The 285,211-nt window shown below is 46.4% G+C and overlaps 13 protein-coding genes and 1 long non-coding RNA gene across 20 annotated transcripts in view; 10 read left to right on the forward strand and 4 right to left on the reverse strand.

Annotated features, from left to right (window-relative positions):
* Positions 1-2,403: 2,403 nt before the first annotated feature.
* Positions 2,404-4,744, reverse strand: LOC134018386 (integumentary mucin C.1-like). The gene is made up of 5 exons (XM_062458305.1): positions 4,623-4,744; positions 3,896-3,997; positions 3,616-3,789; positions 3,379-3,495; positions 2,404-2,929 (listed from the first exon to the last, which is right to left on the reverse strand). The coding sequence occupies exons 1-5, from the start codon at positions 4,672-4,674 to the stop codon at positions 2,619-2,621; spliced, it is 756 nt and encodes a 251-aa protein (XP_062314289.1). The 5' UTR covers positions 4,675-4,744; the 3' UTR covers positions 2,404-2,618.
* Positions 4,745-19,235: 14,491 nt separating this feature from the next.
* On the forward strand, positions 19,236-21,134 carry LOC134018343 (uncharacterized). The gene is made up of 4 exons (XM_062458246.1): positions 19,236-19,455; positions 19,611-19,846; positions 19,944-20,128; positions 20,270-21,134. Exons 2-4 carry the CDS (start codon positions 19,745-19,747, stop codon positions 21,042-21,044), a joined length of 1,062 nt encoding a protein of 353 aa, XP_062314230.1. The 5' UTR covers positions 19,236-19,455; positions 19,611-19,744; the 3' UTR covers positions 21,045-21,134.
* Positions 21,135-47,575: 26,441 nt separating this feature from the next.
* On the forward strand, positions 47,576-51,268 carry LOC134024871 (uncharacterized). The gene is made up of 5 exons (XM_062467635.1): positions 47,576-47,637; positions 47,849-48,036; positions 48,323-49,835; positions 50,073-50,139; positions 51,142-51,268. Coding segments are annotated over exons 2-5 (1,758 nt in total). The 5' UTR covers positions 47,576-47,637; positions 47,849-47,860; the 3' UTR covers positions 51,144-51,268.
* A 4,082-nt stretch (positions 51,269-55,350) lies between these two features.
* LOC134024953 (C-C chemokine receptor type 6-like) lies at positions 55,351-57,002 on the reverse strand. The gene has a single exon (XM_062467747.1). It carries the CDS (start codon positions 56,923-56,925, stop codon positions 55,807-55,809), a length of 1,119 nt encoding a protein of 372 aa, XP_062323731.1. The 5' UTR covers positions 56,926-57,002; the 3' UTR covers positions 55,351-55,806.
* A 3,516-nt stretch (positions 57,003-60,518) lies between these two features.
* Positions 60,519-68,811, forward strand: rbm5 (RNA binding motif protein 5). Its single transcript, XM_062458317.1, has 25 exons — positions 60,519-60,697; positions 60,985-61,018; positions 61,324-61,495; positions 61,592-61,747; positions 61,995-62,064; positions 62,481-62,554; positions 63,164-63,247; positions 63,511-63,571; positions 63,950-64,015; positions 64,145-64,305; positions 64,425-64,522; positions 64,696-64,783; positions 65,015-65,083; positions 65,185-65,248; positions 65,597-65,697; positions 65,841-65,973; positions 66,084-66,172; positions 66,363-66,551; positions 66,652-66,792; positions 66,930-67,010; positions 67,190-67,375; positions 67,501-67,575; positions 67,709-67,809; positions 67,956-68,085; positions 68,244-68,811. The coding sequence occupies exons 2-25, from the start codon at positions 61,002-61,004 to the stop codon at positions 68,367-68,369; spliced, it is 2,532 nt and encodes an 843-aa protein (XP_062314301.1). The 5' UTR covers positions 60,519-60,697; positions 60,985-61,001; the 3' UTR covers positions 68,370-68,811.
* An 11,369-nt stretch (positions 68,812-80,180) lies between these two features.
* slc38a3b (solute carrier family 38 member 3b) lies at positions 80,181-98,798 on the forward strand. Of its 2 annotated transcripts, XM_062458329.1 has the most exons (17): positions 80,181-80,370; positions 85,913-86,096; positions 86,528-86,548; positions 86,707-86,791; positions 86,944-87,059; positions 89,225-89,298; positions 89,413-89,505; positions 90,148-90,229; positions 92,533-92,615; positions 93,153-93,211; positions 93,563-93,739; positions 93,890-93,969; positions 94,089-94,189; positions 94,580-94,704; positions 94,820-94,964; positions 95,518-95,621; positions 95,755-98,798. In XM_062458329.1, exons 2-17 carry the CDS (start codon positions 85,993-85,995, stop codon positions 95,857-95,859), a joined length of 1,554 nt encoding a protein of 517 aa, XP_062314313.1. In that variant the 5' UTR covers positions 80,181-80,370; positions 85,913-85,992; the 3' UTR covers positions 95,860-98,798. The 2 variants fall into 2 exon arrangements, with proteins under 2 accessions (XP_062314313.1, XP_062314318.1); XM_062458334.1 differs by lacking the exon at positions 86,528-86,548.
* Positions 98,799-100,293: 1,495 nt separating this feature from the next.
* Positions 100,294-131,714, forward strand: gnai2b (guanine nucleotide binding protein (G protein), alpha inhibiting activity polypeptide 2b). Its single transcript, XM_062458370.1, has 9 exons — positions 100,294-100,907; positions 121,130-121,172; positions 121,488-121,629; positions 124,585-124,745; positions 126,984-127,112; positions 128,518-128,647; positions 128,904-129,057; positions 129,876-130,087; positions 130,518-131,714. The coding sequence occupies exons 1-8, from the start codon at positions 100,790-100,792 to the stop codon at positions 130,064-130,066; spliced, it is 1,068 nt and encodes a 355-aa protein (XP_062314354.1). The 5' UTR covers positions 100,294-100,789; the 3' UTR covers positions 130,067-130,087; positions 130,518-131,714.
* A 690-nt stretch (positions 131,715-132,404) lies between these two features.
* LOC134018444 (PAK4-inhibitor inka2-like) lies at positions 132,405-135,450 on the forward strand. Its single transcript, XM_062458382.1, has 3 exons — positions 132,405-132,548; positions 132,674-132,718; positions 134,372-135,450. The coding sequence occupies exons 2-3, from the start codon at positions 132,716-132,718 to the stop codon at positions 135,311-135,313; spliced, it is 945 nt and encodes a 314-aa protein (XP_062314366.1). The 5' UTR covers positions 132,405-132,548; positions 132,674-132,715; the 3' UTR covers positions 135,314-135,450.
* A 257-nt stretch (positions 135,451-135,707) lies between these two features.
* On the reverse strand, positions 135,708-169,145 carry uba7 (ubiquitin-like modifier activating enzyme 7). Its single transcript, XM_062458360.1, has 24 exons — positions 168,784-169,145; positions 168,526-168,694; positions 168,260-168,394; positions 168,048-168,154; positions 167,855-167,945; positions 167,626-167,758; positions 167,184-167,281; positions 166,861-167,010; positions 166,506-166,670; positions 166,271-166,372; positions 166,081-166,161; positions 165,474-165,629; positions 164,755-164,920; positions 164,100-164,296; positions 163,558-163,622; positions 161,967-162,162; positions 159,486-159,560; positions 157,982-158,183; positions 157,807-157,898; positions 156,507-156,599; positions 155,111-155,302; positions 139,344-139,445; positions 138,560-138,651; positions 135,708-137,281 (listed from the first exon to the last, which is right to left on the reverse strand). Exons 1-24 carry the CDS (start codon positions 168,828-168,830, stop codon positions 137,152-137,154), a joined length of 3,036 nt encoding a protein of 1,011 aa, XP_062314344.1. The 5' UTR covers positions 168,831-169,145; the 3' UTR covers positions 135,708-137,151.
* Positions 169,146-169,960: 815 nt separating this feature from the next.
* mst1ra (macrophage stimulating 1 receptor a) lies at positions 169,961-181,084 on the forward strand. Its single transcript, XM_062458347.1, has 21 exons — positions 169,961-170,474; positions 171,301-172,583; positions 174,683-174,859; positions 175,075-175,203; positions 175,438-175,608; positions 175,769-175,926; positions 176,131-176,260; positions 176,344-176,474; positions 176,567-176,746; positions 176,837-176,933; positions 177,084-177,302; positions 177,452-177,598; positions 177,705-177,861; positions 177,981-178,067; positions 178,179-178,370; positions 178,527-178,604; positions 178,683-178,864; positions 179,197-179,306; positions 179,425-179,590; positions 179,678-179,814; positions 180,013-181,084. The coding sequence occupies exons 2-21, from the start codon at positions 171,384-171,386 to the stop codon at positions 180,236-180,238; spliced, it is 4,074 nt and encodes a 1,357-aa protein (XP_062314331.1). The 5' UTR covers positions 169,961-170,474; positions 171,301-171,383; the 3' UTR covers positions 180,239-181,084.
* Positions 181,085-208,277: 27,193 nt separating this feature from the next.
* On the forward strand, positions 208,278-221,719 carry camkva (CaM kinase-like vesicle-associated a). 2 transcript variants are annotated; one of them, XM_062458414.1, is made up of 11 exons: positions 208,278-208,545; positions 217,544-217,682; positions 217,763-217,894; positions 218,352-218,426; positions 218,747-218,885; positions 219,094-219,214; positions 219,331-219,406; positions 219,572-219,708; positions 219,837-219,915; positions 220,085-220,172; positions 220,293-221,719. In XM_062458414.1, the coding sequence occupies exons 2-11, from the start codon at positions 217,588-217,590 to the stop codon at positions 220,611-220,613; spliced, it is 1,263 nt and encodes a 420-aa protein (XP_062314398.1). In that variant the 5' UTR covers positions 208,278-208,545; positions 217,544-217,587; the 3' UTR covers positions 220,614-221,719. The 2 variants fall into 2 exon arrangements, with proteins under 2 accessions (XP_062314398.1, XP_062314407.1); XM_062458423.1 differs by lacking the exon at positions 208,278-208,545 and adding an exon at positions 208,957-209,189.
* Positions 221,720-221,868: 149 nt separating this feature from the next.
* Positions 221,869-233,649, forward strand: rbm6 (RNA binding motif protein 6). 2 transcript variants are annotated; one of them, XM_062458393.1, is made up of 22 exons: positions 221,869-222,009; positions 222,587-222,654; positions 223,118-224,729; positions 224,856-224,945; positions 225,044-225,113; positions 226,992-227,065; positions 229,063-229,137; positions 229,294-229,594; positions 229,805-229,962; positions 230,076-230,176; positions 230,275-230,344; positions 230,442-230,490; positions 230,591-230,779; positions 230,917-231,014; positions 231,120-231,467; positions 231,609-231,755; positions 231,878-231,949; positions 232,058-232,279; positions 232,404-232,478; positions 232,607-232,704; positions 232,837-232,888; positions 232,983-233,649. In XM_062458393.1, exons 2-22 carry the CDS (start codon positions 222,608-222,610, stop codon positions 233,073-233,075), a joined length of 4,041 nt encoding a protein of 1,346 aa, XP_062314377.1. In that variant the 5' UTR covers positions 221,869-222,009; positions 222,587-222,607; the 3' UTR covers positions 233,076-233,649. The 2 variants fall into 2 exon arrangements, with proteins under 2 accessions (XP_062314377.1, XP_062314385.1); XM_062458401.1 differs by lacking the exon at positions 231,878-231,949.
* Positions 233,650-282,697: 49,048 nt separating this feature from the next.
* On the reverse strand, positions 282,698-283,428 carry LOC134035706 (uncharacterized). Its single transcript, XR_009932365.1, has 3 exons — positions 283,332-283,428; positions 283,043-283,086; positions 282,698-282,875 (listed from the first exon to the last, which is right to left on the reverse strand). It is a non-coding gene; the product is annotated as an uncharacterized LOC134035706 (long non-coding RNA).
* Positions 283,429-283,851: 423 nt separating this feature from the next.
* sema3fa (sema domain, immunoglobulin domain (Ig), short basic domain, secreted, (semaphorin) 3Fa) overlaps positions 283,852-285,211 on the forward strand; it is a 47,198-nt gene continuing 45,838 nt past the window's right edge. For all 4 annotated transcript variants that reach the window (XM_062458455.1, XM_062458436.1, XM_062458470.1 and 1 more), the window contains exon 1: positions 283,852-284,137. The gene's annotated coding sequence lies outside the window, so the exon portion shown is untranslated. The remainder of the gene's footprint in view (positions 284,138-285,211) is intronic.

Genomic DNA, 285,211 nt, shown 5'->3' on the forward strand with positions numbered 1-285,211 from the left:
CATGGTTTTCTAAGTTTATGATTTATTGTAACTGGCATAGCAGGTTTTCATTAATAAGTTGTTCCCATTGATTGTAGAAAACCATTGAGTATTTTCATTCATAATGCTGATGGTTAATGCTTAAAACCTCCAGAATGTAGCCTACTTTGACCAAAAACAGGTTCAAGTTGTCGATCTTTCCGTCAAGCCTAGGGGCCTATACGTGAACTGCAGTGAGCTAAAAGCGTACTAGAAACTGCAAAATACCCAGAGCAAGCACAAAGACGCTGGGGTGAAGTGGGGACAGGGGCTGTCTGCGTCCCGTACGGTTTACCCCGGGGAAAGTTGGTTTCAGGTTCGATTCGACAGACATTTGCGGTTTCAAACCTCAATAGGTTTCGAAAAACTAAAGCCAAAGTATAAGAATTAGCGTCACATTGTTGGAAAAAATAACGTACAATATTTCACACATTTTATCTTCACAATTCAGACATTGGTTCGCTTTCAAAACTTAATAAAGATCTAGAAATGCAGCCGCATTACGGATTTCCATCTGGCAGAGCCAAAGACCGTGTATAAAGTGCAGGCGATACATTTAATTTAATTCGTTTGTAATGTTTTGTATTTCAATAGCTCCTCGGTCATGTGACCAACTCCTTAAACTACTTTCAGATTATCCACAAATTACTAACAATCAACGATGGACTGAGATGCACACATGCATATTAGCTCCAAGACACGCCCATTCGCTGATGTTTACAGTGACCATTCAGCTTTGCCAAGCCCTCAGCCCCAGGTGTCAAAGTCCCTCTAGCCTGGCTCCCTTCCGAGCTTCTTCCTCTACATTAGGAAAGCCTTCTTCCAAATTTCAGAGAACTGGGTAGTTTCACAGAGTTCACCTGAATACCATTAGTATTTTGGATGTGTCGTGCTTCTTTGCGTCCATGTCTACGTCATGGCCACCCATTTCCTCATGTGGCCGTTTGACATTCTAACCAATCTGATGATTCAAAGTCCATGTTAATAAGATGTCTATCCTTCATTTAGCATCATATGGTACATTATCACCATCTATGCTCTCCATCATGGCTAGAATCCAGTGACTATGGAATGGGACCAGATTTAAATCAGAACAACGGGCAAGAAAGAATAAATGTTAGATGAATAAGAAAGAGTGAAAGCCAGGACCGAAAGAGGGACATGGTAAAGAAGAACATAGGAAAACAAACAGTTAGGGGGACAGAAGAAACCAGAAAGCCATCAGATCCAGATGGCCAGGCCTGTGTAAGGGTTGGGTGTCTAAGGTAGTCCACCATTCAGACAAACTGATGCCCCTATTTCTCTTGCCTGATGAAAAGGGAAACCGACCACTTCTAAATCCATGTGCTTGTCCCCTTAAACCCAATTTATACTTATGTCGCCGACACTTTTGAAATGGTCGCCGACGGAAAAAAAAAAGTGTCGCTCAGGCTGCTGCATTTATACTTCGGCAAACAGTCGCCTGTGCTCAAGGTTCGCGTGACGTAAACATAATCATTTTACCGTTACATTCATAGCTATGGTTACATTGTTTACGCTTTGTAGCCTAGGTGATCGATCGAGAAAATGGCTGTAGCTAATTTTGAGAGGCATTATAAAGGTGTGGATATGTTCTAACTTGCTCCGCCAATCTCTCCTTTATTCCTTCCATCTTAAACAGCTGTTGAGCGTTCACTGAAAATTCAAAACAATGAAATCAACGACGCGTGCCGTCTATCTAGTCAATCATACTTGCGCGACACTATGTGACGACATCAGCGCCAGTAGAAATTTCTCCTGGTAGGCGACACTTTCAAGCGACGGTTAAAAGTGTCGACCGTGACGCCATTTCTGTCGGCGACCTTTTCAAAAGTGTCTGTGACCTAAGTATAAATTGGGCTTAAGTCTAACTGTGCGTGGTTGTGTATGACTGTGTTGGACCCACATACAAGCCTGTGCTGTTGTGAAGTTGATGAAGTAGCCTACATAAGAGGTGATGTGTAACTGTATGTCACAGAAGTCCAGGGGGATGGGGGGAGGACACAAAATCCCGGACAATTTTGGAACAGTAACACAGTTACGTTGCCCTTCCGTTGCCTCAACGTCATTCGATGACCAAACATTAGTGAAAGACGCCAGTAGGTAACGGCAACGTCACAAAATGACGTGCCAGTCCGTAACCGCGACCTCCTAGCAACGTAATTTTGTGACGTTGCCAGTCCGTAACCGACGTTAATTAAGTAACCTATATTTCTCAATTCTAATGCTTAAATTGGGGCGGTTCATAAGCAGACCTCATTTGCCCAAAATGCTACGTGTTCTTGTATAATAGGCTACACAGTAGCCAACTTTAGGAGGACTATTTGTGTGATGTGATTTGTCAAGCTTATCATAAACAAGGAAGCATTTCAGAATCAGAATGTGTTTTTATCGCCATGAACGTTTGCACAGACAAGGAATTTACTTTGACAGGAAGGTGTATACATTCAACTTATAGGAATCTTAACTTAAATATGTGGTCTACATATACTAAAGGAGAGTCAGTTTTAGTTTTCGATAATTAATTCTGTTTCAGAGTCCTTCTGGTGGCTGCATAGGTGCTTTGTCGAAACCCCCTTATTCTAACAGACAGCAAAGATTATGAGTCCGAGCAGCAGATGGATCATACTCAGTCTGAAACAGAAGGCGTCACTGGTAGTAGTTGTGGTTGTTGTTGTAGGTGCGGCTGTTGTTGTAGGTGCGGTTGTTGTTGTTGTAGGTGCGGTTGTTGTTGTTGTGGCAGTATTACACAAACTGGTCCCACAACAAGATGGTCCACTGCTTATGCTTCCATTGCTTTGCATGAAAGGAAGGCTACCCAGGCTTATAGCAGCTGCACACAGATTTGTAGATACACAGCCAAAAGTTGGAAAAGGGCTGGACCCAATTGTCACTGTAGAGGAAAAATCATTGTTTAACTACACATCCTCCATTGTTTTAAGTTTGCTAATTAATTAAAATAAGTAATACCACAATGTAGAATATACTTAAAATATCAGAAATAAAAGTATTTTCACTCACTTTCACCACGTGTTTATTACTGTACTTTGAATACTATTGAATTATGACATGTAACATTTTGGGAATATTAGAACATCAAAACTTAACTAGTCACTATAGCTGTCATATGAATGCAGTGCAGTAAAAAGTACAATAACTACCATTGATATTTAGTGGACTATAAGTATTAAGTAGCACATCATAGAACTACTACAAATATTATAGAACAGCACTTCTTTACTTTCTTCCACTGGATGATTTTCCAGATCTCACATGTAGTTGGTTTGAGATACTTCAAGGTTGTAAAATACTTATTGGAAACCACATATGATTAAGACTCACCATTCGCTGCAAAGCACTGGTCCTCTTCCCCCCTACATTGTACTTGAGAAGTACATTGAGAGGTCATGGGGTCACAAGTGAAACACCTTAGGGTGTTATCTGTCTGAGCAGCAGGGACTGAAACAGAAAATAATTTAATTTGTTTGACAAAGAGAGAACATTTAAGCTTCACAAAATGTAAGCTGTCTATTTTGTATTTTTTCATCTTACATTAGGTATTTATTTATCTGTACTTACATGGTAGAGTGTCTATGTTGCAATTATCTGTGTTGCAGCACTTAGCAGATGCAACTGCAACCAAAACACCCAAGTTGGCTGAAAATGTCTGAGCTGAAACGTCTGCGGCTGGACACAGGGAGGATGATGCACACGCCTTGAATATTTGCTGGTTTGTAGGTCCATATGAAGTGGCTACAAAATAAAAAGTTGAGTTTGTGAATATTAACGGAAAGAACACATAACTCTGCATTACATTTATTTCACTTCAAAGTAGAACATGGTGTAAAGAAATGCCCACCTTGAATGGAAGCTGTTACACACATCGTCTCTGAGGAACATGTGACTGGAATTGTGGTTGAACACTGCTCATCTGCACAAGTCTGGCACTGAAGTGCCACAGCTAAAATGTGGAGAAAAAATTGTCAATGAATAATGAACACGTCAAATGTCAAATCAAATATCTAAAGTGTATTGATGGTTTGTGAAGACTGAAAAGTCATCTTCTTCTACTTCTTCCCCTTTTTCGTAAAATGGATTGTAAATAATATGGTAAATAAAAATGGTTTAAGTGTCTAACTACTTGACTTTACTCCAGCACACATATTTATATACTTCTACAGCCAAGTCTTGTCATGTATATTGCCTAAGAATTGTAATGTATCAAATATATATTGATTTTGTATCAAATTTTGTAATTTACTCATTTTTATTTTTCATTTTGCTGTATTCGTTATTCTGAATGGTCTTTATCCATTTCCTTCCCCTTTAGACTGCTTCTTCTGCTACTGTATTTTGACATGTGAATTTACCCTTTAAATATTATCTTTTCCATCTTAACCATAATTTTCAAGGGTTGGACATTTGTCTTTGTTAATTCTAATATATCTTCCGGAGATATCAAGAGTAATCCTTCCTAAAAAAATAGTTCTGGTAAATAAAAAATGTATGAAACGTTGTTCATATGCTCTATTGTTTTCAGAAAATATATTGGAAGAATAAGTACAACTGTACAAAAGTACATTTACCTGTGCTGGAGAGTGCCCAGATGAGAGTCAGACAAAGGATCAGCTTCTTCATGATGAACAGGTAAGTACTGAGGATTACTTTCCTTAGACGGCGCTACACTTTATATACTGCACATGGCATTAGGTGTGATCTCATTTTTACTCACCTTCCCACCTTGCTTTCAGAGAAAAAATGCAGGAATGCACGGCACTTTTTTCATAAATCTGGTTTGTTGGCATGATTGGTTTGTTGGCATGATTGGCATTATTATTACACACCTAGCTTTGCACAATGTTATTGTATTCCATCATTTTTAATGTTGTAAAACTGGCAACCTGACATTCTGTTCAATTAAATGGACTGCATTGTATTCCTTTGTAATTTAAATTTAGAACTCATTTCATTTAGTCATTTAGTCATTTAGCAGAACTATTTATTTATATCTTGCATTGCACTGTAGGTGCACTGTAATTTGAATTCTAACCTGGTTTGTCCTGTTGTATCTTATTTCTGAAAAAAATGGTAAATCATATTTGTGTCTTATTTACTGTTTGTATATATACACATACAGGTAACAGGTAACTAGTGCAGCCAACATGTCAAACCCACACATACAATGGGGTCCTATTGTAAATTGGAAAAATCAATCAAAGATTGATTATAAATTGAATCATAAATAAATATAGTATATATATACACTGTGGTCTATGGCTTATCTCGCATACTACTGAACCCATCCACCTAATATGTTTCGTGCTCATTCATGACTGTGTGCACAACACCTAATGTTGTTTCAGAAATTCATACTTTTGACACAATTAGCCAAAGTGTATAAGCAAATGCAAAAAACTGTTACAGGCTTCTGGGTTTCAGTACCCATTGCTACAGCTGACATGGCTAATACAGCTAGCAGAACTAAACACACAGCAGGACTAATATTAGTGTAATCTTTGTTTGTTTATCTATTTATTTTATTGACCCTTTTTTTCTTAAATGATACTGTCTGATACATGAGATGTGCGAGTGAAAATGTGTCTGATACGCTTACAGTTTAGACGGGATGCAATTTGGGTTTGTATTCATTCAATCAAACATTACAGCAGTGATTGTTGAAGCACTGGGTGGAGATCTGCACTCCACTGAATGCACTTTCTGGTTTTTGTTGGCAGTGCGGTGTTGTTGATGTTCTATGACCACATTCCGACACCTGCTCTTGTTGAATTGACGTCACTGACTGTCTATTTTGACTTCAATAATAGAACATTGAAAATCACGTTACCTGATTCATCAAGTGGGTTGGGCCTTGCCCAAAAGGTTGAAAAGGTCGAAAAGGTCACACCTCTCATTATCAGTTTAATATCTGATATGTCCTCCATGCGAGGACAACATATTAAACCGATTTTTGCATCAACACATGGAACAGGGGCTCGTTTAAAAAAAGTGAGGTGAGTGACTTCAAAGGAAGGTAATCGGAATGAGTTTTTATTGCCATGTCAGTCGACACCAACACGGAATTGACTGTGGCCGGAAGGCGCATACAATAAACATATACGGATCCTAATCGAGAAAAAGTCAAAGGTATAAAACAAAATGGAAAAAGTGTGGTGAGAAAAGAAACCAAGCGGGCGGGCATAGGCGGAAATCCCGGGGGGGACACGACCCCCCCCATCCTGGGAAAAATATGATTGTCAGGGTAAGGTTAGCTTTGGGGTTAGACGCGAGAGAGCGGCCGTGCGTACGTAGAGGTAAGGCTTTTGTCTTTGCTTCTTCTGTAGCTGTTTCCTTTCTGTTGCTTTTTCCTTCGCTTTTGTCTTTGCTCCCTGTGTAGCTTTGGCCTTTGCTTTTAGCTTTGGCCTCTGCTTCTTCTGTGGCTTTGGCCTTTGCTTTTAGCTTCCGTAGTTTCGGCCATTCTTGGTCTGGCGGTTGTCGTGGCGACCAAGTGGCCCAGCTGGTGCACGAAGGGTCCGCGTGCGGGGGGCGTCTAATAATGCGGTCATCGCTTCTCGGCCTTTTGCCTCAGATCAAGTGAGTATCTGTCCATATCGGACAGATATTGACCCGCCCCCGTCGATACCGGATCGCCTGATGGGGATCCGGTGACGGGGGCGGGTCGAAGTGATCGTCTGCCTGGGGGCTTCGGCTCCAACGCCAGATGGGGACTTGTCCCCACCTCAGAGTGTTGGGTGTTTCGGTGCCCAACACTGCTGCTTACCCAGATGCGGGCCAGGCCGCAAGAGGGACTGACGGATCGGACTGATGGCCGGACCCGAGGATCAGGAAAATCCTGATCCTAACACTGCAGGGCTTTACAGTTACATACTTGCATATATAGAATATAAAGAGGAGCAGAATAAAGATAAAATGTAAGTATATCTATTAAACTAAACACTTGACATGGTTTTAATACATGGAGACATCCATGTTCTATCTATATCAGAATCAAAATCAGAATTTGGTTTATTTGCCATGTAGGTTTACACAAACACAGAATTTACTGTGGCAGGAATGTGCAAACAATAAACATATACAAATCTTAAATTAAAAGTAAAAAGAACAATAGTCTAACTAATTTTAAGAACTAAACAATCAAAAAATTATATTTATGCCTGTGATTGTTGTGGTGTACAATGCATCTGTTCAATTTTGCAGTCATGGCTGGAATACTTTGGTGGCTGCAACAGACAGCCTCATAGTGAATCATTCGACATAGCCATTACATTCTAGAACTGTAAAGTGTCTTGTGATGGGTGGATTCTGAATTTCTATAAAAAAAATATTCTGCTTGTTCTTAATGTGTGTAGAGGTCTTGACCCAGAATTTCATGTATGTTTCCATAGGTGAGTTGATTTGTGTCCAAGAGATGGTCGGACTAACCTTCTGGACGTTACAGGGCTCTGCTACATTCATATCCTAACTGTTCATTTTGTGCCTCTTCAGTTAAACTGGAAATGGCTATTTTTCATGGGGCAGAGAGCTGGTCTGAATACACAGTAGTGTAATTTGTGTAGGCAATGCAAAGACTTTCACACTTAATTAGTCTAGTTGTCAGTTAATAATTTATGAATGCCTTTTGATTTTGTCATCCAATCTAAAACATCCCTCTTTATAAAACAAGACAGCTGATACAGGGCCATGGCTGTTTAGGATTCGGAAATAAAAAATTTAAAGTGCTGCTTTACATGCATTAGTGCATGGTCATTAGCACAACCCTCATTCATCCCTAAATGTCTGCAAGGAGAAGACTGAACTAGCACGTAGACCTCAGTAGAGTGTCGACTTTGTTTGGTTGACCACTAGAGGGTACTCCAGTAATTTACTGCCATTACTCCGCCATGGCTTTTTACAGTAAAAAGACACCCCTTGCATATTTATCGGTGCATTTTTTGATTTTTGCAAATATACATGCACACACACACTTTCACACTTGTAAAATACATAGGCTACTCTCTGTCTCTCTCAATCTCTCTCTAGAATTACAGTTTTGAATAGCACAATTATTAAAATGAATGAAGTGTCTGTCTACAATCGTATTTTTCTTTGTTTAAGCCCTATTCTACAACAACAATTTGATTGATAGATGAAAGAAAAATATCAGATACAGAACTTCATTCTTAGTCTCAATCCCAATTTTTTTTTTTCTGGATGATAAGTGGATTCTGTTCAGTCCCCATTTCCATCTATGTGGGCACATCCTCCTATTTCTCTCTTTCCCTCTCCCTCCCCTGCTTCCTGTGCGGACTACTCATCACTCTCTGTCCTCCATACGCTCCCAGACATCAACCTTTGACCCAATTCAGCGGCAGGTCAAGCTTCGGGGAAGCATGTTTGTGTGAATATGTGTTAGAGGATTGTAGGCACTCTCCCTTTTGCGGACACAACTGCTTCTCCCATGGCAACCACACCACACTGACTAAATGGGAAGCTGGATCCCCGGTCTCAAATGTAACACTTGTCCTCTCTGCAAATCACTCCTTTAACGCATTCTCTTCTGAAGTTGAGGTTGGAGGGATATATGTAGCCCTGTACTGAATCAAACAAACATACACACATTGGGAACACACAATAGCATATAAGAAAAAATCTATTGTAAATCATAAACAGAACATTTATATACACTACTATGTCAATTACATCCATAGATTATTAAAAAATTATTTACAATAATAACATTTATTAGAAGTTTCCACAGATATTTTTCTTAATTTTTCTATTACGGACAAATTATTCTTTCTATACAAAAATGTATGCTCAAAGTAGGAAAGCTGTTTTAACACAAAGAAAATCTTGAGAAAAAAAATGGCACAAATCATACATATTGCTTATCAAATGACAATGGAGTAAATATATTTAACCTTTGACTTGCTCAACAACTCAAAGGACAGGAGACAACTCTGATTTATGATAACCAATTACCAATTCAAGACTCTGGTACTGACCTTCCGAGCGGTGGTCCCACTGCTCAAGAGCGCCCGGTCCCAACACAAGCTCTTCTCCTGTCTGGCCCCCCAGTGGTGGAACGAACTCCCCACCTCCATCAGAGACACTGACTGTCTCCCCACCTTCAAGAAAAGGCTCAAGACGCACTTGTTCCGGGAGTACAACGGTACTTAGGAATGGTTTGCTGGACCCCATGTTAGTTTCCTCAAGGATCACAATGACTCTTGCTTAGAGTCTTGCTGCTCTTGTTGGTTAGTGGTAACTGATTTTTTTTTTTTTTACTGTTGCTTGCTTTTCTACAGGTATACATGCACTTATAGCGATTCATGTTGTTTAATTGTAACTTGTTTAACTACATGCTCTTGTGGTTCTTCCCTTTGGCACTTATTTTGGTTGTTCACAATATGTGCCCCTAAATACTTTTTTGGGGCTATCTTGTTGTTATTATCAGTGACCTATGCACTTTGTAAAGCTCTGGAAGTCACTTTGGATAAAAGCGTCTGCTAAATGAATAAATGTAAATGTAAGATGATAGCGTCCTCATGTGATCTCATTTGCTTTAGGTATTGGCTGTTTTAGCGTTTCCACCAAACAACAGTGCCACCCTCAGGCTGACAGTAATATTTCAGTGAAGCTGACCTGGCTATGGAACATTCATAAAATATGTATTACATATTTTTGAAGTATTTTATTTTGAATGTATCTTGTCACACTGTGAGTGAAAAAGTTAGTGAAGCACGTAAAAAATATTTTGTTAACATTTATATTGTATTTTTGTTACTATGATCCAACATAAGCCTGTGCTCCGGTATTTTCTTTTGGGTAACACGTGTGGGACTGAACTGTGAGCACTCTGCAAGGACTGAAAGGATAGTGTAATGTTCTCTTCTGTGCATGGTTTGAACAAAACAAGATCGTTTAATGTTCTGATATTAATGTGACGTGATTGGTAGTACCATAAGTGATTTTGAGTGAAAGGTGCATTTACAAATTTGGTAGTGAAGAGGACTGATATTTATTGGGTGTGCTCAAGCCTTCGGCGAGAGCACAACCTTTGTTCTCTCACATATATATTTATTGTGAGAATGCTGTTAAGCATTCTCACTATTGTTTTCCTGTTTCTCTTTATTATTATATCAACTTCTTAGTTCTTCCGCCGTTTTTTGGCCTGTAACTACTTCAGCTTACTTTCAGCTAGAGACACCATTCAACCTTTAAAATGTTCACAAGACATTCAGCTATTCCCAAATGATTCAGCTTTTTCAAATGTTCAGCCAATTTTGAATTATGACAGTTTGAAATACATTAAAATGTTTGCTCCTTCTTGATTTTTATGAATGAGCAGCACACTCTGCTTGCTGCTCTTTTTCTGATATTCAACTAATTTGTCAAACAAATTCCTCTAACGTTCATATAGTTTAACTTACAGAAACAAGTTATACCTTAAAATGTAGGAAAATTTGTCCTCTTTCAGCCAATGTAACTACTAAAGAGCTCACATTTACAGATTTTCAGCTATGAGCCTTGAAGCGAGAGCAGCCTTTCAAATTCTCTCACTAACTTCAATGGAGAGGTGAGTAAAATCAGTCAGAGAAAGCAAGAAGGAACAAGATTTTGAAACTGCCGATAGAGTCGTATTTCTGACCGCACAGACATATAAAGGACATCTCTGGTTTCGGCAGAGTCTTGGGTCTCGGAAAATATCCTTATATTTTGGATTGGACGTATAGTTTTGCGTCTAGGTCAACTTGTTTGAGGTGTGGATGCTAGGTAAATGTTCGTTTTTCTCTCTGCCTAGCTCGTTAGCTATCACAGCTGCGCCATCACCGTGGCAACCAAACAAACAAGCACCAGGAAAGCAAAAGGAACACGTTTTTGAAACTGCAGGTAGAGTCGTATTTCTGACTGCACAGACATATAAAGAATATCTCTGGTTTCGGCAGAGTCTTGGGTCTCGGAAAATATCCTTATATTTTGGATTGGACGTACAGTTTTGCGTCTAGGTTATCTTGTTTGAGGTGTGGATTCTAGCTACATTTCTCTTATTCTCTGCCCTCAGCGCGTTAGCAATCATAGCTGCTCCATCGCCGTGGCAACCAAACAAACACGCACCAGGAAAGCAGAAGGAACACGTTTTTGAAACTGCAGGTAGAGTCGTATTTCTGACTACACATACATATAAAGAATATCTCTGGTTTCGGCAGAGTCTTGGGTCTCGGAAAATATCATTAGATTTTGGATTGGACGTACAGTTTTGCGTCTAGGTTATCTTGTTTGAGGTGTGGATTCTAGCTACATTTCTCTTATTCTGTGCCCTCACCGCGTTAGCAATCATAGCTGCACCATCACCGTAACGACAGACACGCACCACTCAGTCTCTCACACAGGTGATTGGTACGTTTACTTGACCATGAGAAACACGATTACTAGCAATTGTCGGTTTATACCAATAATACGATTACTCCGTTTACATGTGTAATTAGTTATGCGATTACTCAATAAACGCGTCTACATGATTCTTTTTTATTAATCGTTGTATGCTCCACGGACAAAACTTGCACCATCATCCTTCTGCAACAAAGTGTCGCCGTGTCTTCCTGTATCGGCCCTACTGCTGTATGTTTCATTCCATCAACACATTGAATCCTACTAAGAAAGCCGAGTAAACGCACTCAATGGTAGGCTACATCTGCTACTGCTATTACTATCCCAACTATAATTTAATCTGTTAAAACGATAATATTCTTGTTACGACTAGCTAGCCTACTTCTTCTTCTGTTTAACAGTTCAGCTTTCAGCTTCTCCCACATTGTAGGCTATTTTAGCTCTTAGCTTTGTTAAGATGATGCAGTTCAGCTTCCACACTGCCTCTTTTGTGTGACTCACACATTTTTGAAATTCATTTCAGTTTGCGGGTATTTTCTCATTTCTCACTTTTATACTTTTTAAAATATTAAGGTTTTTGTGCAAATTATTCTCCCTTTAAAAGTAATGGTAAATCCTTTCAAATCATTGTTGGAATGCTGCTCCAGCCCCTTTCAAAAATACCTTTCGGTTGCTTTGAAGCTTCAGCTTATAACTTTCTACTAAATTTTCACTATTTTCAGCTTTTTTAGCATGGTCAGCTATCCCCATTCAGGTTTTCAGCATTCTCACTGCTGTTTCGCAGGAACAGCCGTTTCTAGTTATTATTTATTGTTTATTTTCGCCCCCCTAAAACTCAGTCAATATTTGGCCTACATAGACAACGTAGGTGTCAAAAGTTTCGTCTTGGTAGCGATTGAGTTGCTTGTATTGGAATTTACGTTCCGTTGCATGGTTTAGGCTGAAGTTAAGTTTTTGTGGCGAAAAGTGAAGCTAACGGTGGCTAATTTGCTAGCCACAGTCACTGACGTTACTAACGTCACTACGTCACTAACGTCACGAAAACACGCGTGACTACCTTTGGCAGAACATTCGTTTCGCATCTGTTAACTTGGGGGATAGCTAGGCTAACTATAGCTTTACTGCAAGGCAGCTGCAGAAACGCCACAAGCAAAGAGGCCAGGGTGATAACTATTTACTCATTTTACTTTGTGATATGACACACAATTGTGATGTGTAATGTACAGTATAAGCTGATATTATTAAGGAAGTACATCTACTTTCGGAAACAGTAGTCTACTATTTCACTGAAGTATTAGCATCATGACATTAGCCTGTGTTGCCCGGGCAACACATACTACAGTGGTCTATGATGTAGCGTTATCTGTTTTCAATCGTTAAAATAAACATTCCTCACATATACATTTTCGTTGTAGGATTTATTATGACATTAGATTACAAGTAAACGATTTGTGAGTGAAATTATCATTACCTGTGGTTTCAATCCAGTGTATCACTGCAACGCTGTAGCCTACGCGAGACACTACAAAAACATCTACACAGCTGTAGGAAGTCAAACGGCGACAGAACATGTTCGGCACTCCCCTTACTTAAATCAAAAGTCTATCTAACTACTAACCTGAATTTCATTGCCACAGCCTAAACTTTGTCAATCTGTTTATGAAAATAATTAATTTCAGCCTAAACCGTACAACGGAACGTTAAATCCAATTCAACCAACGCAATCGCTACCGAGACGAACACAGCAGTAGTCTAGTACTGTACCGTAGTAGTACAATTTACCGGGGCAGCTTCTCCACACAGGGCTATATTGCATTTTGCGTTGTTACTGACAATGATCGCTACCAGTGAGCTTTTTATGAATGAGCGATTTTCCACTAAATAAATGTCAAGCTTATTTACGTTTTTGGGGGCATATTTTCAGTTAGCAGATGGTACTGTTTGAATCGCGATTCCATCTTCTACTGCCGGTAACGTCGTCGAATAATCTTCAAAGGGGGTTCTTTATTCATGAATGAATGCAATATGAGTAGGCTAAATGCCTGAAAATATCACGAGAAGGGAAAACTTAAAAGGACGTTTAAGTCTTAGAGATTAGGTCAATTTGTACACCGGTCTGCCAAATGTATTCGTTTTGATTCAACGATGAGGCTGCCTCTTGCAGGGGAAATGAGAAGACATCTATTTCATTCTACACTTCACTCGTATTTTCAGTTGTAAATGAGCAGCAAAAAAAAATGCTTTTAAATCTATGTAATCTTTATAAATAATAAGTATGCATTTTTATATAAAATACAGAAATATCAGTTGTAAAAATGTCATTAAAAAACGGACCCCTGTCCAACCGACGCAAGCAAGCACACCCTACAATTTCCCCAGAAATTTTACCCTCTCTAGTTTTCATTGTATTTCAATTATTTTCTTTTGTCATCATTCATGTGTTTCTAGAGAAATGTCATAGGGTATTTAAACTGATCGTAAAGTTTCTCTAGTGGAGGCTTGAAAATAATAGTACCGGTAACTGGATATTGCCATATTTACACTTCATTGGTAAGAGTTTATATATTTCAGCCAGCTCACAATTCAACTGCTGGGAACCCAGGTTCAAGTTTATCTTTATATTGATGAAATGTCCCATATGGCTAAGAAAAGTGTTACACACACCTACAGCGACGCAACACATCATTCTGTGTTATTCTATTCCTGTGACTCAAGTCAAAATATCCAAAACAATATTCCCCCAATTTTTTTCCACTATGTTAACAATTCAATTATAAATTAACTGTGGGGGTCAGTGGCATCGCTGGCCTCCATCCCTCTCCCATTGAGGGTGGGGGAGGGATGGAGTGAGAAAGGGTTTGGAGGGAGGGCATTCAGAAGGGGTTGGGGTGAGGTGGGGTCTGGTGAAGGGGGTTGGGGTGAGGTGGGGTCTGGTGAAGGGGGTTGGGGTGAGATGGGGTCTGGTGAAGGAGGTTGGGGTGGGGTCTGGTGAAGGGGGTTGGGGTGAGGTGGAGTCTGGTGAAGGGGGTTGGGGTGAGGTGAGGTGGGGTCTGGTGAAGGGGGTCGGGGTGAGGTGGGGTCTGGTGAAGAGGGTCGAGGTGAGGTGGGGTCTGGTGAAGGGGGTCGGCGTGAGGTGGGGTCTGGTGAAGGGGGTTGGGGTGAGGTGGGGTCTGGTGAAGGAGGTTGGGGTGAGGTGACGTGGGGTCTGGTGAAGGGGGTTGGGGTGAGGTGGGGTCTGGTGAAGGAGGTTGGGGTGAGGTGAGGTGGGGTCTGGTGAAGAAGGTTGGGGTGAGATGGGGTCTGGTGAAGGGGGTTGGGGTGAGGTGGGGTCTGGTGAAGGGGGTTGGGGTGAGGTGGGGTCTGGTGAAGGAGGTCGGGGTGAGGTGGGGTCTGGTGAAGGGGGTTGGGTTGAGGTGAAGTGGGGTCTGGTGAAGGAGGTTGGGGTGAGATGGGGTCTGGTGAAGGGGGTTGGGGTGAGGTGGGGTCTGGTGAAGGGGGTTAGGGTGAGGTGGGGTCTGGTGAAGGGGGTTCAAACAGGGTGTGACTGGGTTATTACGTTGACTGACGACCCTTCAGAATATTACAGTATTCAAGAATAACAGCATTTCTGGAAAGTGGCGGAGAGACAGCTTTAATAACTAGAGAGGGTACAATTTCTGGGGAAATTGTAGGGTGTGCTTGCTTGCGTCAGTTGCACAGGGTCCGTTTTTGAATGACATTTTTACAACTGATATTTCTGTATATTTTATATAAAAATGCATACTTATTATTTATAAAGATTACATAGATTTAAAAGCATTTTTTTGTGCTGCTCATTTACAACTGAAAATACGAGTGTAGAATTAAATATGATGTCTTCTCATTTCCCCTGCAAGAGGCAGCCTCATAGCTGAATCAAAACGAATAAATTTGGCAGACCGGTGTAAAAATTGACCTAATCTCTATGACTTAAACGTCCTTTTAAGTTTTCCCTTTTAGCCTACTCATATTGCATTCATTCATTAATAAAGAACCCCCTTTGAAGATTATTCTACGACGTTACCGGCAGTAGAAGATGGAATCGCGATTCAAACAGTACCATCTGCTAACTGAAAATATGCCCCCAAAAACGTAAATAAGCTTGACATTTATTTAGTGGAAAATCGCCCATTCATAAAAAGCTCACTGGTAGCGATCATTGTCAGTAACAACGCAAAATGCGATATAGCCCTGTGTGGAGAAGCTGCCCCGGTAAATTCTACTACTACAGTACAGTAGCCTACTAGACTACTGTTGTGTTCGTCTTGGTAACGATTGCGTTGGTTGAATTAGATTTAACGTTCCGTTGTACGGTTTAGGCTGAAATTAATTATTATCATGAACAGATTGACAATGTTTAGGCTGTGGCAATGAAGTTCAGGTTAGTAGTCAGATAGTTTCACCTATTGAAAGACTTTTGATTTAAGTAAGGGGAGTGCCGAACATGTTCTGTCGCCGTTTGACTTCCTAAACAGCTGTGTACTGTAGATGTTTTTGTACTGTACGTGTGTCTCGCGTAGGCTACAGCGTTGCAGTGAGCAACACTGGTTTGAAACCACAGGTAATGATAATTTCACCAACAAATCGTTTACTTGTAATGTAATGTCATAATAAATCCTACAACGAAAATGTATTTGTGAGGAATGCTTATTTTAACGATTGAAAACAGATGCATCATAGACCACTGTAGTATGTGTTGCCCGGGCAACAGAGGCTAATGTCATGCTAATGCTTCAGTAAAATAGTAGACTACCGTTTCCGAAAGTAGATGTGGGCCTACTTCCTTAATAATATCAGCTAATATTGTACATTACATTTCACAATTGTGTTTCACATCACAAAGTAAAATGAGTAAATAGTCACCCTGGTATGGAGAGAGATATGTCTCAAAAGTATTCGTAAATGCAAGTACCATGATCCACAAATGTTTCAAGATTTACAAATGTGTTTTGCGATCCACAAAAACAAAATTCTTACTTGTGATTTGTAAGTTTGCATTTACATAAATGTGTTATGATTTGTACACATAGATGTCCGTAAATATATATTCGTAAATATATCTTTTGTAATTTCTTAAAATACTTAACATTTCGTGTGTGCATTTCTCATGATCTGTCACTACAATTCGCGTATGAAGTGTTGAATCTGCATTTGTGGATCGCCCAATACACGCGTGCAATCCTTCTTCCAATGACGTAATTTTGAGACATTATTTTCGGTCTTTTGCGATCCACACACAAATAGCTTTTTGAGCCACAAACACAAGCCCCCCCCCCCCCCGCCCCCTTTTATACAGTAACATCTGATAGGGGGCAGTGTTGTTCTCTGCTGTGATGGCTGTGTTCTCTGCATTGATGGCTGTGCCAACATTCAGGGATTTCGCTCCGTTAGGGCGCTATCTAGCTATGGCTGGACAAGAAGGATCATCTGCTGATGGTGTGTCAATAAAATGTGTAACTTTTCTAAGAGAAGTGATTGTAACTGCTCATAAAAAACATTACCATACTACACATTTTATTAGCTAGCTGGCTTGCTATCTCACTGTTAAGCAAGTAAGGCAATTTCAAGGGATTTTTACTTACTGTCGAAGACACACCATCAGCAGGCGATCCTTCTTGTCCAGCCATAGCTAGATAGCGCCCTAACGGAGCGAACTCCCTGAATGTAGGCCTACTACACAGCCATCAATGCAGAGAACTACACTGCCCCCTATCGGATGTCACTGTCTAAAGGGAGGAGGGGGGGGGGCTTGTGTTTGTGGATCAAAAAGCTATTTGTGTGTGGATCGCAAAAGACCGAAAAGAATGTCTCAAAATTACATAATTGGAAGAAGGATTGCACGCGTGTATTGGGCAATCCACAAATGCAGATTCAACACTTCACACGCGAATTGTAGATTTACAAGTGACAGACCATGAGAAATGCACACACAAAATGTTAAGTATTTTAAGAAATTACAAACGATATATTTACGAATGGACATCTGTGTACAAATCATAGCACATTTATGTAAATGCAAGCTTACAAATCACGAGTAAGAATTTTGTTTTTGTGGATCGCAAAACACATTTGTAAATCGTGAAACATTTGTGGATCGTAATTGCATTTACGAATACTTTTGAGACATATCTCTCTCCATACCCTGGCCTCTGAAGGATTCAAAATCTATGTGTCTATTCCAATATGTAATGATGGTATTCAATGACACAAATCTGTGTTCTAGAAAGAGTGGTCTGGAGTCGCAGAGGTCCGATAATATCAGCTTTAATGCAGCAGTTGGAAATCAACAAGTACAGAGCTCTGGGGTTGTCTACGTTTCCCTACCCGCAACAGAGTTTGGGCTGGTTCACGAAGTCCAACTGGCTATCTTTCCCTGCCCCAGTATATCATATACAATGCAATTGAAAACACAAGTATCATAAAAAGGGTTGAGCTTGTTCTCTCGTGCGTCAGGGAGTTGTTCTTGCCTACGCGCGTCCCACCTGCTCGGGTGCCATCTCCACCCAGTTTCAAGGTTGTTTCTGAAAATGAAGAGATAGAGACACAAAGAACAGCCTGCTTCCCACACTCAGTGTGAGACCCAATGTTTAAGCCTGAGCACACTTCTAAGTTCATAACTTTAATAAGCACAATGCATAACTTTAATAAGCACAATATATTCTTTACTTCTTTGCTTGTGGCGTTTCTGCAGGTGCCTTGCAGTAAAGCTATAGTTAGCCTAGCTATCCCCCAAGTTAACAGATGCGAAACGAATGTTCTGCTACAGGTAGTCACGCGTGTTTTCGTGACGTAGTGACGTTAGTAACGTCCGTGACTGTGGCTAGCAAATTAGCCACCGTTAGCTTCACTTTTCGCCATAAAAACTTAACTTGAGCCTAAACCATGCAACGGAACGTAAATCCCAATAGAAGCAACTCAATCGCTACCAAGGCGAAACTTTTGACACCTAGGTTGTCTATGTAGGCCAAATATTGACTGAGTTTTAGGGGGGCAAAAAGAATAATAACTAGAAACGGCTGTTCCTGCGAAACAGCAGTGAGAATGCTGAAAACCGGAATGGGGATAGCTGTATGGCAAGCCTTTTTAACATTTAAAAGCTAAGTTTGACTATCCGGAATTAACATTGTAGATATCAACAACGTCTTTCTGACTAGTCGTAATTACATTTTGGATAGTTGGAATTGTCATTCAAGATATCTGTAACGTAATTGTGACTAGTCGAAACTACAGTTAGAGATATCTGTAATTCAGTTTTGACTAGGCAAAACTGAATTACAGATATCTGCAATGACGTCATTGGAAACGACATTCAACTCGTCACACATCTTAACCCTTGTGTTATCTTCGGGTCGTTCTGACCCATCAGTCATTGTGACCCACCGTCGTATTGCGACAACTTTACCGCATACAAAAACAAAGTGAAGCATTTTCTTTTAACCGTTGGGCTGTCTCAGACCCCCCACATTGCGAAGGTTAAAAGAAAATTATTTTTATTTGTTTTTGTATTGGGTAAAATTGGGTAAACACAACGATGGTTCGTTATGAACCTTTGGGTCATGTGACCCGAAGGCAGCACGAGGGTTAAATGACAATTGCGGATATCTGTAATTCAGTTTTGACTAGACAGAATGAAAGTTAAAGATATCTCAAACGTCATTATGACTAGTGCAAATTATTGTGCATGACGTTGCTCTATTTTAGATATCCATAAATACGTAATTCCCCCTCCCCGCCATAATCAAAGTGAATGGATAAACGAGCAGTTGGCTGTAATCGAAAAAACCACCAGAAAATGGCATGAAATTGAACGAGCCCTCACACAGGGGATTTGTGGAGAGAGAGAACGTCGTTCTATTGAAAACTGTGAAAGAAATCTCGGAAGAATTGAGCATTTGCTGTCACCAGACACAAACAACGAACTCAAAAGCAGTTTGGCTCAACTGAAAACTCTAATAGACGCAAATTTCCGTGCTGGGGAAGACCGACGTTTCTCTGTCAGGTGCATTAGTTCAGGTGAGTCTCTCTATCACTGCATTCATGCATTATTATATGCATTAACGTATGGGGAAATGATCCGACCTAGCCGGTGTTATGTGCCTTCTGGTTTTTCCACCTACTGGTTTCCGAGACTGTCCAGATGCCGTGTAAACCTATCTTTCTTTTTTTAGGGAGAAGAGGCCGACCAGCCCTTGATGTTACCAGAGAACACATTGAATTTCTGCTGAAGCAAGGCCATACAATTGCAAAAACTGCTGAAATACTGGGATGCTCCTCATCATTTCTGTACAAGAAGTCAAAGTTGATGGGTATACCTGTTAGAAGTATGCTGTCTGCAATAGATGATGGTGAACTAGAACAACATGTGAGGCAACTTCAGAGCCAATATCCTAATTCTGGAAATGAGGTAATTGGTGGTCTTTAGGCAGTATTTAATTCACATTTGTGTGCCATTGTTTTGTGAAAATCATGTCAATTTAGATCTATTCAAAAATCTGTTTCAGATGATAAGAGCTCTGTTGCGCGCACAGGGTGTGCTTGTTACACGGTCCAGAGTGCGTGAGATGTTGACATGGGTAAATCCTACTGCTACTGCAAGGAGATGGAGCCAGACAGTTGCAAGACGTGTTTATCATGTACCTTACCCCAATAGTTTGTGGCACATTGATGGGAACATGCGTCTGATCAGGTTATTATTACCAGTCATACTTTTTATATTTTGAAAAGACCTTCAGCAAGTGAAAAACTGGACTTTACAGCTATATTGTTTCCAGACTACTGTCAATAGTATTATCATTTTAAAGTAATATTTGTTTTTCAACCTTTCTAGATGGGGCTTTGTGATTCATGGTGCAATTGATGGATACTCCCGTCTGATTACTTACCTCAACTGCAGCACAGACAATCGTGCCACAACAGTGCTTTCTCAGTTTTTGAAAGCAACATGCCTCTATGCCCTACCGTCAAGAGTCAGATCTGACCATGGTGGTGAAAACATCCTTGTGGCTTTATTCATGCATCTAGTTCAAGGACTTGAACACAGAGGTTTCATAACCGGACAATCCGTTCACAATCAGAGAATTGAACGCCTTTGGCGTGATGTATTTTTGCATGTGTTGCAGCACTTTTATCTTATGTTCTACTCCTTAGAGGATTCAGAGGTTCTAAACCCAGATGATGATGTCCACAGACTTTCACTGCATATTGTTTATCTTCCTGAGATTCAAAAAAGACTGGAGCAGTTTAGACAGGCCTGGAACCTCCATCCGTTGCGAACTGAAAATAATTGCACACCAACTCAACTCTGGACAGAGGGCATGCTCAAAAACATTGCAACAGACAGCACAGCTGTCAACAATGTGTTTGGGGAAAATCCCTACAGCGACCAAAACATTGATGCCATCCTAGCGCAGTATGGAATTCAAACACTGCCTTCACTTGATGAGGAAGAGTTCCCAGCTGTTAATGTAGAGCCACCTCAACTCATCCTCACTCAGCAACAACAGACATCTGTACACAATGCAATCCAACACATTTCTGATCTAAAGATGAAATATCAGGCTTGTTGTACTGCAATTGTCAGTATTTTGCAAACTCAGGTATAGTCCAATTCCAAGCCCAGAGACAAAAGTTTCTTGGCTGCATATATTATCCAGGACGGAAAGACATTTTTAGTTTCATCAGCTTTAATCCTCTGAGGACTGAGGGCATTTCTATATATCTTCATGAATTCGTCTTTTAAGGGTATTTGCATATATAACTGATACCTACAGAGCCTACCTACAGGTGACATGGAGGAAGAAAAAAAAAAACGTACTTTACATGTTTTTTTTTTCTTCTTCGTTTTTATTGTTTTTTTTTTCCCTCAATGTCACTTCCGGGGCTCCGTAGACCCCATGTGTTTCATATCAAAATATTCAGAATAAACTCAGCTTTATGCATAGTGATGCCCAAAATTGTTCCAGATTGTGTGAAGAGATAATTTGTCGTAAAGCGGAAATATTTCTCAAATCTCTTGTGAAGCAAACCTAAACTTAATTGTTTTGGTGCTTGAAATTAGTTTTTTAAAAGTCTTGGGTTCACAATAGCATTATATATGAATAAAATGGTAAATGTCTTACATTACATTCTGTAATATCCTTTTGAGTAGGAGTTTTGTTAAACATCACTCGGACATGCCAGTGCATCTTTTGCCCTCAGAGTTTAAAATAAGGCGGTATGGGTGGTGCAGCTGCAGCTGATGGAGCTAATGCCAGGTGTGCTAGATTTGTGGGTGCCAGTCCAGACATTGGCAGTAGCTAACAGCACTGTTGGTGTTGTGTTGTTTCTTTATTTATAGTGTTGTTAGCTGACAATATTTTTATAGTTCTTTTCTACTTCCATTGTTATGATTTGTAGAAAAAGTGTCTAATTAGTATGAATGAGATTTAAATGTTGAATAAAACTCTTTAATGTATGAAAAATGTAAAACATCTTAAGGTTTAAATGTAATATGAATCTATAGACAAGATTTGAAAATGCATAAAAAAAATGTATTCAATAATGACGTGACGCCCATTTTTTTGTGTCTATAAGGTGAAATTAAATTTAAATACATTTCATTTAAAAAACAGACAAACAAATTACATTAATACATACTTTTTTTAGAGGCCATATTTTAAAGAGTTTGGTTTTAATTCATTTTAAGAGAATAATTGGCGATTAAGGGCAAAAATGTCTAAGTGGTCTAACCGTCAAAACTTTGTACCAACATTTTTATCTTGCTTAAAAAGGTCAAATTTCTTAATAAAAGATCTCATTAACTACTTGGGCATTAACCTAAATTAAAGGTTATTATACATATTTACAATATATTTTATAATTATGCTTATATTTATTTTTATAATTTTGGGAATCCTGTCAGTCATGCTAGCTTCCTGAAATGTCAAGTGGTGGGTGTAACCTAAGGTGTAACCACCATTTAAGGTGCCATTTTGTTAAAATCAGCAAGACGACCACATGACAGAAAGTTACATCAGAGAAAAGGACCCCTGATCAGCATAACTGCTGCGTCACAAGATTAATAACTGATAAATATAAGTTAATAAGACATTTTTAGGTTAAGTTCAGTTCTTTGGTTCACATGTCAAATGGTATGACCCAAGTAAAACATTGAAAAACATTCTTTTGAATGAAAATGTGTATTTAGTGTAAAAATTATGTTTGATTATTTACACCAAGGCCATATGCTGATATGTGTCCATTATAATGCCTGACCAATTTGATTTTACATTGAAATGTCAAATGGTGTAACCGGTTACACCATTTGACTCCTATTACAAGCCTCTCAATTTTTGGCCAATCTTTTCAAATATAACTAGTTCAGTTACTGGTCCCAGAGGTTATATGAACTTAATTACTATTTAGAACTATTTGTATGTGTTCACTGTTTGAATCTTTTAAAAGTGGAAGTAATTTATCCAACACTTAATTAAGATAGCTTATTTAGCTAGGCTAGGCTAAATCATTATAGTGCAAGGCCTTAGTGTTTAAAAAAGGTTTTACCCTTAAATTACAATTTCCATATCATTCCTTTGCAATGTTACAATAATTTCTTAACAATTTAACAACATAGAAGGAGCCAGTTGAACTGTGACCCCTAATGTATTACAAGAACAGCAGCTTTGAAATACCTAAAACATTCAAGGATTATTTAATTGAAGTATAAAATGTTACTTAAATATTAAAAATGCCATTGAACAAAATGCAGTTTATCAAATTGAATTCAGATAAATGCACCAGAATAAGTTAAAGAGCTCATATTATGCTCATTTTCAGGTTAATAATTGCGTTTAGAGGTTGTACCAGAATAGTTTTACATGGTTTAATTTTCAAAAAAAACACCATTATTTTTTGTTGTACTGCACATTGCTGCAGCTCCTCTTTTCACCCTGTGTGTTTAGCACTCTGTTTTAGGTACAGAGTGAGACATCTCACTTCTGTTCCATCTTTGTTGGGAGTCACACATGCTCAGTACCTAGGTAAGGACTACTAGCCAGTCAGAAGCAGAGTATGAGGAGGTGTCCTGACAGTAGCTAGGTAAGGACTACTAGCCAGTCAGAAGCAGAGTATGAGGGCGTGTCCTGACAGTACCTAGGTAAGGACTACTAGCCAGTCAGAAGCAGAGTATGAGGGCGTGTCCTGACAGTACCTAGGTAAGGACTACTAGCCAGTCAGAAGCAGAGTATGAGGGCGTGCCCTGACAGTACCTAGGTAAGGACTACTAGCCAGTCAGAAGCAGAGTATGAGGTCCTGACAGTACCTAGGTAAGGACTACTAGCCAGTCAGAAGCAGAGTATGAGGCGTGCCATGCTAGCAGCTAGGCGAGCATTATAACGTGTGTTCCAAAGTGACCACGTTTGTCTCTGAAGTAAAGGCTGGACTACAACAGAGCTGTTTGGAGCAGTTTGTGAACAGTGTTTTCTGTTGGAGATGGTAAGTCCCTTTGGGGGGGACTTTGGGCTTTTTCACTTTGTAAACCTATGACATCCCAAAAACCATGAGCTCTTTACCTGTAAACATGTTAAAGGACATGCACAACCCTAAACAGACTTGCTTCTCCCTCTCTCTTTTACCGATCTATCTACCTCTTTCTCACACACAAATACTGTTCACACATACACACACAATTTTTTAAGATGTTAGTTGTTTAATTTAATCTAATGAGTTATAATATATTTAAATATTTGTCATTGAAATTAAATTAAACGGTAAGTTCAATTCAAATTTTTCTTGAAAAAATGATGTGCAGGGAAATTAATGTTTGATAAAATGTAATACTCTACTCCACTGTAGAAACAATTTAAGACTTTTTACACAATTTGTCGAAGATTATTTAGAAAACAAATGTTTCCAGCACGTCTACCACTTGATATTGCAATAACAAATATAATTTAAATTTAGAAGTAAGACTAATAAAATCTATTTTTGGCTGAAATTTGGAAATAGGAGTTAATTTGTATGAGTGCACTCACAATGTAGTGGATGAAATATTAAATATTAATCATTCCTTTGTGGATACACCACTTGACATTTTAGGTCCATTTGGTCCTACCTGTTAAAAAAAAGGGTGAAAATCCTATTTCAAATGAAATAAAATGTACAATAACACAAAATATACATTTTAATGAAACTCAATGCCTTTAAAAAAGCTTTTTCAAAGTTTTTGAGTCTTTTTCATCCTTATTCGTCATTGACCCATGAATACTTGGAAAAGTGGAGAAGGATCTAAATATTTATGAATGGGATTGAAAAGATGAATAAAAAAATGAACAAGCTGGTAATGTATGAAAAAACATGGAATGTTTAATGGCTTGAATGGGGATTTTAGATTAACAGTTAAGGAGAGAGGTTTAACAGCCAAAAATACCTTAAATACCTTAACATCAATCAATCAGAACAGAGACCGAGTCATGATAGGGACAGGTTACAACGGTAAGCTGTTGAGGTTGATGACCAGAGGAGTCTGACAGACGCTGGAGGGACAGAAGTCAGTATAACTGAATGTGATACAATGAACAAACTGTTTATAAAACAAACCGCAGTAAGAGTTTCATTTTTCACCATGTTATACAGTTTACTATATCTATATACTATATATATATTTGCTTGTACTGACTTATGTCCCTTCAGTGTCTGTCCAGACTCTTCAAGTCATCCTCCTTTACCTCAAACCTCCTCTGGTCAGGTAGCAGCTTCCAGCTCTGACGGAACTACAACCAGCCTGACTTTGTTTGCCTTGTCTGTATTCACTCTGTATTCGTCAACATCTACATAAGCCAAACATATTGGCAGTTATGTGTGATTTGATCAAATTCATTGAATTACAAACCCAATCAATCCTTACAGTAGGCTTATAAAGGAGTATTTCATTAGACAACCACAACAGTGTCACCATAGTAACCATGAACTACAAGCCCAATAAATGTCTTGTAAAAATTAAAATATTTTTAAAAAACATTCAAAATATAAAGAAAATACACAATACATTTGAGTTAACTGAAAAACTCAATATTGAATAACCTATCAACTTAAGTGAACTGTTACTCATGCAAAATGAACAGAATTACTGAGTCTAAAAAAAAAAAAAACTCCATCTGAACCTGCCTATTCATTAACAATACGCAATTCCAATGCATGCATGTGAATTGCTACGCTGATATATACAAAAAATAAACAGTACAATGCTGCTTAAACACTTTTTTGTAGTGAGAAGAGGCCGACCAGCCCTTGATGTTACCAGAGAACACATTGAATTTCTGCTGAAGCAAGGCCATACAATTGCAAAAACTGCTGAAATACTGGGATGCTCCTCATCATTTCTGTACAAGAAGTCAAAGTTGATGGGTATACCTGTTAGAAGTATGCTGTCTGCAATAGATGATGGTGAACTAGAACAACATGTGAGGCAACTTCAGAGCCAATATCCTAATTCTGGAAATGATGTAATTGGTGGTCTTTAGGCAGTATTTAATTCACATTTGTGTGCCATTGTTGTGAAAATCATGTCAATTTAGATCTTCAAAAATATATAAAAATATTTTTGAAAGAAAAAGCAAAAAAAAGAAAAGAAAATACACTTGAGTTAACTGAAAAACTCAATATTGAATAACCTATAAACTGAAGTTAACTGTTACTAAAGCAAAATAAACAAAATTACTAAATCTAAAAAAAAAAGAAAAAAAGAAAAAATTACCATCAGAATCTGTGACTTGCTTCAACACAGCAGTCTATCAACTAACTTCTAAGCATAAATATAGCTCAAGTGAAAACTGAATTTCCATCAACAAATTTTACACAGTGACATCATGCAAGTCCAAAGGTTGGAGCTTGCAAAATTCCTTCCATCATGTATTGTTTGAAGGCTTCATAGGAAGAGTGCAGCGGCACGCGGAGTAGAAGAGCACAAGTATTTGCTTCTGGGAAGATTCTGTTGCCCTCATGAAGGAACTGAATTTGTGGACGGTGTGGAAATCCCAGCGGAGGCACTGTTGAGGCTCCAGTTGTAAACTCCAATACCTTCTCCAGGGTGACTGGACTGCATTCTCCTTCTGTAACACAAGAAAGTGGAGAGAAATAGTAATTTAGGTCCCTTAAACACATTAAGGTTGATTTTATTTTTTGCCCAGCCCTAGTCTTTTGTATGTGTTACTTTGGAAGTTGCATACCGACAGGACTTTTTGTGGTGAATATCAACCACAAAAGCCTCAGTCAAGTACTTCTTTGGTAAAATATTACAACACAATATGAACAAGTTTAAGGGAGCTACCCATGTTCACACAGCCAGACTTCAATGTCACTTCAACTACAGCATTAATTTTCCTGCCAACCAGGACAACAAAATAACCACTAATTAATTGTACTTATGAAGTCCATGTTATAACTTGTACAATAAATAGTATACCTTCAATTTCAATTAACCAGTCACGCCAAAAGCATATTGTCTGGTTTTCTCGGTCTCTCCTGTTGCTGCCCTGCACAGAGAAGTCCACGTCAAATAAAGTGCATAGGTCCTTCGCCTGTAGTGGAATCTCCTCACTGACAAACATGTTGTAGAACACTGCTGGATTTTTCCTCAGCTCCTCCAGTAAACCAAGGGTTTTTAACCCCTCAGCAAACCTATAAAAACATGGGACGTAATGTGTGAGTCGTCCTGGGCCAATGACAGGTTCATTTTTCGGAAAGATTAAGACAGTTGAGGCACTTACTGGTCCAGGGCAGTCACCAATCTTCCATTGACAAAGAAGTCTGCAGCTGACTGTACAAGGGAGTCCTTCTCCTTCAGGCTGGAAACATGTCTTAAGGAACCTATAATGCTGAGACTATCTGCTGCCTCTGCAATTGCAGTGTTCGCCTCTCGGACTGTTGTTGCTTCCTGTATCTAAAAAGAAAGCGAAAGAAATACAGAAAAAGACAGAATGGAAGACAATGAAAGAGTGAGTTAGTCAGTCCAAAATTGGCGTGCAAGGATACCTTCCCTTTATAAAATGAGATGTTTAAGCAATATAGCGCTCGTGTTCATGAGGATCTCCAAACATTCTCATGAAAACAAGTGCTATATTGCTTTTTTACAGCAGTTCCACTTGCATCTGAACATGTTTGAAGAGATTCATAAATAGAAAATAACAGGGCTGTGTCACAGTACTGTACATTCAATGTATAACCTTTTCTCCTGTTTACTTTTATTAACTGTTCCCTGAAAGTATGGTCACCAACTTCATCCACTGTGGCGGGGGGTGTTGGTATCCCACAGATTTGATGGAAAAGCCTTTCGGAAAAGAAGTGTGGACCGACTCCTCCATGGACGACACACACAGCAATCATTTTTGCCACCCATGTGTAAAGCTTAGTCTGCAAAGCTAAAATTAAAGACATAACCGTAAAATATTGCTCTGTTGTAATGCTTCTTAAAAATGCAATACCTTAAAATGCTCTGATTAATATTAGTGCTACAACGAATAATAAGTATTGCACCTTTCGAAACATCAAGTACAAAAAGACAAAGAAATGAAGAATCATGGAAAAATCCTGAGAATTAACAAATCAAGGCAAAATGCCTAACACAAAAAAACAGAACACAATAAATCAGACCAGAGAAATAAGGGAGCAATCATTTTTAAATGGGTTTCTGTGTATACACTTCTAAAATTCTGCCAGTTGAAGAATTTTTAAGAATTTGGGCTTCCCTACCTTGAGTATCAAGAGACAACTGCCGGTCTTTCTCATGGCCCTCAAAGATATTGGACTGGTGGACAGCCCTCATTAACAGCCTTAGGTACTCTCTTGTTGGGCCGCCTTCGTCAACTGCCCCTTCACCATTGTCATCTTCATCCACAAACACAACATCCAATTTTGCTTCAGGGTTGAAGAACCTACGCTTGAACGCCCGCAGGCTACACAGTAAAACATTATCCCTGCACACATTTATTTGGTTGCTTGTTGGACAGAAGCTTCCGTCAACTTTGCTGACCATTTTTTTCAATATGGTTTGTAGATCAATCCTGCAACCAAAGAAGTTCATGCATTTTATTAATAAGCCAAATATGTACCATATTTTATAAGTTTTAACCACCTGATTAAATGTAACAGGATATAGAAAATGAAAAATGTACATAAACAAAAATATTAGGTCAAGAGAAAAGCATACTCATCCACAGGTCCTCTGAGGTGATGTGTTGATACATGAGACTGATTTTGTGTAACTGTCTCATCTTGTTCATCAAGAATAATGATTGGTTCCTGGGCAGATGGAGGGAGTGATGGTTCGTCATGAAGAGTCAGGATTTCTTGTGGTTGTGATAACAGAGTCAGTGGTGGCTGGGAGGAGGGCTCAGACAGCAGTGAGCGGGTGGATGTCTCACACAGCAGTGGCTGGAGAGAGGGCACAGAGAGACTTGACTGGGTGGAGGTCTCACACAGCAGTGGATGGAGAGAGGGCACAGAGAGAGTTGGCTGGGTGGAGGTCTCACAAAGCAGTGGCTGGAGAGAGGGCAAAGAGAGACTTGGCTGGGTGGAGGTCTCACACAGCAGTGGCTGGAGAGAGGGCACAGAGAGAGTTGGCTGGGTGGAGGTCTCACAAAGCAGTGGCTGGAGAGAGGGCACAGAGAGACTTGGCTGGGTGGTCTCACACAGCAGTGGCTGGAGAGAGGGCACAGAGAGACTTGGCTGGGAGGAGGTCTCAGCCAGCAATGACTGACCATGAGATGTATCGTCTAGGGCATGAGCTCCATCATTTTGTTGATCCGAGAGAATTTCCTGAAAAACATGCATAATACATGAGCTTGCACAAACCAAAACACATTCCGTTTTCATTTGAGACAGGAAATAAAATTCAACACACATTTACCTGTACATCCTGATTTGAATACCAAAGTACATATAGAGTTGAGGATGCTTTTATGCCATGATCCATTATCGACCCGGATGAACTGCTCTCAATTGATCTTGAGGATGTGGCTTCTTGCACTACAAAGATTTCACTGGCAATATCATCTTGTCCCACAAAGTCAAACAAGATCTAAAAAGATGTGAAACAGTGTTACACCAGTCCAGTTTTACAACCCACTGAAAGACACTTGATATTTCTCAAGCTGAACACACATCACCTGGATTGGCTCTGACAAGCTGAATTTCCTCCCATTGATGTGTCCATTTGGATATTTAAATTTGATCAAGGCCCCATCTGAGGGTTCCTCACATGCAGACAGTCGCTGACGTCTTGCCTCAATAGCCTGAAATGTGATTTCTCTCATTTAAATTAAAAAAAAAAAAAAAAAACCTTCAGCTAGTTTATCAAACTAATATATTATAAACAAACCTTTTGACGTCTTTCCTCACAGGCCTGATAGGCTAGTTTCTTCCTCTCCTATTAAAAGAAGACTACATTAAAATGTATGCATTCTTTAAGAGAATGTAAATCATAAATAGAACTTAAGTATTACCATCTCCTGATCCACCAACAAACTTGTATTATACTCCTGGTCTTGCTGAGAACGTATTGCTCGCCATTCTTGAAGAGCCTAAATTAAAAACAAATCACCATCAAAATAGTACACACAAAATGAATAAATACTTAAAAAAAATAGATTCTATACATTGTCAAAATTGAGTACCTGATTTGCAACCACACTTTGAGCTTGGGTACTCTCAGCCACAGTCTCATCTTGTACTAGAGCAATTGAGAGCGATGGGAATGAATTAATGGATATGGCAGAGGATGTGGATGCCACCTGGTAGTACACAGAAAATCCAAATGATTTCTCCTTCAGCAAGAGAACACACTCGCTCATAGTGGAAACAAAATACATTAGAAAATATACATAGGTAAAAAAATTACAAAAACTGTTATCCTAGGGAATGTAACTACTCAGACAGAATACATACATCTTAACACATTAGAAAAGACAATAAAAACACAGTGTGTGTGTATGTATGTGTACATACATACATACATAATTGTCTTTTTCTAATGTGTTAAGATGTCACTACAAAGTGTAGGGCTGCCACCTCTTAGTCGACTAATCGGTCATTTTGGTCTTAGTCGACTAAGATTTCTTTAGTCGATTAGTCATTTTTTATGCTTAAAAACTCATTTCCAAGAAACTTATAAGCACATTTATGGGAAACACAAGATTTAAAGTGGTGCTTTTGCAGGATTAATTGTGGAGAAACTCAGTTTTACAGATGGTTAATTAACTACATTTATATTGCGCTTTTCTAGTCTTAACCACCTCTCAAAGCGCACAGCTCTTGTCAATTAAATCAACTAATCGATTAGTCGACAAAATTGTATAAGTGTTAGTCGACTAAGAATTTCTTTAGTTGAGGACAGCCCTAACAAAGTGCATAGTGGACATAAAACATTAAATGTGCAATCATTTTAATATGGACCTGATCTGAAACCACTTGAGGTGAGGTCTCATCTACTGGTGGAGCTGCGAGTGGTGGGAATGTATTCTGGGACATGTCAGAGGGTGGTGATGTTACCTGAGGGTAGAGACGGTAACTTCAGTTATAGGCACATATGTTACAGAGAACATGTGTGATTGTAGTATGATATAAATCCCTGGGTATACAATTCCATACCTGCAAGACAGTGGCTCGTGGCACGATGTAAAGTCTGCTTTTGCCAACAAGTGCTTTTAATTCCTTCACAGAACTAACTTGTAATTTCTGGATCTTGCGTCCTTTGCCTGTCCTTGCCAATTCAAAGCCTACCAAATTTAAACTGACGCGAGGGTAGCTTTGGCAAACAAAGTTGTTCAATTCAGATAAACTCCAGTTTAACCCAATCTTTGAGTTTGTGCGTCCGGGCTCTGTTGACTCATGCAGAGGTTTTCCTAAAAATGGAAATGTAAACATCAGTATAATCTGTTCCTAGTGGCAAAGTAACATTGATTAGTTGCTATATACACAAGATCTTTCAGGACTCCTAGCAGTCCTGAGAGATCTTGCACTGACTCCTATAATGTTCAAGTAGCCAGTTTCAAAGACAATAAATTTCACCAATCAAGGAATCCAAACTGTTTTCAGACATAATCGTAGTGTTGCCAAACCCCAAAAGTAGACCTGTACGACTACCACAGTTAATCTAAGATAATTTGTGTTTCTAATAAGTTTACAGCTTTAAAACTAAACAAACCCTACACTCTTAAGAAAATTGCCTATGACTGAGAAGAAAGAGCCTGGTCTCACTCACAAGGACATCAGACATTTGAGCATAATGTGAAAGAACATAAACATACGATATATGGTGTAGCTTAGCCTCTGAATGCACCACCCAAATCCTCACACATTAACCATAACCACCATTGAGTAACTTCAGAATGTTGATGCAAAATGATTCATTGGAAGGTATTCCTGGACACTTTTAAAGTGATGCCTTGGCATGAGAAAGTGTTGCATAGGTGTTAACTATTAAAAACAGCTACATGGAAATTTATGAAAATCATCAAAGAGTAAACTGCTCTATAATATTTCTTTAAAACAAATGCTAAATGTATTTTAACAGTCAAATGTTTCCGAATATAGAGACAGTATAACAAATGGGACCAGACAGGGTCAAGCCAACACAATTCAAAGCAGCTCATTCCATAGCTTCCTTAGCAAGGTTAGATAAGGTGTAAAAGTAAATAACACTCTATTATGTGCTTCAATCTCACATTTACCTAATCCAAGTTTAGCCAGTTCCTCAAGTTCTTTTGTGGGAGGCAGAAAACCATTATCTGGCCCTGGAAGGAGGAAAAGTTTTGCTTGCCAAATAGGGCTTTCCCTGCGTCCACCAGATCCTCCTGTAAACACAAATACATAACTGTCAGCAGTCATTCTTGGCTAAAATGATTTTTGAGCGTTAAGCGTACATTTTTATGAGGCTGGTACATCAGGCCAGTAAATTATGCTACAAATAACTTTACAGTAAGGAAGCAAGATAAGTAAACCCAGCAAAACATGCTGGGAAAGCAAAAACCGTGGCCAAAATACAACCTAGGGTCTTTTTGTTAATGTACACGAGTCAAACGTTCGTTTAAAAAGGGTATTGACGACAAAAGCTGCACTTGAACTAGAGCATTGTTCGTGTACAAGGAGTTTACTTAAAACGACGTTTTTAACGCTGGAACTTCGCAAGCTAGCTACATATGGCAGCAACCGGAAGACAACGTGAGGTAGCTAGCTAAGTCCTAGGTCCTGCTATCAAAAACGTCTTTTAAGCAAACTCTTCGCACACGAACAATGTTCTCAATGCTAGTGTTCATGTGTAGGGACCCTTATAATATACAAGCAAAGTGTTATGTTGTGTCGAGTGGTCTTAGCTAGACATCTAGCTAGCTAGTATTTTAAAAATAGCGATTTTGGTGCTATAGTGCCCCTAGCGTTGACCCTAAAACTAAACAACCTTCAATCTTAAAAAGTGCAGTTTTTGTCGTAGTTAAGTATAACTTTAAACAGACGTTTGACTCGAGTACATTCACAAAGACCCTAGAATGCATTTTGGCAACGGTTTTGCTTTAAGTTAGCATATTATTAAACAGATACCCCGAACTTCTGCAAGCACATTAGCAATTCTGATGTTAAAAAATAAAACTTACCCCGAACTCGATGAACTTGCCGGCGAAATAGTCGTCTTGTTGTGGAAAGTAACGTTGAATCATTATTTCTCGCTGCCAGCTCCAGTCTTGCACGGGTTGCAGCATTAAAAAGACGATTAAAAACTCCTTCGGCCTCTGGCTGCTCCGACATGGTGCTAATCAGTGATAATTAAAAGTTAACAGGTGCTCCCGCCTAAAGTGGGATGCGGGCCTAACAATGATTTGCATACACATACAGATATCTGCAACGTCATTTCGCCTAGTCAAAACTCTAATTCAAGATATCTGTAATTACATTTTGACTAGGCAGAATGAAAGTTACAGATATCTCACATTTCAGATATCTCTAATCAAAATTAATTTCAAGATATCTATAACTTGATAATAGATATCTACAATTAAATTATGACTATCCCTAACTGCAGTTAAAGATATCTACAACGTCATTTTGACTAGTCATAATTCCAGTTACAGATATCTACAACGTAATTTCGCCTAGTCAAAACTTAATTTAAGATATCTCAAAATGAACATGTAGATATCTTGAATTGAGGTGAATTAAAGATATCTTGAACTGGAGTTATGACTAGTCAGAATCAAATTGTAGATATCTCAAACTGGAATTACAGATATCTACAATTCAGTTGCGGATATCCGTAATTCACATAGTGGATATCCGCAACTGAATTGTAGATATCTGTAATGATAAACCCCATACAAATGAATGTCAAAAGTGACGTCATTTGTCCTAGGAAGAATGTCTTTGTGGATATCTGAAATGACAATTATGGATAGGAAGAATGTAATTGCGGATATCTGAAATGTTCTTTTTGACTAGGCAAAACTGAATTACAGATATCTGCAACACATATCCAGTCTAGCTGTTAAATGTTAAAAAGGCTTGCCATATAGCTGACCATGCTAAAAAAGTTGAAAAGTGAAAATTTAGTAGAAAGTTATAAGCTGAAGCTTCAAAGCAACCGAAAGGTATTTTTGAAAGGGGCTGGAACAGCATTCCAACAATGATTTGAAAGGATTTACCATTACTTTTAAAGGGAGAATAACTTGCACAAAAACCTTAATATTTTAAAAAGTATAAAAGTGAGAAATGAGAAAATACCCGCAAGATGAAATGAATTTAAAAAATGTGTGAGTCACACAAAAGAGGCAGTGTGGAAGCTGAACTGCATCATCTTAACAAAGCTAAGAGCTTAAATAGCCTACAATGCGGGAGAAGCTGAAAGCTGAACTGTTAAACAGAAGAAGAAGTAGGCTAGCTAGTCGTAACAAGAATATTATCGTTTTAACAGATTAAATTGTAATTGGGATAGTATTAGCAGTAGCAGATGTAGCCTATGCGTTTACTCGGCTTTCTTAGTTGGATTCAATGTGTTGATGGAATGAAACATACAGCAGTAGGGCCGATAGAGGAAGACACGGCGACACTTTGTTGCAGAAGGATGATGGTGCAAGTTTTGTCCGTGGAGCATACAACGATTAATAAAAAAGAATCATGTAGACGCGTTTATTGAGTAATCGCATAAATAATTACACATGTAAATGGAGTAATCGTATTATTGGCATAAACCGACAATTGCTAGTAATCGTGTTTCTCATGGTCAAGTAAACGTACCAATCACCTGTGTGAGAGACTGAGTGGTGCGTGTCTGTCGTTACGGTGATGGTGCAGCTATGATTGCTAACGCGCTGAGGGCAGAGAATAAGAGAAATGTAGCTAGAATCCACACCTCAAACAAGATAACCTAGACGCAAAACTGTACGTCCAATCCAAAATATAAGGATATTTTCCGAGACCCAAGACTCTGCCGAAACCAGAGATATTCTTTATATGTCTGTGCAGTCAGAAATACGGCTCTACCTGCAGTTTCAAAAACGTGTTCCTTTTGCTTTCCTGGTGCTTGTTTGTTTGGTTGCCACGGTGATGGCGCAGCTGTGATAGCTAACGAGCTAGGCAGAGAGAAAAACGAACATTTACCTAGCATCCACACCTCAAACAAGTTGACCTAGACGCAAAACTATACGTCCAATCCAAAATATAAGGATATTTTCCGAGACCCAAGACTCTGCCGAAACCAGAGATGTCCTTTATATGTCTGTGCGGTCAGAAATACGACTCTATCGGCAGTTTCAAAATCTTGTTCCTTCTTGCTTTCTCTGACTGATTTTACTCACCTCTCCATTGAAGTTAGTGAGAGAATTTGAAAGGCTGCTCTCGCTTCAAGGCTCATAGCTGAAAATCTGTAAATGTTAGCTCTTTAGTAGTTACATTGGCTGAAAGAGGACAATTCTTCCTACATTTTAAGGTATAACTTGTTTCTGTAAGTTAAACTATATGAACGTTAGAGGAATTTGTTTGACAAATTAGTTGAATATCAGAAAAAGAGCAGCAACTCTGCTTGCTGCTCATTCATAAAAATCAAGAAGGAGCAAACATTTTAATGTATTTCAAACTGTCATAATTCAAAATTGGCTGAACATTTGAAAAAGCTGAATCATTTGGGAATAGCTGAATGTCTTGTGAACATTTTAAAGGTTGAATTGTGTCTCTAGCTGAAAGTAAGCTGAAGTAGTTACGTTTGAAAGAGGAGGAAGCTTTTTAATGATTTGAAAGGATTTACCATTACTTTTAATGGGAGAATAATTTGCACAAAAACCTTAATGTCTTAAAAAGTATAAAAGTGAGAAATACCAAAAGTCATAGCCATCATCTCCTGAAGGAGCTGAACGTTTTGATACAAAAGTTGTAGGAATCGGTTAAAGTATGCAGAACGAGTTAAAGGCCAAAAAACGGCAGAAGAACTAAGAAGTTGAAAAACAATAGTGAGAATGCTGAACAGCATTCTCACAACTAGAAAAAGCTGTTCCTGCGAAACAGCAGTGAGAATGCTGAAAACCTGAATGGGGATAGCTGACCATGCTAAAAAAGCTGAAAATAGTGAAAATTTAGTAGAAAGTTATAAGCTGAAGCTTCACAGCGCCCGAAAGGTATTTTTGAAAGGGGCAGGAGCTGGACGAAGGCATAAAACTACAGAAAAGAGAAGAGCAATGCAAAAAGAGAAATAATTCAGAAGAATTTGAAAATTTAGTAGAAAGTCATTTGCTCAGGTTTCAAAAGGTCTGAAATGTATTTTAGAGAGGACCTGGAGCTGATTAAAATTCTGCTGCAAAAAAAGTTGAACTATTGTGGGTAGTAAATAAGATCATGCTACATCTAACCAGCGGATCGTCTACAACACCGTAGGCGTGAATAATGCATGCATCGTGATTGTCGTCCATCTGTAGCCGAAGCTAAGCTAGAGAGGATGCAATGGGAGACTTTCTACAGTAAGCCATATCTACTGCTTCAAATTGAAAACGGACACCATCTTTTGATTAAAGACAAGTTCCTTAACCTCTGTTGTCCATATCGCCAATAAAAAGTAAATACTCTTCAGTTACGAAGCATTTGTTTGTAGCCAGGTAACAAATATTATGTCTGGAAAAACGTAGCTAGCTATGTGACCTGGTTTCGCCGTATGATGACAGTCGTAGTGTCACTAGAATGGCCATAACAAAAGATCATATTTCAAATCTGTGTGCTGTTCTACATTGCCCACACTATATATATATATATATATATATATATATATATATAATTATCAACTCTAACATGGCCTGTATCTTGTATCGAAAGTGCTCGAAAATTAGCTCGTCTAATGTATGGTGGACTGAGAACATATTTGTTAGTCAAAGCAGAGCGAGCGGATATCGTGGGAGAATTCCTACTGTGTTAGATTTACTGCTTCAAATTGAAAACGGAGAAGATATTTAGAGTAAAGACAATTTACTTAACATCTGTGTTCAATATCGTCAATTAAAAGTAAAAACGTTCGTAGGATTAACGCCAGCTGCAGCAAACACATGCCCCAGCCCCGGTTTTTGGCTGTTCGTGACCGTCAGATATGACAGTCTTGAGCCTCGATTTTTTCAGATTTCTGTGACACTTGCTAAAATAAAAACGATCTACCTAGATTATGTACACTTTAAGCTCAATGTACATACCTTGTTTGGCCAATTTGGTCGATTGTGGAAAAAAAGTCGAACCGTTTTTAGTTATGGAGAGCCATCGCGCTAGCTCGATTATACGAGAGAACAACAGAAATGTTTCTAGAATCCACACCTCACACAAGTTAACCGAGACGCAAAACTGTACGTCCAATCCAAAAAATAAGGATATTTTCCGAGACCCAAGACTCTGCCTAAACCAGAGATATTCTTTATATGTCTGTCCAGTCAGAAATACGACTCTACCTGCAGTTTCGAAAACGTGTTCCTTTTGCTTTCCTGGTGCGTGTTTGTTTGGTTGCCACGGTGATGGCGCAGCTGTGATGGCTAACGAGCTAGGCAGAGAGAAAAACGAACATTTACCTAGCATCCACACCTCAAACAAGTTGACCTAGACGCAAAACTATACGTCCAATCCAAAAAATAAGGATATTTTCCGAGACCCAAGACTCTGCCGAAACCAGAGATGTCCTTTATATTTCTGTGCGGTCAGAAATACGACTCTACCGGCAGTTTCAAAATCTTGTTCTTTTTGCTTTCTCTGACGATTTTGTTACCAGATTTGCATTGGTCTCTATGCGGCGAGAGTTGGACTTTGTCTCGCTTTCGTGGGGCTCTGAACAAATGTGTACGTCTGTTGGATTCAACAGACAACTGTCTACGACCAGCACAAAATTAGCTATCTATTGATCCAAAAATGAAGCATGAAGAGCGAAAATTGTGGCAATGCTGGCAAACTATAAATATTTTTTCAACGACATCCGAAGCTGCCCTCCACTCTAAGTGTTTCAGTCTGCACTCTAGGGTTTCACGTACACACCCATGTAAATCTCAGAACCGGCTTGAAAAAGTCATGAAACATAATCAGTGATATTGAAAAAAGTTGAATAGATATCAAAAAGCTGAATTATTTAAAAATAGTTTAGGGTTTTGTCAACATTTTAAAGTTTAAATGGTGGCTCTAGCTGAAAGATTGAGGAAGAAGAAGGATTTGGAAGTTGAAGAAGTTTAACCCTCGTGCTGCCTTCGGGTCACATGACCCAAAGGTTCATAACGAACCATCGTTGTGTTTACCCAATTTTACCCAATACAAAAACAAATACAAATAATTTTCTTTTAACCATTCCAATGTGGGGGGTCTGAGACAGCCCGACAGTTAAAAGAAAATGCTTCACTTTGTTTTTGTATGAGGTAAATTTGTCACAATACGACGGTGGGTCACAATGACTGATGGGTCAGAATGACCCGAAGATAACACAAGGGTTAAAGAAGTTTGAGAGGATTTGAAAGAAAACTCCATTGGAAACCCATGTTAAAAATATTATGAATATTTATTTATATTAATTCAAGCATAAGAGGTACAAAGCTGAAAAGTCATAGCACCCATGGCCTGAAACTGCTGGATTGTTTGTTGTTTGTTGAAGCAGCATTCCAACAATAATATATATGTGAGAGAACAAAGGTTGTGCCCTTGCCGAAGGCAAAGCACACCCAATAATATATATGTGAGAGAACAAAGGTTGTGCCCTTGCCGAAGGCAAAGCACACCCAATTATTACTGTGTTTAATTGTGGAGGGAAGTGGGATTGTTCTCATAACATAATGAACAGTGTTTAATTGAAGCATGAATATTTTTATGGTGCTTCTATGATCTTCATTTCTCCCATCCTGATGTAACACAGTCACATAAACACGCACGTGAATATGGAAATGAGGCTCGAGGTACGATAACAACATTATGCTCACAGTATAGATCAGACATAAACATCTAAGACAGTAGCATTCAATATGTTTTATTATTGTCTACATCACATAGCATGTTATTTATGTTTAAAAGTGAAAAATATATCAAGTCATACAGAACAATTATATAATAAACAATGAAATAATTGTACATAGCCTGTGTTAAATGTCCTGACTGACTGAAGCTCTTCCCTCACTGGTCACAGTGGTACGGCTTCTCTCCTGAGTGAACACGCTGGTGTCTCTTTAACCCTTGTGTTATCTTCGGGTCATTCTGACCCATCAGTCATTGTGACCCACCGTCGTATTGCGACAGATTTACCGCATACAAAGACAAAGTGAAGCATTTTCTTTTAACCGTTGGGCTGTCTCAGACCCCCCACATTGCAAAGGTTAAAAGAAAATTATTTTAATTTGTTTTTGTATTGGGTAAAATTGGGTAAACACAACGATGGTTCGTTATGAACCTTTGGGTCATGTGACCCGAAGGCAGCACGAGGGTTAAATGTCCTGACCGACTGAAACTCTTCTCACACTGGTCACAGTGGTACGGCTTCTCTCCTGAGTGAACACGCTGGTGTGTCTCTAAGCTTCCTGAATGACTGAAGCTCTTCCCACACTGGTCACAGTGGTACGGCTTCTCTCCTGAGTGAACACGCTGGTGTATCTCTAAATGTCCTGACTGACTGAAGCTCTTCCCACACTGGTCACAGTGGTACGGCTTCTCTCCTGAGTGAACACGCTGGTGTGTCTTTAAGCTTCCTGACTGACTGAAGCTCTTCCCACACTGGTCACAGTGGTGATGTCTGGCCTTTTCCGTGTCCATGCTGGAAGTCCGTGGAGCTTGGAACACACAACATAACATTGAAGTATTCAGTATGAAAATGTAACTCAACAAAATAGAAGCCGCAGTCTTTGCGGTATCTCGAGACAGTCTTTGCGGTATCTCGAGCCACAGTCTTTGTGGTTTCCCAATATCAATACAAAATCACAATATAAACTCCTCAAAAAAAGTTCGGAAACGTTATTTCGGTCGATTATTCCTCCCCTTCAATAATACCAATTGGTATTATATTTTATATCGTTGGAAAGCCTGATTAGTCACCTTTACAAAGAGGTACAACTTGTAAGGATCGTGCATTCATGGAATGAGCAACACAGCTAACCGTGTGGATAGCGGCCCAAAAAAATGTGCCAAAATCCCCAATGCAATGCAATATTCTTCTGTTGGTATTCACTCTCGTTTTGAGTTGCTTGGTGGATTGGATGATTGCACTCTCCCACAGTAATAAGGAATAATAAGGCACAGTAATAAGGAAAACACATATTGGCGTATTTTTACACTTTATTCATTTTACACTGTCAGGGACCTCAGAAGCATGTGGATCTTCCACATGCTTCTTCATGCCATACGCAGTCACAACAGCTTGGCACCTCCTCATCATGCTGGTCACCAGTCTGGTCACATACTGCTGTAGGATGGCATCCCATTCCTCAACCAGGATTGGTCGCAAGTCAGCCAACATGTTTGCGTTGGTCACTCTGGCACGTACAGCACGCCCAAGCTGATCCCATGAGGAGGAGGTGCCAAGCTGTTGTGGCTGCATATGGATCTTCCACATGCTACTGAGGTCCCTGACAGTGTAAAATGAAGAGCAGTGTAAAATAGTGTAAAAATGCCCAATATGTGTTGTTTTTTCCTTATTACTGTGCCTTATTATTACTGTGGGAGTGCAATCATCCAATCCACCAAGCAACTCAAAACGAGAGTGAATACCAACAGAAAGATATTGCAAGGGATTTTGGCACATTTTTTCAGCCGCAACCCACATGGTTAGCAGTGTTGCTCATTCCACGAATGCACGATCCTTACAAGTTGTACCTCGTTGTAAAGGTGGCTAATCAGGCTTTCCAAAGATATAAAATACAATACCAATTGGTATTAATAAAGGAGAGTAATAATCAACCGAAATAACGTTTCCGAACTTTTTTTGAGGAGTTTATATTTAAAAAAGAATAATAAAAAAAAAACATGAACAAGACCGGCCGCAATCTATCTGCGGTCTCTCGAATCTGTCTTAGACTCAAGCTGCCTTTGCAGTTTCCAAAACATAACAACCCACCTACATCAAGTCTCTCCTGCAGCCTTACACCCCCACCCGCCACCTACGGTCTTCTTCACACTGGTGGTCCCACCGCTCAAGAGCGCCTGGTCCCAACACAAGCTCTTCTCCTGTCTGGCCCCCCAGTGGTGGAACGAACTCCCCACCTCCATCAGAGACACTGACTTTCTCCCCACCTTCAAGAAAAGGCTCAAGACGCACTTGTTCCGGGAGTACAACGGTACTTAGGAATGGTTTGCTGGACCCCATGTTAGTTTCCTCAAGGATCACAATGACTCTTGCTGCTCTTGTTGGTTAGTTGGAACTGATTAAAATTATTGAATTGTTTTACTGTTGCTTGCTTTTCTACAGGTACACATGCACTTATAGCGAATCATGTTGTTTAATTGTAACTTGTTTAACTACATGCTCTTGTGGTTCTTCCCTTTGGCACTTATTTTGGTTGTTCACAATATGTGCTTCATGTTTTGGCTACCCGCAATGTTTTGGGGGCTATCTTGTTATTATCTGTGACCTATGCACTTTGTAAAGCTCTCTCTTGGAAGTCGCTTTGGATAAAAGCGTCTGCTAAATGAATACATGTAAATGTACAACCCAGGTGTATGTTTCCCGATCGTAACAACGATCGAGCAAAATAACGAAACCATTGATATTTCTTACGTGCGTTTCCCAAACATGGTCTAAGGAGTAGGCTAATCTATGCGATTTCAAGAGCTACGGATTTTCAAGAAACACTTTAGCTACGGTGTCTTTGGGAACGGCCTGTAAAACTAAGATTCGTTTAACGATGGATTCTACGATCAATTTAGGCTTACAGTGCGTTCACACTGCAGCGGAGCGGGCGGCGCGTGGCGTCGGCTTCCAATTCATTTTCAATGAAACCAGGCGTTGACGCTCGCGTAGGGCATTGTGGGAAGGCGAGCGGAGCAGAGCATTGCAAGTTGGATTTTCTCAACTTTATGTAAATGAGGAGCGTGAAAACGCTAGCGTTGGCCAATCGGATTGTTTTCTTGTTTCTTGTAACGTAGCAACCTTTGGTCATGATAAACATTTCTAGGTTTCACAATTTCAAGATGGAGGAGAAACTTTTCGTATGTGTCTGCACACCCAGTTCTGTTCAGAACAAAGTTACTAATGTGACGAGCCTGAATTTAAAGATTACATTAAACTAATAAGGCATTGTGCATGGTTGCCGATGTCGTCATTGTTCCTAGTGTGTTTTTATAGCCTACTTTTAAATTCAGTCTCGTCACATTACGTGACTGTTCTGTGCCACTGCTAGCCCAGCCTACAAACGACTGGTTGAGTGACCGCTGGCGTAACATGTATTCTACTGTAATCTTGCACTAGTAAAATCTTGCACTTACATAAATGTAAAAAAACGCTGCAGTGTGAACGCACTGTTCGGGAAACACAGCCTTGATTACTCTATCTGCAGTCTGTCGCATCCGTTTTAGACTCGAGCTGCCTTTGCAGTTTCCAAAACATATAACAACCCAGACTAGCCGCAATCTATCTGTGGTCTCTCGAATCGGTCTTAGAATAGCCATATTAGCTAAATAATTAGCCAACAACTCTGCAGCTACAATAGTAGTGACAGTTACAGCAGCTAGCATTATTAGCACCGTCGACTGGTTAACTTGATCTAACCTTACAATGCGACATTCACTTATCAACAGACGAATTTATATCATTTTAATAATATTACTAACGTTAAGTACTTTACGTAAGACTAAACTTGATGAAAGCAGCTAAATGTACCTTCTGCTAACGTCTTCCAGTCTTGAGATGAAATCAGTCTAAACTACCCCTGGACCGCGAGTCGGTGAGCAGGGTTTACATAGATCGGTGATTGCTGATCTGCCACAGGTGAGGATGGTTGTCTGTCCCGGAAGACTCCGCCCATGCACACACGCACACACAGGGAAAGGGAGGGAGGAGAACACAAAGGAAAAGAGAAACAGAAAAACTGCGTCAAAGCCAGGGGCATGACACAGATGAGGATACTAATAGTGATGCAGAAAGTTTTGTACCGTACCTATTTGTAGTAAAAACAAATTAGAATTATAGTACATCTAAATGTAATGTTGCTGCATTTTTTAGAGGGCGGCGTTTAAGTGTATCAGATTTGAATGTAACGTTTAATCAAAGAAATATATGTAATATAATTTTTTTTATTTGTGCAGCAGTATAAAAGTGCAATTTTGCTAATTTTTTTGTTAAATTTCATTATTTCTTAAAGCATTTTTCCTTAACCTTTTTTATCTTTATTGTTCCTAAGACTTTTGCACAGTACTGTAGGTATATATAATATATGTCATATAGCTATATCCCCAGTGTATTCCTGCACGTGGGTACACCACGTTCGTCCTGTTCAGTCAAAACAAGCTCATTTACTATGATGTCATAAAGGTTGTTTAGCAACAAGCCTGTCCCGGATTCACCACTCTGAATCGACGGGTTCTATGACGTCATAATGGCTCTCATCTCTATAAATTCCCGCAAATTCATCGGCGGCGCTCACTATCGTTTTGTCACTCAACAGAACGTTTTCTTATAGACGATTCATGGAACATGGATTACAGAAGACCTACTGCTCAAGACCAGGACTTGACCAAGACAGGACTTGACCAGAGTGGTTGTTGACATCACTGAGATCCTACCATATCTACAACCTTCACCCCGCAGCTGCCTGATCTACAGAGTAGCACGATGGGAGCCGGCTCCAGCTGTGAACCTCACAGGTTAAGACCGATGATGTCATGTGTGTTCAGTGTCCATAGCTTTCATTGCTAGATGAAAAGCTACTACATTCAAGTTCAGCGTTATTGACCGGCTATCTCTCGACACACTCGTCAGGAATTTGACGAAAATGTAGAGATACAAGTAAAAAAACATCACAGAATGTGTACCTTAATATGTAGATATAACACCTAGATCAAAACAGTTTGTCTTGAAAATTTAGAAAGTGGAGAAGACTATTCGAAGGTTCTGTCTCCCCTCCTCTGGACCCACAGAGTTGTGTGACCTCGTGTATCTTTTATCACCTGGTGTTGACTCAAGAGTTGTGAGGCAGGCCCATTGTACCCTTTTCCTTGTCCTTCTTACAGGCTGTTTATTTTCTATTTACATTATACAGCAACTGCATGTTGAGCTCTTGTTACTGTAGTGGTCACAGTATACAAATAGTAGTAAGTACTGTTAGTCAAAAAAACAAATTAATTACTGTAAATTGTAATTTGGGGAACAAATACTAAGAAAACAAGGAAATAAGCATTTTCACCTGGGTAACAGGGCTTGAGTATGCTACAGTACTGTTCATTCCATGGCTTGGAGAAAGGTGGTTCTGTCATAGGGATGGATTTCTGTCATAGTGTGGCATGGATCTCATTTGAGATTGTTGTTCTTCTTACTTTTCCTCTGCCTCTTCCTCTCCCTTTTCCACCTCCTCTCATTCGGACAATTCTGCCTCTTCCTATGATACAGCTTTTCCACAATTGTTACAGTAAAACACATTTCTTGAAACAGTCACCCATTTTCTCAAAACTGTAAACACAAAACCAAATCTTCTAACTCAATTTCCAAAATCCCTGACTCTTCTGGCAAAATCAAACACTCGCCCCTAAACCATGTAACCTGTGCTCAAAATCAAACAATGCTTTCAGATCATAAACACAGCAAATCAATATATAAACACTATGGAGCAATCATTAGACACAACAACACAACAACATGGAGAACAGAGCATCCAGGGCATGTAAAGTTACACGTAAAGACAAATTTGTTTATGTATACACAGTAAATGCATTTACGAAGAAAAAAATAAAATGGATTTTGGATTTTGAAACACTGGATTTTGGTGTTTCAACACCCATTGACACTTTCCTGATGTATGACTATGTTGAGCTTGTGTTCTGCACCTGTTTCACCAACTGTCTCTGGAGGAGGGGATCCCTCACTGAATTGCTCCTCCCAAGGCTTCTTCCATTTTTTCTCCTCTAGTGAGTTTTTCTGGGAGTTTTTCCTTCCTTGAGGGTTGAGGTTGGCTGAGGGGCAGTTCTATGGGCGTATGTGAAGCCCTCTGTGACATTGCTTGTAAACAGGGCTATACAAATACTGTAAATTTGATTTGAAAATATTACAGTAACCATCACAACTTAGTACTGTCAACAAAGAGCAAAGAAAAACGGGGTAAAAACCCTCTTGTGTGCTGGATCCAGCCTTGAAAACACTCCACACCTATGTCACCACAGGCCAATTCTATTGCCTGTAGGAAATTCCGCCTGGTATATACCGAAACCCATATACCCAAACATTTACAGTAAAAAATGCTGGTTGATGTTGAACTATTCTCGTATACGGACACCACGGTGAAAGCTGACATTGACCCAAACCACCATTAGAAACAAGTGTGAACAATTTTGAGTCATTGTGTTTTACAGATGACAACTGTGTTGTAGTTGTGTTTACTGTTTGCCGCCTGTACCATTTTGCAGCACAAGTGCATCGCAGTGCAAAATGTGTTTAGTGAATGAGAATGTGTTTAGAGTTTTGCCAAAAGAGTGTCTGATTCGACAAATGGGTTTAGGCCACTGAACATTTTATTCAGAGAATTTGGTTTAGTGTTTTAGCAATTGTGAAAAACAATTCACCTGTACTAAAAGTACAGATGAGCTTACCTTTGTATTCATTACAAACCCCTGATTGCTTGTTGAGTAATTTTGCTTGTTAGTGCTTACACATGTCAAACTGGTTTGAGTTTACTTATCAAATGGCAGTGTTTTCTAAATGACATAATGTTGACAATAGTGTCTTAAAGTGAGAGGTGTGTTTAGACTTTTGCAAAGAAGTGTGAATGAACCTGAGTAATGTGTCAAAAAGGGTAAATTGTGTTTAAAGACTGGGGTACATAGTCTTTCTGCTGGGATTTGGCAAAATGGTTTTGTGAGGATGGCTTACACATACCATTTGTGTGTGTACTTAGGACGGTACTTAGGAATGGTTCGCTTGACCCGATGTTAGTTTCCTCAAGGATCACAATGACTCTTGCTCAGAGACTTGTTGCTCTTGTGGTTAGTGGTAACTGTTTTAATTTTTTTGTACTCGCTGTGATATATTGTTTTTATTATTGTTGCTTGTTTTTTCCACAGGTACACTTACATGTATAGCGGTTCATGTTGTTTAATTGTAACTTGTTTAACTACATGCTCTTATGGTTCTTCCCTTTGGCACTTACTTTGGTTGTTCACAATGTGTGCTTCATGTTTTGGCTACTCGCAATGTTTTGTGGCTATCTTGTTGTTATGATCAGTGACCTATGCACTTTGTAAAGCTCTCTCTTGGAAGTCGCTTTGGATAAAAGCGTCTGCTAAATGAATAAATGTAAATGTTAGCAATCTAGAAAAACTGTAACAGATTTATTTCCAAAACATTAAACATTTTCAATAATTTTCTTTGTTGTACATAAAATTTAGTTAACTCAGTTCAAGCGATTTCTGTGAACGCAATGAATGCACGCATTACGCAGGTGCAGAGTAGGTTGCGTGCTGGTAGCTCAACCAATAGGATCAAACCGACGTCATATTGTAAAAATATTGCCATAACTCTACGATACATATTGTGTAACATTTTGTATTGCGATATATTGTTCCATGGTATATTGTTACACCCCTGTTATATACATAACTTTTTGTTTTGTTTTTGTTTTTTAGTTTGTTTCCAAAGAGGAAAATAACCTTGTTATTGGTTGGACTTGACGACGCGGGAAAGACGTCATTACTCCAAATGATTACAGGTTAGTAAACTGATTGACAGTCCTTGTCATCATGTGTAACAGCACCAGTGCTGACTGACTTTTTGGTTTTATGGGGGTCAGATGACTGAGCGGTTAGGGAATCGGGCTATTAATCAGAAGTTTGCCGGTTCGATTCCTGGCTGTGCAGAAATGACGTTGTGTCCTTGGGCAAGGCACTTCACCCTACTTGCCTGGGGAGAATGTCCCTGTACTTAGCCTACTGTAAGTCGCTCTGGATAAGAGCGTCTGCTAAATGTAAATGTTTCTCCTGCAGCAGCCTCTACTGGTGTGTCTGAGGTAGAGCTCACTCTGGCAGGCTACCAGATGACCCTGCTGGACCTGCCTGGGGATCCTGGTCTCAGGACCCTGTGGGCAGACTACTACCACCGGTGCCATGGCCTGGTGTTTGTGGTGGACTCTGCCAATAAGAGTCGGTTTAAGGAGATCAAAACTGTCTTCAGTCAAACACTCACACACCCTCATCTGACTGGGAAGCCTGTTCTTCTGTGAGTATGCTAGGAAAGCAGACTGTGTTTACACAATGTTTACATCCAGTGACATTAACTCTCTCTCTCTCCCTCTCCCTCTCCCTCTCCCTCTCCCTCTCCCTCTCTCTTTCTCTCTCTCTCTCTCTCTCTCTCTCTCTCTCTCTCTCTCTCTCTCTCTCTCTCTCTCTCTCTCTCTCTCTCTCTCTCTCTCTCTCTCTCTCTCTCTCTCTCTCTCTCCCTCTCTGTCTCTCAGGATGTTGAACAAGCAAGACCACCAGAGGGCTTTCAGCCGGGGGAGATTGGAACAGAGTCTCTCAGTAGGAAGCATTGTCAAACGGTCTGAGTGCTCGTGCATAGTACTTGTGAGTGCCTTTCTCCAAAGTTGTGGTTTGTTTGAGTCTTGGGGGCTCCTTTGGATTTTGTTTCCTCAAAGGCATTTTCAAACCCTTTACTCACCACGTAAAACATTGATTTCTGTCATAAATCATAGAGGTAGCCACCCCACCTCTTGTTGACGACACAACTGCAGAGTCTAGATATCTCAGATCTACAATGTGTTCCCGGGTCTTATAGAAGTGTTCTGCTATGCCGGACTGTCACAAATCACTGGGTAAGAAGGCCATCCGATGTGGACTACGTGGGCTACTGCGACAAATCTCTCCAGATTATCAGGTCCTCTGTGAACGTGTCCAGGAGGACACAGAGAACATCAGGGCCATGGATGAGGAGACGAGGAGAGGGTCAGAGAGACTTGTGAAGATGTGAGCAGGAAGAAGGGAAAGGGGGACGAAGGCTAGGGGAAGACTGTATACAGTCAGGATGGATCATTAACTAATATAGTGTTTGCTTATAAGTAAGGAGGGGAAGTAAGACAAGTGAAAGAAAGAATGTGTTCTCTGAAGAAGAGTGTGTGTTGTAGAAATAACATTGAACGACAAGACGACTTCACGTTTGTTTTCAGCGTCGCTGAAAAGCCTCGTGTAATGCCTGTCTTATGTGGGCGGGAGTTCAGTGTGCCCAGAGAAAATATGTCATCTTCATTTCCAGTGAAGAAGAGACTGAAGGAGAAATGAAAGGAGAGATTTCCGAGGGAAGCGAGGAAGCCTCCGTCGTCGCTGACTCTCTGGAGAGCTGCAGAGAGAACGGACCACCTGAGACGACACTTCACGTACTGAAGCGAGCGGCTAACAAGGTCCAGTTCTTATCCTCTGCCGCCCGGACGGGCTCATCCTCGCCGGAGCTGGGCGAGCTGTTTGTGGACGGCATCCTCAACCAGCTGAGGGAGTCCTCTCCCTTTGAAAGCCAGCTCACGTCTGACTCGGACCAGACGGAGCCCGTCGTCTCCCAGCGTTCCCGCGGATCAAAGACCAAAGGCCTGTCCGACTCGACGACGTCTCCCGAGCGGACTCGTCCGATCGAGATCCGCAAACCCACCGCAACCTCCGAGGGCGGCGCCGTCGGCTTTACCCGCCAAGATGTGAAACGGGAGGCTACGGCGATCATCGAGGCCTTTCTGAATGACATCCAGGCCCTTTCTGAAACAGCAGGAGGGCCCGGCGCAAAGCCCCAGGCTCTGCTGTTCGCCTTCAGGCTGATTGATGAATTACAAAGAAAGATCAGTTGTTTCTATGTCCAGTCGTCTCCAGATGAGGCCACGTCAGAGGGGGAGGCGACCCCAGAACGGACGGACTCTTCTGCCTCTGTGGCCGCGAGGAGAGGATCCAGCAGCCTAACTCAGGCCAAGAAGAAGAGTCCGATTCTGGAGCGCATTGAGGGTCAGAGGTCGACCCCTGTCAAAACCCAAAGGTCGAAGGCTTTTGAGTTTGAACAGGTCACGCTGCCCGGGACCCCGATCGACGTCCAGGTCGTTTTCGACAGCTGTCCGATCGTCAGACTCACGACTATCGACACGGGGGACGACGACAACCTTCCGGAGGAGTCCGTCGACGGAAGCAGTGAGACCATAAGTCGGGTCGTAGACTCGCTCCTGGGCAGCGTGAAGTCGGACCATCGTCTGCTAGCGCCCTCAAATCCCAGACTCGACCCAGCCAGGCTCCGGGACTTGTCCAGAAACCTGCTGGACCAGCTGAACGCCCTCCTGACCGCACACAACAAGCTGCTGCAGCTGCAAACCCAGGCTGGGGAGAGGAGGAGCTTCTCAGACACGGTGCTGATTAAGCACCACGGTAACCGCGGCAACCCTCAGACGGAGACGGCCGTCCCCTCTGAGTTGGTGTACGGCTTCGCTGAGCGGTCAGTGAGACGCCTGCTCCTTCCCTTCCTGCAGGAGCCCGTCTGCAGCCTCACACCCTCCAGCTGCTCCTCCTCCCAGGATTCCTCAGAGATCTTCCAGCAGGCCGTGAGTCTCCTCTCCACGGTCATGGTGAACCAGGTGATTGAAAACCTGTCTGGGAGCTCCCAGTCCTCCACCACAGGTCTGGGAGTCCAGGAGTCTGAGTCCTCCACAGTGGGACAGGACCAGGAAGTGAGTGCTCTCCTTCAGGTGGACAAGAAGAAGAAGAAGCTGTCATTTTTCAAAAAGCTGCGTTTCAGTTTCAAGGTAAAAACAGAATGTAGGTCATTAACATCCAGAATGATGTTTCATGTTTGACTTTAAATATAAGTCAGTGGCTTTGTTGATGTTTGTAGTCTTCCTACATTCACTTTGTTTGGTTATTTGTCGGTTGTATTGTTTTTAAGCCGTCTTTAAATGAGTTACAGCATGTTTAGTACTTATGATGTGCAGAGACCCCTTTTTTTGCTAACTGGTTTTACTTCTGTAAAATGTAAAATGTAGAAATCCAAGTCGAAGCCCAAGGCAGCCCAACCTGACGCACAGACATCTTCACACCAGGACTTCATCTGTAAGTACAGACTGGACAGGGTCTAAGATGGGACCAGGGTTGTTACACAGGCTTTGCATAGACATTCACACACACACACACACACACACACACGACCTCCTCTACTCTCCCCTCCCCTCTCCTCCTCTCCTCTCTCTCCTCCCCCCTCCCCTCCACTCCCCCCTCTCCCCTACTCCCCTCTCTTCTACTTCCCTCTCCTCCCCCCTCCCCTCTCCTCTCCTCCTCCTCCCCTCCTCTTCTCTCCACTTCCCACCCCTCCCCTCTACTCTCCTCTACTACCCTCCCTTCTCCTCTCCTCTCCTCCCCCCTCTCCTCCTCTCCTCCTCCCCTCCCCTCCCCCCCCTCCTCCCCTCTCCTCCCCCCTCCCTTCTCCTCTCCTCCCTCCTCTCCTCCCCTCTCTCCTCTCCTCTCCTCTCCCCTCCCCTCTCCTCTCCTCTCCTCTCCTCTCCTCTCCTCCCCCCTCCCCTCCTCTCTCCTCTCCTCTCCTATCCTCCCCTCCCCTCTACCCCTCTCCTCTTCCCCTCCCCTCCCCTCCCTTCCCATCCCCTCTCCCCTCTCCCCTCTCCCCTCTCCCCTCTCCCCTCTCCCCTCTCCCCTCTCCCCTCTCCCCTCCCCTCCTCCCCTCCTCTACTCCCCTCCTCTCCTCTCCTCTACTCTCCCCTCTCCTCTCCTCTCCTCTCCTCTCCTATCCTCCCCCCTCTCCTCCTCTCCTCTCCTCTCCCCTCCCCTCCCATCCCCTCCCCTCCCCTCCCCTCCCCTCCCCCCCTCTCTTCTCCTCTCCTCCCCTCCTCCCCTCCTCCCCTCCTTCCCTCCTCTCTTCTCCTCCTCCCCTCCCCTCCCCTCTCCTCCCCTCTCCTCCGATGAAGGATGAAGAACCAGTCTGCCCAGTGAGATGGATAATGGTACAATTTGGCATCTTTTTATTAAGTTAGAAGAAAATGTGTGTGTGTGTTTGTGTGTGTGTATACTAATAATCAATGTTCCCAATGTTGTTTTCCTCAGGACCAGATCTTGCTGCTGCTGAAGCAGCCTGTGAGAAGTCTGTCTTGGTAAAGACCAGAAAGCGTTCAACAGATTTTCACTCCTCCTCTCCCGCACTGCTCCTCTCAGGGTGGTTAAAGGTGGCACCACGGGTCTCTAAATCTGGTGGGGCGAAAATTGTACTCCACTGACCCAATAAACAAATAAGTAATTTGGAACTAGTCTGCTCAATGTCTGAACATAACCTATTACTGTCAGCTGCAACAAAAGGTCAGTTGAAACTTAATAAGGCAAGGCGTTGCCTGACAAAATGTTGTAAAAGCTCTTAACAGAATATTCGTAAATGTACTGTTGTACGGTTGGTTTGAGCCGCTGTAAGGTATTTGCCGACCAGAGGATAGCCCGTAAACATAAGCAACACAGCCGCTTTGTTTGTTCTCCGTGGGATCTCAGGGCAGAGATTCTATAGGCCAGGGGTTCTCAAACTTTTTGGGGCCGGGGACACCTTACAGGGTTGAACATTTTCCAAGGACCCTCCCCCATAATCGTAACACCCATTCAGCATACTCTTTGTGCTCTTAGCTGGACACAATATGCTTGTTATATTGATGCAATTTAAGTTCTGTTGTGAAACAGTCCTCCCTAATCAAAAAGCAATCCTTAGGGATCAGTTTATAGATGCTGCTCTTAGATGAGAGCTTCACCAGAGATAGGCCTGATTCTAGCATGCTGGAGGTTCGTAATGAAGCTATTCTACGGTCAATGGAGGATGATAAATCCTCAGGTGTTCGCATAGTGAAGAGTAGACGAGTGCAGTCTGAGGTGAGAAGTGAGCCACCGTGTTCTGCTGTAGCTGCTATACAGCGAACCAGCCTGCTACTCTAGATGAAATCCTTAGAGTGGTTGCCAGGCAGTATAAGAAATAAATCAAACATAGACCCAGAACTCAGCCCCGGTACACAGAGGATGGGCAGCCTATGTGTTTTAAGTTCCAGGGAGACAGCCACATCGCCAGGAAGTGTACTCGTAAAAGAAGAGGAGTCAGGTGGCTGAGTGGTTAGGGAATCGGGCTAGTAATCTGAAGGTTGCCGGTTCGATTCCGGCCGTGAAAAATGATGTTGTGTCCTTGGGCAAGGCACTTCACCCTACTTGCCTCGGGAGAATGTCCCTGTACTTAATGTAAGTCGCTCTGGATAAAAGTGTCTGCTAAATGACTAAATGTAAAAGAAGGGGGGGAAATTACAGTTTTTTCCGATTGCTTAGACACAAAAATGACAAATAACACACAGTTAGTGAAATCTGACACTCAAGGAGCAAAACAGAACCCCAGACCTGCACAACTATAAGCACATTCTCATCCTCACACAATTAGCAAAATACTACACACAGTGTTTTGCAAATCACTAAACACACTTTTCTACATTGGACACAGAAATTTAAGATTATGTCACTTCATTGCCTTTTTTAGACACTGCCTTGTAAAATGCCACATATGTGAACGAATGGATCAAACACGGGCGTCAGGTGTACAAGCACTAAAGTGCTAAACTGTAAACATACCAATCAGGTGTAAGCACTATAAAAAGGCAACAGGTCAGTGTACTTGTCCTCATCAAAAATGGAAGGCAATCTTGCAGGAAGAGGTAGGATGAGAGGGGGAGCCCGTTGAGAAAGAGTGGTAGGGAGAGGTAGACCTGGAGGCCGTGGAATAAGGGCAAATTTACATTGTCTAATGACATTCGAACATTGGTTGACCATGTTGTGAACCATGGGGCAACATTGAGAGAGGCTGGACAGAGAGTTTAGCCCAATCTCAGCAGATATACTGTTGCAACAGTAATTTGGACATTTCAACAAGAGCACAGATGAAAACTACTATTCTCTACTGTCTACTGTACAGTAACATGTAGCCTACAATAGGCATTACATCAGTACTTTGTACACATTCACGGAAGTCCATGATTGAAACAATGTACTGTATTTCATTGCTAAATACTTTAATTCGTCTCCACAAATGTATTTGCTGTGTTTACAGTATGTAGCGTACTATACAGTTTTCAATTTGAAATATGCAACCTTTATGTATACAATGTGGAGAAATACAGTAAATATTTTCAGCAGTGTGCAGTACTAGTCTTGTGTGTTGTGTTTGGTCAACATATTCACGTACTTGTACGTACTCTACTGGAACAATATCTCTGACAAAATCAAGCAGGTTATATCATTAGAAAAGAATAGTTAGTGTAAAAGTGTTTAAAAATGTTCACTACAGTGTGTAACTGATTCAAACAGATTTCAATTTTATGAACCATGTGTGTGGCATACAGTGACAGAAATGGGTTTTTATACATGATTGTATAGTTTTGAATGAAGTGTTTCATTTTGCAAAAGATTGGAGGTGTTCTGCTACTTGTGTGTCTAGTTGTGTGAATCGTGTGTTGTGTTTTGACAAAGTGAGCCCTGTTTTCAAAATTGTGCTTAAGCAATTGGAAAAAACTGTAAGCAACACCCGTGTCACAGTCAGTTGCAGACAACAAGAACCCTCCCTCAACTCCCTCTCTCACTGTATGTGCACTGCTGTGACCCTTGCACCACTAAGAAAGGGCCTACGCAGCGCTCCCATGCTCCATTGCAGCAGTATCTGGTGGGGGCTCTGATGGAGCTAGTAGCAGTGGACATACTTGGGCCCTTTCCAGTGACTGATTCCGGCAACCGCTCCGTCCTCGTGGCCATGGATTATTTCACCAAATGGCCGGAGGCGTAGGCGGTCCCAGCACGACTGCGGAAGGGCTAGTAGAGGAGATGTTTGCCCGCTTCGGGGTCCCTGCGGAACTCCATAGTGACCAGAGGCGAAACTTGGAATCCCAGGTCTTCAGTGAGGTTTGCCGGTGGCTGGGAGTGTCCAAGACGAGGACGACGCCTCTCCACCACACCCTGGCTACCCAGCTCGCCATCCTGACCAGCCAACATCAACGGGACTGGGAGAGCCACCTGCCCCTGGTCCTGTGGTCATACCGGACGTCCGTCCAGGAGTCTAGCCAGTGCACACCCGCTGCCCTCATGTTTGGGCGGGAACTACGGACACCAGTGGACTTGGTTTTCGGGACCCCGCCCGAGCCGGAGATTGCTGGTCAAGGAGGTGGATTACTACCGGAGGTTGATAGATCGCCTCCAAGTGGTCCATGAGTACACCCGTCAGGCCAAGGCTAACTCTGGGGTGCGGCAGAAAAGAGCCTACGACCCCCGGTGTCGGAAGCTGACCTTCAGGCCTGATGACAAGGTCTGGGTGTATTGCCCTACTTGCCCTACGCGTAAGAAGGGGATGTCCCCCCCCCCCCCCGATCGCACCTTCTTCCAGTCCCAGGAGAAAAACTCGGCGGCGGCTATGGCCAGGACACTTAAGGGACTACCTGTTGGGTGATGGGGTTGTCGGGGGGACGACTGACCCCTCATGTGGGGGCTATGTAGCGACCCAAGGGTGGTCGTTTGTTGACTTGCGCTATTGGCGCAAAGGATTATGGGTGGTGGATTTTCATACTTGTTTCATGTTTAATTAATGTTGTGTGCATGTTTGAGTTGAGTGTTGTGGTTCTGTTTATTAGGTTTGTCAATGGATGATGTTAGTGACTATAAGTTGTGTTGTTGTTATCCTAACTGTGAACTGTATGTGATTGAATGACTTGTTGTTGGCATTCACGCAGTGAATTGGTGGTGTGGTAATAAAGCCTGTAGTTGAGCGGTGTATGGGACACAGGACAAAAAAGGTCTTCTTCTCTGCGTCAGATCTTTAAGCATCCACTCCTATATAGACAGCAAGTAAATAAGTAAATAAGTAGATAAGTAAATACCAGAGTTCTCCATCACCTTACTTCACTTCCGCAAATCAGGTTTCTATTGTGTGTAATATAATGTAGTATTCAACAACTTCTCTTGATTTAATAGATAAACAATGAGACCTATACTTCTTCACCATTGTGTGAAGAAGCACAAGAAGAAGCACAAGAAGCACAGGGCATACATTCAGGTAGGTCACTCATCTCAGTGGTCAAGGCAGTTTCAAGCAGAGCAACATAGTCACTGAAAGCAATGGCGCCACCTTTTGTGCGCTGGTGATAACTACAATGTTGGTTATTTGTATGTACTTTATGTTGAAACATGCTTAAAGCTGACCAGTGTTCAATTATACTCTCCACATTTCTGGTTAAAAGTGGTCAATTGAGAGAAGTGACACAAAGTCTGTAAAATGTTTAATTAGTTTAAAATAATAAACAATACATTTCCTGAGTGTAAGAAAAACATCCCATTAAAGCTGTGTTCTCTATGGCTTCATGCACAGACAGCAATAACAACATCTCAAACGTTGATGTTGGAAAAATCTGCCAATATACAGTTCATACATATTACTCTACGTGCTGATAACTCTCGCAACAAAACATTCACTATTCAACGTGATTGGCTGAAGGAGGCCATGAGGCATTTCTAAATTAGATTTATATAATCACAACTGTACCCTGGTACACCTGTCTGGTAACCGATAGGTCGAGCCTTTGCAAACAAAAACAAAACAACAAAAAACATTGATCATTCCTCTGTGTGGCTTTCCCTGGTCCCCTCTGTTATTGAACTTTCAGACCAGCTTAATTCTAATACATATATAACATAAAACAATATAAAAATCGGAAGTCTTCACATGGTGGAAGAGGCGTCCATAGAGCGGCGTGTGGAGGAGACGTACATCTCCGATGTGACCCTGGAGAAGCGCCTGGGCTGGATGTACTTCTTCCCTGGGCACCAGAGGTCCTCCACGACCTTCCTGAAGTGCTTCCTGAACTTCACCCTTACAAAGGCGTACATGACTGGGTTGAGGCAGCAGTGCAGGTAGGCAACGCTCTCCGTGACCGCCTTGATGGTGTGGAGAAGGTCAACATCCTTGCAGTCTTGCAAATGGAACATTGTGATGGTGTCGTAAAGCAGGGCGATGTTGTAAGGCAGGTGGCAGGCGATGAAGACCACCACCACGGCCAGCACTACTCGCACTGCCTTGTGTCTCTGGAAGCCCCTGACCCGGAGCAGGGTGATGATGATGCTGGTGTAGCAGAATCCCATGATCAGTAAGGGGAGGAAGAACCCTATGGCCATCTGGGTGCTAGGGATCAGGACTTTCATCTTATCGGCCGTCTCGATGTCCGGGAAACTAAACTCACACACCGGCGAGACGGTGAAATCATCCTCAAAGGTCTTGTTCAAGAAAAACACCCCGTGCCCCTCAAATGAGATACTGCTGGGTGATGGTATGTATCTCTCGTAGTAGAGGAAGGTGGGGATTGACAGGAGGAGGGCCAGGACCCAGACCAGAGCGCTGTAGAGGGCCCGGGAGCGCAGCCTGGAGGAGCGGCGGCCCATGACGATGGCGATGAAGCGGTCGGCACTGATGCAGGCTAGCAGCAGCATGCCGCTGTAGAGGTTGACACTGTAGGCCCCGCGAAGCAGTTTGCAGACCTCTGTCCCCATGGACCAATCACTGTACTCGTTGTAGATGATCAGAGGCAGGGCCACCACAAACAGCAAGTCTGCTATGGCCATGTTGAGAAGGTAGACATCCGTCATGGACTTGGACTTCTTGTAGAAGGCGTAGGTGATGATCACCAGGACGTTGCCGATGAAGCCCAGAATGCAGATGACAGAGTAGACATATTGCTTCAGTGCTCTCTCTACCTTGTGGTGGTTTATCATCTGGCATGGCTCTTCAATGTCATTGCTGTAGTAGTCCTCATAATCAAATTGGTAGTCTTCAGAGCTGTTCATTTTTACAAGTTATCCTGAGAATGACAAAATAGTTTGACGTTAACTTTCTTGATCGTTGTTTGTGAGATGAAGCAATTCCTCTGTAAGAGCGACCAGATACTTTCTGTTTCTATTTAGTTCCATGCGAAGTTAACTAAACCAGTTCTGTCCAATCTGATAACATATAGCCTACCATAGCAACACATATTTAGCCAATCAGCGTCCTCGAAAATTATTTCTAAAGGGCGCTGAAATAATCGCCCCAAGTAGAGTCTACAGTGATTGTGCAACTGTAGGGCCTACGTTACATTATAGAAAATGATGACTCAAGACACCAGACTTCAGCCATTCTCAATTTCTGTCAGATACTTCTCCAAAATCCTTTTGAGAGGAGAACTTTAGTGGAAAAAATAGAAATGGCCCAGATCAACCTGACATCAAAATTACTCAACAGACCCCTGCACCCCTCAAAAGTGATTACAAGGTTGTCCCTGCTGCCAATGAATCAGTGATTGCAAATGAAAAGATTACACTTGCAGTTATAATTTTAATTTGGTTGGTATTATTTTCAACAAACTGCTATTACTGTGTAAGGGATTGTTAACTGTGTACAAACTGTACTCTCCTCAACAGGAAGTATGCAAGAATGATGAGATCCTTAAGGCCCTTAAGTACATCCGTCCAGGCAATGGCTTTGAGCCTAAATGTGATTATAAAGAATGCCCACCCCTTGTTTGCCTCTCTAAATGGAAAAGCTGCCCAGTGATGACTCCATGGCCCTCATGACCAACCCCAAGTTGATCATTTGGAGCCCAGTCTGCAGGAATGACATTGCTTGGAATTTTGAAAGGTTCCTGGTTGGCCCTGATGGAGAACCATAGAAGCGCTATAGCAGAAAGTTCCTGACCAGCAACATTGAAGCTGATATCAAGGAGCTTCTTAAGAGGGTGAAATTAACTGTCCAACACTTGCCCTCACTGGTGGAAGTAGATACAGTTAGGTCCATAAATATTTGGACATTGACACAATTTTCATCATTTTGGCTCTGTATACCACCACAATGGATTTGAAATGAAACAATCAAGATGTTCTTTAAGTGCAGACTTTCAGCTTTAATTTCAGGGTATTTACATCCAAATCAGGTGAACGGTGTAGGAATTACAACACATTTTATATGTGCCCCCCCCCCTTTTTAAGGGACCAAAAGTAATTGGACAATTGGCTGCTCAGCTGTTCCATGGCCAGGTGTATGTTATTCCCTCATGGGAGTTCGTTATTTCATTGACAAGGAGCAGATAAAAGGTCTAGAGTTCATTTCAAGTATGGTATTTGTGTTTGGAATCTGTTGCTGTCAACTCTCAATATGAAGTCCAAAGAGCTGTCACCATCAGTGAAGCAAGCCATCGTTAGGCTGAAAAATCAAAACAAACCTATCAGAGAGATAGCAAAAACATTAGGTGTGGCCAAATCAACTGTTTGGTACATTCTTAAAAAGAAAGAACGCACTGGTGAGCTCAGCAACACCAAAAGACCCGGAAGACCACGGAAAACAACTGTGGTGGATGACAGAAGAATTCTTTCCCTGGTGAAGAAAAACCCCTTCACAACAGTTGGCCAGATCAAGAACACTCTCCAGGAGGTAGGCGTATCTGTGTTAAAGTCAACAATTAAGAGAAGACTTCACCAGAGTAAATACAGAGGGTTCACCACAAGATGTAAACCATTGGTGAGTCTCAAAAACAGGAAGACCAGATTAGAGTTTGCCAAAAAACATCTAAAAGAGCCTGTACAGTTCTGGAACAACATCCTATGGACAGATGAGACCAAGATCAACTTGTACCAGAATGATGGGAAGAGAAGAGTATGGGGAAGGAACTGCTCATGATCCAAAGCATACCACCTCATCAGTGAAGCATGGTGGAGGTAGTGTTATTGCGTGGGCATGTATGGCTGCCAATGGAACTGGTTCCCTTGTATTTATCGATGATGTGACTGCTGACAAAAGCAGTAGGATGAATTCTGAAGTGTTTCTGGCAATATTATCTGCTCAGATTCAGCCAAATGCTTCAGAACTCATAGGACGGCGCTTCACAGTGCAGATGGACAATGACCCGAAGCATACTGCGAAAGCAACCAAAGAGTTTTTTAAGGCAAAGAAGTGGAATTTTCTGCAATGGCCAAGTCAATCACCTGACCTAAATCCAATTGAGCATGCATTTCACTTGCTAAAGACAAAACTGAAGGGAAAATGCCCCAAGAACAAGCAGGAACTGAAGACAGTTGCAGTAGAGGCCTGGCAGCGCATCACCAGGGACGAAACCCAGCGTCTGGTGATGTCTGTGTTCCAGACTTCAGGCTGTCATTGACTGCAAAGGATTTGCAACCAAGTATTAAAAGTAACAATTAGATTTATGATTATGTTAGTTTGTCCAATTATTTTTGGTCCCTTAAAAAGGGGGGGGCCACATATAAAATGTGTTGTAATTCCTACACCGTTCACCTGATTTGGATGTAAATACCCTGAAATTAAAGCTGAAAGTCTGCACTTAAAGCACATCTTGATTGTTTCATTTCAAATCCATTGTGGTGGTATACAGAGCCAAAATGATCAATTGTGTCAATGTCCAAATATTTATGGACCTAACTGTATGTGTGTTCCAACACTGGAATTATACTGAGCACCTTTTCTCTGTTAATCTTCAGTCACACATTTGCTTCTTATGCTATCCCATTTCTCCTGTTGCCTGCACCAACCGCCATTACTGCCCTTGTCATAATGAGGCCTCTGAAGTCTCACGCATTCGCCGTGAGACTCACGCATTTCAACCATTTCTCGAGTAATACAGAGTTAAACTATCAGAAAACATCACTAGTCCCCCCCCCCCTCCCTCCTTTGTGATACAACTTGAGAGCCCTGGCCATAACCCTTCAGACTTTGTTCTCCTGTGTAATATTTTGTTTAGCCAAGTTTACTAAATGAAGACACTCCTTGAAACCCCATTTTGTGTGTGGAGTATCTGATGAAAAAGGTCAATGCCTAAACCTAACAGTATTATATAGTAGACTTGAATGGAGCAAAAATAAATATTAATTTCAAGAAACTGCTTAGGCCTATTGGTTGTATTTTTATACTTGTTGACCCAAATGAGAGTTAGTGTCTGCTCTACAGTGTGGTGTACAGTATATTAGGCTTACACATGGCACAATTTAATTTAATTCTATTTTAACAACTTTTTAACTATAGTAGCAGTAGCACACCTATTAGTATTAAAATGTAGTTATGGTCGAAATAATCCAGAGATACAGTGTGCTAAAGAGCTGAACCGGGGCCTACATGTACCGACAATGCCTTATCTGAGCTCGTTCTCGTTTGATAAGAAATACCCTACCATCAATTACAGGACTGCTGGACTGGGACTGTGGACCCGAAAATGTTTGAACAAATTAGCGTAAACCCAGCAGGATAAGGTATAATTAAGAATACCTATACCATTTTTAACGTTGTAGTTAGCTATATTAGGCATTGGCCTGATAATCTAACTAGACCAATTTAGTCAGCTAGTGAGCTAACTGTACTGACATGTAGCCTAGTAGGACGTCGCAGAGGAAAGATAAACTTCGATACCCAGCATGCAAAGAAAAGGTTCGATATTCCCAAGTGCATTCTGGGAAGAAGAAGTATCTCGACTGACCGTTGTCAAGCCATTTCTTGTGAAATGAGAGTCATTGAAGGTTCATCAGAAAACATTATTGAACACAGTTGATAGGTTGTTTGCATTAACATATGACAAAGGTGAGTCTACATACATCAAAAGTTTTATGATAACAGTGATGCCTTTCATTTTTGTTGGTGAACTTGCTAGCGAGCTAGCTAGCTAACAACTGCGCAGCTAGATCAGCTGTGCAGAAGTAGGCTAGCTAGCTAATTGCTAGCTAGCACTATATATTTTGGGATTGACAGTGTTGAATGACTGGTGAACCAGTGACCTTGAACACAAAATATTCCACCGGCATTTTAGCTTGCGCCAAACGCAGAAAGGTGTTATTTCTCATACAAATGTCCCCCGTTTATCTTGGCAGCCCTGACACCGACAGCAATGGGAGCTGATAAGAGGCAAGTCTAAGTGTGTTCTCTAAAACCAGAAGAACGTCACGTCAGCAACATGAATGTGTAGCCGAGCTAGCAACAAACTCGTTAATTAGTCACATAGCGTTTAGTGAAATATTTAATTTGGCATGCCTACCTGTTTTCATGTATGTCTTGTTACGTATGGATACATTTCTATGTGACTGATGAGTAATGGTGGAAGGGATTGAGGTTCTCTATGACCCTTAGGTGAGCACAAGTAGTGTACAAGCAAACAGAGATGTTGTGCCACTTGTCTCAGTTATTCTATTCCCCTTTCTTGTCATGAGTAGAATCAGTCGCACAGAGCGCAGTGGCAGGTATGGCTCTGATCAATCACGGGATGGGTCAGAGTGGCGGGAGAGACGTGGGAGAGACCAGGAGCGAGAGCATGGCCGCTGGGGCGAAGAGAGACGCAACGACTGCCATGACGTCGATCGCCGGGGGAACAGAGACAGCCCTCCGGTAGACTCCAGACCCTGTCAAATGTTGTGGTTTTTGTACACGGATAACCAACCTTGATCTTCAGTATTGTACTTCTACTCATTTCCATTCCAACAGAGGGAGAGAAAGCGCCGCAACAGCGACCGCTCGGAAGACGGCTATCACTCTGATGGAGACTACCCAGAGCAGGACTACAGGGGAGACCCCGGGGAGGAGAAGGAGAGCAAGACCATCATGCTCCGGGGCCTGTCTCTCCATGTCACAGAGGCTGACGTGAGTCCTTCTCCTGACATCCCTCCGTTTTAGAGCCAGGGGGGGGGGCGTTTCGATCCTGGTCCCTCGACCCTTCATTCGAACCAGACGTGCCGGAGCAGGGAAGCGTCGCAAAACGTACAGGGACAGGTGGACCCCTGAGGGACCAGGATCGACCCCCCCCCCCCCGCTCCAGAGGTCTCATGCTACTGATGCCAGACAGAGAAAGGTGACGGGTATGATGGGTGACATGTTGTGTGTCTATCAGATCCGGGCTGCGTTGGACCAGCTGGAAGGACCCCAGCCAGTCGACGTCAGACTGATGAAAAAGAGAACAGGTGAGAGCTCGGCGTGCCACGGAGTCCCTCCCCCCCCCCTCCCCCTCCCCCATCTTTGACCACAGGGCCAATCTGCTTCAGTTTAGACCCGTTTTGCCATAGCAATGTAGTTGTCAGTCCTCCTTATGACCTCAAGTGTACTGCCAAATGCTGACAGACATGTTAGTCTGGCAGGATGTGGGATCACAAAGGTAAGTGAGAACAGCAGCCGATCCAGGTCTAGTGTTTCTAATGGACAAAAACAGTCAATGAGGCCCACAGGAGATGATTGGCGTCCTACAGGATCACTTGCTATGGTAAAAACCCATAAGGCGCCCTGTGCCTGGGTCGTGAAGCAGTTTGTGACAGAGTTTGAATGTTGTGCCCATGGACTTTAACTAACACGCCTCCCGTCTATATTTGAATGCTGTCTCTAGGTATAAGCCGAGGTTTCGCCTTCGTGGAGTTTTATCACTTGCAAGATGCTACCCGATGGATGGAGACCAATCAGGTTGCTTCACAATCGCCAAGTCTAGTTTTATACCTTGGGGATCTGAAAGAAAAAAAAAAAGATAACCAAAATGCAACCAAAGTGATTGAATGAAAAGTTTGAAAGGGAATACAGAGTGATGTTGAAAAATGCTATTGAGGCTCTGCTTTTTTTTTTTGTTTAAACATAAGTGTGCAATCCAGTATTATGGAACGTAGGCTTTGGGGGATCAGTATGTCTAATCATTGTTTAAGAGCATTTCTGCCACCCTCTCAAAATGTCCTTCGTGGCACAGTTTTTATTTTATTTTATTCATCCTGTGGTCTGTGGTGGGAAATCTATACTTGGGTTTAAGAAAGCATCCAAAGTGCAGGTGTTCTAAGAATCTCTGTCAGGGTTCCATTTGACACACTGCTCCGGCTCAGCCGGGGCACCCGGGTCCCAAACACCTTTTAGAAACCCTGCATTACACACTCACATACACATCCTCCCGTCTCTGACACAAACCAAAGGGGGGCCCTCTCCCCCCCGTCCATCCCTGCCAACACTGCTTGCTCTCTGGGTGCAGCTAGAATGAGTCCTGCGCCAGGCGTGGAAGCTCCCAAGTAACCGTCGCTTCCCTTCTTGCAGAATCTTCTGGCCGTCCATGGGAAAATTGTGGCCATGCACTACAGCAACCCCAGGCACAAGTTTGAGGACTGGCTCTGCAACACAGTAAGTTCTATGCCCCCCGGCAACCCCCCCCCCCCCCCGACACTGCTCGCACACACACGTTAGCGGCGTGTCTTCGTAGTCCTGAAGGGTGGCCTTTTCGTTAGCGTGGACATCCATAGGCTCAGGGATTCTGCATGGCGCCACCACAGGTTGAGCCTTTTTTTCAGTGAGCAAGCACAGTTTAGCGTCTTGTCTGAGGCCGCTCTGTTCAGGGCCTGAGTAGCTGTATTACCAATAAAACTGGTGTGACCGGTTGCTTACAGTGCGGCCTGTACAATTTCCGGAGGAGGCTGAAGTGCTTCAGGTGTGGAGCAGCCAAATCTGGTAAGTAGTTTCTGAATCAGGAAGCCCCCCCCCCCCCGCGCCTTGCACCCAGAGCTGCATAGACATGCATACGGCTCTGCCTGCACCCTTCTGGGCAGAATGAGGCCCAGTGGCGTGGGGCTGCAAACTGGAGGCCAAGGGCACCTGCTGTAGAACTCAAGAGCCCTGCTCCTGTTTACCCATAACATAGGAACTGATGAATCCCAAACCCCCATTCAGTATCATTGACAGCAGACCGGGTGAAAAGCCTTTTTGAAAAGCCTTTTTAACGCACGTGGCAGGAGTCAGCCTCCATCCCCCCCTGTCTGTTGACGTCCCAGACGCCGTGTCGGTGGTGCTAATTCCCCCCCCCGCCTCGTTCTGTCTCCGTCTCCACAGAGTCTGAGGGCGGCAACGCTGCCGGAGTCCCGGAGACCCAGACATGTGGGGACTACTACGGCGACAGTAAGAACCCCTCCGGACACACACACACACACACAAGTGCGCTGAAGAGCAGAGCTCTGCTGGTGTGTCTCCCCAGTGGTTCTGTTTCTTCCGATGACCGGCGTGTGTCCCCCCCCCCCCCCCCCCCAGCCATCATCCTGAGGAACATCGCGCCCCTCTCCACGGTGGAGGACATCATGGCGGCCCTGGCGCCCTACGCCAACCTGTCGGCCGGCAACGTCCGCCTCATCAAGGACAAGCAGACGGGCCAGAACCGAGGGTTTGCCTTCGTCCAGCTCTCCTCGCCCCTGGTACGAGATCCCCGGGGCCTAGCCCCCCAGGAGTCCTCACGGCTGCTTGCACTGTGTCCACTCTGGGTGGGGTGGGTATGTGGCCTGCTGACACCGTCCTCTCTCTCTCTGCTCCATAGGAGGCGTCTCAGCTGCTGACCATCCTGCAGGGCCTGCAGCCCCCTCTCAAGCTGGACGGGAAGACCATCGGTGTGGACTACGCCAAGAGTGCCAGGAAGTGAGTGCTGCGTTTCGTTGGTCCGGATGGGGAGGGGAGGGAAGGGGGGGGGGGGGTGGCAGATATTGTAGCTCCTGCAGGGGTTGTCTCCCACCCAGCTTGGAGTGGAAAAGGTTCTCTGATATCTCCCGCCTCTCCCCCTGGGCTGACGTGATCTCCTCCTCTTCCGTCAGGGACCTGTTGCTGCCAGACGGCAACCGGATCAGTGCCTTCTCTGTGGCCAGCACGGCCATCGCTGCTGCCCAGTGGTCCTCCAGCCAGGTAGGGGAGCTACCTCGGATCTCTCTCTCTCTCTCTCTCTCTCTCTCTCTCTCTCTCTCTCTCTCTCTCTCTCTCTCTCTCTCTCTCTCTCTCGCAGTCTCTCTCTCTCTCTCGCAGTCTCTCTCTCTCTCTCTCTCTCTCGCAGTCTCTTTCTCTGTGTGTCTGTCCTACTGTCAGTCTCACACACACACACACAGACAGGTTGCTCATGTGCTTGTCGCTCTCTCCCAGGCACAGCCGGGTTTAGAAGGAGTGTCCGAGTACAGCTACCTGCAGGAGGGTTATGTTCCCCTCGCCCAGGTGAGGGAAACCCAGAGTTCATTTCAGGATCGTATAGAAACTGTCAAGTTCAGCATGTCTCCCAAGCAGCTTCAGTGGTCTGACTGCGTTCTTGTTGCCAGGACTACCAGATGTACCAGCAGGGCGCAGGAGCCGAGCCCTCCCTGGGGAATGGGATCCTAGGAGGTAAGGAACGGCACACGCAGCCCTAGAGACACTCAAGTGGAGAGCTCTTAACTCTCCCTGTGCCCGGCTTGACTCACCCGAGTGCTCGCATAGCTGGTTTGGTCCTGTAATTAAAAAAATGTTCACCAAAACTCTTAGCAGGTGAATCATGCCTCAAATATGTGGACTTTCGACTCAAAATGAATTGTGCATGGGTACTTTATCGCATGAATCTTTGCTTATGGATTGTCAACGACTTTGTATGGCGAAAATTCCACAAGCAGTGTGCTTTGCCCATTTTGCAGTGTGTTCTCTGGTGTTAGTGGTGTACTTAAAAACTGGTGTTAAAGCCTGTGTGTGTGTGTCCAGCGGCCCCAGGTATGAAGGTGCTGCCTGGAGCAGCGGGAGTGGTGATCTCCCAGGGGGCCCAGGTCTACCAGCCTCACATCATCAGCCAGCCTGCCGCGCTAGTAAGCTCTGTCACCAGCCAGCCAGTCACAGGAGCAGCCAGCCTGCTTCTGGGTCACTCACATGCGTACCACATCCAAACAAGATCATTTGTTAATCCTGGTGAGCGGAGCCCCACAGTAAGTGTGTGTGTGTGTTTCTCCAGAGCACCCCCAGCCTGCTGGAGGACAAGCCCCACGGAGGACTCTCAGCTGCTGCCCCCTTCACGGCTCCCCCCTCCACGGGCCCCCCCACAGCCTCACAGGCAGCCTCAGGACGAACGGGTGACAGCCCCTCAGGTAGGACCCCCTCCCTCTCCAACACCCAGGCGGCAGCTTCTACCCAGGACGACCTGTGCTCAGGACTGGGGGGCTTTTCGTTCAATGTCTCGTTCTGTGTCGTTGTGCAGCTCCAGACACCTCTACCTACCAGTATGACGAGTCCTCGGGCTACTACTACGACCCTCAAACGGGTCTCTACTATGACCCAAACACCCACGTAAGGACCCCCACACCACAACAACAACACCACACACGCTGTTCCTTTTTTGAATGCCGCGCTGGGGAATTCACGCAACGCTCCCCCGTTGCGTGAGTTCCCCGTAGTCACGTGGCAGAAGTCTTTCCTAGCCTGAGACGCCCTCGAGACGTGTTTCATAACGGCTGCTCCCCCCCGTCCCCTCTTGCAGTATTATTACAACTCCCAGACCCAGCAGTACCTGTACTGGGACGGCGAGAAGCAGGCCTACGTCCCCGCCTCGGCCGACGCCAACCCATCCGGGCAGAGCGGAGGCTCCGGCGCCAGCGCGGCGGCGGGCAAGGAGGCCAAGGAGAAGAAGGACAAGGCCGAGAAGCCCAAGAGCAAGACGGCCCAGCAGGTGAGCCACAGGACCCTGCCCCGCGTGGGGCTTTTTACCCGTGTCCCCCCCCAACAAAGGGTGTCGAGGTCAACCGCCCCGTTTGTCGATGTTTTTGCAGATCGCGAAAGACATGGAGCGCTGGGCCAAGAGCCTGAACAAGCAGAAGGAGAACTTCAAGAGCAGCTTCCAGCCAATCAGCCACGAGGAGAAGAAGGAGGCGGCCGCCGCCGACGCCTGCTTCACCATCTTCGAGAAGAAGGTATCTCCCCCCTTCGGCCTGCCGGCGAGCCCGGGAAGTATGTGTCGGGGTGACTTCCCCCCCATCCCAGGTGGTGGACGAAGTGCTCTGAGGACGGGTTTTGTCGTCGTTTGTAAGCGCTCTGTGTGACTTTGCAGCAGGCCGGAGCCTTAGAGAGGCTGGTGTCGGAAGCCGTGAAAAGCATTGAAGAGGAGGTCCCAGACGCCGCCGCCGCCAAGGTGAGAGACTCGCCCCCGCGTTCACCTGCAGACGGCCCCGTCTGAGCCCTGTCTGGACAGAGAGCTGGGAGGGGGCTGCCTGTCAGTAGTCAGACTGCCATTCGCTGAGCCAGGAATAGTGGATGGTATGAAGATGCCATCCAGCGGTGTCGTTTGCTAACGCGTGTGTGTGTGTCCAGGGTGGTCTGGTGGCAGCCTACAGCGGGGACAGTGACCCTGAGGATGTGGCAGCAGAGCCAGAGAGCAGTGAGGAGAGTCAGGACAAGCTGACGGACTGGAAGAAGATGGCCTGCCTGCTGTGCAGGAGGCAGTTCCCCAACAAGGACGCTCTGATGAGACACCAGCAGCTCTCTGACCTCCACAAGGTACCCACGCTGACGAACTCCCTAAAACTCTCAAGACTCGGGGCGCACAAACGCGGGGGATCGTTCGTGTGTGAACGGGACGGGAAGTTCCTTACTGTTGTAACTTGTCTCTCCTCACCCTCCAGCAAAACCTGGAGGTCCACCGCAGGGCCAAGCTGAGTGAGGCTGAGCTGGAGGAGCTGGAGAGGAAGGAGACGGAGGTACTGGCTTCACAGGCAGCTCTGCAGACATGCTCTGTCCGCCTAGCGTTTGTCCAGCAGGAAAAGTCTTCTTTTTTTTCAGGGTTGTTTTGTTTTGTTCTGTTCATGAGATCCCCCCCTTCTCTGTGTCTAGATGAAGTACAGAGACCGGGCTGCAGAGAGGAGAGAGAAATACGGTATCCCCGAACCCCCAGCACCTAAAAAGAAGAAATTCACCCAGCCCATACCGGTTGTGTAAGAACTCATTTTACAATCTCTTACACTTATCCACATGCTAAGTTTGAACTCCTCGTCCTCTGTAAACTTCATTGGGTTTTTAAATAACTAGAACAAAAGTAATGGATTCAATCATTTTTTGGGGGAACTTTCCGTAACTGCAGTAATTACGAGCAGCCCACCAAAGACGGCCTGAACAGTGACAACATTGGGAACAAGATGCTGCAGGCGATGGGCTGGAGGGAAGGCAAGGGCCTGGGACGTAACCAGCAGGGCATCACCGCACCCATTCAGGTGAGTCTCTCTCACTCTGAGTCTCACTCTGCTAGACCCACACAGCCGCTGCTTCAAACACGTCAGTAGGCCGTGTGACATTCAGCAGGGCTCGGCAGATGACCACCACAGTGGTGACGACTCGGACTGAACTGTGCTCCCCTGCCCTCCCCCTCCAGGCTCAGCTGAGGACGAAAGGAGCCGGCCTGGGCACCAAGGGCAGCAACTACACCGTGTCCGCTTCCGAAACCTACAAAGACGCCGTCCGCAAAGCCATGTTCGCTCGTTTCACTGAGATGGAGTGACCGCTCCCCTGTCGCTGCTGCATAGGATCCCTCGCCTGGCCTGGCCTGGCCTGGCCTGGGGAAAACCCTGACCCTGACCCTGGGCCTGGTCTCATGGGAGCTGGTGGCGGGGGTGGAAAAGCAGGGTGCCTAGAGAAGTCTTTCACAGTACACATGACTGTACCAAGACCAAGTTTTTGAATTGATTTATACACTGCACAGGTGCCAACATTGCAGTAGAGGTAAAGATGTCTTAAGTTGAGCAAATGTAAGTTATAGATAATGTAATTTATGATTTGTATATACACAGTTCTTTATTTGCGGAAGGTTGGGTGGGGGGAGGGGGAGGGGGGGTGTGTGTGAGTGAATGCTGTGTTCAAAAACTTTAGCATGTTCTAATCATTTGTACAGTTTCTATGGAAATAATCTCTGTACAGACAGTAAATGAGATTGATGATTACAATTGTGTGGACTGGTTCATTATTCTCAGTTTGCGTAGAGGCCTTCAGGCCAGACGTCACCTGAAGCATGGCCTCTCGTCTGATTAAAGTTAAGAAAGGACAGTCTGTCTGAAGCAGTTAGTCATGCTGTGAGCCTGTCCTTCTGCTGAGCTCCAGAACATTCTGGAATGTTGATCTGGACGAACATCAACTGTCCACTTACCACCTTAGCCCCCTCGGGTAACCCAGACACACAACGGTAAAGGTAATGACATCCCACTGAACGGTTATAGAGCCTGAGACCAAACTGAAATTGAGTTCTTAAGTTGAGTTCTTAAGTGCTTGAGCTGGGGCAAAACCCATTGGATGTGATCATGTCGTGTATCGCTGTCCAATGGACTGGCCGGCCGGCAGTGAGGCCGTGGTGTCTCTCAGTAGACTGTATAGAAGTCCCATTCTTCACACCAACCAGGACAAGGGGATCAACAAGGACTAATTGTTCAGTGTGGTCCTAGAGAATGCACAAAAGATTGTTGTTTGAGTGTCATCCAATTGGCAATGCATCGTGAAGGGATACGACGGGACTTGACCGAACATGTCAGATGTCCAAAAGGATGTCTGCTTGTCATTATAAAAGTTGTCCAACAGCTGTCTGCAATGAGCAGCATGAGGGCCCACATGTTTAACATTACAGTCTGCTACCGGGCGTACAGTAGCTCAATGCAATTACATGATTAGCTCAAGAGCAGAGAACTAGCTCAGTATTCCCCTGCTAACAGAGTTTATGAAGTAGAACCAAGTCTGAATTCGGTTTCAAACGTGTGGAGTCGGTGAAACCATCTACTGCAGTTCAGTCCCTCTCATCGGATGCCACGGTGCGGGTCTGTTTCTCTCACTTCTGAAACATTTCGCACCCCAAAAGACAGATGGGGATAAGATGGACTAAAAACCTGAGGGATGAGTTCACGGTGGAGAGGCTCCACTTGTCGTCGGGACTACCGGAGCTGCTGCTTCAACCCCGGGTAAGTAGAGCAGAGGAGACCAGGGTGAACCCCTGATGGTCCACAGGTATGTCCAGCTGTTTGTTGTGTGGATATCTCATTCGGTGGTAGAATGGTTGACCACAGATCAAGAGGTCGCGGGGTTCAAATGACCCCCCCCCCTCTACTGTAGTTTAGGATGAAAGTGTCTCGCTAAACGAAACACGTTGTCCTTTTCGGCGTCTTCAGTGGAACATCTCTCCGTGGGCCTGGCTGGTGTATCGCGTAGCGGCGCTGCTCTACACGCTGGGCTGGTGCGTGCACACTGTGCTGCTCTTCAACACGGCCAAGTGTCTGATCTTCCTCAGTCACATCAGCTACTCCCTCATGGCTCTGTACTTCCTCTCTGCTGTCTGCAACCTGGTGGCCAGCTTCACACTCGTCAGACGGCGCTGTCGTGTCCAGCAGGGGAACAGCTCTCCTGGTAAGATCGCCCTCCGAATCATAGAAACATTCCACATCCTTTTTTTTACTATTACTAATGCTTCTGAATAAACTATCATTGAATTCACTCATTATAGCCCAGTATTCACTTTCCGTGAAGTGTCCCTGTTACATTTAGGGACTAGGTGTGACAGAATGTGGATGCAATGTTCCTCTAGATTCTCTGGGCCCGCTCCCTTCCACTCTGGACTTCTCTATCAGTCTGCAGTGGTTCCTCCACATCGCCCAGGGCTCCCTCTCCCTCACCGTCGCCCTGCTGTACTGGACTGTCAACTACCCCGTCACCCACCACCCCGTGTCTGCCTTCAGCATCAACCTCCACGCCGTCAACGTCCTCCAGAGCCTGCTGGACCTGGCTGTGTCGGCCACGCCCGTCCACCTCTGCCACCTGGCCTACGTCCTGCTCACCGGCAGCCTCTACGTCCTCTTCGTACTGCTCTACTGGCTGGGAGGCTTCACCGACCTGGCAGGGCAGCCCTACATCTACAGCGTGTTGGATTTCGGAGGGCGCCCCCTGGTGGCCGCGCTGTGCGTGCTGGGCTTCCTGCTGGTGTGCCTGCCGCTCTGCCACTTTGCCGTGTGGAACGTGGGGCTGCTGAGGGAGCGTGTGGCGGCGGGGCCCCGGGGGAGGCCGCTGGGGCTGCAAGGAGAGACCTGGTGGTGGGGGGCGGTGGGGGGGCGTCCGGCCCGTCAGCCCCACCTCGACCCGGCCTCCTCTGTGTTTGGACCTGCCGGAGGAGACAGCAGAGGGGGTGGACCGTGGGCTCCTCTCACCAGGAACACATGCAGCTACCACACGGTCAGAGCTTCAGCATTGGACTCTGAGCACTAGAGAAGAATAGATAACTCCTGCCTCTCGATTACTGGCCATTGAACTGGACACTTCTTCTCTTAACCAAAGTAGCAAATCTTCTCGTATTTTTCCTGTGTACACATTCCCAGTGTTACCACTGGGGGGCACTAGCAATGCTTCATGTTTTATGAAACAGACTTATACTCATTTTGGAATGTGTATGCAGATTACGGTCTTCTGGAATCAGTTACAAAGCAATAAACATAATAGATATTTCAGTTCATGTTTACTTCAAATAATGTAATGTCAGATGGATCATTTTAAATACTATACAGTTATGTATTTCAGTTGATTCACTTGATGAAAACCATAGTTTTTTTAATAGATATTTAGGAAAACAAGCACTGTTCGCATTGAACCGTGACGAGCCAGACAATATTACAAAATACTAATACTATATTTTATTGTGTCTTCTTTCAAATCAGAGATACGGTGCCAGGTCACACAGAGAACATGCCAAAGCGTTCAGATAAGGTGCCAGTTTTTGAGATTTCCTTTATTATTTGAATACTGTTCCTCTGTTAAGAAAAGGCAGATGTATGTTTATGTTTCGGTCTGATTCCACAACCTCTAGTCTCACATCTAGTTCCAGGTCTATTTTAAAGCTTCATTTTCACCTTGTTGTGTACCATTGTGTCCATGGCACAAACAACTAATGACTTGTTGGTCAGAGTGGACTGTACAAATTACTTTTACCCTGAGTCATTGTTGTTGTCTTTGCTATCTCGTACATGGTCTGAGTTGACCTCCAGTGAATGCCATCAGAGACAGACTGTTTTTAAAACCCAAGGGTCCTTTGATGTTTTTTTTTCTGGAGCATTTCCCATTCGCTGTCATGTGAAATTCCGTGTTTCACATTGTCCACAACCAAAGTTTAGGACAGCCTGTGAACTCCTGACCAGAGTATTTAGCAACATGTTCTTCCACGTAAATAAGTGACCGCAAAGCTTGGCCTCTGTTGTTCAGAAATAAGATTTTCCCTCCCACAGTACGTTAGTTATAGAGATACAGTCCCTACACTAGACTTCTGTAACTAGTGAGCGTTAATAGAATAAATCACCACACCACCAGTGAGAAGAACAACATGTACAGAATGGGAACGAAGGCATAGACTGAGCTGGATGTCTACATTCTATAAGGCACCTGCTGCCATGGCAACTGACAAGGAGCACTGATCTAAGGGACTGAGCATGGACAGGGTTGAAGCTCAGTGCTTGATTCCTTTGTCTTCTCTCGCATAAGAGGAGACCATTTTGTTTCGGTTGTCTGTCATTGTGAAAAGAAGATTTGACCAGCTCTCATGTCTGTTTACAGAATAGCACGTTTGACTGTGATGACCGCCCTCCCAAATTGGTGTATTGTCGCTGTACTGTTATTATCCCAGCTCTGTTTAAGTGCTGAGATGTAACAGTTATGAATGCTCTCTGATGGTTCCCATGGAAGACTCCCAGGTCCACTCCTTGTAGAGTACTTACAACAACAAGATGATGTCTAGACAAATACTTCTTAAACAACATACAACCATCTGGTTTGTTTGATGAACTATTTGTTTATTTCCCGCTTCACAAATATTTATGTAGTGTTACTTTCCTTTTTAAGTTCCTTGTTTGAAATCAGATTAATAGATATTGGGTTAATTTCCAGAAACAGTCATTAGGGCCACTCTGGGAGGTGGAAGACAACACAGCTCTGTGGGTATTCAGAACTGTGTTTGCTGTTCTAAGTGAATACCATTTTTAGATGGACACTGTTATAGATTATTTTCAAACAAGTTGCTACAAATGTGCTCAGGTGTGTGTAAAGAAATATAGTTTAATGGCTGTGCTGTTCAGAATGACAGCTGATTATACCTGGTAATGGTTAATGAAAATAAATCTATATATAGAACCTAAAACATGACCCAAAGTCCATATTTGGGGAGCTTGTTTATGAGTTGGATGTTTGGAGAAGTCCTGTTTGCACTGTTTTTACCTTTTGTTCTTCTGGATTTGTGGGATTGAGGACTGTTTTTGGGCATGGTGGTATGTGTGGGGAGATGTATGGAAATGTATTTTCCATTGGATTTCTAAGTCTGAGGAGAAATCCTTTCTCACAGGTGGGCTTCATCAGATGATGGGGCTCATTAGTGGTTGTGGTACTTCTTCCCCCCCCCTGGGATAAAACTCCACAGATACAAATGTTCCAAAGCTGTGATAACCATACCTACTGTACATGACATAACTGTAACTGATCCGACTCATGTGGTGAGCTGCATCTCTGTGTAATCATCGTTCTATTATCATTGCTCCCCTGTCATCTAGCTCCAGACATCCCATGTGGGGATTCTTTTTCTATCTGCCTTCTCAACCTTTTCTACTTTCAAGATATCAGGCAATGCCTTATTTGTCCAAACAAACTGAGTGAAATTGAAAAAGCCTGGGCTCAGGTCAAGTTCTGCTCCAGGAGGTCTGAAGCAGGTCTGGTCCTGGGCGTGGGGGACACCAGTTCCTTATGAGGGAGCAGGAGGTAGGAGCATCCTGGTGCGCTTTGGACAAAGAGCTTCTCTGTTCACGGTTTTGGTTCACACAGGGGACCAGAATACCACTGGACCAAGCAGGGAGCGTCTGTTTACCTAGGGATCCAGAGCTTGGGTAAGCCAGAGTTTGGTTACAGGTCTCCCAACATCCCACAATGCACCTCCCATGGCTCTCGGAAAGCTCTGGTTTCCTCTGGTTCGCTGTTCTCGGCTACCCAGTACTGTTGGGAGATGTCTCCCGGGCCCACCTGTGAACCCAAAACCATCTGTGAACTCAACAACTCAGCGCATGGTTCTGATCAGGAGTTGTTGAGGTGCTGTCCTCAAATAAGAGCCATGCACATATCTGTCATTGGGCTTATATAATCTCAAACTGTGCTTAACCTCATGTTTGGGGTTTGAGTGCAAAGTTGTTATCATTGATTTATGCATATAAGCCCATCTCATGAAACTATCTATTGTACTCTTTAAATTGGCATAACAGATGTCCACTGTATTCTCTCAGGCATTGCAGCCTGATCAGACTTGCTTCACCAAGCTTCCACCAGCAGGCAGGATGGTGGGGCTGGTGCCTGGGCCTGGCATCTCATGGTAGACAGTGTGGTAAGACTGGTGCCTGGGCCTGGCATCTCATGGTAGACAGTGTGGTAAGACTGGTGCCTGGGCCTGGCATCTCATGGTAGACAGTGTGGTAAGACTGGTGCCTGGGCCTGGCATCTCATGGTAGACAGTGTGGTAAGACTGGTGCCTGGGTCTGGCATCTCATGGTAGACAGTGTGGTAAGACTGGTGCCTGGGCCTGGCATCTCATGGTAGACAGTGTGGTAAGACTGGTGCCTGGGCCTGGCATCTCATGGTAGACAGTGTGGTAAGACTGGTGCCTGGGCCTGGCATCTCATGGTAGACAGTGTGGTAAGACTGGTGCCTGGGCCTGGCATCTCATGGTAGACAGTGTGGTAAGACTGGTGCCTGGGCCTGGCATCTCATGGTAGACAGTGTGGTAAGACTGGTGCCTGGGTCTGGCATCTCATGGTAGACAGTGTGGTAAGACTGGTGCCTGGGCCTGGCATCTCATGGTAGACAGTGTGGTAAGACTGGTGCCTGGCATCTCATGGTAGACAGTGTGGTAAGACTGGTGCCTGGGCCTAGCATCTCATGGTAGACAGTGTGGTAAGACTTGTGCCTGGGCCTGGCATCTCATGGTAGACAGTGTGGTAAGACTGGTGCCTGGGCCTGGCATCTCATGGTAGACAGTGTGGTAAGACTGGTGCCTGGGCCTGGCATCTCATGGTAGACAGTGTGGTAAGACTGGTGCCTGGGCCTGGCATCTCATGGTAGACAGTGTGGTAAGACTGGTGCCTGGCATCTCATGGTAGACAGTGTGGTAAGACTGGTGCCTGGGCCTAGCATCTCATGGTAGACAGTGTGGTAAGACTTGTGCCTGGGCCTGGCATCTCATGGTAGACAGTGTGGTAAGACTGGTGCCTGGGCCTGGCATCTCATGGTAGACAGTGTGGTAAGACTGGTGCCTGGGCCTGGCATCTCATGGTAGACAGTGTGGTAAGACTGGTGCCTGGGCCTGGCATCTCATGGTAGACAGTGTGGTAAGACTGGTGCCTGGGCCTGGCATCTCATGGTAGACAGTGTGGTAAGACTGGTGCCTGGGCCTGGCATCTCATGGTAGACAGTGTGGTACGACTGGTGCCTGGGCCTGGCATCTCATGGTAGACAGTGTGGTAAGACTGGTGCCTGGGTCTGGCATCTCATGGTAGACAGTGTGGTAAGACTGGTGCCTGGGCCTGGCATCTCATGGTAGACAGTGTGGTAAGACTGGTGCCTGGGCCTGGCATCTCATGGTAGACAGTGTGGTAAGACTGGTGCCTGGGCCTGGCATCTCATGGTAGACAGTGTGGTAAGACTGGTGCCTGGGCCTGGCATCTCATGGTAGACAGTGTGGTAAGACTGGTGCCTGGGTCTGGCATCTCATGGTAGACAGTGTGGTAAGACTGGTGCCTGGGCCTGGCATCTCATGGTAGACAGTGTGGTAAGACTGGTGCCTGGGCCTGGCATCTCATGGTAGACAGTGTGGTAAGACTGGTGCCTGGGCCTGGCATCTCATGGTAGACAGTGTGGTAAGACTGGTGCCTGGGCCTGGCATCTCATGGTAGACAGTGTGGTAAGACTGGTGCCTGGGCCTGGCATCTCATGGTAGACAGTGTGGTAAGACTGGTGCCTGGGCCTGGCATCTCATGGTAGACAGTGTGGTAAGACTGGTGCCTGGGCCTGGCATCTCATGGTAGACAGTGTGGTAAGACTGGTGCCTGGGCCTGGCATCTCATGGTAGACAGTGTGGTAAGACTGGTGCCTGGGCCTGGCATCTCATGGTAGACAGTGTGGTAAGACTGGTGCCTGGGCCTGGCATCTCATGGTAGACAGTGTGGTAAGACTGGTGCCTGGGCCTGGCATCTCATGGTAGACAGTGTGGTAAGACTTGTGCCTGGGCCTGGCATCTCATGGTAGACAGTGTGGTAAGACTGGTGCCTGGGTCTGGCATCTCATGGTAGACAGTGTGGTAAGACTGGTGCCTGGGCCTGGCATCTCATGGTAGACAGTGTGGTAAGACTGGTGCCTGGCATCTCATGGTAGACAGTGTGGTAAGACTGGTGCCTGGGCCTAGCATCTCATGGTAGACAGTGTGGTAAGACTTGTGCCTGGGCCTGGCATCTCATGGTAGACAGTGTGGTAAGACTGGTGCCTGGGCCTGGCATCTCATGGTAGACAGTGTGGTAAGACTGGTGCCTGGGCCTGGCATCTCATGGTAGACAGTGTGGTAAGACTGGTGCCTGGGCCTGGCATCTCATGGTAGACAGTGTGGTAAGACTGGTGCCTGGGCCTGGCATCTCATGGTAGACAGTGTGGTAAGACTGGTGCCTGGCATCTCATGGTAGACAGTGTGGTAAGACTGGTGCCTGGGCCTAGCATCTCATGGTAGACAGTGTGGTAAGACTTGTGCCTGGGCCTGGCATCTCATGGTAGACAGTGTGGTAAGACTGGTGCCTGGGCCTGGCATCTCATGGTAGACAGTGTGGTAAGACTGGTGCCTGGGCCTGGCATCTCATGGTAGACAGTGTGGTAAGACTGGTGCCTGGGCCTGGCATCTCATGGTAGACAGTGTGGTAAGACTGGTGCCTGGGCCTGGCATCTCATGGTAGACAGTGTGGTAAGACTGGTGCCTGGGCCTGGCATCTCATGGTAGACAGTGTGGTAAGACTGGTGCCTGGGCCTGGCATCTCATGGTAGACAGTGTGGTAAGACTGGTGCCTGGGCCTGGCATCTCATGGTAGACAGTGTGGTAAGACTGGTGCCTGGGCCTAGCATCTCATGGTAGACAGTGTGGTAAGACTGGTGCCTGGGCCTGGCATCTCATGGTAGACAGTGTGGTAAGACTGGTGCCTGGGCCTGGCATCTCATGGTAGACAGTGTGGTAAGACTGGTGCCTGGGCCTGGCATCTCATGGAAGACAAACACATTCCTCCCTCTCTGTGTGATGGTTCCTCCCCCCGCTGGCACTTCAGGGCTTTGATATGTCTCTCCTGTTGAGATTGGGCCAACAGAGACTCAGGGAGGGGGTATTAATTATAGACTTGTTCCCACTCTGAGACATTTAAATCCCTTTAGCCATTCTTTATCCCCCTGTTCTTTGAAATGTTTTCAAGGCAACCCTTTCACTAAATACACCTTACAGCATGAACTCTGGGTGAGGAGAAATTAATTTTCCCAAGATCCTTTTTTGGTTTTCTGGGTATCAGGGAGGTCAGACTAAAACTGTAAATAAGTCATTTTGTGCCTGCATATTACTTCAATTAAAGTTTATATTTTGATATGTCAAATCACAATTAGTTACTTGCATGACTACACGTCTTAGACATGTATTGCATAAGACTGGACATATTTTGGGCACACTCAAATTCAGTTGATCGACAAAATTGTCTGTTGAAAAATTGTTACAATAATGCTGTGATGGTGTTGCTCAGAAATATGTTCTAAAGGAGTTGAAGTTTACATTTAGCAGACGCTCTTATCCAGAGCGACTTACAGTAAGTACAGGGACATTCCCCCCGAGGCAAGTAGGGTGAAGTGCCTTGCCCAAGGACACAACGTCATTTGGCACGGCCAGGAATCGAACTGGCAACCTTCAGATTACTAGCCCGATTCCCTAACCGCTCAGCCACCTGACTCCCTTAGAGTTAAGTTAGGAAATACAAGCAAATCCTTAGTTGTTCAATCAGTTCAGAAAATACTGCTTGAAGACGTCTAATTGCTGATCATGTAATAAATAATAGGACAAATAAGAAACAATATTTTTCAAAAGTACAATCTGGCAATGGATCGGATTGTCGTTGCATGTCTGTGTGTATGTCACAAGCCACAAGTTTTCCATTGGTTGCTACAGTGGAGGTGGTTTCGAACTACATTCGCATGAGACGTTATCTGGTCTGAGACCTTTAGACCTCAATATCCCACTTGGACTTGGATGTCCTCTTGGTCTAATGGTGACCTGATGGGTCACACATGACAGTAGTGTAATGACGTCTCAATGACTTCTGAAGTTTCTCTCAACTACTGTATACCCCTTGTCTGCAGTAGTTGAAATGAGGGTAGTGGATATCGTTCGGTTGATGGTCAAACTTGTGTGCTTAACCCTTGTGTTATCTTCGGGTCATTCTGACCCATCAGTCATTGTGACCCACCGTCGTATTGCGACAAATTTACCTCATACAAAAACAAAGTGAAGCATTTTCTTTTAACTGTCGGGCTGTCTCAGACCCCCCACATTGGAATGGTTAAAAGAAAATTATTTTTATTTGTTTTTGTATTGGGTAAAATTGGGTAAACACAACAATGGTTCGTTATGAACCTTTGGGTCATGTGACCCGAAGGCAGCACGAGGGTTAACCTAGATAGTGCATCTATCTGTGTATATTTGAGGACTCTTGGAACAGCAAACAGTATGTGGTGAGTAAACATAGTGACTCCGGAGATAACATGAAAGAACTGTTGTACAGTGAAGAGTGACGTATTGAGTAAGCTTTTTAAGTCAACAATGTGCACATGCTCATCCTCCTTATGGCACAAGAGTCAGTTGGACGGTTGTAACCATTTTGTTACATGCCTGTCACCACTGCGTGTCCTCTGGAACCCATTGATTCATATCGATATAGACATTATAGTACTAATATGTGAGAACATCTGTTCTAATTCTGTCACTTTAACAAGGCAGTGGACAGTGGTTCCTGGTCAATTTCTGTGTATTAGAAGGTTATGTCTTCTGCTACAAAGTCCTGTTGGCTTCACAACAGGGTAAGCAATCTTGGATAACTCTTTTGTTGTCGATCACAGAAAGGTCAGTAGTACTATATACCTCTGTAACAGCCTGAGAATCTCACCGTGCTGTATCTGTTGTGGACTGGCACAGTGCACATAATAAGGCCAGCCACTAAATCAGAGCTGGCCTCGTCTGGACCACAGGGCGTCTTCACACCATGAGAATCCTCCCAGCAGCCTCTCTTCGGTTACCAGATCAGAAAAAGGAAAGACAAATCCATCTTCCCCATTGTACCTCACAAAGCCTGTTAGACAGCAAAAAAAACCTTTCCTGACAAATGATTGTATTATGTGAAGTGGATGATGTCGCTATACTGGGTTTTTCTTTCCTCGGCTTGTTGCCGTGGAGCTCTCAGGGACTCGCTCTGCTCTTCTCTGATCGCACAGAGGACTTGGTGGCAATACACACGACACACACACACACATACACATACAGTCACACATATGCACAAACCGTGCGAAAATCCCCAAACTCATACGAATGAAGGTGGAAACCAAAAGGGGCGAGCATGAGCCAGTGTAGTGCCACCGTCACCCCAGCCTGCTGTGGAACCATTCAATTAAACCAATTAGTGAAGGGGGGGGGGGGGGGGGGTGCAGCAAGCCCATGCATCTGTCGGATCCAATACTGACCTCCCCACCTTCATATAGAGGGGAAAGAGCTTCAGACAAACTATTGTTCCCGCAGAGCGCTCCGTGGCAGCTACAGAAATACACATTCCCCAGGCCCAACACGCTCCTGACAAAGGCCTGGATGTCAAATGTCCAGAGGACTAGTACCCTTTGTCGACAGGCTGAAGAGTATAGGCATAAACATATACCCTATACATAAATGATGGAAGACTAAACAAGTGTTGGTAGTTCCTATATGCAAGTGTGGTTTTAGGAACCGTTAAACCCCCATTTATGGAACGTGAATAGTTCTCAGTTTTTGTGGAATCCAAGTACTACTAAAGAACATTTGCCCAGTGCTAAAGAGAGAAATAAGCTACACTATAAGTATGGGAAAATTGACTAAGGTAGAGAGAACTGCCTGGTGCCTGTTGCCTAACTCTTTTTCCGCCACGCGTAAAGAAAGTAGTGTTAACGAATAGGACAGTAAGCTCGAAGGAGGCGGAACCAATACGACCCCCATAGCTCAGTAAGAGCCCGTTTACAAACGCCGTCCATTTCTCATTCGACAAAATTTATACGAGAGGGAAATAGAGAGCGCGCATTATCCAAAAGCTTTAATTTAATATAAGCCGCAGGTTTAACACAAAATAAAGAGAATAACTTCATATTTTGGGGGGTATTATTGATCTACGGAATTGATCTCAAGCAAGAACGTCACGACTCTACAATTGGTAAGATTGTGTTCTTTAGTCAACAATGGACATTTTCACATCAGTAGATTATAGAAGTAACATGTGTTTAGCAAGTGTATGCATATTTATCGTTTTTATTTTCATGTGTTAGAATAGATGAGGTGAGTAAACTCAATAAATAATACGTCCCCACCACAAATCGATGTAGCCTAAATGGGAAAAACTTAAATGTAGCCTATATATATGTATTATAACATGAATGAATAATGGTTTAATAAGGAGTATTGAGTACATTCCTTGTGTATCTTTAGAATATATTTTAATCGAAGAAAGTGCATCCTTCTGCAATGAGTAAGAAGCGCAAATGTCACCATGTGCCTTAAGGAGTCAATCGTCAGATTGTTTCATTGTTTGTAACATGTGTTATTCTTAGTGTCTCTTATACTCAAATGATAGTTTGTCTGAACACTTTTGTTGTCTTTGAATTCAACAATGTCGTTGATTAATTTGGCGTTACAAGTAGGTAGATGACGAGACCTTAAAAATAAATAACAGCGTGGATATTTACACGTGATTTTGGTAGGCTACACTTACCAATAGAGATCAGTAGCCTATTTTGTTCGAATACAATCCCAACTCGTTTTGGAGTTGATCACTTTTTCAAAATCTTGCGCGAATACAAATGGTATAGGAGCCTATTTTGATCCGTGCATTTATCAAAGAGGAAGAACTCCTAGCTTTTTGCCTTTCAGCTTTTTGTAATGTGAGCTAACAGCCATGTGGAATGTGATGAACAAGGGGCGGGTAAACAGGATACGTCTACCTTATCCTAGAGAACCTCGCCTCCAGAAATATGACATAAAACAAATCATGTAAATAATTCCAAAGATTGTCCCAAACTCGAAACTTTACAACTAAAATCCCCGTCACACATGCAACTTAACTTAAGTTTATCAACAATTTGGAAACATAATAAAATGCCATGCGCTGTTGAGCGGTGTCGCTGAAATTTGTGTTTTGGTAGCGTGGTAGAATACGTAGTACTGTTTAATTTGTGTTATCAATTTGTTATGCACCCCCCTCAGGCAATTGTCAAACATTTGTTGTACATTTTCCACCCCAATATCAGAATTAGCACTGAATATGTAGCGATGGTGATTGTGAAGTCAAAACTCTTAGTCGACCCTGTATGATGGTCACCAAATCACCTGTTCCTATTCTCACATTAGCCCCGTACCATCTGTGCCATGTCCTGCTCATCTGTCCAGCAGCTGAGCCTGCATGTGAACCCTAGGACGCATGTGCACCAGAACGCTATCCATCAGAATCCCAGCTGGGGAAGGCAGGGCCTCTTGGCTTAAATTAATGTCATTCATATGAATGAATATATTTGAGTCATTTAACTATTCCTTTTGCTCCTTTTCAGCTCCTATAGCCTTATATGTAATGTACACATTGTTTTAGTGTGACTGTTGATAGGAGATGTATTTGCACTGGTCTTTAGCGCTTGTGGCAGAATGCCCCATGATGTGAGGCGCAGGAGGTAGACTAGATGTTTTTGACTTTGGCCCCTATCGAAACACTCATAGCACCTGAGCAGGAGGAGAGGGTCCGGTGGACGGGCAGGGTTCACAAGGCAGATAACAGGCAGATAAGCAGGGTTATTGACCCCAGCTAGGACATGGGGCTGTTCTGCTGAATGGTTGACCAGCCAGTGAGCTTCTGAGAATTGGATTGGAAAGCTGGGTGATGGGCCTGTCCTGACTGGATGGGAAGGAGCCAGCTGCGCTCCCCTATCAGCCTCAAGAGCCCTGTGAATAGCTCTGTGTGAGCCAGCCCAGCAGAGTTGTCAAACGCAAGAGCTATTATTACCATCACCATTACTGTGGCCCTTGGTGAAGTTGGACCTGACCTTGCCATGTGACATTATGTATTTATGTGGAAGTCACAGGACAGTCACCTGGCTTTGTTGATGGTTTTATGTCATTATTGGCATAGATACAGGGCATAAAACTGTGTGACTCAGACCTTGGCAGAGACCCACATGTCAGCCACACAGCTGACCTGACCTAGGCTCCGACCCAATGTCGCGTTCCAAGTTTCAACTGAAGTCAAGCGCCTAACTGTTAGTGCTGCCCCCTGTGGCCAACAAGGACTTTACAAGACACCCTTTTCTTAGAACAGAGTGGCGTTCTACCTTGATGCTAGTCGCCCTTCACGCTGACATGTAAACTGATCTGGGCATAAGTGAGGACTACTGTGCAGATCAGGGTGTGATTCCTTGGTTTCTTCTTCTTTGCTCAGCACGAAGGCTAATAATAGTTTGCAGTACTTCATGATTTGGGTTCCTGGTCGTGAAAATGCATTGTGTAATTGGTGTAACAAATGTGTGCCTGTACTGGGTGTGCTTGTTTGGTTTGTATTTGTGATTAGAATGGCGGTCGTTGGGCTTTCTGCTTGTCTCGTTGGATCTACTTTGACACAGGGGAAGATGAGGGGATGTCTGGTTGTGTCGCTCGGTTCTTCTTCTCATCAGCCTACACGACATACTCAGCTTGTGGAACACAGCACACCGAAGGCGCTAGTAGTCGGTGTGTTGTCGTCGTCTCTAAAGGCCTCTAGTCTGGTGGGCGCTTGACTACAAGTGATTTGTCTTTCCTTGTAATTGAGGGGAACCTCTGTCCTTCAGACAATCAACTTTATATTCCCCGTGATGTGGGCTGCTGAGTGGACCACTGCTTCCCCTGTGGACCCACACAACCGCTACACACGGAGCAAGACACCAGGACTCTCTTCAGTGGGCTTGATATCATTTCCCTATAAGAGAACCCCCTGGCTCATTCCTACAGCTCGTTTGTCAACCTGTTAAAAGGTGGAGGGCCGTGGTCCTGGCATGGCTAGGGACCGTGTGCCCTTCTGCCTCCAGCGGGCTGAGAGTGGTGAGGAGCTGGCGGTGCCAGGCTCTCGGGCCAGGGCCCTCGTGTCTGCTGCCTCTGACACACCACAACACAGGCATCTCCTCATCTACAACCCAGCTGCCTTCCATGCCAATACTTTCTCCTCTAGGACCCACCCCCCACCCAGAGACAGTGGCAGGGTCTGGAATGAGCCCCCCTTCAGAGGCGGATGCAGAGTATATGGTGTGGTATTTCAGGATGTAAGGAGACGGATATGGACGAGGGAACCGAAGCAGCCTGCTGAACCCTGAACGTATCCTGTAGCCCACAGGGACAGCACATTACTGGTTTGTCACCACGATGAGGACAAGGGTAAGGTGCACATTTCCAGGGTTGGTGGAGCCTTTCATTGGACTGAGCTATTAAACTCATCGTGAACTTGAACTTACCACGCTGGCAGCCTTGGTCTAATCGTTAGGCCCTGCTAACAGCTGCAAGGCTGTCTTTGTCTTCCGTCAATACTGAGTCATTATGTTTACTCGGGTGGAAAAGCTACCCACGGTCACCTATAGTGACCACCACTCCTGTCTGACTCACCCAGCGTAGCAACAATCTACTGTCGGTGACGTTAATTGCCAACTGTTCACTGCCAGGTTCTAAGAAGCTTCTGGCATCTAGTCTGCAAATGACAGAATGACCCGTGCTGCAGTTAAGGGAACATAGTTGCATGTTACATGCAGACATACATACTCACATGTCTGTGGTGGAAGTAGTAATAGTTACAGACAGATATTACCTGCGTACTTATAGGGGGCAGAAAGTGAAAGACATGGACAGGTTGTACTGCCAACTCTATAAATACACTACACACTCTATGCTTTCATGTATGCTCAGATTTAACTCCAGTGCTCCAGTTATGGCGCGGCTTATCTGGACCTTTGGGAACTATTCACAACTCTACATAACACATTCTTACACTGGACCAGAGAAAGGCTTTCATATAATAGTCATGAAATGTAGTGACACACTTGTGTTGAAACTGGCTTACAGGCTGCAAACTTGTGAATTGTGCGTGTTCACATAAGAGCACATTTCGCAGTGGGACTATTGCTTCTGTCTGTTAAGATCATGTTAAAGTCCATACAAGGTTTGTCCTGGAAAATGAACTGAAGACATATGCAAATATTTGCTCTGGGTCTGACTTTTGACATCTGTGTCCAGAGGGGAGAGAATGGGAGCGGGAGGAGTGAATAGGAACCAGATCTTGAGACAGGAAATGCACAATAAATATGCATAGGAAATTGTCTAGAATATTTCCTACCCCCTTGACACGGGTGTAGATTTGGAATGATTAGATGGCTACAATAACAGTATTCTTTCCATGTCCTTAGGGTAAGATTTAGGGCTACGTATAATTATCCTTTAGATTGACTTGTGTGTCCAGAGATGAGCAATCATTTCTGGTCTGAAGGGGACGGAAAGACAGTTTAACTTCAGATAATGATGAAACGACAACATTCCCATACGAATACATTAAATTGGACTGTTCCTTGATTCAAGTAGATGCCACTCTAGCTGATGTTCTGTCGCTCATTTGTACCTCTCTCCATCGCTTTGCCAGCCTGTTTCCTGATGGGCCTCTATCATACATCACTGACCCTGAAGTGATCTCCCATATGTCCTGTCAGAAGTGTGGTTGGCCCATGACCTGTGTTTCCACCCAAGGCCATAGATAGAGTGGCAAGACCAAATATACAAATATATAAATATACTCTGCTGGCTCACCTAATGTGTAATAACCGAAGACAGGGCTGCTCGACATACAATCTAAGCCAGTGGTCCAGTCAGCCAGGCCATCCTGCAACACAGACACATATGGGGAAATATAGTATTTGTAACATACATTTAAGATAACTGACTCATGTTCCCCATAGCCCTCATTTAGAGTCAATTTGGTTCAACCCTACCTGTTGAGCTAGGAGTGGTATTGATATGTTGATGACCTACTCGGACATCTGAGAAAGTCGTTAACGGTCCCGATAGCTCCATTTTCTTATGCTAATCACATTCCAGTGTCACTCTTGGCAGTGGAGGGGTGATCCGTCAAGCTCCCTCTCCAGGACCGAGGCGGGCGGCAGCAACAGATGATGTGCTCCGGGGTCCACTCGGGGAGACAAAAGGTCTCCTGTTTGACCCACACTCTCCCCGGAAGCAGCTCACAAAACCGTCCCATTGTCAGGGGACCTCCGCAGGCTCTGAGCTCACCCCCATGCTGATTGGAAACGGGATGTGTCAGTGTCCCTGGCGCTGTGTCGTTCGGCGGCGACCGCTCGTCGTCCAGATGAGGGGCCTCATGATCGTAATGGGGTTTCACAATCGTGCGTTTGGTTGTGTGTGTGTGTGTGCGTGTCCAGGCGAGTGTGTGACCGACAGTGTCAGCGCGGGGGCCGGAGCAGAGACCATGAGAACAGAGCATGTGACATCCCGGTGTGAAACACCATCAGTAAACAGCGTCGATGTGCCGCTCATAAAAGACCTTGACCCTTGACCCCTTGCAGCCGTCGACGGGTTTGCGTTACCTATTGTCTCGGTTCTGGAAAATCAATAGTTTGTCAAGCGGCGAATGCAGTCCGTGTGAAGGAACCAACGTTTATTTTCAGTCTCCCCCTATCTGCTTGCTCCAGGTATCCAAGTGACAGGAGAGGAACACACCCTTTGAACACACACAACCGTTAACCATTCTGGGCCAACTGCTGCGTGGAGCATGGAGTGTGCCCAATCAGAGATGAGCATCCTTCCCAATGGGAAAGGTCATGACCTGGGGGATGACATGTGCGTGCCAATGAAGACCATGCCTGAGGAAGATACGTGAGTACTTTCTTCTTTCTTGGAGTCTTTGTGTGATTTAGTGAACCTCCGAGGCTTTTACCGTGGACTCTGGTCATTAACACAGCTTGCAGTGCCTAGTCTGTGTTATGCTAGGAGATTGTGCCATGGGAATGAGTCCAAGTACAAGACTTGCTATTGGTCAGTGTCGACACAATAATGTAAAAGCTGAGGGTTTACACACAAATATACCATTAAAGACAGCTGGCCTTATCTCTGTAGGTCTCTTTTGCAAGTGTGCTGTGTTGAGTTGTCCCTGTGTGTCAAGTGTTTACCAGGTATGAGGGGCAGTGAATGGTGTTTGTTTGCTAGCCTTTTGCTGATTTCCTGAGATAGCTGTTGTTTCTAAGTGCATGTTTGCCTTGTTTTTGTGCTGCCTGCCATCAACCTGGACCCTGTGTTGTGCCGTACAGAAATGGTACTACAAATGTCAGGTATGTTCATATAGCTGATACTGAATCTTTCGACGTTTTACTGACTTTCTGATATTACTACCCCATTAACATTCTCGTGTGATGCTTGCACTGTTTACATTTGATTTTGTCTGAGTTGGGTTCCGTTATTAACCGACAGCATTTCCTCTCACCTCCAGATTCGACGAGGGAGACGGAATCATTGCAGAGAGTGAGGAGTTTCTGCCCAATGGAGATGGGAAGAAGCCAGCCCGCTTCACTGACGTGAGTTTGACCAACGGTCTCCTCATAATGGACCAACGTACATTGTACTGTAGGTCTGCATTGACCGTTCAAGAACGACAATAGATGTTTTTACTTAGTGATTTTTGACATGTTTATGTTTTTTTAAGACTTTTGTGTTTCTTTTTTTTCAGTTTGAGGGTAAGACCTCTTTTGGCATGTCTGTGTTCAACCTGGGGAATGCCATCATGGGCAGTGGGATCCTGGGACTGGCCTATGCCATGGCTAATACTGGCATCCTCCTCTTCCTGTAAGTCACTCAGTCATGTGACGGTCTATCTATGTCTACTCTGGCACATACACAAGTCTAAATATTTAATTTACAGTTGAGAGACACCTAGAACATTTGACATGTGCTGACTCCCCAGTTCAGACTGAATCCACTGTTAATGACTCAGTTGGTGGTACACACAGCAGGTCCATTGGTAGTGATATAAGCCCTGTTAGCTCAGGAGTGATAGCTTTTACATATGAACAGGACCTGGAGACGAGCATGGCTGCAGTGAATAGGGGGGGGGGGGGCTGGGGGGTTGAAAATAGACACACACAACCTTCACTGTAGATTTATGAGCTTCAAGGAATGCTATCGCCCCGACGGGGGTGGGCTCTGCAGCGGGGTGACCGAGGGATGGGGTGGTGCTGGGTGTTGCTGGGTTCAGTCTGTCCCTGGTCCCCGCCCTGCTGAACACACACAGGACCCAGAAAGGCCACAGCCTAGAATAGCCCCGCCCACATCTTCCCATGGCCATGCCCCCTGTGTGGAGGGTTCTATGATTCCCCCCCTCAGCTCCTTTCTCCGTGACCCTGGTTGTCCCTCAGACCCAGGCTGGTTTGTTTAGCTGCAGACTGCTAGAGGCTGGGGCTGTGTCTGGGGGGTGGGGCTGAGACTGGGTCCAGGGCTAGGGCTGGGGCTGTGGCCATGGCTGAGGACGAGGATTGGACAGTTTCAGCTCCAGTGCTGAGAACTGCCTGAGTCCTGATCCAGTGACAGCCATTCCAAGGATTCTTGCATGCGTTTCATCTAAAGATAGAGCATAGAACCTTCCACACAACGCTCTTCCACCTACAGCACATACAAGACCACAGTGCGATCACCATGAGAAACATCTATCTGGAATGGCACCATGACAGATCTTTACGAGACTTCCCACAACTACAGTTTAACCAGCTGTGAGCTTTCAATAACCCCCATCTCCTCACAATCTTTGTAGTTTGTAGTCTTTACAGTTCAGTTCCCATCTGCAGGGTTGGAGGTCGTCCAGAGGTCCTTGTCATGGAGCTACTGGTCCGACAGGGTGCATGACTGACACAGCTCACCCTTTCTCCAGGGAGTCAGCCGGAAGGTTCCACTGTATGATGTGACATGTCGGCCCTGGTGGCAGGAGAGCTGTAGAGAAATCCCACACCTGGTTTGACACTAGAGGAGAGGGGGAGCTGTGCTGTGTGGGTGTGCTCTGAGTGTCCTGGTGCCCTGGTGGTGGAGGAGCTGAACAGGGCTCATGTGAGCTCTCAGCAGAATTCCCAGGGCGTAACCTCTGCTTCCCGTGTCTCGTGCTGGGGTCACGAGTCAAGCTCCGCATCCCCATGAGGCCTTGCTGTGGCCTGAAGTGAGCTGGCCCTGGAAGGTCTGGGAAAGGTGCTGGGGTTAGGACCCACCTCTGACCCTGCAGGAATGCTGAACATTGAGTCCTGGCCTATGTTACCCAGGGGTCAGTGTTGCTGTAAGTGACCCAGGGCCCTGTGGTCTAGTTGGCACAGCAGTGCGAGGAGAAAGAGGGTGTGGGAAATGCTCCATGTATCCATGAGTAGGCTTACTGACCTTCAGAACTGAGACTGAGTTCAACAGGGTTCTCTCCGTTTCTAAATGAGCTGTGTAATCCATGAATCGCCTCTCATTTTCCCTTGCTAAACATTTTCTTTGTGGGGATGGGGTTACGACATCCGTGTGAAGAAGCTGAGCAAGCTCTCGCTGTGAGCTTTGTTTCAGCTCTGAGATCACATGGCTGTCGTGGGACACAGGGATTGGTGTGTGATCCAAGCAGTGTTCAAAGTTGTTAAGACAAGGATCTTGATAAGACAGTAATCACCTTATGATAGTTACACTGCTTTGGTGACATTGTTCTCTTAGAGTTGATTCGTCAGGGGTGGATATGTGGAACGTGGATATCTCTGTCGATGCTATCTCTCCTTCGGTTGGTCCTCCTTAGAAGGACCAGATGCCTTTTACAACATGAGTTTGAACTCCATATTTGTGTGGTCCCCTGGGTCAGTGCTACAGAAACGGTCCAGTGTTGTGAAGAGGGAGGTTGGGGTGACGAGATGTGTGGGAGAGGCGGTAGCAGGAGGAAGGCATAGGAGTGTTCTGCAGTCTAACGTTGAATCGAAAATGGCTTCTCTCTGTTTCTCTTCTCCCAGGTTTCTTCTGACTGCAGTGGCAGCCCTGTCCTGTTACTCCATCCACCTGCTGCTGAAATCCTCTGGCATTGTGGGTATGTTTGGCCTCAGCAACACCGAAATCCGGCCAAATAGATGAGAAAAGTCCTCTCCTACATAATACCATTGCTACGATATCTTCCTTAATGCCAGTGTCTTTCTGTAACTAGGGATTCGAGCCTACGAGGAGCTGGGATTCAGGGCCTTCGGAACACCGGGGAAAATGGCCGCCGGTATCGCCATCACACTGCAGAACATCGGAGGTGAGCTGGTCTGTGCTGGGGGAGCCTCTGCTTTCCTCAGCCTGCAGTAGCCATGCCACTGGGATAGTTGACCTTAACCTACCCTAACACTAGTCCTCATACTCATAGTCAATGCTTTGGATTAGAGCCAATGCTTTCAGTATACTGATTTGTGAGATAGGCCAGCCTTGCAGTCGGTAAACAGCTGTTGGTGACGGTATAGGCTCCTTCAGACTCTTCCTCTGCACTCAGTTTAAAGTGGAGCTTGCTGGGCTTCTCTCTCACTGACTCCTGCTGCAGAGAACGACTGGCACGGGAGCAGGTCAGGTGGACCTCTGTAACACACACTGGCAGGAACCAAGGGGCAGCTTCAAATCAGGGCAGGGACGAGGCACACCTAAGTCTTGACACACACTCACTAAGAATGTGTGTAATGCCATTATTCATGGGATTACGATTGAGCTCTTCAAGTGTATTGAACCCATTGTTATGAAATGATTTTCCTTGGCAAGGTATGAACTTGGATGTCATTTCAAAATTCTCGAAGGTTTGTCAAATGTTCGGAAGTGTGTTGTGTTTACTAAAGGCGTCACCGGTAGGTGTAACAAGTATTGGATTTGATCACTGATTGTAGCTCACAGTCTGTGTCTCTGCCCTCCACAGCCATGTCCAGCTACCTTTACATTGTCAAGTCTGAGTTTCCATTGGTCTTACAGACCTTCCTGAAGGAGGATCCTACCGCTGAGTAAGTACTCTCATTGGTCCCCGCTATAACTCAATCAGGTTTCCTCTCCAGGTAAGGAAGAGTGCCAGGCCCCTCCCTGTGTCCATGTGACTACTGCCTGCTGTAGCCGAACATGACAGCCCGCCTGGCTGTGGTTGGGATGTCTGTTGAGGTTTGGCTCTAGAGCGGCGGGTAGTCTCGTCCCAGACTCACGACCACCCGATTGGTCAACAAGATGGGTGTGACACAGGCAGGAGCTGTCATTGGTCAGCAGCCAGCATTGGTCATAGACAGCATGCATGGGTTTCAGGAATGCTTGTATCAATTTTTTCTCCTACTCCAGGTTGTTGTAACAACCACTCCAAACAGCGGTGCTGTGATAGCAGTGGTATGACAGACGCCCTGGAGACCTTGGAAAGCTGAACAGAATTCCTGCCATAGGATATATTTGATATATATCAAATATATATATCAAATATATCAAATCTGTTGATCATTGGCTGGACTATCTGTTCTGTCCCAAAGTCTCAAGTTTGTCCTCTGTCCTAGTGTTTATTTTTTGTACAAGCCCATGCAAAGGCTATATCATGTGTACAAGATGGATCTTTTCTGCCTGTATGCAGCTTCTTGATGAAGTGGGTCTTGAGAGTTCGGAAACACGAAAGCATGTTCACTAAGGGACAGGGAAGTGATCAGAGTATTGGTGTGCGTGCGTGCATGTGCGCTCCTCAGGTGACATGGACGGGCTGAATAGGCTGCCATGCGGTGAAGGTCACATGCAAGAACAGGTTGGCCCGACCCCAAACAGACTCCCCCCTCCAGAATCTCCCCCTCTCCGGGTGTTTTAAGGCCAGTGACGTCTGTAGAGGAGGAAGGATTGAGTTGGGGGTGGTGTGGTGTGTTTATGACTCTTTAAATAGACCTGGACTAACAGTGATTCATGTTGTGTGGCTGATGGCAGGATTAGGCCCTTTCACTCAAACTGTGAACAGACAGGGGAACAGGAGCGGGGATCTGGAAGGGAGGCATCAGAAGAATGCACAACAATATAGCGATGAAGAGAGGGCCAACAGGAAGGTTGAGAGAAGGTTAGGTTGTTGGAGCGGTGTGGGGGATGACCCAGAGCAGATCTTTAATAAAGTGACCGGTAAGTGACCCGGTCACCAAAGGTTCCTGACATGTCATAACTGAGGATTCGTGTGACTCTCTCTGGTGTTGAGGAAGTCTTTAAAGGTCTTATGAACACACAGACACACGCACGCACATACACATGGCTGCTCATAGTGCCGTGCCCTGTGTAATGCCTTGTAGTTTATGTAGTTTAGAATAACAGGCTTAGCAGCTTAACCATGGGGAAGCGGCTCTGAAAGGTAGTTGACACCCTGGCTTTAGGAGACAATGAGCTTCACAAGGCCTCTGTTGTAAGTACTTTAGACTTATGCCTGACCACGATAGTGGTCACGGCCGTGCCCCTGATAATGTTTAGTTGAGGCCCTGGTTATCCCTGCCCTGTCTGTCTGTCTCCATGGGTGTGTGTTTCAATCCTGGTCTTGTCTCTCTCCTGGCCCTCTGCACCTCCTGTGTCTTGTTCCAGTCACCCAGCTGTTGTCTATTTGGGACCTGGCCCAGACCTGCCCTCACATGTACTACCCTCCAGCTGTACAGACCTGTAAGAGGAAAGCATGTTTGTGTGTGGGCAGATGGCCATCAGCGGGTGTCTTGGTTGGTGTGGGGTGAGGGATGAGATGGTTGGTACTTGACGGTGTTTGGGTTGGGAAGGGGTGAGAGGAGGGGTGGGTGGTCGGGTTAATAAGGGGCAGTCGGCGGGCTGGTTGGTACTTCAGGGTGTTTGAGTTGGCGTGGGGCGAGGGGAAGGATGCTTGGGACTTGAGGGTGTTTGGGTTGATATGGGGCGAGGGGGGAGATGGTCGGGTTTTTGTGTTGGTGTGGGAGATCTGTGGACCGTGAGAGCTGCCAGAGAGCTGCCAGCATTAGGGAGGCGTGCGTGGGAACGGGGTGATAGATCACTCAGCAACAAGCTCAGCGTGCTGACACTCAACCTTCGTTATGCCTTCCTTACAGGGACTGTACACTGTCACACAACTCACCAGGCTTATATAAGTGCTGGCCTTTATTCAATACAGAAAGAGAGACCTTTTTCCACTTTTAATGAAGTGGTTTCTAATTTTACCGACGTTTTCAATGGCTTTGACCGACCAGTGTCATCAGACAGACTATTATCCTGACACTCAAAGTGATCATTTAGCCTCTTATTATTTGTTTAATAACCTCTCCCCCCCCCCTCCTTTGTGCTCCCTCTCTAGTCTGTGGTACCTGAATGGTAACTACCTGGTGGTCATGGTCTCCATCAGCATCATCCTTCCTCTGGCCCTGATGAAACAACTCGGTGGGTCTATACCTGGTTACCTTCCCTCCTCTGCCCATGTTACCTGCTCAAGGGCCAATCAAGGGTCCTGTAAACATTAAAGTCACCTGCCAGAGCAGCCAATGAGCTACTCTTACTTCCACCCCCCCCCCCCCCCCCCCCCACACACACACACACACACACAAACACACACCCTAATCCAACCCTTAGTGTAAATGATGCTGTGGAAATGCCAGGTGCCCAATTTGTTCCTTGGATTCTTCATAGAGCCTTGAGGCATGTTGTGGGTCCAGAGACTTAACACAGCTGAGACCACTGATACACAAGCACCACCACACACCCTCGCTCTCTCTCTCTCTCTCTCTCTCTCTCTCTCTCTCTCTCTCTCTCTCTCTCTCTCTCTCTCTCTCTCTCTCTCTCTCTCTCTCTCTCTCTCTCTCTCTCTCTCTCTCTCTCCTTCTCTCTCTCTCTCTCTCTCTCTCTCTCTCTCTGTCTGTCTCTGAAGAGAGCATGTCACTGGTGCAGCTGTCTTATTGACTTGTGTCCTCCTCCCTCCAGGTTACCTTGGCTACACCAGTGGTTTCTCACTCAGCTGCATGGTATTCTTCCTCAGTGCTGTAAGTCGCCTGATCGCCGCTCCACAGCTCCAGCACGTTGTTATTAGACTTACTGAAGGGAGGTCTATTTCAGGGTGCACAGCAAGTCTCTTCAGGCTCTGCATTTTGGCTGTGCGTGACGGGACTCAAATATCTGAGCAGCTTAGGATTCACAGAGACAAAGACCAGAAAGTGTCGAACTCACTCAGATCTGTCGAAATCGGCTCAGCCATTTTCCCCTTCTTCCCCCCGATGTAGTTCTGGCTTCTCCTCTCTCTGGTCATTCTGTACCGCCCGCTACGAAGTGACTTTGCTCACCTTGATGTGTTTCCGCTACCTGTGTCCCCCCCCCCCCCCCCCATCTCCCTGCAGGTCATCTATAAAAAGTTCCAGATCCCCTGTCCCTTTGAGGAGTTTGCAGGCAACCACACCGCTCACCTCCACCTCAATGACTCAGCCGACGCCCACGGCCTCGGCTACCACAACGGCCTGGTCCACGAGGTGGACGACTCCCACTGCGGCCCGCGCATGTTCACCATCAACTCACAGGTAGGCCGGCGGGGTGGAAGAACCTCGATTCAGCCACGGACGACTTCGACTTCATTGTCCCGAGGATGCTCAGCGTAGGGTACTGTGAGACCCCGGTGTACATGTGGACCTGTTGGAGAACAACATGAATGTGTTTGTGTGTTAACACAGACGGCGTACACCATCCCCATCCTGGCCTTTGCTTTCGTGTGCCACCCCGAGGTCCTGCCTATCTACACGGAGCTGCGCAAGTGAGTGTGCCCTGCCCTGCCCTGCCTTGCACCATGCTACGCCCTCCTATGTTCCAGTCTCAGCTGGTGTGCTGTGTGGCCATACTGAGCCGTCCCTCTTCCCTGCTGTGTGCCTGCAGCCCCACTCAGAAGAGGATGCAGCACGTGTCCAACATCTCCATCCTGGTCATGTACACCATGTACTTTCTGGCCGCTCTGTTTGGCTACCTGACCTTCTATGGTGAGACCTTTAACCCCCTAATCCTTTTTCTCGCGGGGCTCTGTTTACAAGGGCGTCTGGCAGTTACATCCTGTCGTCGGGCCAGACACTCTGAATGAATAAAGGAAGATCAAATGTGTGCTGTCGATGCAATCATCTATCTCTCTCGTGTGTGTCTGCGCACTGCTGTGGTGGTAATAGTTTTAGGATGGGGAATAACTACTCCCCCTGGAGCGCTTCATTATGGCAGGTGGATTCCTCGAGTCCCAGAGGGGAGCCGAGCTCCCCCTTGTGGTCATTCCAGGAAACAACGAAACGGGAAACAATACGACACGCTGTTACCGGAATGGAAGTCTCATCCGTTGCAAGGCGGATGTGGTCTGACCTCTGACCCCTCGTGCGTGTCTACAGGGAAGGTGGAGCCGGAGCTTCTGCACACCTACAGCCGAATCGACCCCTACGACACTCTGATGCTGTGCGTGCGGCTGGCCGTCCTCACCGCCGTCACCCTGACCGTCCCTATCGTCCTCTTCCCGGTAAGTGACATCACGGCACGCGCGGCGTGTGTTTTGCGAGCGCCGGGAGGAAACGCCGGCAGGCAGGACGACCCGGTCTCGTAACGTGCTGCCCCGACTCCCCTCCCCTGCTCAGGTACGCAGGGCCATCCAGCACATGCTGTTCCCCAACAAGACCTTCAACTGGCTGCGTCACGTCGCCATCGCCGTCATCCTGCTCTCCACGATCAACATGCTGGTCATTTTCGCCCCCAACATCCTGGGGATCTTTGGGATCATTGGTGAGTAGCGTCGTTCCCCTATGGATGAGGAGGGGGGAGCCCGGAGGTGACTAGGCTGGGGTTCACACTCGTAGGGTGTCGAACCATGAAGATGTTTTGCACCAGAGTACCAGATGTTGTTCCAGCACACGTTTCAATGAATATGTGTACCTGTTTGGATATATTGAATATTACTAGAAACATGTGAGGTAGTTGTTTTCCTTTTCTAGCTGTTTAGTGTCTGTGTCGTCGACCTTGCCTCAAAAGCAAAATAAACCACGTTTGACCACCGGTTGTTTAAATAGTGATAAAAGGAAGACCTTAGTCAATATTTTGTTGATCGATTTGAGTGGACAGGGGTCAATGTGGTGGAGGTGAGGGTTCAGGGACCTCACTTAAACACCCACCCACACAGTCCAACTGAGGAGACTGGCTTTGGTCCCTGTTCTGTCACATGAAACCTTGTTTACACGATATATGTACAGCACCCCTTTCCTGCTAACGTGGTTGTCAAGGCTGTGTAGCCTTGACCCTTTTCCACTCATGCCTTCCTCCCTCTTCCTCTTCCTCTCAGGTGCTACATCTGCCCCCTGCCTCATCTTCATCTTCCCAGCTGTCTTCTACATCCGCATCGTACCCACGGACAGGGAACCCATGAACTCCACTCCTAAGATAGTGGTGAGCTCCAACAACTTAGCGTCCTAGTTATTTCAATGACCTAGTATCCTCCCTACTTGAGCACCACTTGCTATTCGAATGACTGTTCTGGAACACTCCGTGATTTGGCTGTTCTCTCTCTCTCCTGTCTTAGGCTGCTTGCTTTGCCGGCCTGGGCGTCCTCTTCATGACAATGAGTTTGAGCTTCATCATCATTGATTGGACAACAGGGAGCAGCAATGCAGGGGGTGGCCACTAGGGGCCGCTGTGTGTGTTTGTGGGTGGGGTTAGGGAATGGGTGAAAAGTTTGGGGATGGAAAGTTCATGATTTTATAAGGGTGTATTGTAATGGATGTGTGATCCACTCATAGGTGGGAGGGGGGTGGGTGCAAAGGCAGGGAGGGGCGGGCTCCAGGACCTACCTTGATCTTGCCCGACGAATGGCTCAAGCCAAGAGATATTTCGATCACATTCACCGTACGCACTTGAACACAGCAAAGTGGTTGCTAACGACGAAGACGTGATTCATAATCAGGAGTGAACAGGGTATTTTGTTTCAAATCGATATCTATGAGTGGGACAGCGCTTCAGTCGGGCCATCACAGACATCAGCCAAGCTTTTCACTTCCCTCCCATCCCCTCCTCCCACACACGTCCCCTCCCCCCCTCACAGAGTTTATTTATCTCTTCCAACCCCCAGGTGACCGTCTGACCTCCTGGTGAGTTACCCACTGCTAGTACTGTACCGAAGCGCAGTTAGATTTTATACTGGAAGGGAAACGGGAGGGCCAAAAAACGACACACGGTTAGGGAAGTCAGACAAATGTTTTTGTGTGCAGAACCACTCTGATGATTCTATTCGCTGTTCATTGGTGTTCTGCACACGAGTGGTATCACTGGACAGAGAAGGGTTTAAGAAAGGCTGGATGGAGTGTTCTAACCTTCTGGTGTTTGTCCTACTCACCGTGTGACACAGGAGTTTTCAGCTATTCTGATTGGCTGTTTATTTCCTATTTTGCATAGGAACGCAATGTATATCTCTGTTGATTATGTGCCAAAGGAAAGTATATGGTGGTAGGTGTTGGTCAAGGCTAAGGTCCCAAATGCATGTGGTATGGAACTCTAGATTTGCAGTGTGTACCACACACATATCGTGAAACTGAAATGTATATTTATTTAACTATATCAATGTTTTTTGTTGTAATTTCACAATGTAGGCTATTGGAGAACAGAACCGAGTATTTAACTATGATCAGGTATCTGTAGATGCACAGTCTGCTCTTATGTGATTTGTATGATATGTGACAGTCTACACTGCTTTGAAGCTTTGAGGGCGCAGAGTTTAAAACAGACTTTATTTACAAGGGTGGGCAGTACATCCTAAGATTCTTAGCACGGTATACATAAGAGTAATTACTAGGTTTCTACTGTCAGTATATTAGGACACATTTCACAATAAATATGAACCACACAAAACCCATAGAAGTTTACAAAATGAATTAGAAGTATTTAAGTATTCCTACATGCATAACAATTGCTGCAATGAATTCAAATATAATAATGCTATGTAAATAAGAGTACGTACAATGTTGGCCGATGTATTTTATACGTCTGACATCTTTCGATTGAGGTGAGACCTTGTGAACCCCAATCATGACCAAATGAGATAGGAGGCACCCTCTTTCTAACTGGTCATGGTTCTGTGGGTGAAGAGGTCTCGCTCTCAATGTCTCAACTACCATCGGCTGCTCAGGAGGTATGCTTCTCGATGCCCAAAGCAAAACATGGTGTTTTGCTTTGGGCAACCTTTTAGCGATGTCTTGCTTCCTCTTATGAAGTCCATGCGCCGACACAGCATACAGTGGCAGTAGAAGGCTACCTGTTTCAAACCGTTCTCATTGCCCACCTCTACATCCATGTTCAATTGAGTGACGTGTAATCCAAGAAACAAATAGAAATTCAATGTTATGATTCGGTGGTGTCTACAGGCTGTTTTCACTTTCGCATTGCCACACTATATGAGAGATGTGTTTTGTGATCTGTTGAAGTTGCTGGACCTGTCTTGGTGGTCTCTTGATATCGCTTTGAAGACCTGTTGAGTGATTGATCCTGTGGTTGAAGTGGCGTGTGTGGAAGCAGCCCTTTCTAGTAGTTGGCTCAATGAACCGTCATTTATGTCAATGCTCCATCTACTATAATACCTGTGTCAGTATGACTTAGGCTTATATGTTTGGTGCCGTATTATAAAAACAGTGTGGCTTTGTAAATCCAGGTTTTGAAACATTGAAGAAATGGTAAATGATTTGTAGAAGAAGATTAATTAAGGTATTGTATTGTTCTGTCTAGCTCTCCATGTTATAACGCTACCATTTGTATTATTCTACAAGCTATCAGCATTATCATTACTCAATACTTACATGAAGAGATGTCAGTTTGGTTAACTCCTCTGACCCCAGTCCTTGAAGTGACTACATGTTGATACAGCAATATATATATATTCAAAAGCACAAGATCATTTCCTGAGATGTTGGTCTCCAGTTAAGAGTTTAACAATATTCAATACAGAGGTTTCATCCACAAAATGATGGTTGTATGTTTGTTGTAATTTCATTTCTAACCTCAAATATTTCTTTAGCCAATAAGACATTTTTATACACTTATACACTACAGGGGAAATTGCGTTCTGTGTATTCATTCACTTATAATTTAAAATGTGTTTATTTTACTTATCCATGACTAAACTGAATTGTTTTTTAATGTGCCTAGCTCAATCCTGTTTTTTAAACTGGTCATCATGCCAAGGTACTGGGGGATAAAACATTGACATATGCCTCTTTACAAAGATATCTACTTACCTGTTTCTCTTGGAAATACCTTCAACTTAAGATGAAGCACATCAGTTATACATCAGCCATTGTTCCAACTGCAAGCCTGGATTCACATATTACTTAAACTGATTTATACCTATTAATATTTTGTTATATTTCTTGTTAAAACATTGTGATTTATTTTCAAGAAAATTAAAAGACTAGGGTGAATAACAAGTTATATATCGATTTTGGGCTTATAAGGTGGCTTATATAAATAATGTATATAAATGTAAACCCTTTATATTCGTGATGCATATCTAGCTTGTATAGTGTAAATAGCAGCGACCGTTTTAGTTTGACAATAAAACAAATGTAGATGTTTTTACAATTGTGTCTCTCGTCTTCTATCTTTGGCTTTTTATTATACTTTTTTTCTGCTAAATGCTTATAATTTTTCCTTCAGATGTTCAGGTTTTTTGGGCAGAAAAGCGAAGGGAATCAAGTATGTTTAGGGTGTAAAGGGAGACTTGTTACTGTTAAGTTGCAACTGTGTAGCACCAGGGGCGGATCTAGATTTTCATTCGTGGTGGCAATGGGGTGGCAGAAGGAAGTTGTTGGGTGGCCTCCTGGAGGCGAATCAAAACACAAAGTAGGGGGGGGGGTGCAGTACTCCCTATGGTAAATGATTAGGCTTTAACATTGTAGTTTAAATTAAACAGTAACATTAATATTATTTATTGAAATGTTCTGTAATGTACAAATAATATTTTTCCATGGGAAGATTGACGTTCATGTTGTTTAATTGTAACTATATGCTCTTATGGTTCTTCCCTTTGGGACTTATTTGGTTTTTCACAATGCATGCTTCATGTTTTGGATACCCGCAATGTTTGGGGCTATCTCGTTGTTATAATCAGTGACCTATGCACTTTTGTAAAGCTCTCGCTTTGGATAAAAGCGACTGCTAAATACATTTAAAAAATGGATGTGAGTTAAAGCAAACACACACATGATCTTTATGACTTGCACTACTCTCTTTTTTTCTCATCTTTCTCTGATGAGATAACCTGCAGGTTATGTTGACCTAGATCCAGTGTGGAATCTATTAACACCAGAACATGGAGAAGGCGGTCTTACAGTTCATCTAGGGAAAATGGCATGTTCCAGTCATGGCTTGTCTAAATGAAAAACGATTCAGCATGTGTATTTGTGTACATGTGTATTTCATAACGTAGCCTACGCTATGGATAATTATTTTAATTCACGAAATACACAGTAACCCTTAGTCACTATTTATTTTATGTTTTTCAACGCACATAGAGGGTTCTTCCATTTATCTCGTAGGACGAGATTCGTTTCTCCATCACACGAGGGCGCAATTAATACGCTTTACAATTTCTGGGAGGATAACAACCTGCAGTGCTCGTCGACAGTTCAACGTGACGATTACTTGGCACTGAATTGGTGTACTTTTATCTTGAATATATACTGTACATTCCAGTATTACATAATATATGTTATTATTGTTGTGAACATAGTGCTTCTATTCCATTTATAACATAGCATTTTCCTAACATTATTTCCTCCCTGTGTAGGATACAATTCCAAATAATTTTCAGTAACAACAGAAGCCTTTATGATGAATGTATTTTCACTAGTTGTCTGTTGCTTGATATTCTCACCTTGACCCATCCCAAGTTTCTAAAAAGCAGATGAGCATGGCGATAGTGTTATACGATGAATCTGAGGCTGGAATCTGCCTCTATGAGTCTTGGTTACTTTCTACATTCGCAGCAGATCACAGCGTTCTCCAAGCGGTGAAAGCCTACGAAAACTACCACTGCCTATCCAGGCCAATAGGAGGAGGATACTTTATTGTAGCCTACGCCGCGGAGAACGTCAGGTTGTACTGACCAACAGAGATCTTCGAGCCGACTGATAGTGTAGGTTACTGTAAGCAGACTTGGAGCGCAGCAAATCGACTGGGATACATTATATCAGACTGACTTCGTTACCTTCATTTTAAAGGGAGCACACCGACAGATTGGATTATTATCGGTGGACATCCGACTGTATAGGCCATGATTGATTCCTAGCAATGCGATTTAGTTAAGTTACTTTCTGTTGCCTTTGAGGTAGTCTTTAGCATCCTCAAAAAGGACACCATTTGTGGTATTAACTTTCATGATTCCGACAGGAGACTCTTTACGCGTAGTCCGTTTGAATTTACTGAATTGATTTATTGAACTACGAACACTTTTGCCTCTCGAAGGAGCCAGGAGGGACGTCGTATTGTCAATTCTTTCCTAGCATATTAAACAATAAAAACCAACCATTGCAGGCTTTTTGTGCAAGTCTCCAGGGCGCGCTTTTGGAGCAATGGGTTGCACAGTGAGTGCAGAAGATAAAGCGGCCGCGGAGAGATCAAAGATGATTGATAAAAACCTCCGCGAGGACGGAGAGAAGGCAGCGAGGGAAGTGAAACTGCTCTTACTGGGTATGCTGTTTTTATTTGGTGTATTGGGAAACATTCATGTCTGCGTTGACAAATTACATCTGTTTTCACACAGGCAACGGCTTGATAACCTTAACCAGCATTGTAATAATATATTCAATCCTTGTATTTACCTGGTAAGGCGACTAGTCATGTTATTATCTGTTCCACCGGTTGTTGGTTTCTAGAATATTATGCCCCCCTGAAGCTAAAAGGTGACTGACTGGCTAGTACGAGATCATGGGTAATTACTCAGGTACTACATGCTTAACATCAAGAAAATAATCTAATTATATAATTACCTTGGTTTCAATTGATATCATGTCACTGCTTGTCGGACTTTGACTTGCACTGCAACATGGTGATTGCAATCAGGAATTGGTTTGATAGAAGCTACTAGTGCTACATCCTGTGCTTTACCCCGACCGTGAGAAATCTTATTTGAATGTTAATCATTCAGATCACCTCTCCATTGGTAGACTATATAGACACACTTCTGCTCTGCAGTGCTGAGATCCATCAAACATGCCCTCACACACACACACACACACACACACACACACACACACACACACACACACACACACACACACACACACACACACACACACACACACACACACACAACTCTCTCTCTTTCCTACTCCCTTCTCTCTTAGCTGCTTCAGGACAGAAAGGAGAAATACATTTCTCAGCTGATAAAAGCAGTCATCTGGAGCCAGCTTGCCCAGTTGTTCCTCACGTTTTCCTAGTTCAAACCTGTCCTATGGGTAATCCTTTCCGAATTGGTGTTCCAAGCACATTTCCACTTCTGCTGTGTCACACAGTCAGATTTATTTTGTTTATTTTTTGGGATCTAACCTCTTAGAGTTCAGGAGTTGAATGTATTATTTTGGGCCTGTCTGTTATGTAAATACAAGTGTAGGGGTATGATTGTAAGTGTGGGTCTTTGTGTGCGTGGAAGTGCATATGTGTGTCAGAGAGTGAAGACTAAGGAACAGTAACAAAATATTGAACTAATATCACCATCCTATGTCTTTTGGTTTCTCAGTACTATACAGTCAGAGTTGAAATACATGTCATTTTGAGTCGTGTAATGAAAGCAACCTCCCCAGCGTTGAAAACACATTCCCTTAACTGTAGTGGCTATTATCTCTGTCACCATCACAGTCACTTCTGTGTCAATAAAGAAAGATTTTATTTGGCTCTATAAGAGATGGAGCTGCCCTCCCCTGCCCCCCTCCCCCAGCGACAGGGCTGCTGGGTGGGCAGTGAGAGCTGCTCTGTGTGACGGCTCATTCTCACCGTGAGAGGACAGATGTGACAGCTTCTCACTGAGCAAGCAGAGCAACAGTGACAGAGAACTAATTCAGCAAAATACCACACCTTCCCTTTGGGAATAATGCGGAAAAAGTCACATTTGACCTAGAAAATAAGGAGTATGAGAACCAGAAATAGGATTATGAACGAGGAAAGAATGTGAGAAGTAGCAGTCAGATATTTCAGAATGGAAATTGTCATTTTTTGTGAATATCAGTGCATGGCCCTACCAACAGCTCAAATTGAGTATCAACTAATTGATACTCTATATATTTCTTTTTTTGTATCTGTACTCTAGTTGTGTTTTTCCTGCTCCTACGAAGCATGGAGTTCTAGAATCTGGTTAATCCAATTCTTATCAAATAAAGGACAGGGAAGCTAAGTGCAGGGGAAAGCAGTTAACCATGAACCTGGTCTCTCACGGTTAGTGGACTTGGATTAATTCAATGTAAGTAATGTGTTCTTACAAAGGTACAAATGCACTTACAAACGTGCAAATGCACTTTTTCTTTTTCTTAGAAGGGACAGATAGAACATTATCTTTCTGTGGTTTCTGGCTAACATCCTGTACTTGTTCTCTATGTCTAACGTTCTAGTAGAACGTACACTTAACTTTTAAGATTAAAAAAGGATTATGAGATTAGAATCATCTGAAGCTCCTGAACATACCCAAGGCTTGCCTAGGTTTTTCATTGTTAAGAATAGTAATATAAATTGACAAATGTTTAAAAACTAGAAAAGAAAATGCAGATTTTGGATTAAGATTATTTCGAGTTTTCCTTAGGTTTAGTCGAGGACTTGCAGAGTGGATTGTGTAGGTGGGAAGAAGAGTTTAAATGTGCTAGCAAAGAAAGAGCCAGACCACTTAACGAGTTTACCAAAAGACTCAAGCCACTTATGCATGAATTGGAGATGTCAATCCTTTTAATTGGACTGGCTGCCTCTGACCCAGGGTTGGGTTGCCTGAGCTACAAGGTGTGAAAGTTCCCCAGAGTCTGAGTCACAATGGCATGCCAACCGTTTAGCCCAAAATACAGATAGGTATATATTCTGAGGTGAAACCTAGAAGAGCCAGTGTTTTGAGCTCACACACGGTTTTACAAACGGTTTAGAATAGGGAGATTGAGCTTGAGGAGGTTGAGCTCTCTGCAACTGCTACAGGCATTGTATGAAGAGCAGCATGAATAGGTAATCATGTGTACTATGAACTATAAGGTTATTTGCCAGAACTATGGTTGACTATGGCTTCTGAGTAGGGGACAGTTTACACAGGTAGGTTATGTGATCGGTATCAGTGTTTACACACCAAATAGTTTCCTGTCGGAAAATAACTGTCTGCCTCTCCCACACCTGAATCTTGTCATAGAAAGGATGGGTATGAACACAGGTCTCGGATATACTTTAGACCTAAGCCAGTTTGGACAGATATCTTCCATCTGGGACAGTGTCAGTTGTTTCTATGTACAGTAGGGCTGGGCGATATATAAAAAAAAAAGATATCTCAATATTGTCGAAATTTTTTATGATATTCGATATATATCTCGATATGTTTGCATTTGCATTTAAATAATAAAAAAACATGATTTTCTTTTGCCACCATTAAAAAACAACAAAAACCATTTAGATGGGATTCAGGTGGCTGAGTGGTGAGGGAGTCGGGCTAGTAATCAGAAGGTTGCCAGTTCGATTAACGGCGGTGACAAATGGTGTTGTGTCCTTGGGCAAGGCACTTCACCCTACTTTCCTCGGGGGGAATGTCCCTGTACTTACTTTAAGTCGCTCTGGATAAGAGCGTCTGCTAAATAACTAAATGTAAATGTAGATAGAACAGCTATTGTTACAAAGTACAAAATGTGCAAATTTAAGCAGTTGCCATAACATGTTACTTGCAACTTAACAAAATGGACCTTACATGGAACAATTCACGCAGAGGTCCCTATGTGACAGGACAAAAAGAGAGCAAAAGAGAGTGCCTTTGCGTGTGCAGTTATCAGTTTGTGCATGTGCACAGACAGTGTCTGTGTGTGTTTGTGTGTGTCTGTGTGTGTGTGTGAGCAGCCAGATGGTGATCTTAAAACACAAGCAACACAAGGACCAGCATAAAAAATATATATATATTCGATATTCACAATATTTTCACATTTGACATCTTTGTCAAAATTATTGCAATATTATCGCAAATATTCGATATATCGCCCAGCCCTAATGTACAGTACTATGTTTGTGTTTGGGGGAGAACATTTAGATTCTTCAGAAATCGGTAGCGGTGCCACCAAAGGTCAGCCCTGGCTGGCCCACTTCTGCTGACTTCAGAATGACACGTCTGAGAGCTGGAGGTTGGAAATAGTTGTGATGTTAAGAACACACTTCCTCAATATCAAGATATACACACTTTAACACACACGCACACCCACACAAAGACACACACGCCATTACCTCTGGGACATTGTGTCTGCAGCACCACATTGGAGTAGGCCCTAGCTGTGCAGTGACATCGATGCAACAGCCGTTGATGTCATGTTAGTCTCATCTCTTCTCTCTGCTCCTTCTAAACAACTAACCAACCACACATTTAGAGGCTATTTTGAGAATAGGCTTCTTTATTATACTGAAGGAAGTGTGTCTGGGACCTTTATGTAATGAGACAGCTGGTGAGGGATCGTTTTTTTGGAGAGTCAATCCAGGTCACTCTTTTTTTCAACATGGATAGTGTACAGACTGCAGATCAAGCAGTTACAGGTTCAAATCCTTGTAGTGGAGGTTGCTTTGGAAGAAAGCACCTGCTAAATGAATGCGTGACATCCCAGGGCCGGAGTGGGGCCACTTTTCAGCCCGGGAGTTTCAGGCCCAAGACCGGACCACTTTTCTTTGTATACCAAACAGGGCCGGATGCAGCCTGCTTTGGCTGCATCCAGCCCTGCATACAGTCCCTAACTGTGGAAGATAGGGACTTCCACAGTTAATGCGAGCGCGCATAGCGCGCAAGCAAAAAATGCTGGCCATTATTTGAGCGCAAAATAGTTTTTTGAGCTTTATGTAAAATAAACATAGACATTTTTCAATTGGTAAAACCTTGTCTAATGATGCCATCACTCCGGCCCTGCTCCCATCCATCCTCCCTGACGCGTATCGTTAAGGTAGGGCCGCCCGGCCCAGCTATCGGTAACGGGCTACGGACCCAACCAACTCTATTTGGGAGGGGAGAACTCCCTCACATGGTACAACCCATGCAGAGGCTGCGGTGTCAGAATGCGGAACGTGTTTAGCCTACTTTAAGAGAAGATAGACTAACGTGACAAATGTCAACAACAAAAAAATCCTCGACCGGACCAAAAGTGAAGCGGCCCACCAGCCCAAAAGTGAAGCGGCCCACCGGGAACTCTCCCGATTCTCCCGATTACCCACCCCAGGCCTGCAGACAGCTGCGCTGCCCTCGTCTCCATCACACATGTACAGCAGAACCCAGTCTGTCTCTACTACAGTAGGATGGCTAGGTGGTGGACCTACTTGTCAGCTGACGAACATGCTCTAATAAGTGATCATCGTACTTGAGTCCTGAGCAGACTCCAGTCCGGAAAGTTTGTGGGCCATCTGCTGCCACATCTTTTATAGCTTCCTCGAACGTGGGTGTTTTACTGTGTGTGTGTGTATTTGGTGTGTGTGTATGTATTTGGGGTGTGTGTCAGTGTGTGCGAGTACGTGGTTGCAGGATACCATGAGTCATGCGAAGTCATGTGCGACCATGTTTTCCCCCAAGGCGATCTCCTCTCATCCATGCTCTGGGCCTCCAGGCCTGGTGGAAGCTCCGTTTGCAGTGGGGAGACGGGGATCAGAGCTCCAGACATCGGCTCTGCTTCAGACTGCTTCATCGTCTAGTGTGGCGACAGAGCACAGCTGTGACCTCAGTCACATGGATGGATGTCAGAGCAACACTGATTGGTAGTTTGGAAGCTGCAGTTGTTGTAGTCTCTCACGGTGCTTGTTTGCATGGGTCTGGCCAAGTAAAAACGGGTCAATTTTCGTCTCAATGCAGGGGACCTGTGTAGGTTGAGCTGGAGATGACAGTCGGCTCTGGTTAGGTCAAACAACACATTTCGACACGGCACTGAGGACCTTACCCCGAGCCTTGACTGTGTGCCTTCCGTTCCAGAGAGGAAGCCACCTAATGCTGACTGGAAGTCTTTTCTGGAAGCCTTTGTGTGGAGACTATCGTTTGGTTGTGCACAGCAGTATCTCCAGACTGTGTAAGCAGCCTTGTATCTGCATCGTCAGCAGAGCTAGACAGGGAGAGGACCCCCAGGGACCACAGTCAGGTAGCAGGGGCCACGCGGAAGTCCTGCATAGAACATCATTTAGATGTGGAGAGACAACCAGAGAACACAGTGACTTTAAAACACAAGTCTCATTTGAGCAGTTTGATGTATTCAGCCTTCATTCATATATGTCTGAGGCACTGCCCAGGATAAAGGTCTGGGCAGAGAGGAGTTCATTATTTAGGAAGTTTCTCTCTCTCCTCCATTTTTTATGAGTCAAGAGTATAGCGAATTTTGCGGGGACTTCAGGCGTTAGTTAGAAGATATTAAAACTGGCTGCGGAGAGACTGATCTGATTTGAAGGCTGCAAAATGAAGAGAGAAGCAAGCATCAACCCAGCCCAGCCTCGGCACAGATCCGGAGGCGTTTGTGAGGCTGAAGAGCTGGCTGCATGTGAATGGGACTCTGTGCACATGTGTGTGGAGGAGGGGCTGGACTGGGGGCATTTCTTCCAGCCATGATTCATGGTGACAGAGTTCCAGGGCTGTTAAGGAGCCGCTTCTACTCTCTCCGGACCATTAACAATCCGGCCAACCCCTGCAGTGCAAGTTAAGGCCACCCTGTTAAGACCTTATAAACGAAGCCTGGCTGTCTTTTGAAGTGCCCGAAAATGAATTTCCAGCCAAGCCGATTACTACAGCTATAGGGAGGTCTCGGGTCACAAACCCCTTGCTCTATGATTGTTCATTACCGCAGCAGCAGCGGCCGTGCCAGCCACAGCTGCTATCTACTGGACCTCGGCCCTGCCTGTGCCGACGGAGAGACACAAGTTTGTTTCTGTGTGGGATGCGTTTGCAGGACTCATCTCGGCTAGACGATCATGATGTCATCCAGACTGAGTCAGGTGGTGGTGAGCACCAGGTACCTCACCATCCTAGCTCCCTGTGCGGTTCCAACTCAGCTGGAGAAACCGGCATCTGGTCACCCCCTCCCCTCTCTTTTCTCGTCTCCACCTCTCCCTCTCTCGCACCATGAAATCCAACCGATGTCACATAATCACATCTGAAGTCAAGGTCTCCAATGTGTGATTGGATCTGTTCAGTGACAGCAGAACAATGACAATGCAATCCCTCCGTGATTGGATCATTGTAGTCACCCTGCTCTGACGTCAACAGTCCTCGTCCATCTCCCAAACACAGTAGTAATCTGCTTGCTCCAAATCAGAAAGAATATTTTATTAATTTAACGATTGAGACGGATTGAAGGAGAGACCAGAATCCCATTAACTAGGCTTCACCTCGAGATAATTGTCTTATTTCCAGATGGATTGAGATATCACATTTAGACTGTGAAAGCCGGAGAATAACGTGGTCGGACTGTAGAGTCTCTCTTTGGACGTTGTTTGTAGCAGCTCCACAGTTATATACTGTAAAGGCCCTGAGATCTTATTAATGATTAATTAAGAGGAATCCAGCCGTCTCAAATGTGTGATAAGCTACTGAAGGACTCTGATGTTTCCAGTTCTTCTCCAGTGCAGGGTGCTCTACTGTATGTGTCTAGGAACTAGGATACACACTGTTTTTAGTTTGGCACCAAATCATCTCACCTCACATACCCTAAAATGAAGGGGCAAAACCGTCCAGTTTGCCCCCTCCCAGAGGGTGTCTTTATATAGAACCATGAAGGTTGTGCTACAGTTCTCAGGTCTTGATGAAGCTAACAGTACATGCTAAGACTAGTTACCTCTGGTGTTTGTCTCATAACAGCACTCCCACCTACTGTAATCCCCGTTTTTCTCTTACAGCAATCTGGTTCTCCTGTGTGGCTCTGCCTCAAAGTGAAAATCTGCCACTGGAGAGATTTCACTACTGCAGCGATCAGCGCTGCCCTGCTTTTCATAGCAGCCGCTTCAGTTCTCCATTCTGAAATCGACAGATGGAATACGTTCCCTCGTTTTATAACTCGGTCCTCCCAAAGCCTAAGATTCTTCGGTCGCGGCCGTTGTAGTCCGTGAGAAGTCTGATCATGGAGCCTTCACAGATCATGTTAACTGCCACCGTTTGACACAGTGCAAACACCCACTGTAGATCATGGTGTCGGCATGAGTTGTCGATTGAGGACATAAGTAAGTTATGGCGGTCATGCTCATGCAGATTATCGCACAGGACTGAATTTAGTGGTTGTAAATGATGTGTAGCACCAGTCGCCAGTGTCGTAGTGTAGAACTTTACATGGGCGTGTGTTGGAGGTGGTTGGCTCGCTCCACCCGTGTGTGTCTGGAGAGAGGGGGATCGAGACGGGCCGAGACATGAAGGTATCTCATCTGTTCCGAGGTCTATCAAACCTCATATCGATCGTTCGTAAGTGATAGTTTATTGACCTTTCATTACCAGCACATACTTCACACTACCTGGAAGGCCCAGCCTAATGATCAGACGTCTGCTCTGCCTCTAGTGGTGTTGCTGCCACCACATCAGGAGTTCCGGAACGTTCCGTCCGCTGTTACAGTCGCTTCCACTGATGCCGGGGCTGTGGCCTTGTCAGACCCAGTCCCCGAGGAGGGAGACTGCGGGAAGACAAGTCATTGATGTGCCGAGCCTGTTGTTCTTATCAGTCTTCCTTTCAAGAAGCTTCCCTCTGGGGGGCAGGGTTCTGAGTAGCAGACACACAAACACAGCTCCCCACAGTGACAGAGAGGCCATGCCTAATAGATCAGTAGAGAGAATAAAAAAACAGGAGGAATGGTGTGTTTACACAGATTTATGCTGCTGGTGGTGCAGACAGAGGCCCCCTGTTCCCAGAAAGCACAGTGACCTTCCAGGCACACAGTGTTTCATCACTGTTTCATCACTGTTTGTCTCTAGGGACCTGTTGTTGCATCTTTATCTAGTGGGATTGGAAAGGCTATTACTCTCCAGGCCTTTTGTATGATTGTGTGTGTGTGTGTGTATTTGTCTATCGGTGGGGGTGTGGATGGGTATGGGTGCGCGTACGTGAGTGTGTGTCCACGTCCTTCCCTTTGTATAAGTAGAGAGCATCGTGGGGGTGTGGTAGCCATGGATACCAGCCGGAGTGTGTGGTGTTTCTAGGCCGGCGTGGTGCATGCTGCTGCTGTGTGTGACTGGGAGGATGTTCAGGATAAGCACACTGAACCCCCCCCCCCCCACTGCCTCTTCCCTCACACACGCACACACCCTGCCCCCCACCCCTCCACCCTCCTCCCGTCTCCACCAGATCACACACGCCACCACTCGCCTGAGTGCGCCATGCAGCCAGAGTCAGCCAGTCAGGTTACACCATGGGATACTGGCTCCTGTCTCGGTGTTCCTCGGAAGGCTTGGTGATGGTGGCCAGGGTGCTCCAGTTCCAGGAGAGTCGGATGTGGTCAAAGGATTCAAAGATGCCAACGTGAGCCCCTGCTGTTGCTGACCTGTTTGCTTCCAACAGAAACTCGCTGCAGGACCCCGGAGCCTCTTGTTGTTCCGTCGTCCGCACTCCCCACCCTGATGGCTGTTCAAAAAAACTCCTCGCTGTCTAATAATACACCCTCAGCAGAACGCCCTCACACACACACACAATCTCATACACAAACGCACACCCCGCCTCAACATATATGCATCATCAGCACAGTGCCGACGCACTACACTTACTCGCGTGTAATCACCGACCACAAGAACCAAGGGACCTGTGCCTCTTGAATGACATCACTTCCTATAAGACGCTCGTCTTATGCTCTGTCTTGCATCTGCAGATGTCTGTTCCACAATTCGAACCTCCAGTGAAATGATTCCGCTATCAAGAATAGCTCTGGTCTAGCAGTATGTAGTAAAGTGTAATGACTGTGGTGAACATCACAGGCTCACGCTATCAAGCTCTTTCACACTCGAACATTCAGCATATCCTGGGCTGGTTGTCACAGATACACACTGAATAATGCTCTCTCACTGCACAGAGGAACCAAGCTGCTATTTCAGGCATTTGGCCTTTCAAAAACAGTGCCTACCTTTAAGTGGGATGCACTTTACAATCAGCTCCACCATGTAATTACTCTGTAGTGTGTTTAACAGCAATCCATTAGCTGTAATGGTAAAGGATTTCTGTACTCCCGCCCTGTCTATGTTGGACGTTCTGAAGAGTCAATTCATGTATTTGTTTCATAATTGCTGGGTTCGGCTTCTTGAACAGCAGATGAATGAAAGGGTCATGTAAAGCCTGGCTCTCCCTCTCGTCCGTCGCATTTTCCCAAACAACCCTTAAATAACCTTAAATAAAAACCCACTCTCTAACCAGGCACTATAGTATCTAACATACTCAACTATCCTAGCACCTCTCAGCTCCTTCGGTCTTTTCAAATGTTTTGAAACGATTTGTCATGTCAACAGCTGTAGATCTCTGGACCTGTATGTGTGTGTGTGTGTGCGTGTTTGTTTGTGAGTGGTTGTGCTGTAAGTGTAGGTCTGGGGGTAGACAGGCAGCTGCCTGGAATAGTTGTGCTGTTGGCCAGACGGCCAGGGAGGCAGGGATGAAGGCAGCCTAGGGATGTGTGTGTAAATCACTTTCCTAAGGCAAACAGGGGTGGAGAGTTGAGGGTGGAAGAGAGAGAGAGAGAGTCCTGCCCTGATCCTCTTCACTCTCCAATGAGCCAGTCGCAGATCAGTCGCAGATCTTTTTCTGCGCCACTTTCCCTCCCAATCCACTCTCTAGCTCTTGTGAGCTTCTCTATCCAACTTTGATATGAGGACATCCAATTGCATACCCTTGGTTGCCAGGTTTGGTATGCCAGGTTTTCAGTAGGAGCAGATCTCGGCGGTGGGGGAACTGCTTCCCCTCCCTTGTCCTGCCCTCCCCAGCGCTGCCTGGCAGGCAGCTGTGCACCACATGCCAAGAGGATAAGAGGAGGAGGAGGGCACGCAGAAATAAATAGGGTGTTTCTGTCAAGGTCACCTCCATGACGAATCACTTCAGATTGAATGTGAAATTATGAAGAGATGGAGGAGGTCTCTCCCACCCACCCTCCCTCTCCCCTCCCCATCCCTCTCTCTCTCCCCCCTCTATCAATCTCTGTCTCCCACCCCCCAAACAACACTGTGTGACGGCTGCAAAAGGTGAAGTCCTCGTCTCATAGATGGTCACTTCAGAGAGATCCCCCGTCAACAACACACAGCTTGTTAGCTGAATCCACCACAGAGGACCGGGACTGTGTTTCCCACTCGCGCCTGTATCGACGGATGGATGTCCAAATCAACCAATAGACAGTCATGCCCTCCCAAATCTCGAAATGTAAAAATACTTGCCATCTCAACTGATTACGAAGCAGCCTTTCAGTCCTGCGTGCGAGTAAGCACGCGCGCGTCTCTCTATGAGTTTGTGGTGGTCTGTGTGAGTCTTCGGCAGAGCTCCTCCCGTCAGCTCTCCAGGTGGCTGTGAGCCCTGGATGCAGGTGGTGGTGGTATTTCAGTTTCGGATGATCCCCCCCCCCCCCCCGGGGCGTTTTCCAGCCACACCCTCCCCCGCCGATCAGACACAGAGACGCATCGCTCAGCCACTGTCATAATGGCTCCTGTTGCACCATCAGCAGAGAGAGAGAGAGTAATCAGTAGGGGAGATAGAGAGAGAGAGAGAGACAGAGAGAGAGAGAGAGAGAGAGATAGAGAGAGAGAGAGAGTAATCAGTAGGGGAGAGAGAGAGAGAGAGAGAGAGAGAGAGAGAGAGAGAGAGAGAGAGAGAGAGAGAGAGAGAGAGAGAGAGAGAGAGAGAGAGAGAGAGAGAGAGAGAAGTAATCAGTAGGGGAGATAGAGAGAGAGAGAGAGAGAGAAGTCATCAGTAGGGGAGATAGAGAGAGAGAGAGAGAGATAGAGCGAGAGAGAGAGAGAGAGAGAGAGAGAGAGAGAGAGAGAGCGAGAGAGACAGTGTTGTCGCTGGTATTTCCGAGAGGCCTTTCCCAACGCTGCCACTGTCACCGAGTCTGGTGACAGTGGTCTGGTGGAAGTGACGGCGCCGGGCCTGCTCTCACGGCCGTGGAGGAAGGGATCGGCAGACATGTGACTTGACAACTACGCCGTGTCTCACGCTGGCATGTACAGGAGCTCGGTGACACCGGGCCTCCTCTGCGCCCCCTGGTCTTCTCCTGGAGTCCCAGTCGGTGCAGACCGCTCACCGTTTCATGTTTCACTTCCCTTCGTTATGTCTCGTTTCCTAGTACGGACCAGCGAGACGTCCCCCAGAGAGACTGTGGCAGAGCGAGGCAGGTAGCTGCGAAGGAGGATGTGGGCTACAGCCATGCGCTCGCTGCAGACCCATCTGGGAGCCATACGAGGCGGATCAGACGGGGGTGGGGGGTGGGGGGAGAGAGATAAGCAGTGAATCCAATGAAATATTTGCCCAGATCTTCCATCTCTAAAGCCTTTTGGGGTAATTATTAAACAGATGGCTTTTTCCTGGGGCGACGTGAATTCATTATGTAACGCTTGCAAGCTCGCTGACATACATACATACAAACCGCTCATTTGGGGCAATGGTATTCTGTTTATATTTGTTTATAACCGTGTATTTAAGAAAGAAACCTTCCCGGCTGTTATGAGAGGTAAAACTCTCAGCTACACAGTCTGATACTCGACCATGGTTTCTGAGCTGCCGAATCGCTGCTTAGTTTAGATCCGTGTCTGTATCATCACGCTCCAACAAACAGGGCTGAATTCGCCGCATTTAAAGGACATGTCCGGACATGCTTTCTTTTCTTTTTTTTCTTTGCTTGGCTCACACTGTGACCCTCCACTGTCATTGAGGGACATCTGTCGCTCCGCTCCTCAGAACCTCAAGGATGTCTGTGTCGGTCCAGAACCGTAGACGGCGGACATGTTGGAGGGTTTGGCAGGCACAATTCCTCAGTAAAATGTTGCAATGCCATTCACATGCTTTTGTGAAATGTTTGCTCATTGCGGAATTGGATAAAAGGGCAACCGTTTGAAAAGCAAATGTCTTTTGTGACACAATTTCCCTCAAACTATTCCAAAGCAAATATGACCTCATAGATCTATTGGAAACTGTAGATATCTGCCCAAAATGTATTTCCCCATGTTTTGAAACCCTGTGTAGGGGGACAGACATGTTAACCAGAGGGCTGATGTCGGGCCCCTGGTGAAACAGACCACTGCTGCTCTGTCATTATCCTGTGCTTCTATATCTGGATCAGTCCATTCCACAGCTGCATCCGCCTGCCCGGATACAGAACACTGAAGAACACGTACTGTATGACTTAACGTGCTTAATAAGCTGTGAAATACCATTGTGTACACTTTACCTGTGAACGCCAGCCTTGCCTCTGAGCCGTCAGGTGGATGTCCGTCGGTTGTCGTCGGGGAGGGTGGAGTGGGTAGGTGAGGGTGCGAGCTCAGGCCTGCGCAGAGCATGGAGGGATCCGGGAGGCTGATGACCTACTTTCAACACATTCGTTCCACTCCAGGATCATAATGCGCCACATCCAGCCGTGAACCAGCCTGCCTAATTCCTGACATTCTCATCGGAGCTCCCACAGAGCAGCGCGGCATGCCGACAGACAGACAGACAGACAGGCAGACAGACAGGCAGACAATTGGATATATAGATGGACGGACGGACAGGCAGCTGTGTTTCTGCTAGGAAGGACTGGCATTGCAACTGCCAAATAAGAACAAGTCCCGGTTGCTGATGAAAGTGGGCTAATCCGAACCCTCCAGCTCCTGAGCAGCCGAGGTAACAGAACTGTCTGAATGCAGACAGCATTCTGGGGAAGAGAGAGGGAGGCGGGGCTTGGGACTGACTCAGAGCACACTAGACCGGACCGAGCACACCAGGGGCCCACGGGGCTACACTTACACTGTGTAGAGGAAGATGAGACAGAAAATATTAGAGGGGGAGTGGATTTTTATAAAATAAAAGAAGAGTTGGAAGGCTTCAGTTTCCAGCTGAGAGCATGCCTCCAGCCATGGGAGCCTGAGTTCTTGTCGGGCCAGTCTGACAGTTGGATGACTGTTTGGTGACTTGTGAAGGGTGTCCCAGTTGTGGAGTGTGGAGTTTGTGACCTAGGCTCCCTGCATTCATTTGAGAAAGTTTAGCTCTCATTTTGCTTCTCTGACAATGAACAGTATGTTACACAGCAAAGTCTTCGAGACCTTTCAAGAGGCTCAACTCACTGGAGATATGTTTACAAGATAGTTTTGTTTGACATCGCGTCATTTTCTGTAACAACCAAGCACCTCTCTACTGTGTGTTGCTCTGTTTCTTCATTCTGTCACTGAAAAGGAAGACAACATTTCCTGACATTTCGGTGTGAAAACCTTTTTTTATTTTTGGGTCCCAGCTATACACGGATTTCCTATCTTGTCAGATACAATTATATCCACCTGAGTATAGGTCAGCGGAGTTGGGGGGTGCGACTCCATCTACAGCTATACCTGCTTCGAAAATAGTCATGCCTGCTTGTGTTAACCTCTCCTTGTGTCTACGCCCCCGGAGCTGCAGCTAGTTTCACTGTCATTGTTGTATGTCTTGTTCAGTGTCACGAAGCCCTAGAGGGGGTTAGCCTTTATTAGCCGTAATAGCTAGTCGGATGTGCAGTCGTGACGGGTTTGGTGGGGGTGTGGGTGTGTGCGTGCGTGGGGGGGGGGGGGGGGGGGGTGGAAGGCTAGATCGTGTCACAGCCAGCTCGATGAGCCACTCGGGGCAGTGTGTCAGACAATAGACCGCTGGGGAGGCTGGCAAATGCTGAGATGTGTCGCAGCATGAAACTGTGGGTGGGTTTGGTGTCACGGCGATTGGAATTGGAGGGTGCCATGCAGATGATTTGGGGGGCTTTTAGAAATGCTTGAGTGTTCCAAACTGAACTCTGGAAAGCAGAGTGTGTGTGTGTGTGTGTGTGTGTGTGTGTTTGATAGAGGTGAGTGATGGGATTGATTTGCCTGTCTGCTCTGTAGGGGTGAGACACCTCAAGTGAAGAGGCAGAGGGGTGTGAATTTTCAATGGAGAGGAAATGTGTGCCTGGGAGACACAGAGACATTTTGAGCATTTCACCTTGTATTTCACATACCGTTGTCTACACAACTAATAGATAGAACAGCATAAGGTGTGTTTCCTAGGACCTTCTCCTCCAGTTGTGTTGCCCCACCCCCAGCAGAGGAAGCCACGGTTACACAACCCTTTGACATTTGGTCTGTCCACTATAACCAGATCACAGCTCCACAGACAGGTAGGCTTGCAGCGAAACAAACTCGCTCCCTAACTCGCCCAATAGAGACAATCGAGAGACGGGCACTTTGTTCTTATCCGAGCATTGGAGAGCGCATGCGGGCCGACAACTCCCTGAGGACTCGCGAATGCAGTGGGAGTGGAGAGCTTCATCTTGGCTGTGGAAGCCGGGGCTCCGCACGAGGCCAGGGAACCCGAGGCTCCACCGCCTCCAGTTCACCACCGACTGACACCTGGGCCTTCTCGGCCTGCTAGGAGAACACAACACTTTGGTCAGGACAAAGACTAACACCTTGGGATGGGCTAAAGGGAGATTGCTGTTTGTAGAATGAGGCAGTGCTTACCCAGAATGGAAAAATACCAGTGTTTAGCGTCACCTTAAGATGACCCGGAGCTTTTGTTTTCAGCGTGAAGCCCTGTTGCTCCGTGAGTGAGCCTGCTTGTGTTTCCTCCGCTGTTATTTAAGGCTGGCAGAAACTAGAGGAGAGAGGATAGCAGTGCCACCACGCTCTCTGACTGAACAGAGGACGAATAAACAAATAGCGCTGGCAAGACACCTCAATCACAAGACTATGAATGATGATGATGATTATTATTATTCTGTTGACTTTCCTTTCTCATTCCTTTACCAGGCATCTGGGGCTGTTCTACTGTCTGCCGTGTGTCTGTGTGCAATTACGATGCCACACTTAGCTTCTCAGCCCATTGGCTGTGGAACAGCCTGTCCTTAGCGATTAGCTATTAACCATTAGCTGTGAAACGAGGAAAGGGAGATTCAGTGAGACTGGCACATGAAACTCTGGATCTCATTACAGATAGGTCTGCCTCAGTTAGTCACTTACCAATGGCAGTTGAGGTCCTGCAGGGCTTCTTCCTTTCAGCGAGGTTAATGACCACTCAACAGGCCGGTGCAGGGGATGGATCAAACACACCTGCACTGTCTGGCTGCCTAGCTCTAGCTCACACTCTCTCTCTCTCTCTCTCTCTCTCTCTCTCTCTCTCTCTCTCTCTCTCTCTCTCTCTCTCTCTCTCTCTCTCTCTCTCTCTCTCTCTCTCTCTCTCTCTCTCTCTCTCTGTCTCCACTTTCATCCGACATGACTGGAAGTCGAACATGCCTGCCTCAGCAAACTTGACTTGCGTCTGTTGCTTCCTCTTTGAACATTGGTTTTAAAGAGTCAGCACAGGACTTCAGGAGTCCATCTCTCCCCCTCCCTCTGTTCAACTATCCTGCGCACATGCACACACCCACACACACGAATGAAGCCGTAGAAATAAACCTCCCTCCCATTCCCCAGTGCTGTAATTACAGGAGCACTTGTGTGCTAATGACATTAACGGGTTCACTTAGTGGGGCATCGGGTGAAAAAGGTGCTCCACGTGGTGGAACAGGCCTCTCTCAGGGAAAGAGACAGAGAGATATCCAGAGATAAAGTGGAGGGAGGGAGAGGGGGAGACCCTGGAGACCCTCTCTAACAAGAGTTGGTTCTTTCCCGCAGTGCGGTGGGATGTAGCCCAGCGTGTCACAGCTTCCAGCTGCAGACGGAGCCGAAGGGTGAGAGCAGGGAGGGAGGACGGTGACAACAAGCTCGTCGCCCGTGCGATGCGTTTAGTAGGGACGGCTCCGACGCCAAAGTTGGGTCCCTTGTCTTCTCTCTCCTCGTCTCCTGTCAGTATTTGGGGGGGGGGGTTTGTTCGCCGCAGGTATTAGCTGAGCTGCGGTACCTTTGCAACATGACTGGTGAATCACTTTGTGAATTCGATGACGAATCACTTCTGATTCGTGATCCTCTACACTCTGAATGGGTCACGCGGGAGTCGCTTTGGATCAAAGAGTCGGCGGACTGATTCCATTTGAACGTGTGAAATGTAATCTCATCTCTTTTCATGTGTCTTAGCATTCCTCCAATTCCATCCCACTCCACCGCCCTCAATTGCTTTGAACCCCTTCACCCCGGTGTCCATCCTCTCTCCCCATGTCATTAACCAGCTCTCTCCCCTTCTGCCTCTTCTCCGCCCATCTCTGTTCCTCTCGGAAGTTCTCGGTTCTCCGGGCTCCATCTAGCCCCTGGAGTCGGACAGGTTTTTGCACTTCAAAGTGTATCTGCGTCCCGGGAATCCGACCGATCCTGACACTGCAGCTCTACTGTAATTATAGCTGTGCCGATCCGGCCCAGCCCAGGGACAGTGTCACTTACAGGGAAAGAATAAGACTGAGAGCCCCTCCATCCATCTCCATTACAGACACGGTAGTCTATCACAGCTTGCTGCCACACACACAAGATGCATGGTTCGCCGTTCAGCGTTCCACTGTCACAGGGCCACGGTGTCTCGTGTGATAGAGTATGCTACCGTTGGCGGTTATTCCCGAGGAATAAGACATGAGAGAGCCTTGTGGGGACCTGTTGTAACTCTGGCCACGTCACGTGTGTCTGTGTGTGCGGAGGGAGGGAGGGGGGGGGGGTAGAGGAAGGACAGTTCAAAGGGCTATCTCATCAGAGATACAAGAGGGCTTTGTGGGCTCAGCGGGGGAGGAAGGCCTGTTGAGTTAGCCTAGACATGGGGGGGTGGGGGGGGGGGGGGTTGTCCAGCCACGGGGGAGCGATCCCAGCCACGCTGGTGTTGGGGTGTGGACGTGATCTGAATGATGAGGAGGAGGAGGAGCGATCATCAGCAGAACACTCTCCTCTTTCTCTCCTTCTATTTTCCATTTGCCCCCCCCCTCCTCTCTCTTCCTCTCTCTCTCTCTCTCTCTCTCTCTCTCTCTCTCTCTCTCTCTCTCTCTCTTCCCTTTCTAGCTCTCTTTCTGTCCCTCTCTCTTCCTTTACCCCTCGCCTTCTCTCTGTCCCTCATCCCCCCCTCCTCTCCCCTTCTCTCCCCTCCCCCCCTTCTTTCTCTCTTTGCTAATTGCCCGAAATTCACTCTCAGGTCTGATACTGTCCTAAATGGCCTTAATGACACTGAACAGAACAAGCTTGTCCCTGTGACCAGGGCAGCACACAACAGGGGCCTTTGTGATGCTCTTGATCAGCACTCACCGCTGTCCCGTCCCTCTCGGTTAGAACCAATCACCACACAGACACACCACACACACACACACCACGCACACATCGCAAACACACACAACTGATTGTGTATGTTGAATGAAGCACGGAGAAAAACACGGCCGCACGTGCTTTGACAAGGGCAGTTTGTGCTCATCCCTTTTGGTGCTGCTCTGAATGGTTGGAAACAGACTGGAGCTACTCTGTTTGATCTTCCTGTTCTATATCTGTCCAGGACTGTATCTGTGAATGAAGGTGACCAAATGACCAGATGAACCGTTAAGCAGGCCTCGATCCATCCTTGGTTCACTCGCTTTGTGAATCCCGACGCCCATTTTCGGTGTGTTTGCTGCTGTACCACTGCTGCTTCGGGAGGCAGACACTTTGCTTGTCTTGGATGGATGAAAGATTCATCTCATCCTCGTGGAGATGTTGTTCTCCTTTGAGAAGTCCAAACACTTCTGTCAGGGTGCTAATGGCTTTAACGAGAGGTCCCGCCCTCCAGTCTTTGTGAGGCTGTATTTAGGACACCCATAAAACTGTGATAACAGCCCGGCCAGCTGTAGTAGATTGGATCTTGTGTGGAGCCAAACCAGACAGACGTCCTCCTCTTTTCCTGTCAGGCTTTGTTGAGCCGGGTAGTAAACTGACTAAACTGCACACCTGAATACATAATGGGGCACTTGGCTGCTTTTGTGTTTTGTGTTGTCCTCCGAAGAATTGGCACAGGGTCTGATGAGCCGTCAGGAGGGGGCTGAAGCAGGTTAGACCAGGCCACCTGTGAGGGTGGGGCTCAGTGTGCCTGTGCTTGTTGTGATTGGTCAGGGGGTGGGCTCAGTGTGCCTGTGCTTGTTGTGATTGGTCAGGGGGGGTGCTCCTCACAGAGCCGGCGATCGTTGTACCTCTCCCTTCTCTTCTTTTCCATTTCCTAATGATGTTCACTATCTAACACACATCTGTTTCCAAAACCCTTTTATTTGAGTTCAAAAGTCAGTATTGGTTCTGGCTTCAAAATGTACAGAGACAGGATTCTGTAATGACCTTTAAAGCATCGAAGTTTTAGTCCACATTCAGTACTGTCCGTTTGGATCTCAGAGTCACACTATCTGACGCCAGCCCGAGCTCAGAAAGAGAATGTGTTCCTGTGGTTCACAAGCTTCACCCACTGTCCCTGTCCTTGAAATATTCATGGATGGATTCTAGTCAGGAAGGTGACCTTCATGGAATGTGTGTGCACAGCTTCCTATTCTTCCCCTAACCCTCCCTATAGAGAAGAGTGTTTACAGGTCACTTTCCATCCCCCATGTTATGCCTCAGTCTACTCGATGTGTTTATCTGGGTGGAGGCAGACAGTTTTAAGTGTAGGGAAGACCTATTACACTGTCATGCTGTTATTTACCCCTGGATCTTGTGAGGACGGGCAATGATGCAACCGAATGATAGGTAGCCAGTTGAGTCAGGCTAGGTTGCTAGGTGCTATGTGAATGTAAATATTATTAGTGTTAAGGACCATTAAAGAGCAGTTTAAATGCCAGATTGTCATAAGGTGGTTCTGCCATTTCAATCTGTCCCTCCCTCCCTCCCTCCCCTGTCTCTGTGAGGCTGTGTGCTGTCTGTGTGACGCTGTGATGCCTGCTGACAGGCCTGGGCAGGGCGGATCAGTGGACCAGGGCCGGCCGGCATGCCACTGATCAGACAGGCACAGATATACTGGGAGACTCATGTTCCGTCCTCTGAAGCACACTCGCTGAAAGGTCCGACAAGGAATGAGCGAAATACCGGAATTCACAAAACGAGTGACACTCGTGGAGAAATAGTGGAGAAACAGTATGTAGTTCATCTGAGCGTGTCAGTGGACCTGTGCGGTAAAACAAACAAACCGATGTACATTTGACCTCCTCTCCACTCCTCTGACGAGTGGGCTTTAAGTGGAGTGTTTACAAGATGCATTACGTTCAGGAGAGAATCGATGTGGATGATGACCGACCTTGGGAGAGAACGCCCCCATGTGCAGACTGCTCCTCTCTCTCCCAGTGACACCCCAAGCCAGGGTGTAAGAGGGGAATGCCGTGGTGTTCTTCCCATGACACTGCACAACATGTCCTCCTCACGGGAAAAACAACAATAAACAGGAAACAAACATCGACGATAAACAAAGTGGGCCCGCTCCAGAGAGAGAGCGGGTCACGGGCCGGGAGGTCGTCTGAGGTCGATGACAGCACTGCCCCCCCCCCCCCCCCCCGAGTTCAGCCCTGTTACTGTGTACACACGCATGCAGACACGCACGTACGCTCTCTCTCTCGCACGAACCCCCCGAGAGACGGTGGCGTGCGACACGTAGATGCACCTCTGATCCGTGTGCGTGTTTTTTTTTTCTGCTCCCCCGCAGGGGCCGGAGAGTCGGGGAAGAGCACCATTGTGAAGCAGATGAAGTGAGTAACACTGGGGGGATCTCTGCATCTCCTCTCCTTTCCTCCCTAGGTATTTCCGTGCAGCTGTCCTTGCCAAGGTGAAAGGGAACCCGCCTGGCATTCAGACAGCCACGCTGAGCGTCGAGCGGGTTTGACCCTTTTTTAAAAGGCATTCGCCTCGGGTCTATGTTGATCGACTGTGTGGTGTAGGTGGCTTGTTACTTGAGTGTGCCGCTCCTGCCCCGTTGAATACCTAGCATCTACTGCCTACTGAAGTGAGAACTGAGATCTACTGAGCCACCTGAGCTCAGCGTGTGGTGCTGCGTGTCTACTCAGGATCATCCACGAGGACGGCTACTCAGAGGACGAGTGCAAGCAGTACAGAGCTGTGGTCTTCAGCAACACCATCCAGTCCATCATGGCCATCGCCAAAGCCATGACCAACCTCAAGATCGAGTACAGCGACCCTGCTCGGGCGGTAAGACTCGCACACACACACACACACACCCACACACAGAAGCAGTCGATTTAGCACAAACAGCCTTACAAACCTGTGCTTTCACCCATAGTTCAGTTGCTACCCTCGCAGAGGGTTCTTCCCATTCCTCTATGGATTGCTTGACCTTATTTAACTCAACGTACTGCAATGATAAATAACCATCCAATAATTGAACCTATACTGTACCTTGAAAGAAGCAAAGTGGTCCCAGGAAATGATCTCTCCCACAGGGTCCAGTGATGGTCTTAATGATGTGGTCTTAATGAGAAATGCCTTTCAGTCAGAAGTGACTTGATTGCTGGTTGCTCATCATTGTCCTCCATAAGTTTGTCAGTGGCTTTCCAACTCATGGAAAACAAAGATGGCTAGAATAAATCAAATAAAAACTACATCGGCATCTTAATTTCACAAACTTTACAGGCCCATGTTATAGTACCACAACCTTACCTGATAGTTTTCTGTGGCATTTGCCATTGTCATAAAACCAGAGCATGCTTAGAATGGTGTCATCCGAGACCTCAATTCCAAACAAACAAGTTTATAGTCCAAAAAAATAAAAAATCCAGACATATTTTCCTGCCCCCCTGAGGACCCTAATCTGCTGACTGACGTCATTTGGTATCTTCATCATTGTGCTGAAAATAAGAGCGTGAAACATGGTGGGGTTCTTGTTAACTATACTGTGTCTGACCTAGGACCACACCTATTAAGAACCCCACAGGCTGCTGTTCACGCCTATGACACCACCCAGCCCGACAACACCAATTTCTCCTGTGGCTTCCTTTCCCCATAGAAGCAATTATCACCCCAGTATTACTTTGCCTGCTATGACAAAACGGGGCTTGTCTGTGAACTTCAGCCAGTTCAGAGTGAACCGTTATGGCAGTTTCCTTGTAATGGGTGTTGTTGAAGAACATAAGGTTGAGCAACAAATCAACGAAAACCATGCACACCATGCCGAACATTAGTTCTGCGCACAATATATAAACACAAAGTATTTCAAAAATATATATTATGCTGTACGCTTCTAGTCTCCCTCGTATCCCCTTAGCAACACACTGTGCATTCACTCCACTCCAGGGGTGTCAGATGATACACTGTATTTCTCCAATTCAGACAGGAGTAGCGAAAAGATGGTTGCGTGACTCAACAGCGCCGCGGCACACCGCTACACAGAGTGCTGTGACACAATGTGCCATGATGAAACGAACAACATCTGTGTCGAGATCCCTCCCGTAGATAGAGACAGAGAGGGAGGAGAGCGGAAGAGGCCCTGATTAAGGAGCGTCGTGCAGGATGGTGTCAACCTGCTGCGGGTTGTTTATTGGAATTGGTTTATTTAAAGCTGCTGGCAGGACACAAAGAAACGTCTCCTCTGCCTCTTGCAGTTTTCTGCAGCGTAGACAACACCTCGAAATGAATTCCCCGTCTCCCAGACAAGGTCCTGGGAGCACCTGGAAATGTGACACAGACTGCTAAGGATGGAATTGGATTTCTTCATGTCTCTCTCGTTCCATGTTGCGTCAACACCAGACTGCCACGCAGGAAGATTTATATATGCCCACACACACACACACACACGCACACACGCGCCTGCACAAAGACAATCTACATACACAGGCATACATAAACACACACACGTCATTAAATGAGGCAGCAGTGTTGTTTGTGCACTCTTCTCAGCCACAGTCTGTGGTCTGAGAGTGTGAACCCATTTGTGGGTATCATCAACCACAAGGGTGCGTGTGCAGAAGATGTGTATGTCATTATTAGCTGGGCTGTTATAAACGGAAGACGGATAGGTACTGCTCTCATGTCAGTGCAGATAATGCTACACACTCAGTCTTGAACTCACTGAAGTAGCTCACTGCTACTGAAATCCAACCATATACACCACACAGCTCCTATACACAGAGATTGTACACACATCCAGCCTTTCCTTCACGTACAGAACCTCTCTCACACATATACACTCACACACAAAGACACAGCCCCCCCCCCCCCCACTGCCACAAAAACACCTACACATATACACACAGCCCTACCCCCACTCCTTCACACACACACACACACACACACACACACACACACACACACACACACACACGCACACACACACACACACACACCCACACACATATTGGTGCCCAGAACGGGCTGAGTGAGTCATCATTATCCCATGCCCAGGGATGATGCACAAAACAAGAATATGGAATCTCCATATGCTGTGTCATTTCCCTGGCTTCTCCATTTCGTATTAAACATTCCTGCAAAACTCTATATCACTCTCATTTTGTCTAGCTTTTTGACATAGGAGACAGAATGCTCTACATTCTCTGGGTATGAATGTTTCCGTGGAATGGTGTGTGTGTGTGGTCATGTGTGCCGTGTTTACAACTGTGTATGTGTGACCACAGCTCATTATCCTAGCAGTGACCGGGCTGTAACAGGACTGACCCCCACCCTATTATCCTGTTTGTTCCCCGTCTAATTCCAGTACAGATGGATGGAGGAGAATGAGACTATTTCCCAAGGGGCTTCTCCCTGCTACCACTGACAGACTTTATTACCAGCCTACATTATTTATGAGTTAGCCAAGCTTCCAGCCACTTCAACCATATATTTGCCTCACCAGCCGTTTGAACGGTGGAGATTTCTTCTTCTTATTAGACCATGGGGATAACATGTTTTGACAACGATTCACCATGAGCCCTTCACTAAATTCACTCTGGAGAGCCACATCCGTCACTTCTAACATACATGCTGTGTCTTTTACAGTTGAATCAAGACCTGGAGGGGGCGTTGACACTCTCAGTGCAAGCTTAGATTGGTGTGTGTGCCTGTAACAGTGAACTGAGAATCGGGCATGACCTCTTAACGTTTTGGATTGTCTCTCCTCATAATGCCGCCGTTCCGCCACACCGCCCCCTGCAGGACGACGCGCGCCAGCTGTTCGCCCTGTCCGCGGCTGCTGAGGAGCAGGGCATCCTGCCCGAGGAGCTGTCCAACGTCATCCAGCGACTGTGGGCCGACAGCGGGGTGCAGGGCTGCTTCACGCGCTCCCGCGAGTACCAGCTGAACGACTCGGCCGCATAGTGAGTGTGTGTGTGTGTGTTCACTGGCGCGGCATGTTGTGACGGCTGTATGCATGATTCCCCACATGGATTAGAACACCTAACCGTGTGTCGGCTGCCGTAGGTCACAAACCCCCAGAGGCCTCGGTGTGGTTTGAGGGTGGTACTGGTATGCTGTAGGGTTTCGAATGACGTGTTGCCCTGACTTTCAGACATGCTCCCCGTTATAGGCTGACTGGCAGCCATGACTTTCAATGTAACCTCTTTGAAGGAAGCAGTACGCTCGGTGACTCAATAACATCCTTCTCCCTCCTTTCCCTCCTCCCGCGTACTCCTTCCCACCCCTCGCTCGGCGACTCACCACTATAAATGTAAATGTTGCCCGGGGACTAACGGTAAAACTTCCAGCTAAATCTCCTCTCTTTCTCATCAGCCATTTTTACCTTTTCATTTAAGACGGGGAACGAGCCAAGTATCTTTCGAACACAGGTTCACAAATTGCCATGGCTGCACAATTTCCCTTTTTTAAAATTTTTTATTGATCAAATAGAGAAGCCTGAAGCTAGGCGGCCCTCTTTGCTCCACTCCTCTCCTCTGCTCTTCTGTCCTCCCCTCCCTTCCCTTCCCCCTCCTCTCCTCTCATCTCCTTCTCCATTCTGCTGTTATCAAGTTGCTTTAACATTTGCCAAGGCAAGCAGGCAGGCAGGCAGGCAGGCAGGCAGACAGGCAGACAAACCATTGATGAGTTTCTGGAGCCAAGCAGGAACGTACGGTGTTATACAAGCGCCTCAGCACACGGCCAAGGGATTATTAATCTAGCTAGCATGGAATCTCTGCGGTCCGTCTATGGACAGCCACCTGGGTTCACATCCGACGGGTCGCGTCTCGTGACGTACGACGTGGCAGAGCTGACCTCAGGGGATGGTACTGACGGGTATTGGACTGCGACGGTGCTTGGCTCTCGTTCCATGTCTAGAGTGTCAGGCGTCCTCCCTAGTGAGATCATCTGCATGAGTGCACAGGAGATGTGGTGCAGCCATCTTGTCTCCGTCTCCGTCCATGGATGCTTGGCTGGGCCGTCCACACGCTCCCAGCTGGCCAACGCCGATGACGTCATGCTTATGTAAGTGGAGCGGGGCTGGGCGTGCGTGGTAGAGATGGCCTCCCCACGACTATCAGGGTTTCCCGCAGCACTTTTCAGTTAAGGCGGCCGCCTAAGCAACGCACGGCTGCCGCCTTAGCTACGTTGTTTTTTTTTTTTACAGCGATATCCGCCGTGTTACTCTGTCCTGTTTTCTCCCTTCCATCCCAAAACGCCAGTCTCCCTTCTCTGCAGAACGCATTAGTCTATCGCACAAACTAAACCCCCCCCCCCGGCCGGTCTGACGGCAAACCCCACCCTACCACCTTAACTAACACATTTTCTGCAGGAAACCCTGACTATCCAGCTGACTGCCTGCTCGGAGGGAGGGAGACAGGGAGGGAGGGAGACAGGGAGGGAGGGAGGGAGACAGGGAGGGAGACAGGGAGGGAGGGAGGGAGACAGGGAGGGAGACAGGGAGGGAGACAGGGAGACAGGGAGGGAGACAGGGAGACGAGGACCAACAGGCTCCTAATGACTGCTCATTGACGTTCATTTCCTCATCCTCAACTGTCATATCAGTACTGCTTCGGAGGGGGGGGGGGGGTGACTGATCAGGTCATTTGGTCCTTGTGGATCAATAGCCCCGGTCTGCATCTTTGTTCTGTCATCAATCTCACCGTGAAGGCCTGATTGGTGGGTGGGCTCCCAGTGACTGCTCGGGGGATCACAGCAGGAGGCTCAGGCGAGTCCTCCATGTGAAGACACCGTAAGTAAAACCCGCTAGAGCGGAGCGGGAAGAGGGAAGCCGAGGCACGTTGCCATAGCGATGTGTCCTCTGAGAGTCACCCATGGAGAGAATCGGGTCCAGGCTCACCACCTCGGTAGTCCAGCAGGGCTATTTATGGAGCGGCACGACTATAACACTCTGCTTTTAGAGCAGCTGTCCTGGACCGGGCCGTGCTGTCATTGTTGTCAGACACCAGCCCACTAAAAGCATTCAGGAAGATTGTATTCTTCCCCACAGGGTACTGAGACTCTCACTCAAATGTGCGAATGCGTGCGTGTATGCATTCGTGCTTGCGTGCGTGTGATTGTGTGTGTGCGTGTGATTGTGTGTGTGCTTGTGTGTGTGTGTGTGTGTGTGTGTGTCATCGGTGTGTCCCTGTCCTCCACAGCTACCTGAACGACCTGGAGAGGATAGCCAAAGCCGACTACATCCCCTCTCAGCAGGACGTGCTGCGCACCCGAGTCAAGACCACCGGCATCGTGGAGACCCACTTCACCTTTAAGGACCTGCACTTCAAGTGAGGGCTCTCAGCATTTTATCCAATCCGAACGCCGACACGCTTCGCTTAGGGGGCGTGTCCTCACGTCTGCTCCACGCCATGCGTTTCCCGAATCCACTTTGGTGAAAGCCAATTTACGGCGGGCGGAAGCCCACCTAGTCCCTCTGCGTCTCGACTCGTGTCGGCGTCAGACGTGTGCAGGGTCTCGGGCCGAGCAGGAAGTGTGTCTCAGCTCGTCCCCTCTGCCTCTCAGCGCTCTGTGCTGTGAGACAGCCCCCCTGGGGGCAGTGCAACACATTGTCATTGAAATTTGTTTTGAAAATCCCCATGGATCTGTTGACCGTTGGTTTGAACTCCGAACTCATCTATAATCCACGCAGTAAATGCGCGGTTGGAAGGCAGCGTATTTGAACGGGGTCAACGTGGTTTGGTTCCAATCCGATCGTTCGTGTTCCGGTGTAAAGGTCCTCGTGCTCTCTGTCGATGGAAATACAGATATCAGGACAGACTAATACACAGATAGATAGAAACGTATACGCTATATTAGTGGATGAAACTATCCGTTTTGTTTCCGGGACACATGGATGCAAGGTTTGACTGATAAGAGCTGTAGGCACGTACAGTAGATCGTAGCTCCTCGGGTGTTTCTCAAGAGTCAGGGTCTGGTCTGCTGGGAGTAAACAGCCTCACATAAAACGAGGATCCTCTACTGAGATAAGCAGATATGGGACCAGTCTCCAGATAAACTCAATTCCTGCTCTGACATTTACCTTCCGTCACAGGCGACCGACATCCACCATGAATAATACATGGGGACAATCGATGAGAACAAAAAAATAACAAAAAGTCTGGCCATTGTATGTCTGTCCTGTTGCTGTAAGTATGGAAACAACTATCGTACTATGACACAGCTAGAAAGGAAAACAAAAAAATGCTCGGCGGGGTACATGGGAGATAGTGACTGGGAAAGAGACCCTCTTTGCGTCGTAGGGAGTTCAGGTTCTGTCCCTGTGGGGAGCAGGGGCGCCTCACCTGGTGTGGACGGCCGACCTTTGTCCTTTGTCTGGGAACAAGGACAAAGCCTTCGTCCGCCCCTGTGGCGTTCCCGGCTTCCTTTGCTCTCTGCTCCCTCCAGCCGAGGCCTGGCCCGTCACGACAGGCCCAGTGAATCTTCATCACGGCACCGCTAATGCAGCCCCCCTTCCCTCACCCCCCCCCCCCCCCCCCCACCATTGTCCTCTCAGCAACTTAATGAAATGTTAATGCAAAAGGGCCACGTCACCCTCACGTTCTCCCTCACGTTCTACTCCCGCTCGCGCCATCTCCTCCACATCGATTATCCCCGACCTCTCCCGCTCAACCTTGCTCTCTGCGTGCCTTCCCCCCCCCCCTCTCCCTCCCCCCCCCTTCTTTCTCCCCGCAGGATGTTCGACGTGGGCGGCCAGCGGTCCGAGAGGAAGAAGTGGATCCACTGCTTCGAGGGAGTCACGGCCATCATCTTCTGCGTGGCGCTGAGTGCTTATGACCTTGTGCTGGCGGAGGACGAGGAGATGGTGAGGACAAAGAACAGCTCGACCGAAGTAGACACACACACACACACAGCGTACGCGTGCTACACGTTTGGCTCAGCTCCCGCAGCGAGATGATGGAGAATGGCTTCTTCTCCCCCGAAAGCCTTTTCCCCGACGCTACACACAGATCCCATTTTAGGAGTTTTGAGTCGTATTGCCCCCTGGTGGTCGTTATGTGTAATTCTCATCTCAAGTGAAATGGTCCTTGGCGGTGACTCGGTGCCCCTCTCTCCGTCAGAACCGCATGCACGAGAGCATGAAGCTGTTTGACTCCATCTGCAACAACAAGTGGTTCACCGAGACCTCCATCATCCTCTTCCTCAACAAGAAGGACCTGTTTGAGGAGAAGATCACCCACAGCCCCCTGTCCATCTGCTTCCCAGAGTACTCAGGTATGCTACCTTCATTCACAAGCTCTTAAGCCTCGGCACCTAGCTGATCCCCTCCCGCAGGAGGCTGATGAAGAAAGTGTTTTGTCCGTCTCTTCATAAACGGAGTGACTAAGTTCAGTTGAGTTCTGGATTTTAATACGTATTATCAATCTGCAGATTGGGAGAGAAAACCAGACCCCTGACAATAAAATGACAACACGACACCAGGCTTAGGTCTCAATCATGTCTCTCTCAGCTCTGAAAGCCGGAGGACCATCTTTTATAGGGCACAAGAATGTAAACATAGATTGTGACAGTCAGGCAGGAATGACGTTTCAACAGTGTCAGAGAAAGAGATTCACTGCTCCCAACACATGACAACTCTCAGACTAGAGAGTTCATAGTTGGACGTCTCCTTGTAGTCATGACAAGGAACGTTTAGCCAGTACTTTCTCCTGACCCCGAACATCTATTAACCCTGACACATAGACACAATATACTCTTATTAATAGCAAGCTTACATGAGAACGTACTAACTTGTATCCAATGACTAGTTCTATTGATTAGTGAACAATGTAAGCACACAGGAAATCCCAATTTCTTCCACAAGGCCCTGAATACACCGGGACAGCCAGCACTCTATTGTCAGTGGTAGTCACACAATCAAACTTTCTTTATGCCATAGCGCATTTCATACCAGGAAGCAACACAATGCGCTTCACAGAGGGGCCAAAAGTAGGGGGGGGGGGGATCAAACGCTCACGTTCGCATTCCCCCTTATGTCGTGAAACGACAACTGGGATGATTCGATCCTAACGTTCGGATCTCTCGCCACCCAGGAGCCGACAAGTACGACGAGGCGGCGAGCTACATCCAGACCAAGTTCGAGGACCTCAACAAGAAGAAGGACACCAAGGAGATCTACACCCACTTCACCTGCGCCACCGACACCAAGAACGTGCAGTTCGTCTTCGACGCCGTCACCGACGTCATCATCAAGAACAACCTGAAGGACTGCGGACTCTTCTAGAAGCCTGGTCAGTCGTAACCGGTGAGAACCCCACCTTGTGATATGGTGTCTCTGGAGTCATGGGGACTGACTACAGATGTGATGGATACATGTTGATCTCACTCGTGCAGTTCCCAATAGAAACGATAGAGGGCGACAGAGTCCAAAACACCTAAATAAATCTAAATCTGTATGCATGCAAGGCAAATACGCATTTGCATCAGATTGCTCTCATCTTGAAGACGTAAAATATGACTGACATTAAACATGACATTAAACAGGAATATTAGTGTCGTGAATCAGCAATTAACTGAGATGGGACTGAGCTCTGAAATGAGCTTGCTTTATTGAGCTCTTTATGCTGAAGTGGTGCTCAACTAAACGGAGACTTCTTATTGGCCCTGTATGATATAATGGTGTCTGGGGTTTGTTGTCAGAGTCAGCGGGCTGATCTTTGTGTCTCTCCCTCCAGGATCAGGAAGCAGTTCTGGAGCCTGCCGGAGGACAACAAGGACACATCATGACCGACTGCACTGGCACTGGAGTCCTGCTTCTATCAAGGACATCTCAAGAATGGACTGAGTGGGGGGGGGGGGGGGGGGGGGGGGGTAGTGTGTATGTGGGGGGGAAACCAAACTGAATCCCATCACTGAATCCCAACCCTTATGTCCTGTCCCCCCATGATTGATTTGATCTTTGTGTGTATTTTCTTCTTTTGTATTATAGATATTGAATTGGCTATGGCTAACATTTCTATGGATCTCCCAACTCTGAAATCAATCTGATCATTCTTTTCCTCTTCCTTTATTGTTTCAAGGTATTATCAAATGTTAGATAAACATCTTTTCTATTCATGCATTCACCTACTTTAACAGATTAGTGTTGCATCTTAGGAAATATTTCATTGCATAAAGCTTTTTTTTTAAGTGAAAATACAAACAAATAAGCATGGAGAACAAAAAATGGTTCGAGGGGATTTTTAATGATGTTTACACAAAGCTGATATTCGTAGCTGTACTATACCGCATCTGTTCTGCATGACTGTCCAGACATTACCATACATGTGGGTCTGTATTCCTCACAATCACAGTAACATTCCTTAAATAATGTCTTACGAGAAGAAAACAAGAAATGTACTGTATCACTTTGAACATAATATCTTAAAGATTTTTTTAATTATATTTAATATATGTATGATCCTAACATTTCTTCTCTTTTGGCTTTATTCCAAGTATTTTACAGTATGTTTGTGCCTTGATATCTGTTTACACCTGTTATTTCAAAGTTTGCTTTGTCCATAGTGTGAATTAGGGCTATTTTTACTCCAATTCTGTTCACATGACCTATGAAGAGTTAAATAGACCACACAGATGAGACAGAAGTACAAGGTGATTAATCATGATAGTCTTTTGGTATATATCACATTACATAAACAATTGTTTAATGTAAATAAAGATAAATAACTTGATCTCCAAAGGCTTCAGTTTAGTGTCTTTAGGAAGGTCATTTTGCGGATTTCATGTCATATTGTTGATATTTTACTTTCACATGTAATATCATTTTTCATAAGGGTCTGCAAATGTTAAAACAGGAAAAGGATTTATTGTACATAGACGAGTGGACAGTGGACAGTGTTTTATTCATCTGCTATTCACACATGGCAAAGACAAATAATTGCACCTTGCAAACTGGAATAAAGAACAATTTCAAGTCGCTTTGGATAAAAGCGTCTGCTAAATGAATAAATGTAAATGTAAATGTAACAATGCTTTTCTGGAGAATAGAAACTAATCAAGTACAGTTTATGCAAGAGGGTGCCAACCAGTATTACCAAAATCTTCCAGTGAGCAAAAAATGCTATTGCAAATCACGACACATTAACTTGCTATGCATAGCTCAAGTGAACTTGTAAGATTGCTAATATGACTGCCATCCAAAGATATCCACAAGGTGGCAGCTTACACAATAAAGTGTTGGCCAAATTGTAGTACTCAGGCTTTGTATAAACTCAAGGCTGAATACAGTACATTTATAGAATTATTGGTTAATTAAACATACCACCTAATTTACCCATCTCCCATCAACAAAAACTGTAAGTAATCCTTAATGGACAAGATAAGATGTTTCATTAATGTTAACTAAACAGTGTTCACTTTTAAATGTCAGGAAAATTAAGCAAACAAGTAGACTTCAGAAAAATGTGGAAATAAGTAAATAATTAAATTTCTAGTAGAAACGATGATGCGAGGGGTTCTGATGTTTAGATGCAGTACACAGAACTTAAGACGACTCTGTTTCAGGCGCTTTGCTATTGGTTGATTCCACTGATCGCTAACTGGCTCAAAAAGGGAAGGACCAGTACCAACAAAACACTGTCAGACTCAGACCCTCCATGCAGTCAGCACATGAACCACTGTAGGGGGGTTGTCAGAGAAGAACATCATCAACTACGATAAAACAATTGTGGATTTACTCTAACGTCCACCGAGTGCAGCATATAAACGTAAGTGCAATTGAGTAAAATTGTGTAACACTAGTAAACAATTTAAATGTCAAAGATATACGTGTTATTTATTTAACAATAACATGTTTGGAGCCTTGTGTAATATTAGCTGAATTGTTTTACAGGAATAAATAAATAATTGAAAGCCAGACACTTCTGTGAAAGCGATGGTGAGTTTTTCATGTTTATTAATTTTTGATTTAGTTTTTAAGAAATAACAGCAACAGGGAACTGAATAATACTGCGATTTAGGGCTGTACAGTCACGAGAGAGACGCGTGCTTGGCTTGCATCGAAATGCACCACGCATTCGTAACTTTGCATTAAGTGACATAGGCCTACATGAGGAACGCCGATGTGCACTCTGTAGATTAAAAAGCAGCAAGTCAGTTCCAATTCTAAGGGTCCTTCATTCCTTAATGTTGATATTCTTTAAAGGTATATAATATAGTGAGATAGCACACAGTATTCGGATAGCTATCAATGTGATTCATGGCTCTGAGCATTATCACAACAGTCGATTACCAGGCGAGTACAATGGCCTTGAAACTTAATTGAAACATGACGATGAGGATCCTAGAACGCCTCTTTAGATAGCCTATCAGACAAACTGTGTTGCCCGTGCTCTGAAGGTCTACTGTCTGTGTGATTAAAAGCATAAACAGACCCCCACACTGTTTCGTTAGAGATATGGAGGACAGTAGACTTGTTGGTGGTGGGTAGTAGGTGTGAAGGTCTCTGAGCCTGTCTAGAGCTCCCCTCTGGTGCCAAATGGTTGAGATCCCACAGCTGTGATAACATCAGGCCATGGTCACTCACCCCTCTCCCTGGGTCTGCAAGCTGGCCTTAGGAGACTGCACTGCTGGAGTCTGTAACTTTAACGAGCATGCCCATACAGCATGGAACCACACCAAACAAGTGTTGCAGAAAACATTAGCGGAGCTCGTGTTTCCCTGGGGGTTAGTAATTCGTTAAACGTTGTTAGGGCCATCTTCGATATTTGAACTGCTCTGCGTGCCTATTTCACACAACATCAAATACTCATTCCTTGATAGTCATAGTGTGACTCAATCAGTATTACAGACAATATGTGAAAATGAAATGATGACGGGTATATTATTCATACAAAGGGAGTTCCTGCGCCTATTGTGTAATTCCAGTTCCTGAGTTGATGGCACATCCTGTGGAGGATATATTGGCCCTCCTGTGCATTAGTGTGGAGGATGTGCACAGCAGAGCTCCTTTCAGGATCCCTCAGTGTAGCTGGTCCAGCTTCCTCTCCTGCTGTACAGAAGTGGAGAGGGGGGATCTCCTGGACATCCTGTCCCACAGAGCCATGCTCTCTGGTGGGGCAGGAGGAGCTGCCTGCTCCAGAAAGCTGCTCTGGGCCCCACAGGAATGTCTGGCCCCGCTGATGTGGTGGAGCCCTGGAGGAGAACCCAGCTGGGGGAGCAGAGCTGGGGAGCTGCTCTGGTTTGATCTCAGCCAGTCGTTAGGAGCTTGTCAAGGGCTGCAGGGACCAGAAGGATATAACAGGCAGGGCAACACTGGTGGCTCTTCGGGTAGAACGTGTCCCATATGGGCTGAGGACCTAACACGGTGTTCCGATCTGCATGGCTTCCCCCCTCTCCCCCCCCCCCCTACATTTCCCTGTCTGTCTCTGTCCAATAAAGCTGGAAAAAAAGCCCAAAAATGTTTCAAACAAACAAGAAGATGGAACAGAGCTCAACTGTATTGAGAGACTGTGTAGTAAATGAAATAGTAGGCTGGGTGTGTGTGTGGGGCCGTGCCTAACCATTTTTGATCTCCTGTGTTGCTCTGCAGCTGTGTCTAGGTGACTCGGGAGATTGCCTGCGGGAGCAGGTCCAGCACGTCATGCGCTCACTGCAGGACCTGAAGCAGATGAGCAGGCCGCTGAGCGACCCCTCCGGCCGCTCCTTCGCCACCGCCCACTTCTGCCACCGGCGGGCGGCGCAGCGAGAGCGCCTCACCCGCCTGCGCGTCTCCGAGGCGGCCAGCGAGGTCAGCGCCTACGACTCGGCCTGCTGCCTGGCCAGCCCCGTGGAGGAAGAGGAAGTGGAGCACGAGCAGGAGGGCTGTCGGCGTCTGTCGGTGCGAGGTTCCCCCGGCAGCGAGAAGAGCCTGGAGTTTGACTCGGGCTACTCGGAAGCGTCGTGGCAGGACGAGGGCGTGGTGCTGAGGAGGACCAGGAACGTGCGGGTGTCCTCGTCCGCCTGCCTGCGCACCAACCGGGGCCCCTGCGGGCGGATCCGCCCCAAGTCCACCTCGGACGCGTGCCTGGAGCGCTGGACGTCGTTCGAGGCCAGCGACCCCGAGGACTGGACGGCGTCTCTGCTGAGTCGCAGCAGGAACCGACAGCCCCTGGTCCTGGGGGACAACAGCTTCGCGGACCTCATCAAGAACTGGATGGACCTGCCCGAGTGTCCTGAGCCAGCAGAACTGAAGCCCAACGCGGGCCGGCGCACGGCCAAGGAGCTGCTGGTCAACGTGCGCAGGAGGCTGGCGGGGATGTCGAAGAGCGTGGAGGTCAGGGCCAGGCCGGCAGACTGCTCCAGGGTGAGCAGGGAGGCGGCGGTCCCCAAACGCATGTCCTGCCCCGTGGGCTTCCAGCCACGCAAGCCCTTCTTCCACCAGTCCCACACGGGCCTGCACCAACCGGAAACGGACTTCTACCAGTTCACCGCCCTCATGACGACCGGCAGTCGGCAGCCCATCATATGCAATGACGTCGTCGGGTATATCTGAGTGACGCGATCGATCGCCACGGACCTTTCACAGATTCGAATACCGTATGACGTTGGATATTTTTATTTTTATATGCTGTCCATATTTGTATGTCGTTGAAACTGTTGCAATAAAAATGTTTTTATTTAATATGAAAATGTGTTCATTGCATTTTTATGTGCCGTTAAAATGGTTCCTAGTTAGGCTATGTAAAGCTCCTTTACTGACTGAGACTCTGACCAGACAGCATATGCTAGTTCTTTAGTGCCTCTAACTGCCAACATCACTTCTGAAACGCTTCACTCACTCAAAAAGGAACTAAATACGTTGGGTTGTTCGATTGACCATTGTATACAGTCATTTGAATACAAATGGAAAAGTGGGTGTAGTTCCTAGCGTAGTCATGATTTGCACATGAACAGGTAGAAATCCATTGTGCTGAATGGAGCTAGTAGTAAAGAGGGTGTTATGATGAACTATCTAGTCTCCAAGGAAGCCCAGATCACAAGTGCCAGTCAACAAGCTTTTATTCAGTTCAGACCAGAGAACACCATAGAAATACCTTTTTCAATCAGTGAAAGAATAGGGTTTCAGCATCAGAATACAAGCCTGCAGTATTTACACAAGTCACCCAGATCTGAGGAGAGGGGGAAGGTTAGTGAGATAACCATGCTGGTCTGACAGAGGAGGCAGCCTGCTCCCACTGGAGCTGACATCAACACAGAGATGTTTACATCTCAGAGCATGGAGGAAGGCCACATCTACACCCCCCCCCCCCACCCCCCTCCCTCCAGAAAACCTGGAGGCTGCCTGACCTCATGCCTGGATCACTTCCCAGATGTGATTTGCTGTGTGTGTGTATGTGTGGACCATGGGGGTTTGGTACTGACCCAACAGCTGTATTCAGATACAGGTTCACTAACTGTTGGAGCCACAGCACCAACACCCTGGTCGATCTGCTGCTGTTAGCTCTGGATGCCCCTAGCCGCCCCCCCCCCCCCCCCCCCCCCCATCTGATCTAATCCGTATGCCCTGGCATGTGTCCACAGCCCGCTGCACAAACACTGAGGGGACCTGCACGCAGAACTACAGATGGCGGACCTTGCTGCAGCATCTGTCGCATGGTATTACCCACAGCCACAGTTGATAAGAACCCATAATGGAGCAGTCAAGGCTGGCCAGGCGAGGAGAGGAACACTCCCCCTCTCTTCCCCTCTCTCTTCCACCACTCTATATCTGGCTTTATTCAACACATCTGGCCTTATCTCAGCATGGTATGCCACTATATGTTTCGCGCACGTCCGTTTAAAAACAATCATCTTGCATGGTTGGAGGGGATGGATGGATCATGCTTGGAGGGGATGGATGGATCATGCTTGGAGGGGATGGATGGATCATGCTTGGAGGGGATGGATGGATCATGCTTGGAGGGGATGGATGGATCAGGGCGATGGTGCTGAGGACTGGGGGGGCTACATGCTGGTGCATGTAGGAGGGCGTTTTCCAGGAAAGGTGTCAATTACCTGCTCGACCTCCATTTCCCTTAGAGCTGCTTTGCTGTGGTGATGGCCAGATAAGGCTGGGCTATCAATATTACAAATGCTGTCTAGCAGGAATCAGTTTTGACATCTTAGTATTTAAAAACCAAACCCATCATATATATATATATATATACACGTCAATGAAAACAGATTAATCTTTTTCCCTACTTAAAAGCTTGTAACAATAACATTTAAAGCACAAGTAGAATTGGATCATGACAGGTTCATTTCAGAGGGGACGATGACGTGTTGGACAGCTGGGCGCGCCGCTCCTCCGTCCGTGCCCCTCGTCTCCACGGTCCACTCTTGATGACCTCATCAGAGCAGGTAGTGGATGGGCGGCACCACCTCACAGTCCTCGTCCTCTGCGAAGGAGGGGAACATCTGGAGCATGCGCAGGTGCTGGGGGAGGTCCGCCTTGGTGACCTTCCTCACCACGTCAGACACGCTGGGGAAACACACAGCAGAGAAACACATCGACTCCAGGCTTTAGCTAGGCGTGTCATGTGATTGCATTTCTTTTAACAACAAAAAAGGCACCGATCCTCTTTTTTATACTTTTGATCGTGTTTTTGTGCGTATTTGTAAAGCAGAAGAAAGGTTTTTCAGGAGGTGACCGACTTGCAGGGTGACACATCCCCCCGAGGGACGAGGAGAAGCATCGCGACGGAACCGCGACAGAAAACATGACAAGAGCTCACAACCAATCATCTTCAGTGCCTCGTCGACCGTGGCCTACAAGTGGCCCTCTGACAGGCGCCTGCTTCACGTCCCCTGGATCGATTGCTGCCTCTCCTCCGTGCGGCCCAGGAGGACTATAAACAACGGAAGCTGGAAGAAGGCCCAGCTCAGGATGTGACTTGAAGGGAGCATTTATCAAACCATGCCTGCTGTCATGAGGCCTCCTCTGGCCCTCTCTCCTCAACATCCCCCCCCCCCCCCCCCGCTTCCTCAGAACAAGGACGAGCCGACACGACACACTCTCCTGGGAGTGAGGTGCTGACACACGACCCCCATGGAGGACAGGACGAGCGGCGGGAGGAACAGAGGGAGGTGGAGGGGGTGGGGGGGGGTGGGGTGAGGACAGGCAGATAAGAGACCCCGTCGTGGGGTTGAGCAGGGAGAAGAAGAAGGTCAACCCGAGATATCTCCCGGGCCCGTCCTCCTAACCCTGACCCGTTCGGAGCACCGTTCACGAACACGAGGGGTTAAACAGGAGCACGCCGTCAGAAAGCTACTTTGCACTGTGCACGCGCACACACGAGGTAAAGAGATTCAGGAGAAGACCGAGTCGAAATGTGAAGCCCGGAGCTACGAAAAGTCTCCCCAGTGTGGCGCAATAAAAAAAAGAGGGACGTGCGCCTCAGCGGCACGGCTGAGGCGAGCCAGCCGGGTGTCCTGTAGCCTCAGCCTGGATGAACTCTCTCCCCTCTCCGCTCCTCCCGTTACGGACGCAAAGGAAGCGCGGAGACGAGTGAGTCGCCGCTCCCTGTCCTGACACAAAGGGGAAGAGGCTCATCCTGCCATTAGCCTCTAAAACAAACAGGGACTGTTGCTGCTGCTGTCTGTTGGTGTGGATGTAGATGGGTGTGCGTGCGTGTATGCTTTTGTGCCTGTGTGGTGTCGATGTTGGTGCCTGTCCCGGTGATAACAATCCCTCAGTCGTCTCTAGTCACACAGAGCAGACGGGTTCAGGGCGGTTCAGGTTCTACAGGCTGAGACGTACCTCAGCAGCAGTCTCTCCTGGTGAGCGGGGCCGGCGTCGTACAACACGGCACTCCCATAAAACAGGCTGCTGATCTCCAAGTGGTACTCCTCCTGCGAAGAAAACACCAGTGATGGAACGTTTACACACAGCATAGAGCGGATTAGAGGGCTGTATTTGCAGGAAGTCCAGCGAGCCACTGTCCAGGGTTGACCCACAGCTTCCACAAGTACACCAGTGGATCATTGCAGGCCAGAGGCTGGGGGGGGGGGGAACTGGAGGCAAACATGCAATGTTGTTTTCGTGAATTTAACCACCGAATAAATTGGGAGGATGAATCAACAAGTCAATTCTACGTTCAGGGCAAGTAGATGCACGTTTGCTCCGCAGCTTGGAGAGGTTGTGTTGAGACGCTGCCAATGCAGCTGACCTACATGACTCAGGGCAGGATGTGGAGGGAGCGGAGGAGCATGGATCCAGGGAGGAATTATCTCGAAACTGACATGCACGTGCAGACATGTCTCTAATGTCTGCCCCTGCAGTTGTGCAAACACACATACGCACCTTCAGTCTGGGATGGGCCCCTCGCTCAGCTATCCTGCTGATGAGTCGCTAACCACGACACCCCCCTCCTCCACCCCACCACAACCCACCCCCCTCCCCCACCCCACCCCCACACTCCAGTCCTTCACTCTTCACATCATATGTGAGAACAACTATGTTAACAGTCTATATAGCTCTATCAGCACGTTTATGTGTGTTTGTGTGTGTGTGTGTGTGTGTAGGGAGGGAGACTGCATAGTACCTTGATGTGGCTGAGCAGTTCTCCCAAGGTCATTTCCTGCTGGCCATCTCCTCTGCCCCGGACCTGGAAGTTATCCCACAGGGAATACTCCTTTTCTGCAACCTAGAGATAGACACAACACACACACACACACACACCTGGCACATCATACATACAGTAGAGCAGTAGCCCACACAGTAGGTTCAACCTCCTAACAAAACATGCCAAATAACCCAGAACAAATACATCATTCAGCTGAAGTGTACTTTCAAAACACAGAACATTAAACAGCATATTTAGGAACCCTTTTGTCCCAGAGTCAGAATAACTGTTTCCTTGTCTGAGCTGGAGAGCATCTGACTCGGTTCAGCAGTGCTACGGACAGTTAAGCATCAGTAGCTCTAACGTTACGGCTGTAACGAGTGAAATAAGGGAGAATATAATATTTATGCTGTATGCCATCCCCATGAATACAGTGAGCTAGGTGCCGGGCAAAAACCCACGATCTGTCCCCAGTTGAAATGTTTAGTATTTTAGAAAATATGAGCCATTAAGAAAATGACATTGAAGAATATGGTTGATAAAAACTTCACCTCTAAGGATATGAACACCCTCCCCTCGACTGTGCAATAACAACTGAGGAATTTTCCAGATGCTTTGCCAGACTGCAGATCCAATGGCAGCAACAGTCAGGGGCTTTTAGTCAAGAGTTTGAAGGGCCAGTTTTCATTCAGTGTTTCCTGGGTCGTACATATAGAGCCTCTGTCTGGGGGCTGGCTCTGTGACAGGAACCGCTGAGTCAGACCAGGGGGATAAGGAATGGAAAACCCGAAAAGAGATACACTTGATGCCGTCCACCTCAGAAGAAAGCCAGACCCTCCCCTCTTCAACAGCCTCCATCAGCTGACGACCACTGACGTGATGAAAAGACCCATACTGCTTGCGTGAAACATATTGACACCGACACAATAACAAGAACCTCACTGCAAGAGTCCTTCTCAATGTTGCGCGTGTTGCAGGAGAACAACAACAACGAGAAACAAAACCCATGGATGACGGGGATGTTGATTCCAACAGCTGGAGGGCCTGTTTTGGCTCTAAAGTCTGGATGAAAAGAAGAGATGAGAGGAAACCAGGGCCTCGAACCAGAGCTTTTGTCATCCTATCTTTTACTGAGACAACACAGTTTTCACCCACTACTTCCTCGTAAACCTTCTTCATCACGAGGTGATGGTGTGACGGTGCTATGGTGCTGGTCTGCTACAAGGAAGCCTCATGATCTCCAGGTCATATTAGGCCATTGGTATCACAGAGGAGGCTAGCCATAGCTAAGGTCTCCAACACAACTTGTTTCAAATCCTCACCAACAGAGACGTTCTACCAGCCACAGCGATTCATGTGAATCTCTAGAACCTTCAACTTTCAAGGGGTTTCTTCTCTTGTCATTCCACATTCTACTCAAGAGAGGTGCGACTCGCTCCCGCAGGGGAAATATGTCAAAATATGTCCCTTGCAGCTTCGCACAGGGCAGGAACTGTCTGGTGGGGGGGGGGGGGGGTTGAGTGAGAGATCGAGACTTGGCCTGAGAGCTCAATACCAAAAGTCTAGCAAAACCTGTGTCTAATTATCTCTGCTTCAGCGGCCAAGAGGAACTGTGGGTCTGGTTGAGGCCCTCTGCATTTAGAACCTGGGGTCACACACACACAGTGGGGCTGCTCCTTCAGTCTATACCGCTGGCTCGTGGGCTAGGATTCAAATACCACGCCTCTGTGGCTAGGAAAGCCCCAGAAAGCTATGTTGAAATCACCCAAACAAAATGTTGAACATAAATAAAAACATTTCTTTTGAGAGAACCGGTCTTTCTTTGTCTGCCATCAGAACAGATGGAGGTTTTCCCCAGAGACCAGGACAAGGGCAGTGCTACTCATGGAGTCTTGTGGATTCTGCAGTGTAAACCAGGCTATTTCGATCAGTTTCCCCTCCCTTCCTCTCCTTCAAATCTGTTGAAGAAGTCCAGCAGGAACACTGGGCCAGTCGGCTGGTCTGTGTGTGTCGGCTGCATGTGGCCCAGAGTGATGTCACCCCCCTCGCCGCCACAGCGGAGAATAAACACAAGTAGAAATGGTGGAACCAAGCCCACTGCTGGAAAGAGTTAGAAAGCCCCAAACATCTCCATACAAGTCTCTTTGGAAGTGAATTCTCCTAATAGAAAACACAATCGTCCCAAGAAAAGGACCATTAAAGTGGACAAAAGTATTAATGGGTTTTTATATTTGTCCCACATCTGAGGGCATGACCATGAAGAAACCAGCACAGTGTCTGCCTTCACAATGACTGTGAAGCCTAATGACAAGCTAGCTTACCAATACCTCAAATGACTGTGACCGTACTCATAAAGTGCTTGAATTTCGGGAAAAAACTAAAGACTTGCAGAAGCAAACGCAGCCTCTACAAATGCTGAGAACCCGTTGATTAAGTGAACCGTGAACCCAGACAGGATGGGGTGCTCCAATGGGTCACCTTTGTGGTAGAAAGTCCCCCATCTCTGGAACGGAGTGACTGGCAGTATAGATTCTTGGTTTTGGAAGTATTAGACAACCAGCTGATTGGAGACAGTCTCTAAAAGAATAATGACCGGTTCCAACACACGATAATAGTGGCAAAGTCTCTTTCTGAAGCATGAAGGTCAAAGGGCGGTCTTTATAGTGAATAGAGAAAGCAAAGATAACATGCAGCTGAACAGATGTTCATTATCCAATCGGGCGGATACTACATCATTGGCCCGTGACGTCATCAGCACACAAGATAAGTTACAGATACAACACATGTACAGTAAAGAATGCACTGGCTGATGATCTACTGATTGTGATTAATAGAAGTAAAGAAGAAATCCCCTGATTTTCTCCTACTCTTGGCTGCCACCTTCAGAACACGCCATATGCAGTCTGGTGTTAGTTCCATACAACCCAGAGAGTGGGTCTAATCTGGTCAAAGGCCCCAAGCTGGACGTGAGAGGGCTACTCGTGTCAAACTCTGGCTCACTGCTCTTCATTGTAATGTGGGTTCAACACAGCCTGAAAGGCTGAAACGCTGGCATCACAGTGACTGGGATAGGCAGGGGCAGCTTTTTAAAGAAGCCATCTCTCTGCCACCAGCCAACATTCTCATCTGTTGCCCACATATCAACATGCATTACAACTGGGGCCCTGTCAAACACATCTACACTGTGGGCTTGCCAACATGCAGACATATAAACCACAGCAGGAGACCGTAGGAGATGCCAGTATGGTTGACCTTGACTCTGTAGGCTGAATCCAGCTGCTCCTGTACAGCGTTTTTGCTCATTGAACTATCAAAAGACAGTCTCTTTCTCCATTCTGGTACCTGTAATAACATCACGTGAATCAAGAGAGTACCCAATGACAGTACATGTAAATGAAGATTTCCACAAGACCAACAATACACCTGTCTTCCCTCATGAGCAGAAAGGACATTTAATATGAATTTTTCCAATTGTGCCTTGTCAGAAATGCACTCCTTGCCGTTGGCAGTCCCTACCAGACCTCTACTAACAGTAGAGCTCCCCCTGTCTGTCAGGATGTCCTGGTACGGAGCAGGAAGCAGGAAGCTGGACAGGATTCCACCGTGACAGATCTCCCTGAGGAAGTCAGGCTTGGGCTGCAGCTTCCAGCTTCCCTGGAAGTAAGCCAACATCCCAAAGACACCTTGACGAACAGATAACACACACCTCCTCAGGACCAGTCCAAACGGTCAGGGGCAGGTCTGTGATCCATGTGGATCACGCCACTGGACACTCTTGACTTCCCAGAGATGAATTCCGAGCCAACATTATCATCCCTCTCCAACCAGAAGAAGCAGACGTAAACACAGGAAAATGAAACAGACATTCATTAGCAGCCAGGGCACATGACTGTAATGGGCAACAAACATACACAGCGCGTCCGATAACAGAGAAGGAGACTTAAAATAGCTGTCCTCAGCCAGATATCAATGTTAGCTAATCCCACATGCAGGAAGTTCAGCGACCTGGCAAGTGAGGAAATTCAGAGGAAATTCTGCCACTGAGTCCAGTAAACTCCCAGCCCGGACTGATAAGGGAACCAGGGTGTGAATTATTAAGACTTGGACCCCCCCAAAAGAGGTCAAAACAACAGGTCGGGGGGGGGGGGTCGATACACGCCCTGGAGAAGAAGTTGCCCCCCCCCCCCGATTTTCATTGTATAATTTGCACTCTGAAGGGAACCAAAACAGCCCAGAGGCGGTTTCACCGCCACAAAGCAGAAGCATGTTGGCCATTTGCTACAGGCCTTGAAGTTAGCTTGGGCCAGACTGTAATCATAATTTGCAGCATTCTGCCCTTTCACACAATGGAGCTTTCTCACCGACAGGAAGCCGTGGTCATGCGGCTAAACTTGATAAGTCCTTCTTCCTGCGGCACGCAGCAAGAAACAGCAATGTCACACTGCAGTCTCTGTCGTAGCTCCTTGCCAAAGCTCCACCATGGAATGGTTTTTATAACTCGTGGTGGCTTGAGGGCTCAAAAGTCCCCTTCTGTCTTTGAACGGTTTCAAAATGAGCTTTAGGGAGGACAGATGGGCTGAGTAAGCTCTGTGTGGTCCTTTAGATCTTATTCTTGATTCCTGGTATAAAGCTCTCACTTAACGTAGCTTTTTATCTCACATCAGAGAAAAGACAGATGCTCTACCAAGGCAAGGCTGAGGCCTTCTTTAAAGGGCGACAGGATTAAATGAATGACTTATCTTATCATTCAATAACCCCCTCTGGGGGATTGCCTGTCAGTTTGCGATTAAGTATTTTCGAATTTACGTGTCAGTTCAAGTACAGTCGTTTATATCTTCAACATTTGAAATTGATTGTGCAACAAACCACAAACTTGAACACGACAGCCTGTCGTGTTGTATCAACCTGAAATAATATTCATCAGACAGGATCTCCTCGCACAGGACAGAATGTGACTCGGGCAAATCCAGGAAATACCTCTCTCACGGCTGTTAAACTGTCAACAGACAAAAACAGTGGAACCATCCAAGTGAGGGAAGAAACCATTTCCTCTTTCTCCCATCCCAGCCAGTCAGGGCAGAGTGAACCAGCCTCTGTTGACGTCTCCTTTACGTCACGTCGTCGCCTGCCAGCTGTTCTGCTGCTGACGCACATCCATCCAGATCAATAGGAGCCCCAAAGCCATCAGAAGGGTAACACAGATCACCACACTGTCCACCGTATTCATATATGTAACCTGTTGGTACTGGTTGTTCGCGTTTTTTCACGTTTTGAGGCTCGCGTATGTGTGCTTGGTACAGCAGTTCACCGACCAAGGTAGAGGCGAGATGGAGTGTGTGTGTGTGTGTGTGTGTGGGGGGTCAATTTTAACACCGATGGAGAGTCACCCTGCTGGCCTAGCAGAGATTGGCACGTGCCCGGAAGCCTCACACCACACCAAGCCAGGCTGTAGTGTTCTGGAACATTTCAGTACACCGCACGATCAGCACAGACGTCTCAGGGACCCGAAAGTGAAACCGGTGGTTAAAGAAGACAGACTGTGGTCCTGGGGATGCCATCTGCTACCTGATGGTGTTATTGATCAGCTTCTCCAGGGAGGGGGCCTTCCAGGGAGGGGGCCCTCCCCCTCTCTCCCCCCACCCCCCTCGCCCACCTGTCCAGATCCATTACGAGCTACAACACACTTCAGACAGACTGATGTAGCAACAATATATATGCAAAGCCAACAACAGACCATAAGACATATCTAACCCTCATGCTGGGTAGAAATAGCTAAGTATTACAAAAAAAACTCCCATTGCCAGTTTATGGCTATTACCTCAAACTGACAAACTGACCAGTCCAGGGGGGTGGGGTGGGAGGGGGTGCAGGTCTGGCCAGCCAACCAGAATCCCTCAGGGAACTGCAGAGTTTAACACACAGGCTACAAGCATTCAGGCCCTTTCAAGGGCCTCCTTTGACGTGTAAATAGCAAACAGAATCTCCATGATTGTCTTTCAAATGAGGAGATAACAGTGCTCCAGCTACCTCAGGCAGAAGGACAGAGTCAATAAAGTTTGCTCCTTACAAATGGTGCATTCTATAAACCCTCCAGAGACAGGCTGGATCCTGCAAACCTTCAAAGGCCAAACAGCATGCAGTCACTGTTGTACACACATACATCAAGATGCTTTCAGAACAAGTACAGATGGCTTTCAGGCCATGGTACCTCAGGATATAATAATCTGCATCTTAAGAAGTATCATCTTTTGATGTTCTTGACATGTAGTTGGGTATCTACAGCTACTTGTGTACATATCCTACTACTTCTTCCCCAACTCAGGTGAAATTATAGTTTGAAGACTTGTTTTATACTGTACAAAACTTAGCGCTCTTGAGGTGTCTGAAGAGCCTGTTCATAGAGTTGTTTTCTGTTTCCTTACAGCCTGTGGTATTCATTAGGCTCCACAGAAACAAGGGGTCATGACCTTTGGAGACTCAGGGCACGGTAAGGATGATGTAACACGTCCACGTAACCGCTACCCAGGCCTGGGCGTCGGTCTTATCGGCAACTCAATACGACGGTTCAATACATGCTGCCGTCATGTCGCAGCACAATCCAGGCATCAAGACTCACAGCCAGTGAGACATGTGACTGGTCTGGTCAATGCCTCGCAGCACAACGCGCTGACCCCTGGACAGCCATCGTGTGTGTGTGTGTGTGGGGGGAGACCCAGGCCATGGAGCGTACAGGGCCTCGCACATAAGCTCCTCCAGTCTGGCTTTAGCTTCCCCAAACACACCAGGGGGAAAAGTGTCAACATTAACACGGGCATCGGTTAACAAGCCCACGATACACCCAAATCACCTTAATTAGGAGGAAATGACTGGCTAGGAAGCGGTTAGCAGTGTGTTGGGATAAATACCCAGGAGCCTTGCTGGAGAGGAAAGGGATCTAAGGGTGTGTGGTGATAAGTTATGCCGACAGCGCAGGCTGTTTTTAAGAGAGGCCGGGAAACGGCATGGATTAAGGTGAAGGGAACAAGCAGGAGATACCATGTACCTGTCATCGGTGTAGGTGACATAGGGTGCCAAGACAAGGGGGGGGGGCGGGGGGACACTATGTTCCCAAGCCTTGAGTTGCATGTTTAACTGAACGGAACAACACCAATTTGCCTCCTCGCCGATCGATATATACTGCTGCTGTTGCTCTCGGGGGGGAGGGGGGGGGGGGTCTTCAGGGGTCAATCTTGCTCTAGGGCACCAAATGTGCTAGCATCGGCACTGCCATACACACATAGAGACAATCACTTTCTGCTGACTCTGCACCAGCCAGTGTATACGTCTAACTGTTCCCCTGAGGAAGACAAGACCAGACAGGAAATGAAGGAATCCAGTGGGGCGTGGCGCGACTTGACACAGGAAGTCCATTTTTCACCCCTGACCTGCGAGATGGCGCCTGCCCCCCTGACTGGGGTTCATGGGTCAGTGATGTCTGTGTGGGTCGGGGTCAGCCCCAACTGTCCTCCAAGCCCCTCCCCCCACCGGGAGAGGAACAGCCCCCACCCCGGACTGTTCCGTCGCCTCTGACTGCATGGATCCTCATGTGTTCTCCTGCTGGCTCGGCGCCAGATGCCAACTGAAATGTTGCGGTCCTGGACGACTATTTCCACCGTCACACGAGCTCCACGTGAACACCTTTGCCAGTCTATTTTCAACTCTTCCTCTTTGATCTAAATAGGTTCCCTGTTCCAAGTTGATGAAACGGACTTGTTTACTGACAGCTGCCCATATCTTAGATAGTCCCCCCCCCCCCCCCCGGCTGTGACGGACAGAAACCCAGCAGCCGCCCAAGCTGCTTCCTGTCTGAAGAGGACGTGGTGGGGGGGGATGTCGGACCTGAGCACCTACATGCGGTTATATTCCATAACACGTAGGGTGAGACCCAAACACACAGTCACACTGGGTGACTCATCACGAGGCAGAAATGTGAAAGACTGGATGCATGCTGTCAAACCAGTGTCAACCAGTGGTTCCACTTTTTTGCAACCACTGTTGACAGTTGACTGTGTTTTAACAAAACGGTTCAACTGAGTAGCTTCGGGAATCAACGCGGTGCAACGCGGTGCGCTCTCCGAAATGCGAACGTTTGTGGAACAGAAAACACAGGAAGTGTGTTTTTTTGTTTGATCAGGCTCTCTCCAGCGCCCCCCCCCCCCCCTCCCCCCCTCCCAGATCCTGCCCTGCTCTTATCAGCACGCCGCTCTGCTGCCCAGCAGGGGCCCAACCACTGGACACTCATTATGGGATGCTCCTGTTGATCTGGGATTAACTCTCACACACACACACGTCTGGACAAACAAACACACACACGCCACTCAAAAGATCTACGTATCGTTGCTAAACTGGTGGACGCTGTCTCGCAGACTCAGACTCCTGCAGGCGTGAGGCTAAGTGTTCCATACTGTTGCAGAGTGAGGAAGAGGACAGTACGGCTCACTGCTGAATGATCGTACACAGACACTGACATGCTAACATGCGTGTAGTGTTTGCTCGAAAGAGTAACAGTTAACAAGATAACGGTTGTCAGCTCACAGAACGTCATTACATGTAAAGGTTATACAAAAAGGTATTACATCGGAGTACTCTGTGATGAGCAATGTTAATTGTTCAGAGATCTTAGTAAAGGGAATATCTGTGCAAAGGGTTGTCCAAAAAATTGCATGAAATATCATCAAATTAAAGTAGACAGTCTGCACTTTAATCTCATTGCCATCATATTCTGTCAAACCCAAAATGAATAAGTACAGAGTGAAACATGGTTATACATTTGGGAGATTATGCAATGGAAAAGCATCAAGTGTTACTTCCTTCCTGCCAATTAATGTCCTTGTGGAACACTTGAGAAGTGATCTAAACTAGCAGTATGTCATTCCACCGGAGAGTAATCTTCCCTGTCTCACTGGAGGTACATCAGGCCTGTTCATTAGGACCAGAAACACTATCTACACACACAGCCTGAGGGACACAGCTTCCTCCAATCACTCAGCTCTATGTTCCGCTGGGATTTAAGACCAATAAATTATTTTATTTCTATTTTCCATTACAAATTTGGACACGTTTCTTTCCTTGCACACACACATTCATATCAGGCAAATACACACATACATGCGCACACACACACACACACTGCACACACAGATAAAGAACCGGCCGTTTTGGAAGAGCAGTAGCCTGGAGTAGTAGCAGGGAGAGCAGCAGCAGATATGCTGGTAATGATCTCACTAATGGGGCCGGGTCTGGAAGGAAGCAGGCCGGCCTCTCCTCTCCACCTCTGACACCTTCATGTGAACTCCGCCTCAGTCAGGCAGACATGGAGCTCTGGACCAGGTGACCTCTAATAACTCCCATATGTCCCTCCCTCCCTCCCACCATCCATCTCTTCATCCCCCTCTCTCTCTTATGGTTAAGGCAGGCGCTATGGAACATGGTTCAACGGGCTGTTTATTCGTGCTCGATTTTAGTTCCCTCGTATATGGATGGGAGAGTCCTGGTTGGAATCATAACAAGCACGTGTTGGACTTCTGTCCTGAACATAGTAAACATTTGTGAATCAGGTGTGAGGCACACAGCTGATGTGGTGTGTGATTAGCCTTCCCCCACAGGGATTCCTGGCTGGTTGTGTGCGCTTGTGTGTGAGAGATAAAGTGACAGTGAGGGAGAGCAAGTGGTAGAGGAGAGTGAGAGTGAGAGTGAGAGAGAGAGAGAGAGAGAGAGAGAGAGAGAGAGAGAGAGGGGGAGAGAGAGAGAGAGAGGGGAAACGAGTAACATAAACATCGAGAATGCAATGCCATTCCAGATAAATAACTCATATTTTCCTGCTCAAAATAAACGTGGGGGAAAATGAGTCTCTTGATCAGATCACATGATTATCATAGTACAAATATCTCGGGATGGTTCAAATGACTGCAGGCCGCTCTTGCTTTCACAGGACAAAACTGAAGGGAACTCGTGAGCCTGTTGGACACGCTGTGGTTTGGAGAGGGCCTGCTCACATTCCTCAAGGATAGGTTTGCATGGAAATCAGTTTAATGAGATAATAGTTTTCATCTGGTTCACATATTTATGTAGCATTCTACTCACCCCTCGCAGACACACCAGTACTGCAGGGCTAACCGTCTGCAGTCAGGCAGCAATATACATGCCGACGCCAACTATAGAGTATTTGAAATCAATAGGCCGTCTCGCCCATAGGCACGAGTTACGTAAAGCCACCAATGTCATCCGGCGGGAATGGAGCACAAACAAACACACACAAACACGCACGCCCGCCCTCAGGGGAATGATGGGGAAACGCACTCGTCTCATAAAGTCAATCTAGCTGATGTGATAAAGGGCTCCCACATTCATTAGGCCACTTCATTAAATAGCGTCTCTCTCTCTCTCTCTCTCTCTCTCTCTGCGGTCTCTCTGAAGACGTGGGTCTTCGGCAGACACACCAACAGCAGCCCGGGGGAACAGGGGACTCCACCGGGGGGCCACGGAGAGAACACAGGCAGGTTTTACCGAGCAGAACTCGGTGGGCCACATGTGTGAATGGATCTGGAAGGGAGCCAGGAGTGGCAGGGCCTCTTTGATGGGAAACATCAAGAGTTAATCCCACAAAGCAAACGTAATAGCCTGAGATCATCTCTCTCTCTACCTCTCTCTACCTCTCTCTACCTCTCTCTACCTCTCTCTACCTCTCCCTACTTCTCTCTACCTCTCCCTACCTCTCCCTCTCTCGTCCCTCTTTCCTTCTCCTTCTCTCTCCCAGGGCCTTCAAATACATGCGGAGGGACTAAATCTGCTCTCATCGGGCGACTATGGGATGCTGACGGCTGAAAAAAGACATTCAGAGGCGTCTGAATGTACTGCACGCTTCCCGGGTTGGCTGAGGAGGAACAGGCATGCTGGGTTCAGGGTCTGGAGTCATCCGTTACTGGCTGAATTCATTGGGGACACAGTTATCAAACATATGGAGTGTAGCTATGGGCCATATGCAGCTCTGCACGCTCTCTCTCCTAGTAGTGGCAACACCCTGGCAGTACCCTGATGGTATTCGAGAGCCTGGCTGTAGCCTGATTGAGATCCAGGCTCGAGGAAAACCAAGCCTGGCTAGGCCAGGCCAGCAGGACAGAGCAGAGCAGCCTGGGGTGGGTGTAGCTCAGGGGTAGAGCTTTTGACTGCAGATCAAAAGGTTGTTTGTGTATGTCGCTTTGGATAAAAGTGTCTGCTAAATGAAGACATGACATTATTATTATAGCCTGCCTAGGTGATGGACACACACACACACACACACACACAAGAGTATCCAAGTTCCACTCACTGACTCAGTGTGGCGAAAAGTCTGGACCAGTACAAATTCTTACACACACACACACACATGCACCGTGTGTTAGAATGCTTAAACCAGCGATCGCAAACCAAACAAGGCAGCGAGGGACACCAGAAGGCACCAAGCGGTGTGTGTGTTCGTCCCTGATCACTCATTATCCTGTAAGTGCTATTCACCAGTCTAGAGTTACACCTCCACAACGCAGCTACATGCTGCATGTCCCTGAGGAGGATCATATTATCACACACATACGCACACAGACACACACACACGCACACAACCCCCGACCACACGCTGGGCTGAATCTCTCCCTTCATCTTGATCTCGCTCCTATTCACTCAGCCCCTGGGATTTCTGCAGCAGACGTGTCCCCCCCCCGCGATTAGAGAGGTGTCCCTCCCTCCAGCCACTCTCCACTCCTCACGCTGGGTGTCAGGCCCCCCCTGTGGCACAGCAGCCCACACAGACAAGCCCCTAAACCAGGGGGACACCAGCGGGGGGGGGCGGGTGGTCTCCCCCTGCATCCTCACCGCACCACACACACACAGAAAGAGAAAAACAGAAAGAGAGAGTGTCACTCCTCCCAGAGCCGGGGAGCCGGGGAGCGGGGGCAGACAGAGGGAGGGAGAGCTGTGGTCCGGATGAGGCTGCGAGGAGCGCTGCGCGGAGCAGCCGGATCACAGGCGGCTCTCCGGGAGAGTAAAAACAAATCTGGTTTCAATGCAGCGCTTCCTGCGAAGGCAGGAAATGGCGGGAGTTGGTGCGGGCACGTAACGGAGCTGCAGTGTGAGCGGGGGGGGGGGGGGGGGGCGGGGGCGGCCGAGGAGCACCACGGGACTCAGGGGGGCTCGCCTCCAACGCTGCTGATTCAATTAGGACAGAGGGAGGGTAAGGGGGGTGCAGGCAGAGGGTCAGATACGTAGACTACAGCTAGAATGCAGGGCCGGGAGGAGTGTGGAGCAGAGCGGAGGAGACAAGCGAGACTGAATGCCTGAACGCCTGGCTAGACTCTTCACTTCACAGCCATTTAGCCCCCGGGTCATGTTTCTGCCTTACTCCCCCGCAGCCCCCCCCCCCGCCCCCCCCCCCTCCTCCTGTGTTTCCAGTCAAGAGCACTCGGGGGCATCATTAGGGCCCACCCCTCCTCACCCGCACCCTGATCCACACACACGCAGGGCGCTGAAAGCCTAGATACCCCATCCAGTTGTTCTGTGCTGGGGTAACACTATCTATGGATCTGGGGAGAAGGCTGGTTGGTGATACGATGTGGTCCTGGTAAGTTCGCGCCTCAGACGGTCCCACCACAGAGAGCAGTGTGAGCCTAAGTCCCCCTGTGGGTTCTGATAAAATATCACATGACTCCACTGCGAAAGAATGCAAGCCCATCTGCACTAAGGAGGCGTATTAAACAGGTAACAGTGCCGTTTAAAAGCTCAGCAGGCCTCAAAAGCCGTATCCATGACAGCAGGAACTGGAGACGGAAAACACCACGGCGGCGGCGAGCAACGACGAAAAAAGGAAGCAAGATTCAAGTCAGCGCTAGCTTTGTTTAGCCCTGTGTCATTCCTCAGATAGTCATCGGTGGTAAAAAGTTTCAGTGCACTCCAAAGTTATTCCTCTTTTCATGACCCACATCTGGTCCCCAACATCAAAACATAAACACAGAGAGGGAAATAACCCGCTCACATGGCCCACAACCCGTTTGTTGACATATTTATACAGGACGGAGTTTCCTATTTAGGAAACCAGCTGTTTGTCCTGTTCGAGACAACTGTCCTGTGGGAGGTCTCCACAGTGGACCACGGTGTGGGGTTGAGGGGGGGGGGGGGTCTACATCAGGGCTGTGGGGGTAAACCGAGCCCCCCCAGTACCTCACGTCTGCTCGCCAGTGAGAGTCGACAGCTGCACTCGCTTCAGACGCAGCCTCGTAAAGCCTCTCTTAATCCCGAAGGATATTTAGTCTGGCGCGGGGAGAGAGAGAGAACGGAGATGAAAAAAAAAAAAAATGATAAAGCGGCATTTAATACACACGGCCGGGACAAGACCATACGCAGTCGTCTGGCTGTGACACTGCGTTGTGACAGCCTGAAGATATATACCTGGGACGGCAGGCAGCGGGAGAGGGGAGCTGCCACGGAGGAGGTCCACAGCTGGAAACCTCCGTGTACACCAGTCTCCTTACCTCCATGACCACTGGTTAGACTGACAGAGGGGGTCAAGCCGGCTCCTCCCTCTGTACCTCTCCTTCACGCCATCCCCTCCATCTGGCCCAACAGCTTGCCCTTCACACACACACACACACACACACACACTCACACGCACACATCCACAAACGCAGTCAAGGTGAGCCAGGGTAACCTGCAGGCTGCGCGCTCACTGGGAGGTGAACACACACACACACGCACGCACGCTCTATTCCAAAACATGAGATGTCAGGAGCACACATCCCTCCCAACAACAACGCCATCCTCCCCTCCGTCAGGAGGGCTGAGCAGTGATCTAATCTGCTCTCTTGACTGCTGCAACAAACACACACAGACACACACACACACACACAGACACACGTGAGACATGCACACACCGTGCTCATCGTTCATGGCGGCGAGGGGATGACATGTGTTGGGCCTGTCTCCTGAGTCGTAGCCAGAGGAGGTCATCGAGATAAGGCCAGACGTGGGGGAGACTGAGGAGCAGAGAGCCAGCGGGCTGAGAAACAAGCCGTTTGCGTCGAGTGCGTGCTCGTGTGCCTGCGAAATACTTCACATCGAACCGTCGAAATACTTAAAGAGTGTGTCAGGTGGCTGAGCGATTAGGGAGTCGGGCTAGTAATCTGAAGGTTACCGGTTCGATTCCCGGCTCTGCAAAATGATGTTGTGTCCTTGGGCAAGGCACTTCACCCTACTTGCCTCGGGGGGAATGTCCCTGTACTTACTGTAAGTCGCTCTGGATAAGAGTGTCTGCTAAATGACTAAATGTAAATGTGTGTATTCATCCTCTGTACATAGCGGAGAGATCTCAATGCTCCATGATACCACTCATATTCGAGTGGTATAATGTTCAGTTGTTACAGTGCCGACTGGATGAATCAGCTTTTCCATTCGAGGTGTTTTCCAGTCTGGAAAAGGAACATGTTTAAGTTACAGTATCGTAGAGACAGAAAGAAGTTGGCAATATGTAGCCAGGTGTGTAGTGTGAGTGTGTGTGTGAGAGAGAAAGAGAGTGTGTGTGTGTGGTTTGCCCATGTGTGTTTGCCTGTCTGTATCTATGCAGCAAGTCATAGCTACGTTCCAGCACGTTCCGGTGAGCTATGTTTGTCGTGCGGGAGCGGGAGGCCCAGAGAAAGCATGAGTCTGCGAGGAGAGTGTCCAGTCCGGTGTTTTTCTGGGCGAGGAGAGAGTCAGCCTGCAGCCCCCAGCACCGGGGGGGGGGGGGGGGGGGGGGACGACGACGACGGGCCCAGCAGGAGCTGTCATCAGGGCAGCCTGCCATGCAGCTGCAGCCTTCCAGGCTCCTGTAACCAGACCCACACTGTCTCAAAGGCCCCCCTCGCCACTGCCTCGGGTCCCAGGAGACAGAGTTACCCTCTTCTCTGACCCCCCACAACCTTGCTGTCAGGGGTCCGGGGGCCCCCGCTGACGGGACCAGGACTGCTGTGAGGTCAGAGCCCCTCAGGAGGTGAGGCTAGCCAGGGTGAGCATGTTGGGGGGGGGGGGGGGGGGTTGGGGGTGAGCTCGCTACATGACCTCATCAGGCCAGCTCCCCAAGCTAGACCCTGGAAACGGTTTGGGTTTCTCATTAGCTGACGCCTGTTTTCTGTCGAGGGGTTTTCGAGCCCAGCTAACGCCAGATACAGTAAAACCTTATAAGCCTGAAGTTACATCTGAAGCTACTGTAGGCTTCGTGACTGAAGGCCTCCTCTATTTAGGGGACAAGGGCCGTTCTCTTTCTGTCAGAAGTGGGTTTCTTTGTGCATTGACTTGGCCGGGGCTGTGCAAACACGGCAGTGGCCTGGCTCGGATTAGGAGGCTGCACAGTTACCCCGGCACCTTACCCGGAGCCGCCTGCTCCGGGGCTGCAGGGCGAGTCTGCTAAACACCCAGCTTATGGGCCACGGATCCACACTTGAGCAGGGCTCACCTCGACTCCCTCGCTGTTCTAACACTCTCCAGGGAGGAAGTAGGGGATCCTACATAAGGCTGAAAAGATTTACAGCCCAAAACGGAGCCACCGATCCCCGCTTAAACACGACTCGCCTCGACAAAAGAGGTCTGTGACACGGCATAAAAGCACTTTCATGTGCTTACCACCGTTCAACCTTCACCTCGAACTTAGGGCTCCTACGTGGCCGCGGCCGGGGATGTGTGACCCGGCACGCGTCTGTGTGACTCACGGTGAAACGGCGAGGCGGGCAGGGCTGGGAGAGGACGAACAGCTGGACGGCCATGTTGATGTAGGACGAGCGGTAGGAGGAGATGGCGGGCAGGCCCAGGACCAGCTTGTACAGCTCCACACACATCAGACCGGCCACCACCGCCGTGGTCGTCGCTATGGCCGGTATGATCCGCCCCGCGATGAGCTTGCTCTGCCAATGAGGGAGAAGGAGAGAGGCGGTTGGAAAAGTCCAGAAACGTCATGTCTCCGTGTGGAGACCTCTGTGTGGTTTCAGATCAAAGAGATGTGGAGAGACCAAAACAGTTGAGGAGAGTTCCAGTATAATTAACTATTGAAAAACACTATTGTCACCCTTTGTTTACCCCTCGCTCCCATCCAAGCCCCATCTGTGAGTGTGTGTGTGTGTGTGTATGTGGTGTATGTGTGTGTGTGTGTGTGGTGTGGTGTATGTGTGTGGTGCGTGTGTGCGGTGCGTATATGTGTGTTTGTGTGTATGTGTGTGTGCATGTGTGTGGTGCGTATGTGTGTGTATGTGTGTGTGTGTGGAGCGTATGTGTGTGTGGTGCGTATGTGTGTGTATGTGTGTGTGTGGTGCGTATGTGTGTGTGGTGCGTATGTGTGTGTGGTGCGTATGTGTGTATTTGTGTGTGTGTGGTGCGTATGTGTGTGGTGCGTATGTGTGTGTGTGTGGTGCATATGCGTGTGTATGTGTGTGTGTGTGGAGCGTATGTGTGTGTGGTGCGTATGTGTGTATTTGTGTGTGTGTGGTGCGTATGTGAGTATTTGTGTGTGTGTGGTGCGTATGTGTGTGGTGCGTATGTGTGTATTTGTGTGTGTGTGGTGCGTCTGTGTGTATTTGTGTGTGTGTGGTGCGTATGTGTGTGTGTGTGTGTGTGTGGTGCGTATGTGTGTGTGTGGTGCGTATGTGTGTGTGTGTGTGGTACGTATGTGAGTATTTGTGTGTGTTGTGCGTATGTGTGTGTGTGTGTGGTGCGTATGTGTGTGTGTGTGTGGTGCGTATGTGTGTGTGTGTGTGGTGCGTATGTGTGTGTGTGTGTGGTGCGTATGTGTGTGTGTGTGTGGTGCGTATGTGTGTGTGGTGCGTATGTGTGTGTGTGTGTGTGTGGTGCGTGGGCCCCAGTCTGCGTCTCAGGTAGCAGGTCTCAGGAGACAGGCAGGTAAAGTGCTGTGATTAGTTCTGCCTCGGGAACAAAGGTGAGTGGTGCCCGCTCTCCCCGGGGCCCCTGCCAGCGAACGCTCTGTGGCCCCGCGGGGGCCAGGTGTGGTGTCGCATCTCTGCAGGAAGAGGGGGATCCTTCTCCCCTGTTTCCCTGTACAACCCTCCCTCCATCTCCTCAACTTCACTGGAGCCGGTGAGCAGGCTCTGTTCTCACCTTGTGTCTGTCGGCTGCAGGGATCTCGTAGTTCTCCGCCCGCAGGTTCGAGGCGGCGACGATAAAGTCCATGTGGAAGTTACTGTCATCGTCCTGGAAAGGAAATGATAAACGTTACTTTCAGAAGGTGGGGGAATACCCCGACAGGTCAAAGCGAACATGTCTTATTATGACCCAATCGCCATAGGGACGGGACACTAGTTGTTCCCTATCTGCTATGTCATTTACACCAACCGCAGCACCAGCATCTCAGCCAACGTCTGTGCCAATGACGTGATCCCAAGGGTTGCTTTGAGCTGGGTAGCCTTTGTTGCTGTGTCACTTCAAGGATAGTCATACGTGACTTGTCGAGACATCCTCTTGTTTCTCCCGTGAGCGACAGAGGCGGTGAGGTCATGGCGGAGCCCTCAAAGGCAGGGGGGTGAGGTGACAGTCACTCAGGGACAGCTGGGGGGCTCTGGGGGTGGGTGGGGGGATGGGTCTACACTGGCAACCTGACGTTCCTGGAATCCACCTCCACACATTCCAGACATCCACAGCATGACCTACGCGGGTCTGGAGGAGGAGGAGGAGGAGCACCGTGCGGGTGTTCATGGTCTTTGTACCGTCTCTTTCACATATAAACGAGCCACCTGATACACACTCGGCTTACCTAACCCTCCCACACATCCAGCCAATCCTCGGTCCTCTCCAGGCCTCGACTCCTCATGACTTCACGTTTATAGGATGATGGATGGGCGAAAGATAGCGAGACAAGAGGGCGATTACAAGACGGAGGAGGAGGAAGAGGAGAAAAAGGGGGGAGTCATCTATACGACAGTGAATGGGCGCACAAAGAAAGTGTTATTGAGGAGGCGGCTGCCCTCCGGGCTGTAGAGTGTAGAGTGTGTCACTTCAAAGACCAGGGGGACACGGTTGAGGACGGGGGAGGGGGGGCAAACAGAGGTCCTCAGAGACGAGACAAACCTCTTATATAGAGTCTTAAGAACAGGGTCCTCAGTCCCAGGCACCATGCTCTGCTCTGTTGTCCTCACAGTGGCTCCAGCAGGATGTGGGTTCAGACAGGCTGCCCCTGTTGTGTCAGAGCCACCGAGGAGCACCAGAACACACAGGGCTGTTTCAGCAGCCAGGACAGACATGGGTCACTGAGGGTCCCCTTAGATGAAACGGCCACGTCGGGGCCCTGCGGGCGTGAACATACACCCCCCCCCCCCCCCCTGCCGAGGTCCAGCCGCCAGTGTGTCTGAGGGGCCTGTGTTATGCAGCGTGAGCAGTATTCACACAACATCGCTCTCATTACCTTCTCAAAGTCTGCGGGGTGCATCTGCATGGCTGAGCTCCTCTGGGCTTGAAGGGCTAGCTTCCTCTCGAGTTCCTCCAGTCGACCCTGGTCTGCAAAGGCGGACGCGTCACAGGCCACACGTCGAGACACTGAGATACAGGCTGAGATGAAGGGAAACGAGGAGATTTCTTACCGACATCGGCGATCTGCTTCTCCTTGTCCTCCTCCATCTCCTGGTCTGTCACGTGGATCTTCACCGTAGACTTGGGGGTGAAGTCAGGCACGGGGACCTTCTCCAGGACCTTCCTGACGGCAGCGTAGTCTCTGCTCCCTGCTATCCCGTAGGTCTGCCCATACAGGTTGGCTGCCGCCACCACATAGTCCATATGGGTGGTCTACATACACGACAGCATAACACAAGCTATCGGTGACCCTCGACCTCAGCAGGAAAAGGGGTCAATTCAATGATTATACCTCTCAACAGCCAACTCAAGGCAAACCCAACAAGTCTGCGTGTGATCGACAGAGAGGCTTTTTCTGCTTGTCATAATGGAGGGTAAAAGGTTGTGGAAATGTTTGACATCTCATGACTATCTCATGCCCAGGGCGCATGAGCAAGAATATGAACAACACCCAGGTGGGGATAAATGGAATGGAGTAACCCAGGTCTGACTGTCACAGAAGATCCACAGTTACAACCCTTTGAAAATCCAACATTATGACTACTAACCACAGAATGACAAAGACCCTTTTTATTGTTTTTTGGGGGGGAAATTCCCAAACTGTCCACCCATTGAGTGGATAGGAGGACTGTTAAACGGCGATTCCACTGATTCACACTGCTATCTAAAAGGCAGTTGAAGGTAGTGAACGGCTTGTTTACAGAGCGCAGTGAGTGCTGGTGGACGAGCCTGCATTCCTGGATCCCACCCTTTGTCGCTGCGCCATTGTGTGTCGGAACGACAGGTTCAGACCCAGTGAGAGGTGACAACACCTCACAGGAGAAGAGAGAGAGAGAGGGAGAGAGGGAGAGGGGGGAGAGAGAGGGAGAGAGAGAGAGGAAGAGAGAGGAAGAGGGAGAGAGGGAGAGGGAGAGAGGGAGAGAGGGAGAGAGAGAGGGAGAGAGAGAGGGAGAGAGGGAGAGGGGCAGAAGGTGAAGACTGGAGGGAGGGGAGTGGGACCCGGGAAAGGAGAAACCGGGGATAGAAGAAGAAGAAGATCAGATGAAAGGACAAGAGGGGAGGTTAAGTGAGAGGATAGGATGGAAAGAGAGAAGAAGGAGAGAGAGCGACGAGGGCAGAATCACAGTGAGGGGGAGGAGAGCGGGGGCTGTGGTGTCAGGTCGAGCAGGCTTCACACTTTACACTCGCATTAGACCAGCTCTCATCTCAATGACCCCATCATGTGTGTGTGTGTGTGTGTGTGTGTGTGGAGAAGTGGCTGTGTGTGTGTGTCTAAGTGAGTGGCTGAGCCAGTGCATGTGTGTGTGGAGGTGGTGATGGGGGTAGATAGATGTTATCCACCTTGGTCTGAAGCAGGCATTGTTGAAGAGGGTTGTAGGTGAGATAAGGTTTGCTGGTGGAGAATGCGGGCTGTTATCAGCTTCCCACTGGCCCTTACAAGGACCCAGAGTGGGTCGTTGAGGTCGTGTGGCAGATAAGTTCTACATGGACAGGGAAGATTGGGCAGGTACTTACATTGTTGGGGTCAAAGATGAGAGGATGTGGACACCTCTTCGCTCCAGACCAGAAGGGGAGGCCTGAACTTGTCAACTGAGGGGAAGAGAACAGTTGGTGTAATTGTTGTTCCACTGAAATACTGGAGAACGATGCACGTCTGATCCTTAATCTTCAACTGTGCTTTCTGTATGCACTATTTGTTTGTGACGTTGGATATAAAAAACAAAACAAACATATGCTAAATGAATGAAATGGAAAATGTAAAAAGAAGAGCGAGGAAAACCCCTTAAACAATCCCGTTTCTCATTTGTAATTACTACAGAAAGAAGATCCAGTTCAGACCAGGGGAAGTTTTTATGGGACTGCCCATGACTAATCCAAGTCTGGGAAGAACAGTGGTGGTTTCTTCAACAATATCACACCTAGGCATAAACCACTGGAAAAAAAAAACACTGAAAGAAAATCACAACACAAGTATAAACCACAAAAAAAATAAAAAAAAATAATTCACCAGCCTTTATTTTTGTATGAACTGACTTTAAAAACTATTCCTACACTAATTATAAACCAATTCATGAAGTTATTTTTGGAACTTCTTCTTCTTCTATATCCTTCCAAGTTCCCTTCCCCAGGCTGTAATCATCTGCCATTCCCACAGGCCAGACAGACTAATGCAGTTATCAGGTGTGTGTTCAACACAGTTTGTTGCCCTGATAGAAGAACAGAGCAGCTCTGTGGCTTTGATCTATAGGGCCCAGGCCCATATGGCAGAGCAGAGAGGCTCATCTCTCTATCTCCACATCACCTCTCCCTGCAGGGGAGTCTCTCCACAGCAGCTGAGGCACATCTACTGTATTATCTACGCCACAGACAGCTTTCTCTTGTCTGGGGGCTATCTGTCGAACACTATTCAACATGCAGACTGTTTTGATAGGCGATGGTTCAAGGGTGCAAGGTTTCAAATGGGTGTGTTGTAGGGGTGTAACGATACACTCAGCTCACAAGGTGTACGATACAATACGTATCACGATATTTTGATTTTTGTTTAAAATTAAACTGAAATTCAATTAACAGATTTATTTCCAAAACATTAAACATTTTCAATAACTTTCTTTGTTGTACATACAATTTAGTTAACTCAGTTCAAGCGATTTCTGTGAATGCAATGAATGTACACATGACGAAGGTGCAGAGTAGGTCGCGTGCTGGTAGCTCAACCAGTAGGATCAAACGGACGTCATATTGTAAAAATATTGCCATAACTCTACGATACATATTGTACAATTTTTGTATTGGGATATATTGTTCCACGATATATTGTTACATCCCTAGTGTGTTGACATGTAATTAGTCTAACCCTACATTTGAGCACTTGGAACTGTATCAGCGCGAACCAACAACTGTCCATATCTTCTCCTCCTACTTCATCCTAATTTGTCTCCTGTATTGGTATATCATTACGTTTGACCTCTGACCAACCCTGTCATCTCGATTAGTGCCCTTTGACCTCCAGCTGTCCGTCCCCTCTCAGCCTTGAGCTGAACACTGCAGGACCACGGTGTTACCACGGTGATACCAGAGCCGTGTTACGACACAACCATGTCTCACAACACTGCTTCTGCTTGCTCAATATCACTGTGTGGCTCAATAAGAACCTAACTGACATTTAGGCTCATGGTTTGCATCATTAGAGAGGGGTTGGCCAACAGCTGCTTCATCATACTTCCTCAGATGGCTCTGTGGTCGGAACAACAAGAGAGCCCACATCCCACCTCACTTGGCTGGGCTTCCTGGGTGGGTTAACCAATGAAAAGGGGAAGGAGAATCAAAAGCAGTAGGAACCACCGCAACCGTCGAAAATGTCAGACCGTTTACTCATTGACTACCTTTTTGCTCGGTGGAACTTTACAGCGAGAGGATCTTCAATGCCGTGGCGTATGGAACAGACAGACGCGCGGAGATGCTGTTGCGTCGAACAGCACCGTGAGATGAGGACCGTTGTGTTTCAGTGGGAGTGACACGGCTCATTCCTTCTCGGTGTCTCATTCCTCGGCTGTATGAGTGTAAAATAAACACTACTAGAACTCTCCCAGGGGACTTAGAACAAAAATGCTTATGCATTTCTGACCGTCGGACACACCCTCCCCCCAGTAAGGCTTTAACAGGATACGACTGGAATGAATTCAGTCTTGGTCAGAGGAATTTCTATTGACCCATATCTTGCACAGGGCTGTGTGAATGGACTAGACAGAGCCAGTTGTCAGACGAGGGTCAGGGGGGGGGGGGGGGGTTTGGTTTGGGGCTAATCCCTCGGAGCTCCCTCAGGTGGGACAGGAGCACGTGACGTCAGACAGACCAGACACAACAGACCGTCTCTTCCGGAAGGTACAGAATGGGAGCTACATTGGCAGCGCCCCCATGTGTCCGCGAGCAGAAGGACGCTTTCCACGCATGCATTCGTTTGCGTGCGTCGACTGTGTTTCGGAGTCGCGTCGTTACCTGTCCTTGCGGGAAGCAGTGCAGCAGCTGGCGGATGTCGTTGTTGTAGAGGGTCTCCCAGCGGAGTCGGGCCCAGCTCACACAGTCCTCCCAGCCCGCCGGACGCCGGCCCCCCACGCTGGCCCAAACCCCGTCCAGCACCTCCAGGGCCTCGGCCTCCCCCAGGCCCAGGGTCCTCTCCAGGAAGCCGGCATCTCTGCAAACCCAGGGAGCGGCAGTTAGATAAGGAGCAGCTAATGCACCCCTATGTAATCCTGGTCAAGCGGAGGGACACTCAACAGAGTGAAGGAGAACAATGAGGGATGACGTAAGACGGGCGGGCACGGATGAGTTTGTGGATTCGAGGCTGATTTAACCGTCTCAAGGTCTCATGACATGACCTAACACACTGCCTCTCGCCTCCTCAAGGCTGAGCCCCCCCCCCCCCCCCCAATCCAGCCCCCCCCCCCCATCCGCCCCCCCGACCACAGGATTGACTTCCATTGTTCTGCCAAGGCTTGTCTGAAATTCCAACCGTAATTGCGAAACAAAAACAACACCACGATGAAAGTAGCCAACACCTGAACATGCCAAACTGAAAGACGCAGTCAAAGACCGCTCAATCTCTGTATCCGTCTCCGAAACGAAGCCAGAGCCGAGAACATTTACCTCTCATATATATTATTCAATCGGTCCTGTTAGTGAGGTAGTGAGGGGCAGGTGGTCAGACGTCCCTATCTGAAAGCGGTCACGTGACCTTGCTGCCGAGGGGAGGGACAGGAAGGGCTCAGTGTTGTGGTTCTGGTGGTGTTCGGAGCTATGACCCAGGTTCCTCTGTAAACACTCCAGCCAGCTCTCTCTAAACAGCCCGCTCTGCCGTGGTCAGACTTCTAAACCAGCAGCTAACATCCTGCAGCCGTCTCACTTACAGGGGGCCTAAACAGGAAGTGAGGACGCATTTTGAGGCGGTCTGTTTCTCAGCGTACATATGGTTGTGTAGAGGGGCTTGTTTATAGGAGGGTTTAATCCTCCTCTTTATGGTTGACTGTGACTCAGACGCTATAATCATTGTCTTCCTGTGCTCAGATACGTAGCCCAGCTTCGGGACACAAAGAAGATGGCGCTCCTACAGAAGTGGGTGAAACTGCTGAGTCGGCGTCGTATACTCTCTGCTCTAGGGCGTCCTTCCCCTCTTCACGAGCAACTGGGCTTCTCCGCCATTTAGAAGGCTTCCATTAAACCTGCCGCAGATAACCGGAGCCTGTGGAAGACCCTCTGACAGCTCTGGATTAGGAGGGCTTTAAGGACCTGAGTTGAGACACACTGTCATGCTGTAGTCGCCCACAGTGAGGCTAAACCATACAGTCATAACAGAGCAGCTGTTGAGTCTCTCCACCACTGTAAACTCATTAGAGGGTCCATTTGGTGGACTGCTTGTAAGGCATGGTCTCTGAGGCCTACATGAGAAAAACGCCCCCCCCCCTCCCCACAGAGGCCCTTTAACCCAGCAGGCCCTTTTTACCCACAATGCACCACAACCTGGCTCCACTCTACAACACTGTGGCTCAGATTGTACTATTTTACTCACCCATGTCGTGTAGGAATGACTTACTTCAAGTATTGGTTCACGTTTTCAGCTGGTTGCTTGAAGAGCCCTTCAAACTGGTCTCGAGCCCACTGCAATAAACAAGATATTGATTCATCAGTTGGTTTCACTAGCAACCAACCCTCTGTCTTTGCTCGCGCTCAAAAGCTTATTCACTCTGGGCCACGTTGAGTTCACGGAGTAAAGGGCTTTCTGCTTTAAACAAGTTGCATGTGTGTTGCGGGGGGGGGGGGGGGGGGATTAAGAGATGAGTGTAGCCCTATGTGGCTGGGCTAACATTCAGCCAACATGGGAATATGGTGACAGAGGGTTGGTGGTGTAATCCCTGTGGGTAGCCCTGCCAAGGCCTTGCCCTTCAGTTTAGGAGCTGTGTGTAAAACACTCCCAACAGCAGTACATGTGGTGTAGTCATGCCATGCACCGGGGCTTAGCCAGCCCACAGGATCTTTCCCAGGGTTAAACCCAACCCAATATACGTCAAAGGTCATATGCAACAACTTTCCTACAGAATCTACTGTGGATCCCTAGAGCGGAGCTTCAGGCCTGACCTGCAACGTGTGCTCTATGCGGTGAGGGAAGTTCTTGAGGGTGCAGAGAGGGATGGCCTTCACATTGTTAGCCCCGGCCGGGCCGTAGGACTGTGTGAGGTGGGGCACCACCACCAGAGTATGGCCCTTACTACCCAGGGTCCCCCCCTCCAGCATGGGCTTCTGGTGCTGCACACAGCGCCCGTCCAGATACACTCCTGCACAACAGACAGACACATGCTCATCAGTCATCTAGCCCCTGTACGTCGCTTGGTACCAAATAGCTGTTGCTATCTGGGGTTACATGCGCCATGGTCCACAGAGTGAACCCTGCGCATTTCACATCTCCTGTCAGCCAGTGACTGTCTACAGTATCAGCGACACGATGACATCGAGGAGTCGCTCTGGAGAAGCAGCTCGGCGGGCGCTACTTCTAAAGGACTGCTGCCGCCGAAGAGGATGATGATGGAGTTTGCTTCTGATGGTGACACCAAAGGTAGCGCGTACGTCTCCATCGTGTCGAGCGCCCGCACTATTTATCATTTGTTTACAGATACCGGTGCTAACAAGAGCCATAACACCAACTGTTTCACAGCCTCACACCATTGCAGATCATACTGTCGTAGTGTGCCTGGCAGAGATTTGGGATTTGGAGGACACAGTGCGGAGTACTGACGGGCTTCCACGTTGTCCAGAGCGGCCGCCACGCCATCCAGGCCTGTGAAGAAGCGGCGTCCGTAGACCCGCTCACTGTCCGGGTCCACGCGGTTCTGATGGGCCTCGATGTTCACGCGTGGGTTCATCTCTCTGACTGCCTCGGCAGCCGCCTCCGATTTCTGCCTCTGTGGAAGAGAGGAGAGGAGGGGGGGTGAGCTGACTGCTGAAGGGGATCAAAACATCTGGAACTCGCAATGAAAGGACTCAGCTGAAGTTAAACTGTGGAAAAGAGTCAAGCACTCAGTTCCTGTGTACATATGCAGCCAGCTCTCTACATACGTTTTGGTTTACTGCCAGTTGGTTATACAACCATATAAAGGGCAAAAGGTTCCCTGAATTATTTTTTTTTTTAATTGCTTTCTCAATACCCAGATTTAGAGCAAGCTATGACTGTTATGGTTGTGTCACAAGTGGACACGTCATCCGTTTTTTACAATTATGGGTATTTCCTATTATGGAAAATTCTGTTATGATATCATTTATCATAGAAGTCTTGCAATGTGATATGGCCATGACATTGCATTTCATACGGCATCTAACTTGGCCGTTAACAATGGCCTTTGACTTTTCCAGTTAAGTCAGAGGGGGTCAGCTAGTTTCTCTCCAGAGCATAGCACATGTCACTGATGAATGAGTTGTCAGAACCACATCTGACTTGAGATTCTAATGACAGCTTACCCCGATGTCTCGAGGCCTGAACAGGAACTGTCGGTTCAGGTTGGACCTTTCGATGGAGTCCATGTCAGTCACGGTGATGTGTCCTCCCTCTCCAGCACCAAGGCCTATCAGAGCAAAGTTCTTCAGAAGTTCACACCCAATGGCACCAGCTCCAACCTGAATAAAAAAAAAAAACATTTTTTGTTAATATTGTTGTAAATATTACATACACTATATTCCAAAATAGAGTCCTGTTTGTTTGGTAAATAAAATCCAGATTGTCATTTAAAGCACTAGACTCTACAATGTGGATGCTAAATTGGAAACACAACACAAACTCACTCACACACACACATCACAAACACGCACGCACACACACAGACTTAACAAAACAAACAGCAGAGCATAACATTTGCAGAGGAAACACAGTTAGGGTTTGGCAGTGCTGACTGCTGACTGCTCACTGCGCCCCCTGAACAGCCCAGTAACAGGAAATGCCACCTGAATCACGGCCGTATCCTGCGTGTGTCACTTGAAACACTAGCAGGGATCAAAAAAGAGGGACAGTGGCTCGTTTGGGGCGTGCGAAAGGCTCCCCCTGCTGGAACAAGAATAGACGTGCACCTACCAGGAAATACTTCTGTTTCTCCAGCCTCTCCTGGAAAGCTGATCCGAACACAGCGATCTGGCCATCGTATCTGCTGCCTCTCTGGAAGGGAGCCAGGAGAGCCGTTAGCTAAAGCACACGAAATGCAGAGTTTGAGAGGACTCTTGAGCATCATATTTCTTCCTATTCTATCTTGAACGTCAAACTGTACAGGTGAACAGGAGCTCTCTGTGAACTGATGGTCGTCGGCGAGACACTCCATGGCATCGAAGTACAGCCACTGCTGAAGAGGGGTGAACTTCCCACTGCAAGCCTGGGCACACGTGAACACGAAACGCGTGAACATAGAAACGTGGCGGCGGGTCCGCACAGCTGACACGTGAATCCACAGGGGGACGAGTCGGGGACGTGTTCCTGTCTGTGTCTGTGGACTTTTTCCCCCTCACCTTCAGGACCTCCTGCGCGGCCACTCCTCCTATGAAGGCGTTGACCGGGGCCAGGTCGCCGCTGGCGGTGAAGGACAGACCTCGAACCACAGCCTCGTCCAGGTGCTCCAGCTGAGCCACCTTGTTCAGCTCGACCACCCCGGCCAGCAGGACCTCGGCATCCGACTGGAGGGAGGAACCAGAGGGAGGGGGTCAGGTGGCCGAGGGAAAGTCCCAGACACAACCCCCGATTCGGAAGAATCTCTTTAGATCATGATTAAAAGAGCTCCGTGGAAGACAATCCTAATAGACCAGACTGGTTCCTGTTATTAGGTTCTCCCACTGTTTATGTTCTGGTGCTAGAGCCGGTACTGACCTGGGACCTGGGCTTAGGCAGTCTTCCCTGTGTCTTTACAAAGCCATGCAGGGCTTGAAAGGCCAGGTGTAGAGTCTGATGCCTATCAACCTTCCCATAGTCTGTCATCACCAGCAACTCAGGGTCCAACAAGGCTTCATCCATAGATTTCTGTAGCACATGGTAGACGTAGAATTAAGCACATTCGTAGAATTAAGCACACTTACTGTATGTTGTATCGCTTACCAACTGGATCCATATGTATGTACAGTTGACATAAACAGTTTATACAGGATGTGTATACATATGCATGATGTTTCTGAAAACACGAGACAAACACTTACAAATCGTAGCTTCTGGGCCTTTTTGACCTCAGTGGCAACCCCGCCCTTCTGGTACTCAGAAAGGCCTGAGGTGTCACAGATACTGAAGGAGTACGGGCCTGGCGTGACATAAACAAGGACGACATTCATCCGCCAGCACATCAACACACGTAACTCCATGCGCTGTTTGTGCAACACTTAAGTGTCTGCTAGATGAAGGAGTGTACATTTACATTTAGTCATTTAGCAGACGCTCTTATCCAGAGCAACTTACAGTAAGTACAGGGACATTCCCCCCGAGGCAAGTAGGGTGAAGTGCCTTGCCCAAGGACACAACGTCATTTGGCACGGCCGGGAATCGAACTGGCAACCTTCTGATTACTAGCCCGCTTCCCTAACCGCTCAGCCACCTGACTCCACCTGTACATGTCATTAGAACTGTCACTATGCGTGTACTACTAACTGAGGACTGTGATGTCCACCGGCCCGTAGCTGTTGAGTTCTGTCATGCCACGGATCTCGGAGAAGGACACACTGCAGTCATCTTCAAAGCCATGAGACTGGTCAACGGAGCAAGTCACTATTCCAGGGTTTCCCTGAAATGACATCAGTGTGAACGGAACATTCTGTGTCGGTTCTGTTGTGCTCTGGGATTACGATTTATGGTTCTTAGCAAAAGTGAAAGCTTGTACCTTAGAGATATGGTCGATCATGGCTGATGCCAGAGTCTCCCCGTTGATGTCCAAGACCTCAAACTCCTCCCCAAAGTCACAGAATAACTGACTGCAGTCAAAGCAAGTGAAAAAAGCAAAAGAAGTTGTAAAAGACCACTCGTGAGATCGATATGACAAGAGGTTATTAAATTTAGGAGAGCGCAAAGCCTACCCAGAAAGCCCTTTGGCGTCTGCCACAATGAACTTGATTCCATTAGAATGGCAGAATGGCCCGAAACGCAGCTGATCCTCCAATGAGGAGTCAGTTAGCACCACCACCTGATAGAAACAAAGAGGCATTCTTAACATGTCTTAAGCTAACTGTTGCTACTCTGACTAAAAGGCCACACAAGGCCACAACCTCTGTGGTACAGAGTAGCCCACCTGGAACTTGAGCAGCAGGTTTGGGTCCAGTGGGGCAGTGTGGGCAGTCACGTAAACATGAGGGTTCAGGGCAGATAGCTCAGGTAGGGAGCTCAAAGCACGATTCTGACCCAGGTGTCTCTCACGAAGGAAAAACTTGGGAGGAATATTATAGGGGGTTAAATGAAATCTGACAACATAGGGTTTTAGAGCAGTTTTTAGCCATAAAACTGACATTACAACCAATAAATAATCATACAGATGTTTCCCCATTGCCATAAAGTTACCTGAGTGGACAGGTCTTTCCACTCAGCCAGACCTTCATCCTGGACAGTGACCGACTTCACTCCGGACAAGATTACATTCTTGGCTATCTCGACCCCGACACCTCGCATTCCAGCAATCAGAACGGAGGCTGTCCCCATACGACGCATCGCATCATGGCCCAGTACATACCTGCAGAGCCAACACAAAATTAGAGAAAGCATAGGCTATATGTGAACGCTATCATCAAATGAATTCGTCTTACAGACAAGTTTACTTACAGTTGGCGAGAGTATAAGCCCTCGTCGATTTCATTTTTCTCAGACATGGTTTGAAAGGAAAATATTACCTTTGAGTATGAAAGTAATACAAGTGTCGAATATTTTTTTACTACTCTGCTTCCTTTAAATGTTAAAACCTGAAAGACGTGTATGTGCCGAGTAGATGACTAACAAGTGCATGCTCTTTGCTCACTTGTACGCCTTTCACTTTCGGTTTGGTCATAACGAAACTAATTGTATTACATTTTACTAAATCAATTGTATTGTTTTAACCCCTGACACTGAAACTTAACATATGCACAGGTATATTTACACCATATGACTGCATTGTCAACAGCACCACTGGCTCTTATACTTTCTCCGCTGACTCAGCAAGGTGGGCGTTTAGTTGCTATGGACAAACACTAGAGTGCGCTGCATGCCATTACAATGTGTACACACGTGAGATCCAAACTGCAGGTTTTCCCATAATTAAATTACATTAAAATTATTTGAGATAGTGTGCTGTTAAGTTATTGATGGGCGCCTAGACATACAAATAATACCCTAATACAACTGTAAGGTTGTGGTAAATATGCCGAATTGTTGAAGCTCAAAATGCCGAGATTGGTTCAAGATTTTCCACCTTTTTTAATGAATATGATAAGGTATATTGCCAAGTTATTATTAGAAAGTCTGAATATATAAACAAAGTCCAATGGATGAGGCTGTACGAGAAAGTATACAGCCAATAAAGAAAATCAGTGTAACACAGGCACTCTTACATCACGACAGGAAATCAAAGTGTGGACTATGCCGAACCACGCCCACATCCATGACAGCCTGACGTCCTCAAGTGATAATGGAAAGTAGTCTTAATCAGCCTCCTGAACTGTCTCATCATTTATAATTTGTCGGTCAAGGCTAATTCGGCATTACACAGTTCTGACTCAGACCTAGTCAACCAGATTCAGAGACCGCAAACAGGCGTGTCGTTGACTGGCTGTGAGTGGGGCTTCTTCTGGGAAATATCAACCTGATAAGAACATGTGTCAGGGATCTTGGATTCAGTTTTTTCTAAAAGATTAATAAGGAACAGTACACTGAGGCGGCCCCTCCGCGCCCGCCTCCTTCACTATCCCACAACAGGAGTTGACTTTCATTCAAAGTACATTCCAAGTGAAGTCTGTTTTACAGGTCAGCCAGAAGTTTTCTTCGTATATTTAACATTCCTCCCACACTTTACTGGAAGAGCTTCATTTTCAGAACTAGCTTATATTAAGCAGCCCACCTCACTGATTCAGTTTAACGACAATGTTTAAGAGAAGTGAACATTGAGGTTGGTAGCCTAACAAAGAAAGGAAGAATACAGGTTGTAATGTTTTGTTCAATTACGATAATTAGGTATTATTCTGCTTCAATTCAATATGGGATAAAAGCAGTTTATTTGAAAGATTGAGCAATACGAACCATGACAGGCTTGCCTTAGGCGGGGCATGGAAGGGGTGGACCGACAAGATAGCAGTCGATGCCAAAGTCTGTGTGCTCTCTCTGTGCCCTCAGGTAAGCGCTTGTCCTAAAACAATACGCGACATTTATCACAAGGACCCGAACAAACAGCTCTGCGTGGATTTACCAATCATATAATCTGCTTTGGATGTTAAACTGAAATTTTGGACTAATCCCCGAGACGTAAATTCTACGGAACTCAGGTATGCTTTAATAAATGGTTTCTGGGTGAAGTGAAATGTGCTAGTAAAGGTCAGCCATGACTGTATGTATTACAAAACTAGTATGATTGTTGTGAAGAACTAACAATAGTAATTGTGTATTTCATATTTAGTCTACTCATTATGCCCTGAACAAATCTGATTTTGCGTCCTGTCATGGTTGTCATGTTGTGGTGGTTCTCCAGGGAACAGGAGGATTATTGGAAGGAAGTTGGGAAAACATCCTTCCTGGCATCACTGTGCTTTCATAAACAAAATTGAACACATTGTTTTTCTTCATTAAGTTAGTCACTTTTAAGAACGTTATATGAGTTCTACCAACTTTAGCTTTAAGATTTCAGTTTGTTTGAGCCTGTGTCCCACAGTACATTTCCAACGTTACGTCACCATAGTGCATGTCATGTCTTGTCTATTGTAAATTATTGACCCACATAAAATCAGTTAATTTTCCCTCAGTGTTAACACCTCCTATTTACACAGCAAATGACTCTATATTCATGCATCATGTGGTTTGATCTGATATTATGAATACCTCCTGAATACAGCTACACAACTCCTTAACCAGGAAAGAGCAGCAGAAATAGAGTAAACAGACCCTACGTCATTACAGCCTTAAAACATTCCATCGCTCAGAGGGCTTCTCTCATTCCTCTTTTTTGGAACTAACCAAACAGTTTATATTTAGCCCGTTTACATGATTTCTTTAAAAGCGCTTTGGTTCTCCATTGAAAATAACCCTAATAGAGTACTCGTTGTGATGGTGATGGTCCGCCGCTAAAATCCTTCAATGTTTTCTGTCAACCCACAGAGCTCTGCTCAGTCTCCAGAATGTTCTGGAGGAGTCTGGCCTCCGCTAGGTAACAGATCACAGAGGTGGTGTGTGGAGTGGAGATGGTCTCCTGGGCTCCCCTGCTGCTGACATGCTGCATGTGGATACAGACTCCCACTGCCTCCCAACAGTCCAGCTGTCCTAGAAGCCCTCGAACGGGAGTGGACTTCACCATTAACTACCCCTTGCCCTACTTCCAGACACAGAAGCCCATACAGAACATAGAGGTGAACTCCTTTCCTCCTGAGGTTTACGTGGCATCCCAGAATGTGATTGAGGCTGTGAACCAAAACCTGAGCGTGCTGTGGCAGCTGCGGACAGGCCCGGTGGGCAGCACTGAGTGTGACATCTGTCACCTGTGTGGTGTCGAGACTGACCCCGAAGACCCCGCAGACACAGACAATGAGGTCCTGCTGATGGACCCAGGATATCTGCCCTATCTGTACCACTGTGGGAGCTCCCAGCATGGAGTCTGTTACTTCCTGGAACTTAACGCTGACGGTTCAACGCCTACTCCGAAATGTCTCTTCAGGAAGCAGGCCAACTCTCCCTCCCACTGTCCCGACTGCGTGGCCAGCCCTCTGGGCACCAAAATCAACATTGTGGAACAAGCCCAAACCACCTATTTCTTCGTAGCGGCGACTCTGGACGAGCGCGTGGCTCGGCGGTACGGCAGGCCGTCCATCTCCATCCGCCGTCCGCTGTCCACCGAGGACGGCTTTGAGACGGTCACGCAGGGCCTGAGCGTGCTGCCCGCCTTCCAGCACTCCTACCGCATCGACTACGTCCACAGCTTCTCCACGCAGGACTACGTGTACTTCCTGTCCGTGCAGCGGGAGAACCCCGCGGTGGCCGAGAGCCTCGCGCCGTTCCAGACGCGCCTGGGACGCCTGCCGCTGAAGGACACGGAGGCGTGGATGTACCGGGAGATGATCCTGGAGTGCCTCTTCAAGTCCAAGCGGAGGAAGAGGCAGAGCCATGGGGACGTGGTGTATAACGGGCTGCAGGCGGCCCATTTCGGGCGAGCGGGGACGACGCTGGCCGGGGAGCTGGGGGTGGACCAGGACGACATCCTCTACGGGGTGTTTGCGGTGATGGATGCGAGTGGACGGACCCACAGGAAGTCAGCCCTGTGCGCCTTCCCCATGGCCACGGTGAACTCGGCCATCGACGCCGGGGTGAACGACTGCTGCAGCAATGGCTCGGAGCAGCTCTCCAGAGGACTCAACCACTTCCAGCCCCCTGAGAGCTGTCCCCACGAGGTGAGAACCTCCCACACACACTTCCTAAACATAACATAAACATAACATAAACATGTCAATAAAGATATATTATGTGTATACGTTCATGTCATGATTTCTTTTTCATTGATTTGATGGAAAGTATTAGACCCTTACATTGCTACAGTGAAGTATCCCCGGCTGTGTGTATCTGTACCCGTAGTAACTGGGGTGGAAGTGAGGTGAACAGAGAAACAAGGTGGGAGGGGCTAATGAGTCATAGCTGCAGGCTGCCACTCAGAATCTCTGCACTGCTGTGGTACACCATGTACATGAGAGCCATGTTACCTCACAAAAAGGGTGGAAACGATTTACACTATTGAACTTCTCACAATGAGAACCAGTAGCTGTGAAACACAATTAAACAATGAAACTACAAAAAGAAACACTCCAGTTAGGATTTTGACCAATGAGAATTGGAGATTCGGAATCCCTCGGTGGAAAAGGAACACGATTGGGACGAGTTCCATGTTGATTCAATCAGAATCAGAATTGAGTTTAATCGCCAAGTAATTGGTCACAAACAAGGAATTTACTTTGGTGGGCAGGTGCAAACAGTGAACATTTAAACATAATGAACTAAAAGAAGATGTAGAAAATGTACAACAGAATAAAATAAACTACTGGCAGAGCTATACAATATAGCAATATACAATATATACTGAATATGTTAAAGTGACAGTGTATAAGACAAGTCACAGAGTGTCAGTGTCAGTTTGGGGCTTTGTTAAAAAGGCTAGCAGCGAAAGGAAAGAAACTGTTCTTGTGGCATGAGGTTTTGGTCCTGATGGACCGCAGCCTTCTTCCGGAGGGGAGTGGTTGAAACGGAGTGTGTCCGGGGTTTTAGGAATCGGCCACAATCTTCCTCGCTCGCCTGCGCGATGGCTGCGATGGCCTCTAATCAAGGTGTGTCCTTATCGCCCTTCCAGGCGTTCCGCCTCCTCTGAGCTCAAAGACTGCACCTGCAGAGACGGTCTGCCAACACACAGGTTATAAATCCTGCTGATAAAGAGACGGAATGCAGTAGGGGAGGGAGGAAGGGGGGGATTGTGAAACTGCTGCGCCCAGGGAGTTTGTGTGTTTGTGTGTGTGTGTGTGTGCTTGTGTGTGTGTTAGGTCAGCGGAGGAAGTGTGGGTGTGTGTCCCTGTGTCTGCTTCTTTTGAATATAATTAGTGTTATCTGAGTGCAATGAGACATGCATGCTAGAGAGCAGCGGCAGGATACAGTAGCAGTATTCGTGTGACCTTCGAGTTTCGGTCGGTCTTAACCAATAAACAAAGTCAAGGTGTTTACTGTTTAATCTACAGATAAGAGTTATGGAGTTGGTCCATCCTAGTCAGACACATGCCAATAAAATAAAATGCAAAAGGCACATAGTTAAAACATAAAAGCCGAGGTGAAAGTCATTTGTGTATTCTAGTGAAGGACAAACTAATTGTATCACAGCTGGCTAATCTTGTGTGGGTGAAACAAGTGAAAAGAAGTCTTCGACCGGAAAGAACAGTCGACGGGCAAGTTAGAGCTAATTCGCTTCACCAGAGTAGCCACATTCAAACTCTCTGTCCCTCGAAGCAACCTTGCTTCGTTTCAGTCGTTCTGCTTCATACATGCTGGATATGCTGACAGATTTAGGAGCATGTTTTGCCCATGTTTTAGTCCAGTGCATCTGCTTTCAGTTTGGGGTTGCGACAGTGCGTTAAGGAAGCACAACCGTGGCAACACATCACCCTGGAGGTAGAACTGACTGCTGTTTTATGGCCATGTTCCTCCCAGAGGTGTACACATGGTGTGAACAGGGATCAGAGCTGCAGGCGCTCAGGCTGACGCATTTCCGACCTAAATGGAAGATTTTTTCCTGTGTGTGTGTGTGTGTCTGTGTAAACACACACCCTGGCCCTCCACGCCACCATTTTCAATTCCGCTGTACAATGTCTCTCCGATTGTATCTGTGCGCTTTCTCCGTGGGTTCTTTTCGGAGGATATCTGGTGTCATATCTTCTAGTATGATAGCACGGAACACGCAAGACTTGTGGTCAAACAGTTCCTAATACGGCGATGCTTGTTTGCTTATGCCACACAGAGCACAGAGGATATCACCTCGTGCGCGAGCCAGCCCACCCTGGTCTCCCAGCCTTTCTACAGAGTGGACTTATTAAACAGTCAGATGAATGACGTGCTGCTCACCTCCATCCTGGTCACCACTCTGGGGGATCACACCCTGGCACACATTGGCACCGACGACGGCCGCCTGCTACAGGTAACACGGCAACAACTGGCTGAGCGGGAGACCATGGCGTCTGAACCACCCTAACCGTGTATGGAACAGTTGGACTGGATGGTGGTCCACGAGGCCGTATTTTCTCTCGAGGTCCAAGACCTAAGGCCCAAAACTCCTGGGTCTGGGGAGGTAGTGTGAGGTGTTTCATGTGTGGGCTTTTCCATGGCTCAGCAGTGTGACTGTGGTCCCTCTAGGTCATCCTGACCCGCTCTAGCTACTCTGTGTATGCCAACTACTCCCTGGGAGACGCCAAGGTGTCCAGGACAGCTGCCGTGCTCTCGGGATCTCCAGAAGACTCCTTGCTCTTTGTGGTTGGAAACAAGGTACATTGATCGCCGCTTACGGCACGACAGCATGGAGGTTTATCTGTGCTGCCTTTCCCTACTCATACAGTTCTCTCTCTCTCTCTCTCTCTCCCTCTGTCTCTCTCTCTCCCACTCTCTCTCTCTCTCTCTCCCACTCTCTCCCTCTGTCTCTCTCTCTCCCACTCTCTCTCTCTCTCTCTCCCACTCTCTCTCTCTCTCTCTCCCACTCTCTCTCGGTTGGTCTCCCCCCAGATGTTCAGTGTGTCCCCTACGGGGCCGGGCTGTAATCACTACCTCACCTGCTCCGGGTGTCTGAATGCTCCCGGCTTCATGGGCTGCGGCTGGTGCGCGGGCTCCTGCTCCCGCCGGCAGCAGTGTGAGGGCTCGTGGAGCGGCTCCTCCTGCCCGCCCCTCATCACCGAGGTAGGACCCTCCCCTCCCCCGTGCGCCCGGAGGGGAGCCCGGGAGAAGACGTGACCCACAAACGACCTCAAACTGATCCTGCTTATATCACGGATGGAGAAAACCCGTCCGGGATCGCGGTCCCTCCTTTTGAATTCGATGTCGCGTGTTTCGCCTGCAGTTTTTCCCAAAGACGGCGCCCCCTGATGGTAAGACGACGCTGACGCTGTGTGGATGGGAGTTCCGATCTCGTCCCCAGTCAAACATGACTGAGAAGACCCACCAGGTGAGAGTGGGAGAGACCCCCTGCACCTGGAAGACAGGAAGCACCAGTACACAGTGAGTAACACACACTAATACATGCATGCATGTATTCATTGACAGTAGCAGACACGTGTCACTCAAAGCAGCGGGCAGGGGTGGGGATTTGAACCTGTGACCTTTACCCTCAGTGGCTCTACCACTGAGCTAAACCGATCCCCAAAGACAGTTTAGTAGCACAGGGTCATTTAGAACTTTCTCAACCCCCCCCTCCCCCCCCAGGCTGGTGTGTACACTTCAACGCCCGTCTGGCATGCCTTCCCAGGACCTCAACATCACCGTGGAGGTCCATGAGGCGGAGGGCCCCTTCTTCATCCAGGGCCAAGCCCAGATGCATGGCTTCTCCTTTGTGGTGAGAGGGACATCTTTGGCCGTCAGTCTTGTCGTAACGTGACTGTCAGTGAAACATACCGATCTGCCATTGTTCCTCTCCAGGAACCCACTATAATCGATGTAAAGCCAGACTACGGACCCCAGTTGGGGGGGACACTGGTCACAGTGTCTGGACACCACCTGAACGCTGGGAACATCCAGAGGGTTATGATTGGTGGTAAAGACTGCAAAAGGTACTTATGGGCATGACATCATGCTTTTCTGTATGTTGAGGCTCTGTTTGACTATATGCAAAGTCATGGCTGTGGCTGTCGCTCTCGTTCAGTGTCTCGAAGGGCAGTGGGGCGATGTCCGACATCGTCTGCTTCTCCCAAGCCTTTGGAGAGGTGGGCGAGGCGCCTGTGAAGGTCCTCATCGACGAGTCGGAGGTTTCAACCAGCAAGACGTTCCTCTACAAGCACAATCCCGAGATCACCGGCCTTCACCCTAAATGCAGTTTCAAAATGTAGGAGAGACTCTCACCGCATTGACTTACGCTCTCGGTTCATAGTACCTCATATGTGATGTGTGAACTTCATTTGATTTGATGATGCAGGGGATCCAGAATCGTAATCACTGGCCAGAATCTGACCTCAGTGAGCCAGATAGGGATCCATTACAGATCCAACTCTTTGGAGAAGCCTATTCATAGGGTGAGATTGCATACCTCAACTTGCATAACATAGAATACACTTGGAAATGCACAACGTGTCTGCTTTCTACATTGGCAGAGAAGAAATTCTCTCCAGCAGACCGGCTGTGTCCATTCCCCATTCCAAACCTCTTGCTCTCTTCCGACCCAGCTGTGCCATGTCACGGGGAACGCCACGCTCGTGGAGTGCCAGGCCCCCGGCTTCCCCGGGAACGTGGCGGACAAGGGGGAGATCTCCTTCGACATGGACGGGGCCAAGGGTCGCCTGAAGACGCCTTTCGTGTACCATCCCGACGCCAGCGTCATAGCCTTCGAGTCCGAAGGCAACGTGCTGCGCCTGAGTCCAGGACAGGATGAAGTCTCCCTGCACGTAGGTCCACCGGCAAACCCCCCCCCCCCCCACACACACACACACATCCCCGAGACGAGACACAAATGTTAGATACGCTGAGGCATCGGGTACAGCTTTTGAGGCCGCGATTAACGTCCGTCCCCCCTTCCCCCCCCTCTGTGGTGCAGCACGCCAAGCTGAGCCTGGTGAAAGATTGTATGAAGATCAGTATGACCATCGGAGAGGTGGACTGTAAGGTCCAGGTTCTGGAGAACGAGCTGACCTGTAGGATGCCTAAAGACTTGGTCATCCCCAGTGAGGGTTTGGCCGTCCAGGTGAAAACTCCGCCTCACAGACCACACTTGTCCACCGTGCTCTCTAATCTCATGTAACCGAGTTGCTATTTCGCATTGTTTACCGGGACGTATCTTTCTGTGCCAGGTGATTGTGAATGGGATTGTCTATAAGGTGGGTAGAGTGGTCTTGGTCAACCACACCATGGTGAAAGTAGGCATCGTACTGGGCATCTTTGCAGCCATAGGAGTGGGTGCTGCCATCGCGTTCATCTTTATGAAACATCAGAAGACTAAGGAGAAAGGTGAGCAGGGACTTTGGCTTTCAGACAAGAGTGGACAAAGTTCCCACCGTCATACGTGTCTCTACGTGCTTCTCTTGACCGAATGTCTGTTTCATGGATTTTCTTTGTGATACGTTCAGCCAAAGTTGAGACCCGTTTGTCGAGATTGTCCTCTTATAGAGGGGTGGGCGTCAACAACACAAGTCCTACAGGCGACTACAGACGAAGTGAGGAAGCATATACACCCCCCCCACACACACACACACACTGTCTCTCCAACTCTCTTTCTCTCCTTCGCCTGACCTGGCTTATCCCCTTGTCTTTCCCATGCGCTGTAGACTTGTCCAGCCAGTCGGGTTCAGGGGGCATAACCTTCCAAGGCCTCCTCTACGCTGCCAACTACGAACCCCTGTCCGTGCCCGTGATGCCCCACGTGGTCAGCCTGCGCCAGGAGATCCTGGAGGAGGTTCGGGACGTGCTGATCCCATCCGAGATGCTCAACGTCCAGCACAGCCAGGTCATCGGCAAAGGTGCGTCTCAGCGGCTTTACACACGACAGGATCCCACTTGAATCGTTGACGCATCGCTGGGGTTTTTCCCATTTCCGTTTCCTCCTTTTCGTCAACTGCTCACTTACGTTTGCCTAGTGCACGTCTCCTTTGACGCGAACATGTGTTTTGAAACAGGCCACTTTGGGACGGTGTATCACGGCTACCTGACTGTCCACAACCAAGAGATCCACTGCGCCGTGAAGTCACTGAACCGTATGTGAACTCTTATCAGATTGTTTGCTTGGTCTGCAAACGACTGTGTGTCATGTTAGTGTATGTGTGTGTGATCAGGGATCACAGACCTGGGGGAGGTGGAGCAGTTCCTCAGAGAGGGTATCCTGATGAAGGGGTTTGACCACACCAACGTGCTCTCTCTGCTCGGCATCCTGTTGCCCGAGGAAGGGCTCCCCCTGGTGGTGCTTCCCTACATGAAGCACGGGGACCTGCGGCACTTCATACGCTGTGAGAAGAGGGTGAGGCAGCCGGGAGGATTTACATTTACATTTAGTCATTTAGCAGACGCTCTTATCCAGAGCGACTTACAGTAAGTACAGGGACATTCCCCCGAGGCAAGTAGGGTGAAGTGCCTTACCCAAGGACACAACGTCATCCGGCAGAGCCGGGGATCGAACCAGTAACCATCTGATTACAAGCCTGCTTCCCTAACCGCTCTGCCACCTGACTCCCCTCTTTTTACAGAGCCATATACCTGGCACCTCTTCATACCTGGTCCAAATGGGTCATTTCTGTCCAAAGGACTTTGTCTGATGTGGTAACGAACTCCTTTTGGTGCCTCTCTGTGCAGAACCCAACCGTGAAGGACCTGATTGGCTTCGGCCTGCAGGTTGCCAGGGGGATGGAGTACCTGGCCCAGAAGAAGTTTGTCCATAGAGATCTGGCCGCACGTAACTGCATGTGAGTCTTGCTGAACCGTCACCAACGCAGGCACCTTAATCGTAGGATCTCCTTCTTCAAAGAAGCACCCGGGGTGTGTGAGCCATGTGTCTTCTGTTCCTCCTTCCTCCCTCTGCAGGCTGGATGAAACCTACACCGTTAAGGTGGCCGATTTCGGGATGGCCAGGGACGTGTTCGACAAGGAGTACTACAGCATCCAAGATCACAAGAAGGCCAAGCTGCCTGTCAAGTGGATGGCCATCGAGAGTCTGCAGACCCAGAAGTTCACCACCAAGTCCGACGTGGTGAGTAGACTGTTCCAGAACAATGAACCGTCGTTTCCAGAACTTCTTTGCTGGACACGCTGACCCGAGCTCCCTCCACTCTGCCAGTGGTCTTTCGGGGTGATGATGTGGGAGCTGTTAACCCGAGGAGCCAGCCCCTATCCTGATGTCGACCCCTACGACATCGCCCACTACCTGTTGAAGGGCCGCAGGCTGCTTCAGCCCCAGTTCTGCCCTGACGCTCTGTAAGTGCCCGCCGTGTTTACCTTGCTGTTGGAATGAGAAAAACGGAAGATCAACTTAAATTCAAGCATCTGTAACTGTCTGCCTTGGGACGAATCAGTCTGTTCCCCAACCGACATACCTAAGAACGTAAATATCTTTTTTGGAGTGCTTGGATGAGTGTGTTCATGGTTGTCTTTTTGTTCTTGCCCCTGCCTCAGTTACTCCGTCATGCTCCAGTGCTGGGACCCTGAGCCGGAGTTCCGACCAAACTTCAACACCTTGGTCCAGGAGGTGCAGGAGATCCTGTCTTCCCTGGAAGGAGAGCACTACATCAACCTGATGGTCAGCTACGTGAACCTGGACCAGCCCCGCCCCTACCCAGCCCTCACCAACTCCGCCGATGAGGCAGAGGCCTCAGACTCAGACGGCCAGGTCTTCACCTGAGAGACACCCCGATCCCCCCAACAGCCAGAACCCCCAGGATAACCAAGACTGTCCAGACCACGGGACCCAAGACCAGGCCAGTGACAGGAGGGAAACTGGATCGTGACATTGGTCCTTGGGTAAGGGAGGGGCTTCTAAGGGTTACGGCGACTGACTTCTCAGCTCTCCACATGCACACGTGTTGCAGCAGTCTGCTGTGAGGACCTGGAGGCTGGGACGTGGTGTTGGTCTGCACGCCACGGGACCCACGTGGAGACAGGAACATTTGGGAGAACATCTTATTAAATGCTTGAAGAAGCACAGCTGTACATGAATGCCAATGAAAGTCCAACATGTTTGTTTATTGTAATTGTAGACTTGATTCGAAATGAATTTGTGGACATTGTGGTATTGACACCATTTGACAGGGTATTGGAGCATCCGTTGAGCTTGTCAGGATAGGGAACATCTAGTTGACTGATCCATTGCTGTGTTAATACACAATGTGTTTTTTAAGAAAGAAATGGTCCCTTGCCTATACTGACTGACAACTCAGGGAGTCTGTTTGTGAATGTTAGAAAATGTCAACATTTTGGAGAACTGTACTCACATTCTGCACTAAAAATATATTTTTATTTCAATTTATAAAGGTTTTGCAGATTATTGTATGTGATTTTCAAATGTGTGTCACGTACTGGAGCTTTAATTCTTGTTGTTCTCTGAGTCATCCACTAGAGATCAGTAACAACCTTTACTAGTCCACTGTCCCACTGCAGTAGACTCTGCGTCATATCAGACCCCGTGTGTCCACAATGAACTTATGTGCTTACTTGAAGATATGTTACAAAGAAAATCTATCACCTGAAATGACTCCACTGGTGTTATTTCTTATTTCTCCCCTTCAGGATGTTGAAGATGTTTCAGTTGAGATATTTTAATTTAGTATTCAAATGTGTTAGCTTCACATGCAAAGATAAATATGCTGCCTTACTGTTAACAGAAAAGTAATCATAGAATGTGGAGACATTTACATTGTTTTCCAGTTTATATGCTGTAACAACGTTTGTGCCTGACGTGTAAGACTTCCTTCTGCAATCCACTTTATTTTCATCACCCTTTATGTGTTGGAGAAGTTCGGGGAGGGCTGTGTTTTACTGCAGGTGAGGGATTTCTTCAAAGGCAGTGAGGTGAGGCTGGGCTGAGCAGAGAACCTCCCCAGGTTCACTCTGAGTGGAAGACAAGAGATGGAACAGCAAGGCTTCGCCAGGGTGAAGCCCCCCCCCCCCCTCTCTCCTTTTTGAATCTGATTTTCCCGTATCTTTAATACTCATCATTCATAATTTATAATGGTTAAAAACTTCCTTTTTACTATCCTTCTTTCCCTCTAGGTATTTAGCATGGGGCCGGTGATTCATACTGCTGTGATTGCCGGTAGGGACTGGGTAGGGGCAGAAAGAGAATATAGTGCTTATTGATTTAATAACTGGCCGAATACATACATCTTAGATATACAAAGGTTGGGAGGTAGCATTTGAACTCCATCGAGGGCTATTCAAAAAGCGGCATAGAGAAAGGCAATTTAAAAGGCACTCTAATGACAAAGCTATTATCAACTGGTCTAAAGCCACTATGTGCCTCCGAACTCTCCTGCTCTCCGCTGCCATCCCAGATCATACTTCCTGCCTCCCTACCCTGTTCTGCCTGGGCCCGCTTCGACGGCGTACTGAACTTGAAAAAGTGGACGAGGAATCGAAATCGGGTGTGTGTTTGGTGTTCAGATGTCCTCTTAGATGGCAGGCCCACCTCAGTTAGTATGACTCGTCTCAATATCGGGAAGAAACGTTCAAACACTGGGTGATCATCTGACACGTCGACAGTGCCTCTCATTTTCCGAAACTCATGCTGAAGGGTATGATGAGGGCCACCGGCCTGGGATTCGTTTGAAGAATAGTTCACGAAAAGCAAAGTAAACCCGATGGAGATGAGGCGAAACATGCCCTGTCTGGTCAGCCCATTGAGAAGTTAATTCTGACTGTTTAATGTCATTGCGCATGGTTATACCACGAATCTGGATGGTAATGAAAAAATCAATAATGGCCTACGGCAAACAGACTGGTGGAGACCCTGGGAGAGAATACACTATGACTGAAGTATGATTCACAGTGGTGGTGAGACCTTCACTCTGGAGCAGACTGTTGAAAAGGGCGTGTGGGTTCTGCTCTCAACTTTTCCTGGGAACAGTAGCTTAGTCGATGTCTCTTTTCATCAGTTGCATGCCTTACACAGAGGAGGATCCTAATTATGAGGTAGCATGACACGTAGGGTAATTACAGCATATGAATGGGTCTAAATCTATACTCATACGGAACACTATCCTGTACTGAACACAAAGGATGAAAATGCCTTATCAAATCTGTGGTGTTTGTGGCTGACGAATAATCAAAGGTTGGTGCGTCCGTCCATGAGTTGAAGTCCATGCCTGCCTATGTATCCAGCAAATCACACACCAACATAAAGAATTATTGGCCTAAATCTTAAAGCTTTTCTTGACTTTTGGTGTTCTGATTGCCTTGCTATTTCTCCTTGTCTGGTCTCGACATGGATCCAAGGCTTCGGGTGCGCCTTAGGATGTCTAACAATCAGACCTAGGTCCAATCCAGCTCTGACTACATCTGACAGCTTCACAAATGACCAGATCATTGAGCCACGAGGACTGTGCAGAGCCCCTCAATTCAACTTCAACGTGACGCAAGCAGACTACTCTCACCATTAGGTTGATAGTCAGGGCACCAGGCATTGCACTGAACAGGATTGCCCATACTTGACATCCATCAATCCATTGCATGTTTCTTTCATAGCTGGAAGTCAGCATTCTTTATGTATAATTTACATTTACGGTATTTTATCATACCGCATTAGGGGAACGTACGACACTGCACCACTCCCATACACTTTTCTGAGGGAAAATATAGACCTCTGTGAGTCAGGCCAACTTCAGTTTAGCTTCACCTTGGAGCTGGAGCTTTGAATGGTTGGTCTGGCATTTCTTCTGAACACCAAATCAACTGAGCTCACTGTCTGAAAGTTGTTGGAGTTGTTTGCAATGTGTTCAACAATCACGTCAGGTTACAGCCACAAATAAAAACCATGATGATATTACAGGAAGTAAGACAAATAATTGTCAATAACCTACTCAATGAATATACTCTTGTAAAGTAATGCTCTTATTTTCTTGAACATGTGTTTGTGACATGTACAAATGTACAAATTGTAAACTACAAATATGAATTTGCTGGCGAGCGTGTTAACCATGTGTTAACGAAATCATGCATTATTGATGCTAAACCTATACAAATGGAGACGGCTTCAGAGGCTAGTTCTCACGCACAGGCTGATTCAGGAAACAGAACATGTAAGAACAACACCGTCTATGAACTCCATGTTGCTGCGCATTTATCATGCTGTGGCATTCTGTTTTGAACGAAGAGAAGAGTTACATTAGTTAACTACGTTTGCTGAATGCCACTGGAGTTAAATGTCTTTTAGGAAAGGTTTCCTTATATGAACGGACTGCTGTCAGTGTACTGAAAGTGCTAGTTATTCAGACTAGTTGAGTGATGGAAGGTTAACGCCTTTCTCCTGATCCAGACCTTCCCTTCAGTTTCTCTCGCCCGCAAGTATGTGTGCTTTCTTTAATGCCTTTTCACCTTCTGGTTTTATAAATGCAATTTTCTTTTAATCCTTTAGCATGTGTATCATCTGAATAGAAGGCCAATCGTATTTCTTGTCTCTTCCTACCTCATCTCCATTGTCGCTTCGTATCCGGGAGACGATGGAGAAGAAGTTGGAAAGGTCAGAGAAGAAGAGCTATGTGTTGCCTCCCCTGCACCCAGCCTGAATGTCTCCACAGATGGGATCGAGTCAATAGAGGAGCGAAAGATTTGCCGAGCAGTGAAAGAGCTTTCGAGTTCCAAGGCCGCGCGAGGCATCGAGAATCGAGCTTGCTCATCAGAGTGCTCTCTATCATTCTTTTCATCATTCATGGCACCGTAAATTGAACAGCTTTGTCAAATCCACCTCGACGGATATTTCAGTTTGCTTTCAAAACCACAAAACAGAATGCCACAGCATGATAAATGCGCAGCAACATGGAGTTCATAGACGGTGTTGTTCTTACATGTTCTGTTTCCTGAATCAGCCTGTGCGTGAGAACTAGCCTCTGAAGCCGTCTCCATTTGTATAGGTTTAGCATCAATAATGCATGATTTCGTTAACACATGGTTATAACACGCTCGCCAGCAAATTCATATTTCATAACGCCGAGACATCATGCACTCAAGGGTCAGCACAAAGTGTGTTCGTGTTGATAATAAATGTACAGTAATGACAATGTCACTTGATCAGGCATTTCAAACACTAACTAGAGAGGGTACAATTTCTGGGGAAATTGTAGGGTGTGCTTGCTTGCGTCGGTTGCACAGGGGTCTGTATATTTTATATAAAAATGCATAGGGCCTACTTATTATTTATAAAGATTACATAGATTTAAAAGCATTTTTTTTTGCTGCTCATTTACAACTGAAAATACGAGTGAAGTGTAGAATGAAATAGATCTTCTCATTTCCCCTGCAAAAGGCATCATCGTTGAATCAAAACGAATAAATTTGGCAGACCGGTGTAAAAATTGACCTAATCTCTATGACTTAAACGTCCTTTTAAGTTTTCCCTTCTCGTGATATTTTCAGGCATTTAGCCTACTCATATTGCATTCATTCATTAATAAAGAACCCCCTTTGAAGATTATTCTAGAAGTCAAACAGTACCATCTGCTAACTGAAAATATGCCCCCAAAAACGTAAATAAGCTTGACATTTATTTAGTGGAAAATCGCTCATTCATAAAAAGCTCACTGGTAGCGATCAGTCAGTAACAACACAAAATGCGATATAGCCCTGTGTGGAGAAGCTGCCCCGGTAAATTCTACTACTACAGTACAGTACTAGACTACTGCTGTGTTCGTCTTGGTAGCGATTGCGTTGGTTGAATTCGATTTAACGTTCCGTTGTACGGTTTAGGCTGAAATTAATTATTTTCATGAACAGATTGACAAAGTTTAGGCTGTGGCAATGAAGTTCAGGTTAGTAGTCAGATAGTTTCACCTATTGAAAGACTTTTTATTTAAGTAAGGGGAGTGCCAAACATGTTCTGTCGCCGTTTGACTTCCTAAACAGCTGTGTAGATGTTTTTGTAGTGTCTCGCGTAGGCTACAGCGTTGCAGTGAGCAACACTGGTTTGAAACCACAGGTAATGATAATTTCACCAACAAATCGTTTACTTGTAATGTAATGTCATAATAAATCCTACAACGAAGATGTATTTGTGAGGAATGTTTATTTTAATGATTGAAAACAGATGCATCATAGACCACTGTAGTATGTGTTGCCCGGGTAACAGAGGTTAATGTCATGCTAATGCCTCAGTGAAATAGTAGACTACCGTTTCCGAAAGTAGATGTGGGCCTACTTCCTTAATAAAATCAGCTTATATTGTACATTACACGTCACAATTGTGTGTCATATCACAAAGTAAAATTAGTAAATAGTTATCACCCTGGCCTCTTTGCTTGTGGCGTTTCTGCAGCTGCCTTGCAGTAAAGCAGTTAGCTTAGCTATCTCCCAGAAGTTAACGAGCTGCTAAACTAATGTTCTGCTAGAGGTAGTCACACGAGTTTTCGTGACGTTAGTGACGTAAGTAGCGTCATTGACTGTGGCTAGCAAGTTAGCCACCGTTAGCTTCACTTTTCGCCACAAAAACTTAATTTCCACTTAAACCATGCAACGGAACGTAAATCCCAATAGAAGCAACTCAATCGCTACCAAGATGAAACTTTTGACACCTAGGTTGTCTATGTAGGCCAAATATTGACTGAGTTTTAGGGGGGCAAAAAGAATAATAAAAATAACTAGAAACGGCTGTTCCTGCGAAACAGCAGTGAGAATGCTGAAAACCTGAATGGGGATAGCTGACCATGCTAAAAAAGCTGAAAATAGTGAAAATTTAGTAGAAAGTTATAAGCTGAAGCTTCAAAGCAACCGAAAGGTATTTTTGAAAGGGGCTGGAGCAGCATTCCAACAATGATTTGAAAGGATTTACCATTACTTTTAAAGGGAGAATAATTTGCACAAAAACCTTTATATTTTTTATAAGTACTTTATATAAGTATAAAAGTGAGAAATGAGAAAACACCCGCAAGCTGAAATGAATTTCAAAAATGTGTGAGTGACACAAAAGAGGCAGTGTGGAAGCTGAACTGCATCATCTTAACAAAACTAAGAGCTAAAATAGCCTACAATGTGGGAGAAGCTGAAAGCTGAACTGCTAAACAGAAGAAAAAGTAGGCTAGCTAGTCGTAACAAGAATATTATCGTTTTAACAGATTAAATTATAGTTGGGATAGTATTAGCAGTAGCAGATGTAGCCTATGCGTTTACTCGGCTTTCTTAGTTGGATTCAATGTGTTGATGGAATGAAACATACAGAAGTAGGGCCGATAGAGGAAGACACGGCGACACTTTGTTGCAGAAGGATGATGGTGCAAGTTTTGTCCGTGGAGCATACAACGATTAATAAAAAAGAATCATGTAGACGTGTTTATTGAGTAATCGCATAACTAATTACACATGTAAACGGAGTAATCGTATTATTGGCATAAACCGACAATTGCTAGTAATCGTGTTTCTCATGGTCAAGTAAACGTACCAATCACCTGTGTGAGAGACTGAGTGGTGCGTGTCTGTCGATGGTGCAGCTATGATTGCTAATGCGCTGAGGGCAGAGAATAAGAGAAATGTAGCTAGAATCCACACCTCAAACAAGATAACCTAGACGCAAAACTGTACGTCCAATCCAAAATATAAGGATATTTTCCGAGACCCAAGACTCTGCCGAAACCAGAGATATTCTTTATATATCTGTGCAGTCAGAAATACGACTCTACCTGCAGTTTCAAAAACGTGTTCCTTTTGCTTTCCTGGTGCTTGTTTGTTTGGTTGCCACGGTGATGGCGCAGCTGTGATAGCTAACGAGCTAGGCAGAGAGAAAAACGAACATTTACCTAGCATCCACACCTCAAACAAGTTGACCTAGACGCAAAACTATACGTCCAATCCAAAATATAAGGATATTTTCCGAGACCCAAGACTCTGCCGAAACCAGAGATGTCCTTTATATGTCTGTGCGGTCAGAAATACGACTCTATCGGCAGTTTCAAAATCTTGTTCCTTCTTGCTTTCTCTGACTGATTTTACTCACCTCTCCATTGAAGTTAGTGAGAGAATTTGAAAGGCTGCTCTCGCTTCAAGGCTCATAGCTGAAAATCTGTAAATGTGAGCTCTTTAGTAGTTACATTGGCTGAAAGAGGACAATTTTTCCTACATTTTAAGGTATAACTTGTTTCTGTAAGTTAAACTATATGAACGTTAGAGGAATTTGTTTGACAAATTAGTTGAATATCAGAAAAAGAGCAGCCAGCAGAGTGTGCCACTCTGCTTGCTGCTCGTTCATAAAAATCAAGAAGGAGCAAACATTTTAATGTATTTCAAACTGTCATAATTCAAAATTGGCTGAACATTTGAAAAAGCTGAATCATTTGGGAATAGCTGAATGTCTTGTGAACATTTTAAAGGTTGAATGGTGTCTCTAGCTGAAAGTAAGCTGAAGTAGTTACGTTTGAAAGAGGAGGAAGCTTTTTAATGATTTGAAAGGATTTACCATTACTTTTAATGGGAGAATAATTTGCACAAAAACCTTAATGTCTTAAAAAGTATAAAAGTGAGAAATACCAAAAGTCATAGCCATCATCTCCTGAAGGAGCTGAACGTTTTGATACAAAAGTTGTAGGAATCGGTTAAAGTATGCAGAACGAGTTAAAGGCCAAAAAACGGCGGAAGAACTAAGAAGTTGATACTAGAAACGGCTGTTCCTGCGAAACAGCAGTGAGAATGCTGAAAACCTGAATGGGGATAGCTGACCATGCTAAAAAAGCTGAAAATAGTGAAAATTTAGTAGAAAGTTATAAGCTGAAGCTTCAAAGCAACCGAAAGGTATTTTTGAAAGGGACTGGAGCAGCATTCCAACAATGATTTGAAAGGATTTACCATTACTTTTAAAGGGAGAATAATTTGCACAAAAACCTTAATATTTTAAAAAGTATAAAAGTGAGAAATTAGAAAATACCCGCAAGCTGAAATGAATTTCAAAAATGTGTGAGTCACACAAAAGAGGCAGTGTGGAAGCTGAACTGCATCATCTTAACAAAGCTAAGAGCTAAAATAGCCTACAATGTGGGAGAAGCTGAAAGCTGAACTGTTAAACAGAAGAAGAAGTAGGCTAGCTAGTCGTAACAAGAATATTATCGTTTTAACAGATTAAATTATAGTTGGGATAGTATTAGCAGTAGCAGATGTAGCCTATGCGTTTACTCGGCTTTCTTAGTTGGATTCAATGTGTTGATGGAATGAAACATACAGAAGTAGGGCCGATAGAGGAAGACACGGCGACACTTTGTTGCAGAAGGATGATGGTGCAAGTTTTGTCCGTGGAGCATACAACGATTAATAAAAAAGAATCATGTAGACGTGTTTATTGAGTAATCGCATAACTAATTACACATGTAAACGGAGTAATCGTATTATTGGCATAAACCGACAATTGCTAGTAATCGTGTTTCTCATGGTCAAGTAAACGTACCAATCACCTGTGTGAGAGACTGAGTGGTGCGTGTCTGTCGATGGTGCAGCTATGATTGCTAATGCGCTGAGGGCAGAGAATAAGAGAAATGTAGCTAGAATCCACACCTCAAACAAGATAACCTAGACGCAAAACTGTACGTCCAATCCAAAATATAAGGATATTTTCCGAGACCCAAGACTCTGCCGAAACCAGAGATATTCTTTATATATCTGTGCAGTCAGAAATACGACTCTACCTGCAGTTTCAAAAACGTGTTCCTTTTGCTTTCCTGGTGCTTGTTTGTTTGGTTGCCACGGTGATGGCGCAGCTGTGATAGCTAACGAGCTAGGCAGAGAGAAAAACGAACATTTACCTAGCATCCACACCTCAAACAAGTTGACCTAGACGCAAAACTATACGTCCAATCCAAAATATAAGGATATTTTCCGAGACCCAAGACTCTGCCGAAACCAGAGATGTCCTTTATATGTCTGTGCGGTCAGAAATACGACTCTATCGGCAGTTTCAAAATCTTGTTCCTTCTTGCTTTCTCTGACTGATTTTACTCACCTCTCCATTGAAGTTAGTGAGAGAATTTGAAAGGCTGCTCTCGCTTCAAGGCTCATAGCTGAAAATCTGTAAATGTGAGCTCTTTAGTAGTTACATTGGCTGAAAGAGGACAATTTTTCCTACATTTTAAGGTATAACTTGTTTCTGTAAGTTAAACTATATGAACGTTAGAGGAATTTGTTTGACAAATTAGTTGAATATCAGAAAAAGAGCAGCAAGCAGAGTGTGCCACTCTGCTTGCTGCTCATTCATAAAAATCAAGAAGGAGCAAACATTTTAATGTATTTCAAACTGTCATAATTCAAAATTGGCTGAACATTTGAAAACGCAGAATCATTTGGGAATAGCTGAATGTCTTGTGAACATTTTAAAGGTTGAATGGTGTCTCTAGCTGAAAGTAAGCTGAAGTAGTTACGTTTGAAAGAGGAGGAAGCTTTTTAATGATTTGAAAGGATTTACCATAACTTTTAATGGGAGAATAATTTGCACAAAAACCTTAATGTCTTAAAAAGTATAAAAGTGAGAAATACCCAAAGTCATAGCCATCATCTCCTGAAGGAGCTGAACGTTTTGATACAAAAGTTGTAGGAATCGGTTAAAGTATGCAGAACGAGTTAAAGGCCAAAAAACGGCGGAAGAACTGAGAAGTTGAAAAGCAATAGTGAGAATGCTTAACAGCATTCTCACAATAACTAGAAACGGCTGTTCCTGCGAAACAGCAGTGAGAATGCTGAAAACCTGAATGGGGACAGCTGACCATGCTAAAAAATCTGAAATAGTGAAAATTTAGTAGAAAGTTATAAGCTGAAGCTTCAAAGCAACCGAAAGGTATTTTTGAAAGGGGCTGGAGCAGCATTCCAACAATGATTTGAAAGGATTTACCATTACTGTTAAAGGGAGAATAATTTGCACAAAAACCTTAATATTTTAAAAAGTATAAAAGTGAGAAACGAGAAAATACCCGCAAGCTGAAATGAATTTCAAAAATGTGTGAGTCACACAAAAGAGGCAGTGTGGAAGCTGAACTGCATCATCTTAACAAAGCTAAGAGCTAAAATAGCCTACAATGTGGGAGAAGCTGAAAGCTGAACTGTTAAACAGAAGAAGTAGGCTAGCTAGTCGTAACAAGAATATTATCGTTTTAACAGATTAAATTATAGTTGGGATAGTATTAGCAGTAGCAGATGTAGCCTATGCGTGTACTCGGCTTTCTTAGTTGGATTCAATGTGTTGATGGAATGAAACATACAGCAGTAGGGCCGATACAGGAAGACACGGCGACACTTTGTTGCAGAAGGATGATGGTGCAAGTTTTGTCCATGGAGCATACAACGATTAATAAAAAAGAATCATGTAGACGTGTTTATTGAGTAATCGCATAACTAATTACACATGTAAACGGAGTTATCGTATTATTGGCATAAACCGACAATTGCTAGTAATCGTGTTTCTCATGGTCAAGTAAACGTACCAATCACCTGTGTGAGAGACTGAGTGGTGCGTGTCTGTCGTTACGGTGATGGTGCAGCTATGATTGCTAACGCGCTGAGGGCAGAGAATAAGAGAAATGTAGCTAGAATCCACACCTCAAACAAGATAACCTAGACGCAAAACTGTACGTCCAATCCAAAATATAAGGATATTTTCCGAGACCCAAGACTCTTCCGAAACCAGAGATATTCTTTATATGTCTGTGCAGTCAGAAATACGACTCTACCTGCAGTTTCAAAAACGTGTTCCTTTTGCTTTCCTGGTGCTTGTTTGTTTGGTTGCCACGGTGATGGCGCAGCTGTGATAGCTAACGAGCTAGGCAGAGAGAAAAACGAACATTTACCTAGCATCCACACCTCAAACAAGTTGACCTAGACGCAAAACTATACGTCCAATCCAAAATATAAGGATATTTTCCGAGACCCAAGACTCTGCCGAAACCAGAGATGTCCTTTATATGTCTGTGCGGTCAGAAATACGACTCTATCGGCAGTTTCAAAATCTTGTTCCTTCTTGCTTTCTCTGACTGATTTTACTCACCTCTCCATTGAAGTTAGTGAGAGAATTTGAAAGGCTGCTCTCGCTTCAAGGCTCATAGCTGAAAATCTGTAAATGTGAGCTCTTTAGTAGTTACATTGGCTGAAAGAGGACAATTTTTCCTACATTTTAAGGTATAACTTGTTTCTGTAAGTTAAACTATATGAACGTTAGAGGAATTTGTTTGACAAATTAGTTGAATATCAGAAAAAGAGCAGCCAGCAGAGTGTGCCACTCTGCTTGCTGCTCATTCATAAAAATCAAGAAGGAGCAAACATTTTAATGTATTTCAAACTGTCATAATTCAAAATTGGCTGAATATTTGAAAAAGCTGAATCATTTGGGAATAGCTGAATGTCTTGTGAACATTTTAAAGGTTGAATGGTGTCTCTAGCTGAAAGTAAGCTGAAGTAGTTACGTTTGAAAGAGGAGGAAGCTTTTTAATGATTTGAAAGGATTTACCATTACTTTTAATGGGAGAATAATTTGCACAAAAACCTTAATGTCTTAAAAAGTATAAAAGTGAGAAATGCCAAAAGTCATAGCCATCATCTCCTGAAGGAGCTGAACGTTTTGATACAAAAGTTGTAGGAATCGGTTAAAGTATGCAGAACGAGTTAAAGGCCAAAAAACGGCGGAAGAACTGAGAAGTTGAAAAGCAATAGTGAGAATGCTGAACAGCATTCTCACAATAAAGAGAAACAGGAAAACAATAGTGAGAATGCTTAACAGCATTCTCACAATAAAGAGAAACAGGAAAACAATAGTGAGAATGCTTAACAGCATTCTCACAATAATAACTAGAAAAGGCTGTTCCTGCGAAACAGCAGTGAGAATGCTGAAAACCTGAATGGGGATAGCTGAAAATAGTGAAAATTTAGTAGAAAGTTATAAGCTGAAGCTTCAAAGCAACCGAAAGGTATTTTTGAAAGGGGCTGGAGCAGCATTCCAACAATGATTTGAAAGGATTTACCATTACTTTTAAAGGGAGAATAATTTGCACAAAAACCTTAATATTTTAAAAAGTATAAAAGTGAGAAATGAGAAAATACCCGCAAGCTGAAATGAATTTCAAAAATGTGTGAGTCACACAAAAGAGGCAGTGTGGAAGCTGAACTGCATCATCTTAACAAAGCTAAGATCTGAAATAGCCTACAATGTGGGAGAAGCTGAAAGCTGAACTGTTAAACAGAAGAAGAAGTAGGCTAGCTAGTCGTAACAAGAATATTTTCGTTTTAACAGATTAAATTATAGTTGGGATAGTATTAGCAGTAGCAAATGTAGCCTATGCGTTTACTCGGCTTTCTTAGTTGGATTCAATGTGTTGATGGAATGAAACATACAGCAGTAGGGCCGATACAGGAAGACAAGGCGACACTTTGTTGCAGAAGGATGATGGTGCAAGTTGTCCGTGGAGCATACAACGATTAATAAAAAAGAATCATGTAGACGTGTTTATTGAGTAATCGCATAACTAATTACACATGTAAACGGAGTAATCGTATTATTGGCATAAACCGACAATTGCTAGTAATCGTGTTTCTCATGGTCAAGTAAACGTACCAATCACCTGTGTGAGAGACTGAGTGGTGCGTGTCTGTCGATGCCACGGTGATGGTGCAGCTATGATTGCTAACGCGCTGAGGGCAGAGAATAAGAGAAATGTAGCTAGAATCCACACCTCAAACAAGATAACCTAGACGCAAAACTGTACGTCCAATCCAAAATATAAGGATATTTTCCGAGACCCAAGACTCTGCCGAAACCAGAGATATTCTTTATATGTCTGTGCAGTCAGAAATACGACTCTACCTGCAGTTTCAAAAACGTTCCTTTTGCTTTCCTGGTGCTTGTTTGTTTGGTTGCCACGGTGATGGCGCAGCTGTGATAGCTAACGAGCTAGGCAGAGAGAAAAACGAACATTTACCTAGCATCCACACCTCAAACAAGTTGACCTAGACGCAAAACTATACGTCCAATTTTAATGATTTGAAAGGATTTACCATTACTTTTAATGGGAGAATAATTTGCACAAAAACCTTAATGTCTTAAAAAGTATAAAAGTGAGAAATACCAAAAGTCATAGCCATCATCTCCTGAAGGAGCTGAACGTTTTGATACAAAAGTTGTAGGAATCGTATTGTGAGAAGTTGTAGGAAGTTGTAGGAAGTTGTATTGTGAGAATGCTTAACAGCATTCTCACAATAATAATAAAGAGAAACAGGAAAACAATAGTGAGAATGCTTAACAGCATTCTCACAATAAAGAGAAACAGGAAAACAATAGTGAGAATGCTTAACAGCATTCTCACAACTAGAGAGGGTACAATTTCTGGGGAAATTGTAGGGTGTGCTTGCTTGCGTCGGTTGCACAGGGGTCTGTATATTTTATATAAAAATGCATAGGGCCTACTTATTATTTATAAAGATTACATAGATTTAAAAGCATCTTTTTTTTGCTGCTTATTTACAACTCAAAATACGAGTGAAGTGTAGAATGAAATATGATGTCTTCTCATTTCCACTGCAAGAGGCAGCCTCATTGCTGAATCAAAACGAATACATTTGGCAGACCGGTGTAAAAATGGACCTAATCTCTATGACTTAAACGTCCTTTTAAGTTTTCCCTTCTCGTGATATTTTCAGGCATTTAGCCTACTCATATTGCATTCATTCATTAATAAAGAACCCCATTTGAAGATTATTCTACGACGTTACCGGCAGAAGATAGACTCGCGATTCAAACAGTACCATCTGCTAACTGAAAATATGCCCCCAAAAACGTAAATAAGCTTGACATTTATTTAGTGGAAAATCGCTCATTCATAAAAAGCTCACTGGTAGCGATCATTGTCAGTAACAACGCAAAATGCGATATAGCCCTGTGTGGAGAAGCTGCCCCTGTAAATTCTACTACAGTACAGTACTAGACTACTGCTGTGTTCGTCTTGGTAGCGATTGCGTTGGTTGAATTCGATTTAACGTTCCGTTGTACGGTTTAGGCTGAAATTAATTATTTTCATGAACAGATTGACAAAGTTTAGGCTGTGGCAATGAAGTTCAGGTTAGTAGTCAGATAGTTTCACCTATTGAAAGACTTTTGGTTTAAGTAAGGGGAGTGCCGAACATGTTCTGTCGCCGTTTGACTTCCTACAGCTGTGTCGATGTTTTTGTAGTGTCTCGCGTAGGCTACAGCGTTGCAGTGAGCAACACTGGTTTGAAACCACAGGTAATGATAATTTCACCCACAAATCATTTACTCGTAATGTAATGTCATAATAAATCCTACAACGAAAATGTATTTGTTAGGAATGTTTATTTTAATGATTGAAAACAGATGCATCATAGACCACTGTAGTATGTGTTGCCCGGGTAACAGAGGCTAATGTCATGCTAATGCCTCAGTGAAATAGTAGACTACCGTTTCCGAAAGTAGATGTGGGCCTACTTCCTTAATAATATCAGCTAATATTGTACATTACATTTTACAATTGTGTTTCACATCACAAAGTAAAATAAGTAAATAGTTATCACCCTGGCCTCTTTGCTTGTGGCGTTTCTGCAGCTGCCTTGCAGTAAAGCTATAGTTAGCCTAGCTATCCCCCAAGTTAACAGATGCGAAACGAATGTTCTGCTACAGGTAGTCACGCGTGTTTTCGTGACGTTAGTGACGTAGTGACGTTAGTAACGTCAGTGACTGTGGCTAGCAAATTAGCCACCGTTAGCTTAACTTTTCGCCACAAAAACTTAACTTAAGCCCAAACCATGCAACGGAACGTAAATTCCAATAGAAGCAACGCAATCGCTACCAAGACGAACCTTTTGACACCGCCGTTGTGTATGTAGGCCAAATATTGACTGAGTTTTAGGGGGGCGAAAATAAACAATAATAAATATATATGTGAGAGAACAAAGGTTGTGCTCTCGCCGAAGGCTTGAGCACACCCAATAATATATATGTGAGAGAACAAAGGTTGTGCCCTTGCCGAAGGCAAAGCACACCCAATAATAATATATATGTGAGAGAACAAAGGTTGTGCTCTCTCCGAAGGCTTGAGCACACCCAATAATATATATGTGAGAGAACAAAGGTTGTGCTCTCGCCGAAGGCTTGAGCACACCCAATAAGGTTTAACAAAAGTGAGGTCATTCCTTCAGTTCGATTTTTGTTTAGCGTTTAGTGGTGCCACTGCTCCATGGCGCAGCTGAACTGAAGGCTGATACCCTTAACCCTGTCACCCCCTGGACGTCCTTCATGTAATTTCACACAGACCTTACTCACCTGCTTACCACTGATGTCATAATCGAGATCTCTCCATGATTCAGGATGTCTACAGATCTCCAAACCATCTAGATGTGAAATGGTCATAGTCTTGTCCCCGGGATACTTAGATCAGTGACAATACAGGGGATTTGAGCATTATGAACTTTACCATGCTTTCTCTTGATCCTCATCCAGTGCCAACATGTTGAGTGCATTACATATTCCAATGCTTTGGACAGTCAGATGAATAATTTAATCAAACCCTTTCTGACCAACATTAAACATTTATGTAAATAGACAGTCTTAACATTAAAGCAAACAAGCGATCAGTCTCCACGTGGGCCCATCATGTGGGTAAGCTTTGATACAACATCATAAAAGAACTCAAGACACAAGTCTTGGAATTGAAGTCTGAAAATAATTGAAAAGGATGGATCTTCTGACCTTGAAAGGCCACTGTTTTTTTTCTTTCATTATACAGTTTATTAATATTTTATTTCTTAAACCAGTGCCAAATTGAATTCAATATCAGCTTTTGTAAGACTCATCATGATACAGGTACCATATAATAACGGCATGTCCAAACATTCATATCGACTGTGGATCTAAAGTATCTGATTAAACTATAAACTATACAAAAGTCACCACACATGTTTTGATGCTGGCTTTGAAAAGTGTCCTTCAGAAGCAGGGACATTAAGTAAAAAGAAATGAAAACAAAAAGTTATCAATTGTCTTGTCAATTAAAATACATTTAAGGTTGATCAGAAAATAATGACATACAGTGTATGTGTGGCATATACTGTATGTCATTGCATAACATTGGTTTTTGGTATCAGTCTTCATGTCAATCCAGTTATGGGCAAAGCTGAAGCTTTAAGCAGCTGTCTCTAAAGCTTGGAAGGATATGTTGACTGGCTGTCTCAAAAAAGGTCAAACTGCCAAAAGGATCTCAAAAAGGAGAAAGAAGTTCAATGCTGTCAAACTATTTTTGCCTGATTTTGTTTCACAAGTTTTAAGACAGTCTTGCTCAACAGTTCGCACTCACAAACACACACACACACCAACACACCAACACACAACACACTAATTCCTTTGTATACCTGCAACACCAAAACTGAGATCAGCCTGGGTCCCTTTTCACAGTATCACCATGTCTTTTTTTTTGCAGAGCTTGTTGATTTCCATTCCCTATCTGAGTTGTGTGGAGGCTGGCATGGGCTGGCAGGGTCATGATAACTAGATTAGCAGCTGTTCTTTGACATTGACCCACTGGCCATGTGATGGACCTGTCCAGCCAGCTACTGAGGGTCAGTGTAATGCTTCCAGGGTATTCTGACAGTACAACATCACACACTAGGCTGCCACTGAGGGAGGTGCTGTGGTACAGTGGTGCTAGAGAGAGGATCACTGTGTTTGATTCAAAAGGAATAGAGGAACCGTTAGCAAGGCCTACATTTCTACACTACATACTGTAAGTGTTAGACAGTACTATATGGTGTTTGGAAGCAGCCATAGACCCGGACAGTAAGGTCTGGTTGGTAAAAGTGTTTGTCTCTTCCTCAGGAACTCCCGTGACAGTTCAAACAGCGGCCTTAGTCTGGTAACAAATGTTTTCAGTCTGAGCTTGTGTTTCAAATGTTTTTGTACTTTTAAAAGTCTATTTTGCTCTCACTCTGTATATGAGACATTGCCTCTGATGGACATGGATTATCTCAACTGTTTTCGATAAAATCCTCTCTTTCTTAACAGTTCCATTGCCAACTTTGACCTTGTCTATCATTTCAGGTCAGTATGAGTTAATGAGGTCTTCTTTATCTCTTCTGTATCATAGACATTCAGTTCACTCCCATTTTTACAGGTCATTAGGTGCATCTTATGTACTTAGATCTGTTGAGTCTGGGTACTTGGGTAGACCTGATTAGGAAACATTCAGATTTTATACAAGCATGTCTTGTTCTCCATTACACATTGGAGTTAGTGATTTAGTTAGAGTTAGTGCCTATGATTTCCAACTTTTGTCTTGAATAAAAAATTTAAAGCTTTTGTTGATGGCATGGGAACAAATTGATTTAGCAGCACTTACAGTATCAAGAAAACAGATGTATTTCATATGTGTTAAGGCAGTTACAATCTGTTCATACTATTTGCAATATTCTAATATTCAATTTATATAATGAAAAAAAAAAATGTCCTTAGACAAACGGAACAGTTGTCCTGTATTAAGATGTCCATTTATTTTCTCTACGATATTATAAAGCCAGTGACAGAAAGAGGGGTCTGTTTCAACTCTTACAGCCTTACTAAGCCGTGCATAGAGACATTGGTGCAAACTAAATGAAAGCACGTTAGTCTCAGTGAGCGTGTGTCTACATAGGAGCTTGGAGGGTTTGCAGACAGGGAACGTGTAGGAGATAAGAGAGAGTGAGAGAGTAATTCCATTACACTGATCCCCAGTCTCCAGAAACACCTCACAGCCACTTGTGTTTGTCTTCCAGAGGCTCTGTTGTGGCTTGTACACTTGTTGCCATGGTTACCACGGTTGGACGCCAAGGGTGTGTAGGATGGCAGTGGGGATGTTGACTACAGTAAATACGTGTTTACCAAGATAATTTGGTTTTATTCCTATTTTGTCTGATGCTTGAGCAAGTCATTTTTTTCATCTTCAACATGCTATCTTTGAAAATGCATAGATTAGCATAAAAAATACATATTTCCTATTCACTGTATTTAAATTTATAGAAGCAAGATAATCGAGATAGAGAGAGATAGACAGAGAGAGAGAGAGACAGAGAGAGAAAGAGAGAAGGAAAGAATGAAAGGGGGAGAGAGAAAGATACATTACAATTTAGGATATTTTGCTGAAAATGACATGCAAGGGATCACAACACCAGTTTTCAATTAAGTGTGGTATCCTTATCTTTGAAACATTGTTGCTCTAGACTTTCTCTTGAACGGACCTTTTATTGTTCTCAAACACTAATTTGCTGTCATTTCTTGTCATGGGTGCTGTAGATCCATTCTTTCAAGGTACCATTTTCTTAACGTGTACATTGTCATTTATCGGATGAAAAAAATATTATTACTATTTTCCAAAGTGTGTACATTTGTCTAGAACACAAGTATTAGATTAGTGTATTGCTAAAGAGCTGAGAATCCTATTCTGAATGTAGCGTGGAGCGGCGTCAATCTGATAACAGCTGCAACGGAGATAAAATACCTCAAGTGCTGATTTCTGCAAGACAGATAGAGATGCACAGGAAAAGGGAAAGAGAAGTCGGCTGAGTATTGTCAGTACAGCAATGACAAGAGAAACCATGTGAGACAATTACAGGCCCAAGGACTTGAGAATACGGGCAGAACACTAAGGGCCCAGGGGGCTGCTCCTGGGCCCTTAGACAGACATTCGCTTCGCAATTTGCTTATTAAGTTTGAAAACAAAACATGGGGTTTTCTAATGTTGTTGTGCCATAGCTTATGATGATGGCATTTGAGTTGTGGTGGTATTTGATTTAATCTTGCAGTCTGCTGTGTCTTTACCTTGCCTGTGAGGAGTCATACTTGCAGAAAGGAGAATACAAAAAAGAAAAGCTTTATCTGGCGTGTTTGTGAAAAGCCCGCAAACTAATTCTACTGCCCCAACCCTAATTATACAAATGCCCTAACACCTTTTATACCTGCTACAGCACTGAAGCTGTATATAACTGATATCAAATTGACTGTACTTTAAACCTCCTGTAAACGCCACTGGGCAGGTTAGAATCATCATCATCACACTCCCCCCTCTCTGATGATGCTGAGTTCAGAGGTCATAGTTTAGGGGCCAGAGTAGGTAGGCGAGCCACTCATGGACTATTAAGATCAAACACATGCTCAAGCTTATGTCTCGTGACTTTGCTTAATAAATTCTGACAAACAGTCAGTGTAGTTTTATATCAAAGAATCGTTATGTTGCGGTGTTTACCAAAAGGTTGTTCGCCATCTGTTGGTTGGTAATGAACACCAATGGAGACCAGCCCAAATCCCTAAACCTCTCTAGTCAAATCTTGACATTTCTGTACAGACATGAATCGAGATCGATTCATGTCTGTGAATCGACACAGCGGACCCCTGGGAGACCTCCACCAGACCTAGGTGAACAGAGGAGGACTCTAAGAGAAGTGGCGCCATCGCAGGAGCTGAGGTGCTAATTAAAGATGTGGAGCGGTTACAGTACATGAAGTATTTACAGGCTGGGGGCCCGCCAACACCCCTCTCTGGTAGGATGTGACTGGCTCACTGATGGATGGGCCATGGGAAAACTCTCCTTGTGAAGGAGAGAATAGAACCTATAAAAATGACATACCCTGGAGCCTCTCATTCCGGAGCTAATTCCTCTCCGAGGTCTGTGGGCTGGTTCTGTTCTCGGTGGCAAAGAGTTCCGTGGCTGTGCCACCGGGTAGACAGTGGACAGAACTGGGGCATCTGGTCTTCAAGTGTTGTGGTAACCATGGCAACGGGCAAGTTGCATGGCAAGTGCTGAGAGCGCCAACTGCTCTGTTAGGAAGTGTGAGGCCGTCATCGATGATGAGTAATCTTGAAACTCCCCCGAATCAACCAGCCTCTTATGGGGCTACTCTGGCACACTGCTACAGTGCTACCATTGGTGTCAAGGGTCCACATAAACCCTGTTTCTGCATGGCCTCATGGTTTATTTAGTTCAAATTTGTTATGGACCTTATCTAATCAAACAGAATGCACGTTCCTGATTTGGTTTGCTGTCGTTGTCTGCTTTGTATCTTTAATAAGATGCTGAGGTGACCCATTCGGCGTAGAACAGAACACCACATCTCTCTCTCTCTCTCTCTCTAAATTGAAGGTTTGGACCAACTGGAAGATCTTGCTTTTATGGATTTATTGAGTGTATCTTAAAACATTCCAAGCGTGTCTGCCGTTCTGGGGCTCTAGGCTCAAGGCCACCACTCCTGTTTGTGTCTACAAGATTACAGTTTATGTCAAAGACAGAATTGGTTTCCATGACAACAAATGCGACACATCCTCTGCGATTAGTTGGCTTTAGGTTTGCCACGAACCAAACATGCAGCCGTCCCTATTCTCGGCATCCCACCAAATTCCCCACCACACCAACTGGATCCCCAATAGGAGGCCGTCCCCAAAACAGACACTGAAAACACTTTGATGTAACTGAGAAGTCCGAGGAAATAATGGACTCCCTGTGACTCAATAAACACAGTGTTCGTTGGATGCAGCCATGGTAACATGGAGAAGAGCCGTTGTGTTGAGCCTTGACTTGTTCCAGAGATGCATGGTGAGACACAGGCTGTATGACGCAGATCCCACTTTCATGTGCGCCGCGCCGACTGCTCAGACAGACTCCTCATGGCTAATTAAAACTGATAAAGATCACATTAAAGGAATACACTGCATGGGATATTGATGGAGACTCTATTCCCAATGGGTGCAATTTAGCAAAGGGTCCTCTTCATCTTAATGAGATTTGTATTTTGATGATGCCCATGGATACCTTAATGGGAGAAGCGTGTCGCCCGAGTGATGCACGATGATGCTCATGGATATTGGGGTTGATATCAAATCGGTCAAGAGACTGTATCATTCGATTGTGATTGATTAGTGGGTTGTCTGTCATTTACAGAAAAGCTTCTCCATGGGCCCCAGAGAGAGAGAGAGAGAGAGAGAGAGAGAGAGAGAGAGAGAGAGAGAGAGAGAGAGAGGAGAGAGAGAGACCTTGACATGTGCGTCTCTCTTCCCTGGACTCTCCGTGCCCAAAGGGGCCAGTCAAACCAATGAGAGGAACACATCACACGACAACTAATCCATTTAGAAATGATCGTCAGAATGTAAGATGTTACAGTTAAGTAAGGCTGACGGTGACGAGAGGGGCGCTTATTGCGGCAGATTGCTCCTCCACAGGGCACCGCTGCAGACATTGGGAGACAGGCGTGTGAAGTGAGTAACTGCTGTCCTCAAATGAAGGACACAGGGAAAGCCCCCCTGGGAGGCTACAGACACTTGGCTCCACTCAACAGGGGAAAAAGGTCAAGGGTTATATGGTCCAAAACAAACTCGATTTTGTGGAAACTGTTTGGAAATGGACAGGCACAAAAATACTTGGCAGCTGATTGGATGAATCCTTCGTCTGTCGCCGTCTGTCACAGGCTTACTTCAACCACGCCTGGAGCTGCCAGAAGTTCCTCGTGGGATGCTGATTGGTCTGAACCACAATGGTTCAGGCACAAACGGGTGACTTGGAGCTTGGCAAGATGGATTCTCGCGGTATCGGTATCACATTTATCTGAGTGGTTATTTGTGGTTTGGAAAAATATCGAGTAGCAAAGAAAAATGACAGAAAGCCATTCCACAGCTTTTATGAGTCACTTCCAAACAATTGTATTTCCTGTATTTATATTTGAAACCCATGACAAGTAAGAGTTTATATAACTGAATTCTTCCTCTTTGGTAAAAAGCCTGCCTGATCTTAGAAGAGCTAGTATTTTGATGTGTCTCAGGCTTCGCCCACATTATTTCCACTCTGCACAGGTGGTCTGTATGAGCAGACTGTCCAAATCCTTATCCAGCTCCCTGCAGGCTCTGACAACCAGCTGACCGCATTACAGTGGCTGTCAGCAGCAAGACGTCATGTACAAACACACAAACATGCACAATTCTGTAGTTATAGATATAGCAATCTTTATCAAAATGTAATTAGTGTTAATCTACTGTAAAGCTGTTCTATGGGTTTGTATATTGTTAAGCTGTCTTTTGTGTATCTGTAAATGTTTTTATGGGTCTGTCCACTGTAAAGCTGTCCTGTGTATTGTAAAGCTGTCCTGTGTACTGTATAGCTGTCCTGTGTATTGTAAAGCTGTTCTATGTACTGTAAAGATGTCCTGTGTATTGTAAAGCTGTCCTGTGTACTGTAAAGCTGTCCTGTGTACTGTATAGCTGTCCTGTGTATTGTAAAGCTGTCATGTGTACTGTATAGCTGTCCTATGTACTGAAAAGCTGTCCTGTGTACTGTAAAGCTGTCCTGTGTACTGAAAAGCTGTCCTGTGTACTGTAAAGCTGTTCTGTGTACTGAAAAGCTGTCAGATTTGTACCTTAAAGCTGTTCTACAGAGTGTTTTCTTACTGTGTCTACTGTAAAGCTGTGTTTTGTGTAATTTCACAGTAAAACAGAAGACCAGTGTCCAGTGTGTTCAATATTCAAATCTGGTCAAAATGTCCCCCCCAATATATTGATAGAAAAATTTGTGTTACGCTACGACAGGCAACCTCGCAAGCTGTCCGAAATTATCATAAAACATGTAATTCGTCCCCCCCAATGTTGACTCCATGGCTACGGCCTTGGTTTGTATTATGTGCAGTGAGACCATGCATGACAATACAGAGGCGATACGAATAGGTCCAGTAGTTTGATGAACAACAGAGTTCTCTTCTGTATCTAGACGTTTTACTCTTTCGTTCAATTGACCCAGATGGTCCTTTAAACCTCAGGGTTTTGAGAGAGACACTTGGAACAGGGAGTCCAAAATAGAATAAATTGTAAAGTGCAGAGCTCCACTGCAGAACTGTTGAGTACACTAATGATATCCTATTTTTGACGGCAATCCAGACAAAAAGACACAGCTGTAGTTTGTCAAAGGGAGCTAGTCTATTTCATCACTTTGATGAATTGATCTGTCATGCCCCACATTCAGCTCTTTTGGAGAATGTCATTTTAATTTTTTTTGCAGTACATCTGTTTAAAGAAATAAACTCATCATCACCCTAATCGTATGATGTCTGGCAACTGTCATTACCTGTAGTGATAGAAGTTTCCATTTTGGAGCAATTGCTGTATTTCACAGAAAATCATAAATTTGCATTTATTTCCATAATCCTTGACACACACACAAACACACACACCCTTTCTCTCTCTTGCTGCAGATTCCACAAACTGAGGCTTCACTGTTGCTGTAAGTGCTTGTGCATTCTTTTGTACAAGGTATAAGAGCAAAATGCATTGTACCTGAAGGGATTAGAGATTTCAACACTGCACAAACTGCAACACTGTTGCAGTGGCTTACACTGAACAAAACTTACATCCGTTGCAATGGTAGTTTGGGAGAAGGAACACACTGTCAAGCCTAGGTTTTATCTTGTTGTTTGTTAATATTACATCTCTGGAGCCATTTCTCTGTACGGGGACTGCTGTTTATGATTTTAAGTATGTGAAAACCCCCACAATGCCTTGCAAGTGTCGGCTTAAAGACTGGAGGGCCTCTGCTGTTGTCTCTGCAGCTGTTTTCTAAGTATTGTTGTTCTATTTGAGAGCAAAAGAAGTTAGTGTTCACTCTGGCTGGGCCCACGATAACCACTCATCTCGTCCCAGAGCTTCCTGAGTGGGCTGTGTTGTAGGACTGCTCCCCTTGTAGGATCACGAGGATGGCAAGGGGCTACTCCAACACCGATCTCTGTGATGCGCCAGGGCTACTCCCGGGACATTGCTATGGTAACCACTCGGTTTTGGAGGAGGCAGGTGAGGCTGGGGTCGGAGGGCGGGGAGTAGGTGGCCCCTGTGGGTGGGCGGGGAGCAGGTCCGGGGTTCGTCACTCTCTCCTGTCATCTCAAAGGCCCTTCACAGTGCTTACTCATTTTGGGGCGAGAGACACTCCTGTTATATAAGCGAGTGCATCCAGAGCTTGCCTGCAGCCTGTGCGTCCCATTGGCCTTCTCCCTTTAGCTGGAGGTAATGGCGGTGTGTTGTGATTGGTCCCATCCTATTTCCCTCCAAACCGGTACCTGCTTTGACCCCTCTGACACATCACCCACTTACACGCAGAGGGGCCTGGGTAAAAATGGAACAGGACAGTCAAAACAGGTCTGCTGCATTGCTGGAAGAGATGACATAACATACTGATAGTTGTGTTTAAATCTGGGATGCAATAGTGGTACAGTAAATCGTTTATATTGTGGCAGTAGATTATTAGTACATAGTATTTCTTAGTGTCTGCAGCACTGTTTCGTGTCCTTTTGCCATTCAGTGGTACATATGTATTTGAGGTAAATGATTGATTCATGACAAAACTGATCATATACGTATAGGATGTAGAAACCAACAATCATAAATATCAAAACAGATACACACATCAACACATTTCTGAGACCAGTAGCCAGCTGTTTAGTTTTTCACCCCCTACTGGAAAGCAAAGGTGTGTTTAGGTATATCCCTCTGTCCCTCTCAGCATCGGTCCTTGGTTCTGCTGGTTGGAGATGCCATATTAGGGTGTGAATTGTTATTTTCGGGCTGCCTGCTGTTCTGTCTGTCACCACTACTTGCTGAGTACAAGACATAAAACATACACAGCCTTCCTCCCCTCCCCTCGCCTCCTCTCCTCTCCCCTCCTCGCTTCTCTTTTCTCTCCATTTCCTCTCCTCCCCTGTCCTCTCCTCTCTCCACTTTCCTTCTCCTGTCCGTATGTGAAGATGAATCTCTTTAACGAAGGACTCATGACTGAATCTCGCTCATTAACAGACGCAGAAAGATGATGGAAAGTCCAGATACTGTGGCGTGAGCGGACTGAGTCACTGAGGGAACAAATTATCAACACTTTTCTCTACCTTTAGTTGACGATGTGGCAAGGTTGTACACTCCCCGAGGTGAACACTCAGACAGTGCAGACAGAATGAACCGTCGTGGATGTAATTGGCACGGTATAATGCTTCTATTGTTCGGACAAACCTCTATGCTTTCTCCCCCTGGTCACCCGGTCTGTTTTGGTCTGCTAATTAAACCACTTTGCCCACAGGAATAAGCAATTACTGTAGCCTCTGAGTTTCACCACCACGGCACTGTACCTACTCACCCATGAGTGTCCCTAATCCAACACACCTTTCATTTCACCTTACTTATACCAGTACATGCTTCTAAACTGGACATGCGTGTGCGTTTGTGTGTTTGCTGTCGTCTCCCCATAGATTGAGGTAACAGATGCTGAAAGTTATCCTGCCGCGCATCACAGCAGAGAGGGAATGTAGGGTACAGTTGACGAAACAAATGTGTAAATAAGTGAGTCAAAAATAGCTGAAGAAAACTTCAGTTTGTACCTCCTTTTAACGGAAGAATGCAAGTTCCCTACAGAGGCCAGTTTCTCTGGGCAACGCTAACACCCAGTCCACACATCACTCAGCATTATTAATTTATTTACTCTGTAAAGAGAATAGATAAGTGAGTGAGTAAAGGCAGTTTATAAAAGATGTTCCAAAATAGAATATTTTGGTGAAGGCTGCGCGAATGGAGGCCTGTGCCATTTATCTCTTGTGAAGGATGATGTTACACGGTGATATTACATTTACATTTAGTCATTTAGCAGACGCTCTTATCCAGAGCGACTTACAGTAAGTACAGGGACATTCCCCGAGGCAAGTAGGGTGAAGTGCCTTGCCCAAGGACACAACGTCATTTGACACGGCCGGGAATCGAACCAGCGACCTTCTGATTACTAGCCCGATTCTCTAACCGCTCAGCCACCTGACTCCCACCTGACTGATATATGCGCACTCAACTCTTCTTCTGTTGGCATCGACTCTCAACAGTCATCTCCATATACTCTCTCAATGTTCATTGGGCAACACATGATTAGGCCATATTTTGTGATGTATGTGCAACACTATGAAGCTTTACACCCCATTAACACCTTTCATAATTTGCAATAATTAGGAAAGTTTGGATTTTCAAGTTATGTAAGTGATTGTACAGTACATTTGCCTGGTTTCAGGGTACTTTCCAGAAAGTGTATGGTCCAATGGCAGGGGCGGACTGGGGAAAAAAAGTGGCCTGGGAGTTACTGTCAGACCGGCCCACTCAATACACGGCGCGCGGCCCATTCAGTACACGGCGAGTTGCCCACTCAATGCATCGCACGTATCGACCATTCAGTGGCCTACTTGGAAAAATACCCATACACTTAACATTATTTTGGATGATTACAAAGAAATTACATTCTATATATCTTTTCTTACGTTGACCGTCGGAAGTCCGTAAGAACACATTTCAGAAGACACTTCAGAACATTTTCGAAAAATAGACACCATGAATATAAATACAGATCACGAGGAGGAGTATAAAACTCAGTCAGTGATGTTAGATGGTCTTAGAGCAAATTATATGTGTTCAAGCTGTGTAAAATGGAAAATAGTTGGAGGTGCCGGTGATGTCAGAGGGAGGGCCGGTTGGTGATGGAAGTAGCCTGGTATTTTGGACCATCCCAACCCCGTCGGCCCACCGGGGATTCCCCCGGTATCCCCGATGGCCAGTCCGCCCCTGTCCAATGGTGATATTACTTGTATATAATTTGTTTATGAGCTAAACTATATAAACAGACAGTATAAAAGTATTTACTCTGAACATCACATTCACAAATCCTAGTGATTGTAAAAATAAAAAAAAAGGAAAAAAGAAAAGGTGATTGTACACCATGGACACGGCCATTGGACAGACATCCGGTCTAAACTGCATGGAAACAAACTTGGCATGCAGCCGACTGGGCTGCTTGCTGGGCTTGTACTCCAGTAATTGCTTGTTAGGGGGGTGTAGTTTGAGGCTGGTGTTACGGTGGAGACGGTCCTCTGTTGTCTGAAGCAGTAAAGGAAGACGGTGAGGAGGCTCCTGGGGCCGAGAGCAGAGAGCAGATTGAGTTAGCCCACTGACTGGGTCATTGACCTTACGCACGTATCAGGTGGGGGAAGCTGGAAGGGAGGGGAGGGTGTGATAGGAGTCCCAAAGAGGGAGTGGGAAGTGGTGAGAAGAGGAGGCGAGAAAAGAAGAACCGTTGAGAAGGAATCAGGCTAAAGTCAAGTACTGTGCTGCTCCAAAAAGAAGGAGACCAGTGGACTTTAAGTGGGAGGAGAGAGCTACAATACTTGGGTGTGTTAATCAAACTGTCAAAGTAGCATCTTGGATGGGATCAGGGACAGTGCATTTATAATGCATTATGACACTGCAATAGATTGATGCATACAGTAGTGGGAGATTGTGAGATATTTGTCTTCGTACTTGACTTATGGAGCACCCACGCCTCTCTGGGAACAAGACAGCTTTGGAGGGGTAGCAACTGATTTAGACTGACATCGTAGCTTAAGGGGTCTTCTATGAGTCAAAGCACCAAAATGGTCTGGCTGCCCTTTTATGCAGAACAGCACTGGAAGATCTACTCTATAAAATAAAGAAGATGGTTCCCATGTTTATTTGTTGTACAACATTGTATAGGTGGCCTTTGTGTTCATGAACTTGTTTTGTTTCAAAAAGTCTATGCATCCCCTTTCTGTGCATGGCTGCAAATACAATCGTTTCTATCAGGTGTAAAGCTAAATGACTGATTCTAGTAACTGTCCTCTCTCTCTCTCTCTCTCTCTCTCTCTTACTATCTCTCTCTCTCTTTCTTCTGCTCGCTCGCTCTCCTCCTTCAGTCACTGGTACTGGTTGCAGCATCCCATACATTCACCAGCGTCTCCGGTTGAATGCTTTTCCGGCAATGTGGATTTGATGGGGCTAGATACAGTACGCGTGAGGATCTATCTCTGAAATCTCATAGGGAATTTTAAGAAAACAAAGACATAAATATATTTGTCCCGTTTCTTATTGTTTTTTTTTTGTTGCAAATTGCACGCAAAAGTAAGAGTAGCCTATATAAAATAACTGGAAAGAATATTTGGACAACATTTCAGACTTCTGACAAGGTAAGTGAGCGTAAACGTCTTCGGTTTTGATAAATCAGCGTACACACAAGGGGTCAAAACTTTGTGGCCAAATATTCTTTAAACGACGAAAACAATTAGCCTACGATATGTGCCTGGTTAGATAACTTATTCTTTGCACATCGCAGAAGATAATGCAGGGGATAGCTGATACAGCATTCCTCCGGCTATTTCCAGTCTCACAGTTTCTCTGTGTTCCAGGCAGAGTAATCTGCAGATTTACGAGCTTCTCACTTCACCATCCTGTGAAAATGACTACCGCGGGTTGCACCTTTCACCGCTTGAGCTTTATTACATCCTTTTTAAGTTTCTGATTCCAGGTGTCAAACAGCAAAACTTTCTGTGTGAAGTTGAGGATAATTCTTTATGGCGCGAGAATGTGTCTCAGACGATCACAGCTCGACAGTGTACTGTAGCTCGGAAGCTTAACAGGTGGAATTTAACAGGTAGCCTAAAAGGTTTTTGATAAGTATGGAAGAAATTCAAGTTGTTATTTCTATTATAGTATTATTTTATTTATAGTTGTAGGGGGTAGAGGTGAGAGATCAGAACTTTCTTATCTTAGACTTGCCTTTTGGGTGCTTGCTTTTTCAAATGGTGTAGTGGGTTTGACAGTAATTGTTCAGGTAAGTCATAAGGCTAAATCATCTGTATGCCTATTTGTGTGAAGATACCTATGTATGTCTCAAATTAGCTTTCAGAAATGAAAATACTGCTTTTCTGTCAGTGAGTCATTTTCTGTATATAATCTGTATGTCCTCGACAGATCCCGAGTTGTGAAGGACAGTGAAGTGCGCACCAATGACGATAATGTTTTTGTCCGCTCACTACATGTAACATTTATTGTGTGTTGAAGGACTGGTTTCCATGACACCTGAGTCGTGGGTTGTTTCTTAATCCATCTAAGAATCATTATGAAAATGTAAAAATGTTAATTGAAACGGAAGGAGCTTCATTTTTTCTGTGCACAATTATGGACCATTCTTCTGAATGGTTTAAGAAGGACTAGCCGATTACTATTTTTTAAATGTTCTTTCTTTTTACATGACTGCATACACGGTCAATGAGAGGGCTGGAACTATACACTGACTTTGAGTGTGCCATTTGGTAAAGTGATACTATCAGTGATCTTACCTCTTCCCCTTTAGGGACACTCAAGTGAGAATACAGTTAAGGGAATTAGAAATGGGCAATGTCCCATACTGGACATTCAGTTAGATTCTAACTGTTAGAACACAAGTGGTAAACTCTGACAGGTAACATTGTTACTCTAAGCCTCTAAGCAGAGTGCCAGTGTCAGCAAGAACACATTCCTATCGGTTTGGCCATTTATGTTATGGAAAATGCATTATTTAGGTGCGTGTGTTGCCGGAGTCAGACAGCAGTTTGGAGAAAGCCAGTGACTGTGAAACATATTTCCTCATATTGACCTCAGTTTGCTGCATTGAATGAAATCATGTCCATGTCTATATCTCTACAAATGTACATTTTACTGTCTCGTTTTTTAAAGTTTCAACGTTTTCTTTTTTTCTATGAATGTGTGTGTATGTGTGTGCATGTGTTTTGTAACCCTCTAGTGAGTAAAGAAGGTTGGGAAGAGGGACAACCCACCCCACCCAACAACACCACAACATCAGTCGTGTAACCTTCACTTTTTGTTGGTGCCGTTGTTAAAGCAGTCGACTTGAGAATATGATGCTGGTCAGCTACTGAATGTGGTGGTCATGCAGCGACGGTAGAGCGATGGCACTCTGCTGTGTGATGCTGTTGGTGGAGTTCTGAAGGAGCCACACTGTACCATGACGCTGATGTAGGACCTGGTAACCAAGGCAACAAACAACATCAGAACAGAATGGTCAGATTAGGCTGTGATGCGTGAAGAAGAAAGAAAAGATCCGAGATTCAAAGCTATAGCTTAGTCGTAAGGAGACGAGGCAAAGGAGTCTTCACTTCCTGTCGAAAGAATAAACGATATAAGAATAACAATATGAAAGACTTTCAGTCACTCACCAGTTTCCTGGTTGTTTGGTTGTTAAACTGAATGCATATGAAGCATATCTAGTGCAGTGTTTTTGATGGGGATGTTCATTCAATTGTAAGCCATTTCTATTCAGACCAACAACAACAAAATAAGGATTTATTTTATCAATCGGTGTGTTTATATTGGATTTTCTCACCCATTCTTATACCCATGAGGAATTCTTGGTCTTTGCCCTTGTTTGGCATTGTGCATGACCATATGCCCTCTGTCACCAGTGGCTGGTAAGCCTTCCTCTTTGAAGAGACCAGCCTGATGCCAGCCCCAACACTTTGGCTGCTTGCCACATTCTGACCTGGGTTCTAAACACAGACCCGGAGGCCCAAAATAGTACCTAGCCACGGTAACATTGATAAAATACGGTGTCAAAGAGGATAGCAGGCTGCCACTGCAGGTGGTCAGTAGGCTAAGAAGCCAGAAAGAGGATTGAGCACATCCCATATGTGTATTTGGTTTATAACACAGTGTAATTGATCTAAAAGAGAGGAAATGTTGTAGTCCTCTACTCTCAAGTGTTGCTGTTGCTATTTTTCCCAACACATTCCTGCCACCCAGAGGTACGGTTACTTTTGATACCTGACTGCTTTTCACACATTGGATTTCAGGTATCTCATTAGACCCAGCTTTGAACCTTCAAGTTCTTCCAGCTATTTGACCTCTACACATTCACACTAATCATGGCTTGATGAAAGTAAGACCATGCAGCCCCAGCCACGGATTTCCCTCCCGGAAAAGGAGAGCAATCTTTTATCTAATATTTCGGTGATTTTGAGGTGCCTGTGAGGAGAAAAAGTTGAACATTCTTCTTCTGCACCGCACGGCACAATGGGACCCTATTTGGTCATATCAGAAAGTGAGGACAATGTTCTGTGCTTAAAAGTTGTGATTATGAATTCCCAGAAAAGGCCATTGTGCTCCCTCCCAGGTTTATTATCACTGTGGTTCTCTGGAGCCGTCACAGCCCACAGGCACGTTATCACCTCACACCTGCTCTTCACTCAGACACTGTCCTTCATTTCAAAATGTAACGTTGTTGTCTTCACATTGACAACGCTTCCCAAATATTACATTTTTATACCAGTCGTGTAAACAGTGTGGTAAATTAAAGTCAAAGGAAGTGTGAAGGTTTTTAAATGTATTATGTCGTTGACAGCAAGACAACACAAGTTAGTTCTGAATAATGACATTCTCAGGACATGGCAAGCCACACCCACGTCATAGGGATAAAAAAAGTGTAGGCTTACAAATATTCAAATAACTCGCAAATAAGGACAAGAATAGCAAAAGTAGCAATAAAAATAGCAATTACAACACTAGCAGCAGTTTCAGAGCCAGTACCATGGGGAATATAAACAATTACAATACAGTATTAAACATTCCAAAATACAAGTGTTGGAGTGCCTGCCGATATGTCGGCTACATTAAATTGTGACGATGTACATTGGATGTACATAGGAAGTGACTCGGGCATACATTGAGGTGATCATGTGATCAATGTGGGCACTGAGATTAAAGTTGCTGTTTGAGAGGCTTGATGGCCTGGGAGAAAAATCTGTTTGTGAGTGTGGTAGTTCGTCTCCGGATGCTCCGGTAAAATATACCAGACGGCAGCAGTGACAAACAATTCATAGGCTCGGTGGTTGTAGTGTATTACGATTTTCCATACTTTCCTAAGGCATAGTGTGTGGTAGAAGCCTTCCATGGAGTGGATTTGGCAGCCAATGATGCGCTCCTCTGTCTTCACCACCCCCTGAAGGGCCTTGTGATCAGCAGGGGAGCTGCTACTGAATGCTCTCAATGGTGCACCTGTAGAAACGGAGAGTTTTGGGCCGACGCGCCAAACTTCTTGAGACTCCTCAAGACGTTTCGTGTCTTCTGGACAGTTTTTACTGGCACGTCCAATAGCCCGGACCAGGAGAAGTCATCATTGATAAACACACGAGGAACTCGAAGCAGGAGAACCCGTCCACCTCCGCTCCATCGATGTGAACGTGTCTCTTCCTGGAGCCTACGATCATCTCCTTGGTTTTTCTATGGAGAGAGAGGATGTTTTCCTGGCATCCGCCACCATTTATTCATATAATCATACTACCATTATGTTACAGAATAATTAGCAGCTGAAAGGAAGAGTAAGAAATGGTTTAAGATCGTGGACACTGGTCATATGGTGTTGCCTGTGAAATGATTAATACCATTAGGTATTACTTCTTTACGGTGAGAATAAATAAAAACGAAATAATGTCCAGCACTGTTACAATCCAATACATACTGAACTGAAACTTGGCATTCATCAGTTAAATCTATGTTGTCTGTGCTTGATGAAGAAATATTCATAATTGAATGATAAATCGATACTGTGTAAGACCAAAAGTTGTTAATGGATCGACTTCAATATTCCACATTGTTTGTAAGAAAAATAAAATCATTCAACTTGTGGGGGATCAGTCCCTTGGCTCTGACTATACAATACATTACAAACGGTATTGCATTATGCAAAGCAAGGTTTCAGAGTATTATGTTGGACTGTTGTTTTCTTCAACCCTATTTTTCCTCAGATACCAAAACAAAGTGGATGGTTGCTCTGAAAATTGGCTAATAAGCAGTGTTGTTTCTCTTTTCTCTTGTTCAGGCCTGAAACCATTCTGGAAATGACCTGTGCACTAGCCCTCAGTGTTTGATCAAGAGCAGCATAGCAAACCGTAATGGAATTGTAAAACAGAGTCTCAAGGGTTGCATGTCATTATAATGAAATTTGATCATATTATTTTGTTCAACATGTTTTTTTTTCGGTATGTTTTGGGGTCTGTTTGTGCGTGTGTGTGCTTGCGTGTACATGAGCGTGCATGCTTGTGTGTGCGCTTATAGTCAGTGAGTCGACGTCGGCGATGACTTGCACTGAAATTCCTATCCATCAGGATAAATAATAGGTTCGAATAAGGTCCACACAACAGATCCACAACAACAGCAACACTGAAACATGCAGTCATGAAAGCTGCTGTCGCCCAGAGCAGGGGCTAAGATGCTGAGAGCAGAGAAAGGCTAGGGAGCACAGGGGACCTGCAGTCTGACGACAAGGTGAAACACACGCAGAGAGCAGGAGGGGTGGGATTGGTTCCACAGAGAGTGGCAAGTTATACTCGACAGTGGGCTTCAAAGTACAATTCCCTGTTATTATCCCAGTGACATGCATAGAGGGCTCTGCTGAGCTCGGCTGTTCTGGAGATTTAGCTTACAGAGAAGTAAGTGATGTGATGGGTAGGTGGTTTAGTAAACACTTCCTCGCTCTTTATATCTCTTTGTCTCTTTTGCTCTCACTCTCGCTGTCTCCCTCGCTTTCTCTCTCCCTATTCCCTTGTCTCCGGCCCCCCGTCTACACGTCGATGCTCAGTGTCTGTGTCCTGTCCTGCCGTACTTTGCTGAGTAAAGACTTTGCAGTCCTGAAAAATTAATTCAGTTTGAAACGTAGATATTTATCTAGCGGGACAGTGGAGAGGAAGACAATGGAAATGTTTAAGAGAGCACAGGGTGAGCCATCCCTCCAGCCTTCAGCTCAGAGAGGAAGATACCCCCGGAGCCCTGTGGGAACCCGCCAGCACCCCTACTACACCCACCCACCCACCCACCGCTCCCCCCCCCCCGCTCCCCCCCCCACCCCAACATCATCATCAGGCCGACCCTCCTGGTTTCCTGGGCCATTCATTATTCTCTGTGAGGATCGACGAATGTGTAAGGGAAGAATCTTAAATGCAGTGTTCTTCAAATATCATTATGGAAGAACAGCAGGCTTTGTCTCTGCAAAGGCCTGAGCCAGGCATGCTGCTCACCGGCTCCTCGCAGCTAGACCCGGTCTTCTGCAGTGGAGGGCACGGAGGAGGTCTGGATTCAGGGAAGTGTTTATGTCAGCAATGTCTAGATCATTGCGCAATGCAGACCTATCTCTATCTGAGGGAGGGGTGTTTTAGCAGAGATTGATGAGAAAAAAAAACTGCTCAAAGTAAAAAATGGAACTACGGTAATAGCTGCAGTTTGAGAGTTGCTTGATTGTTATTGATTTCAGTTGGTCATCCGAAGTACCATATTACTATAAGTGGCCCTGAGTATTTGCATTGTATGGCAATTGATGAAACCATTTAATTTTAGAGATGCACATGTGATGTTGATGAAAGGTACAAAAAATCACAGAAATCACACAAGCAGCTTATGAAAACCCAGTAAACCTTTTCTTTATCTCTGTTATACAACCACCTTGAATACGCAATATGAATTCAAGATCAATGCTTTCCTAGCTGACAGAGGATTACAAACACAAAGGTGCTGCTGCACTGCTGCCTGTCTGCCAAGGCATTGCCACAAAACCAGAGGTTCTGGATGCTAATGCCTCCACAGTAAAATCAAAACATCGCACATTTTATGAATAGATGGTGGTTATGATGACCATAGGAAATACTTTTACCTACTCAAAAAACAGTATTTTAACAACTATATAACGGACTCCTGAATAAGCAGGATTAACCCGAAATCAACCCAGTTGAATGTCCGTCTGTGGTTTGACAAACACCTTGGATGATATTTACATATATGTGTGGCTCAAAGCTGTCTTGAGTGAGGCAAAGGCATTCGTCCATGGTGGGGTGAATGTGGCTTCTTGGGGGCTGGTGAGTCTCTGTGCTGGTGACTGCATGACTGAGACTCCCAGTCCTGAGGGAACATGGTTTAAGAGGGATCTGTCAAGTGCCACACTGACACACATTCTATGGAGAGGCGTTTAAACTGCCTGCAGGTCTGTCGTCTTGCAATCTGAGCTGCAATGCAATGGACTGAGGGGACAGGCCAAATGAGGTTTCGCCAGTGCAGAAATAGCAAAAGAATGGAGGACGGGGGTGCTGCAAGGACACAATTGTAGATCAAAACAATCTTTTTAGATTGATGGTGATCTTTGGTAAAGGCTTTGATGCCCTTTGGCATGGCCTTCTTCTAGAAGTAAGTACAAGTATAGGTATTTTTTGGATCCAGGCAATTTTATTTTCAGCCTCCTCTCACGCTGTCTGGATCCTGCCACTGTGTGTGTCTTTTTGGATAAACACTCCACTTTCTCTGAGACAGATGACAGATGACAGGTGAGTTCATAATCCCTGAACAGGGTAGGGTGATGCAACATCGAAACAGATGCAGTCATTCAGAGAGAAGAACAAACGACCCATGTTTGTCTTTTTCTAGTTGAGAGTTAACTGTGGTGGGTCTGATTGTATGTGTCCTACACCACAGGGTGGGTTCATCTCTTGGTAGACCATCAGAGTGTAATGAGGCCCACTGTGACCTCATCCATTCCTCTTTCCCCCTCCCCTGTGTCCTCATCCCAGAGTATCGTAGCTTGTACTGACGTCTGATTCAAGACCTGAAACAAGAGCTCTGCCATCTTCTTCTTCTTCTGCCCTCTCCCCGTGTGTGTGTGTGTGTGTGTGTGTGCGTGTGCATGTGTGTGTGTGTGTATGTAGGTGTGTGTGTGTGTGTGCGCGCAGGATTCATTATTTCCCACTCCTGGCTCATTACTGGGCGTCTAAAGGTTGTGCAGAAGTAGTTTCTCTTCCGTATGTGGGGGCTGACAAACACAATGGTGTTGTAAGACCAACCACAGCCAGGAGAGTTAAAAGCGTATGTGATGTACAACAGAAAAATTTACTTATTTTACAGATATTTTACATAACTAATGGTTTAGCTTCTGTAGCTTTATTAGACAAATATATTTGGCTGGTGCAGTAGTCCAGCATTTAAGTGATGCTTCAATCTGATGTCTTTGCCTAAGTGCTATTCTGGGAAATGGGCTCCTCTGGAAATGTAATGTTTTTTTACGGTCTAGCATAAAAACTGGCTTTGGCAAAGTCTGAGGAGTTAATGTGCTAATAATGCACTTTTTAAATTTGTGCCTTATCTGGTTAGCTTTTGCAGCTTCCGTCACTTTCATCATTAGGATTAATCTGAGAAATAACTGAATGCTTTGCCTGTGGGGAGTCCATTTACCATACTATTTCATGCTAGCCTATGGGATTTATCTCTCCCAATAACCTCTCTCTATTTCTCAGTATAGATCAGTTCCTACTATTGCGTTTCACACCTTCATCAGTACACCGATTTACCTGCTGTCAGTTCCCCTAAATCTTTACCAGGACAGAGGACTGAGGCCAAAGATGATCAGAGATCCATTTTCATAAGTGTTAAATGCAACTGACATACAGCTAATCTGAACATGTTACAATGAAGTGTTTGTGGCTGTTCCTTATAGCGAAAACATTTTTGCTCTCGCATGCTACAGTGAGGCCTTGTAGAGTTCTCTAACAGTGCTGTCATGGTTAACACCGTTTTACAAGAGAGCAAGCAGACCGAAGTGGTAGCTTCAGTACATACAGGGATGACTCACTGCTGTGGAGGTGAAAGGAGACCTTGCAGATTCTGGGAGAGTTCACTTATTGTGGAATGGAGTAGACACATTGTGGCCAGTACAATGCAAATTAATGCAGTGATGCTCAAGGTCCTATAGAAAAAGTGTTCTTGCCAGATCACACTGAGTAATGTTATATATTATTATTGTAGAACCAAAGTAGCCACTGAGTACATTCTTTATTGTGTTGAATGGAAGATCCAGGCATAAACTTATGCTCTCTTCCAGTGTTTGCAGCAATTTACCTAATTGTTTTCGGGACCATTCCTGTAATGATTCTTGATGACAAGATTCTATTATTGTTGGAAAAGTAATTGTCCACTTTCTCTCAGACTACCTCTGGAACAATGATGGTCTAATGGTGGTTGGGGAGTATTCAAATTCAATTTATCTATTTTTTGTTTCTTTAAATGAGTCAGGGGTGTAAACACCTGTGTGTGTATTGACTGCATTTTTGAGAATGCAAAGAGTGCTGTGTTTGTCAGTGATTGATTGTCGTGTGACAGGTTGTCTGGTGAAGTGACATCCCTGTCCAGGGGGAAAAGCCACCATGCCGTTTGGCTGTTTGACACTCGGGGAGAAGAAAGATTACAACAACCCTTCAGAGGTCACTGACAAATATGACCTTGGACAGGTTGTCAAATCGTAAGTATCCCCCTGAATAGGCCACAGTTACGAAGTATGAGAAATGATCCAACTATGTCCTGATAACTTGCCTCTCTCAGGGAGGAGTTCTGTGAGATTTTTAGGGCGAAGGACAAGAACACGTTGAAAATGTACACGTGTAAAAAGTTCCTGAAAAAGGACGGGAGAAAAGTAAGGAAAGCAGCGAAGAACGAGATTGTGATCTTAAAGATGTAAGTTAAACACACAACTCACTCACTCACTCTGTAACTCTGTTACAGTACTTCCCTTTATCAAAATGCTTTAGTAATTTTATGAATATACTAGTGCACCACTACTATTATCCAGAGTATAATTCGAAAACTCTAACTCTACCTGTGGATTGAATGAATTGACACAATAATTAAATTTTGATAGATGAAATAAAATAGAGTATACAGCAAGGTGCTGTAGTCATGAACCCTTAAAAGACTCAGAAGTGTTAATGTGTTATTATTACTTGACAGATTTGGTCATATGGTCCAAATCAGACCAAAATCAGTTTCATCCTATTGAAAAAAAAATACATTCTTTTCAGATCTGAATACTGTTTCATCAATAGGGAACACACAGCACTAACCCCCTTCTCCTCCTGATCCCCACCCTTTTTCCTTCTCTCTCTTTGTCTCTCTCTGTTTCCTCCTTTCACAGGGTAAAACATCATAACATCCTCCAGCTGGTTGATGTGTTTGAGACAAGAAAGGAGTATTTCCTCTTCCTGGAGCTGTGAGTCAATTGAATCAAATTGGGACTTTTCATTTGCGCTCATTTCTCCCCTCAGCATGGTTCTGCCTCATTGATGAACCAATTGCATGTCTGCGCCTACTGATTGATTCGGAACTGAACTGATTCTGCTCTGAACCACTCTGTGGAGCCTATTTCTGAAAATAAATCATCCATCTTATGAGTTTTAAATAATCAAATCATTTGAATTAATACATTTGATTTGAATGTCAGGGGCTCTCTGGGGCTCGCTGTGTCTCTGTTCCGAGTCATGTATGAATTTTTCAATAATCTACGGGTTTTAATGTGAATATTTACCTCAGAGCTACAGGCAGAGAGGTGTTTGACTGGATTTTAGACCAAGGCTACTACTCTGAGAGGGATACCAGCAATGTGGTCAGACAGGTACTAGAAGCTGTGGCTTACCTGCACTCCCTGAGAATAGTCCACAGGAACCTCAAGGTAAACTGTTACACTCCTCCCATCTTGTGGTAGATAGTGGCATTACATCACAGGTGTCTGCATAAATGGATGTTGACACGGCTATAATGACTATGGTACATGTTGTGCATCTTAGCAGGTTTTTTTCTCAAGCAACTAAGTAACTGATGAATTTAAAATAAGACCTTAGTACACGTTTCAATGCATAATTTGTTTTTGCCTCAATTAGCTGGAGAATTTGGTGTACTTCAATCGTTTGAAACACTCCAAGATTGTGATAAGTGACTTCCACTTGGCCAAGCTGGAAAATGGACTCATCAAAGATCCCTGTGGAACCCCAGAGTACCTGGGTAAGAGCTGGCGTACGTTGGTGGTGAAAGTTAGGAAGGAAACCTGAGTCAACTGTCCTCAGGAGAGCACTATACTCCAGATATGACACCACATATTCTTGGTCATATTTTCTCAGCTCCGGAAGTGGTTGGAAGGCAGAGATATGGAAGACCTGTGGACTGTTGGGCCATTGGGGTCATCATGTACATTCTGTAAGTGTGTCTTTATAATGATTTAGGATGACATTAAGAATATCAACTTTAAGCAAGTGGCTGCATGGCAATGACTGCCATGTATAAAACAGCAAACCCTCCTAGAAGTCTAATAAAGAGGTGTTTGAACCTACTTGTTGGTTGTTGTGTGTCCGTGCTCTGCAGTCTGTCTGGAAACCCTCCTTTCTACGAGGAAACCGATGACGACGATTATGACAACCATGACAAGAACCTTTTCCGCAAGATTCTGTCAGGGGACTTTGAGTTTGATTCCCCGTATTGGGATGATATCTCAGACTCAGGTATATTGTTGGCATTGACGTTTCACATGAACTATTCATGTCAAATATTACTGGAACAAATGTTTTTGTGTGTATTGTTATTAGAGTATGTATCGTATCAGAATTGTATTGATTATTTTACTGCTCAGCTAAGAGCCTGGTGGCATGTCTAATGGAAGTGGACCAAGACCAACGGCTAACAGCACAAGAGGCTATCAACCATGAATGGTAAAGATTTCAGTGTACTGTAACTGAAGAAAGTTTTTCATTCACTCAATCAATCTAGATGGCATCTTACAGTTCCATAGGGCTTGCAAATGTTATTGGAAGTCTGTTACGCCTTCTTTTTTACATTACATGTTTGTTTTTGTTTATCTGTTTTTTTGGGGGGTCTCAGGATTTCTGGGAATGCTGCATCCGACAAGAACATTAAGGATGGAGTGTGTGCGCAAATAGAAAAGAACTTTGCTAAAGCCAAGTGGAAGGTACTCGCTTAGTTCCAACAAACATATTGTGCATATATTCTACACAGTATTCACCCACTGCTTCTGATAACAGTGCCGCAATGGTGTCTATGCCAATACATTGATCTCTCCTCTTCACAGAAAGCTGTACGTGTCACAACCCTCATGAAGAGGCTCAGAGCACCGGAGCAGAGTGACTCAGGGGCCTCCAGTCCTGCTGCTGGGCCTTCATCGGGCCCAGGCAGCACTGCTGCTCCTCCAGCCCAGGATCCTGAGGGTGTCCCCTCTGGCACAGAGGCCTCTGCCAGCCTCCAGGCTCCCGACACACTGGCTTCAAGCACCATCACACCTGAGCCCTCCCAGCCCAGCCCGGCTCTACAGGAGGTGGGGCCCCAGGCCAGGTGTAATGGTGATGCTCCTCTGCAGACCTCCCCACCAACACAGGAGGATCAGAATGGCTAGGCTGAGCATCTTTGCCACAATACATACACCATGTAAATTAGGTGCTGGCATGATGATAAAATGGTCTGTCAGATCCACCCCTTGCAGCTTTAGCGCAGTCATCTCACATCGTTTTTTTCTTTCTTTCTAAACCTTTTTACATGATGTTTGCGATTAATAAAGTGATGGGTCTATCTTTAGAAAAAAAAAATTCAAAGGAATGCTTATCCTTTGTTTTCATATCAACTGTTTTTTTCAAATATGAGACCTTGCTATTGTTTCAATATATATTTCATTTGAGGTGCTTCTAACTAGTTTCACCTACAAATGCTGTTAGTAAAGCGTGGTGTGGCTCTGTATGACCTCATAATTTTTCTTCTGTGAAAGTCTGTATACTGTTAATGTCTCTTACTGCCACATAATAGTGACCTTATTTGACACCTTGATGTTAACATTTATGTTTCCTGTCTCGCAGACTTGCAACCTGTTTTCCAACTTTTAAACTCAATTTCCTGCTGTTCCATAAACAACTGCGTTAGTAAGAAATTAATCAATATAAGCTTGTATTGCTCTCTTCACACTCTTTGTGGAACAGAAAAAAATAACTTTTCAAAGAATATATGTCAGCTTGGGTATTGGTCTTTACTGTAGAGGACACTGACCATTTTGCAAAATAGTAGCTAATATTTAATGTTATTCTTTATGACTCTCTCTATGTTTATTTATTGTGTATGTAATATATTTTAAGCATCCTTTAGTTGATCTGAATGGTTGCCAAAGTATTATGTAAATTATTTAATTAAGCAATATTATTATTGCTGTAAAAAACTGTGACATTTATTTAATAGATATATCACGTAATTACTTTACATTTTCTTACGCTATTGCCAGATATTTTATTATTTGGGATATTATGATTCCAAAATTACTCCTACCACTGACATAACACAAACACACATTCTCTCTCTCCTCTCTCAATTATATTTTCTTAATTTTCTTTAAGAATTTTATCATTAGCGGTTTTAAATATTATTGTGACCTTTGAATAGCTGTATTTAGAACAATTCAACAAAGCAATGATCTGACAACAGACACTCACAAAACTATAAAGCTGGGTATGATCTTGTCCTGTTTTTGCGTGTCTTTCTGTAATTAACAGAATTTTATCATATTGGTCCTGTTTCTCGTTTGTTGCTTCTGTGTTCATATACTGTGATCTGAAATAAAATGTGGCTAATAAGCATTTGTCTCTTTTTTTTTGTTCCAAGTTTGACTATCTTTCCCAGAATGCAATTCCCGAACCCCGGAAGTCTTAGTGGTTGAGATCCGCCAACAAGAACCCAAAGAAGAAGAAGATAATCTCCTGTGACTGCTTTCATCAGTTTTTCTATTGGAGAAGTCTAGCTAAGAAACGAAGGTATACCGGTCTTATCAGATTTGACTTTTGTCGGTAGAAAATTGTGTATTTGTGGAAAAAAACGTAAATGTTTTCATAGGTATACATTTGGGTAACCTATATTTAGCTACTTAGCTTACCAATTCGATAGCTCGCTAGCTAGCTATCTTGGCTAGTGGTACGTAGCTAAAAATCCAAGACACCTCGACTCAGTCAGATGCTGACTGTCGCAAGCGGGTTGTTTAGCCCGCTATTCATCATGGATGGCTAGCTAAACCATTGATTTTGGTAGGCTAGCAGCATCCGATTTAACTAGATTTAAGAATTGTAAAATGTCTAGTATAGCTAAATGGCTTCAAAATATAACAACATACCAGTTTTTGTGCTAGCCCTGATTGTCCTCAAGAGATAGGAAACGTTAGCTATCTAAATGTTAGTTAGCTAACTAGCTAACGTATGTGGGCCTGGGGAGGGATGACCAGTAGGAAAATTTACAATAAGGCAGCGGTGCTAGCAAATCTAAAATGGACATGTCTGTGGGTAGCTAGCTCTGGACATTGCTAATAAAATAAATTCCATTAATTATATTTACTAACAGCTAAGCGAGACTTCGGAGAACATGTGGGACGGAAACAGACATGGACCTCGAGGAGGGAAACCCTTTCGGTAAGTGATGATAATATGCAAACAGTATTTCTTATTCTTGTAAAGCCCAACTGAAACTGAAATTAAACTGTTATTTCAAAAAAAACATGTGAGCTAAGTGTTAGGGAAATTATGTAAAATTACAACGTTGACCTTAGTTGGAAGCAAACATTCAGTTTTTGTACTCGCATTGTCTAAACAAATCCAGAACAACTAAGTTGCAGGGTTGCTTGCTTATTTCACACCACAACATATTTGTTTGAATAGTGAATTATAAAAAAATAAAAATAAACGTTTATTTACAAAGCATAATGTTGTCTTAGTCCAAGTGTTCATGGGTAAAGAATACAGCAAACAAGAAGATGGATGGCTACTTTTTTCAGTTTCCCTACATTGTAATTCTACACATATCAATGCCTGTGCCAATGTACGGTTTATTATCTGATTAAATGAATAGTGTGAATGCCATGTTTGGTCCTCACAGTGGAAATCATCGTGGAGAGATGTTTGGGGGCAGGGATGGTCCTATGCAGGACTTCAGAAACAGAGATGGGATGAACATGGGTCCAATGGGACCTATGGGGCCTATGATGGGTCCTATGGGTCCTACGGGCCCCCGGCCTCAAGATCGTCCCCCAATGGATATGAGATCAGATGGCCCACCTGCCATGAGGGGGCGGGATATGGAACCACTTGCCATACGGGGTAGAGAACCAAACAGGGACTTCTTCAGACCTGGAGACGAACCGGACTTCAGCCTTAGAAGGCAATACGAAATAGTGATCAGGGACAAGCTAATGAACGCACCTGGTTTCATGGGACCGGGGAGGAACAACATAGAGATGGGAGGTAGAGGGATGGAGCAACGGGAACCGAATGATAGATTAATGGACATGAGAGACAGAGAGATGTTTCGCAACAAAATGGCAGGATTCAGTAATTCTAACCAGGATGCAAGACGAGGATTTCCCATGGGCCCCATGGGAAGAAACGATGGTTTCAGGGATATGCGTGACAGGGACAGACCTCCCATGGGCATGGATGACATTGACGGCTTTAATATGGACATGGGTCAACGTGACAGGGGGATGATGGGTTTTGACAGAAGGGGAGGCCCACCGTTTAATACAAGGGGAGGATTTGATTCAGATATGGACTTCCGGAACCGAATGGGATCGCAAGCGGATTTCCGGGGTAGGGACCGCTCTCCTCTGCGGTTTGGGGAAAACGATGGCGCTCCAATGGATGTCAGGGGAAGGCCAGATCATCTCAGTGGCCCCAACAGGTCGAAGTTTGGGGAAGACGGCAACATGAGGGACAGAGCTCGAGAGAATTCCCCCATAGATTACAGAGGCGGTGAAGAGATGACCCTTGCTGAGGAGTGGAAAAACCGCCGGGCAAGGGAGAGGGACTCTCTGCCAGCCTCCTCTCGAAGTATCTCTCCTTTCCCCAGAGATGGAATGGAACCAGGATTCCCTTCATCCATGGGCAGAGACGGCAACAAGCCGGTACACGTAAAGGAGAGAGACAGACCTCCCACGGATTTCCCAGGCAAAGAAGTTGGTGGCTTTCCTCGTCCAGACCCAGAACATCCAGGTCCCCCGAACTGGGAAAAGAACGCTCCCACTGCTCCCCTTCCTGGCGTGGGGCTGCTTCCTTTGGGCCTCAAAGGTCCACATGACCCTCCCTTCCCCACCATGGGGCCTTTATCCAACCCACATAGAGAGAATGATGGCAAGCGCTGGCCTGGTGACAGAGATCCCAAGCAGAATCAAAACGTACGTCGAGACGACCGACCTCCATTCCACCAGGAGAAGAATCAGCAGTCTCAACAAACCCACGGGCCAGCTGACATTGATTGTTTCAAAGGGCCTAAGGATCCGGCAGGCCCAGAGAGGCCTAAGATGGGCCCGGGCCCAGAGTTTCAGAGCAACAGCGGAGAGCAGCGGAGAGACCAGGACTACAGGGATATTGATTACAGAACAGGGTCTGGGAGAGCCTTCGAGTACAAACGCGAGGATCTGCAAGGACCAGAGAAGATCCTGAAGGAATCCAAACAGGTCCCCGTTTCAAAATTCAGTGATTCTGGGTCTCAGGTTAGTAAAGAATGATTTGACATTCCATATCAAATGATATGCTCATTTTAATGTAATCTTGCAATGCTTGTATAATGTCAATTGTACTCTCCATTAACTGGTTTGAATATGATTTGACGACAAAAGGATCAAGATTACCGCAGTGCATCTATGAAGGACAAGGTTTCTCACACAATATCTATAACTGGAATCCCAAAGACTGCTACAATGGAGCAGGTAGGAAATATCATTTAAAACCTGGCTATGCGGCAGGTCACTTGTATTTGTTGTTAGATTCAATTGTTGTTCTTATTATAATTATAATTCTCTTACAGATCCTTGGTGCTTTTGCAGTCCGAGATGGGGTACCCATGCAGGGCATGAAAATCAAGAATGTTGTGCCAGGTAAGATCAAAGTCCCCGTGTGGATATTTTCCAGGGCAAACGATAGCCCTACTGTCCTACGATTTGTTTCGCTATTTCGATGTTCGAACCAATACGCTTACACCGTTTCGTTGTTACGCCGACACACTCGATCTTGACCAAACCGCTTACCAGTTCTACAGGGCTGAGATCTTTTAGCACGTAGCTATCAGACTTGATCACGCCTAAGGATACAGGCACGTGGTCTACATAGCAAGCTTTGAGAGTGACATTTGAGTCACAAATGTTCTTGTGACACAAGTTTTCTTATGTTTTTGTTTGTTCTTTTCACGTTTTTTCTTGTAGCCTGTTAGTTCAATTCATGTTGATTACAATTTTGAAAGACGGCAAGTCCATCATGCTACCGTATGAGTGCTTTGCTGAGACTTCAAGTTTTGATGTTGCTTTGCTCATCATTCAGCTCAGCTCAAAACGTTGTCTATGTCCTGACCTTTTCCGAGTGTAAGGCATTGAACACAGGATAGCTTCTGTCACGTGAGATGTATTTGATCCCATTCACTTATCCAATCATACAGAAGTGTCATGCTACAGTCAACTCTCCAGAAAGAGAATCTTCCTTTTTTTCTTGGTAAAAAATAAATAATAATAAGATTGTTGGGGACATTGTTTTCAATTAAATATAAAATACAGGTTTACATACATTGTTTTTGGGAAGTATTAAAACCCTTTCACTTTTTCCTCATTTTGTGCTTATCATGTCAGAGCAAAACCAACTATCCATTATTTCCCCATAGACCTCAGAGAACATTATGTTGAGGCATAGGCCTAGGGAATGTGTTAAAAATGGCCAAAGCATTGAAAGTGACTTTGGGGTCCATCCCCTCCCTGTGAAATGAAAGTTTGAAACTCTGACAAAGCTTCATAGTTCTCCCATCTCTTCAAAAGAACTGTCAGAATGATAAACACCTTGGCAGAACTGCATCAACTGGTATTGTAGAGCGTCTATGTGGATGTCCTGAGGCATGACAGTCCACCTGGAGCATGCCAAACAGGATTAGGAGCACTAGGACCAATTGTTCTCTGGACTGATGAGACATCATTAAACAACTTTAACTCAATGCTAAGCGCTACGTATGGTGAAAACCAGATACTCGACAAATAGCAACCCTACAGTTAAGCTTGGTGGGGAAAGTATACAGCTATCTCAGAAGAAGGATCTGAGTCACTGGTCAGAATTGAGAGAACAATGACCCAAGCCAAATGTAGACAGAGCATTTAAACCTTAAAGTTCTTGCAACATCAGACTGGTGAAGGTTTGCCGTTCAGCCTGATGACAACCCAAAGCACACACTCAAGACATAGCTGGAGGAACTTTGGAACAAGCCAATGTCCTTACCAACTGCCTGGACTTGACCCCCAAAGACAATTGCAGTTCACCAGCACATTCCATTCAATATTATAGAGTTTGTGAGGTTCTGTTGTGTTGTCCATTCCATTTGTGAATGGATTTATGGAATTTATTTCAATTCAAAAAAGGTTCAGAAAAAGGTTAATTAAAATGATGTACCTTAAAAAATAAAATTATATATATATATTTCTGTCTGTAACACAACAAAATGTTGAGATGGTGTGAATACTTTCCAAATGCAATGCTGTTTTTTGTTGAAAAAAAGCTACATAAAATGCATCAAAGATGAAACATCTGGGAAATATAAGGAGTCAAGCTATTCATGTAAATGTCAGGCGGAAGGGAGTTTAATGAACATTTCATGGCTGAATGACACCAAACCAACGCTAAAAGACTGCTGAATGCATTACTATCTCGATGTGCTCATGATATACTGTATGTTCTAGCATTTACTAACGCAAATCCATCTGTATTTTAAATGCTGTCCCCAGGTTACAGCTACGATACGGCCTATGTGGAGTTTTTTAACCTCGATGATGCAGTCCACTTCATGGAGTCCAACCAGGTGGCCCATCCTCGTCAATCTACAAAGGCTGTCTCCCTCTTCAGCAGGAAGACTGCTGGGGCTGGAGGGGCGGGGCGGGGGGGACCTTAGGGTGGGGGATGGGGGGGGGGGGATGCAGGGCAGCAGGGTACTATTTTGATTGACTGTTATTAATGGGGAACGGGAGATATTTACTTGTGTCAATTCAATTGTTAGTAAAGAATACGTTTGCTGACATGTTTTCTAGTCTAGAAAACGTGTCCCCATGTAGCTGACTTGGCACTGCAGAGTGTAAGGACTTTTTAAGGAGCTCACTTAGGTTTCCAACTGCAAACGACCACTCACAAGAAAATGTTGATCTGCCCACATTCAGTCAAACAAGTCTCCACTGCATAGCTATAACTCCTACCTAAACATCCCTTTTCAGCTTTATGCTACTTGTTACCCAAATGCTTTATTTATATCTGTTAGTTTCTAAAGTAAACGAATGCAGTGTAAGAATGGTTGGGTGTGCTCATTTTGAAGACAAATTCAAAGGTGGAATCTGAGTATTGGATTTGTAATACTTTTTCTTTCTTTCCCGGACTTTGCACATAAATTTATTTTTTTTGGGGGGGGGGGGGGGGGGTACTCAAGTGTCAAATAGAGGAAGGTTATTTCTGAAATGATGGACTATGTGCTCAGGTACCAGGCACTTATAATTTACTTCGCACTGGCATCTAGATACAGAAGGCAAGCCTTACAGATAACATTTTCGTCCTCTTCAGTTGGTTTGTGACAAAGTTGTGTTAAATTTCTGTCCAAGCAAACACGGGGGTTTGGTCATCTTTTGCCAGCCTTCATCTTGTACTCCAGTTCTACTTCAAATATATTCATGCCTTTTTAAGACTTTTGTCTTAACCCAGTCTTTTTTCGTCGTTCTTTGGGGTTGTACATATTTCATGGACTTTCTGCTGTCCAACCGGATGGTATTGATGTCTTTCCTGATGGGCAATAGAGCCATTATCCACTCTTTGTCTTTCTCCAAGTTCGGAGAGAAGCACTAATATAGATAGAAATGACACACACCTTGAATAATCCCACAGCAGAGACCCTTGAAGCTCCGCTGATACCAGAAGGATCTTTCTCTTGACCACGCAGCTCTTAATTCATGGTGTCATGTTGAGAACCTGCTCTTTTACATCCTGTTCAGATGTACTCATATATTGGCACCACCTGCAGTTGTTGATATTTTAGCAGGCGTGTACAAGTGCTTTGTCATGACCTTGCAAAGGTTGCGTTTGACTCCAGTGATATTTGGTCACAAGTCAATGCTCTGTGACTGATCTATAGCATGGAACAACTGCAATCCAGTGGGCGACACAGCAGGAATGTCAGGTTTTGCTGCTTTTGACTGGTTTCTTGAACTACTGTTGTGCTTCTGGTTTTTTAGATTAGCCACTGAAGTGGGATTTGCCTCATTTAGGTTCTTGGATCTTTTTTTGTTCTTGTTGATGGGTTATTTACCAGTTGACCCTCATCATTGTGCAGCATCTCTGTGTAGTTGTATGTAAAATCACCATACCCAGCCTTTGGGCAAGCTCTTTAGATGTCTAAACAAATGATCTACTTAGTTCTAGAATATTCTGGTTTCTAGCATATTTTAGTTTATTCTACCATTAGCCCTACAGGTTAACGTTTAATGAATGTAATATACAGTACACTTATGTGAATGTGACATTCATAGAATTGAAGCCGTTTAGATACCTTACGTCAACCTCTTTCTGGTTTACAAAATAGATAAGAGTTACACCGTCTTGTAAATTGTAACACGTTTGCAAGGCCATAATGGCTTGTGTGTATTGTGAGCTGTGTTCTATAAGCAGAACCAGTCAGCCTCACAACCAGAAGCTTTCGCCCATGTTACCCTCACCAATGAGGCGGGCTGAACCAGCCACAGTGCATGTTGGGTCTAGGCACATTCTGAACATCACTCCGGGAGCATGCGGTTTGACTGACGTCTCCTCTCTGTTTTGCAGGGATCCCTGAAGGTTGGCACTAAAGTAGCCTCCATGAGGTACGTCCAGCCTGACAGGAATGCCAAGGACCCTCAGGTGAGTGGGGCTTTTTTAACCAGAGATGTGCCTGAACAGCCGTAACCTCAGCCTCACCCATCCCACCATTGGCGACCATCCCAACTCGAAATCACATCGCAGGTTGTTTCCGAGACGACTTCAGCCTAACGGATGAACTCCCTCTCTGTGTTTTAGGAGCAAGGCCTCAAGGCGCCCCCCGGCCAGGAGCCTCTGTTGCCCAGCCTCCCGGAGAAGGCCAAGAACAGCCTGGAGACCCCCCAGGCCAAGGGCCCCGTGGGCCCGGCGGGCCCCGTGGACCCCCTGTCCCAGGGCCAGTGGCAGCGCAGCTCGGACCTCACCCCGGAGGCCTGGCAGCAGCAGGTGGACCAGCAGCTCCGCCAGAAGGAGGCCGAGCAGCAGGCCGAGTCGTGGGCCAGCCGCAACGCCCCGCGCCACGGCCCCCATCAGACCGACCCCATCTTCAAGGAGAGCAAGAGTCAGTGAACTGAAGCAAATCGTTTAAAAAAAAAATAATTAAAAAAAAAACATTTAATAGTAATATATTGGTTGGTCACCGTACAGAATATATCAATGGACGTTTTCTGGTTGATAATTAGCAGAGAAATCTGAGTTGGGATTATTTTTTTATTTTTTTTATACGTAATTGTTCACGGCTAACGTGTTTATTGGTTGTGTTTCCTTCCAGCCATGATACTTAAGAATGTGAAGCCCACCACTACAGTAGAGACAATACTGAAGGCTCTGGACCCCTTTGCCTACCTGGACGAGAGGAACGTCCGTCTGGTGAAGGGCAAGCCCCCCGGAGCTAAATGCTTTTGCTTCGTTGACATGGACTCCCACGAGGTATTAGACCGCTGCATTGGCTAATAACACTAACACAATTCTTCACCTTTTGACTGAGCCCACGAAATACATTTGACTAGTTTTAATTCTGCGGGCGATGCGTTCTGTTGTAGCAAGTGACCCGTCTTGTGGACCTCCTGACCAAACCCAGGCCTCTCTCCATCGATGGAGACAGGGTTTATGCCGAGGTCGCCAAACCTCTGAAGAACCAAATGTGAGTGACGGTTCAAACCGTGTTCTGAAATGTGCGCAACACTGTTCCCAAACACGTGGTTCACAAATGACGTCGTCTTTTGTCTTGTCCCCCATAAGGTACAAAAGAGATTCTGACAAGTCAAGCACTTCACTTCTGGGGTACCCTCCCGAGACCAGTATGTTGGAGGTAGGATTGATGGAATCTGCTTCGTATGTGTGTGCTCACGCGCTTGTGTATGTGTGTCGAGTCAGACTGTGAACCCGTTCCTCTCATCTCGTTACAGCAACAGCAGCACTACTTCCCACAAGGTCTCCAGCCAGCCGTCATTCAAGGTTTGCTCTCCCCTCTCTTCAAAGCCTTTTGTGGAAACCTGCCCCCCCCCCCCCCCCTCCAAATATAATATAAAAAAAAAAAAATTGTCTTCTTCCCTAGGTGATCTGATTGGCTCGGTGGCCGGCAGCAGCGACCCTTCCCTGTCGTCTGGGTCCCACATGGCCCCCAGCCTGGCCTCCTACGGGGAGGCTCCTCCCATGGACCCCTCCTTCCAGGCCCTGGGACCCCACGTGTCTGCCGCAGCCTCGGGCCTGCCGGGCACCGCCGGCTCTGAGGCCTACAGCTACGGTGAGGCCCAGACATCACTCCGAGCACCACAAGACCCTCGCCATGGGAACAGTCCGTAGTAGGAGTTTCAGAATAGCGTTTTTTATTCCCTGAACTAGTCAATGATGGAGGTTGTTGTCTGCCTTCCCCCCCCCCAGCCACAGAGACTCCAGACATGACTGACTACCTGTATGACGCCACTTCTGGGTTCTACTACGACCCCCAGACCACCCTGTACTATGACCCCAGCTCCAGGGTGAGACACTGCACAACAACTGGGATCTCCAACACGTTGTAGTCAGTCCTACTTTCTCACAGTCGATAACATTTCCTTTTTTTTTTCATACTTGTGTGTGTCCAGTATTTCTACAATGCCCAGACACAGGAGTACCTGTTCTGGGACATTGTATCTAAGACCTACATCCCAGTACCGGGGGGCACCTCAGACACCCAGACCCCCATGGGCCAGCCTGTCACCATGGCCGCGGACGTGCAGGCTATCCTGGCCAACCCAGCAGCGGACGCCCCCCTGGAGATGAAGAAGCCCTCCGAGCTCCAGCCCGTCCCCGACTCCGGCTCCGCCCCCGACCTTGGCTCCGCCCCCGAGTCTGCTGCCAGCCTCAACCTCGAGAGGAGGGACGAGGACGACGCAGCTCACTCTGATAAGAAGGACAAGGACGAGAAGCCCAGGAGTCTGGCTGCCTTCAAGGTGAGCCCATCTCCCCACCCGCACACCTTAAACCCCCGCAGTATTCCTCTCACATGGTACCAAGCAGCGGGAGCTCAGGGGGTGTCACAAGCAGGGCTGTCTCGCTAACACCGATGTGCCCCCCCCCCCCCCCCGGCTCAGATCATGAAGGACATGGAGCGCTGGGCCAAGATCCAGAACCGGCAGAAGGACAGCGTGCGGGCTCCCTCCCCCGTGCTCAAGGGGGGGCCGGACGACAGGAAGGCGTCCAAGGCCGCCGACGCCGCCTTCGCCATCTTCGAAAGGAAGGTTCGTGGTTTCTCCTGACGCCTTCTGGGGGGGACAGGGGGGACGTGCTTGGTTTGTGTCCGTGTTGTAAAGATAGGTAGTCAGGGGTCCCTTCTGCACCGACAACTCCTCTCGTCACGCAGGGCTCCGGCGGGGACGACCTGTTCAAGAAGCCTTTCGCTCCCCCTACTAAGAAAGACGAGAAGAGTTCAAAGGTAGGACGTCAAGCAGGCATGTTTGGGACTCGTTCCAGAGCGGCTGGCGTGTTGACTTCCTCCCGACCTCTGTCCTCCCGACCTCTGACCTCTGCCGTCTCTCCCCAGCGGCCCATGGGCTCCCTGGGCCTGCTGGCCTCCGACTACGCGGCGGGAAGCGACGAGGAGGAGGAGGAGAAGCACGACGTCCCGCGCGCCCCCAAGAGCCAGTCCGAGGAGAAGGAGGACAAGCTGACGGACTGGAAGAAGATGGCCTGCCTGCTGTGCCGGAGGCAGTTCCCCAACAAGGACGCTCTGATGAGACACCAGCAGCTCTCTGACCTCCACAAGGTACCCACGCTGCTGGCTGCCGCTGTGCCCAGCAGATGGATGAGCACCTGGATAATACCTGCTGCCAAACGCGTACCTAGATGTGTCCCTGCTTCATTGCTTATTCTTTTTTCTTTTCTTTCAGCAAAACATGGAAATCCACCTCAAGATCAAGAGGTCAAAGAAGGAGCTGGAAGCCTTGGAGAACCAGGAGAAAGAGGTCGGTATTCCATCTTTTTGAGTTGAGGGGGGGGGCGGGACGGGACGGGACAAGTTCTATTTATTTTAGTTTGTTTTCTCACATGATCCACATCATGTCAATTGTGTACCACCTGTGTCCCCATGCAGCTGAGTGCCAGAGAGTCCACGAGGTCCCCAGAGATCAAGAAGAGAAAGCACCAGCACCAGCCCCACCAACACCAGAACACCTGGGCCAGTGGATCACGGTGGGTTGTAGACATGTGCTCACTGGAAGGAAGGAATCTCGCGTGGTCGTTTCGAAGTTCACGAGCCCTCACCTTGTGCATCGACTCTCCTTCAATGCTTTCGTTCATTATTCTTATTATTTTATCTTTTAGAGACTCGCATAAGGGAAGCGAAAGACCCGGGTTAGGTTCTGAGCCTGTGGAGGTAAGCGCGAAGACGACGTCAACCCTCCTCCAAATGTCACATGGTATTACTTTGAGCTCAGTGTGTTCACCTTGCCCTCCTCTCTGTCCCACAGAGGAAAAAGAAGGAGGCTGTTGTGTGGGACCACGCCACCTACAAGCAGGCAGTGCGGAAGGCCATGTTTGCACGCTTCAAAGAGCTGGACTGACCTCGCCGCCTGCGAACAGCCGGTCCTCCCGACTGTTTTGGATGTGTGGGGGTGTTGGTCCGGCCGTCTTGTTTCCCTGAACTGAGGGACCGCTCTGACGGCGGCCCTAAAACGGAGACTTTGAAACGAAGCGAAACGTACTTTAATGAGTTCACCGAGTGAGGCTACACTCGCGGTCACCGAAGCCGGATGGAGTTGGTGAGAGTGTGAGGCTTCTTCACCGTGCTCTCGATATTTCTGATTCTCCACGTTTCACCCTGTGATTCGAGAGCCTGCTTTTACGATAATGATCCCTGTTGTTTGGCTTTCCTCAATAGGCTACCCAGGCTTTGTCAATTTTATAAATTAATTTAGTGTATTATATATTTTTTGACATGTTATGTGAGTAGCTAATATCGTGACAGGTGAACCCAGCTGCCAAACACCTAAATAAATTCTTACTGTATGTCACTGGACGTTGACAACAAAATTCATATGTTTTAACACTGAACTGTCTACAGATTTCTTGACATTTTTCCCATTTGTGTTATACACTGTAATATGTGTACCCATTTTTCAGTAAAAAAGTGACATAAATTAAGCGCCATCTCTCTTGAATTCATTTGAGTGTGATCTGAGGTGAAATAATAGACCGTATGTGTTATAGGACCGTTGAGCGTTATATGAGGAACATTCTCAACTTCTCCACTGGATGGCAGTAAGGCACTGTTGATTTTTCTTCAGCAAAACCAGTTTTTATTGTAAAGCCCCTCAAATAATAGACATAATATGTCACGACTATGTTGTAATATTTGGGTTGTGTAAAGATGAAGACAAAAGTATTTACTTGGTGAGTAAGCTTTAGAAAAGGCCTTGGAGGTGTGGGGTTACCTGTTGAGTGCCACCAAAGAGGACCACGTTAGACTATCTGGGGTTCTGAGGAGGTGGGAGAAATGGGTCTGTTTTGGTTTACGTTCTAGCAGAATCATAAGGAACACGCATTCAGTGGTAAGAGTACCATTTGAGTGGTTCCTGTGGTTCCACACACCAGATCCACCAAATCCAGCCAGTCCACCACCAAGTGGTGATTACATGTGAAGGAGCTGCAAATTGATATTCACGCCCATACAGCAGGTCCACTGCAGACACACTCATTGTCGGTAGATTCCAGTTCTAACTAGCAGCACAGAGTCAACTTTTTTTTCCCTTTGAAGTCTCTCAAACAAAGCGTGGTTGGAGCAGGCAAGGCTAATGTGTTTTCTAACCAGAGACACTGGCGGTAAGTGGAGTCTATGGCTGGAGACAGCTGGGCCAGGGAGGCAATGTTGATTCAGAAGTGGAGGTGAAAACTGGCTCTGTGGCTTGGCAACAATGTTCACAGCAACCAACCCAACCACAACATGTAATTCTGCTTTGCCATCTATTTGATCACATATAGATCACACTTGAAAACGGGTAACAAGGCCACATCCTTCCCCTTTATGTTCCAGAAGGTTGTCAGTTGTACACGTTCATAGTACTGTTTAAATTCGTCAGTTCCTCTGCAGTACAAGTTTGACACTATTCCCCGAAGCAGGTCATTGAGAGTGCGTAGAACAGTGTGAGAGAAGATGGCACAATGGTATCCAAACCATTCAGGTGACATGGTGGGTGTGAGTGCTGTTGTGGTCATGGGTGATTAGTCTTGCCATGCAGGATTAAAAAGCCCTCCATCACAGCTTCTATACGATGTCAGGACGTGAACAGGACTGCAGAGTGATCCCTGCGTTTGACCACTGTTGGGCGGCTGGTCATTAATCACGCTCTCCCAGGCTGCCGTCGCCCGCTCCGTAGACACATGGCCCTCCATCATGCTCGGGCCTGTGGACAGAGGATGGTCACATCACTGTTTGTGTGGCTGTCTGTCGAGCCATGAGTCTTGATTTACTGGCTGAGGGACTAACCTCTGCCTCCCAAGAACAGTTCAACGCCACATGCTTGCAGTTGTGGCGTTCTCCTTGTTCTAACTCATGATGACCTTTCACGCATGAGTGTATTTTTTACTTTCTTAACGTCCCAGAGAATGCTCTAGAATTTCGGGTCCTGTATGTTGTTTATGAGGAATGAGACGGGGTTGCATGGGGGTTTATCTTAATGGAGGTAAACAAGACCAGGGCTGAGAGACACGATATCACCAGAACCCTGGAACCATTTGACTGGGTTTGCTCATGCGCATGGAATGCTCTATCGTGTTTGCAGCTGTGAGGAAGTGGAAATATCTTCAAAGGGGTATCAGAAAACACATTTTGCTATGTGGTAAAGTACTTGAATGTCAAAGCAAAACCTACAGTATGAATTTGAAAGAAAGAGCCCCTTTGTAAAGAATGTATGCAGAGAAGTCCAGTCTCTGCATAAATGTTCAGTATGATCTGATGGAAACATTTCATTTCCCACAAAATTAATATATTCATGATTTTAAGACTAACATCATATTTACTTAGCAGCGGTCTGCTCTTTACAATCTTTGATTACTCCAGGTTGTTATTCGTCCATGTTCACAGACTTATCCTGCATATTACTTCATTTCAAATGAATTCTTTACAGTCTGACCTAAGTATATGAATTTAAGTCATTATGTTGTTTTTTTACACATGCACCCCACGTATCATCTCTGTATTAGCATATAGATGGTGTATGTATTAGAATGATCCGCGGGTTTCAGATTTGATGGAGTCTGTGTGTAAAGTATGGACTCCGTAAAGATAACTTGGGTCGTGTTGATGTTGATGAGATCTATGGTCTGCTGACTCCTATTATGAGCTACGTGTGCCTCAAGGATACTGAGGTGCCGGCTGAAGGAAAGGAAATGACCAATAATGAGATCATCTCCGTGGTTCTCTTTAAGCTGTAAATCCCATCGATATCTATAAGATGTCTGTCAGTGAGGGGACAAAAAGGATCTGATCAGGGAATGCTGTTAATTTCTGTTTCGATCGCAAGGGAGGCCGTTGCCTGAGAGAGGCGTCTTAGGGGTTTCCTTTGTGTCTCGCTGTCTAATTGCCAGTCCTATTTCCTCTGTCCACTGTCAAAAGCGCCCTCTGTGACAGATGTCATCATTACCTGCCATTAGCCAAGCCGCTCGTGTCGCCGCCGATGGGATGCAAATGAATGCTTCCTGAGGATGAGGACCGAAAGTAAGAAAGAGTCGTGGGGGGGGGGGGGGTGCAGGGGGGGTGGGGGGGTCGTGCAAGGATGAAGAGCCTTCGTTTCTGTATGCCCCGCACGTTTAAGGGCAGCTTTCAGGCACCCGGGGTGGCAGGGAGGTTGAGCAGGGAGCCCAATTATCCCAGCTGGACGGCTCTCAGCAGGAGGGGGGGGGCGGGGGGGCAGGGTGGGGCGCGGTGGGGTGTGGGGCGAGGAGTAGCCAGGGGACCGGCCCTCAGAAAGACACTGTCAGCAGGGTCCTCAGATATTGAGATGGGCTATCGGTCAGTTGAGAGGAGAGGAGGGAGTGGCCCCTTTTGATCCCACCGACTGGAAGTCTGAGACACAGTAGTCACAGATGGATGAAGACAGAATTAGCATCGCCTGTTCAATAACATGAAGGATCTCCTGAATAAGGCATGTTGTTTAAATATAAATATTATACTGGTGGTGCAGCTGGACGTCGGGGAGTAGTAAAGGGTTAAGGGTTTAGATCTATCTTTTTAGGAGATTTACTAGATTTAATACGAGTACCTTACAACCCTCACCGATTGTTAGTAATGTTATACCGTGCAGGAAGTAGTTTGGCTTGCCTCATGTGGACCTGGGTAACATTCTGTTCATACATTAGATTAGAGCGTTTCAGATGTCTGTACTGGGGTCTGAATGCAGGGAAATTGTACCCGTCAAGTATTAAAGATGACAGACTAGATTTGCTTCAGGTTTCTTTTGTTCAATAACAGACGATCATTTGCTTCATGTAAAAGGACTCCGCCTAAAGAGCAGCATGTGTTTGTGGTCCGTCCATGCCAACAGACGAGGGAACCTCGCTATTTCGACCAGATTATACTCGTCCGTACAATTTATCTACAGCACTTATCCTTTTAAGTTCAAGTTGAAAAATGATGTTTGCTATTGATAGTTTCCATGTGAGATCATCGAGAGAAAAAGTCCTCATGTTGTCAGAGAGCAAACGTGCTCAGTAAGCTGACTCTGATTCTGTTGAGTTGCTGGAAGCACCGCCGATCTTGTTGTCTGTCATTGAGAACATTATACACTTGGACATTCTGGGAACATATGAATGTGATGTCATTGCTCTGTGCAGACATGAGAAAGAACAGGAGGGACAGTCTTGACTTGGTACACAGAAAATTGGAGTTTGGAACCACTTCCTTTGATGATGGAGTTCTCTCTCTCTCTCCCTTGTTCTCTCTCTAAAACTCAATTGAAGCGTTTTTGTTTTGAATGGCCTGTGTGATCATTTCCACTGCCAAGCCAACCACAAGTTTTCTTTAGTCTCATATTTTCAGGTTGGTTCAAAGAAGCACAAAGTGGCTTCCTTCAAAACGTCAAAACTTTATCTGTGAGCTCATCTTAGTTGGTCATTGTTACTCCCAGTTCCGTCTTAGCTGACACAGAGAGAGAGAGAGAGAGAGAGAGAGAGAGAGAGAGAGAGAGAGAGAGAGAGAGAGAGAGAGAGAGAGAGAGAGAGAGAGAGAGAGAGAGAGAGAGAGAGAGAGAGAGAGAGAGAGAGAGAGAGAGAGAGAGAGAGAGAGAGAGAGAGAGAGAGAGAGAGAGAGAGAGAGAGAGAGAGAGAGAGAGAGAGAGAGAGAGAGAGAGAGAGAGAGAGAGAGAGAGAGAGAGAGAGAGAGAGAGAGACAGGGAAAAGGTTGTGTGAACACCGACTACTCCATGGACAGACTTTGCTGTGATCTCATGACAGAAGCATTAAACTAATGTGGTATTATATTTATAATACTGTCAGTATTATGGATGTGATTTAGGACACATCCACAGTATTGGCTTTGTGGTGTTTCCTGCATGTCGTAGCCAGAGAACGGATCACTTGTCATGGATCTTTTTTATTACGGCTGTCACCAAGTCTGACAATTGTTTTCTAAATGCTCCATAAATCCCAATCATCTCCAACAGTCATATTTCTCTCACTGGATCTCAAAACAGATTAAAGTGAATACTTGAGAACCTTATAGAGAATTTTCATCTCAGACTACCCTCCTACTTAACCCTAGTGTTATTGTGCCTGGCTTCCATTCAAACCAACCTCAAGATAATATTGTATTGGCAACCATGGAAAGAGACAATAGCAATTATGGTGAGATGTAATTGATGTCAGTGTGTTGTATGTCTATGTGATACTAGCCATGTTGTTTTTAACTTGTTTTCTTGATTCCTTTTGTTTTCCATTCCCTCATTCTGTTGTGAAGAGCTTGACATCGCATGACGGAATCTTGACTGAACAGATTCCATCTCTAATGTGTGTGGTGAGGTGAAGTCAGTCCTGTGTTGATGATTGCTTGTCATGGGAGCTGGAACTACAAAACCTGACAGTTAGCTGTGTTTGCATCGATGTAAACCTCCTACCTGACACAGCGTTCTTTTCCATCCATCCATCATTTCCATTCTAGTACATCTCTAGATCACCCACAACTCTTGATCACTAACTCACCTGTTTTATTTTGTTGTCTTGTTGCCACTGTCGCGCTCTCTATCTGCCAATACTTCTCTGTGACTCGTCAATGTCATTCCCTCCCCCCCGTGCCAAGGGCTCTGTTTTTTCATTATCAGTCAGATGCCTAGATTAAATAGATGATCTGGCCCCCTCTGCCATCCCTCAGATCCTATCATGCTGTGGGCTGTGGGCTGGGAATCCTTTAATCAAGCCAGCGAGCTCTCATGAAGCTGCAGATACGTATCGTCTCATCGTGCCATCTCAATCAAACAGGGACTGCTGATCGTGTGTTCGGCATCAGGAGGCGTTCTGCGACACGAGCCACTCCCGCTGTGCCTAGGAGGGTCTTGTGCTTTCTGTACCGCACACGCTGAAATCGGACATCGCCAGGGTTTTTAGAACGCTTCTCACGGAACCGAAATGAGAACACGTCCTTCTTGTTCAAACAAAGCCTCCGTAGGCCTGTTTGCAAATTAAACACCCTGCTCATAATGAGTATTTAATCGACGCGTCTTTCTCCACAAGGTGCCCGTTGGAACTAGTTGGAACAATTTACATGCCTAGCATTCCTGGACCTACATTTCCTGGGCGTTCACTGTCTCCGTTCAGTATTCCTGTGTCGTGCGATTATGTTTTGATGGACATTTTTGTCATCCCCAAATATTGTTTTAGTCATGTGATGATATTGGGTTTGTTTAAGAACCAGCAGAGGGCTGGAAGGTTAAGGATGGGACATCAATCTCCATGGGCCGACTTAAAGTGTCAGTTGTGATAGTTGAGACCACGCCAAATAGGACTGCATCATTGGGTCTGAAGTAGAACTTTACCAGCTGAATTGTATAGGGATGAAAGCATACCTGCTTAATGAATAAAATGTCTGTTCCAAGCCTTAGTTTAACACCTGTTATGCTTATCTTAAACTTTTTCTGTGCCAGGGAGGAGGGACATGTATGTTCAGAACTAGTCAGACTATAGAGCGACAAGTGATGGAGCAGTTCGGACATAGAGGGGAAAGAGGACGGAGGAGTTTGTGTTTAGACAAGTTCCCTCACTCTCTCTCCCTCTCCCACTGTCCACTCACACAGATATCCAATCCCTGCTTTTAATGTGGGAAACATGCAGACCCAGATTTCGTTGGTGGGGGTGGGGGGGGGGGGGGGGGGGCGGATGGGGTCATTTTCGGGACCGTAAGTCCAACGTTGTGAAGGTCTCTACTGTAACAGCTGGTAAACAGCTTGCCACTCTAGACCCCTGATGACAGAGAGATGGCCCAGCTTTTGGCCCCTGCTACAACGGCCCATAGGCCGCTACCTGGCTGGCAGGCCCTCAGTGTGCAGTGAACCAGCGGGTGTTGAAAGATGCTTGCAACAGTAGTATTTTCCCCCCCGTCCCACCGGACCCCCTCTTCAGCCTCCCCTCTACATCGTTCACACCAGAGAACACATGCGGGGCTTCACCAGCAGACGATAAACCTATCAGCAGGGCGTTGCGGAGGGGTCCTCACTGCAGGGCTGCGTTCACTGTCATTACGTTTGTTTGGCTTTGGGGAACTACTCCAGCTCTGGCTCTATGGTGTGATTTTGTCAAACATTTCCAAATTCACCGTTTGTATCTTTACAAAAGAGACTTTTGATACCGTTTTGAATATGGATGAAGATGTCGAAGGGGACCGTGTGATAACTTCGGAAGGATAACGATCAGCTTGGTGTTGCTACCCTGGGTGTCCTGGTTCCGTACTGTGAAGTCGGTCTTGGTTTTGCGTCATGAAAGGTCAGCATGGTGTTCAGGTTTGTTTTTCGAAGCTGGATGATAAGCACCAACTGAGTCCATGGATAACACAGAGGGGACAGAACTGCTGATTTGACCCTGAACTGTTCTGACAGTACATCCCCTAAATCACCAACAACTGACTTGATACTGTGAATAAAAACCTGGGAGATTATTATATTACAGTTTTCTTTTCAAGTTGTTGTTTTCATAGATCAATCCTACATCACTCCTGAAAATGAATAATATCACAGAGGGTTAGGTACAGAATCAGTCTGTATATGTCTGGTTGAACTTTTTGGCCTTCCATTTTTTTCAAGCAGATATCTACTGCATTGCACACACTGTAGAGTGTAACAACACATAAATGACCGACTCCCATTTCTTGGCTCATCTGTACAAGACAGTAACTGCATCAGACTGGTCGTGTGTGCTGCAGGACTCATACAAAGGAAAGTTCATGTAACATGTATGAATGTTATTGTTTACAGTTGAAATGTACTCAGTCTTTTCCATCAACCCTGCAAGATGGTTGCTATGGTGAGAGATTGCCTTGCTTAAAAGAAAATATCTACAATAGATGTGATGTATTTGGAAAACCAAGGCAAGTTAAATGTGTTTCTGTTGAAATGAGAAGAATGTAATATCTCCAGCCTTTGCCCCCTGCTCCTCTATTAGTACTAAGAAGCCATTGCTTCCAATTTAGGTTGACAGCTACCAACTGTCGCTCCCTGACGCTCCTCTCAGAAAGAAGAAAAAGACCCTTAAAAAAAAAAAATCACCTTCCCTTCACCAGTCAAGGGTCTGTGTCTGGATAGAGACAGTTGGTGTCTGTGTCTTGTTAATGTCATTTGTCTTGAAGCTGAAGCGCTGGAGGCCCCCAGGGGGGGGGGGGGGCTTACACAGAGGGGTAATAAATCACTCTCATGGTTAGTCTTCTGAGAGACACCTCGGTATGAGAAGAAATACCCCTGTTGGAGGAGTTTACACAAGGCAGCGTACAGCTTCAGAGATTATGTAATCTCCACGGTCCCGTAATGAGCGAGGTGTTTGCGACTTCCTTTGGACGGGCGGGAGTCTGCTCCTTGCAAGAGCCAAACTAGTTCTGAGAAAAAGCAGTGGAATATATCTTTTTTTTTTTTTATCTTATTGAGGCAGACTTCCTTTTTGTTCTTTTGTTTGTCTGTCTCAGTTTTCTTCCAGAAGGTGCTGACTCGGGGAGAAAGAGCTGGAGACAGGAGTCTGCCGTTCAGACAGTCATCCCCGGAGGGCTGTGTACATACAGTATGTGTGTGTGTGTGTGTATGTATACTGCATGGTGTGCATGCATTATCCTTTCAGAGTCCTTTCGTTTCATACATTGACTGCATCGGAACTGAAACCTCAAGTTTCACCACTGCTTTTTGTCGATTTTTTTTTTCGCATCGCAGATCTCCTATGTCATTCAGCTTTTCTTTGAAGACAATTGTTTATTTGTCCTAAACTGGTAACTATCTGGTTGATTAGAGGTCGTTTACAGCAATTTAAGAAGCACGGATTTCCCCATGCTTTCGCGCCGTTTTCCTGAGGATACAATCAAGCCACATGCAGTAGAATAGCCTGTCTGAACCTGATGAACCTGATAGCAGTGCCATGGACATGATTGACTCTCCATCTCTCGCTGCCTCTCAATAAGCCTGTCTGCTGTGCTCATCAAAGTCGATGATTGCTTTTGAATCTATGTGCCCTGTGCTCTCGGAGGGCTAATTTTGTGTAGGAGAATGATGAGGGGCTGTAACTCTGGCGGTCACAGCACCAACCCCACTCAGAACTAAAAGGATCTATGTGGGGAATCCTCTCCAAATAACTTGAACCAAGGGATAGCCAAGGTGTGTGCTCAGGGAATTGGAAGGATCTAGATTCAATTGGGGCCCCAAGCCGGGAGGATCTGCGTGTGCACGTATGTTTGTGTGCGTGTGTGCGAGGGGAAGGGGGTGGGTTGTCCTTTCTCACAGGTAGTAGGTCCCTCTGGTCATGAAAGGCGAGAGACTCAGCGGCCCGTAGAGCCCCTGTCCTCGTGCATCCCCACTTCCTTAACTTGGCACGCCTGACCTCTCGTTTGGGAAACCCGTCACCCTGGCACACATCCTGTACCCACCACGACAGGAGCAGTCTGAGTGAATGAGCAGATGACCTGGAAGATAACAAGCAGCTTGGGTTGGCAACCGCAAGGCGACCGAGGAATCGAAGGCAGAAATGGATTCGACGACAAAAAAAAGTCAAGGACACTGAGAAGCACGTCGGCATCTTTCAGAGATCAGACGCAGGGGAAACAAGTGATCTCAGCTCAATCAGTCACCCTATTCCATGCACTAAATGAGGCAGAGTCCCCACGAATTAAAGAGCCATAAAATGATCCTAGAAGAAAGGCTGGGGGCTGAGTTGGTTTGTTTAAGGCCTTTGTTCCACACACCAACTCTGCAGCGCATCTGAGGAAAATGTTTATAGAATACCAGAATCGAAAGTCCAAAAGAAAACTTTCACACTTGATATACTCACAGCTATTGGAGTACTGTTGTTGATTGTTAAAACACCCCCAAGGGTTATTGTGGTTGTGATGGAACGTTTGACATTTTCTTACAACTTCTAAAGGAAAACTGTCACAGCAAGAATTCAGAGCTTTTTTTGCTTCCTGAATCAAAGCTTCTCTCACAAGAAGATTCCCAGGCTGTAAAAACATTCCAGTGTGGCATCTCCTCGTTTTCCTGTCTATAATTTCATCAGTTATTATAATCAGTCTAGGATGTAGTTCACCACTGAAACAGGCCCAACAAACTGGGACATTCCATGATTTCTATAATAGTAGAAATGCAGCTGTGATTTGGAAACCACTTCAACCTCTTGTTTCTCACTCCACACCCATCCGCATTGCCTGTCCTTCTAACACTGTCTCTCAGCTCTGGACTGAACAACCCCCTGGCCAGCTGTAAAACATGGAAAACTGCAAATGTATCATCTATCCCTATCTGCGGAGGGCTGGACCCAAACACCTGTCTCTCAATATCTCCTCTACACTTTTCAGCAAACTCCTTCGAACCAACCACTGCTCACGGACCTGCTTGACTTCCAGCACCCACCCACTGAAACGGTGAGATCGGCTGGTTAGCAAAACGTTACAGGATTGTGAGTTTAGCCAGGACGACTGAAAGCATCACTAACAATGATGCGTGAACATGGGGAAATTCCAGCCTTTCACATGATGTCAACAGGAACAGCTTTACAGTGTCTTGTGTGAAGAGATACACAAAAACGATATAATTCGGCATACTACAATAGACCAGAAAGTACATCTGTACATCTGAGAGCAGAATGGATACACAGATATGCTTTCCCACAGATTGGAGAAGGGAATGAATCTCATGGAGGGAAGATGACAGCGTTAGAAATGCTCTCTAAATGTCCAAGTGGGGGTAAAGGGTACCACAGAACAGTCAGAAGCTCTGAGTCATCCATGTCCTCGCCATTGATTATGTGTAATGAGTGTTTGTATCTGTTTAAAGGTCAAGTAACATAATCAAAGCTCCGGGGTAATTAAGACTTTAATTAGCAAGTGTTGTTGTTTACAGCTCAAGTTCAGTCACTACTTTTCAAAGTTATCCACTGGAGTAATGAACTCTGGGTGTTGTAGAGCACAGCTCCAGATTCAAGATAGCTACAATGGCTGGAGTTTTTTTTTGTTTTTCTTCAAAGACTAAATGAAACAATTAACGAACCTTTGAGGCACAGCTCTTTGTGTGGGGTCTTGCCCTCTTTAAAGAACAATGTCGAGACACCTTCGACCACCAGGGTTAAAAGCAGAAATGGCAGACGAGTAAAGAATCTGCTAAAGCTCAAATCTCTTCCAGGTCTGCCGTCACTGACATTTAACATTCCTGTCCGTCAGGGAGTACCTTTCTTCAGGATTTCTAAAGGCAGAGGTGTCAGCTCTGTGTGAGCTTCCTTCAAGCTGTCTCTTTCCCTTTGCATCTGTTGTCAGAAGTTTACCTTTGAAACGCCACACTCTTTCAGTTCTGTCTATTTCAGTCCTCGGCTACCTCTCCCCAATTAGTGTCAGTGCAGAAAGTCTGCCTCTTATCCTTGGTACATACACTTTTCCAAGTCTCCTTCGACTTGTTAGGAGGTAAATATTTTTCCACTTTGAACCTGCACAAAGGAAGAAATGACAGGCAGCATTTACAGATCTGTCTTCATAGCGTGGGTGATCTCTGGGACAGCACATGCACACACCCAAATAAGCGCCCTCAAAGCCCAGCTCAGCGTTGGTCACAGTGGGGGGTCCAGGCGGAGCCCCCGCCCTCCTCACCTGGCCCAGCAGAATGGGAGCTGTCAGGGTGGAGCTGACTGATGGTGGGAAGGTGCACCAAGGTGAGGCGAGGCGAGGTCAGGGCAGGTAATGAGGACAGTAATGGCCCTTCATCACTCGCCTGCTTCCCCCCTGCCATTCAGGGTGGACGGGGGTCACGAGACAGCCTCTCTGTGGGTGTCTGGTCCCACCAGTCTCTCCTCTGTGTGGAACGGTTTAGGTTTACTGCAGGCGTGTCACGGTATTAACAATAGCTTTGGGAGGCAAATTCGTCCCAGACTTCCCTGTGCTTCAGTACAGGAAGACGTTTCTGGATCTGGACATGCGTGTTGCTTTGACCTACATCCCCTCCCTCCCTCCCTCCCTCGTGAAGCTAACGGTGGCTAATTTGCTAGCCACAGTCACTGACGTTACTAACGTCACTACGTCACTAACGTCACGAAAACACGCGTGACTACCTTTGGCAGAACATTCGTTTAGCATCTGTTAACTTGGGGGATAGCTAGGCTAACTATAGCTTTACTGCAAGGCAGCTGCAGAAACGCCACAAGCAAAGAGGCCAGGGTGATAACTATTTACTCATTTTACTTTGTGATATGACACACAATTGTGATGTGTAATGTACAATATAAGCTGATATTATTAAGGAAGTACATCTACTTTCGGAAACAGTAGTCTACTATTTCACTGAGGCATTAGCATGACATTAACCTGTTATACAGGCAACACATACTACAGTGGTCTATGATGCATCTGTTTTCAATCATTAAAATAAACATTCCTCACAAATACATTTTCGTGGTAGGATTTATTATGACATTACATTACAAGTAAACGATTTGTTGGTGAAATTATCATTACCTGTGGTTTCAAACCAGTGTTGCTCACTGCAACGCTGTAGCTTACGCGAGACACTACAAAAACATCTACACAGCTGTTTAGGAAATCAAACGGCGACAGAACATGTTCGGCACTCCCCTTACTTAAATCAAAAGTCTCTGACCACTAACCTGAACTTCATTGCCACAGCCTAAACGTTGTCAATCTGTTCATGAAAATAATTAATTTCAGCCTAAACCGTACAACGGAACGTTAAATCCAATTCAACCAACGCAATCGCTACCAAGACGAACACAGCAGTAGTCTAGTACTGTACCGTAGTAGTACAATTTACCGGGGAAGCTTCTCCACACAGGGCTATATCGCATTTTGCGTTGTTACTGACAATGATCGCTACCAGTGAGCTTTTTATGAATGAGCGATTTTCTACTAAATAAATGTCAAGCTTATTTACGTTTTGGGGGGCATATTTTCAGTTAGCAGATGGTACTGTTTGAATCGCGATTCCATTTTCTACTGCCGGGTAACGTCGTAGAATAATCTTCAAAGGGGGTTCTTTATTAATGAATGAATGCAATGAGTAGGCTAAATGCCTGAAAATATCATGAGAAGGGAAAAACTTAAAATGACGTTTAAATCATAGAGATTAGGTCAATTTTTACACCGGTCTGCCCAATTTATTCGTTTTGTTTCAACGATGAGGCTGCCTCTTGCAGGGGAAATGAGAAGACATCTATTTCATTCTACACTTCACTCGTATTTTCAGTTGTAAATGAGCAGCAAAAAAAAAAGGCTTTTAAATCTATGTCATCTTTATAAATAATAAGTATGCATTTTTATATAAAATATACAGAAATATCAGTTGTAAAAATGTCATTAAAAAACGGACCCCTGTGCAACCGACGCAAGCAAGCACACCCTACAATTTCCCCAGAAATTGTACCCTCTCTAGTTACTGTGTGTCATGCACATGCAACAGTGGTGGTCACATGCTGAGGTTCATGGATTATAGTTTCGAATCTCTGACTCTGCATTTCACCCAGGCAGTCACAGGTTACAGCATCTGGAGTTCCATGAGAGGATACGTGCTGTAGGAACGAAATGGGAATGGAACTAGAATTGCAGTAGTACTTCAATACGAAGGAGCGTTTAACCAATTCAACTCGATGGCATTTCTGAAAACAATGACCCCAGCCGGTTGAGCTATGGCTAACTGTGTATCTGGAGTCCATGACACCACCATCAGAGGTGTGGTACACATAACTTTGTTCATTGTTAGGTTATTTGACAGCAACATTCCTCTGGCGCTGCAAGAAATCAATATTTTTGATGTCTCACTCTCAACTTCAAACCTTTCCCCTCAGCACATTTGTTGTCTGCTGTTTCCTCGGATCTTGGGGCTGCTGCCTGATGTTACACAGCTCACCTGCTCAGAGGAGAGCAGCTTCCTGGAGAAGGCTTGTTTTAGCCCTCTTTACCTCGACATCCTGTCAGCCGGTGGCCCAGTCTTCTGTCTAGAGGATGTGTTGGACTCTCTCAGCTCTTGACATTGCAGACAAGTCCAACAATGGAGTCCAATTGTCCACCCCTCCCCCCATCGCCTCGCCTCTTCCCTCCCCCACCTCCCCTCGCCCGCCCCTGGCTGCCCCACCTCCCCTCGCCCGCCCCTGGCTCCCCCACCTCCCCTCGCCCGCCCCTGGCTGCCCCACCTCCCCTCGCCCGCCCCTGGCTCCCCCCGGGCCCCACCTAGCGACAGGTCCTGCTGGAGTCTCATCTGCCGAGGGGCAATGAGAAAGGAACTGCTCCTGACAGGCTGCCAAGCCTCTGGAATTACATCGCACTTCACGGCAATTTACGTGTCAACTGTAATCGTCCCACAGCACACCACTTGTCCTCTGACAGGCTTTAACCCTTGTGTTATCTTCGGGTCATTCTGACCCATCAGTCATTGTGACCCACCGTCGTATTGCGACAAATTTACCGCATACAAAGACAAAGTGAAGCATTTTCTTTTAACAGCTAGGCTGTCTCAGACCCCCCACATTGCGATGGTTAAAAGAAAATTATTTTAATTTGTTTTTGTATTGGGTAAAATTGGGTAAACACAACGATGGTTCGTTATGAACCTTTGGGTCATGTGACCCGAAGGCAGCACGAGGGTTAATTATCCTCATCAGGATTTCTCCTGTTCTCCTCTCCTGCCTTTAGGAGTCTACCTGGCCTCTCTCGCTTCTCATTGACGCGGCCGAACACAATCTGACATCAGAGCTATCAGCGCTGGCACATTAAAAACTCTGATGTGAGAGCCAACAGCTGCTCATCGAGGGCCTATGAAGGAAACAGACATCGGACCCCCTTCGAGGCGCTGTTAACAAGGTCCGTGGATGTAGCCGTGGCCATCGCTGAATGAATTATTACCTCAAGTCGATCTCCCTCAAGCTGTTAATACAATGGTGGAGACCTGTTTCCACAGGGCTTGCTCTGAAGGGAGTAGGTAATTTTCTGTTCCCCAAGCCAAATAAAAGAACAGCAGAGGATTAAGTTTCTCCCTCTCTCCATGGAGTTGGTGCCAACCATAACACAATGGAGCCAGTGAGAAGGCTCTTCACTGGCCCTGCACCCACTATTACAACCCAGTCGATAGGGCTTGTGTATACAAGAGGCACGCATAGCCCTCACTCTTATGTATGAATGAGTCCTTTAGCGTGTCTTACGATACTGTACAAAAGGTAAAGTCATTCCATATGGAGGTGATTTTCACATGCTCTGGGTAAACACTGTAACTAAGCTGTCTGTTGGCTGAACTGTGGCTAATCCTTCATACAGTGCCACGTCTCCTGACGGCCCCTAGAGGTACCTGGTAAACCTGCCTGTTGACTTTTGAACTCCCAATGTTAGAGCAGGACAGCAGATAGAAAGCGAAATGGGGGCTCTTTTTCATGGATCGAACAAGCCAATGCCCGAGACAGCCTGTCTCAATGATAGCACAGGCATGACACGCATGATGTCTTCGCCGAACACATTGCATGGGGGCCACATCTATTTGAAAACAACGACGGGTGCAGGTACGAAGCCTCGTCGTGCCTGGAGCACTGGCAACTAGCATAGCTGACTCACGTTACCATGGCAGAGATACAGTGGTTGGGACTAAACATCAGTGTCTGGCTGATGCCATAAAGAAACCATGCTGGGGCACAGACTAATCCTGTACTCTCTGTTAGCTTTCGCTGCTGAATTCAGGGAGAAACAATAAATCCTCTGACAGGCTGCCGGGCATGGGATTAATGAATGTCCCCCCTGGCCAACAGCAGAGTCCAATTTGGGGCTGTGAACAGACTGGCACTGCTGCCCGGGCATGGTGGGCGGGAACGGCTCTCTCAGCACTCTAATTGCTTTCTCGTTTACAGGCCCATTAGTCCCAGGTGTGAGGCCGGGGCAGGTGGGGTGGAGGGTGTTCATCAGGCTCACCGCTGACAGACGGGCTGTGATCCAGAGAGCCGGTCCTGAAACATCCCTGCGTGCCGGGGCAGAGGAGGGCCGCGGGTCTGTAACGTCCAGCCAAGGTCAGCCCACCTCAGCCAAGGTCAGCCCACCCACACCACAGGCTGGAAACCCGGCCCTTTCAGAATGGAACCAAAGAAAGACTGGACACTGTCTTGTACATGCCAAATATACCAGTGACAGATCGTGTCATCATACAGAATGCATAGGATGGTTCATAGGATGGTTTGCACCTCTCAGCTTTTGATGAGAGCTTTGTGGACTGCAGCGCCCATCCGCCGGAGAGCATGTTGAGCTTTGAATGGTTTTCGTCCTGAAGTGCGCAATGCTTCAGTCAGTGGAAAGTTATCGGAAAACATGTTAGGGTGCGTTTTTGTTTTGGTGGCTTTGTGCTATGTGAAACACTTGTAAAACACAGAATGACAAATATGTGCTTTGTAAATACACGAAAAGACAAAAAAATCGGTCAAGATAACAAAGTAAACCAAACTTTCCCTGTTCAGCACTGTTTATGTTTGTTGAAACTGCTCTCCCTAGCAACAGCCATACTCTCCGTCCTGTTTCTGTGTAGTGGGGCAGTTCAGCTGAGACACCTGGGCAGATAGAATCAGGCCAGGACAGGAATAATGAGCTGTGGGCCATATCTCTGTCCCCCCTGATCCCTTTCACAAGGTGCCAAATGATCCCAGTTGCGTAGCTCTGTAGCGGAGCAGACCGCCCTGGGTCTGCGGGCTAAGATCTCACCCGGGTCTGAGACGGACTCGAAGTATTTACGACTCTGCTCGCCCTCTGACCTCAGCCCGAGGAAAATCGGATCTGCGGTTGTTTCCTGTGAGGTTTTCTAGAAACACCACGGTGCTAGTACTTCCTGGGGTGCTGCAGAGCAGGCACATCCCCCCCTCCCCCTGTTGAATTCCAGGGAAATGAGGCACACACGGTTTGCACCCACAGACAGGATTTTGATTTCCACAAGGTTGAACTTCACACCTAAATAATGTCAGCTGCTCAGGAATATGGGTCAGAGAGAGTGTGGGGCTTGATTAAGAATGGGGTGGGGGTGTGGGCTGCCTCCCCATTAACCCCCCGTCTAAGTCTGGCAGAGGCAGTGTTGACGCTGCCGTGTCTAAACCTGTTTTTGGAGAAAAGATTAAGAATGAGGTTGTTTTGCCACTGGGACAACAAGAAAAACACTGTTCTCTTCCATCAAAACAAAAATCTGGTGAACCTTAGTGCCTTCAGGCCTGGCCGGGGTTACCTTTCTACAACTGTAGCTGTTGCCATGGTGAGTCTTCCAAGAGACCAGGCTCCCCTGTAGTCGGATGACTTCAGCGTTCAGCGTTCTGTTCACACAGTCACACCACAGTCACACTCTGAGGCCACTTAAACACCCCACTTTATCCAATGAGCCGATATCATGTGATGTGATGTCATGAATGCATTTTAAAACACCATTGTCAAGATGTATTAGTATTAGAGATTTAAGTCTTAATTACAGCACGCCCCGTTTGAAACCAAGTGTGACATAATGAAACACTGTGGTTTGGTTAGATCATTAAGTTATTTAAAACCTTTGACATACAACATCATTGGGTATGTGGCTAGTTTGTGGTTTGCGTGTGGGTGGGTGGCAACATGGAATCATTTCGATTGGTGAGGTGATGGTAGTCACCACTCTGTTAGCACTCTCCTGGCATGGTCCGTCACTCCCTTGTGACTGCAGAGGTGTTGGGATCTGTGAGAGGATTTAACGTGTGGTCCGTTCTGTGTGAGGGAAGTGGAGCTGCATCAGCATTTGTGACCTTGACTGTCTGATTACATGAAATATTGACTATAATCTCCTCCTCTCCCCTCCCCTCCTCTCTTCTCTTCTCTTCTCTTCTCTTCTCTTCTCTTCTCTCCTCTCCCCTCCTCTCTCCCCTCCTCTCTCCCCTCCTCTCTCCTCTCCCCTCCTCTCCTCTCTCCTCTCCTTTCCCCTCCTCTCTCTTCTCCTCTCCTCTCCCCTCCTCTCTCCTCTCCTCTCCCCTCCTCTCTCCTCTCCCCTTCTCTCCCCTCCTCTCCCCTCCTCTCTCCTCTCTCCTCCCCTCCCCTAACCTCTCATGTCGATCTCCAGCACATTAATGAGCCGAGGGTCCTGTCACAGAGTGCTGTGAGCAGAACCAATGGCAGTTTGATGGAGCCCCCTGCTGTCCACGGCTCCTCTCTGGGCCCAGCCTCGGAAATGAGCCTCATCTGGGCCACATCTGGACCTCGTCAGGCCCCTCGCCAGTGGAGGAGCGGGTGCGGGGAGGGGGGCGTGACGGCTCTGACACTGGACAAGGGGGGGGCGCACGAGGGAGGAAATGAAGGAGGCAAAGGTGTGACACCTAGGTGAGCACATTTTTACCCCCGCCGCCCTCCTCACAACCACATAAGCTTATCCAGATGAGCGCCAAACGGATCTCATAGCCACGAGGCTGCACACCAACATGATGTTTATGTTGTCTGGGAGCCTTGCATGTAAAAGCTCAATGTAAACAGATCATGTCTGAGGGATCCGGGGTAATTGTGTTCGTCAGTTTGATGTTGGGAGCAGGGAGGGGGGGGGGGCAGGGATGCAGTGAGTCAGTGTGTTCTTCTCTGTATCAGAAAGCCCTCTGATTTAGTCCAGATCAAGGCACCTTCATGTTGACAAATTCCACAGCTTCTTCGAGTTAACGTTAAACCGTTCAATACTTCCTCTGTTACAGATTGAAATTCGAGTCTGTTGGATGTTCAAACCAGAGCAGGATGGAACAGGGGGCATCTGGGTTCCTGAGCACAACTCACACTACGGCATGGGGCAGCTGTTTTCTACACAGTCAAATTGCCCGAGATGTGTATCACGTGTACCTTTTGGCTCTCGACCCTGCCATTTCTGAAACGCTGTGCAATGTGATCCGATGAGATGAATATGCTGGTTTATGGACTTTTGCAAGGAGCCCACTAATCCAGAGAGTGATGCACTCCAGTTTGTGTTGGCTTCATCCTCTCGTTGTGCTGCTCGGCTCCCCTCGCTAATGATGGATGAGGAACAGGACATGAGACCTTCATGCTAACAACCAGCAAATTCTCTGAAACCAAATGTTGTTTCCACAGTAGAGCTGTGTGCTTTACTTCTCCTCCCTAATTGTGAGAAAAGACGCTCCAAATCTGCATTCGTGAGAAAGTTATTTTTGGGGAGAGAGAGAGAGGTCCTACGGTAACTTCGCCTAGTTTGAGCAATGTTTTATGGCCCAGTGGGGCTCCTGGCTGCCAGTCAGTTGTGTCCAAGTTGTTCCTGCTTAGCCTGGTGGGTTTGACTCCAGCCTTGTTTCAGGCACAGTCATAACAAACCTGAGGGCAGGAGGCAGGAGGCAGGAGGCTGGAGAAGAGGCAGGAGAGGAGTCAGGAGGCAGAGTTGACGTTAGGCGCACTAATGAAGGCAGCCTGGCCAGCAGGGACCCCCCTGGGCTCGGTGTGTCAGAATGATCCTCACGCCACTCTGCAGGAGAGCTCCAGGACCGGAGAGGGCCCTCCTGCTTGTTACAGCCTCCCTGCAGGCTGCACCTCAGACAGCCCCTGTAGCTAGAGCCCCTGCTAATGAGAACCTGGCAACCGCACCATGAAGTCTCCAGGGTATGCTGGAGGGACAAAAGTCATCCATCCCAAAAGGACTCAAGCCTACTGAAACTAACTCGCAGCCATAACTCTGTGGACAGCAGGGGGACGTGCCTGAGTATAGGTCACAGTTCATTAAAGGGGAGCCGATTGGCTGTAACCTAGATTAGACGGGGCACAGGAGAGAGGCCCGGCTGTTCCGTTGTTTGCAGAGAGGCTGGGGAGACAAGGCGGCGATGTTGGTTCGACAAAATCGCTTGTGTCTCTCTTCTCTGTCCTTCAGACCTCCGATCCTGCGCGGAAGCCTCAGACCTCAGCACGTTGTCGCGCCTGTGAGGGCTTTCGTCGATTTTCTTCTCAAGCTGGCTGATGAGGAGGTAGATAATTGTGTTTGAAGTGAGGAGCATCTGGCCTCCCCGTCCCTCTCACAGCACTCCTTTCCCCCCCACGGGCCCTGCCTGTCAGGTGTCGGGGGGGTTGCTGCCCCTCCCCCCAGCCCCAAAGCCTGGAGCAGACACACCCCACCCATGGACAGAGTGGGAAACGTGTCTGTAAATATCCTCCCCTCAGCCAGAACGCGGCACGTCATCCCAGCTGTTGACTGTTGACAGCTCTGTGTCTTTTTTGGCCGATCGGGGTTCGAGTGTGCAGTGCAACTCGCTGCAGGCTCTCGATGAATCATTCGCGAGTATGGTCGGAGAAGGGGCCGACCAGGCGGTTGTTTTGACGCACAGCTGGATCCGTCTTCAGACTTTCCACAGAGGTCGGAGGTCACGGAGCTGAAACACATCGGGAGAGTCTTGTATGAAGGGGGGCCTGCCAAAGTCATTTTCTACAGCTGAGAGCCCCTTTACGGGCACTGGAAACATCTGGCAGCAGGAGAGGCAGTGACCGTGGATGCTAGGCTGGTAGAGGTGCTGGAGTTGGGGTGGGGGGGGTGGGGTGGGGGGTCCCCAGGGTGCCCACACGGAGAGGAATAGCCGTCAGGGGGAGGGCGGGGGGGGGGGGCAGGGGGGTGAACCTGATGAGGTGCTACAAGACACAAGTTCACATTGAATCAGCACCAGACGTGGAGCTAACTGAGAACAGGGGCGGCCATGCCGTGGAGCCGTCCTTCACGAGGAGCCACGTCTTCACCGCCGGGGGGGGAAGCGCCGACACCGGGACGTGAACACAAGCACTGTGAGCTGGTGCACTTGGATTGTGTCTTCCTCATGCTCACAAGTAGATGAAACCATGACACGTACGTGACTAAGAATTTCCCTCTTGTAGCGTCTCAGAAACGGGCTTCTCCCCCCTGCCTGTGGCCAGTTAGAGGGTCTACGTTCACCCTTCCCCCCCTGGTGTCGTGTCCAGGTGCCGGGTGTGATGGGAGTGTCTAATGAGGTGTCCGTCCAGGCTCTGAGATAACGCCGAGGCCAGACCTTTCCCCCCCTCCAACCTTTCTGTCCTGATTTCCCCTGACAGCAGCCCCAGCTCGCCCTGCCCCGGCCCCAGCTCGAACGAGGGAGGTAAAGAGAGCACGGGCGGGTCACAGATACGTGCTCACGCGCCCGCGCCAGCGCAGATGAGCGGGACGTGAGCACGCTACGACCGGCGCGCGCTGTTCTCCGTCTGGACGCGTGCGCGCAGACGGCAGGCAGGCAGGCGGGCTGGTGTTTCCACGGCCCAGCTGGCTGCCCGAGACACTCCTCTGGAGCTCCTGGGAGGTCTGGAGCTGGAGTCCAGACGCGAGGCTGTCCAGGTGTGTGTGCGTGGCCTTGCACATGTATGTTTCCAAACGAATGACTAACATCTGTCTCAACGTATTCTAAGCGCGTGTGTGTGCGTCTGACGTTCAATCCAGGAGGGCGCGAAAGCACAATCGTAACCGTCTGACTGAAGCTGATTAAAGTTGAGCGGGTCTCTCCTGTGCTTGTTGATCTTTAAAAGCTATCATGAGGAGAAAAAACGTACGAGGAGTTGCAAACCCGCCAGGACGCAGAGGAAACATGTTCTGAGTGATTTGGTTTACATGACTAATGAAGAAACTCCAGACTCTGTTGAAAGGTTTCTGTTTGGCAGGAGGGGGTTGAATCAATGTATGGCCTTGACATTGGTTTGTATTAGAGGTGAATGATTTCAACGGCTGGACTCGCACATTTAAACTGGAGCTATTTTCCTCTCAGATAGTTCTCCATGTACACTCTCATCAGGCCTTATGTTACATTAAACCTTTCTGACATTACCGTAATTAGCCTGTAGGTCAAGTATCAAGAAAATACTTCAAAATGACTACCCAATCAGTATAGGGCCAGAACGCTCTCTGTTGTACCCCTTGGTTGAACCTGAGATCCCCATTCTGAGCCATGACAGGACCTGGAACCCAAACTAATTCACGGTTAAATGGTCATGGGGCCACTCCTCAGAGCCTGCCCAACGTGAAAACAGCTCACGTTTCAACAAATGGCTCTGGTGTCTTCAGCGCCTAAAATCAACAAGCTGTGTGACTCTCGGCCCGTTGGTGACAGGTCACGGATGCATTTCCCCGACGTTGTTTTTCCATGGCGAGGTATCTAAACAATCAATAAACAGTCATAACAGCCCCCTTACCTCGTTAATAATGGAGACACTTGACTGGCTTGCCTGGTTGAATTGTGGACACACAGGCTCTGGACACAGTCAGCTCCCAAAGGGCTTTCCCAGAATGAGCTCCGGAGGTTTCACAAGCCCATCAGCAACAACATCAACAACAGCCACTGCTGCGAGTGAAAGAGGCCTTCATTCTGCTCGAGCTGATCTTTCCCCTTCTTTCTCTGTTTCCTTTTGAGCCCCGCTGTGAGAAATCGGGGGTGTTTTCACACTTCCTTTCTGTGGTGGAACAAAAAGAGCCACCTCCAGTAGCTCCAGCTCCCCCTGTTCCCCCGTTCTAATCCCTCTCTGAAGTGGCTTTCCTGGGCTTGAAAGCCCTGTGGGGTCCCCCTCACTCTGCCTGGGGGTCCCAGCCGGGATTCGCCCCTGAAGAACTGAACCCCGCCGGAGTGGGAGGATTCCTGAGATGGACCACAGAAAAGAAAGTGTGAAGTGTAGTTGGAGTTGGATGACCTCTAATACTGACTGTGTCTCACTCTCCTCATCCGTGTGTTAAGACTTGGGCTGGAGTCCAACGTTGGTCCATCTGGTGAAGGAAATATACTACAAACCCTTTTAGGGTTTGTAGTCTCCTATGATTGTTGCCACAAACCTTACACAAGCTAGCAGCACGATGGATATGATGATGGACGACCAAGATTCTTTGTCTCCTACAGGGTGCGACTACTCTCCGTTCTAAACTCAGTGGTGAATGATGATTGGAGGAGCATTCTTGCGTTACCGTCAAAGTCGCATCATTAACGGGGGAGCTCTTGAACCTCGGTGGAGGAAGGGAGGAGACGGGGGGGAGGAGGGGGGGTCGATTGATTTTTCCACCATTCCCACTTCTCCCCCTCCTCTTCCCCCCGTCCTTCTCTCTGTCCTGGCTAACAAGCCTCAATCAGGCCAGTGCATTAGCTTGATCTTCACAGGGGTATGTGCTATCGATTGCACTGTGCCTGTGTGATGATAGATTCATAGCGCGCCGAAGCCTCTCTCCGCCCCTCTCTCGGAGGCCGCCTCTCCGAGCAGCCCGTTCCCGTAGTAGGCAGGACAGAATAAACATAATCCATCGAGTAAGGCTGAATAATTGATGCGAGAGGAACAACCCAGCATGCATTGCTTCTTCTCCTCAGCTTTGAGCGACTGCACGCTTTTAGAGGACCCACGCAGTCAGTGCTCGCCGTGGCTCCCGTCGGTCCGCTGTCGGTCACTGCGGACAGCAGGAAAAAAGAGCGGGCAGATGGCCTCACAAACACCGGACGTCACGCGGAGCATGTGCACCTACATCATTAGTTTCGGCGACACATTCCCACTTTTGGGAATTCCGTTTAATCCTTGCATTGTGCGCCAACACAAAAGCACGCTTCTTTCAGTTCCAACTCGGGAGCGGGGGTGATTGACAGAGCAGATGGACAGCTGTCAAGCTCAAGGGAAGAGGATGGGAGGGAGGAGGCCCGCCCTCTGTCGCGGTGGCTAAAGAGGACTTCTGTTGACAACCCGCCCCCCCCCCCTCCCCTCCCCTCACGACGCCCCCAGAGACGTGGCCAAAGCCTCCCTCTGCTTTCTCATTAGCACAGCAATGCCGGCCGGTCACTGAGAGCCACAGGGAGTGTACCGCTGGGGGGCCACAGAGGTTGACGGGACCCGGGGGGGGGAGGAAGGGGGACTGCGGGTGTGTGTGTGGGGGGGGGGAGTTGGGTGGGAGTTGGGTGGAGGAGGGGAGGGGCCGTGGATCAGTGAACGTGGGCGCTGAAGAACCCCCTCCAGCGGCCCTTTCAGTCCAGGTTGGGTGTCAACACCGCATGCCAGAGTTTATTTAGCATCGGGCAACAAGTTGTTAGGAAACTTGACCCTCCTGCAGACGAGGGGCTCGCCTTCGCTGCCCCTCAGACATCCCAGCGACCGGCCACGGCCCCCCGCTGGCAGGGGGTGGTTCTCCCCCCCCTCAGCAGAGAAGCCCCCCACGCCCCCCCCCCCCCCCACGCCCCCCCCCCCCCCCCACTCCCCCAGCCATGGGGGCCTGTCCAGCAGCTCTCGGGTTTCACAGACGCCGCTGGTGAAGCCCCCTGACGACAGCGGCGGCGGCGGCGTGTGAAGCGGTAAGAGGATCTTCTGACGGGGGGGCGGGGGGGGCCACTCCCCGGACCTCGCATGGTCGGAATGCGGCCGAAGAAGAGAGGAGGACACCGCCGCGACGCTCCCTGCCCTCGCGTGTGTGTGTGTTTGTGCGTGTGTGTGTGTGTGCCATCGTGTGCCAATGGAGTAGCATTATCTCCTTATCAAATTGATGTTCTCTCTTCGTTGTTTTCCATATCCCTACCCCCCCTCCCTCCCTCCCTCTTCTCCAACTCCCTCTCTCTTCCCTCCGTCTCTCGACCCAGAGCCAGCCTGCTTCATCTGTCCAGATGAAGACTGCAGATAACACATTGTTTTCCAGCCTGATTGCCTTTGTGTTTTCACGACTGAGTAAAGAGGGCGCATGGACATCACGACAAAACACTTGACTCGCGATCCTCTTAACGATTTCATATCTCGCCCCCTAAACGGTGCTTCGAATGGGGGCTCGTTATCGAGCCCGTCACCCGCATCAGGGGGAGAGCTGGCGTCGTGGGCGCTGGCACGAGAGGGGGAAGATGTTCCTGAGCACTGGGCCCACTCCTCAAGCCCCGAGGAGATCAGCAGATCCTCATGGTGCCGCACTGACACAGTCGCTTTATACAGACACAGACGCAGACTGGAGCAAATCCCTGACAGGTCGTGTTCACCTCCAGGAAGTAGCCGGCCCAGAGTTGTGAAAGCGCGGAGCGGGTGCGCTTCTTCGAGACACCAAACAGACTCGAGGGGACAGTGACGTTTGACTGATGCTGGTGTGTTAAGTGTGATGACTTTTCCATGTATCAGTTGGGATGTCAGGTGAGAATCGAAGAGTCCGGAGAGACCGCAGAACTCCCGAACCGGCAAAAGGACGAGGATTGTATGGTTTGTGTGCTTTCCCACAGTTCTGTGTGTCACTCCTGTGCTGACTTCACACCAGGGTTCTGGGCAGTCTCTCGCTCTCCTCAGCAGGACCTGTCCTGATAGCAGAAGATGGATGAGAGCTCTTGGAAGGGTGGGATGAGAGTTCCTTGGTGGAGCAGCAAAGCTCCTCTGCTTTGAGAAATGGGCCTTCGCGCTCCTTCCTTCATCCAGGCTTCTCTGCGGAGTTGGAACGCACATCACACCGACATTCCTCAGCTGAGATTAGACATGATCTAGTCCAGTGCTACATCATCCATTCGTCTCATCCTCTTTTAGGACAGTGTATTCTATTACCAGTTGAGCTAGTCATCCACGGCCAAATATCCTATTTATGTTAGGAAGACTTCAGAAAAGATGTATTCATGACACCTATTAATACGTGTATCTTAAAATACCCCAGGGCATAACTGTTCACCCATTTGGCATATATATCGTGTTTGGGAGTCTTCATCGTTCAAGAGATCGCACTCCATCCATCTGTGCCTGGCTACATCGATGGCTAGTAGCTAGACGAATGCTTTCCAAACCACAACAAATGGACAAATGAACTTGACAGTACACTGGAGCGCTCCAGGATGTAAATAGTGTTCTGACTGGGTTTACATGTGGAGGTGAGACTGTGTCGTGAAGGTTTATACACATGGGCAGGATGGTTTCTGTGTGGGCTCTGCCGTCACCCCATCAGTCATGGCTGCTGGATCACAGTTCCTAACACTGATAAACAACTGGATAGGACAAATACCTTGCGGGTGCAACCGTCAACAGTAACGGCGCCGTATAATCCGAAGCGACTGATGTAGAAGCGGCTGATGTCGACGAATGAAGGCTGTCTTCCTCCTCTCTTCTTCTTCTCTTCCTCTTCCTCTTCTCTTCCTCCTCTCTTCCTCTTCTCTTCCTCCTCTCTTCCTCTTCTCTTCCTCTTCCTCTTCTCTTCCTCTTCCTCTTCTCTTCCTCCTCTCTTCCTCTTCTCTTCCTCTTCTCTTTCTCTTTCTCTTCTCTTTCTCTTCTCCCAGACGACTCTGAAACCAAACTGTCCCGGCGTGTTCCACCAGTAGGATGCGGACGGGAGGGGTATCCACGGTGACAGCCCCAGACATCTGTGCTTGAAGGGGGGTGGGATGGGTGGGGGAGGTTGGGGGGGCGTGGGGGGGGGTCACGCTGACTGCAGGGGAGATGATAACCTGCCGTACCTCCGCGGGCCTGCAGGTCTAAGGTTGGCCTGCGCCCATCTCCGTCCCACAAACAGTCTGTGGTAATCAAAACAAAACATGTGCTGATGAGATATCGAGATCCAGTCTGTCAGCTTTCCCCGAAGACACTGCGATAAGGCCAGTCCATCACGCGACAAAACAGAAACATCTCCTAGCTGCCTGTCTCTCTGTCTGCCTGGCGCTGCCTGCCTGCCTGTCCCAGCCTCTTCCAGTAAAGACACATCGCAGATAGAGGGGAAGACTGGAAGAATCTCAGTGGACAGGATGGGGGATATTAAGTTATCTATGCGACTGGAACAACCACAAACTGGAGGTCACTCCACATGAAAGCTTGATCATGACCACATTGATGTTTCAGCTTGTCATGGTAGGAGTGGTGCCCAGCTAGACGAGTCATTCCTTTGGGCCTGTTTGTGCAGCCAGTCTGGGATGACTTTGCCTCTGAAACCACGCACCACATCATTTGCGGTCGTGTTGCTGTGGCTGGATCTCTCGGCCCTCCCGCATGCGCTACACTGTCGGCCTGAAATGCCCCAGCGTGAAATGGAGCCTAGAGATGTGCGGTGTGCGTTCGAACGCTATCCAGGTGATCTAACTCAAATACCCCCATCCCCTCCATGCAACAACAAAGGGATGCGCTTACCCCTAATCTGTATTCCGTGCGATGAGTTTGCCAGAGGGAGGGGGGGGGGGGGGGGGGGGCAGGGCGCAGGCAGACCAACACGCCATCTACCGCTGGCTGCATCGTGTTTTGGGGGACTGCCTGTCTGTTGTTTGAACGGTGAGATAACGAAGGGAGTTCACAAAGAAGAAGGGGAAGATTGGTTCTTGAGCCGTGCGATCCGACCGCAGCACGGATCGAGATGGTCTTCATTAAGACGTGGGGCTCCAAGCTCACATGGAGGTAATCAGAGATCAGGCCACAGTTCTCTGGAGGATGGTGAACTTGTCCTCAGGTTTCAAGAAGGTATGGTTGCTCATGAGAACAGCTGGAGTTATCCTACTTACCTTTCGCACCCGGTTACACTATTCTCACATACAGTGATTTCCTTGTTTGTTTTTGGATGAATTATCTCCAAACTGGGTCTGAACAGGGCTCTGCTTGTGTTTCAGGTGGACTGTTTCTGTATTCCGAGGTCTTTTGATCCTTCATGCACTAGACAGCCGTGTGGACTCGTTCTGATTGTGTTTGTGGCTTGGTCAGAATGTAGTAGCAAGCATCGTGGGTCTCACAAACACTGGGGTGCTTGTGCTGCAGTCAACTGAACCTGACACCACGTTGACCCGTTTTTGCTCACGGGTTTTGAGTTGTATAGACAACCCCAGCTCATGTATTTGTTTTGAGTAAATGCCATTTCTGGCAAAGGGGGTCGCTGGTGTGCGTTTGGGAGACTACAGGCCCAATTGTAACCGTCACCCTGAATGAGTTTTGATGTGCAAATTGGTGACAGGTTTGAACAAGTGGTGACAAAGTCAGTACCACTGCAAACCGTGAATGGCTTTTATTTGTTTTTGACCAAAATAGGGGGAATTTCAGACTAAACATAGCCCTCTCTCATAAACATGATTGGGTCCACACCCAGAAAACTCTAGTTAGGCCTGATGTAGTCATGCTGATTTCAGAAAAATATACTAGGGGAGTGGGGTGGTCACAGTCAGCACCAAGAGCACTATGAGGGCCTACACACACTCACACAAACACACACCACTTCTTTTGAACGTGGGAGCACACAAGTTGAACTAAACACAATTCGAGCCTTGTTTCGCTGGTTCATAGTGCTGCCGGTCACTCGCGCAGTGGGAAGCATGTGATGGACAGTCGTTCAATAGACCAGCGGCCAACGTCACTCCAGATCCATTCTGTGAGGACCAGGAGACTCACCATACATTCTTAATGGCAATTTCCCTTCAACTTAAACGTTTCCAACATGTAACGTCTGGGGGACCGGCCAAGTGGATCTGCTCCAAGTGACATTATAGCTTTCCGTAACGTTAGCCAGTTCTCAGGGTCACCATTCAAGCACTGGAGACGAGAGAGAGAGAGTTAGAGAGCATTGCTCCTAGTCTCTGGAATGTCCTCTCTCTTAGAGCTCTGAAATGGCAGGAAAGACAGATTCAGAAAGGCAGATATCTGAAGAATGGACGCTAGGCCGTGGGAAGTCTAGGTTGTCATTCCGGTCGCTACAAAACATGCAAGTTGTCAAGAGCAGATGTGGCCGTGACATTGTACAGATGCACACACAATAAAATCTATTTCCAAGGACTTCTGAGTGACGTCTTTAGTCGGGGCCTGAACGCTGGTCAGTCATTGAGGCTTTTAGCACTTCGACATGTCGGAAGCTTGTGCTGTTTGTCAGAGAGAGTCGAAGCAGTTGAAGTGGGAACTTGTTACTTTTTATAGTTGACTCATCTAAAACACTCCTGCTCGGGCTTCTGTGTGCTGGTTTGACATTCAATGGCATCTTCACATTGAACGCTGATATTATAAATGACATTAAAACAGGAATGTAGTCACCCAGTGGAGAGAGACACGAGACATCCAATCATACAGCCCTAATCAGAAAACCCAGGGCTAATCCCTTCTGTCCCTTCTGAATGGCGGGCAGCACGGTCCTCTCTGATTCATCACCCACTTATGTCTGGATTGGTATTAGGTGTGACATTAAATTAAAGGCAGACTGTTTGCTCCTGAGTAATTATCCCAGTATTTCCCGTGCGACTCCCCCAGCTCGATGATTCTGCCTCTCACAGGTGCCCCCCGTGTCACATGAGCTGAGAGCCAATGCCACAGACACACAGGGTGAACATAAAACTAAATACTTAGTAGACTGTTTTAGCCAAGATCTTGTGGAACATTTTTGTTTTTACCTCAGTAACATAACCAGAGAAACCAGAGTGGTCCTGATGTGCATGGTGGTTGTCCTGCTGCAGTTACTTTGGCCAGTCGCTATGTTTTCTGGCTGAAGCTCTAATCTTGGGTTTCACACATGGACATCAGAACAGATCCATGAGCTGGGTCGGCCCTGGCCAGCATTCATGGCCACACAGGCTGTTTGTTACCACATGATGTTAAAATGCTGTGTCATAAAAGAACTCCACCACCCATAAAATCCCTGGCCATCAAATCAGTCATTTCGGATTAGTTGGACATCTACGTAATTGCAGCGCTCAATAAAATCCCTTGTGAAATGCATGAAAGTGTTGTGGCCCAACTGTCTGGAACAATGTTCCCATCCAAATCATCCGGATAACAAAACATACACATGAACCGGACAATTTTCCCTTGATATGAAACTATAGGATTTAGAACAGTTTTTCGAGTGTGTTTGTCATTAGGGGTTTTCCTTTTCTCTGTCTCTTTGCATTGCATGTCTGGCACTCCAAATACCAGTCTGCTTTGGCTGTGGCCTGGCTGTTGTTTCTCTGCAGGCTCACGCTCTGGAGATAAGACCTGAGTGGAATGGAGATAACACACAATCCCAGCCCCCCCCCCCCCCCCCATCCTCAGACAGCCTGCACAGTGATAGCTTCATTCCTAAACCTGATTGAGAGAGGCTGACACTATCTAATTACCCCTTAAGCGCAGATCATCGCAATCTGTATCAATGACCAATTAGTGTAGACATGTGCCGAGGGCCCCCCGGGAATGACTGGACACAGGCGGGGGGTGGGTGAGGGAGTCTGGGTGGGGGAGGGACAGGGAGACCTGTTGTTGTTGTTGTTGATTCTCAGCCCTTCACACTTAGCACTTATCATTCCTCGAAAAAGCGTATCTTTGCGGTTTGGTTGCAATCAAAGCCTGCTGTTGTAGATTGTCTGTCGTGATTGCTGTTTTCTTTGAATCCAGGCACTCTGGACTCTCAATAGCCTCATAAACTCTTATATTTTATTTTATTGTATATTTAATTATATTCTAATCCCACTTAGTACTGCTAGTTTATGTACCCTTAGTAGTCCACATATTTAAATTTTAGGTATATGTTTATTGTATGCACCTTCCTGCCAAAGCAAATTCCTTGTCTGTGCAAACTTTCATGGCGAATAAATCCCATTCTGATTCTGATTCTGATTCTAAATTGTTTGAAATTATTTCGGTGCCTACTTTTCTTTCTTCCCCTCTCTGTCTCTTCTTCTGTCTCTCGGCCCGTTTCGGAGTCTCCCCAACTCTCTCCGTGTCATCCAGCCGAGCCGTAATGCTATGGGATGAGCTATCTCCGGAGTTCCCTCCAGTCTGCCTGCGGCCCTGTCTCCAGACCCTGAGGCACCACACTCCTCCGGGCCTCCATGAGGAGCAGACCGACACAGCTTCGCTAACCCAATCACTGTTTACAGCCGGGTTCAGAGGTCGGCTGCTTAAACCAGACCTTTAAAGAGGCAGATGGACAGATAAACATGAGGAGATGGGCTTTCCCTCTATCCCCAGTGTGGCGATAGCCCTTGATCTGTGGAGTTTGGGGTGGGTTGACCTGAAGGTCACTGCTTTAGTGAGATCATGAGTTTTTCCATCGAGAACTTCTCTTGCCAAGGCTCTTCTCCCTGCTGTTACGACAGAAAGTTTGACGAGCACAAACCCTCTACTGGGTCTCTTCTCTTGCAAAGTTGCTCTGGCCTCACCTCTGCTTCAATTGAATCTAAAGCTGAATATGTTTGTACTTATATTTCACTGAGGCGGCACTGACACATCCAATAGAAAGGCCCCAGACAGGATTCTGTCTCAAAAACTTGGTTAAATGATTCCACCGTAATAAGAATTCATTGGCTTAATTGTTCTAATCCAATTACACTAACGTTGTTTGCCAGGAATCCCAATATTATTCCATTCCCATATTGTTCATTTCATTAATGAGTGGTGTTCTGCACAGCTTGTTTTTGAATGACTTTTTGAAACATCACCATCATGAAGGTGAAGAAACTGAGGACAAAAATGGATTACTGGAAATAAACAGATGATAAACATCTTCATTTGCGTGTCAACTAACACGTTTCAAAGATGTCTCGACTATGAATTGACACGTGAGGAAAGGAGTTGCAAGAGTGGGTTTTTCTCCCGAGGCTAGGAACACCGCAATCCCCTCCCTCCCTCCATCTGGTCCCCCTGTCCTCCGTTCCTCCTGTCTACGTGTTTGAAAACACACAAGGGCCTTGTGTAAACACACTCCGAGGAGGGGCGAAACAATCATAGCTCATCTCGGCCCCAAGTCAAAGTTCAAGAGTGACATGTTATTCATTTGGAAAGAATCCTCCCGGGTTTTCACTCGGGTGCTGGAAGACGGGAATGCTATCAGGAAACCCAGGAATGCCGACTCTGACATCACTGACATTCTGATCAGTTGGAGCAGTGCGTGATTATCATCCTGATTCCCCCCGGGGGCTCCAGTCCCTCCTCCCTGCATCTCAGACATCCTCAGAATCCCTGCCGACAGAACAACATGCTCCAACGCACCTGGCGGCCACTGCTTCAACACAGGCCCTTCTTGTCTGAAGGCCGTGTGCTACCAGCCGTTGATGTGAAACCGTTACGGGAGGCGTCGTCGGGGAAGATTGGAAAGGCACGTCTGCGCGAGTCGTTGCTTCTTTGAGGGGCGGCCTCGGCGCGGCTCCCGGGCTGTGTTTGACCTCTGACCCCCCTGCCGGCTGGACATGCCTCTGATGACATGGCAACAGCTGTGGCTGTTATTCTTTCTGCTCGTGGAGATTGTGCGAATGTGTGAATGGTGCATCTGCTTTGAAGCATGAGGAGGAAACATGGTCAGTATGCAGAGGTCTCTGTAATTAGAGAGCCGGGGTGTGCAGGAGGGGGGGGGGCAGGGGGCCTGTAAACACTTCCGAAGAACATCGCTCTCCCCATGACCCCACGATGCCAAAGCGTTAAAAGAACTACAGCCAACAAGCCTGACCTTTCGAAGAGGACGCACTGGGGAAGATTCCATCATAAACGTTGAAAAACAAGATGGCTGGGAGAAGATTTGTGGTCGGCATACTATAACGCTCGCGGTACAAACCGTGAATTTGTCGTTTCCAAACGTGTGTCTTTTTGTGCGGGTGAGGATGTGTGCGTGCTCGTGTGAGGGTGTGTTACCCTGTGTGTGTTTGTGTGCAGCCATGCCACCAAAGTAGATTTGTCTTGAGACAGATTGACAAGTTCCCTGGGTGCAGTGATATATTCCACCACACATGTGCAGAGGATCGTTTAAACCACGGGTCACCTTTCCCCTGGGAAAGTTCCCTGAGCTGGATGTCTTTGAGGAAGTTCTGTCTCTCCCCTCTCTCACACTCACAAAGAAACGTTGAGTGAATACCACATATGCTCATATTTTACTCTCCTCTGGCTTGGACATAAAGCACATAAAAAGTGTAGTAAAAATCGAACAGTTTTGTTTTGGAATTCAGCTATTTTATTTTTTGAAACAGCTCCTAAACAGTCATTTTTCTTTTTAGGAGGCACAAACATTTAATGAATCGCACGCATGTCTACTGACAGACTGGTCTCTGGTTGGTAGATGAAAGCTATGGGTCAAAGGTTACTTCCTCTGTGGTCACTGCAAGACACCGCTGTAGGCCTGGCTCCCCCGGACCTACGCTCAACTAATATTTGCTGGCCTGTTTGTTTGGTCTGGGGGGGCCTCTCTATATTGAGAACAGACTGGAGGAAATGAGAGCACAATAACCTCCTCAGACGAAGACAGGAATGTCTGTATAGAAGCAGACGGCTAAACTGAAGTTTGTGAGCTTCCACAAAAAAGCGGACACTCTTCGTCATACCAGTATTTTGCGTAACAACATTGCCCACCTCTGTTGTACAGCTTCTAGAGTTCCACTGGTGACACTTTCGGGCCGCTTGTCCCTCCTTTAGGCACTTGATTAGCATGAAGCAACTGTTACGTTTACGGCTCTGTTAAACTGTAACCGCTCTCAATGCGACCTCTAAAAGGACGAGCCCTAGCGAGGGGGGCCTCCCATTGTCGAGTCGCACACCGTAGCGACGCGGCGGGGCCCGCGGTTCCCGTGGCCAGCAGACGTTAACTAGGTGTTATTTAAAGCCCCTCAGAGCCCGGCCCTGTGATTAGAGGGGACATCACTTGAGAGGGACGCCAGAGGGGACAGGCCAGCTCGGGCCCCATTAGGCACACAGGGGGGGGGGGGGGACTGGAGAAGGACCAGCGGGAGAGGGAGGGGGGCGGAGGGGGGGCTGGGGCTCAACTCCCTGAGATGTGACATCCGGGCCAAGGGGAGTCCATGGAGGGACAGGTGATTGCAATCACTCATCCCTTTGAATTCATGACACAGATAGGGCCCCGCTCTGATTTATGCGGCTGCTTCTCTTGAAGAGGTGCATAGTAAAGTAAAGAGCGCCACACCGCCAATCATACCAGCAGGCTTGGATCACTTTATGCCAGCCAGTGCATTTTCACGACATTGTGTCATCGTTTTACTACTATCAAAGTGGAAACCCCATAGTATCTACTTTCATAAACCGTATTAGTGTCTCCAAAATCATGACCACTGTGCCTGTATTGTCTGCACTGTAACCAATGCGTGCACGCATGGGTCTCGGACGATCCCCAGAACAGATGAGGTGCAGAGAACTTTGAGTTTACTGCGCACCCCTCCCCTGGGTGTGTGAACGAGGTAAAGGAAGTTCACTCAGGACACATACACCCACACACACAAGCACATACACGCACACGCACAAGCACGCACACCTCTGCGGCGAGCCATGACTCGAGTGTGGAGGCTTTCCAGGCACGAGGAGGAGTTTGGAGGTGCACCTGCAGGTGCTCTCTGTAGGCCCGGGAGAAGGTTGTCCTTCTGCAGATGTGTAGGAATGACGGTCACTGCACAGGTCACGGAACCGGCTGCATGCCTCCGTCATTTCACTGGTTTCAGGGTTTGTGGGGCCTGAGGAATGTGGAAAGCACTCGCACAGACTCTGGGCTTGTACTGTCGCTTTGAGACACTCAAACAGTCTTTGCTACAAGAAGTATGACATAACGAGATATGGAGACAGTTGAGTACTTGTCCTGTGCAGTCTATTCGATGTAGGTCCGGTATTGTGTTAGCAGTCCTTCGGAGGGGGGTGCAGACATCTAAAGGCTTTGAGGTTTAGTGGGCCATCCCATAATACTCTGATCCCCTCGAAACCACTCTCACACTTTGTTGTCAACACCTTTATGTGATGACCTCTTCCTCTGTCCCCACTGTGTGGCTGAGTGTGTGTGTGTGTGTCTGTGTGTGTGTGTGCGTGCGTGCGTGCTTTTATGTGTGTGTGTATTCGTGTTGGTGTGTGTATGGGAAAACACCGCACTTGAGAGTAAGTACATTAGAAACTTAGCTCCCACTTCCACCCAGCAACAGAGACAGAGAGTGCCGCTTATCCTAGAGATAGGATATGTTCTGGAGTTTAACTGTCTGTACGCTCAAACCCCATTGGCTCAAATCCCAGTAATCGCAGTAATATCGAGGCGAAGCTAGTGTCTGTTTGTCTGCGTGCTAAACAAGGCTTGTGGTTGATGGCCGACATCAGACGATCCTTGATGGCTGAGAGGATTGCGTGCGGGTATGACAGGGATCTGACGTTAGTATTTTTAGGAGCGTTTTCTTGGCGGGTCATCAAAGCGTGTCTAATCAGAGGAGCTGACGCGCTGGCGGGACAGCGAGCCCTCAAGGTCGCGGAAAAGACAGAGCCCATCCTATTATAGCTCGCGTCGAAGCCGACGGCTTGATCTCCGAGATCATCTGGCCACCGCTCCACATCGGTGACCCAAGCTCCCTGGTCAGCTTGGGCAGGTAAGCATGCTTGGGGTCATCGCAAGTTTTTTATTTTTCATTTATTGATTTATTATTATTGTTGATTTATTATTATTGTTAATATAATATTGTTAATAATATAATAATTATGGTTGCTACAGTAGTTGACTGAGGAATCTCAGAGAGTTGAGCAGTAATAAAGTTTGTGTGACAATGCCATAAGACTGAGAGGACGATAAGAGGAGGGTCTGGCTTCTCTCATTGGCCAGGTGTCATCTAACACCAAACCAGCCCACACTTAACCAACCATATGACCAAACAAGGCCTCTCTACTAACTAGCCCTCTCTCTGAACCATCCCTCATCTAACCAGCCCTCTCTCTGAACCATCCCTCATCTAACCAGCCCTCTCTCTGAACCATCCCTCATCTAACTAGCCCTCTCTCTGAACCATCCCTCATCTAACCAGCCCTCTCTCTGAACCATCCATCATCTAACCAGCCCTCTCTCTGAACCATCCCTCATCTAACCAGCCCTCTCTCTGAACCATCCCTCATCTAACCAGCCCTCTCTCTGAACCATCCCTCATCTAACCAGCCCTCTCTCTGAACCATCCCTCATCTAACCAGCCCTCTCTCTGAACCATCCCTCATCTAACTAGCCCTCTCTCTGAACCATCCCTCATCTAACCAGCCCTCTCTCTGAACCATCCCTCATCTAACCAGCCCTCTCTCTGAACCATCCCTCATCTAACTAGCCCTCTCTCTGAACCATCCCTCATCTAACTAGCCCTCTCTCTGAACCATCCCTCATCTAACTAGCCCTCTCTCTGAACCATCCCTCATCTAACCAGCCCTCTCTCTGAACCATCCCTCATCTAACTAGCCCTCTCTCTGAACCATCCCTCATCTAACTAGCCCTCTCTCTGAACCATCCCTCATCTAACTAGCCCTCTCTCTGAACCATCCCTCATCTAACCAGCCCTCTCTCTGAACCATCCCTCATCTAACCAGCCCTCTCTCTGAACCATCCCTCATCTAACCAGCCCTCTCTCTGAACCATCCCTCATCTAACTAGCCCTCTCTCTGAACCATCCCTCATCTAACCAGCCCTCTCTCTGAACCATCCCTCATCTAACCAGCCCTCTCTCTGAACCATCCCTCATCTAACCAGCCCTCTCTCTGAACCATCCCTCATCTAACTAGCCCTCTCTCTGAACCATCCCTCATCTAACCAGCCCTCTCTCTGAACCATCCCTCATCTAACCAGCCCTCTCTCTGAACCATCCCTCATCTAACTAGCCCTCTCTCTGAACCATCCCTCATCTAACCAGCCCTCTCTCTGAACCATCCCTCATCTAACCAGCCCTCTCTCTGAACCATCCCTCATCTAACTAGCCCTCTCTCTGAACCATCCCTCATCTAACCAGCCCTCTCTCTGAACCATCCCTCATCTAACCAGCCCTCTCTCTGAACCATCCCTCATCTAACTAGCCCTCTCTCTGAACCATCCCTCATCTAACTAGCCCTCTCTCTGAACCATCCCTCATCTAACCAGCCCTCTCTCTGAACCATCCCTCATCTAACCAGCCCTCTCTCTGAACCATCCCTCATCTAACTAGCCCTCTCTCTGAACCATCCCTCATCTAACCAGCCCTCTCTCTGAACCAGCCCTCATCTAACCAGCCCTCTCTCTGAACCAGCCCTCATCTAACCAGCCCTCTCTCTGAACCAGCCCTCATCTAACCAGCCCTCTCTCTGAACCAGCCCTTGTCTAACCAGCACTATCTCCTAAACAAGTTTCTCCAGACAATCAGCCACAATCAGCTGCACAGATCTCAGAGACTGACAGCTTCCCAACACCTGTCCTCACTGCTTTATCACACCTGCCCCTTCACACACACACACACACACACACACAAATACACACAAACAATTGCTCATTAGTGCGCTCACCACCCAGTCTCCATGGAAACGCCTTCCCGCAGAGCCAGGTGGAAGTGCCACTGGGAGAAGGTTTGGGGAGCTGGCAGGCGATCATCCTGCGTGTGTTTTTGTGAAACTATCTCTGCGTGAATGTGGTGTGTGTGCGCATGTGTGTGTGTGAGCATGTGTGTGTGTGAGCACGTGTCCGGTGCGTGCACGTGTGTGTGCGGACAGTACACGCGTGCACGTGTGTGTTTTAGCACCCGTGCTTGTACAGTTTGTTTGTTGTCAGTGCAGAAGTCTATTCTGAAGCCGGTCCCTCGCTGGGCTGGCTGAGTCATGTGACAGCCAGGGAGAGGATGGAGGGCGAGGGACAGGTCACACTGACGTGATGTGTCAGCTGTTCCCTCCGGCTGGCCACAGGCACTCTGAGAGTCATGTGACACTCTGCTCTCTCCCATACCTGGGCTCTCCATCCCTCCTCCCGGCATCAGATCAACTCTGCTCCAGCCTGATGAATAATGGATCGCAGACAGGTAGAACATGGCTGCCCAGTTATTTATTCCCCCTGCTTCCATGAGGTCCCTGAGCTCAGGAGACAGGAGAGAGGAGGGGAGAAGTTTGTGGAGCTACATGGGGCGAAGAAAAGCCTGGAGGGGAACTATGCAAGTATCCTGCTGTATCTAGTTTCTCCCTCTCTCTCTCTCTCTCTCTCTCTCTCTCTCTCTCTCTCTCTCTCTCTCTCTCAATCTCTCTCTCTCTCTCTCTCTCTCTCTCTCTCTGTCTCTCTGTCTCTCTCTCTCGCAAACACACACCTACACAGAGAACCATTAGTCAACGGCAGCAGAGCCATCATGGAGCTCTGTGCTCTGGGCACGGATCTCGGGTCTTTACATGGCCAGTTAAAACCCAATCCAGACTGCTGTGAATTGTCCTTTAATCTGACCCTCCTCTCACCAGTCTCACACAGAGATCAGGCACAGTGGTGGTTTGTCCTGAGGCATTCTCCCTGTGTCGAGAACAGCAGGGATGCATCTACAAGGCTGGGGATTACTGCATACCTGAGCCCCTGTATGCAGGAGTGTGTGTGTCTCTGTGTGTGTGTGTGTGTGTGTGCACAGAAACAAAGAGAAGAGAGGTAGATCTGGTGTTCGCAGCTCTGATGCAAAGCGTGACCAGATAGATTTGCAGAACGGAGTTGATGTCACGGCAGGTGGGGGGGGGGGGGGGGGGGGCGGGGTCTCTGGAGAGGCCTGGAGGCCTGATTGAGGGTTATTCGGGGTCAGATGTCATGAGGGTGCATGGCGGTTCCTGGGAGAACATGTACTCTCGCAGAGATGTGTCATGCTTGACACAGCTTGATGGCTTTTACTATGCCAGGCGGGTCTACAGTTGTGTAGGCTTTCAAATAAAAAAAACAAGTCAAGTACTGTGTCTTGTAGGGATGCAGAATAAACTATTGTTCTTAGGTGCTGCCTCGCATTGTCGCAAGGTCTGGTACGGTTGACGTATAGTCATGGTTACTGGACTCAGGGACAACACAGTCAAAAGAGGGTTGGGGGTAGATGGGGGGGAAGGAGCTACTGTAAGATACATGGATTCTGAGATTCAAACCAGTGAACACACATCATCCCTGGGCATTGTGACAGATGGGACTGTCCCCCTCCCCCTGGGTACAGGCAGAGGGGGGGACAGCAGAGAGGGGGACAGGAGGTGGGGGTGATTGGCTGATGACGGGGGAATGGTTTCTGGAATCATCCGTGCGTCAGCAGCTTTCTCCACGGTGGGCTGTCAGGCGCGATGCGTCCTCATACGAGATGTCCCGCTCTCCTCTGTTCGCTGTGGGTGAACGGCATGTCAGGCAGAAAGCGGCTAATGCGCCATTAATATTAAAGAGGTGTCTCCCCAGAGGTGGATGATTGACCCGGGCAGCATTCACGCCGAGGAGGCGGCGGGGGAGAGAGAGAGAGAGATGAGGACGAGCTCCGAGCAGAGAGAAGCCCGACACTACCCGTCATAAAAATACAGGAAGCAACTGTTGTTTATAACTTTCGGATGCCAAAGGGAGGGGGGGAAGAAAAGAGAGAGCCAATTACAGGACGGCAGAAGTCGGCAGAAGTCGACCCTCCCGCTGTCAGTTCACGGGCCATTCCTGCAGCGAGAGGCACCAACCCCCATGTTTTAATTGCTTGTTTATTGGGAGTGGGAGCCCCTCCAGGGCTAAAAGATTGGCCCTCCTCCCTGCTGGAAGGGAACGGAGGGCAGGCTGCCCTCGCCGAGGAGGCTGGGGTTCACACGGAGCACGGTCTGGAAGGGAAACTCTCTTACCTGCCTCTGCCTCCCCGCTAATGAGGAGTGACATTAAAGACGTGGACGATTTCCCTTCATGGCAACTAGCAGTCGCTTCGTATTAGCGGCGATGACAGCTGATTTTCGAGATTGCCGGAGAGGGATATCTGTGTGAGTGACAGGCGGGGGAGAGATGCATGGCCAGAGAGACGACTTGTAAGGGGACTGGAGCTTGATTACTTTATCAGCCTCACCCTGCTAATGGGGCTATTATTACAAACAGGCTCTCCAGCTCCAGTTTTTTTCTAATTAGCATCACGTTTCGCTAATGACAGCCGACATACAGTTTACGTACATGTGCGTCCCTCATTACCGAAACGTGATGCTAATTAGAAAAACCCTGGCAACCAAGTCACACCGTACAATACTGCTGCAGTAAGCAACAATATATAATTATCCTCATGATACTTTTCGTATTTCTTGCTTTTCAACTTCTGTGGAGGCCTAAATGACAGCTAGGTCCCTCAGAGACTGACTGGTTCCTACTGGAGGAGCTCTCGACACGAGGCCACGCGCTCCGCTCCTCTGGCTGTACATTCGTGACAGAGGAGGATCCGGTTGTCAATAAACTTCGACTATTTCTCTGTTAGTCCAGTGCCTCCCTCTCCTGCTCCCCTCCCTCCACTCAGCCAGCCTCAAAGTCAATCTGCGGTCCAGTTTCCTGACCATCAAAGAGTGTCGGAGGTCTTTGTTAGGGTAACGAAGCATTGAATCAACATCCCCCTTCCCTTCCCTCCCCTCCCCTCACCACCCCCTACCCCTGACCATGGTCAGGCCTCAGTGGGCTGCCAGGGGGTCTTTGTGCTCCAGGGGGGCCTGTGTTTTAAGGGGCGACAGGTTCACCCCCCGCTGTTTTAGGGAAGGGATTAGCAATGTTGCTGTGATTACGGATGCTTTGTATTTCCCTTCATAAATTAGTCAATTCCTCATTTGTCCTGTGTCACAGTGCAGGAAGCTCCTCTCCCCCACCTGTGTGTTGAGGGGCTAAGCTGTTCCCGTCCTCGGGCTGTTTCCACACTGTGCTAACCTAGCACAAGTGACCTGTAATCTCTCACGCAAAAAAAAAAAAAAACCTGCGCCCAGGACAGACTTCACAGTGATGATACAACGCACGGTGTATCTAAAGTCTGTGGAAAAACACATGACATCAGAGCAGCCGCTCAAAGCCACACATCTCCGCCGTGAGGCCATTTGAAATGGAAAACAAAGCGCATGGTGGCTCTCCACATAAGGTATTTCCTACAAATACCCACACAACTCAGGTTATATAAGGGAGGGGGGGGGAGAGGGGGAGAGACGGAAGGGAGCGGCAGGGAGGTGAGAGGGCACGTCAGGGCAGATTGACCCCGATCCCGAGCACCTCTGGAGGCGGGCCACATCAGGCCACTCAGGGGAGGGATCACATTCCCCAGCCCTAAAAATGTCATAATCCCTCAGAAAGGTAACGCTAATACCCAGGCTCTGCTGATCACCTCTGACCTCTCTGTCACCGTGGAGTACACCTCAGCGCTCTGCTCTGCTCTCTCTCTCTTTCTCTCTCCCTCCCTGTTTATCTTTGACTCTTTCTATCTATCTATCTATCTCCTCTTCTCTCTCTTTGACTCTTTCTATCTCTCTGTCCCTCTCTCTTTGACTCTCTCTCTCTCTCTCTCTCTCTCTCTCTCTCTCTCTCTCTCTCTCTCTCTCTCTCTCTCTCTCTCTCTCTCTCTCTCTCTCTCTAATAGATCTACAAGCTCCAGATCAGTGTGCATGGCGCTGTAGGACGTTAGCACAGCCAAGTCCACAGTCTGCATGTGCTTTTTCTATAACCGTGTTCTGAATGATTCGAGGCCCGAAATCTTTCGACGTTATCGCAAATACATTATTTTGCTGCGACAGTAAGTGTGAACAGGGGTGTGGCCGGTGAAAGTGCTATGTGTGTTATGGCACGGGCGTTAACACCTCCCCGGGAGCTGGGCGCATGACTGGCGTGTCGGCTCTGTTGATACTTGTAACTGGGCACGGGGCATGACTGAACATTTCTCTGCCTTTGTCAGGCTAGACGCACGAAGTTCGGTATGACACACTGAAAGCTGCTGGGTGATGAATGAGTATTACTGTTCTTGTCTACCAGTGGTAGGGAATAAGGTGCCAAACGACTAAACGACAACAGTTAGAGACGCCCGTTTTCGAGGCATCATCACAGAATACGCTCGTAACTAAGTCATTATCTCTCTCGGCTCTCGAAATAGGTTGGATGAGTCCCTGCCAAGAACCAGAACAACTGCTGTAGATGACAGCTCTGGATTTAGCCATGGATTTAGATGTTATTCAAATGGGCTGGTAACACTTTATGATCATATTCATTTACAAGACCTTTATAAGCCATTTGTAAGTTCATTTATAATCCATATAAGCCATCTGGATCCAGCGCAGCAGTCACCTTCACCTAACTTCCACTCAATGCCGTTTTATTGGAGACACTACGTGATAACAGTCATCCATCTTAACCCTTCTTTGGTCATGAACTCATGAATAACGAACCATCAAACAAATTGTTGAATGGTATATATTACGAAGTAACGTAAATATCATTGGAAAATGTTATCTAAAAGGATCATTTCATAGCGACTTTACTAAAGGTCATGTCAAATACTTCATCTCCTATACGGTTTCTGTGGTCTGGTTGAGGAGTCAGATGAAGGTTCGCAGAGTCCTGAGGATTGACCAATCACGCTGCCCGCCCGCCTGCTCGCCACCCACGCTCCTGTCCTGGGCATGGTGCCAGAGGTCTATTGTTAGAGACTTGATCTCCAGGGAATGCAGTGATACAGTAGGAGGCTACACGATCACTTGTCCTACAAGAGGCAGGAGCGAGGACAGGCCAGGGTCACGCTGCCAGCATTAGCCGGAGGAACATCACCACAATGTGGAAGAGTATGTGAACACTGTTAGGAATATCGCAAACCATTCTCCAAGTATGTGGTTCTGGGGATAACAATGGTCAAGAGGTGGTGGCGTGGGTATACAGCACAAGGTCTGGTTCGAGTTTCGGATAGGTCAAAATTGATGCTAGCGGCCTTGGAAACGGCCTGCTTGTTTGACTTGCGGCAAAGTGTTTAGATTGTAAGGCTCATGAAAATACCGAGGCTGCAGTGGCGGGTGGTAGGGGGTGCAGACAGGAGATGTGGTGGGGGGGAGGGGGCAGACGAGCTCCAGTCGTCCAGCTCCCAGACCAGGAAGCTGGGCTGAACTGGTACCACACCTCCCCCCCTGCTCCAGGCCCGGAGGATGTGTCGGGAGCCGAACACGCAGCTTAGTATCTGTGACTGTCGGGTGCGGATGACAGAGGGGGGGGTCTCACATGAGAGTCTGCGTGGACCCACTTGGTATGCCGTGTGTTCTCATGGGGGGGGTGACAGAGGGGTGGCCGGAGGGGGGGGGGGGGGGGGGGGGGGGTCGGCTGTGACTCAGTGCTAATCCACCCCCGGCGGATGACTGACATCTCCCCTGTCCATCAAAGTGTGACCCGGGGCCCCCTTTTAATGAGATCCATTCCACGGTGACGGGCGCCACCTCTCCCAGAGCGGCCTAGGTCTGTCTGGTGGCTGTCTCTATTCCAGTCAGGTCCCCCCCCCCCCCTTGACTGCATGTGTCGCTGCCTTCTGCGCCGCGGCATCGAGGAGAGAGTGGGAGGGTCGTGTGTGCATGTGTGTGGCCTGGCAAAGGTGTTAAGAGTCGACATGGGTGTGAGCCCCATGCGTGTTTGCGTGCGTGCGTACGCAGCCTTACTATTAGTACGTAGAGAGCCGGGGAGGTGTCAGCTCATCCATCAGCAGCTGTGCGGGCCGCCAGCCTTGGCGTTCGACGGGCCCCCTTTCATTAACAGCTCATTTGCCTGATTGAAAATTAGCTTGTCACCTTTAGCTCCGGCCCCCCGACGTCCTCGCGAACAGGCGCGCCGCTTTCACGTACCGCCGGGTCCGCGGCGAAGCTGCGTTTTCATTCGGGGGGGGGGGGGGGGGGGGGGGGGGCGCTTGTGTAGAGAGGGGGGGGGCAGGGGGTTTGTTCACCAGATGAGCCTGTCGTCTGCGCTCCAGCGTCCGTGCTCTTGACGTGGAGCCTCTGCGTACCGGGCCGGCGTCTCTGACAGGCCCCCCGGGGGGGGGGGGGGGGGCCTGAAGCCGTCTCCCGCCTGGATTAGCACGCTCTGCTTTTTCGACACCGGCTTGTGATTGGTCCAACTCCAGAGATTGAGCAACGGGCCCTGTCACGCATCCCTTTAAGACGACAGCCCTTGTGGAAAGCCAACAGAGGCAGAGAGGAAGCGTGGAGGAACAATGAAACACTAACACATGGGGAAACTGACAGGGAACAGAAACAAGCCAAACGGTGCGTGGCCACATCACAGCAACGGACTTTCCAGACACAATGTCTCCACTCATTACAAAAACCTGGACGCTGGATCATTTTGTATCCAAAATCCGAGTCTTTAGATTGATCGTATTTACAGCCAAATTATGACCATCGTCACCAACAGATGCTGCTTAGTCCCAGTGTGACGGGTCTGGAAGAGCCGTAGCCACTCTCCGTCTGACAAGGTAGTTCCCACTCACGGGAATTCGAACGCTCGGCCTCCGACTTGCCAAGCGCGACCACTACCAACTATCCCAAAGAAAAGCTCTTCTTTGACGCAGGTGGCCTCATACATACCTGAGGAGTGAGTTTCACGGTTCTCACTCAGTTACACCAACAGTAAGGAGCTGAGCTGTCCCCTTTCCATGTCTTTCTACAAGTCGGGTAAAAGTGAAGGCTCTGAGAAGACTTCCATGTTCCAAACCACTGTGAGCAGACCTCTCCATTCCAATATCCAAACACACACACACGCCCGCATGAACGCACACACAAAGCTCCACCATCTTGGTCCAAAGCTAGTTGGCTGGACGCGGTGGTTTTCAGCACACCTCGTTGGTAGGGGGGGGAGGACTGTCAGAGGGTGTTTTATTGTGGTGTGGAAGGATACAGAGCAGCGGTGCGCCTGCATACAGTACAGGCTAATCCCCAGCTGACAGCTTCACAGCTTCAGGACGAGAGCGTTGGGTTGGTTTACCTTGGCTGACGACTAACTGGCAGCGCTGGTTTCGAAAACCGAGGCTACCGCTTATTAGTGCAGCATTAGGAAGCGTAACTGCCATGTGAAGGCAGATGTATGGGGCTGAGGGTGGGCCTCTGTCCTTGGTGATGAACTGTACAGATGTCAGGAGGCTGTTCCCCTCCAACCCTGGCACAGTAAATCAACGGACATATTCATCACGAAACCTCACATACCTTAACGTTATGTAACAAAGTGAACTTGCTTTAGCGTGCATAGCGGTGCACATACGGTTGTTGGTTTTTCTTTGAAACATTGATTGTTATATTGGCCTTACGTGGGACATTGGAAGGGCTGTAGTGTTATTGGTGCGCCTGGAAAAGCCAGTGTTCAGACGCTGATGGTTACAACGGGGACCTTTTCAACTCTGACCCAGACTGAGCAGTGATGTTTGTGTGATGCAGGGTGAGGGTTATACTGTCAATTTCCAATGCATGTGGGAGAGGAGATAGGATGGAGAAGATGACTGAGATAACCATCTCAGGACTTGTACTCGCTGAGAAACCATCGGAGGTTGTGACATCACTCTGACGACACTGTCACACTTAATTAGATTGAGCGCTAAGCCATGGTGAAAGAGACATTCGGAAAATTCACTCGATGCGCCACACAGGCTCCAGACTACTTTGTAGAGAGAATAGGATCCCTCACAACACAACTAGTAGCTGGGAAATTCCAGGAACAGATGTGTGGGGAGGGTTTTCTTCATCAGTGAAAGACACACGAGGCAATTGTCTGGTTTGTTTACTGAGATTCTTTAAGTTTAGTCTAAATTACGTCGTTAATTATGTACTGATCAGAGAAAGTTTCTGTTCCAATCTTACGTCACAGTGTTTCGACTGGAATTGCGTTATGAATCAGTCATAACTCTCTTTCTGTGCTGGAGTTTTATGTATCCTGCATGGTCATTCCTGCCAGTGAAGACATTGGCTATGCTCTGGTTAGTCCTGGATCAGGATCAAGGTTTGGGATGTGGAAAAGCTGCAACGCTCCCCTCCTTCCCTAACTTACTCATAAACACACACACCTGCACGCACACGCTCATTCTGTGAGGTCTGCGTCTTCCCTGTGCCACACAGCCACCTGTTTCCCGGCCTCATCGGAGGAGGTGGTGACAGGAGGAGGGAGGGGAGAGAGCGAGGGGAGGGGAGGAAGGGATAAGAGGGAGGGAGGGGAGGCAGGATCAACTGCCAGGCATGGCATCAGGTCCTGGGAGAGACATTAAGGAGGAGTGAATCAAAGATGGACACACTGATTATTTCGGACATGCTGGTGTAGAGGACAGCACGTTAGAACCAAGCAGAGACGGACATAGCAGAGAATCTCCCACTAGACAAGCACGGCCATTACTGTCTTCAATGCTGTACACTCTCAGCTCCGAGTTATTACCCCCAAACTGTTAGAGCAGACTTTGCTGGAGTAGCTTGAATAAGAGCAGTTGACCGCTTCCTGCTAAGTGACCTGTGGAATCAAACCCGAGTCATTTCCTGTGCCTGTCCTCCGTCTCCCCCTCAGCCGGGGGAGCTGTGGTTTGGTGGGGGTGAGGAAGGAGACTGTAGAACAGGCCTGGGGGGGAAGGGACCAACAACGCTGGGAAAACGATTACACAACCAAACCACCGCAGGTATACAGCACCAGCACGGAGGCTTGTTCAACCCCAGAAACCATGCCCAATGTGCAACCACTGTTAGTGTTCGCCGGACACTTTCACAGCGAGATGCTGACATAATGTAATCCGTTTGCTCCTCCGGTTGCATGACAGGAACTGAAAGAGCGTCGTACGGGCGCGCTGGGATGGATCAGACCCTCCGGAGCCTCATAGGACACAGCCTCTGATTCATCCCAAATCATCCCACCACAGCTGCGCTCATCCCCTTATTTCCCAGGGAGCCGCGAAACCGACGCCGATACAAAGAGACAGACTTGTGTCATTTAAAAAGAGCAGCTGTCCTGTTTGAACTCGCGCAAAGCCCAGAGTTGAGTCACGGTCCAACTTGAGGAGAGAAAATCGAGTCGGTCTCAAATACCGGGGGATCGCTACGAATGCTCCCCCTGCCGCTAGACAGCATAGCTGTGGTGAGCCACATCCGGAGAATACCATTGTTCAGAACGACCTCACGTTTGTACCGTGCACTTGACAAATGAATCACTTGGACTTTTTTGATCTGACTAAGAGAAACATTGGCAAGGTCCAATCCCAGAACTGTTCAGTTTAATCCTTGTAATCCTGGCATCTTTCACGCCAGTACGTGAGAGGGCATGTTGTGTGTGAATTGTGGTACAGACTGAGAACAGTTTGTGTATTGGGTTCCTCTCAAACCGTTGTGTTTCTCCCAGCGTTGAACATTCATGTTGCTTGCTCTGCAAAACAGAAACAGGGAGTTGGGAGAAGGTGGCTGATCAAATCAGGGCCATGAGCTATGTGCTAACAGCAGGGCTTCTTCTCTGACGCTGTCCCTTAAAATGTACACACCAATGAACACAGCGGACAGGAGATTCAAAAACACTCAGTAAGGCGAAGGTTACGCAATACCATGCTCTCACTGAATTTTAAGATCTCATGGAGTTTCTCAAACTAAAAGTTACTCAAAATGCTAATACAGCTATTGTGACGGTGTTTCCGTTCTTGACTTCTTAACAACAGCCCAAGTTTGAAAAAGGCCACATTCAAGTTCCCCTTCGTTGTCTGCAAGCCCTGTGGTGGAAATATGACTCTGCCAACCTCAGTCTTATCTTTTTCCCATTTAAATGCTAATGAGAGTGCTGCTATACTAGTCAAAGCGTGGCGAAAGAGTGTGAAATTTTAATATCTTATCTCACCAAAAGGTAACAATTCTCCCGTTCAGGTGTAGGGATGAGTACACGTTCACTCATTAAATTCAACAGAGGCTCTGACCCAAAGGGAGGGCTGGGGCACAGGCTGTGTCAGGGAACTGGATGTGTGTGGCTGATGGGAGACTCGGTGTGCCCTAATACTCTACATGGGGCCAGGTGTGTGTTCATGCCAATCTGTCTCATTTACATCCGCGTGAGTGCAATTGTACCCTCACCTCATTAATAATAAATGTGAGTTAATAACCTCCCGGAGTTGTGGTTAAGCCAACAGAGGTTAAGGTTGTCACAGCCTGTTACAAATTACTTTCCACGTCTGCTATAGTCATCGGCCTCTGTGTGGATGGCACAAGGTCAGGGGAAAATTCATCAAGTGTAATCAAATTCATCTGGAGGAATAACCCCTACCATCCTGGGTATTCATTGGTTTATATTCCCCCAGGCTCTCGTTCCGGTGGATCTAACGAGTGTTCGGAAGACATGGTCATTCTCTATCTCCAACGGTGCCAGTTACTGGAGATCAGAGACAGGAACGCATTCTCACTGTTTAATAAAAGTGTGATATTATCATTGTGATCCGACTGCAGACGGGGGATTAAGGGAAGGGTGTGGTAGGAGAGAGGACAATGTTGTTAGCGGCCAATAAATAATATTGTCCTTAAATATGAGCATATATTCTATTTGGATGTCCACTATTAAATGCAAGTGTCCATACTTTTTCCACTGGAATTAAATTAGCATCTAATCATTATTCCCAGTCCAACTGAAACACATGCCAGCTCACATAATTCAATATAAATGATCAACACATTGATGGACTTCTCCCTTCTGGTCTTCTTTTGATAAACTTCTCTTTCCTCATAGCTTTGTTGCTGCCATGGAACTTCCCTCTTCAAATGGCTGCTGAAGACTGGGCCTCCAGAAACAAAATTGGAAAGCTTAAAGGACTTTTGTGAAGGCAAATGTTTGACAGAGCCAGGACTGGGTAATTACTCTGCTCTTGTCTCAAGCTAGTGACAGATGGCAGAACTTCACTGGCCTGGGTGATGGAAATAATAACGTTGATTAAAAAGGAACTAGACAAGAGAGAACAACTGACAGCTGTTAGCCCCAACAGAGAGAGAGAGAGAGAGAGAGAGAGAGAGAGGGGGGGGACGACGAGAGGGAAGGAAGTGACTGAAAGACAGAGAGGGCAGGAAGAGTGATGAGACAGTCGAACGGGGGCCAGCGATGGGGGGGGGGGGGTACAGGTGCAAGCAGACACCACGCTCCTGCGGTGAGGTGGTCCCACGCGAAGGGCAAGCGTTCACCAAGCCACCTCCACTACATCCTCGACGACGGAGCCTGTACCAAGCAGGGGTGGAACCCCAGTCTGAACGGGTGTGTGTTTGGGAGAGGAGACCCTGTTTTTTTTTTTTTGCCATGATTGCAAGACCAGAGATGTATACCACCGTTCCAATAAAAGGCTCCTTTGCACCTTATGTGTGTGGGTGTGTTCGTGTGGGAGAAACTGGTTTCTCAGACCCTCCTGCTAGTGAGTGGCAGGGGAAATTTAAAAACGTGTTTTTATGACCTTCATCTATGGCTCTGGAGTCTCTTCCTCTCTGCTGCACATATCAAAGCACGAGGTCACCCCTCGGAAGCCCGCTCTTTTCCACAGACAGATGTGATAAGTGTTTTCCCTTTTCCCAAAACCGGTTTAGAAAGCCCAACAGAATGTGAAATTAAAAAGTTAAAAGTCGCAATCCTCCCCTGCTGTCTCCCTGCCAGCTGCCCCATGGTCTGGTCAGAGACTATCCACGGGGAGGTGTCTCCTTGAGGACAGGACGTGGTCATGGACAGAGTGCGGATTACACAATGACAATCGGGCGGGGTCAACTTCTTCTCCAGGGCGTGTATCGACCCGCCTGACCTGTTGTTTTTACCTCTTTTGGGGGGGGGGGGGGGTGTCCAAGTCTTAATTAGGGGGGTCAGGCCCCCCAATCCCCCCCCCGTAATTCGCACCCTGGTCATGGACCTTGTCCTGGAGACTTCTGCTTGAAATACATATTTCTCTCTGGACAAGAGATAAAGGGGAAATAATTTTTCTCTCAATTTTTATGCACTGTAATCTGTGTATCATAGGATTGAGTAGCCTTTATAGGTATCTTTTGATAAGTACATACTGTATAGTTAATATAGTTCTGCCCCTTCCCTCTCTCTGGACAGGAGTCCAGATGTCCCAGCATCTGACCCTAGTGTTTGTACACAGGGCATCTGCTGCACCTAGATGGATAGCTAAAGATTCCAGTAAGAACAGGAGGAAGGTTAAGATTTGTACAGTATTTCTGGCTCACTGTGCCTGTGAATAGTTTAGATACCTATCATTGTTTAAAAATGGTTCTCTGACAAGGTGTTGGACGCAATTTCTCTTATCTGCATCTTGGCAGTTCTTCAACAGTTACCTCTGTGAAGCACACCTGTGCCCACATTCCAGGTTCCAGCCAGGCTGTAAAGATAAAAATGTCCTGTCATAAATCTCCACTTTCAGACACAAGATTTTATACTTGTAGGTTAACTTGCAATCATTGGTAGAAATGATTTGTCTCGGTATTCAAAGTTATGTTGGTATGAGCATAGCCTACTTAGTTTCGTCCTAGAGCCCATGTCAAAGTACTTTCTAACCGATCCTGTCGATTGATAGACCCACCATGGTTGCCGCTACCAGGGCAGCAGGTGTGTTTACGCTCTGACCGTGCGTCCACTAACCTGTCCACATGATCCTCCCTACTCCCTCGACTCACACTGCGTAGTTATCATGGTTGTGCTTCACTGATAAAAAAAAATGGTGGGGGAGGAAAACCACAACAACTTAAAATATTTTCAAATCAATGATCCAGATGGGATTTCATGACGTTTCTTTTAAAATCCAGGCAAATCTAAAATAATCCGATGCGCTGCGAATTAACTCACACAACCACGACATCTAAAACTGTATAGCCTAGCGATTTCTCTCATCCAAAGTAGGTTCTTTCTCCATTGTATGATATTTTCGGCTTAATTCAAATGATGTTCCCGTAACGCACACCTTCAAATAGTGTGGCGTTAAAGATTATATGGTTTTCTAATTATTTACCTGGGAGCGAAAGATGATGCATTAGTCTTTTTTGGTATATTTTAGGGCGGTACGGAGCCAGTTGATGCCAAGGTAAGTTCCCGCCCTATGGGTGTGTCTTGATACGGGGGACCACACTGTATCCACCTGCCAATGCGTCTTCTCTTCATTACCGGGTGCTGTTGTGCGCACTGCTGAACTTCGACAACTCCTTTCCCTCAAGGAACTCTATATGAAAAAGTGGGATTGTACACTACTGCCATAGGTGATTTTAAGACAAATACCACAGGCTCATGGCTTTCTGAAGTTTAATTGGATCCGCGCTTTGTTTCCGAGTCATCGTGGAGGATTTTTGCGGCTTACATTGGACAGAGAACGAGGATCAGGTTGGCCGCTTTCTAAATGATTGGAATCAACGTAGTTCTTTAAGGATAACATTGAACCGGTATGTCTGATACAATTTTCCTGTTTTATATTAAATGATTATATTTAGACTTTTTGGCTCTGACAAACCGATTAGTTGGCTAATCATGTGTTAAGTGGAGTTAGTCGAACATGATGAAAAGCCTAACAAAATCATAACACAATGTTGAAACGTGATAAAAGAAGTGTGTATGCTACTGGTAATTAAATAAAGAACAGCAAAATTAAGATAGATTATAATAATTTTAGCCTACATTTGCCTTCGCTTCTATTTAAATGATAGCCTACTGTGGAGGTTGTGCAAACACCTTTACAACGTATTTATTTTATTACATTTGCCATGATATTTTTTCGGTAGTTGGCCTATTCACTAAAAACTATGACTAGATTAGGTCTACGCTATGTCTTGTTATAACAGCGTTACAGTTTTTAATTTCAGCACTCAGAATCTCTTTGTTCGGTTTATGCATGCAAGCATTTACATGTTGCATGTCTTGGCAACTGAGAGGTTAATGTTGTTCATTTATTTACTTATTGGACTGTATGCATGAAGTTCTTAGATAAGAATAGCCTACCCCACATTCAAAATGTTGGCTACATTATCTAATTTAGAATGTTATGGTCAGAGATCTACCTTGAGGACTGAAGACTTATAAGGAACTTGATCCTAAGACCCTCCGTGGCAGCTTGACCTCATACCCTGTTGACCCCCGTTTACAAGCAGAGAAGTGTCATTGCAGCAATGATTAATTGGCAAAGCAGGTCTTAAAGAAGCATTTATATGCTTCACGCTCCGTTAATAACCATTTATTTACAGTCTCAGTGTGGTGATCTTGAGAAAATGTGTGCATTTTATTAGTCCTATTTAGTGTTCATTTGACGTTGCGTCTCCCTTTTTACATCTATTGAACACCTACCTTATCAGAATTTGTTTTGACCCTAGTGGATATTGTTTCACGGTCCCCCGTTTTTTCTTCTTCTGCCCATTCATCCAGCTTAATCAAATCAGTAGGCCTATTTAGTGGCGTCTTTGGCCAGATGCGTTTCATGCTCGAGGTTATGAGCCTTATTCAAGTTCGCCATGCGTAATTGAAGC

Source organism: Osmerus eperlanus, chromosome 1 (assembly GCF_963692335.1).
Source record: "Osmerus eperlanus chromosome 1, fOsmEpe2.1, whole genome shotgun sequence".
Taxonomy (NCBI): domain Eukaryota; kingdom Metazoa; phylum Chordata; class Actinopteri; order Osmeriformes; family Osmeridae; genus Osmerus; species Osmerus eperlanus.

Excerpts from the sequence above, each read along its gene's own strand:
- LOC134018386 (XM_062458305.1), bottom strand. The coding sequence starts at position 4,674 with ATGAAGAAGCTGATCCTTTGTCTGACTCTCATCTGGGCACTCTCCAGC. Across the intron at positions 3,998-4,622 it reads CTGGGCACTCTCCAGCACAG|CTGTGGCACTTCAGTGCCAG; the intron begins GTAAATGTACTT and ends TCCACATTTTAG. Across the intron at positions 3,496-3,615 it reads CAACATAGACACTCTACCAT|TCCCTGCTGCTCAGACAGAT; the intron begins GTAAGTACAGAT and ends TTTCTGTTTCAG.
- LOC134018343 (XM_062458246.1), top strand. The coding sequence starts at position 19,745 with ATGGGTATACCTGTTAGAAGTATGCTGTCTGCAATAGATGATGGTGAA. Across the intron at positions 19,847-19,943 it reads ATCCTAATTCTGGAAATGAG|ATGATAAGAGCTCTGTTGCG; the intron begins GTAATTGGTGGT and ends AATCTGTTTCAG. Across the intron at positions 20,129-20,269 it reads GGGAACATGCGTCTGATCAG|ATGGGGCTTTGTGATTCATG; the intron begins GTTATTATTACC and ends CAACCTTTCTAG.
- LOC134024871 (XM_062467635.1), top strand. The coding sequence starts at position 47,861 with ATGCCGGACTGTCACAAATCACTGGGTAAGAAGGCCATCCGATGTGGA. Across the intron at positions 48,037-48,322 it reads TCAGAGAGACTTGTGAAGAT|TGAAGAAGAGACTGAAGGAG; the intron begins GTGAGCAGGAAG and ends CTTCATTTCCAG. Across the intron at positions 49,836-50,072 it reads AGCTGCGTTTCAGTTTCAAG|AAATCCAAGTCGAAGCCCAA; the intron begins GTAAAAACAGAA and ends TGTAAAATGTAG.
- LOC134024953 (XM_062467747.1), bottom strand. The coding sequence starts at position 56,925 with ATGAACAGCTCTGAAGACTACCAATTTGATTATGAGGACTACTACAGC.
- rbm5 (XM_062458317.1), top strand. Across the intron at positions 62,065-62,480 it reads ACTGATGAAAAAGAGAACAG|GTATAAGCCGAGGTTTCGCC; the intron begins GTGAGAGCTCGG and ends TGCTGTCTCTAG. Across the intron at positions 67,810-67,955 it reads ACCCAGCCCATACCGGTTGT|TAATTACGAGCAGCCCACCA; the intron begins GTAAGAACTCAT and ends CCGTAACTGCAG.
- slc38a3b (XM_062458329.1), top strand. The coding sequence starts at position 85,993 with ATGGAGTGTGCCCAATCAGAGATGAGCATCCTTCCCAATGGGAAAGGT. Across the intron at positions 93,970-94,088 it reads ATCTACACGGAGCTGCGCAA|CCCCACTCAGAAGAGGATGC; the intron begins GTGAGTGTGCCC and ends GTGTGCCTGCAG. Across the intron at positions 94,965-95,517 it reads GGGGATCTTTGGGATCATTG|GTGCTACATCTGCCCCCTGC; the intron begins GTGAGTAGCGTC and ends TCTTCCTCTCAG.
- gnai2b (XM_062458370.1), top strand. The coding sequence starts at position 100,790 with ATGGGTTGCACAGTGAGTGCAGAAGATAAAGCGGCCGCGGAGAGATCA. Across the intron at positions 124,746-126,983 it reads CTGAACGACTCGGCCGCATA|CTACCTGAACGACCTGGAGA; the intron begins GTGAGTGTGTGT and ends TGTCCTCCACAG. Across the intron at positions 129,058-129,875 it reads CTGCTTCCCAGAGTACTCAG|GAGCCGACAAGTACGACGAG; the intron begins GTATGCTACCTT and ends CTCGCCACCCAG.
- uba7 (XM_062458360.1), bottom strand. The coding sequence starts at position 168,830 with ATGTCTGAGAAAAATGAAATCGACGAGGGCTTATACTCTCGCCAACT. Across the intron at positions 164,921-165,473 it reads TCAGGCCTCGAGACATCGGG|AGGCAGAAATCGGAGGCGGC; the intron begins GTAAGCTGTCAT and ends TCTCTTCCACAG. Across the intron at positions 137,282-138,559 it reads CAGGAGAGACTGCTGCTGAG|CGTGTCTGACGTGGTGAGGA; the intron begins GTACGTCTCAGC and ends GTGTTTCCCCAG.
- mst1ra (XM_062458347.1), top strand. The coding sequence starts at position 171,384 with ATGGTCTCCTGGGCTCCCCTGCTGCTGACATGCTGCATGTGGATACAG. Across the intron at positions 176,261-176,343 it reads TGCATGGCTTCTCCTTTGTG|GAACCCACTATAATCGATGT; the intron begins GTGAGAGGGACA and ends GTTCCTCTCCAG. Across the intron at positions 179,307-179,424 it reads CTGGCCGCACGTAACTGCAT|GCTGGATGAAACCTACACCG; the intron begins GTGAGTCTTGCT and ends CTCCCTCTGCAG.
- camkva (XM_062458414.1), top strand. The coding sequence starts at position 217,588 with ATGCCGTTTGGCTGTTTGACACTCGGGGAGAAGAAAGATTACAACAAC. Across the intron at positions 219,709-219,836 it reads GGATGATATCTCAGACTCAG|CTAAGAGCCTGGTGGCATGT; the intron begins GTATATTGTTGG and ends TTTACTGCTCAG. Across the intron at positions 220,173-220,292 it reads TTGCTAAAGCCAAGTGGAAG|AAAGCTGTACGTGTCACAAC; the intron begins GTACTCGCTTAG and ends TCCTCTTCACAG.
- rbm6 (XM_062458393.1), top strand. The coding sequence starts at position 222,608 with ATGTGGGACGGAAACAGACATGGACCTCGAGGAGGGAAACCCTTTCG. Across the intron at positions 224,946-225,043 it reads AGACTGCTACAATGGAGCAG|ATCCTTGGTGCTTTTGCAGT; the intron begins GTAGGAAATATC and ends ATTCTCTTACAG. Across the intron at positions 232,280-232,403 it reads AGCTCTCTGACCTCCACAAG|CAAAACATGGAAATCCACCT; the intron begins GTACCCACGCTG and ends CTTTTCTTTCAG.